We start from the raw sequence: 248,453 nt of genomic DNA, 5'->3' as shown, positions 1-248,453 counted from the left end.
AAGCAGGCTCCCCGCAGAGCAGAGAGCCCGATGTGGAGCTCGATCCCAGGACCTGGGATCATGACTTGAGCCGAAGGCAGAGGATTTAACCCTCTGAGCCACCCAGGCGCCCGATTTCATATTTATCTTATGGCTATATTTAGAAACTTCATATGTTGGTTATTTAATATTTGCTAATTTTTTGAAATAGATCTTTCTCAAGACTTTAAGGTTTGAGGTATTTGGCCATGCACGGTATATATGACATGCAGGACATTAAGTATCATTTGTGTATTAGCCTTAAATAAGTGTCACAAAAACAACCCAGACATTTATTTTAATTAAAACAAATAGATACACAAATACAGATATAAAGCTAAATGTTTTTCATAAATATTGGCATGTATAATTTTTAAACCATTTGTGATAAAGATAAAATCTGACTCCATTTTTTGATGTTAGGCTGCTGGTAGCTTTTAAGCACACTTTCTCTCTTCCTCTCTTACCACATCTGGCCAAGCTACTAAGAAAGTCCAAATGCTCCCTCCTTTGGTATTGACACGAGGTTCAAACCATCTGACCCCCTCTCTGCCTGCAGGAACCCACCCCCTACCCACCATAAAAACCCCAAGCCATTCTTCTTCAGTTCTCTCAATCTGTTTTCAGAACAGCCTGAGAGGCTAGCCCAGCTCTCCCCAGAAAACCTCATCATGTAGTAATAAACCTTTTCATACCCTCTCAGGGTGTTTTTGGCATCACTACACTTGACATCTAACACAAATTTGGGGTGAGAATCCTTCCTTTTTATGAGGATTGCCCCAACCATATTGTTATGCAACCTATTTTACTACTCCAAGCTGTGTTTTCCCTATCTGGAGACAATGGAGATAATAATCTTTAACTCACAGGTTGTTAAAATGATACAGTAAACATAGAACACCTACCTCCCGGAAGTAGAGGGTGAGGGAATTAGGTGCAGTGGTCAAAAGCTACAAACTTCTAGTTATAACTTAAGTCCTAGGGATGTAGTGTGCCACATGATGACTGTATGTTAACAATACTGTATTATATACTTGTCACTTACTAAGGGAATAGATCTTAAAAGTTCTCATCACAAAGGAAAAAAGTTTATGTGATGAATGTTAACTAATCTTCCTGTGATAATCATTCTGTAGTAAACACATGTATCAAATCATTATTATACAACTTAAACTTAGAAAAGTTAAGTGTCAATTACATCTCAATAAAACGGGAAAGAAAGAATACCTGCCAGACAAAGGGTAACCACTAAGACCATTAATTATTTAAGTGGGAAACACATAAAAATGCTTTATACTTTTTAAAAAATAATGCTTTATATTTAGGTACAGTACCTTTCTTTTTCCTCTTTAGTTTTACATGTCTTGCCTCCCCCCTCTCCTCTGTTCTGTCCATATGACTACCATCCCACACACATACTATGCATACCCACACAGTTAACTTTTGTTAAGTAGTATGTATCTTTCCTTATATCTTCTTACAGTATTTGATACAGACTTACACACACACACACTCCCACAGTTTTAAAATTTGTTTTATAAAAATGAAGTGCGGAGCGCCTGGGTGGCTCAGTGTCTTAAAGCCTCTGCCTTCAGCTCAGATCATAATCTCAGGATCCTGGGTTCCAGCCCCACATCAGGCTTTCTGCTCATGAGGGAGCCTGCTTCCCCCTCTCTCTGCCTGCCTCTCTGCCTACTTGTGATCACTCTCCCTGTCAAATAAATAAATAAATAAATCTTAAAAAAAAAAAAGTGGAATCCTATAATATGTGATCTTTAATGATTGGCTTATTTCACTTAACATGTCTTCAACAAATACTGTAGCGTTTGTCAGTATTTTACTCTTTTTTTAAAATGGCCAAAAATATTCCATTGTATGGATATACCACATTTTGTTTATCCATTATATTTGTTTATTCTTTCATTGATAGACATTTAGGTTATTTTCAACTTTGACTATTATGAATAATGATGCTATAAAATCGGTGTATACATTTTTTATGAGAACATATATTTTCATTTCTCTTGGACCTTTACATAGGAGTAAGATTTCTGGGTCATATCACAACTGTGCTTAACCATATAAGGAGTTCCCAGATTGTTTTCCAACCTGGCTACACCATTTTACATTTCATCCAGCAGTGTATGAGGGTTCTGATGTCTCATTTCCTCATGAATGCTTATTGGTTTCTGGTTTTGTTTGTTTGCTTGTTTTTGTTGTATTGTAGCCACCCTATTGGGTGAAGTGATATCTCATTGTACCTTTGATTTGTATTTCCTTTTGCATCTTTTCATGTGCTTTTTGGCTGTCTGCCTATATTCTTTGTAGATATGTCCACTCAGGTCTTTTGCCAATTTTTAAAGTGAGGTGATCTTTTTATTATTGGGTTAAATAGTTATTTGTATATTCTAGATAAAAGTCCTTTATCAGATTATGATTTGCAGATACTTCTTTTCACTTCTTGATAATGCACTTTGAAGCAAAGAAGTTTTCAATTTTGATGAAGTTCATTATTTCTGTTTTTTTCTTTTGTTGCTTCTTTCGGTGTCATTTTTAAGAATCCGTTCTCAAATCTGAGGTTATGCAGATTCGCCCCTATGTTTTCATCTAAGAGTTTTAATTTTAGATTTAGGTCTTTGATTCATTTTGAGTTAATTTTTGCATATAATGTGAAGGAAAAGGCCCAATTTCATCCTTTTATATGAGGCTATCCAGTTGTCCCAACACTACTTGCTAAAGAGGCTGTCTTATAATTTTCTGACTGGAGAACAAGTCCCTGGAACTCTTTATGTTGTCAGTAGAGGTGGGACACCTGGTACAGCTTTTGAGTTGGTTGTTGTGATGTGCTATGATGGTTGTTATTAATATGGAAATTTGACTCTTGGATACCTCATCATAAAAAGCTTCTTAACAACAACAAAATAACTCATTTGATTTTTACTTAAAAGAAGGGTTTCCCCTGAAGTTTACATACATTTTTCATTTAACACATGACTTCTTTCAATAACTGTTTCCCAAAACACAGAAGTTCTGCTCTCGGTTAATTTTCTCTGAGTCATATAATCTTTCAAAAAAAGACAAAGAAGGATTTTAAGTGGATGTGCCGTAGCTGTTATATAGCATTGGTAATAGACTTAGTATGTCTTGAAAATAGTTTAAGTCCACCTTGTAATATTGCTTGTGGCCAGATATTACTGTTTTTTCTTTTTCTTCCCCCGCTAAGCATTCCACTCCCTCTACCCATTTTATTCCAGTTACCAAGGGGGTAATTAAATTAAAAGTCTTCTTACCTCAACTGGCTCTTCAGAGCAGAAGCATCAATGCTGCATCTATCATTTTGACCTGAAATACTAGGGAGAAAGAAACTTATTTCCTGTGTTTACAGGAAATGAGGTTGTATTTGGGTGAAAGTCATCATCATAGAGGATGACTCATGTGAGTTTTGGCGTCAGTGGGCTCATGTGTAAGATCCGATTTGGAGATACCACTTGTTTGGTCCACAGTTTGTAGTTTTCCTTTTCTTTTTGTATTACTGGCAGTTGATTGGATAGGAAACATATATGCTCCATTTTTAGAGAACTACAAACACACACACAGACGCATACTTTAAGTAGGAAATCATCACTGGATGTGTGTATAATCCCAAGAAGATACAAGTGAAAATCTGGGTCCCTTCTCTTCCCTTCCCTTCTTTTTTTCTTTTTTCTTTTTCTCATGCCAAGACTATCTTGAAGATAAGAGGCTCTGAAGTGAAGATAAGTCTACTTATACTAATTACCATCTGTTTCATAATCAATTTCTTTATCTTCTCTTTTCTTTAAACAGGTTTATAAGTTACTCTCTTTTTTTCAAAACTCACAGTTGAATCTATGCCTTGATCAAGCCCTATTATGGACTGATTTCTTTTTTTTATTGTGCTTTGGCTCTGTTCCTCAATTTGTCTTTTCCTGCTATTGTTTCAGATTTTTTAATCATCTCACCTGACAAAAGAAAAAAATCAAACTACATTAGATCACAGGGAATTGATGCACTTATATAGCCAAAAAGAAAAATGGTATATTTGGGTATAACTAGTCCTGAACAGGTGTATTTCTCTTTCTCTCTTTATTTCTTTCTTCTCTTGAAAGGGTTGACTTCCTTTACTCCTGTTGCTACATTTACATAAGGCTCATTCTGTGGTTCTCAACTGGGGGATATTTAGCAGAATCTAATAATATAGTATGGTATAATATAATATATAATATAATGTAATATCTAGAGATATTTTTGGATGCCATAGTATGGGAGAAGGGTACTACTGGCGTCTAGTTGGCAGAAGTCAGGGATGCTACTAAACATCCTACAATGAACAAGACAGCTTCTACAACAAGTTTTCTGACCCAAAATGTCAAGACTCCTGATGTTGAGAAATCCTGGACTAGATTAAATGTCTGTTAGTAGCTCCTGGATCATAAGTTCCTAACTATCATTGAGGAAGGGAAGAGCTCTTCCCTTCCAGTTTTAACTGAGTTGAAAATTCCTTGGGAAAACTTGGGTTGGGATACAGCCAATGCCCCCCCTACCCTTTAGCTCTGTCCCGCCAATTTTTGTGGCTAGGAATGGAAATACTACAATCAATACAGCCTAGGTCAGTTTCTCACTTTTATACAAACTACAGAAGGCAGGGAGGTTATGACCAAAGGAAGACAGCAACTTTCACTCAGACCACAAGCAGAGTATCAGGGAAGATAGAATAATACCTTACATCCACACTCTCATTTTAAAATGAAGATACGGTTTTATTAATTTAGAGTTTTTCAAATTCTATACATTTATATAATTAACAATATTCTGTTCTTATGCCTAAAATTCTTCAATGGGAAAATACTAAAGTAAAAATACCTCTTTAAAGAACATGAATTAGAGATTACAAGTGTAAATAAACCATTAGCCCAGAACGTATAATTACATAGGAAGTCAATCATAATTTTATTGGCTAAGAAATAGCACAAGACTGTGAAATTGGAGTCATTAGTGTACTTGTCTACATTGAAAATACAACCTTTAGATTAGGTTTTATTGAGCCCAGTGTATAAAGTATATTCCTAGGCTGAAATAAGCATTGAGATTCCATCAAAGTACACTGATGTGAAGAATATATTGAGCTGTGATTCTTTTACAAATATGTTCAAATACACGATCATCTTACGTGAGTGGAGTACTGAGGGACTGCTACACCCAATTTCACTAAAGACCAGTATTCTCACTATTTCATAAAGATTTGAAATTTAAGAATAATGAAATTTATCTACCATACGGAGACAATGAGGTCTTTTAAACCAAGTTAGCTCCTAAAAAATGGCAGCTAGGCACCTTTAATTTAACTGTAAGGAATGATGTCTATAACTGAGCTTGCAATTAATCAGTCTGTTCCTGGACTCCACCCCCCATATTATATTTTCACCCCCTTAGCAGTGTACTGCTTTATTCTGGCAACCTGTGGCAGAGAATGGATGATTGTCCATTTGAAAAGCAACTAATTTCTTCATTATGTCTCAAATGGAACTTGCACAAATACACAGTATCTGAAAAAAAATTTTCACAGCTAAAGCAGTAGTATTGTGCCCATTTATTTCCTCTCTACAGATATTTTGCAAAGGACTTATTTGCTGTTTTATTTTATTTTGCCTTTTTTAAAGATAAGATTGAGCCCTACTTTGTTTCTCTTCTGAAAATAAAGGAACAAATTGTGGATTTCTTACAACTGCAGAATGACTAGAATCACTTGTAAGGTATAGTATGACTTTACAATTTTCAGCCCATAACACCATCATTCATCAGGTCCCTGAAGCTTAAGCTTTTGACATACTGTTTTATTTCTGTCATCTGGGCAATGTACTTCAATTGGACATCTAGAATCATGACATTTGACAACCAGATCTTAGTAATATCTCAATCAACCTTTCTCATATGAGAAAAGAACAGCTCCAAGGAGCACAATGACTCCTAGATGCTTGCCCTCTGTATTTTGTAAAAATTAATAAAAGGAAACCTCATTTAAGATTAAGTCTGGAGGGGCGCCTGGGTGGCTCAGTGGATTAAGCCGCTGCCTTCGGCTCAGGTCATGATCTCAGGATCCTGGGATCGAGCCCCGTGTCGGGCTCTCTGCTCCTCAGGGAGCCTGCTTTCTCCTCTCTCTCTGCCTGCCTCTCTGCCTACTTGTGATCTCTCTCTCTGTCAAATAAATAAATAAAATCTTTAAAAAAAAAAAAAAAAAAAAGATTAAGTCTGGAGGCCAGAACTTCCTATTGCAGACCCAATAGGAAGCAACTTACCTTTGAAGTAGAAAGTGCTTTAGCTATGACAATGTTACTGTTCCAGCAAGAGGAAGAAAAGATTTCCCTTCTCAATCAGGCAACAGCCCAGGCAATGAGACTGCTATAACTCACCCAATGAAAAGCCACTATCTTTGGCACTCCCAGTCTACTTCAATGGTCTTTTTCTTTATAACAGCCTTGCCAACTTCCCCCTTTTCCTCTAAAAGAGTTTTCCTTTCCTTTGTTCTCCAGACTGTCCTATGGTTTTGTTGTAACTTGCTTGTCCCAGAGTGTAATTTTGTGCTATTCGTGAATAAATCTTTTTTTTTTTTCTGATAAAATACTGGCAGTTTTATTTTTAAGGTTAACATTTTCCTCACTCCTTCCATACTCTCATTAACAGAAAATCAGGTCTTTGTCACATCATTCCTGGATTTTAGCAGCATTCCCCCTTAATATTTTATTCCCTTGCAGACTCTTTCCCCATAGTCTCTAAACCATAATTTTCTGACTCATTTCATCCTGGCAGAGTTTTCTTTGGGTCACATTAAAATCAGAAAATTAAGGACAATGCACTGTAGTCTACATACAGCCAAACTGAATTCAGTTTATGATTGTTTAGAAACAGTGTCTTCGTTAAAGTCATAAATGTGCCTCCTCTTTTATGCGGTATTGGTAATACAATATCCTTAACTTGGTAAAATAAAGTTTAACTGTCTGTAATCATTTATTTCTTTGTCAGCTGGACTGGACCATAGGGTGCCCAGATAGTTGACCCAACATTATTCTAGATGTTTCCATGAAAGAGTTTTGATGAGATTAGCATTTAAATGCATAGATTGAGTTAAGCAGATTGTCCTCTTTAAAGTAACTTGGTCTCCATCCAATCAGTTGACTGCCTAAATAGAACAACAAAACTAAGGAAAGAACTCCTGCGGTCTGACTGTCTCCAAGTGGGGATACTGGCTTTTTTCATGCCTTTGTATTCAAACTGAAATATTGGGTCTTCCTAGGTCTCCAGCTTGCCAACTGCAGATTGGGACTTGTCAGCTTCCATAATGTATGAGGCAGTTCCTTATAAGAACACACACTCTTTCTGTCTCTCTTTCTCTTTCTCTACACACACACACACACACACACACATACACACACACATAGACACACATGCTATTGGATCTGTTTCTCTGGAGAACCCTGACTAATGCATCATCATTTTGTCTTCTCTTATTTTTTATTAAAGTTTTCACTAGTTGGGGCGCCTGGGTGGCTCAGTGGGTAAAAGCCTCTGCCTTTGGCTCAGATCATGATCCCAGAGTCCTGGGATCGAGCCTTGTGTCGGGCTCTCTGCTCCGCGGAGAGCCTGCTTCGTCCTCTCTTTCTGCCAGCCTCTCTGCCTACTTGTGATCTCTGTCTGTCAAATAAATCAATAAAATCTTAAAAAAAATGTTTTCACTAGTTAGTTAAGCACAAAAGCCCGGAATCTATGCTGTGTTCCACTTTACTTGGTCAATCTGATTGTCTTCCTTTAAGTCCATTGTTTCTGCCTTAAGCCCCTCAGGGCCCAACCTTGTGCACTCAGTTTTCTCTGCTAGCCAACTATATAATCTCATTCTTGTGGCCATCAGTGCCTCTACAGTCTAAGTGAAGATGAGAAGATTCTAAATAGTACAATAGAAGGAAATATTTTGATTGGTATTCCAATACATTGTCCCCACTATATGATTAATTATTTTAAAAGAAGAGCTATGATCTTTTCAGGTATTCCAAACCTATCAGAAGCATAAATTAAGTGCAATTTTAAGAGATATTTAAAATAGTTACCAGTTATTAAGTCCCTTTTATGTGTCAGGCAAGCTTGGTTATGATTTCCTTGCATTTTCTCATTCCTACCAATTCAGATCCAGAGGTACTATGATATCTATTGTTCAGGAGCAGACTGGATCTTAGAAAAATTAATTTATCCATTATGATCAAGTTAGGACATAATGGAACAAAGATAACCCATTCTCCTCTCAACATCTTTGTGTCCTATACCACTGCTTCTCAAACTTTAATGTACATTGGAATCACCTGGTGATCTTTTCAACATGCAGATTCTGAATCAGTGGGTCTGAATGGGGTTTGGGGGTCTTTATTTCTAACAAGCTCGGAGGGGATGTTGATGCTACCAGTCCAAAGACCACATTTTTAATTGTCAAGGTTATATCATTACTGGAAAGGTAAACGCCATGAGAATGTATTATATGATGTAGATAAGAGCCTCTGTTTACTTGAGCCTTAAAGTCACACTTTGGTCGGCTCTATCACTTACAGTTCTGTGACCTTAGGAAAATTACTTAATTTCCTTTACCTGTTCTGTAGAAAGACTAATAATAATACCTAATTAATATCACATTGCATAAAATAATGTATGTAAAGAAAGGTCTGTATATATTCAGGCCTCAGGTTAAGCATAAAAAATAAAAGGGTCTTAGGAGGATATAACTGTTTCCCCAGAATGGTTGATCTTACAGCATAGGCTTCTTCCTAAATGGGAAAATCAATTTCACTGCTACATAATCTAAAATAGAAACAGGCAGCTATTAGGTGCTGACAAACCCACAGTTATTATACTAATCAAGAAAAGGTTCCCAACGTCTAGCTTTTTGTTTTTTAACCAGATGTAGGGTTATAGCAATGTGACCCATGAGCAACCTAAATTCAGAGAGAAATAAAAGTTATCTGGAAACATTCTTTCTGGCAACCCAATTCTGACATCTAGCTTATAAATGAAGAAATAATGTTCTTGTGTGTTTAATAATGGCTTTAGATAAACTCTAAGATCGTTAGAGGTAGAATTAAATTCTGAGCATACTGTAAAAAAGAAAAAAAGGCATTTTAGCATTTAAAATTCTGAGCTTGCTAGTTAAGTATTCTAGGCCCCAATTCCCCATCTGTGGAAAGGGGGAATTAATCTGCCAAGATCTACATTGCTGGGAAGTACAAGAATAAATTATACACAGCTGACTTTGACTACTTTCTTAAAAAAAGAAAGTATTAAATTTTATATCAGCTTCCCCCTGGTTACCCCCAAATACTTAAAACTTATAGTCCATCCATGAATTTAGAATATCCTGAGATAAGGCAAGCTAATGGTAATAGTTAGTAAGGTATATTACCATAGAGAAGATTCAGAATGTGATGCATATGGGTGAATATAGATATAGATATATATTTAAGTTCCTATTTATGTGTGTGTGTGTATATGCTTGTGTGCTGTGTGAATATATAGAGTAATTAGTGGAGACATATGAATTAAAAATCATTGGAGCTGGAAGCCAATTGCATGCGTACTACTGCTTATCTTCCTCCCTTTCTTCATGTATTACTATTCCTCCAGGTTTGAAATTGTATTTATGTTGATGTTCACAAGGTTATTATTGAACAATGAGATCCTTTAAAATGGGACAACTGTTTGTGTGTGCTTGCTACCATGTTAGCATGTGTAATTCTTTAAGGCTATAATTGCATATGTTGGAGAGGGGAAAAAGGGGACTTCCACAGTTCCTGTTTATATTTCTCTTATTGTAAAATCGTGGAGATTGAAGAGGTTGTGTTTTTTTTCTAAAACATGATAGTTAGGGTGATCTTTTGGAGAGATCAGAAGAATAATGCTTTCTCATTTTAAGAGAAATCATCCCAGAACATGCAATTTAAATAGCTAATCAGAGCTGGTTAAATGAGGCATTTGATAATTACGCATAAAAGATTTTCTCTTCCTACTTGAAGTATTATGATTACTGATGTTAAAATTGAATTATTATTGCTTTTAAGTGGTTTATTTGAACAACCTGAGATTCTAAAATCTTTTGAAGCACTTGGCATTCAAATATCATCATATATGCATCCATTCATGCAGTAATTCACTAATTCCATAAATATTCCACTGCTAATATGTGCCCGACACCGTCATCTGTGCTGTAGTAAGCAGTAATGGTAAATAAAATACACCGGACCTGCCCTCAGTAAGCTAAAAATCTAATGAGGAGACAGGCATCATACATAACTAATGAATAAATCTCTATTAATGCATGCATCAGTCTGAGCACTGGCTGATGGGGAAGTTATAGAGGCTGCAGACAGAGAAGTCGCTCTGGAAATGAAGTCGGTAGCAGAAAATCCAGCAATCTGGACATGATTCAGGCTGGTATTCACATCCAAATTGGTCCCATTCCACAGAGGAAGTATTAGAAGCTGTAGGCTTCATGCTGAGGGACAACTGCGTGCCCGTTCCAGAAGAGCAGCCGAGGTAAGGACAGGATCCATTCTATGTGGGAGAGGACTGGCCCATGTTGGAAGCCAGACAGGTGCCGATGTAAGCAGAGGAATGGAAAGCTAACACTGGCCAAGAAGTAGGATCCATCTGGCTATAAAAAGTAGAAAACTGACTTGACTAGGTTTAAGCAAGGAGGAAATACATCCTCACTTAACTAGGAGGTCAGGGAGAAAGTGGTTTCAGATCAGCTTAACCAGGCTTCTCCACGTCTGCCTCTCTGTAGACTCTTGTAACCTTGTCTTGTTGACCAGTCCTCTGCCTGCTGTCCTCATAGCATGAAAATGACAGCTTTTGATTTGCATTCACATACACAATATTCACAGGAAGCTAGAAACTGTCTCCCAATTGTTCTGTTTCTAAGAATATGAAAACTCTTGGGGAGCCTGGGTGGCTCAGTCGGTTGAGTGTCCGACTCCTGATTTTGGCTCAGGTCGTGATCTCAGGGTCCTGGGGTCCAGCCCCAGGTCTGGCTCCATGCTCAGCGGGGAGCCTGCTTGAGATTCTCTCCCTTTGCCCCTTCCCCCACTTGCTATCTCTCCCTTTCATTCCCTCTCTCTCAAATAAATTAATAAATCTTAAAAAAAAAAAAAAAGAATAGAAAAACTCTTTTCCAGAATAACCAATAAACTTTTTCTTCTGTCTCATTTCTCCAAACTGGAGTTTATACCCATTTTGAACCAATCCCTGTACAATTTTATTGTACGACAATTTGTCTAGGCCCGAATTCCTGAACCAATCTTAAACAAAGGGAATGAGATTACACCTTTTTTAAAAATTTTAATTTATTTTGTTAGAGAGAGAGAGAGAAAGAGGGAGAGCACATAGAGAGAGGGAGAAGCAGACTCCTCAGTGAGCAGAGACCCCAACAAGGGGCTCCATCCCAGGATCCTGGGATCATGACCTGAGCCAAAGGCAGACAAAGGCTTGAACAACTGAGCCACCCAGGTGTCCCCAAGGGAATGAGATTATCTTACTCCATTTAGCCCACTCCTTGGTTTATTATCAAAATTTGTTTTTCTTTATTAGTTAGCACCAGACCATTTGATAAGATCCTTCGCAATTTTTTTGAAAGCAAAGAATCAGATAGGATGTCATACCCTAGTATTAGAGAGTGTCTGATAAGAAGGCAGAGTCAGAGACAAAATTAGAAATGTCAAAGATTCGGGTAGGATATACCTATAAGCGATAAAGGAGAGAGGAGCAGAGAAAGGAAAGGCTTCCGCCTGCACTGCAGATCTGAACCAGGGAAAGGAGAGGTGCAAAGAAAGGAAACTGGATCTCAGCTGGAAAGGCTTCAGGATGTAGCACAGCCCTGAGAAAGACCTGGGGCCAGGAGGGAGCCCAAGAGCAAAGATGACTATTAAAAGAGTCCTGCATTGGCAGAAATGGCCCTGCTGTCATATCTCTACCAGGCCCAGTCACCGGCTGTGAGCAGCCTGGAGAGAGCATGACCTCCCCTTGAACATCACAGTGGATCCCAGCCTGTGGGGGCTGGAGGCTGCCTGCTGACCAAACTTCTCGCGGCGGGTTTTCTCTTTTTAGGTGACATAGTTAGCTACTGTCTGTGTGTTTGTCATATAGTCTTTGCTTCTTGGCTTCTGGGAAGTATAGAAAGATTTTACCAAAATTTATTTAATGACAATTGTTACTTCTTTTATCCTTTTACATAGAGGCAACTTGTTCTACAGAACAAGCGTTTGGGAAAATTCTAATATTGCTAATTTTAGTAAACCATTGACATTACAATAAGTTTTGATAAAGTGCTTTACTATTGGATATGTTTTAAAATTTATTTATTTATGTTAGAAGGAATGGGGCGGGGAAGAGGGTAAGGGAGAGGAGAGAGAGAATCTTCAGGAGACTCCCCACTGAGTGTGGAGCCCTACAGGCTTAGGGGGGCGGTGCTCAGTCTCACAACCCTGAGAAAATGACCTGAGCCGAAATCAAGAGTCAGATGCTTAACAGACTGAGCCACCTAGGTGCCCCTAATCATAGGTATTTTAAGTATATTTCCTGTCAGTATGTATTTTAAATATTTTTTTGTCAAAACTTTGGATTTATAGACTTACATTATTCAGTTTGTGGAAAATTCCTGGCATATAGCCCAAAGTCTGTCTTTATTTTTCAATGCAAAAAAACGTATAAATTCATATTTTCATGACAATCATTTCCCTTCAGAATCTTGAAATAGTCACATGGAGAGATAAGAGATACATGGGACGATGGATACATACATAAATAAATGGATCAGGCCTGCTGCTACTTTTTCATTTGGATAAAAAAACATCAGAACCTCCAGCCTTTCTCATATGGTCTCTTAGCTTTGCTTGTGAAAGACATTCATTGCTCACTGGAGCAATGCATTCTTTTCCGATCTTCTGAGATGGATAATATGAAGTCATTAAATAAAATTAAATAATCTTACCTTAGCCCAAATTCCCAGCAGAATTTTCAATTATACACCCCCCCCCAACACACATTGTCTCTTTGTTTAGTGACCAGTATCTTTTACCCCCTGGACAATTAGGTGCAGTAAAATTCAAGTTGCATAAGAGAAAGACCTCTTTCAGAAAATGGAAAAAAGTCTGCTGTAAAAAGGAAGATGAGAAAGAAAATAAGACTTCTAGAAAACAGAGACGTTCTCATGTAATTTTAGAAAGGACTATATTTAGGAGTTAAATATCTAGAAATTGGTTACTAAAAAGGTTACCCATGCCAGATTAGCTCTTGCAAATTTGTCTTCTGTAGCCCCAGGCTATGAAGACTGCTGGTTCCTTAATCTATCGTGCTGTTCTCCCCGCCCACTCTAAGTTCCAATCTCACGGGCTTGCCTGGAGCTCTCCAACCACTTAGCATGGTTCATGCCTCCACAGTTTTGCTCATGTTTTTTTGTTCTTTCCTCCTGCCTCTCAAACTTCTACTCATCCTTTAAGACTGACCTTAATATTACCCAATCTTTGATTATTCTATTATCTCCAAGTCACTTTTCCCTTTATATTTCCATGGCAGTTTATAGCGAGGTTTATTTATTTATTTTTTAAAAAATCCTTATTGAGGTATAATTGACAAAACTGTAAGATATTTGAAGTGCACAATGTGATGACTTGATGTATGTATCCATCGTGAAAGAGTCCCTTCACTGAGTTAATTAACAGCACATCCATCATCTTTCACAGAGTTATTACTTCCTTTCCTGTTGATGAAGAAAGTGTAAGTTCTGTCTTAGCAAATTTCAAGTATACAACACAATGTTATCAACTAGCCAGAATGTATACATTATATTCTCAGATCTTATTCATCTTAGAACTGAAAGTTTGTATCTTTTTACGATCCTCTCCCTATTTCCCCCACCTCCCACACCTGGCAACTTTTCTACTATTTCTGTAGGTTTGGCCTTTTTTTTTTTTTCCCCTCCCAAGATTCCACATGTAAGTGTGGAGTACATGCAGTAGTTTTCTTTCTCCTTCAGGTTCATCCATGTTGTCACAAATGGCAGGATATCCTTCTTTTGTAAGGCTGAATAATATTCCATTGCATGTCTGTCTATTTATCTATCTACCCACCCATCCATCCATCCATCAATCCGTCTGTTTGGGTTCACTTTTTACATTGTTGTCTTGCAGGGAAATTTAGTCTCAGCACATGGGTCAGCTTGAGCTACTAAGTCCCTGGAAATTTTTAAGGTTTTCCTTATAATAAAGAAATTCACAGGGCGCCTGTGTGGCTCAGTGGGTTAAAGCCTCTGCCTTCAGCTCGGGTCATGGTCCCGGGGTCCTGGGATTGAGCCATGTGTCCGGCTCTCTGCTCAGCGGGGAGCCTGCTTCCTCTTCTCTCTCTGCCTGCCTCTTTGCCTACTTGTGATCTCTGTCAAATACATAAATAAAATCTTTAAAAAAATTCTCAAAAATGTTCTCACATATTTACATAACTCAAGAAATAAATAACTCAAGAAATACTTGTTTTTCTCCTTGAACTTACAGTAATATTTCTTTCTAAGGCCTGGTACTACCTAGATGTAAAGTTGATTTACCAACACATTTATCACCAATTATTAGGTATTGATCACCTGGTGGGCTGAATATGATCAAAACCTCAGGAGTCCTCACCCTCTAGGTATGCAAATAACAGAACCAAATCTCTCTTAATTAATGGTTAAGAGTGAGATCTCTGAAGTTAAGACGTGGATTTGAATCAATCTTTTTTATCTGTGTGACCTTGGACATATCTAATAACTTTTTCTGAGTGTCAGTGTTTCGTGTTTGTTTATGTACTGTTTCACTCAGTAATAAACAAGTATCTTTTGAGTATCTATTTGTGAAGTTAATGGTGAAAAAGACAAACATCATCTCTGTTCACAAGCATTCCCCAGACCACGCATTTCTACAAACTATGAACACAGGAATAATGCTAAACTCTCCACCTGGGGAAACACTTAGGTGTAAGATCATTAAAATCTGAGAAATTTAAATAGAAGTGTTATATTTGGTTTTGCATTCTAAATTTATGTTTACATTACATTAAGAAATATTTGCTCTAATTGCTATTTAACAACTTGCTATTTATTGTTAATATTTAGTCTAGAGCAAATATGACTCTGAAGCCCCCCTCAAATGTGTGCCATGTAACTTTCAGGGTCCTCCTTTTAGGATAGTGTAACTATCTTGCCTTTGATGGGGGTTAACTGTACAGTCATGGAAATACTATTAACAATCAGAAAAAGAAACTTTATCACAGATTTGGTAAAGTTAATTTATTCCTTTTAGCTTTCAGAAATCTTTCATAAAAGTAGATAACAAAGAATCTAATGTATAATCTTGTTGTGAGTGGGTGGTTATACATTGAGATATCTGACACCCAGTTGTTAGAAGATCAGAAAAATGCAAAGCCCAACTGAAAGGCTAATTGTGTTTGGTGTCACATGTGGCAGAGCAGTAAAAGAGGCACACTGTGTGGGAAGAACACTCTTTCTGAAGGCTGAGAACCATTCATTTTGCAACATGTCCAAACAAAACTTATAGAAAAGAATAAATCCGTTCCACTTTCCTTACCTTCATTCATCAACTTAATAATTCATTCACCAAAAGATCTTTTTAAAATAAATAAGAGGAAAATAATTTATTTATCTATTATTTCAACATACCTTTCTCCGATTCTAGTACAAAGAGCAAAGAGACACTTGACATTAAATTGATGCCGTGATTCTCACTTTCCTCTTACTACCTCATTTTCCCTGACTTAACTGCTACTTTGAGCCTTCAGAAGCTGTTATCAAGCTGGGCATACGGATCCCAGTCCTTCAAATTCAGCTTTGCCTGAAAGGGAAAAAAGGGGTAGAAAGGGGGTTGAGGAGGTACAAAAAGCTCTCTCACTAATTCCAAATACTCATCGGCCACTGGCTTTGCAGCTCTGTTGCTGCTGTGTTTGTAAGCCTTTGAGAAACCTATGCCCCCAGGTGAATCTGAAAGAGAACTTGGGGTCAGGATTTGGTATTGATTCTGAGATGATCTATTTATAATACTTTATATTTGATACATGAAAACATGGTTACCTCAATAAATTTGCAAGCTCTAAAAATACCATTCTCCCCCCATTGTGAATCTTGAGTAAAACAAAGCACTACCAGATCATGGTGCTCTTCCAGGAAAAAAAGCATAGGGGTTGGGATGAACAATCCTATTTGACTATATAATAACAATGAATATTTTTTGATACATTCTGTGTCTAACACTTTACATGTGATTAGTCTTTACTTGATATTATGAGACCAAAATAATCACTACATTTGTACAGATAAGAAAGTAAGGCTCGGAGAAGTCAAATAGCTTATACAAGCTCACATGATAATTCGCGGTATTCACACCAAAGCTCTGTGCTCTTAACTACTACCCTAAACTGTCTTCCCTGTTTAAAAACTCCAGGCTTTTGCATTTTTTAAAAAGATTTTATTTACTTTTTTATTTGAGAGAGAGAAAGTGAAAGAGAGGAGGATGGGGAGAGGGAGAGGCAGAAGCAGACTCCATGCTAAGTGTGGAGCCCAATACGGGGCTCAATCTCATGACCCTGAGACCATGACTTGAGCTGACATCAAGAGTCTGGCACTCGGGGGAGGAGTCAAGATGGCGGAGAAGTAGCAGGCTGAGACTACATCAGGTAGCAGGAGATCAGCTAGATAGCTTATCTAAACATTGCAAACACCTACACATCCAATGGGAGATCAAAGAGAAGAAGAACAGCAATTCTAGAAACAGAAAATCAACCACTTTCTGAAAGGTAGGACTGGCGGAGAAGTGAATCTAAAACGACGGGAAGATAGACCGCGGGGGGAAGGGCCGGCTCCCGGCAAGCGACGGAGCAACGGAGCACAAAGTCAGGAATTTTAAAAGTCTGTTCCACTGAGGGACATTGCTCCAGAGGCTAAACCAGGGTGAAGCCCACGCGTGGTCAGCGTGGCCCCAGGTCCCGCAGGGTCACAGAAGGATCGGGGGTGTCGCAGTGTCGCAGAGTTCACAGGTATTAGAACGGGGAAGCCGACTACAGAGACAGAGCCGAGGACTGAACTCTCAGCTCAGAGTTACCTTGAACCGGTCGCAGGCTGGGTGAGCTCGGAGCGTGGCCTGAGGCCAGGGATACGGGAGTGTTTGGGCACTGTTCTCTGGGGGTGCACTGAAGAGTGGGGCCCTGGGCTCTCGGCTCCTCCGGGCCAGAGACTGGGAGGCCACCATTTTCATTCCCGTCCTCCAGAACTCTACGGAAAGCGTTCAGGAAACAAAAGCTCCCGAAAGCGAACTCGAGTGGATTACTTAGTCCAGCCCCCTGTAAGAGCGGTGCAATTCCGCCTTGGGCAAAGACACTTGAGAGTCACTACAATAGGCCCCTCCCCCAGAAGACCAATAAGAAATCCAGCCAGGACAAAGTTCACCTACCAAGGAAAGCAGGTTCAATACCAAGGACAGCGGTGGAATTCCAGAGGAGGAGAAAGCAAAGCACGGAACTCATGGCTTTCTCCCCTTGATTCTTTAGTCTTGCGGTTAGTTCAATTTTTTTTCAATTTCTTTTTCTTCTTCTGCTAAATTTTTTTTACACTTTTACCCTTTTCTTTTTTAATGTTTTTTAAATAGTTTATCTAATATATATATATATATATATATTTTCTTTCTTTTTTATATTTTTTCTTTATTTCTTTTCTTTTTTTAATTTTTTCTTTTTTTTTTTTTTCTGAACCTCTTTTTATCCCCTTTCTCCCCCCCATGATTTGGGGTCTCTTCTTATTTAGTTAAAGCGCATTTTTCTGGGGTCTTTGCCACCCTTTTAGTATTTTACTTGCTCCTTCATATACTATTATCTGGACAAAATGACAAGGCAGAAAAATTCACCACAAAAAAAAGAAAAAGAGGCAGTACCAAAGGCTAGGGACCTAATCAATACAGACATTGGTAATATGTCAGATCTACAGTTCAGAATGATGATTCTGAAGGTTCTAGCTGGGCTCGAAAAAGGCATGGAAGATATTAGAGAAACCCTCTCTGGAGATATAAAAGCCCTTTCTGGAGAAATAAAAGAACTAAAATCTAACCAAGTTGAAATCAAAAAAGCTATTAATGAAGTGCAATAAAAAATGGAGGCTCTTACTGCTAGGATAAATGAGGCAGAAGAAAGAATTAGTGATATAGAAGACCAAATGACAGAGAATAAAGAAGCTGAGCAAAAGAGGGACAAACAGCTACTGGACCACGAGGGGAGAATTCGAGAGAGAAGTGACACCATAAGACGAAACAACATTAGAATAATTGGGATTCCAGAAGAAGAAAGAGAGAGGGGAGCAGAAGGTATATTGGAGAGAATTATTGGAGATAATTTCCCTAATATGGCAAAGGGAACAAGCATCAAAATCCAGGAGGTGCAGAGAACCCCCCTCAAAATCAACAAGAATAGGTCCACACTCTGTCACCTAATAGTAAAATTTACAAGTCTTAGTGACAAAGAGAAAATCCTGAAAGCAGCCCGGGAAAAGAAGTCTGTAACATACAAAGGTAAAAATATTAGATTGGCAGCAGAATTATCCACAGAGACCTGGCAGGCCAGAAAGAGCTGGCATGATATATTCAGAGCACTCAACGAGAAAAACATGCAGCCAAGAATACTCTATCCAGCTAGGCTATCATTGAAAATAGAAGGAGAGATAAAAAGCTTCCAGGACAAACAAAAACTGAAAGAATTTGCAAACAGCAAACCAGCTCTACAGGAAATATTGAAAGGGGTCCTCTAAGCAAAGAGAGAGTCTAAAAGTAGTAGATCAGAAAGGTACAGAGACAATATACAGTAACAGTCACCTTATAGGCAATACAATGGCACTAAATTCATATCTCTCAATAGTTACCTTGAATGTTAATGGGCTAAATGCCCCAATCAAAAGACACAGGGTATCAGAATGGATAAAAAAAAAACAAAACCCATCTATATGTTGCCTACAAGAAATTCATTTTAGACCCGAAGACACCTCCAGATTTAAAGTGAGGAGTGGAAAACAATTTAACATGCTGATGGGTATCAGAAGAAAGCTGGGGTGGCAATCCTTATATCAGATCAATTAGATTTTAAGCCAAAGACTATAATAAGAGATGAGGAAGGACACTATATCCTACTCAAAGGGTCTGTCCAACAAGAAGATCTAACAATTTTAAATATCTATGCCCCTAACGTGGGAGCAGCCAACTATATAAACCAATTAATAACAAAATCAAAGAAACACATCAATAATAATACAATAATAGTAGGGGACTTTAACACTCCCCTCACTGAAATGGACAGATCATCCAAGCAAAAGATCAACAAGGAAATAAAGGCCTTCAATGACACACTGGACCAGATGGACATCACAGATATATTCAGAACATTTCATCCCAAAGCAACAGAATACACATTCTTCTCTAGTGCACATGGAACATTCTCCAGAATAGATCACATCCTGGGTCCTAAATCAGGTCTCAACTGGTATCAAAAGATTGGGATCATTCTGCATATTTTCAGACCAAAACACTCTGAAGCTAGAACTCAATCACAAGAGGAAATTTGGAAAGAACCCAAATACATGGAGACTAAGCAGCATCCTTCTAAAGAATGAATGGGTCAATCAGGAAATTAAAGAAGAATTGAAAAAATTCATAGAAACAAATGATAATGAACACACAACGGTTCAAAATCTGTGGGACACAGCAAAGGCAGTCCTGAGAGGAAAATATATAGTGGTACAAGTCTTTCTCAAGAAACAAGAAAGGTCCCAAGTAGACAACCTAACCCTACACCTAAAGGAGCTGGAGAAAGAACAAGAAAGAAACCCTAAACCCAGCAGGAGAAGAGAAATCATAAAGATCAGAGCAGAAATCAATGAAATAGAAACCGAAAAAAACAATGGAACAAATCAACGAAAGTAGGAGCTGGTTCTTTGAAAGAATTAATAAGATTGATAAACCCTGGCCAGACTTATCAAAAAGAAAAGAGAAAGGACCCAAATAAATAAAATCATGAATGAAAGAGGAGAGATCACAACTAACACCAAAGAAATACAGACACTTATAAGAACATACTATGAGCAACTCTACGCCAACAAATTTGACAATCTGGAAGAAACGGATGCATTCCTAGAGACATATAAACTACCACAACTGAACCAGGAAGACGTAGAAAACCTGAACAGGCCCATAACCAGTAAGGAGATTGAAACAGTCATCAAAAATCTCCAAACAAACAAAAGCCCAGGGCCAGACGGCTTTCCAGGGGAATTCTACCAAACATTTAAAGAATAACTAATTCCTATTCTCCTGAAACTGTTCCAAAAAATAGAAATGGAAGGAAAACTTCCAAACTCATTTTATGAGGCCAGCATCACCTTGATCCCAAAATCAGACAAGGATCCCATCAAAAAAGAGAACTACAGACCAATATCCTTGATGAACACAGATGCAAAAATTCTCACCAAAATACTATCCAATAGGAGGATTCAATAGTACATTAAAAATTATTCACCACGACCAAGTGGGATTTATTCCAGGGCTGCAAGTTTGATTCAACATCTGCAAATCAATCAATGTGATACAACACATTAATAAAAGAAAGAACAAGAATCAATGATACTCTCAATAGATGCTGAAAAAGCATTTGACAAAGTACAGCATCCCTTCCTGATCAAAACTCTTCAAAGTGTAGGGATAGAGGGTACATACCTCAATATTATCAAAGCCATCTATGAAAAACCCACTGCAAATATCATTCTCAATGGAGGAAAACCTGAAAGCTTTTCCGCTAAGGTCAGGAACACGGCAGGGATGTCCATTATCACCACTGCTATTCAACATAGTACTGGAAGTCCTAGCCTCAGCAATCAGACAACAAAAGGAAATTAAAGGCATCCAAATCAGCAAAGAAGAAGTCAAACTATCACTCTTCGCTGATGATATGATACTATATGTGGAAAATCCAAAAGACTCCACTCCAAAACTGCTAGAACTTGTACAGGAATTCAGTAAAGTGTCAGGATATAAAACCAATGCACAGAAATCAGTTGCATTTCTGTACACCAACAACAAGACAGAAGAAAGAGAAATTAAGGAGTCAATCCCATTTACAATTGCACCCAAAACTATAAGATACCTAGGAATAAACCTAACCAAAGAGGCTAAGAATCTATATGCAGAAAACTATAAAGTACTCATGAAAGAAATTGAGGAAGACAGAAAGAAATGGAAAAATGTTCCATGCTCCTGGATTGGAAGAATAAATATTGTGAAAATGTCTTTGCTACGTACAGCAATCTACACATTCAATGCAATCCCTATCAAAATACCATCCATTTTTTTCAAAGAAATGGAACAAATAATCCTAAAATTTATATGGAACCATAAAAGACCTCGAATAGCTGAAGGAATATTGAAAAAGAAAGCCAAAGTTGGTGGCAAATTCCGGACTTCAAGCTCTATTACAAAGCTGTCATCATCAAGACAGCATAGTACTGGCACAAAAACAGACACATAGATCAATGGAAGAGAATAGAGAGCCCAGAAATAGACCCTCAACTCTATGGTCAACTAATCTTTGACAAAGCAGGAAAGAATGTCCAATGGAAAAAAGACAGCCTCTTCAATAAATGGCGCTGGGAAAATTGGACCACTTCCTTACACCACTCACGAAAATAGACTCAAAATGGATGAAGGACCTCAATGTGAGAAAGGAATCCATCAAAATCCTTGAGGAGAACACAGGCAGCAACCTCTTTGACCTCAGCCGCAGCAACATCTTCCTAGGAACATTGCCAAAGGCAAGGGAAACAAGGGCAAAAATGAGCTATTGGGATTTCATCAAGATCAAAAGCTTTTGCACAGCAAAGGAAACAGTTAACAAAACCAAAAGACAACTGACAGAATGGGAGAAGATATTTGCAAAGGACACATCAGATAAAGGGCTAGTGTCCAAAATCTATAAAGAACTTAGCAAACTCAACACTCAACAAACAATCCAATCAAGAAATGGGCAGAGGACATGAACAGACATTTCTGCAAAGAAGACATCCAGATGGCCAACAGACATGATGCTCCACATCACTCGGCATCAGGGAAATACAAATCAAAACCACAATGAGATATCACCTCACACCAGTCAGAATGGCTAAAATTAAGAAGTCAGGAAATGACAGATGCTGGCGAGGATGAGGAGAAAGGGGAACCCTTCTACACTGTTGGTGGGAATGCAAGCTGGTGCAACCACTCTGGAAAACAGCATGGAGGTTCCTCAAAATGTTGAAAATAGAACTACCCTATGACCCAGCAATTGCACTACTGGGTTTTTACCCTAAAGATACATATGTAGTGATCTGAAGGGGCACGTGCACCCGAATGTTTATAGCAGCAATGTCCACAATAGCCAAATTATGGAAAGAACCTAGATGTCCATCAACAGATGAATGGATAAAGAAGAGGTGGTATATATACACAATGGAATACTATGCAGCCATCAAAAGAAATGAAATCTTGCCATTTGCGACGATGTGGATGGAACTAGAGGGTATCATGCTTAGTGAAATAAGTCAGTCGGAGAAAGACAACTATCATACGATCTCCCTGATATGAGGACGTGGAGAAGCAACATGGGGGGTTAGGGGGATAGGATAAGAATAAATGAAACAAGATGGGATCTGGAGGGAGACAAACCATAAGTGACTCTTAATCTCACAAAACAAACAGGGTTGGGAGAGGAGGAGGGGAGTTATGGACATTGGGGAGGGTATGTGCTATGGTGAGTGCTGTGAAGTGTGTAAACCTGGAGATTCACAGACCTGTACCCCCGGATAAAAATACATTATATGTTTATAAAAAAAATAAGAAATAAATGAAAAATTTAAAAAAAGAGTCTGACGCTCAACCCACTGAACCACCCAGGTGCCCCGCTTATTTTTAATAAGCACAAACCACTTTGCATTTCCCTGACTCATTAGATCTCTGGGGTGGCAGCATTGGAGCTCTCCTAGGAAAGTCCCTTGCAAAAGAGAGAAAATGTCAACCCCACTACTTTAGATGTCAGCCACAGCAAATGTGTGTCACTTTAAAAACCTGCTGTGTGGCAGAGAGGAGGAAAGCAGTGTGGACAGTTTTGGTGATCTACCAGTTAAGACTTTGAGAACTAACAGTTGACCTGTGTGGGTGGGTGTTTATCCTGTCTGTGTGAATTCACTTCACTTCCTAGAACATCTGCAAAATTAAGAAATGTATTAGCTGACTGTTAATGTATTTTCTACCTCTAAAAAGATGTGTCTATGAGACATTGCATTCAGACTGTAGATCACCTTACCTTTACCCCAATTTCCATCTTAGACCATGTTGTTTCCCTTCTCAAGCTCAGTTCAGCCTGTATTGTTTCTTTCTTCATGAAAACATGCAGACTCAGACTCCAGACCCAACTAGAAACCGAATATGCAGGTGTCAATGTCACTTTCAAATACTTCAGATACTTCAAAGAAACTGTGATGTTCTTCCAACTCAATCTTTGTTGAAGTCTCTTAATCCACAAAATAACATTCTAAGCAGAAACCTCAAAACCTTGCTATTAGGAAGAAGTTTTAAGCAAGGCCTATTGTTACTGTAATGCTTACTAACATTTTAAAGACAAGAAGTGCTGTGATACACTTTGTAAATCCAGCATAAATGTACTAATCTATTTCTTAAGTATCATTTGAGGTTTCTATGTCAGCTTTGCAGTGGTCATTGGGTAAATACTAGACTGGTTTCTTAGTACTGTATATTTAACCTTGTTAATACGAGTGTTCTATCAGGCAAACAGGGGATTACGCTAGTTCTACTTGTGATGTCTCTCTTTATACTTTTGTGCAAATAGTGCATGTCCCAGATTATTTGTAATCACTACTGTTTTCCCTCAAATAACAAAGACACCTTACATGTAAGGAGCTTTAATACTGTTGTAACTTGAAAGTCCTTTGATAAAAATATTGCAAAAAAAGAAATAATTCAAATGTGTTTTCTGGTGCCCTCCAGAACCCACAGTACCCAACATAAGACAGCTTATTCCCAGATTGTCTTATGGCTCCAAATACAACCAACTCAACCATTCTTGATTGACATGGTGAGTCAGCAGTGAAGCAACCTGTCAGTTTCATCTTATGTAACAGTCCAACCAATTTAACTGAATTGCCAGGGAGTTTGAAACAACCAAGCAATCAACTCAAGCAAAGCAATTAAAGTGATTTTACCTGCAGGTATAGTCTAAGTGATTGATATGAATTTCTATAAATTGGTATGTTTAATCCACACAATAATTATGTTTTCCTTATTATAAAATATTCCCATTGCTTTACTATGTTTTTACCTGTATATTCTTCCAAAATTAAGTTTACGTGGAAACATCCTGAATTTTTTAAAAAGAAGTATAAAGTGAATAATTTCTAGATTTATCTCTATAATCTATTGAGAAGAGCTTTAAGTTGGCAGTGAAAATAAAATTAACACATGGCATTTTAACAAAAACTGTAGCTAATCAAGAACAGTATGAAAAATATGGAGCACAAAACATTTACTGAAAACTATGCCCATTCAATGACAATGACAATTCTGGTGAAAGCCATCTTTTTTTTCCTTTTTGTATGAATTATTTCATAGAAATATTTGAGTTTCCATGATTGCATGGACATTATAATTGCTTATTCACTTGTCAGAATGCTGAGCCTTGCAGGTTGTCATTTAAGATCCAAATGATTGTTTGTTCCAGCACTTTGAAAAATGGCATTGGTATTTTGAAGGAGGGGAGAATCAGAGGGGGAGACAAACCATGAAAGTCTATGGATTCTGGGAAACATACTGAGGGTTTCAGAGGGGAAGGGTGAAGGGGGATGGGCTAGCAGGGATATGGGTATTAAGGGGGGCACGGATTGCATGGAGCACTGGGTGTTATAAGTAAACAATGAATCATGGAACACTACATCAAAAAGTAATGATGTACCCTATGGTGACTAACATAACATAATAAAAATAAATAAATAAATAAAAATTAAAAATTAAAAAAAAATCTGAATGAACACACTTAGGTATATCCACTTCCAACTGAGGTAGAATATGGTTATAGAATATGGAAGCAGAATCCAGCCAGAGTCTGAACAACTCCCTGAGTTGAAGAGACAGTGCTGGGTTTGAGGACTAAAGATGCTAGAGTTTGCTTCTGCAAGGTACTGAAGAAGAGACAGTTGCACAGAATGGGAACACCATAGATGGGAGCAGGACTCTTCATGTCTTTAGCATAGTGTTGATGAGTGCATGGTGTGAGGAAACTACCCAAGGCCAGGGAAAGAACCACCTGAATGAAGTAAAGGTGACAGGGCCTGTCAGTGACACAGAGCTAAAAACAGCCCCTTCCCCATGATTCACAGGGAATCAGGTGGAGTTTGCTCAAGTGTCTTTATCAATAATAGGAAATAATTAGTTTTAAACACTTTTCTAGTCCTGCCTAACAAATCTGAAAAACAAGTTCACACAGTATCCAAGTAAATTAATTGAATCATAATAAAACTCAAGAATATATATGATGAAACAAAAGTATCCAGCATCTAGCAAAGTAAAATTCATAATGCCTGGTATTCAATTAAAAAAAAAATCAGTAATTCTGCCAACTAGGCAAAATAGAAGAAAAATATGACTCATGATGAAGGGGAAATAAAATCAATCAATTGAAAGCCAGAGTTGGAACAGATGTCAGAATTAGCAAATAAAAATATTAAAATAGTTGTCATAACTCTATATTCAAACATTAAGTACAGACATGGAAAATATAAAAAGATAAAAATTACATTTCTATAAATCCAAACTAAAATGTTTGAAATGAATAATACACTGGATGAGATTAATGACAAATGCAACATTGTGGATATAAAATTAGTAAGCATGAAGATTTGGGAATAGAAACTATGAAGATGAAACACAGAGATAAAGGACTTTTTAAAAAAAATGAACAGAGAATCTATGAGATATGGAACAACAAAATCTGGAACTTGAAAAGTGGCAAATATACTTGTAGTCCAAGTGGCCAAAGGAAGGGGACAGAGAGAGAAAAAAAAGTATTCAATGAAAGAAAGGCTGAAAGATTTTTAAATTCTATATAATCTATGAAACCACAGATCCAAGGATCTCAATGAATCCCAAGCCCCAGAAATAAGAAGTCAACTACAAGTCTCATCTTGATCCATTTGTTAAAGACTGGTTAAAAAGAGAAAATTCTTTTTTTTTTTTTTTTAATTTATTTGACAGAGAGAAATCACAACTAGGCAGAGAGAGAGGAGGAAGCAGGCTCCCTGCGGAGCAGAGAGCCCGATGCGGGGCTCCATTCCAGGACCCTAGGATCATGACCTGAGCTGAAGGCAGAGGCTTTAACCCACTGAGCCACCCAGGTGCCCCAAAAAAGAGAAAATTCTTAAAATCATGTATATGATGAACTATTATCCAGAACAGGAAAAAACTCCCGGAGGCGCCTGGGTGGCTCAGTCAGTTAAGTGTCTGCCTTTGGCTCAGGTCATGGTCCCAGGGTCCTGGGATCGAGTCCCATATTGGGTTCCTTGCTCAGTGGGGAGCCTGCTTCTCACTCTGCCACTCCCCCTGCTTGTGCTCTCTCTCTGTCTAATAAATAAATAAAATCTTTAAAAAAAAAAAAAACAACCTCCCCAAACTCAATAAAAACAACTCATTTTTTTAAAAAAATGAGCAAAAAATTTGAATAGACCAAAAAAGATATACTACTATGGCCAATAAGCAAAAGAAGCCATACACCACACCATCTACCATTAAAGAACTGTAGATTAAAACTACAATGAAATACCACCACTCTGCTACTGAAATGGCTAAGATTAAAAGCTGCGAACATCCCAAGTGTTGACAGGGATGTGAAGGAACTATCTCTCTCATTTCTTGCCAATGAGAATTTAAGAAAGAAGGGAAGAAAGAAAGAAAGAAAGAAAGAAAGAAAGAAAGAAAGAAAGAAAGAGAAAGAAAGAAAGAAAGAGAAAGAAAGAAAGAAAGAAAGAAAGAAAGAAAGAAAGAAAGAAAGAAAGAATCTGAAAAGAATATAATACAGCCACTTTGGAAAAAAGTTTGGCAGTTTCTTTAAAAGTTGCACATACCTCTATGATCCAGTCATTCTGCAGCTAGATATTTACTCAAGAGAACTAAAAGTCTGTGTCCATAAAAATACTTGTATGGGGCTATTCAAAGTAGCTTTAAGATTAACTGCCAAAGGAGTGCCTGGGTGGCTCAGTCGGTTAAGCAGCTGCCTTCGGCTCAGGTCATGATCCCAGGGTCCTGGGATGGAGTCCCACATAGGGCTCCCTGCTGAGCAGGGAGCCTGCTTCTCCCTCTCCCTCTGCCTGCTGTTCTGCCTTCTTGTGCTCTCTATCTCTCTGTCAAATAAATAATAAAATCTTTAAAAAAAAAAAAGATTAACTGCCAAAATCTGAACATATCAAATGCCCATAAACAGGTGAACAGATAAGCGAACAGTTATATTTTATACCTGTATATGGTATAACTAGTCTATGCAAAATTTATATAATGGAATACTGTTTTGCAATAAAAATGAACTATATATTCCACAGTATGAATTAATCTCCTAGTAATTTTGATGAATGGATGAAGCACATAAAAATAGAGTACTCGATATAATTTTGTCAAATTCTAAGATCTATAAACCAATCTCTAGTGACAGATTAATGTGTACTCTGTAGTGACAAACTAATTCAGGTAGACAGTGTATGGGAGCAATCAGGAGAGCCCAGAGAGAGGATTTATAAAAAGGTACAAGGAAACCTTTGTGAGTGATGAAAATGTTCATTACCTTGATTGTATTAATTTTGCATGGGTGTATACATATGTCAAAACTCATCAAATTATACATGTTAAATATGTGGCGTTTATTGTGTGTTAATTTTACATCAATAAAACAGCCTAAAAAAATAAGTACAATTAGGAAAGCATACCTTATTCTGTCCCTTGCCACCCCTGTTAACACTCTAACTTGGACGAGGCGGCCTTGAAAGGTAAAGTGCATCTCACAGTGGCAAAATGTAAAAAATACATGTATCTTCCATCGACATTACTATTATCTTATTCTTTGATACAAATAATTGACTAAATATCTTTGCATGTAAATATTTTAATCATTTTGGATGTCCTATTTATTTATTTAAAGATTTTATTTATTTATTTGACAGAGATCACAAGTAGGCAGAGAGGCAGGCAGAGAGAGAGAGAGGAGGAAGCAGGACCCCGCTGAGCCGAGAGCCAGATATGGGGCTTGATTCCAGGACCCTGGGATCATGACCTAAACTGAAGGCAGAGGCTTTAACCCACTGAGCCACCCAGGTGCCCCTCATTATTTATTTTTTACCTTTATCTAAATTCCATTAGCCAACATTGGAAACCCTCTTCAATGGGATATTTCTTTGGGGGCTGTTTGGCCAGTAACTAGATATGCTGTCTCTCCTCGTCTCTAGGTATCTAGAAACCAGGATAAGAAAAACCCACCCTGTGATGACTCACCAATTGACATTTCATTGTGCAACTAACCCTCCAGCACTGAAATCATTTAATCCATGCTCTTACCAAAGAAATTATTCTTAAATTGTGAAAGTTTAAAAGTTTTTGTGGAGGGGCGCCTGGGTGGTGCGGTCAGTTAAGCGCCCTACTCTTGGTTTCAGCTCAGGTTGGGATCTCAGGGTTATGAGAAGGAGCCCCTCCTCCAGCACTCAGTGGGCAGTCTGCTTGAGAGTCTCTCCCTCTCCCTCTGTTCCTCCCCCAACTCATGTGCACATGATCTCTCTAAATTAAATAAATAAAAATCTTGAGGGGCACCTGGGTGGCTAGGTCAGTTAAGTGGCTGCCTTTGGCTCAGGTCATGATCCTAGGGTCCTGGAATCGGGCTCCCTGTTCAGCGGGGATTCTGTTTCTCCCTCTCTCTCTCTCTGCCCCTCCCTGCACGTGCGTGCACAGGCTCTCTCTCAAATAAATAAAAAAATTAAAAAAAAAAAAAAAAATAAATAAATAAAATCTTTAAACCAAGAAAAAAGAAACTTTTTATGGAAAAGAGTTTTCTCATTAAAAAAGCAATCCATCCTTCCTAGAGAAAATTTTAGAAAATATCAAAAAATGAACATGTATGTATGCATATAGTTACAACTACTATTAATATATGGCATAATCCACCTGCACTGTTTAATGAAAAATACTATTTACGTGTTATAATAATACTATATAAAATCATGTATCCCGGTTTTTTCTACTTGATATTAAAAAAGACATTTTTGTACTAAACAGTCATTTTAATGGCTATCATAAATTCAGTCATTTAGACTTACCATTGTTTATCATCCATCTGTTGTTAGACATTTACATTGTTTTTAATTGGCTTACTATTATAAATAATATTGCAGCATTCACCTTTTACATAAAACCATTTTCTTAGAGAATTGTTTCTGGAATGGAATTATGCTTGAGCCTTGAACAATGCCGGAGTTAGTGGTGCCAGCCCTGCAAGGTCAAAAATCCAGGTATAGCTTTCTACTCCCTGGAAACTTAACTTGTTTGTGTCATATGTGTTCTTCCGCAGAACACATATGTTCTGGGTTTGCATATTTTCTCAGTAGTGGTCAAACAGTCAGTTAAACTCGAACCAGATATTCATGAGCTAAATAATAACCACCTTTTGGGATGGCTTGGGTTGAAATGTCTAAATGTCTACCTCTCTGATTTTAATGATGGTTTCTGAGATGAAACCAAATTGAACATTTGAGTTTGTTTAGTGTGCAAAGAAAGCCTCCCTCTCTGTCTCTCCCTCCCTCCTTCCCTCTCGGTCTTACTCTCTTTATATTTGGAGAATGTCATAAAACAAAAATAGTGTTAGTATTTTTTATTTTTAAAATGTGTTTGGAATTTTCTTCTATGAAGTTCAGATTTTTTAAAAGAAAAATTAACAGGAAAATGTGCTGTTGGAAATATTTGAGAAATCATTAGTGTTGATGGGTAAAGAAGTAGGAACCACTTAGCAGAAGATCAAAGTGAGAGCAAAAGAGTAGCCGGAGGCAAATTAGAACCCTGACTGAACAAACACATTATGGGTAATAAAGTTATATTGATATCAATGAAAAGACAAATGAAACTTTAATTGAGCCTTCTTTGGTTCACTACTGTGAAATGTTTTAAAATGTTTAAAAGATGGATCATTCACTTTGAATGGCTAACACTGTGGACAGGATGGAGCTAAGGAAAAAATCCTGGAACTTATACTGTACTGGAGTAAAGGCTTGGAATAATCTGGGTGGGAGAGACATAAAACCACTTAATATTCAGTGTTCAGAATTCAGCTGAAAGGTACATAGTAAGGGGTCATTAACACTATTAGTCTTCTTTCTTTTTTTAATTTGAGTATATTGGCACATAATGTTACATTAGTTTCAGGTACAACACAGTGATTCAAGAAGTCTCTATGTTATCCTATGCTTATCACAAGTGTAGTTACCATCTGTCACCATGAAACACTGTATCATTGACTGTATGTATTCCCTGTGCTGTACCTTTCATCCTTGTGACTTTTTCATTCACAACTGGAAGCCTCTATCTCCCAATCCCCTTCACCCATTTTGGGCCTTCCCTACCCCTCTTCCCTCTGGCAACCAACAGTCTGTTCTCTGTATTTATGGGTCTGATTTTGTTTTTTGTATATTCATTTGTTTTGTTTTTCAGATTTCACATATAAATGAAATCATATGGTATTTGTTTTCTCTCAGACTTATTTAACTTAACATAACGTCCTCTAGGTCCATCTACATTGTCCCACATGGCAAGATCTCATTATTTTTTATGGCTGAGTAATATCCCGTTGTGTGTCTATCACCTGTCAATGGACACTTGGGTTGCTTCCATCTTGGCTATTGTAAATAATGCTGCAATTAACATAGGGGTGCATATGTCTTTTCAAATTAGTGTTTTCATTTTCTTTGGGTAAATACCCAGTAGTGGAATTAATGGATCATATGATATTTCTAGTTTTAATTTTTCGAGGAAATGCCACAGTGTTTTCCACAGTGGTTCCACCAGTTTGCATTCTCGCCAATAGTGCACATGGGTACGGTTTTCTCCACATCCTCACTTACACTTGTTATTTATTGTCTTCTTGACTGAGCCATTCTGACTGGTGTGAGATGATATCTCATAACTTTTTAAAGCAGCAGACAAAAGGACAGAAGGGATAGCAAACATAAGACTTGTGCTACCACTTCCTATCCTGAGTGCCCTGACAGACATTTTCAATTAGTTGTGGCTTTCTTTTTTTTTTTTTTTAAGATTTTATTTATTTATTTGACAGACAGAGATCACAGTAGGCAGAGGAGGAAGCAGGCTCCCTGCTGAGCAGAGAGCCCGATGCAGGGCTCGATCCCAGGACCCTGGGATCATGACCTGAGCCGAAGGCAGAGGCTTAACCCACTGAGCCACCCAGGCGCCCAAGCTCACAATCCTTCTTATGTTAACACCATGTATGTTCAGGACCAACAGATGGACTTTAAAGCTCTTAAACATGACTTCCAAAACTGAGGTACATAGATGTTTCTGTTTTTTTCATTACCTGCTAATTTGATAGAAGAACTGTTGTGAAGAGTAAATAAAATAGTTCATGTTAAGATCATTGTCAATAAAATGGTGGGAATTATTAAATGCAAAAATGAGACCTAGGGGCGCCTGGGTGGCTCAGTGGGTTAAAGCCTCTGCCTTCGGCTCAGGTCATGGTCTCGGGGTCCTGGGATCGAGCCCCACGTTGGGCTCTCTGCTCAAGCGGGGAGCCTGCTTCCTCCTCTCTCTCTCTGCCTGCCTCTCTGCCTACTTGTGATCTCTGTCTATCAAATAAATTAATAAAATCTTTAAAAAAAATGAGAGCTAAGTTGATAATTAGCCTCTAGTTCTAAAGATGTGGCTAATGCATTGACGGGTGAAATTCCTTTCCCTATAGCCTAGGAGTCCTTACTATATGCAGGTTTTGTTTTTGTTTTTGTTTTGTTAGAGTCACAATAGACTCAATTGTATGTATGTGTCCCTTTAGACTGTGTGTGTCCTGAGGAGAGGACATGTGTCTTTCATCCTTGTATTTCTGGCATTGATGTTCTGCCAGGAACACAGAATATATCCAATACTTGTTGAACTGAAATTAGAAGAAAAATATGGATGACTCACTATTTCTTCAATTTTTATCACAATTTCAATTAAGACTAGGAGTTCAGAATTTTTTTTTTTTTAAAGATTTTATTTATTTATTTGACAGAGCGAGATCACAAATAGACAGAGAGGCAGGCAGAGAGAGAGAGAAGGAAGCAGGCTCCCGCTGAGCAAAGAGCCCGACGCGGGACTCGATCTCAGGACCCTGAGATCATGACCCGAGCCGAAGGCAGCGGCCTAACCCACTGAGCCACCCAGGCGCCCCAGGAGTTCAGAATTTTACCTCCCAGCTACATCAGGCATTTCCCAGTCACAGAGAATTTGAATTTCATACAGTTTAGTCTGGATGGGTTTTTTGGTCCAGTTCTGTAGTGATGTTTATAAACCAACCCACAAGATATTCTTCTAAATTATGTAATTATGTGCCTGCATTTCATTGGAGATGACTCCCAAAAAGAAACTATTAATCCAGCCACAAACATGTTTACGTTTTAGATTCAAAACCTAAAATAGTGATAGAATCTTTGATTTTTCTCTCTGTGTTCAGTCTTGCTACCCACTGCCAACTGATTTTGAGATTCCAAAGGAAAATCTTTTTATAGGTGCCTTCTTGAGCATCCTACATTCTATTTCCTAAGAATTTAGGATTCAACTTGTTCTGCTCTGAGGGTGGGGTGTTTTAGTTTAGAAATATTGAGACAGCAATGCATCAGCAAATTTGTATTGGGAGGAGAGATGAATATTTCAAAGCTCATATTCATACCGCCTTGGGAGGAATTTGTAATCTGGATCCCACAGCTGTTGCTAAGTGAACCAGTGGGGTCGTTTTCCTCTGGCTAAGCCAGTAGGGTGTTCCCAGTGCCTGTCTCCACTGCAAGATGCTCTCTGCATTTTTATTACTTTCTGTAACCTTAACGACTGTGTTTGGAAATGCACGATTTTTTAAAAATCCCCTTATAAATTATGTATGTCTCTGTTGACTTGAAATCATGCTCATTCACAGGTTCAGCATTTGGGAGAAAACAAAGAGCATTTGCATGGGGCTTGAGTCTTAAAATATTTTTCAAGGGAGGGAGCTAAATGGAAAAGCCAATTTATCTGAATATTCTAAGGATTTTTGGAGTGATTTCATAAAATCTGCGGTGTGTGTGTGTGTGTGTGCACGTGCGCATGTGTGTTCACACCCTTGCATGAGTACACAATATGTTCCTGAGTGTTAAGACAGGATCCATCTTTTTTATCTACCTCTCCCTCGGTAACATTGTGTTGTCTCAAAAATTGACTCTAAATCTCAAAGCTGTAAGGGATAATGTAAGACCGTCAGCCACGAGAGAGAAGCAGCATCAGATTTTAAAGGAGAGAATTTTCTAAAAGTAGATAGCTAGGGCAGGGAGGGGGCAGGTGGTTGGTACCAAATTTTTATATCACTGTCTACCTGAGAGCAAAACTGAACTTTGCACACAGTAGGTTGTTAGCAAATTTTGCTAGTCTGATATTATATCCTCTATTTTTACACTGGGGAATTCTTTGGGACTGTTTAATGGTTATATTTGGGGAGAAAAGGATACATAAAGCTGTATTAACAATATACGGTTTACATAATATAAATATACCAGCCTCTGAAAACACCTGTTGTTTATTTCCATAGAAGTTGTCCTAATGAAAAAAGAAATTGTTTCCAAGATTTTCCCCAAATATTAATGTTGTCATCTTAAGAGTTTCTCACTTCATTCTGAGAGGAGGCATAGAGTCCTTTGGGCCACACTGTTCTCATCCTTGAGATGCCTGAGCCCTAAACTTGATTTCTTGTTTTTTTTTGTTTTTGTTTTTGTTTTTTTTTTTTAAAAGCATCTTAAATCTTCTCTCTGTGTGAGTAATGGCATAGGAATGAACTTATGGTTAAAAATGACTTGTGATTTGGAAAGGTTGGTTTTTATAGCTTTGAAGTGCACAATACAGAGTTGATGTACATAATGAGTCATTTTTTTTTTTTTCATTCAACAGCAATATGTTTCCTTCTCTGAGTTCTGAATGGGTCTTATGAAGAGGATTTTCAAGTGGCTCCTGGGAGAGCAAGGCAGTGATTATTGACTTTACAAAAGCTACTGTGGATATATGTTGCCCTGTCACCAACATTTCTGGTGATTTAAATTCAGCCCTAAATTGGCTCTGATAATGTTAACCAACAAATTGGATGTGATTCCGGTAGCACATATTCTGACATCTTATCTAAGGGATCTCAGTTGTTTTCCTGCAGAAATAAGTTTGGAGCAGGGCTGCAGTGCAGCCTTAATTACAGGGCAGATGGACCAGCTACAAATGGATGTTCTGCTGCTCAGTGTTCTGTTCCAGAGAAGGGAGCAATCAGTTCAAGCTGGTTTTGACTGATGCTTCGATAGTGGTCTTGGAAGCAGGTCTGAAAAGAGCCACTTTTTAAAGACTGTAAATTCCTGTAATTAGGGTATGCCTTAAAAATTAAGCCTAAAACGAGGACGGGCTGGAGGATGGAATAGCTTTTCGTTTTGAATTACTAGCTGGGTGGCTGTAGCACTCTGTTCTTAAGAGAGGAAGAAGCAGATCATTAGAGGGAGGGATCTCAATGCCGTGTGTCAGAACTGAAAGGAAAATGGAGTTTCCTTGGTGCTGGAAAACAGTGTAATTAGCTGGGATAACAAGCATTGATATTTATTGTTGTGGAAGACCAGGAGGAAACTGAAAAACAAAACTCCTGGTGTCTCTGCTCCACATCTGCCGAACTAATTTGGGGGTAATTTTATCATTTTAATCTGCATGATGCTCTTCCCCTTTTGCTAAAGTCCCCTGGTGTTTACCAGATGTCAGACATTTAATGAGGCCTCGGAGGCTCCGGTTGGGCTTGATTGCAGGTGTTTAGTGCCTACCAGGCCTTAGACAAACCCACAAGCGGATGTTTCTTGGTTTGCCTTGATGCACGCTACTCAACAAAATGTTCAGAAAATGTTAGTGGCCACTCGAGCCACTAGGGGGAGCTGGAGGCTACTCCATCCACTCTGCTCAATTTCACCCAAGACCTGGCGGGGTTGTAAGAGCAGAAGGCTTCAAGTTCTGGGGCACCAAGGCTTTAGTATTGTTCAAGGTGGAATTAGAGCTCTCACTCTGTAGAGGTACTTGAGGCTGTACAAAGTGATTAGAAATATAGGATTCCTAGCGTCTAGGAATTAAGTGCTGACAAAATACTGATTTTCTCCTTTTCCTCGACTTCAGTATAAAGATAATATTAATACCTATCCCTTAGATTTGTTGTAAGCTAAACATAAAATAATCCAGATGAAGCGTTTAGCTTGTGTCTGCTATAGTGTTAACAGTGCTCCACAAATGGTATTCACTTTTGATATTATTATGTGATCCCTTGAGTGTTCACTTCATCTTGGGAATCCTCTTCTGTGGACCTTGAGCTCCAGCTCAGGCAGAGAGCATCTTAGGTCACTTATGCCATAGTCATTGGCTCTGCTTCTCGAAGTAGTTTAGTGCCATTGCTTGAAGCACTGGGTCTAGGGTCATACAGACCTGGATTATGACTCTTGTGACCCTGTGACCTTGGGAAGTTATTTAACTTTGTTAAACCTCACTTTCAATGATCTTTATTTTTTTCCAGTGTTAGTGAGATATAATTGACATACAACATTGTGAAATGACCACAGTAGAATAACCTTTCAATCACTTCACGTAATTACTCTTTTTGGTGATGAGAATGTTAAGATCTACTCTCTTAGCAACTTTAAAATATGTAATAGTGTTGTTAACTGCAGTCTCCATGCTGTACCTAATTCCCCCAAACTTATTCATCTTATACCTGAAAGTTTGTATCCTTTGAGCATCTCCCTCGTCTCCCCATCCGCCATCCCCTGAGAAACACCATTCTACTCTCTATTTCTATGAGTTAGGATTTTTCAGATTCAACATAGAAGTGATCATACAGTATTTATGTTCCTCTGTCTGACTTATCTCACTTAACAAAATGCTCTCAGGGGCCGTTCATGCTCATGCAAATGGCAGGACTTCCTTCTTTCTCATGGCTGTATAATATTCCAATATTCCATGGAATATTATTCATATATATGTATAATAGGATATTATATACTTAATACATGTATAATAGAGTATTATATATTTATATTATATAATATATTATATATAATATGATATATTATAATTATATATTATTATATTATAATATATATTATTATAAATAATATGTAATATCTCATTATATATTAGATATAATATGATATAATATATATTATAAATAATATGTAATATCTCATTATATATTAGATATAATATGATATATTGTATCTAATATATAATGAGATATATTATATCTAATATATAATGAGATATTACATATTATTTATAAGGGATATTATATATAAGGGAATATTATACACACACACACACACACACACACACACACATATATATATAATGTCTTGTGGCATCCTTTTTCTATCCATTCATTCACAGATGGACACTTAAGTGGTTTCCATACCTTGGCTATTGTGAACAGAGCTGCAATAACCCCAATTTTATAATTTCTATCTCTGTTAAACTTATTTTGCTTTGTTTTCCTAATTTCATTGAATTGTCTTTTTGCATCTTCTTATAGCTCATTAAGCTTCCCTAAAACAACTATTTTGGAATCTTTATCCGATCAATTACAAGTCTCCATGTCTTTGGGGTTGGTCACTGGAGAATTATTGTGATCCTATAGTAGTGTCAAGCTTCCTTGATGTTTCGCATTCCTGGAAGTCTTGCACTGCTGTCTTTGCATTTGAAGTAGCAGTCACCTCCTCCAGTCTTTACTGATGAACCTCAGGAGAAAAATATTTTCTTTTTTTTTAAGATTTTATTTATTATTTTGAGAGAGAGACAGTGAGAGAGAGCATGAGAGGGGAGAAGGTCAGAGGGAGTAGACTTCCCATGGGAGCAGGGAGCCTGATGCAGGACTTGATCCCAGGACTCTGAGATCATGACCTGAGCTGAAGGCAGTCGCTTAACCAACTGAGCCACTCAGGCGCCCTATTTGTCCTGCTAGGGATTCTGAGGCTTTCTCAAACCTTTTATGGATACACCTGCTCCACACTTCTTGCTCCCTCTCTCATGCCTTCTCTGGATCCTGCAAAGCAGGGAGCTGAACGCTGCCAGCCTCCCTCTTGCTTTCCCAAGGATTGTGCTAAATGCTCAGGTTGCTTTCTGAGCATGCTTACTAGCTATCCACAGCAGCTGGCTCTTGCCCCGATTGGGAGCACACACGGGGAGACTGCATGGGATGAGTGTGTGTGGGATAGGCTTTGGTGTTCTAGAGGTAGCTGGTGGGCCAGTTGGGGTGATCTGAAGGTGATCCAGTGGCTTGTGGGCAGACCTCCCGATGGAGTCTGTAATATGGTAGTAGGATCCGCACCCCATTGATTCTTTCCTTCCAAGCCCTGGCTGCCACTCTCCCTGCCTGTTCACTGCTCCCCACCCCTATTCCCATCATGTGGCTCATGACTGAGTACTGGAAATGGAGCAAGAGACCAATGGACCTCTTTGACAGTCTCTGGAACAGCTGAGGTAGCCAGGTGTTTCCTCACATGCTCTCAATTTTCCTCAAAGGCGAAAGCAGAGGTCCAAGAAGCACTCTCTTGGTCCTAAACTGTGTGGCCTTGGGGGCAGAGTGATTTGAGAGGGTCCAACCATTCCTTTTGATGCCAATGTCTCAGTTTATGTTGCTCCACTGGTGTACTGGAACTTCTCTGCTGGACTTCCACAAAGGTTCTTTTGTCTGTGGGTGTCTAAGACAGCATTTTCCAGGGGCTCCCAGACTATGGCCTGGAGGCGGTTCTTGGGCCACTTCCAGGTCCACGGCTGGGACAGAAGTCTGTATGGCTATTACCAGATGGAGGGGTGGGCAAGATGCTACCCAGCCACTTGGTGGGTGGTGCTGGATCCCACAGATCCTCAAATGGACTTTTGTCCATGGGAGGATGCCAGATTGTTGTTGCTGAGGAGGAATACCATGAGGGACATCTTATGTGGCTATCTTGCTGATACCAGTCTCACGATCTTTAAATGAATGAAACAATAATAATTTAATTACATAGTTGTTCTAGGATTATAGATGAGTTAATTCATGAAACTGTACTTAGCATAGTCTCTAGTGCATGGTCAAGACTAAATACTTTTTTGGTACTATTATTATTCCTTAGTCCCAATGCCTATTTATTTATTTTTTAAATTTCTATGCTTTTTTACTATGTTTTATTTTCAGTGTTGTTTACTAAACAAATATTGGACATCACTGGTCATAGGAGTTTTTTTTCTTTTCTTTTCTAAAGATAGAGAGAGAGAGAGAGTGGGAGGGGAGGCATAGAGGGAGAGAGAAAAATCTCAAACAGGTTCCACACCCAGGTCGGGGGTTGACATGGGACTCAATCTCATGACCTGAGATCATGATGTAAGCCAAAATCAAGAGTTGGACACTCAACCAACTGAGCCACCCGGGGACCCCAGAGATTTTTTTTTTTTTTTTTTTTTTTTTGACAAGAAGGCCTTCCTATTTACTCTGAACTCATTCTCCACCTACTTACAACTTTGAGTCTGATGATAAAGCTATCTCTGTCATTTTAAGATTATGGAATTTTCGTTCAAGATGTATGGTCATCATTCTCTTAATCTTAGATGTCTCATTCTTTTAGCTAAGTATACATGGATTTGAAGATGGGCTAGATGTGGTATTTTGAGAAAGAGCTTCTTTTAGTATGAATTTTCTTTTCCTTAAAATGGGAATAAAAATAACTAACTCATGGTATTGTATTTTAAGATATGCTTACAGGGGCGCTTGGGCGGCTCAGTCGGTTAAGGTCTGCCTTCTGCTCAGGTCATGATCCTGGGTCCTGGAATTGTGTCCCATTCTGGGCTCCCTGCTCAGAGGGGAATCTGCTTCTCCCTCTCCCCTCCTCACCCCCTTGTGCTCTCTCTCTCTCTTACTCAAATACATAAATAAAATATTTTTAAAAATTAAAAAAAAAGTAAAACAAGCCTACAGATAAAGCACAGTGCTTGGTGCATGGTGGGGTCTTAAGAAATGAGCCCAACTGCTAGAGGAAGGAAGGTGGAAAGGTGGGCGAGGAAACAGGGGATAATCCAGTGTAGCTTGGCTCTAGGATCTGGAACTTAACTTACTAGAGGGCAGACTATAAACATTTGCATAAACATTCCCTCCTTTCTCTCTTCCTTTAGCATAGACCCTTTGCCCATTCTTATTTCTCCTTCTCTATGCCACTAGACTCAACACTAAATCAACCAGGTATCATGTATGTGGATATAAGTTGGTACCCTCGTATTGGTCACTGATGCTTTGGTATTTCCACTGCTGATGGAGAAGAGACAACAATGGCTAAATGCACAACTGAGATTCTGGAGAAAGTCATGCAGGAGCCTATTACCAGGCTAGAGGGTCATCTGTGGGCCCTTTACAAGTGGAGGGAAAGGGCTGATGAGCAGGGTCAAATGAAGATGCCAGGGGCCTCAACATGAAACGGACTCCGGAACAACTAGAGTGCGTGGAAGACGACATGTCATTTAATTCAGGTTTCTGCACACAACTCCATTTGGAGTTGGCTTCTTTCATAGTGTAGCATCTGCCCAATTGAACTGCATCTTGGAGTAAAATTACCTCCCTTGCCACCACTGGTGGGTTTCTGTTGAGGATGTTTTCAACAGGTGACAACCACTCTGAGAACAGCTAATTGACAGCTGCCTAAAGTCAGCAGTTAGAGACGAACTTGAAAAATGCACGAGATGCTGTGCTGATGGAGACCTAGTCATTGTTTTCCTCTAAACTTGAAACTGTTTAGTATACCTGTGGAGGTGTTTTCTGACTAAGAAAATTCCAAAAAACTAAAACACAAAAGAACTAATGAGAAGGTGAAAATATTTTTTGCTGACTAGGATAGAAAAAGAGAGAAAACTTTCAATGATATCCTGAACAGGATTTTGTAATGTATCCTTATAAGTTACTTCTATGTTTATACGTATAAGCAAAGAATGAGGAAAATCTACAGAAGAAGATTACAAATTAAGTTAGAAAAATTACATTGCACTTGGTGTATGCGACTGAATTATCTTAAATATAACGACAGAGGCATAACAAGGCACTTTTCTCTTTCAATGAATAATTAGTGGGTAGATATTTTTGAAATATTGGTTTAAATGTGCATCAAATTATTAGCTAGTCCATTTTACCGTATGTCTAGATGTGGCCCTGCCAAGGAGTTCATGATATCCTGTTATGAAGTTAGATAAACTGTCTCTGCTTTTATTCTTAAATTGGTAAGAAATAAACTATTCTAGGTATCTAGTAAGAGAAGCGCTGCTAATCCAACCTGGATAAAAGGAAAGGGGAAATGAAGTGAAAATGTTAGCAATACTGTACTCCACAAAGTTCATTTTGCATATGTCACTTTCCATAAATGTGGATTTGTCATCTCTAACACTGTCTCTACGTGGGGTGAAAATCCTCATGTCTTTTTTTGAGGGTGGTAATCACAGAAAGGAATTTAATGTTATTTGGTTTAATCAACCAATTACACAAATGTGTTGTGAGTACCTACACTGTGCACTTCTATGGATTCACGGGGTGACTGATGTGAAGAATGAAATTCCATCAGGTGAAAAGAACCCCCCCCCCCCCGGTAAAGAGATGACAGTGACATTTGAGCTACGATGTGAAGGATAAGAAACACCAGACACATGAAGATCTAGAGCAAAAGGAATAGCTGTTGCAAAGTCTTGAAGGCGGGAGTGAACTTGCTATCCAAGTGCACTGAAAAAGAAAAAGAAGTTTTCATTAGGAATCCTTACCCAACAAGCCTGGATTCAGACTATGGAATGCCCTATGTGGCTCCCCAAATACTACACCAAAGAATCATTTTAAAGTGATCATGGTTGGCAGGACCCCAGGCACTTAGCAGAAACGAACATAAATTTTCTCTGCGCAAAGAGGCTTAAAGTGCTGTCACTGTAAAGTTACCCTAAATGCAAGAGGAAACAAGCCACCAGCCATGGGAGACAGCAGAAACTAGAGTCTGCAGAATCAAAGGCCTGAAGACAGCAAGTGCTAGGCTGAGCTGAATTAGAATTTAAAATGAGCACATTTAATATGTTTAGAAAAATGAAAGAGAGTATTTAATGTTTCTCTTTACCAACCGATATTGTATTGGACACCCTTTATGTGTCAGGTAGTGTCCCAAGTGCACATCTTCAATTTCCTAACATCTTAGAAGGTCTCTATTCATGTTCATTCATTGTCCCAAGTGTGTGGCTGCAATTCAGGACACCCGTGTAACCATATCCCTCTTTCTCCTGGATACATCTGCTGGGTTGCGTTTAAGGCAAGTTTATTTTTCGAAATCTATGTGCTGTATCTTTTGGTCCCACGTTGTGGAGCCTGTGGCAGGCTCCGTTTCAAGGGCATACCTGTTTTCTACTCTGCTCATGACCTAAAATGAAAGGATGTGCTGGCTTTGGGCCTGAAACAGGTGGACAGATTTGAGAAATAATGATCAGTTTGATGACACAATGCATAAAATAAATACAGAATTCATGAATGAGAATTGTAAAGTGTTTGAATTATTTGGAGAGTTTAATGATAGGCAAAGGACTCTAACACACATACGCACACATGCATGAACACACACACCCAAATACATCAAGGAGAAAGAAAAAGGAAGGAAGGAAAAAGGGAGCAAAAGAAAGAAGAACATTCCTACATTAACATTTGAATTTCAGCTCTTTCATGATTACCATGACTGATTCTACTCAATCTATCCTAGAAATGACTAAAAATGTAGGCATGATCTGGTAGCATTGATTAAAATAAAAGTGTTTTAAATGTGGATGAAAAATGTTAATCAGATATAAGAAACGTAACTCTTTACTGAAGAATATAAAGGCCTCATTTTTGGAGATCCTTAAAAAAGAAATTATGGGATTCCTATATTCTTAAAATTATAAAACTTCCTTTATAGGCTAAGTGAAGCTTTACTTAAAAAAAGAGAGTAGCATATGAATGACCTGTTAAATGTAGTGACCTGATGTTAAATGTGGTTTCGGACTTCTAGTTTTATGACATTATCTCACTTTTAAGAGTTCCTCTCCTGGATGCTCCAGCCATGATCTGAATTAAAATAAACCATGTGCGTTTATATATGTATGTGTGCGTGTTTGTATTTACAGATATTCATGTGTGTGTGTGTGTGTGTGTATGTATGAGCGGGTATCATTAAAAGCATATGCACCCTTCTTGGTAGGACCAGCTAATTATAATGGGAACAATTAACGAGAACAGCAGAAATCCACCCCCCAGTTTTAAAAAAAGAGGTGACGGAGGAGCACTAAACTTTAATAATATTAATAACACAAATATTTAATAACAATTTTCATAGTGCTTTATCTTTTAACAAGCCTTATTTGAGTCTTACAGCTGTGTTTAACAGATACATTTTCTCCTGTCCTATTTAGGGATTATTTGGTAGCAAGAGACCTTACTTACTCAAGTGGATTAAGTAAAGGGATATTTATTACAAGAAGAAAGGATGTCTAACAAAACTGAAAGCCAGGATGTATGGGTAGGACTCATAACGTGCTGAAATGAAAGAGGAAAGTTCTTGGTAGAACAAGCTTCTTTCTACTGCTTTGCATGGGTTTTCTATCTTCCTGCTAATCGCCCTCCCCCCCCACTCCACCCCCCCTGCCAGCTTTCTTTCTCTCCTGAATTCTACTTCTGGCAGTTCTAGCAAATCACTAGATGCTCTTGTACCCCAATTTAAAATCCCTGAGAGCAAATGGGATAGGTGGGAGTGAGGAGCAGAGAAAGTGAGATGACCTGTATGGATGAAATGGAACACGGGATGGGGCCATAAGTGAAAGAGCTCTCTATGGGTAATTCATGGGGGAGGGCGTGGCTTAGGGGGCTGGATCCCCAACCCCAAATGTGTCAAAATATATTCCCTTTACCGATGAAGATAAAAGGTTCTGTTTTCTTCACTGCCCAGCATCTGACTGAAATCTGAAAGCCCTCAGTGTGGTCAATGGACATAAAAGCAATAGGAATCATTAAAATACACGTGGCAAATTTCATCAGTGTGCTAAGGACTACTATGATATTTTATGAAATATTAAATTTTTTCAAAAGGCATTTTTCTCATTTTCTGTACATCTGTTTTCTTCATCTCTAAACACATAAACTAGGACATGAGCAAGTTCTTTACCACTCGGAAGAAAATTCCATGCCAGACTGAAAGTTGGAGAATGCAGGGACTGACCTTTAAGTCCTTTCCAGTTTCCTGAACATAAACTTGGTCTTAGAAGGGCTTTTGTGAATTAGGAGACATTCTTTTCTGGTGATGTATGATAAACTGGGGCTTTCTGCTTTCTTATGTGTAACGCCTAGAAAAGCATATTTGGGGGCACCTGGGTGGCTCAGCGGTTTAAGCCTCTGCCTTCGGCTCGGGTCGTGATCTCAGGGTCCTGGGATCGAGCCCCGCATCGGGCTCTCTGCTCAGTGGGGAGCCTGTTTCTCCCTCTCTCTCTGCCTGCCTCTCTTCCTGCTTGTGACCTCTCTCTCTGTCAAATAAATAAATAAAATATTAAAAAAAAAAAGAAAAGCATATTTGATCAGAAAATACAGATCACTTTGTCATCCATTCTAAAGGCATTCAAACACAGATTTATTTTTTGCATTATTTGAAAGTTGAAGGGTAATTTTTGTTGCTTAGATAACAGAAAACAGGTTTCTGTAAATAACCTTCAGTTTGACAACTTGAATGGCACATAGGTGAGTCTTTTCTTGTATGATGACCCCAGACCTTCTGACAGGTCCTTTCCAGCTGGCTTATCAGTTTTCTACAGTGGGGCTCTTGGGGCCTAGTGGACAGTGAGTCGATGATGCCAGCTCTTCCTTACTTTCCCAGTCTGCTCACTAAGCAGACAATCCTAGGCCATGCCTAAGAGTGGGTAGGGTCTGGGACTGCCCTTTATTGTCTCAGCCACTGTTATGTCTCAGTGCCTCCCCAAGAGTAGATGCTTAATTATTGTTTATTAAATTAATGAATTCATTTTTTCACCTTAAGATTTCATCTGAAATCAGACATTTAATTGGAAATCCTCATCACTGGGAGGTTTTCAGGGTAGGCACAGTCTGTAGTCCAGGTTGAAAGTAAGCTGTGAGCTAAACTGTAAGCTAACCCAGGGTGAACATGAGTCTGAGTGACCCAGAAGTCATCCAGTTTTCATCATGGCCATTTCTCTGGGATATTCTGGAAACTGACTAAGTCTTCTATGGTCCTTCAAGGCTGAAATAATTCTAAGCCAATACTACTTATATTGGCTGGCATAGAGGATATAGAGTATAGAATAAAATAGTTTCCACTGTCTCTGGGCTCTTTTTCCGCTTTCTCTTCTTTTCCATTCCTTCATAAAATATTCAGTAATGTCAAGTATGTTGTAGGCCATGGGAAACAGAAGTGAATAAGATAGGTTTCTACCTTCAGAAGCTCTCAGTCTGAAAGAGACAAAGGGAATTAACGAACAGTAATGAAACATTCTGGATGTGCTCAGGGTGCATGGTGGGTACTATGGTTGTGAAAAAGGAACCATTGTCATCTGGAGATTTGGGGACTGGAATCATGATGTTTTCGTAGAGTTGAACTACGAATGGCAGTTCTTTGTATATTTCTTAAAGTTCATATTGTTTCATCTTGGAAGATAAGGAGAAGAACATCAGATATTAATCTGTAATTGGGAACTTTCCACCAAATCTTTGTAAGGTTATCTCCTTTTGAAAGAATAGTGCGTGTCATACTGAGCCATTCTGCTCCAAAAGTTTATCAAGCAGACTATGTGGTACCAGCACGCACAGAGAAGGGCGTCGGCGCGGTGTGCTGGTGAATGTAGTAGCTACCTACTCCCCAGCCCAGGGCCGGGCATAGCTGAGGCTAGAGATACAGCTCTCATCTGCTGATATGCAAATTCGTTGTCTTCTGTCAAATATCTGCATATCTGATTCTGGATTTGAATTTGCAAAGTTTCTGAAGACATGTAGTGGTCATTTTCTAAGGTATGTCTGTCTATAGAAAAGTTGAGGGAGGGCAGATAAGGCAAAGAGGAAAGAGGAAGATCGCAAGATGTGAAAGAAAAAAATCGAGTATATATTTACTAGATCTAGGTGCTATTTTCTAAATCCTAAAGTTTCTCATGGGGTTTCAGACCATATGGATTTAATTATTTTCTTTTTCTAGCAGATGTTCAGAGACAATTTTCACTTGCCAAAGACTGTAGGAAATGTCCAACCAAAAGGAGACTGGAGTGATAAATCTGACAGGTTTTTGGTAATGAATGTATTAAAATAACAAATACAATTTACATACTTAGATGCTTATTTTTATTGCAAAAGCCTTTGGAGAAAATATTTAAACCACTATTTAAGGTCTCTAACATCATAAATGCCTACTAATTGGCCTGTATCTACCCTTGCCTGTCATTTCAACTCAGCCTGTTGTATAAACACTACATTTTCTAAATCCATTTCATGAAGTCTAAAAACTGAATAATGTTCAGATGAAAATATGGAAAGGGAAGACAGAAAGCCTTGTCAAATGGGTTTCCCAAGTGCTTTTTTTACATTCTAGTGTTTTTCTCACCTTTGGGATCCAGGAAATCAATGACATAATCACAGTTCTTTGACCATAATAAATATTAACTCAACTGGTATGTTTCTCAGTAGACACAGAAACAGAGAAAGAGAAGTAAAATGTTTTATGGATGGTTTTACTGAACCATGGTGAGGCCCTACAAACATTCCCTACTTCACAACACCTTACTCTCCAGTGAGTAAGAAATGTTATTTGTCAGACTTCTGGTCTGTATTCTTTAGAAAGTGCTGGACAAATATTGCCAAAACCATTTTCTGCCTTCCATTTTTCTATGACCCATGATGATATTTCCATCTCTCTTAATACATTCTTTCTTCAGTAAGATTTATATCACCCATATTTGGAAGTCACGTAATATCACCACAGTACTCGATGGGTCGAGACAATCACAAAGGTCTGCCCTTGCTCCCTGGGAAGGGACATAGATCGCACTGCCCAATGGGAGGAGCATCAGGATGATACTTCTAGAAGACCAAGTGGGATAAGAGATACCAGTGATAGCCATCTTTGCCGAATGCAATCTACCACAGTCTACCATTTGGTCATAACAATTCACATAGTTTTCACATGGGAATTACATTCACCCCTGCCTCAAAATTTCCAAAATTTTATCCCATTACATTACAATATCAGCTCACAGTCTAGTATTTTATCATTTCGATTCATGTGCAGCAACTTGGTACATTTCAATCTAAAGACTTATGAATTAAAAGGGACGAATGATGTCCTCCAGCTCCCCCTGCCCCAAACCTACAGTTCTGATACTTGAATAAGACAACTGTTCAAAAGTGGGGATATGAAAAGTACACAGTATTCACTGGCTCACAGCACTTCTGAAATCCCACAGGAAACATTCTGTCAGTTCCTTGACTAGGGCTCAATCTTACTCTATAGAAGTTCTCGATCTCTTGGTCCTGGTTCCTCGAGTTCTTCCTTTGTTACAATAAAACGCCTGTGGTTTCAGCTGAGGTATCTTCTTAGCTTGTTCTTGCCTATAAAATGGTGCTGTTACAAAGGGTTTTTTTCATTTTGTACTGTCTCTGCCCCCTTTCAATCTATGATGGCAATACTTGTGCCAAAACAATCCTTTTTAAAAATCTTGGTGACTTTTCTGTAAATCCTGTTACAGCTACATCTTGTACACAAAACCCACAAGTACATGTAACTTTATGACTGGTTCTTTTCTACCTTGGGCTTCCTGAAAAGAAGCTAAATGACAGAAATGATTTATATTCTTACAAGCCCTATTTTTTGGTGGAATCTCAAGATACTCTCTTAAGGTCATTAAAATGCCTTTTGTTTGTTTGAATTTTTTTTTTTTTTTAGTAAGACACTATATTAGAACTCGCTAAAGTCGACAAAAGAGCTTTTCGTCCTATTCAAGATTTGATCTTTCCTGTGATACTTAATTTGAGAATAATTTCCATCTGGGGAGACTAGGAATGAGAAAATAGTTTTATTTTCCAGGTCAGCGAGTCCTGAATCTTAGATATTTAACAGGTGTTGTTTTTTTTTTTTTTTCCCTTAGCTCAACTTGTTCTTTTTATATTTTATCAAAGGCTAGGAGAAGAAGCCAGGTGGTGATTTTAATATTTTGCTTGGAAATCCACTTAGCTAGAGCACAATGTTCAATGGGGTACATTTTCTATTTTTTCACATTACAGTGGGCAATTGTGTTGCCAAGCTTTCTGCCTCTCCATAATAAGGAACCCATCTCTGTAGCTTCCAGTAACATTTCATTTCTTATTCATTCATAACATTCTTATCTTCCTTTAAACCCTTACTGACAGTGTTTGGGCTTTGAGATCCTTTATGTACCTGTTAACACTCTTGCCCAGTCCCTTAAGATCTCACTAAATCTTCTCAAGCTCCTTCTAGCTTTTATCCCCTGCTGCAGCCCTGAGCCAATACCCTGGATTTTAAGTTTTTATAATGGGAACACCCATTTCCAGATATAAAATTAGGTATGACTACTGATTGTTACATAACAAATTACTCCAAATCATAGCAGCTTAAAAGAACAATTGTTTATTTTTTTTCACAGCTCTGCTATTTGGGTGGTACTCTGTGGGAAGTTTATCTTTGTTCCAGGCGGCATGGAATGGGACAGCTTGATTGTGGCCTGAAGGATCATTTTCCATGATAGTTCACTCAATCAAGGCTATTGACCCAGAATTGTAAACCAAGGGCCTTAATTTCCCTTCCTGTGGGTCTCTCCGTGGGTTTCTGGGACTTCCTTACAGCATGGAGGCTGGCTTCCAGGGCTGAGCATCCCGAGAAAGTGTGGTGGAAGTGCATGACATTTTTTATGACCTTCAGAAGTCACATAACATCACTTCACTGGAAATCTATTGTTTGAGGAACATCAAGGTCATATTGTTGGAAGAACGTGTCGAATGGGAGATATTATTACAACTACTCTTGGGGGCGGGGGGAAACAGCCCGCTACAAAGTCTTCCTGTTTATGGGTCACCGGCAAGTCATTTATTCCCCTTTAAAAATCTTCATATTTGACTTTGTCATTTGTATATGTGCTTTGTATATTGAGAATACTAACCTATTATCTACCATATCCATTGCCAATTTTTTGTTTGTTTGTTTTTGTTTTTTCCCCTAGAACATTTCTTTTTGGATGGATTTTCAGTGGGCCAGACTAGGGTAGCCCAGCACAGGTGCTAGAAGTGTGCTGTGGCTCAGTGTGCATGGGCAGACTCCTGTCCCCCTGGGCTCTCATCTGTTACACATATGAAAATTAACAATAAAAGAGAGCAAAGAATTTGTCAAACAAAAATAAGGACATTATATTTGCCCCTACCCAGGGTGTGGGGAGCAATCTTATTCTGGGGAGGTATTTAAAGGGAAGAACTTCCAAGAGCAGGTAAATAAAATGTATTTCTTGTTTGCAAACATTGGACAGCGCCTGGCACATAGTCAGTGCTTTAAATGTGTGATGAACTCGTTTTCATCAGTGACAGTCTAAGTGTGGGTTCTCCCAAAAGGAGTGCCTGAGAGGATGCGGGCGTAAGTTGTTTATTTGGGAAGGGATTCCAACAAGCAGCGTGAGGTGGTTTGACAGTGGGACAAGGCCAAGGGAAGAGGGTGCTACAGTTAGGTTACCAATGTGGACAAGTGGAACTCAATTTATCCAGGGTTCTTTAAAAGGCTATAAAGAATAATCCCAGCAAGAGACAAGGAGGCTGGGGTCTCGGGCCATCAGCTCAAGCCCCTCAGGGATGAGTGTTATTCCTGAGAGCATTAACACTCTGGCACATCCAGCTTCCCTTGAATGCAGGTGCTTGAGAGAAGAAGCCATTGGCATGTGTAGAAACTCCATACCTCCGTGGTGGGTGCAGGAATAGAGGCAGGGCTCTGGAACCATCTACGAGAGTGACATATTGCATAAAGGGAAAAAGAGAAAAGAAAAACTAGAAAGATGGAATAACATAAATGGAGTGAGGAAAAAAAAGGAAATCCATTTATGGAGGAAAAATTAATTCTCCTACAACTCCTAAGAATGATATAAAACCCACGACGTTTACCATAAATTTTGGGGTCAAGTAATATAATTTAGAACTTTAAATCATTTCATATTTAATTATCTGAGTTGAATGTGTGAAGTAGTACATTTCTGAGTTAGAAGCAACAGACTTTGGCTAAGGGTTCTCTGCTTAAAAACTGCCTTTTGAAATAAGAGACAAGGTACTGGGAAAGAGAATGCTGGTTTACTACAGAAAGAGAGATACGAGAGTTCTGGTCAAATGAAAAAATGGAAATTCACTGTCCTTCTTTCACTCCCTCCCTCTCCCCTTCCTTCCTTTCTTCAAATGTACAACTCAAAGAAAATGCTGTTGTAAAATATACATGACCAGACATCTATTTAGCACATAATACCTTTGTTTTTACCTTTTATGTCATCCCGGAACTTCTTAAGGTAATGACATGCTTGTAATTAATTGTTGCCTATCATTTAATAACGATTTGGCCCTTCCAAACTGTATAGTCTTTACATTAGCTCCAAGCTGTCACTGTCTGATTACCATTTGGTACTGATCTCCCAGTGAATGATAACAGAATTAACTTAACAAACATACAGAGTAAAATGAAATGTCAACTTTTATTACATACTTTTCTTCCATCTGCCAGAGTGATTTTAAATGCCAGTTTTAAAAAAGTAGAGAGAAAACCAGCCAGCCTTTCAGTGGAGTTTGCATATGGCTGCCTATGGCGTATGGCGTTTGGGTGTTGTCCTGCGTGGTAGCTCAGAGCACCGCTGAGCCCTGACCCGGTGGTGGCATTGGGCTGCACATGGCAGTAATCCCTTGTCCATCTGTGTCCTTTCTCTGCCTGGGATAAGCTGTTATGGTTGAACAGCTCTGTTTTGCCCTTTTTCTGAAAATTTCTTGAATTTCAAATCTTGGCTATTGCATTGGCAAAAGTTCTGCTTTCCTCTATCAAGAGAGATACTGCTTCTTCTCTTCCTTTTCAGAGTGCTATCCTAGTTGATTATTATCCAAAAATATGCATCCCCCTGTTTGGGGTTTTGGTGGTAATTGTCTGACAAAATATGGCAGCTTGTGAGATAGACTGAGGACAATCTGAAGAGTTTAATTTTTAAGGTCCCTGGCTAAATCCAACAACCTAACTGGGATATTAGCAACTCACCCAGAATAAATTAGGTTACTTCAGTCAGGTTTTACGATAGCATTGCGCATATCTCCTTCATATTGTTCATCAATACTTATCTTTTATTCCCACCCCACCCTTATTTATTTTCTACCGTCCCATTAGAATGCAAGTTCTAAGAAGGTAGGAACTCTGTAATACATCTGTGCAAGTATACTTTTGGCACAGCTGGTACATAGTAGGTGCTCAATAAATACATTTTGAATAATTGAGCAATTGTCATCTTGCTGCCTACTGAGTCCAACCATGTGAGAGTGTATTGAGTTAAAAATCAATGAAATGGGTGACAACTGAACTTACCTTCCTAACAGGGTGTTACCTGGAAAGGGCAGTTGCAAATTTGCCTCTGAGCAGGTCTTCCTTGTCACTGTAGCATATAGTGAGTTAAAAATGAACAAATCCGAGCACAGAACCATCTCATTTCCTGTTTCTGGCAGGTCGCACCCAAGGTAATCAGAGTTTTAGGCTGGAAGGCACAAGATCACATTGCCTTAAGGTCCCATGTTCATGACTGGATATTCCAAGATAATGGATAAGGGGCTCCAGAAAGTGGGGTGCAGATATGAGCAGAAATGCAGAAAAGATACTGCTTAGAGAGACCAGAGTCAGAAGGGATGATTAGATGATTGGAGGGACAATCTGAACACCAAGGTACCTTCTAAGCTCATCAAAGGACATGGTGAGGTGCGAGGTAAATTGTTGGGTGGCAGAAGCTTCCAGAGAGGTAAGCTAGTATATATATTCTTGCCGCCAGGAGAAAGTAATAACACCGGCTTTCCCAGGCAGACTTGCTAGGGATCACTCTTCTTAAAAACTACTGCTTCGGGAGGCCTGAGTGGCTCAGTCAGTTGGGTGTCTGCCATCTCCTGGGGTCATAATCTCAGGGTCCTGGGATCAAGTCCCACGTTGGACTCATAGCACCATAGGGAGGCGTCTTCTCTCTCTCTCTCTGCCACTCCCCTTGCTTGTGTTCTCTCTCTCTCTGTCTCTCTCTCAGACAAATAAGCAAAATACTTAAAAAACAAAACCAAACCCTACTGCTTCTTCCATAGCGATGCACTTCTTTGTTGGGAGTGCTGGTCCAGTCTCCTGCAAAAAGCTTTTTATCCCTTCTCAAGTGTTTCCACTGGGTCCAAACAACGGCAGCGCTCATTTCTTTAATAGAGTCAAATTCATCTTTGTTGAGTTTGGATGATTACAAAATGGTTTGTCTTTTAAAAATATTTGTTTGCATAGGTTTTTTTTTTTTTAAGATTTTATTGACTTATTTGACAGAGATCACAAGTAGGCAGAGGGGCACGCAGAGAGAGAGGAGGGAGAAGCAGGCTCCCTGCTGAGCAGAGAGCGGGATGTGGGGCTTGATCCCAGGACCATGACCCAGGATCGTGAGCTGTGCTGAAGGCAGAGGCTTAACCCACTGAGCCACCCAGGCGCCCTGTTTGCATAGGTTTTGTCTTGGGTTTTAATTCTATTCCCCAGGGATTTGTTACTTTTTCACATGACTAGCTTCTCCAACTCCTTGAAGGCACTCTTATTCCTTGTGTTAAGGTGATTAACTCTAGTGACCGTATCAGAGGAACCCTGGAATCTTAGGGACTTACTCCGATGGAGGCTTCTTTCTTTCTCATGCAGGTCAGGATGCCTTCCTGAGTCTTGTAAACTAAGCTCTCTGAAACATGTGGCCCTCAGGATCACTTTGACGGAGGAAAAAAAGAGATGGAAACAGCAGATCTACTCTTACCTGCCCAGTCCTTGAAGCGACACAAGCAGCTCGATCCAGGGCCAGAATTAGTCATGTGACCACAACCTGACCGCAGGGGACTCTGCAAAATTGAGGGGAGAGAGGAGAGCAGATGGAGTTATTTTTTTTCAACTGCTTGAATTTCCCAGAACCTTTGATTCATTGCTTTGCTTTTCTATTCTCTCAATTAGCTCTTCTAGGACTGAATTCCAAGTACCTTCATTGCCCAAAACCTTCATGCCAGCCGTATAGTTCATCAGCTGTATAGTTCATCAGCCGCACGACACTGCCTGTACAATAATTTTCCCCGGTTCGCCATTGCATGAAGGCAACTATCCCTACAAAGCTGAAAGACTAGCGGGCGGGGAAACTGGAAATTAAAATAGGATATTACACATGGGCTGCTCATGCCGGTAGGTACCTTACAGCCACACAGAGAAAGAGCAGCCAACCCAAATCCTTCGTGCATCATACGGTTCTAATCTAAGGTCTGAGGAATTAACGGGGGTCCACGAGGCTGGAGGAGAATTGAGGGCGATGTGTCAGGGCGTGGCAGAAGCCAAAGGCTGAAGGACAATCGTGAGCATGGCACATTCAAAGAACGCTCAGGAATCCATTTCTACCAGAGGCGGGAACGGGAAGGCGCCCTAGGCAGAGAGGAGCTGAGATACAGGCAGCGAACTCGTCACTCAGATACTCAAGGTTTTGACTTTATTATAAGAGCAGGGGGATTCATCAAAGTTTTTTTTTTTTTTTTTTTTAAAGACACATTTATTCAGCGTCATGATCAGACTATTACATTTAGCAACGCAAAAAAAAAAAATCTACATTAAAACCCTTTGTTGGAATGCTTTACACTTTCCACAGAACAGAAACTAAAATAACCTGTTATACAATTAGTCACAAATACAGTCCTTGAGTTTTTTTTGCCCATACACATGAGTATTGTCTAAAACATGTCTTCTTTGTAGCAGCTAGGCCCTGCCACCACTGTGCTTGGCTGAGTTCACAAATCTGTTGTAACCTGTAGCTTCCCTGCCACTTCTCTGGCTCTCCTCTCCTGCTAAGCTTTGTTTCCTGGCAGTAATTAAAACCTTCTGCCACTGCCGTAGCTACTGCTGCTGCTGGAACCACCATAGCCACCTTGGTTTCGTGGTTTGGCGAAGTAATGGCCTCCACCACCATAAGGGCCAGAGCTTCTGCCTCCAAAATTGCCTCCTTTCATGGGTCCAAAATTTGAGGACTGATTGTTGTAATTGCCAAAATCATAGCTTCCGCCACCTCCAAAGTTGCTTCCATCATTACCAAATCCGTTCTAGCCATCCCCACTGCCACCCTATCCACTGCCACCTTGACTGCCACCAAAGCCACCTCGACCACTGAAGTTTCCTCCGTGACCAAAGTTGTCATTCTCACCAAAACCACCTCCACGACCACCACCAAAGTTTCCAGAACCACTTTGACCTCTTTGGCTGGATGAAGCACTAGCCATCTCTTGCTTAGAGAGCGCTTTCCTTACTTCACAGTTGTGGCCATTCACAGTATGGTATTTTTGAATGACAGTCTTGTCTACAGAATCATGGTCATCAAATGTTACAAAAGCAAAACCCCTCTTTTTGCCACTGCCTCGGTCAGTCATGATCTCAATCACTTCGATTTTCCCATACTGTTCGAAATCATCTCTTAGATGATGTTCTTCAGTGTCTTCTTTAATGCCACCAACAAAAATCTTTTTCACAGTTAAGTGGGCACCAGGTCTTTGAGAATCCTCTCTTGAGACAGCCCTCTTTGGTTCCACAACTCTTCCATCCACCTCGTGTGGCCTTGCATTCATGGCTGCCTCCACCTCCTCCACAGTGGCATGTGTGACAAACCCAAAGCCTCTGGAGCGCTTGGTGTTTGGATCTCTCATGACCACACAGTCCGTAAGTGTTCCCCATTGCTCAAAATGGCTCCTCAGACTCTCATCGGTTGTTTCAAAGCTCAGACCTCCGATGAAGAGCTTCCGCAGCTGTTCAGGCTCTTTGGGAGACTCTGACTTAGACATGACGGCGGTGGGAGGGGAGACTTCAACGATGCTTACTCGGCGGTGTCCGCGGGCAGAAAGGAGTAATCTAACGAACGTATCTCTCATCAAAGTTTTTAAGCAGGGCAGTTTAAGTATAAGACACATTTTAGAAAGATTGTTTTGGCTTCACTGTGAAAGATCCAATTCAGATGGGAAAGGGATGAATTCAGAGACAGAAATCAGGTGACTGTCATGATAAACTCAACAGCAATGTAGAGTCCTCTGTCGGACGGTAATATCAGTATTATTAGAAAGCTTAGAAGATGGATTTTCAAGATTTTTTCTAACTGCTCCATCTAGAATTTGTCTCCACTGGAGTTTCTGACTCAGCAATGGAACACATCCAACGAGGTGTTTCCAACCCACAAGGTTACAAATGACCAAACTTCCAGTTTGGGTTTAAAGAAGACACCTGGAGAGGTGTGTATTTATCGTCCCCCTAAAATTTGAACTTGTTTTGGGGAATCACATCTTGTACTTCCTTTTATTTCTACCTGAAGTTCTAGGTACACAATAGATACTTTAATTTAAAAACTAGGTACAGCATAACATAAAATACAATAAATTTTGAAATCATTATTATAACTAGCACATCTACTATCTCTCAGATTATCTTTTTAGTAATTCCCTGATCTTACAAAGCTGCTTTGGAATATATTTACAGTTGAATGTCTTTACTTACCAGAGGAAAGAAAAATAACAAAAATATGGATTAAGTGGATGAAGGGCCCCCCGCCCCCACAGTGATCTTGATTGGAGGAGGATTTCCATGTGATTTTCTCTTTAAGCTATTAATCTGGCTGGAAAAAATATTCAAAATAATTAAGCTCATCCTTTAAAGATGGATTAAAGATATCCATATTTGAAAGCTAGTGAGGCACCGTTTGTCATAGGAACCACTGCAGCTAGCACAGTGTCTTGCTGACATGAATACAAAGAGAGAACAAAGCTTTGTTCTGATCCTTAGACCTTATGGTGTAAGGGGCCAACATGTAAAGATATTATCGACGCCACCTTTACTGCAAATATGGAGTTTTCTCGGTCATAGTTGGAGGATCAGTGCTGATATATATGTAGGAGGATATTTGTTAAAATTACAAATGCATGTGGCATGTTAGCGTAGCCTCTTTACCTGCAGACGAGGAATGTGCACCATCTGCCCAAAACAGAACCACGTTGTGCTGGCGTAGTTAGAGATGATCACTCTGGCAACAAAATGAACGTCTCAGTGGGAGCTGAGCACCACCACAGAGTTGAAATTCTTGTTAAATTAAGATTATCCAACCCCACTGAGGAAGATAATCCATTTACATATTTACACCCCGAGCTCTTAATTTTCTAGACAGGCCTTAAGAAGAAGGACTATCCTCTGCCCAAGAAAACAAAGAAATTAAATGTTTATTCCATTCCCTCTCTTTTTCTCTTCAATCATATAATAAATAGCAGAACAATGTGATTCCTAACAGGCTTCAATTGCCAAAATGTTTCCCTGTGAATATTTAAGCTTATAAGGGCAAGGACTGACATAGTTTTGGTCTTTGTTATATTCTTACCACACACACACACAAAAGGTGTTCAGTAAATATTCATGGAGTGAATACAGGAATGAACGGTTACGTTGATTCCATTTTCTTTTTTTGTCTCCTAGATAGCTCTATAGCTAATTTTATGAGGTTTTTTATTTTTCTAATTAGGACTAGGTTTACAAAGTAAACATCAAGTTTCATTAACAATAGAGTACAATAAATTTTTTTACTTATGAAATAATAATAAAGTCACTTACAAAAATTATACATTTTCACATAGATACATTTTTTTAAATAATTCTTTGAGTATAGTTGACACACAGTGTTACATTCATTTCAGGTGTACAATATAGCGATTCTTCATCTCTATACTTTATGCAGTGCTCCTCATTTTTATTTTATTCATTTTATTTTTTTAAGTTCCAGTTAGTTGGGGCACCTGGGTGGCTCATTCAGCTAAGCGTCTGCCTTCTGCTCAGGTCATGATCTCAGGGTCCTGGGATTGAGCCCGGCGTCAGACTTCTCAGGGGAGAGTCTACCTCTCTCTCTGCCTCTCTCTGCTCGCTCCTGCTCACTCTCTCTGTCTCTATCTCCCAAATATTTAAATAAAAAAATCTTTAAAGAAATAAATAAATCCCAGTTAGTTAACATACAGTGTTATACTAGTTTCAGGTGCAGGACATAGTGATTGGACACTTCCATACAACACCAGGTGCTCATTGCAACAAGTGCATAGATACATTTTTAATCATGTTAAATCATTCGAAGTGACTCCTCACTTCATGTCTCAAGGAAATATGTTGAAGGCAAATGTTGTGTTTTTGTTGTTGTTGTTGTTGTTGTTACTGATTCATACTTTGGCTAGTGACAAAAAAATAATTCTAATAATCATCATCATAATTCAAAACATGTCCAGAGATTTTTAAAGATTATAAAGAGATTTCAGGTAGTAAAATCTTTCATCTTCACAGAGTCTGAGCGTGCATTGCAATATTTACTTTTAGGAACCTGCAAGGACAGGAATGTGGCAGCTGTAGTAACAGGTACTGATTGAAGAAAAGTCCCAATTCAGCACAGCCAACTCAGCATTTGGAATTCTGTCCGCCTTAATCTTCATCATGCCAGCAGCCCTGCATCAGTGATTTTGTAGCTAATTGGCATTAACTTTGTACCTTTCTTTATTTTATTTAAGAAAAAGAAACACAAGCTCCTTAGCTATCAACAAATCTAGTCTCCTTTGAAAAGTTATGTTCTGTGAAAATAAGTATGGAGATTACTCAAAAACATGAGGTGTATAGGATCTGATGTTAAGTGGAATATATATTATGTAGAAAATACGGATGGAAATAAAGATTAGAAACTAACATGTAAAAATTACAATCGCTAGTTAGGGTTTAAGGTTATAAATGACTATATTTCCTTTTACAGAATGACGAAACTAGTGTGCTTTGCTTCCCTATTTTATTTTCCTTTTTTAAAAAGATTTTATTTATTTATTTGACAGAGAGAAAGAGATCACAAGTAGGCAAAGAGGCAGGTGGGTGGGGGTAGAGGTGGGAGAGCAGGCTCCCTGCTGAGCAGACAGCCTGATGTGGGGCTTGATCCCAGGACCCTGAGATCATGACCCGAGCCGAAGGCAGAGGTTTAACCCACTGAGCCACCCAGGTACCCCTGTTTCCCTATTTTAAATAGGGAAGATAGATAATATAGTCTGGGGCCATTATAGGACAAAAGGATTATCCTGGAAGTGTGAACACACAGCTTGAGATTACTTTACAGGAGTGGACATGATGTCTTTGGAATTGCTACACTATTCTGTGTTCCTTGTATGGGCATTCAGTTCAGACTACTTTTATCTTCTTGTTAAAAAAAATTCTTCATTCATTCATGTTACGACAAATTGTTAAATCCAAGCAAGTCTAATTTTTAACAGTAAGAAAAAAAATGAGCTATAGGTTATAGATATTCAGATATACTACAAGGCTGGAATGGGCTAAAAGAGAAATAATTATTAACAAAAAGGAGAAGGAAATAGTCACAATCAGATCTATTAATCCAAGTAAATACTGAATGATATTTTGATATTATTTTAAAAATCTTTGCTACACCCTATTTTTCATTTTAAAATCTAACATTTTAAAATGTTACTCCTCATCATATACTTATTAATCTGTGACATGGACATAAATAATACTGTTTTGTGATTATAAACCTTGAACTCATGCTGTGTGGTTCAATGCATACCTATTGGTTATTTGCAACAGAGAGGAAAAACTGATAATGGATACATGATTTATTTCATGAGTGAAATAAAACCATTTTTTCTTTAAATTCTGTCTTTTCTAAAACAATATGAAAGAGCTGTAAATGGGAAAGAAATGAAAGTTCTACATGTATAGTAACCTTGTCATTTTCTCTGCAGCCCTGTCATTACCTAGAACATGCAAGTGCCCTGACCTTTCATTTTCAAGAAAATTTGCAAATAACTTTTATACCAAAAATGAGAAACCATTCCTTCCATCCACAGCACCAAAAGAACATCATTGATGAAAACTTTATTGTCAGTGATCAAATGAGGGATATGTAACTTAGTGCTTACAGAAGGAATAGAGAGAAAAGAAACTGAGTTTGATGTATGACTGCTTAACCTGGAGAAATTAGGTCCTGCAAAGAAGAGCCCTTTTGTGAGAAATACACACACCACCAGTTAGAAAGAAGTGTTGATATTATTAAATACACAAGGGTGCCAAATCTGCTCATATATACTAAGCATCAAAATAACATTCTGAGCATAAAAGATTTAGAAAGAAAAAGAACCATGGCTCTGGAATGAGCAGTCAATAATATGACAACTATAAAAGGCTTACTTTGGAATTCAGAGATCAGAAACGAGCTGTAGTCTTTGCAGCTCTGTTAGGAATTAGACCCAAACCACTTCTTTTTTTATGACAGTATTCAACTGTGCACTTTAGATCTTCCCAACAGAAAGTCTAATGAGCCCTGTGGAGGCCATACTACCTGCCAAGAAAATAATCCATCCTCCAAAAGCCCCGGCAACAATATTCCTCAACGTTCAGAAAAAGTGCTGAAATGTTGTCATTCAAAAGACTCTCTACAATCTTCTCTGGCAATCCTGGAGAATCTAATGAGTGAAAAGCCAAAGTATACAAAAGAATAATCATCTCCAGATTTAGGGGGAAAAAAAAAAAAGCAAGTGCTATTAAGTCAGAAAATTAACTACTGACTGTCAAAAATGACCTTCCTGGAGTGTCAAACAATGCCTGTCATGACTTCTCAAGTTACCCCAGCAGGAAGGCCCAGTAACTGAGGAGAGACCACAGTGAACTGATTCACTGCTCCATGAATGTGCAACCTGTTCTTAACATTCTTATTTCCATTTCATTTTGGAAATATATTTTAAGACTTAATAATCCTTAGGCTAGCAAGTGAGCAAATCTGGTAACAAGAGTGTTAGAAAGAAGAAAGTTGTCATTCAAAAAAAAATTTTTTTCTACTCTCTTCTCTCATCTTTTTATACCACTCATTGGCTGCTCTCTTCTTTTCTCATCAAACATCAGTATTATTTTTATTTTCACATTAAAGGAGTAGACAGGATATCCTCTAAGGCATATAGAAATCAACATTTCTGACTCACCTTGAGATGAGTTCTTCCTCATAGATTGCTAAGGGGGCAAAAAACATTCGACAGTGAGTAAGGAGCTAGATGTGCCCTCAAAGAGCTTATATTATAGTTATTATTCAGATAATTATGTTACAGTTATGGTACAGTGTATTAACTACTGTAATAAGGCAACAACAGAGACTTAACATAGCACCTGAAGTATATACCAAATTTAGTCTTGGAGAAATGGGGAATCTTTCTGGAGAAAATGATTCTGCTGAGACTTGAAAAAGGTGATGGAGTTTGCCCTCTGAATGTGCTACAAGATTATACAAGAAAAAGAGCTTAGAAGATCAAAGTGTGATTTTAGCTGGCAAGTCACTTAGGCTGTCTGTGTCTTGGTTGTCTTTTCTCTGAGACTAGTTTTGCCAACCTGATTAGGTTATTGTGAGGAGAAGAATGTGTCAAGCTAATGAATTAAAAACAGGTGCACAATGACAAAATGTTGTTATACATTTTATTAATTATAAAGCTTACATGGTGTGGTGGATGATCTTTAAGATGGCTCCTAGAAATTCGCACCTCCTGGTATTCACTCCCCTCTGAAATCCTCTTTTCCTTCAATATGGCCTGGACTTCATGACTCCATCATTAAGGTAGAATATGGCAGGAATTCTGAGATATACCTTTTCAAAATTAAGTGCTAAAACAACTAGGTCTTCTGTATTGGGAGTAGGTTCTCACTCCTACTCTTCCTTGGATTCATGACCCTGGGGGAAGCAAGCTGCCTTGTGATGAGACAGCTGTGGTAAAAAGCTGCCTTGTGATGAGACACCTGGCACCAATGTCAACAAAATTCATAGAAGTGAGTTTGGAAATGAATGATATTCCTGCATCCACCCTGTTGAAAGTTCAGATGAGACCACAGCTCTGGCCAATGGCCCCCTCATTAGAGACCATGAGCCAAATGGAACCTCCTAAACTGTGCCAGGATTCCTGACAGGCTTGTTAAACACGTTGGAGTTTCACTGAAACCACAGAGAGGTCACAGATTAGAAGAAAAGAACATAACCAGAACTAAGAGATTCTCATAAGATTAAGAACAAAACTGAAATAGTTTCTCCCTAACAGTGCATAAAGTGAGCCTCCACAAGATCATTATTTTTTATTTACTTTGTTCTATGCTCTATGCCTTCAAATATTATTTTTCTAAAATAATAGCATGTTTATTTTATTATCAACAGAAAAACAATTCAATATTAAAAAGACATTATTCTTAAAAATTGTTTCTCTTAGGGTACCTGGTTGGCTCAGTCAGTTAAGTGTCTGCTTTTGGCTCAGGTCATGGTTCCAGGGTCTTGGGATACCATGAGTCCCTCATCGGGCTCCCTGCTCAGCGAGGAGCCTGCTTCTCCCTCTCCCTCTGCCACTCCCCCTGCTTGTGCTCTCTTTCCTCATAAACCTGTTGAAAATTGTTTCTCTTGTGCAAAATGTTGATTGGAATATCATAAATACTAATGTTTATGAGTACAAAACAGTTAAGACCAGAAAAGAGGAGAAATAAATAGGATTAAAAATACAAGTGTGCATTAATACATTTAAAGCATACATACATAATAAATTAGAACTTCTGAGTTGGCAAGGGGAAGACTAAAATCCATAGCTATGAAAAACTGTCATTAAAATATCCTTAAAGGTCAAATGAGAGAGTGTGCTGCAAAGTAAAAATACGGTACGGTTAAAAATGTAACATTATTTTTTAACTGAGAATGAAGAATCATGGTAGTTTATAAAAGCATATGTGTCCTGATTCTAGGTGAGAAGTGTATTAGCCAGACGCTATCTGGCCCTTTTTCTCAGAGAATGAGGTCATGGCAAGGGATGTGTTCTGTGGACAACAACCAGTATTCAAAAATTTTGACCTTTACTAATCAAAATTGAGTTCCACCTAGAATTTGTAGACTTGGAAATCAATGAGAGCAAATGTTTCTCAGCTTCGAATTGGATCTCCTCTTCATGGTGCCTGGAAAAGAATATGATGTGCCAAAACAAATATTTGGTGTAATTTATGTACAAGAGCAGTATATTTTTACATGATGTAAGAAGAGAGGCACATCATTGCAACATTACACTGAAATGACCATAAACATTTTTGAGTAGTATTTTAATAATACTATACACCAGAACTTGAAGGTTTGTAACTGAGGACTTTATTCTCTCTTTTTCAGCTGGGTTTTTTTTTTTTTTCTTTTCTGTTTTGTGTGTGTGTGTTGTTGTTGTTGTTGTTGTTGTTTATGGTTTTGCTTTGTGGTATGCCTACAAGGAGAGTAGTTTATTGAGAGTAAATTATTACTGAAATAATGTAGTGTATGATTTTTATAAGAAAACAAATGACAGATTCTCACTACCATGCTTAAATACATGCAGATTATTTGGGGGAGAAAGAATCATGGATGCCTTGCTTTTCTTGGCTTTATCCAACCTCAGATCGCTCATACTGTCTGAGTCAGCACGGACGTTATAGATGTGTATTAGAAAATTCTAAGTGAAGTCTTATCAACCAAACTGAGAGATTTTTTTAAAGATTTTATTTATTTATTTGACAGAGAGAGATCACAAGTAGATAGAGAGGCAGGCAGAGAGAGAGAGAGGGAAGCAGGCTCCCTGCTGAGCAGAGAGCCCAATGCAGGACTCGATCCCAGGACCCCAAGATCATGACCTGAGCCGAAGGCAGCAGCTTAACCCACTGAGCCACCCAGGCCCCCCCAAACTGAGAGATTTAAGAATAAAATACTGTAATACTCAACTGATATATTATAAAATCATAGAGTAGGAAAATCAGAAGTATCTTTTAGATCTTCAGTCTTCTTATCTTTTCCAGTGAAGAAACAGAGGCCCAGAGATGTGAATAATTTGGCCAAAGTCTTATACCCAGAAAACCAGGAATAGAATCTTGGTCTCACTTGACACCCCCTTCAAATTTGTTAAAAAATAAGATGACAGTTAATCAAATAACTTTCTCTTTGGGATGCCTTATAGTTTACAAAACATTTTTCATTTTTTTAAAAGATTTTATTTATTCATTTGAGAGAGAGAGCACGAGAGCTAAGAAGGTCAGAGGGAGAAGCGGACTCCCCATGGAGCTGCGAGCCTGATGTGGGACTCGACTCAGGACTCTGAAATCATGACCTGAGCTGAAGGCAGTGGCTTAACCAACTGAGCCACACAAGCACCCCCAAAACATTTTTCATTTTATCTTATATAATCCTTTGAGGTAGGAAGGAGGTATTGTTTTTATTTTGCAGAGAAAGTGAGGTTCAGATTCTTTATAAACAAATTGGCTGGAAGATCCAGTGTATAGACTCAGGTCCATATTTAATTCGTCTACTGAGCAATTAATATGGGCTAGGCATTGCATTAGGTAAGTAGTTTCACTTCTTGCTACGTATCAGAATCACCTGAGTAGGTTTTAAAAGCTTATCCATGCCTTAACCACAGAGTCAGATTTAGTTTGAAAATCAGTATTTTTAGAAAGGTCCTAGAGGATTTGATGTGGAACCACATTGACAACTAGTGTACTATAAGAAAAAAGTATGTTTGTTCATTCAACAACTATTTATTGTATGGTTATTATGTGTCGAGAATTGTTCTAAGTGCTAAATGTGTCACAGTAAATACCAGAAAAATCTCTGTCCTCATTGTATTTACATGCTGGTGGGAGAGACAAATAATTAACAAATATAATACTGAATTTGGTGATACGCGAAACTGGAAAAACAGAACAAAATCAAGGGAGGGGAATAGAAAAGGAGATGTTGCCATTTTAAATAGGGTAACATTTGAAAAAAGACCTGAAGGAGAAGAGAGAGAGAGACAGAGGAGTGCATCATGCTGATATTTCTGAGTAGAGCCTGCTGGACAGAAAAAAAAATCAAATACAAAAGCTTTGAAGCTGGATCATGCCCGGTGTACTCTAGGAACAACAAGGAGTCATCGGTGGGAGCCGATTTAGTGAAGGGAAAAGTAGTAGGAGATGAAGTAGGAATAGGGAACAGATCATGTAGGACTTTGTGGGTCATTGAAAGAAATTTGGATTTTGTATTAAAAAAGATGGGAGTATTTTGGGGTTGGGAGTATTTTGAGCAGGGGCATAACAAGGGCTGAGTTTCATTTTAAAAAGATCACTGTGTGTAGAAAAAATGGCAAGGTGGCCAAGACAGAAAATGAGGGCCCAGTAGGAGGCGCCACAATGATCCGAGTGAGGGATACCATGACTTAAACTGTAACGATTACAGTGAAGGGGGTGAGAAACAATTGGATTCTGAATATATTTTAAGGTTAGAAAAGCGGAATTGACGATTTTTGGATGTATAAAGAATTTCTATCTAAAATGGAACCAGAGAATGGAAAATGGAAAATCTCACTCTGAGCTGCTCTCAGAAAAGCAAGACTTAAGGAGTAAGAAACTGACGTCCCATAAATGCTTGACTTACAGAAACTGATGATATTTGGACTTTTCTAAAATGACAGAGAACAGGTCAGTGGTTGCCTCATAACAGCCTTGGAAAGTTTGGGTTATGTTTTCCAGAGGCAAGAGAAAGAAATGACCCAGGTGAGATGGGTCTCACAAAACCAGCTGAACTTTTGTTTGTATGTTTGTATGACTGGACTGGTTTTGTCTGCTTAGGAAGTTCTTTTTTTTTTTTTTCCTTTTCAGTGTTCCAGAATTCACTGTTTATGCACTGCACCCAGTGCTCAATGCAACATGTGCCCTCCATAATACCCACCACCAGGCTCACCCAGCCCCCCAACCCCTCCCTCCAAAACCCTCAGATTATTTCTTAGAGTCCACAGTCTTTCATGGTTCATCCCCTCCTCCAATTTCCCCCAACTCACTTCCCTCCATTTCCCCATGTTCTCTGTGTTATTCCTTATGCTCCACAAATAAGTGAAACTGACTCTTTCTGCTTGACTTATTTCACTCAGCATAATCTCTTCCAGTCCCGTCCATGTTGATACAAAAGTTGGGTATTCATCCTTTCTGCTGGAGACATAATACTCCATAGTATATATGGACCATATCTTCTTTATCCATTTGTCCATTGAAGGGCATCTTGGTTCTTTCCACAGTTTGGCAACTGTGGCCATTGCTGCTATGAACATTGGGGTACAGATGGCCCTTCTTGTCACTACATCTGTATCTTTGGGGTAAATACCCAGGAGTGCAATTGCAGGGTCATAAGATAGCACTATTTTTAAGGAATCTCCACACTGTTTTCCAAAGTGGCTGCACCAACTTGCATTCCCACCAACAGTGTAAGAGGGTTCCCCTTTCTCCACAGCCTCTCCAACACATGTTTACTGTCTTGTTAATTTTGGCCTTTCTAACTGGTGTAAGATGGTATCTCAATGTGGCTTTGATTTGAATCTCCCTGACAGCTAGTGATGAACATTTTTTCATGTGTCTGATAGCCATTTTTATGTCTCCTTGGGAGAGGTGTCTGTTCATGTCTTCTGCCCATTTTTTGACGTGATTATCTGTTTTATGTTTGTTGAGTTGGAGGAGTTCTTTATAGATCTTGGATATCAGCCCTTTGTCTGTGGTGTCATTTGCGAATACCTTCTCCAAGAGGTTACTGCCTATGTTCTCCTCTAGGATTCTGATGGATTCCTGCCTCACGTTGAGGTCTTTTATCCTTTTCGAGTTTATTTTTGTGTATGGTGTAAGAAAATGGTCAGGAAATTCTTAAAGCTGGCCTCCATTTGTTTTGATTTTAACAGAAACTTTACTGATCTCTCCCCTGCTGACATTTCCTGCCCATAAATATAGCCTCGCTCCAAAATTAAGCGGACTGACCTGTGCTTTGCTGCACTTTGCATGTCCCAAATTGCAATTCCTCTGCTATTCCCAAAAAAGCTCATCTTTTTGACCTAGCCTCTGTTTACATTTTCATATGGGTTGGCAGATGTGTGGCATGAGGTAGTGATATTAGTCCAGGACAACCCCCAATTTTGGGTCTGAGGGACTGGGATTTCAGAGCACCCAGTAATAAAACCTCAAAGTACATGAAACAAAGCTGATCAAATTGAAAGTAGACAAATCACAATTACAAATGGAGACCTAATACTCTTCTAACAATAACTAATAGAGCAAGTAGATAAAAAAAAAATCAATAAGGACATAGAAGACTTTAGCAACTCGACCAATTAATATTTGTAGAACATTACAGCAAACTGAAGAAAACCAACTTGTTCAATGCACATGGAATGTGTACCAGGATAGATAATCTGCTGGAGTATAAAATAAGTCTAAGTAAAGTTCCAATGATTTAATTCTTACTAGATGTGTTTCCTGACTTCAGTAGAATTAAATTAAAATCAATGATATCTAAAAAGCCCCTAAATATTTGGAAATTGAAACACTAATTTCTAAATAATTTATGAGTTAACTATTTTAATATTCCCCATATAAATATATACAAAACTTCTTAATTAGCAAATTAAATTCATCAAAGTTTATAAGCGGTGATAGATCATGAAAAGTGAAGTTTATTCCAGGAATAGACGGTTAGATTACATTCAAAAGCCAATCAGTGTAATTCATATTAACAGAATAAATAAGAAAAATCTTATGATCATTTCAATAGATGCAGGAAAAGAATTTTGAAAGATTTTATACCTAGTCATGATTTTAAAAAAATTTTCAGCAAGCCAGGAATAGAAGGGAATTTCTCAATCTGATAAAGGTCGTCCATAAACACTCTATAATTAATGTTATATTTAACAAAGAACTATAAAATGCTGTCCCCCTAAAGTTGGGAACAATATACTTTCACTCCACATTGTACTAGAGGTTCCTAACCAACGAAACATGGCACCAAAAAGAAATACAGCTGTAAAGATTGGAAACAAATAAATAATGCTATCTTTATCAGGCAATATGGTTGGTTATATAAACAATCGTAAACTGCATCTCACACACACACACCCACACACACACATCGATGAGTGTGGTCAGTTTACAAAAATGCATTTTATTCCTGTATGCTAGCCGTAATCAATGAGAAAATGAAATGTAAGAACACCGTTTCCAATACTACCTAACAATGTAGAACATATAGGGATAACTTTGACAAAAGAAGTGCTAGTCTTCTATGTTGAAAACTACAAAACATTGCTGTGAAAAATTGGAGAAGACTTAGGTGGAAAGATTGTATTCATGGAATAGAAGACTCAATATCGTTTCAATATCAATTCTCCCAAATGATTCACAGAGTCACAGATGCCACACAAAATCTCAAAATTATTTTCCATAGAATTTGAGGAGATTCTAAATTCTATATGAAGATGAATAGGACTTAGCATAGTCAAAAGAATCTTGCAAAAGAACAAATTTGGAAGACTCCTGCTCTATGACTTCACAGTTTACTATTGATCAGTGTTTTTCGATAATTGTTTCATTATTGTTCTCCTCTCCCAGAAGAAAGTTAAACTAAAATTCTCCATAATGAGAGAAATTACATCTTTTAAATAAAGATTTTTGTCAAGTAAGGTTGAAATTTAGGGTGTCATTCACCATGGTAATATCCAATATTTTTTTCACCCATTACCAAGAACCAGTTTTCACTCCCTTGGGGATGACACCTCTATTAAGAACACATGCTAGTGAGTTATAGTGATATGGACAGTATGGGTCTACTTGTAGAAGTTCTAGAATAGACAAAATCAATCTGTATGATAATAGACAAAACATTGGTTACCTGTGGTGGGTAGGGTTTGTCCCAAAAGAGGGCACAGACAACTTTCTGGAATGGGTGAAATATTCCGTATCTTTGTGGACCTATTATTATGGAGATGTCCCACTTGTCATACCTCCTCAAATTTTGTATATAAAATCACTGTAAGTAAATTTTAACCCAATTAAAATAAAAGATTCGTATGATGATCAAAGTTTAATTTAAAAGTATATATCCTTATATTTGTCATCCAATAAATATGCAAACAAATTAGACAATAAGTGCATCTTGGTAAATTACATTATATACTAGATATTACTTTACTGATATCCAGTGACAAGTAAAATATTTGTTTGCATTTCTAAAAGTTATATGAACATTAAATCCAAAAATGAAAAGCATGGCATGATGAAAGTAAGTTTTAATATATGCCATACTATTGTTTTTCTACCTTTGTAAATTGCCTTAAATCTTTTTGGGAAAAAATGTCTCCTGGTTACAATGCCACGTGGCAAACTACCTCAAAACTTTCCATATTAAAATAACCACTTTCTTTTGGTTCAAAATTTTTTTGCAAGTCAGGCAGTTCTTGCTTGGGGAGTCTCACATGGTTGCAGTTGGCTGTTGCTGGGACTGCTATCATCTGAAGGACAAACTGGGCATAATGTCCAATATGGCTCACTCAAGTGCATGTGAATTGCTGGCTTGTTTTCTGAGCCCTCCCTGGGCTCTTGGCTAAAGTGACTACACATGGTCTCCCCAGCATAATGCTCTGAGGGTAATAGGACTCCTTAGATGGCATTTCTAAGCCCCAAGTATGAGAGTACCTGTGAACAAGACAGAAGCTGTCCTATATTTTCTGATCCAGCCTTGCATGTCACCTGTGTCGTGTACAGTCACAAGTGAGTCACTGGTTTCCCCACATTCAAGGAGAGAGGACACAGAGCAGACTCCTCCATGGGAGCAGTGTCAAAGAATTTCCCATCATTTTTTTTTTAACTGCCACATAGGAAAAGACAATAAATGAATGAAACATTGTTATTTTTGTTTTTGTTTTGACTTGAAGAGTTGAGATCCATTGAGATACTCTATCCTGAGTGGAAAATATTTTTGAGAGATTAAAATTTCATCTAGACATTGAGATCAATGTTATTATATCCATATAATCTCTCTCAATAGTTTGACCTAATCAGTATCCCTGTCAGTGGAGCAGTTGGGGTGGGGTGGTAAGGATTTGGAGCAATGAAGTTTAAATATGTCCTTTTTGATTCAACAGCTTCTCAGGGATGGAGCTCTAAATTACTTATTAGTTCATTTACACAGGAGCAGGACTGGGTAAGAACGTAGAACCATTGAGGGTTCTAAACTGAGAGGATTTAAGAAGATTCCTTTTCTTTTAACTTTTTGAGGATAGTTGACACACAACATTACATTAGATTCAACTTCTCTATATGTTATGTTATCCTCACCACAAATGTAGCTCCCATCTTTCACCTTACAACGATACTATATACTACTATATACGACGATACTATAACTACTATAGTATCATTGACTATATTCCCTATGCTGTGCTTTTTATTCCTGAGACTTATCCATTCCATAAAGGAAGACTGTACCACCCCTAAATATGGAATGCTTCATGAATTTGCAGGTCATTCTTGTACGGGCCATGCAAATCTTTGTATTGTTGAACTTTTAATATATGTGCTGCTGAAGCGAACACGGGAAGATTATTTTCTACCCATTCATATATACTTTCATGATGAATTTCATGCGTTTATCAGTAACCTTTTATTCCTTTCTCTAGGGAGCAAGAGGAAGTTGCCTAACCTGGAATGGCCAGACTCTAATTCTGATTTCAACTCCCTGATGTGAGAGGTTCCTGGAAAGGGATATCGAGACCGTTTTGCAGGAAGGAAACCAGCTCTGAGGCCTGAATGGTGGTCATGAAGGATGCTTGTTGGGACAAAGGACCCAATAATTTAGTGCCAACCAGATGTGCTTGAGAGGAAAAGCTGAGCTCCCTGACATATTAGCAAATTTTGTTTCAACTCTGTGAAACCTCTCTCATCTCATAACAGGACATGGCCTGACTTCCAGTGGAGGCAATGAGTACTACAGATGTGTAGTTTTCATACAATTTATTTATGTCAGCCTCTTGAAACATGTTGAATTCAGGTAGGTGGTAGGGTATCTAGTAGTTTTAGTCTTTATCTCAAACTTCACTATTGATTTTGAAATAAAACCTGGGAAAATGCTTATTTATGACCACCTGGATTCCTTCATTCAAGATGAATTTATGGTCAAATGACAATTTGCTAGTTTTCTTGGCTCTGACATGATAATGCGTTTGGTAAATATGAAGCCATATTACTCTACTGCGCAAGAAAAAAATGATATAATCTGAAATGTTTCTTCTTACACTCATTTTTCAAACACGTTTCCTGGTTTAGTTGAAAACTAATGGCTTACATACCAGCAATGTGTTGAAAAACTGTTATGTTATGATTGTGCACAAAAGTAAATGAGATGTCAGGTAAGCCAATCAATCAGCTCTGTAAAGCTTCAATTCTGTCCTCAGTAATGAATAGTTTCTCTCAGAATTTGGTTAATTTTTCTTGCTGGGATCTAAAGAGTCTTTCTTGAATCTAAACTACAGAATGATATATGGAACTAGGGATCACTTACAATAATGTCACCTTGCTGCTCTGTCTTCGAAGTCGAGTTTGGGGTATTATATTCTTTTAAAAGTTCCTGCTTCAGTAATTATTTTGCCACCACCTGGTGTTTCTTCTCTCCGTTTCTGGACCATAAATGTGGAGTTTCTGAGGAAGCTCAGCCTGCTGGACCAACCCTAGCTTGAAAGAAGTGCCTCTTCCCTCTTTATGACATTGAACTGGGAGCCCCAGTACTAAAATAATAAGGAGCCTCAGAATCCTGGAGCAAAAGAAAAATTTGAGTCACTGAACATTAAAACCCTCTGTTTTACCTCTCAGGCAATAGAGGCCAAGGGTGCATAAATGATTTTTCCAAAGTCATGCCTTATATGTCTCCAGACTCAGCAACCAATCCCCTTCCCACTGAGCCTTTCTGTAATAAAAAATTAAAGCAATTTGAAAAGTCAGCACTAAAAAGTGTGATGACCATGAAACTATTATAGTCCTCTTTCTACTCCTTTTAGTTTCTAGTCCCTGGGAACTAAATATTTCGAATATTTGGAGCTCTTGGGATAAATTACTGGTTAAATTACTGGTTAAAGCTCTCCTGACTGTGATAATCTCTTTCATTTGTTTTGTTTTGCCTTTTACTGCTGGACAGAGGATTCATTCTTAGACCTTAAATTTTCTTCCTTGTGATTTATAAACTATCTTGTAGATTTTCCCTATTAGTAAGAAGTCTTCTTTTTCCTGCCTTGGAAATGGTAGCCTTTCACTAACTGTCTGAGCCCATGTAGGTAGGCCCCTGCTTTATTGCCCTAACCTATACCTGACTTAATATATGTCTTTAGCTGTAAGAGACAAACAGCACTAGATAAATTGGACTTGTCTCATTTGGCCTAGCAAATAAAACAGCTGGCTATTTGGTGCAACTTCTAAAACATCTCCTGTAAGCAACCACATCACTGTTATTATTTTTTTTTAAGATTTTATTTATTCCTTTGACAGACAGTGATCACAAGTAGGCAGAGAAGCAGGCAGAGAGAGGAGGAAGCAGGGTCCCTGCTGAGCAGAGAGCCCGATGTGGGGCTCGATCCCAGGACCCTGGGATCATGACCTGAGCCAAAGGCAGAGGCTTAACCCACTGAGCCACCCAGGTGCCCCACTGTCATTATTTTTTTTTTTCTGTCATTATTTTTGACTTGCCAATTTTTATGTATTAGTAGCTACCTTGTTGGACTAAATTATAGTGCTCATATTTTTATTGGATGAACTTTAATGGAATATTTAAATAGCTTTAGAATCAGTCAATACTGAATATTCAATCAATCAATATCAATCAATACTGAATATTTTAAGGAGACCCTGCCATTAGATATGAAAATATTCTGTAAAGCAAAAGCGGCACAGAGAAATTTCATGTGTTCCTTCAGTATCATTCGACCCACAGCCCTAGTACTTGCAGATAAAATTACAGATTAAAAAAAAAAAATCATTATTCATAGAAAATAACATCTTAAAGAATACAAGTGAGGAAATAGAATGTATATGCCACACTGGGGTTTCATCACTAATTATGGATATTTAAAGAGAAACAACTCTACATTGTTAAATTATGTAACTTGAAAATTTTACTAGTGAAATAAGAGTAAACTCTGCCCTTCTGTTACAAGGACATAATTTTATTTTATTTTTTTAATTTTTCTTTTTTAAAGATTTTATTTATCTATTTGACAGAGATCACAAGTAGGCAGAGAGGCAGGCGGAGACGGGGGAAGCAGGCTCCCCGCCAAGCAGAGAGCCCGATGCGGGCCTCCATCCCAGGACATTGGAATCATGACCTGAGCCGAAGGCAGAGGCTTTAACCCACTGAGCCACCCAGGCGCCCCACAAGGACATAATTTTAATAAGAAATTAACACAATGAATTACTTTCAAATTGAATCCAAGCCTGTTTAAGTCCTTTAGGAAAGCATTTTCTGTTGACTGCCTTTAATATGGAACAGCTGGCTCACAAATAAATTAATGTTAGTCGGTGCACATTTCCCTTTGGATACCTTTTCCCCCCTCCCCAGCCTAAGACCAGCCATCAGCCATTTGGTTAGGTTTATCAGTTCTTCGAAAATGCTTTCACAACCTGGAAAGTTTCTTCCGTATCTGTATACTGTGCATTGCCTCTCAATGTATGGTGTTCCCAGCACTGGAATTTGGAAACTCTCATTGTGTAGTAGAAAATTGTACAGTAGTGCTACTGATCTAGCTAGTTTGGGGAAAAGATCTGAAAAGCTAAGTACTGCTACTCAATGCTACCTTTGTTTTACTCATCTTGGAAAATTCATTCATACCTTGTAAGGTCAGATCCAGGGCAGTCCAGGGATTCATATGTATTACTGAAGAATGGTCGAACCGAGTTATTATATTCTACCTCATCTATAGCCTCAGACTGTCAGGGATGAGTGGAAATAAAACTGTGTCCAAAGTCTTCAACCATAAACTCAAATTCTTGCATTAAAATGCAATTCTAGAATCCTGGATTATTAATCAGGTTCCTGAAATAGGGTTTAATAGCATTTCCCCTCACTCCTATTTCATTCCTGCCTCTGCCACCAAGGAGGAGTTTCTACTGTTTATTATATGGCAGACAGTGGGTTTCAAGGTGCTCAGAACTTCAGAGTTCTAATCTGGAGCTTTGAGAATGGCTCGTTTGACACCCAGAGTATACTCTATACTTCCTCCTCTTCCTGGGCTCTCTCCATTTTGTCACTATGTGTGTGTGTGCGTGTGTGTGTGTGTGTGTGTGTGTGTGTATACACAGATATATATCTAGATATATATCTGTAACAGATAAAGCAAAGCTAATCATCTCCCACTTGCATAGTATGAGTTACTGTTGGGAGTTCTTCTGGGCCAGACTTTTTGCATCCAGGTCAAATGATTTTCATTGATGAAACATGAGTGGAAGTGGGATGGTCCCTTTTGGACGTGGGTTTTTGAAAAGTAGTCATGCTTCTCTAATCTCTCTCGTACTCTCTCCCTTTTCCTTTCTGCTGGCTGGAGGCAGAAGACACTGAGGTCCTAAGGGAACCCAGAGCCCCAGGTAGACCGAGTCTATTTCCCTGAATTGCTGCCTAAAGGAAGGACATACCTGCCAAACAAGGACAGACGCCTAGGACATTTGCATGAGTAGGAAAGAAACTACTATGGGTGTAAGCCATGGGAATTGGGTGGTTTATTTGCTACAGCAGCTGGCATTTTCTAACTATTATAGTGTCATATTCCTTTTTGAATTTACTAAGAAGTAAAACTGACTTGTTCACTTTTGAAACTTCTTATATTCCCAACTCCTACTCAGTGTCAACACAGTGTTTGTGTATTCAGTGGGTCACAATAAAACTATCTTTTTCAGAGTTCTTGCTATGTGATCATCACTATGCTAAGGGATTTTCATATATTAACACAATCATCTTTACATCCTATCACAAAATCGTTACAAGAGAGTATAAAGAAATGTAACCTCTCCAAGAACACAGCAGATTGGATAGCTAGCTCAAGGTCACACCGTTAGTAGAAGTTCACATGCATAATGACTAAGTTTAACACATATTTCTTTTACGCTAAATTAAGCTATTATCTTTGCAAATTTCATCTACTGAGGACTTTCTCTGGGCATCTACATATCTTGCAAAAGTCATCTCATTTAATCTGCAAGCCTATGCGGAAGCCACTTACCAGAAGAGATGAGACTTTTATAGCTTGTGTACATTGAAGCATTTTTTTGAGCACTTGCACTGTGAGCAGTTTTATGATATGTGAAATACAAAGCCCGTAGGTTTATTGACTATTTTACAGAGTAGTTAGGTGGTCAAATGCTGACAGAAACACAACCGAAGGGCTCACACAAGTCAGGGTAGAAGATTAAAATCAAGATAACCTATAACTTGGATATTCAAGACTTAACCAGAAAGATATTATATTCGTTTACTAGGGCTTAGACAAGCATGTGACTTAAACAACAGAAATCTATTGTTCCACGCTTCCGCAGGCTACAAATCTGAGATGACGATGTCAACCGGGCTGCTGTCCTCCGAGGGCTTGGACAGAAAAGCTATTCTGTGTCCCTTGCCCCACTTCTGGTGTCTGGCTGGCAATTTTTGCTCTTCCTGGGCTCATAGCAACATCACCTTGATCTCCGCCTTCACCCACACACGGTGTTCTCCTTGTGTGTTGATCTTTCCTCCTAATTTGCCTTTAAAAAAAAAAATCAAAACTGTCATATTGGATTAGAGCCTACCCTAATGACCTCATTATAACTTGATTAGCTTTCTAAAGAGCCCGTCACCATGTGAGGTCCCACTCTGAGGTACCTGGGAATAGGACCTCAATGCATGGATTGTGGGAGAAGACACAATTTAAACTGCAACAGGTATTCACACGTGTTCACTTAGTGACTGTGTAACGACTCTGCATCCACTGGGTGCCAGGCACTGCTGTACATGGCGTGGGAGTAAGCAGTGAATGGAGAAGATAAGGTCCTATCCAGACCGCACGCTGTTTCACCTGTCCCTGACTCCTCCAAAGTGCAGTCTACCCCACTGGACTCCTTACGAATTTTCTTGATAGATTATTTTAACATTTTAATCCCACGTTTTAAACAGCTAACAGAGTATACATCTCTCCTATTTTCTAAACCCCGTATCATAAATAAATTCTTTGACTGTATTTAACAAATTAATTTATACCACCTAGGGGTATATTTGGGATGTCAGAAAACCTATTGAGTTTTTCTTAAGTCCTCAGCATGACCCTTAGTGAATTAATCTGGGCTGTTTGTTAAATGATACAGCATGCAAATGGTAAGCCAATTAACTGTTATGTAACATAACACTGCTTTGCATTAATTTTGCATTTCTAAGCTGTTAAAATGCCTTATACACTCCAGGCCTGATACTTCTGGAGCTAAGCAACTTGCAAAGTGGTATAGTAATGACATTTTAAGGTGGGCTCACCCCATCTGTTCTCTCCATGGCAGGGAAAACTGGCAAGATTCAGGGAAGGGTATCATCATGGACAAGAAGGAGCTCACAAGAATCGATGCACGGTCTGAAATGATGTGTTCTAGGAGTTCCCTACAAGGAATCAGGAAACAGCCATTTTAGATGTGCACTGCACAAATTAACATTTTGATATCAGACAGTTGTATTAATTTCGTGAGAAAAGAAAAATAAGAAAAGAAAAAAAAAAATCTTTCTACTCGGGTGGCCTCCTGGGTGCACCAGCAGGACCCAGCCCCGGGTCTCTGGCATCTGGGTGGCAGCATTTGTTGAAGAGGAAGTGTGTTACCCAGTGTTGGGGGAGAAGGCAGTTTGCTGTATTGAAACATTCTTGGAAACCTCTCAGCCTCACTTCATTCTTCCTGGAACATCTTCCCACAGGCCCATCTCCCATTTGCTGGGCTAATTTTCTCAGCTTGACAAATTTGAGTTATCACTTTTGAGAAATCCTCCCTGATGTCCTCAATCCCATATTAATGTCCCTTGCTCTCTGCTCCTTTGACACAGAACTCACCCTTACCACGGCCCCCACCGAGGCTTAAGGACAAACACCAATCTACCAATGCGTCTCTTCTACTACACAATGAACTTCTTGAACACAGGGATTTCATCTTTTTCACAGAGGCAGACCTGGAGCCAAAAGAGAAAGTTCGAATGATAAACATTTTATCCAGTTATTTTGCTAAGAACACTTCGTCATCGTTGTTGTTGTTGTTTTAATTTACGCCAGAAAAGCACATGATAAAATGAAGAGGCATGTGGATATTCAGTGTTTATAATTAAATGAGGGATTTTCTGTTGTTCCTCTGTCATTTATAGTTGGATGACGTTTGAGAAGTCAACCTTGTTCGAAACTTCGGCTCTTCATGAATAAAATTATAATACAAAACAAAACAAAGTCTCAGTCACTTCCTAGGAATGTGGTGATGATTATCTGAGATCGTATGTAAAACATTTTGTTAAAGGCCATATATGTACTCAAAAAAAAAAAAAATCAGTGCCATTAGTGAGATTGCATAAAATTCATTTATGAAAAGAACAAGTACCCAAAGATCCCCAAAGGTACTTTATTGCCAAAACTGCTTTTTGTGAATTTTGCTCTATCTCATGGCCAACAACTATTTATGGAATTCATGCTGGAAACAACCAGTTCTTTCCTTTGCATTTTGGGTGAAAGTGCAGAAGGTTTGGCATTGTCAAATGGGTATCCTAATTAAATGATGAAAGTCTTTTGAATCCCTTTATTTTCCACTTGGCTCAGGAAGGGTTTTGTAAGATAAAGTAGTGAAATCCACCAGTGTTTTGACTCCTTTTTGTTTTTCTTTCCTTGTGGCATAGTATCTGTTTACTGTTTCAGATTCCTATTGCTACTGTAACAAATTGCCACAAAGTTGTTACAACACAAATGTATCTTCCTACAAAGCTAGAGGTCAGAATGAAAGCCAGGTGTCACCAGAAGGGGTTTACTTCTAGAGGCTTCACTGGAGAATCAATTTCCTTGAGTTTATGTTGTTGTTGTTCCAGCTTCTAGAGTTTGCCTTCATTCCTCCTGTCTCTCCTTGTCAAACCTCCAATCTCCGCTTCTGTGGTTACTTCTCCAATAGTGCAGACTCTCCTCCCCGTCATAAGCACTCTTGTGATTCATCAGATGTTAGGAATTGATTCCTGACGATAGTCTAATTATCTAGGATGTTAACCTGTAAGAATAGTTTCCCTCTGCTGAGAAAACAACTTAAAAAGAAGAAATGAATGCAGCATTATGAGAGATGAGCATTTTGCCATTGATTGTTTTTCTTCTTTAATCGAGTTTTCTGTCTGCTATTTTCCCAGCTCGGAGGGTTCACTTTTCAGAACGCTGGTTTTCTGATGCTCTCAGGATCCACCACATCCCACTTAGGGTGTTACAGAGTATCGACAAATTGCATACTTCGGTTTTATATTTAGTGTTTTCTGACAGTATAGTTTTCCTACCTTCTGCTTATAACAGTAGCCAAATGTGCTTTAAACTGTCCCATCATCTCTTCGCTTATGCTCTCCCTGCAAAAAATGAGAGAGAGACAGAGAGAGAGAGAGAACCTCTGTCTCATCACAAGGAAACTAATTTTGTCTAAAGGTGTGAGATCTTCAAAGTTGTGAGTGGTTTGGGGCTTGGTTGAGACTGCCAGAGATGCCGCAGTAACACTTATGCACTGAAGGAAGTGTCAAGATAGAGCAGACACTCCAGCTGCCAGAAAAGCAGTTTTAGTGACAGTCACTTTCTCCTGGGCTATTTCTAGAAACCAGGATTGTTCTGTCAATAAGAACAAATTTGAAACCAGATTCTCCACTGAGGAAAGTTTTTTGGGGCGTGGATATCTCGTAGGGTATCTGCCTTCCCTTCTGCTCTTGTAGTACCTCAGGCACTAGGGGTGAGGCAAGAATCCTTCTTGCTGTTGTACATTCTAGACTGTTGTCTTTCCTTTCTAAGCCAACAGACTGTGCCCATATGCAGTCCAACTACCAGCCCATCTGCCAAAACCAACATCCCCTTATTCCTTGAAGATGTTAGCCCTTGGCTTCCTGTCATGGTCTCCAACACTACCCTTGTCATAACAGTGGGTGATTTCAGTATTCACTTGGTTTATTTTCCTAAACCCCTAAAATTTCAGTTTCTTTAACTGCTGTCATTCAATGATTTTTTTCCCTCTAAACCACCACAGACATTCCCATTGACAGCACCAATCGTGAAATCCCTCCATAATCTTAAATCCAAGCATTGCGGTCTCTGAACAATGTCCCTTAGCCTTTCTGCTCACTCATACTACTGTTCTGATACTCTTTCAATCCCTTCATAGTTAAAATTCATTGATTCCACCAGCTTTTTACTTATGCTCATGTCCTCCCTTCCCTTTTTAGATTCCATTGTCAATCACTGTAATCATTTCCTTGAATACACCTTTACTTGTATTTACTTGGCAAAGTGCCACATCTCCTTAAAACTAAATCTCTGTCTACCTCATCTCTGTACCTGTTCAAGTGAAAATGTCTGGAGAAAAACACATGCCATGATGATTGATTGGACTGAAGTTCATAGTCAGTTACTTTCATTGGCTGTTACTGCGCTCAACAATAATACCACGTTTCCTGCTCCATTCATTTCCCCATTCTCCCAAATAACTAATTCATATCTCCTCTCCTTTCCTCACACTTCGGATTGCCAACACCTTCCTCGTCTTCCTGAGGAAGCAATCAAAAGAGAATTTCCCAGTTTTTACCAATTCTGTGTACTCTGTATTACTCTATGTCCATATTTTATTCTGTGTCCATTTCCTCTTGAATTCATTAGTCAGGCTTTCACCCACACCATTCCCCCTCAGCTAGTCTTTTCCAGGTCACCAGCTGACTTGCATGTTCTAAATCAAAGGTCATTTCACAGTTCTCATCTTTCTTGATGCACAAGTTAACAAATTCGATCATTCTCTCCTTGAAAACTTTCACTTGGCTTCCAGTGTTGGGGTCCGTTATCAAAGGCCGATATGAAGTGAAGGTCAAGCAAAGCTTTATTCGTGCCAAGCACCAAGAATTGACTGACCGGTCAGGGCCGCCTCTAAAGAGAACGACCCCTCCCAATCTTACAGGCTATCTTTTATTGGGCAAAACAGCAACCCACATCTTGTTATCTCAACCCACCGGGTTCGTGTGTCTCTTGCTGATTGGCTAGTTCCATCTGGTCTGGTGACTTGTTACTCAAGATTACCCCATACCAGGAACTGTTACAAATAGTACTTTCCGGGAAGGCTTAGTCAGCTAACATATTGTGTGTGAATAATAAGACGGTCGTCCTTTCCAAGATGGAGTCATTTTGGTTTGGGCAAGACCTTTTCACTGTTACAAACAGTAATTTCTGGGAAGGCTTAGTCATGTTAGGCCACACACAGGTGGCCAATTGAATTATAATTTACTCTATAGTAGCTGCTTAACCAAGATGGAGTCGCTCTGGCTAAGTTGGCCCTTACACCAGAACATCACACTCTTGGTTTTCCTGCCACCTTATTGGCCACCTCTTGGTTTCCTTAGATGATTTTTTCTTTTTCATCTCTATGGACACTTAATGTTGGGGTGCCTCAAGGATAAGTTTTAACTCTGCTAGTGATCTTAGTATCCAAGCATAGAGTATCACATTTATTTCAGATATAAATTATTTTATATGTCTTTAAAATGTATATTCTAGCTCCAACCTTTCCCTTGACTAACAGACTCATGTACCCAGCTGTCTACTGGACACCTCAAAGTTGATAATAGACATCTAAAACTAGTATCTGTGATCAAAACTGAGCTCATGCCATTTCCTTTCAAACTCATTTCTCTTTCAATCTTCCTCATTTCAGTTAGTGGCAGCTTCATCTTTCTGCACACTCAGGCTAAAATCTCACATTAATCCTTGACTTCTCTTTTTCCCTTCATAGCTACCTCTATTTACTTAATACTCAATAAATACTAATAATACTAAAAATACTAATACGTGAATCCCAAATAAATATGAATACATACATAATTTATATTTATTTATCAATCTGCAAATTCTATTCTATTCAGACACATTCAGAACCTGACCAATTCTCACAGTTCACCGTGCCATCGTGTCTCAAGTGGATACATGTAATAACCACCTAACTGCTCTCCTTGTTTTTGATCTTGCCCTCTCCCTCTTGTCTATTCTTATTTTCTTATTCAGTCGTCAGATGAATTAAAAACATTTTATGGTTTTCCAATATAATTTCTAATACAATGAATTCTTTGATCCATAGGTTATTTGGAAATATGTTATTCAGTTTTCATACCTCAGGAGATTTTCTACTTTTCCAAATTTATTTCTAGCTTAAATCCCATTGTTTTTTTTAAGGAACATACTCTGTGTGATCTCAATCTTTTAAATTTATTAAGACTCATTTTTATAGCCCAGCATATGATCTGTTTGGATGGGACCATATACACTTGAAAGTAATATATTTTCTGAAGCTGTTGGGCATAGTGCACTGTAATTGTCCATTAGGTCAAGTTAGTTAGTCATGTTCTTCCAGTCTTCTTTTTGGAAAGATTTTATTTATTTATTTGACAGACAGAGATGACAAGTAGGCAGAGAGGCAGGCAGAGAGAGGAAGGGAAGCAGGCTCAGCAGAGAGCCCAATGCGGGCTTGATCCCAGGACCCTGGGATCATGACCTGAGCCGAAGGCAGAGGCTTTAACCCAATGAATCACCCTAGATGTCCCCTGGCAAGTCTTTTAAATAGAGTGGTTGAATCTACTTAGATCTATTGTAATTACTGATATAGTTGGGTTAAAACTTACTGTTTGGCTCCTCACTTTGTATATACATTCCATCTGTTGCCTGTTCTTTGGAAAAAAATATTAAAATAATCTGTTATATTTACCCTCATATTTGCCATTTTTAGTCATCTTCATTACGTCCTGTAGGTCCAGACTTTCATCGAGGAATATTTCTCTTTAACCTGAGAACGTCCTTTGTGTTTGTGTGGCGTGGTTTTGCTGGGGTCGAATGCATTAGACTCTTGTTTATCTGAAAGGCTTTTATTTTGCTTCCATTTTTGGATACCTATTTTTGCTGGATATATGATTCTAGGTCCTTGGATATGTCAGTAAAGATGTCTTTACATTCTCTTTTGGTTTCCATTTCTTTCTGATGAGAAGACAGTATCATTTTTATTGTTGTACTAGTGAATATAATGTGGTTTTTGTCCCTTGCTGGCTTTAAGATTTTTTTCTTTGTCTTTGGTATGCTTCAGTTTCACTTTGTTTTTGTTTTTTATTTGTTTTAGAGAGAGAGAGAGAGTGAGAGCGCGAGTAGGGTGGGAGGAGCAGAGGGAGAGGGAGAGAAAGAATCCTAACCAGGCTCCATGCCCAATGTGGAGCCCGATGTGAGGCTGATCCTACCACCCTGAGATCATGACCTGAACCAAAGTCAAGAGTCAGCTGCTTAACCTACTGAGCCACCCAGGCACTGCATCTTTGGTTTCACTTTGATGTCCCCCAGTGTGGTCTTTATATTTATTTATTCTCTTGGAATCTGCTGTATTTCTTGCATCTGTAGATCAATATTTTCATATGTTTTCTATTCTGCTCTATTTCTGATTCTACTCCATTTGGATCCTAGCTGCATTTATGTTAAACTATCTGACATTAGCCTACATGTTTGGAAACTGTGGCCTTCAGTTTTCAGTCTTTTATATTTTGTCTCTGGAGGTCAGATTAGATAGTTTCTACCGATTGAGATCACTGACTTTGGGTCTACTAAAACTTGTCTTCTTCTCAGCTCTGTTATATATTTCAATAATTTTTTTGCCTTGAAGAGACTTTCTTTTCATTTCAAAATTTCTACCCAGTCCTCTTCTGGAGTTTCAACTTTTTGCTGAAATTCTCTATCTCTTCATACCTTTTGCCATATTTTCTACTAAGTTCTTCAACATATTTATAATAGTTCTTCTAAGTCCTTCGCTGATTATTTCAACATTTGAATCACTTTGTAAATCTTTTATTGACCAATTTTCTGTGGACACGGGTGTCATGCGTCCTCTTGCTTTTTGCCTATCTGGTAATTTAGTCGTACACTGAACATTATAAGTGATATCTCATAGAGCTTCTGGATGATGTTATTTTCCTCTTTAGAGGGAGTTTTGTCCTGACAAACAGTTAAATTCAGGTCAGGTTACTTTTTTCTCATTTGCTGTTATAAGTGGAAGGATCTTCGACTAAGGTCCTAAATCCTAAAGCATGGGCTTTCTGAGTTCTCAACTGAACGCTCAAGTTGTTCATCAGCGTCTCTCCATCTGGCCGGATGGGCATGCCAATGTTTCCCCCGCACTCTGAGACTCTGAATTCTCTGTTCACCTCTCAGTCCCCCGGCAGCTGTTCTTTGCTTATCTTCACAGACTCCGGCCCTGTGCAGGCACCACTTAAAAGCCGGCCAACCACTTGAGGGGAAGATCTATGCTAATTTCTCAGGCTTCCTCTCAGTGCTTTGCTCCCTCCAGGGCTCTGCCCTAACAATTACAGATGTCTTAGAATCCCCAAAGCCTAATATCCATATCTTTCACCCACTTAACTTTTTCCTCCATCTAGTCATATAGCTCTACTTTGCTTCTTCAATTTTCTGAGAAATGACTTGGAAATCTCTCCCAGACAGAACACTCACCAGCATGAATGGGAAATTGGCCTCTTAAGCCTTCCTTCTTTCAAGGATCACAGACTTGTACCGTCCATGTTTCAGTGTCTGAAATCAGTTTTTAAGAATTGTTTTCTCCAGTTTCCTAGTTTTCTAGTTCTTTTTTTAAAAGATTTTATTTATTTATTTGACAGACAGAGATCTCAAGTAGACAGAGAGGCAGGCAGAGAGAGAGGGGAGAAAGCAGGCTCCCAGCTGAGCAGAAAGCCGGATGCGGGGCTTGATCTCAGGACCCTGGGATCATGACCTGAGCCGAAGGCAGAGGCTTCAACCCACTGAGCCACCCAGGTGCCCCTCTATTTCACCAGGGTAAGTCTAATACTAGCTCTTCGATCATGAACTGAATCATGATATTGTTATTTTAAAACATTTTCAATAGAGTTTTAATTTTTTCCCTAAGGAAAACATTTTTATTTTTTTAAAAGATATTTATTTGACAGAAGAGATCACGGGTAGGCAGAAAGGCAGACAGAGAGAGAGAGGGAGAAGCAGGCTTCCTGCTGAGCAGAGAGCCCAATGTGGGACTCGATCTCAGGACCCTGAGATCATAACCCGAGCTGAAGGCAGAGGCTTAACCCACTGAGCCACCCAGGCGCCCAGGAAAACATTTTTAAATTGCATACTTTTTTTCAGTCTTCAGAAAATGTGCTGCAGGGGGCACCTGAGTGACTCCGTCAGTTAAGTGGTTGCCTTCTGCTCCAGTCATGATCCCAGGGTCCTAGGATGGAGTCCTGCATCAGGCTCCCTACTCGGCAGGGAGTCTGCTTCTCCCTCTCCCTTCTGCTCATGCTATCTCTCTCACTCTCTCTCTCTTTATCTCAAATAAATAAAATCTTAAAAAAAAAGAAAAGAAAAAGAAAAATGTGCTACAGAAATTATGAGTAATTAATAGAGCGAATCACATTTTAAGTGTTGATGGTGATGGTAGTGTCGGTGTGGGTGTGTGTATAGAAGGTACGTTCTAAAATGTGTCTGGGTGGCTCAGTCAGTTAAGCCTTTGGCTCAAGTCACGATCTCAGGGTCCTGGGATGGAACCCTACATCGGGTGCCCTGTTCAGCCTGCTTTTCCATCTCCTTCTGCCTCTCCCCCTCCTTGTATTCTCTTGCCTGCTCTTTCTCTCTATCAAATAAATAAGATGTTTTTGAAAAAGTTGGCACTTAAGACTTCAACCGCCTATCTTCCAAATTATCACTGAAGACTCATTAGAATGGAGATGTACATACCACCTTCCAGAAAGCCCAACAGACAGTCAGCTTCTTTGAGTACATGAGGAAGTTTGCTGTTGTTAGGAAAACTTACATCTTTAAGCCCTGGATCATGCTTCGTGCTCACACTGCGAGGGGAGATGGACGCTGACTAAAGAAATATCAGATTTGTATCTGCTATTTTACGCTCTCCTTGAAGAAATACTCTTTAAATGAAATGGTAGGCTTGTGTTTTCTCCATCTTTTTTTCCCTACAGGGTAGTGAATTTTATTTTCGCTCTTCCTTTTCCTTTCTCTCTCTTCTCACCTGAGTGCATGGCTAAGAGCATTTTTCACGGGCTTACTATGTGGATAGGTTTCCAGGAGAGTATATGGCCAGAGGGCTGAGAAGTTAAGTTGCTTATAGTATAGAGCTATCCTTTGCTTCTCTATGGGCTAGTTTCTTTCCCTTGGTTGCCACATCATTCTGACCCTCATAATATATTATAATCAGTTTGTTTTGCATGAAATCAGTAGACATTTGATCCGAGTCCGAAATGTACAAGGAGTCCAGCAAAGCTAGAGAGGATTGAAAGCAAGTGGTTTTTGCAGAATTGAGACTGAATATTAGATTGTTTGGGAGAATACAAGAAATAGATAATTAGGTATGAATATTTATCTGATTATGGTAAAACCCCAGTCTTAGAATATTTATTTGCACAGCAGTGTGAATGATTGGCAAAACGGGCATGGAACTTAAAGTCAGACATAATGGAAAGCCCACTATAATGGAAGAAGAGGAATTAAACTAACAAGAATTGATCTGGTGAAAGGAAGAGCTGGGCTTATGAGATAATTTTAACACATAATCCATAGTTCAGGTATTGAGTGTATAACATGCTATTCAAGTACACTGAATGGGCCAAAGTAAACATAAGACACTAGATTACTAAGGGAGAACCCTGATGGAAAAAAAAAATACACTCCATACAATAGGTTATTGAAAATCATTATTTGATGACATGACCAAGCTCTACTAGTGGCTCAATAAGCTAAAAAGAAAGCAAGGAGATCTGTAATAAAGAATAAACATGGGGCGCCTGGGTGGCTCAGTGGGTTGAAGCCTCTGTCTTCCACTCAGGTCATGATCCCAGGGTTCTGGGATCGAGCCCGGCATCGGGCTCTCTGCTCAGCAGGGAGCCTACTTCCCTTCCTCTCTCTGCCTGTCTCTTTGCCTACTTCTAATCACTGTCTGTCAAATAAATAAATAAATAAAATCTTTAAAAAAGAAAAAAAAAGAATAAACACAAAACCCCCCAATATATAAAAAACTGAATGTATAACCCAGAAAAGGGCAAGGTTATTCTAATATTATTTAGTACTGTCGATAGCCAGGACTGCCCTAGGCATTTACATGAGCTCAGAGAAAGGGCCATAATCGTTATTAATCTAGGGTGCCATATGACATGTAACTTCCCCCACAGTCTGGTAGAATAATATGTCCTAACATAGATAGTCAAAGGTCTTAGAGAGCCAAAGGCTGCTTGTGTCTTGAGAAGAACAACTACAGAATCATTATCTTAGAGTCACAGACCAACTCTCAGCACTGGATACCCAGATATACGTAGATAGCTAAAGTGATTTATAAACCCCAAATTAGAAGTTTTCTCATAAAAATCCAGATCTCTGGCTTCTCTTGAAATATTGGAAGATCCAGTGACTCAAGGTCATTGGCAATGACTGACAGGAGCTGCACCTTGCAGCCACCAAGCCTTTATCTAGGCATGCGTCCCTGATTTATAAAATGTGAACATGTTGACATAAAGACCAAAGGATCCTTCATTTTTATTATCTTCCTGGCCTTGTAGGCATTTGAGTTTGCAGTACTTAATTTAAGTTGCAACTAAAGTCGCAAGTGCCAGAGTATTTCATATCTAGATCTAATAAAGGAAAAGCAATAGCACCCCTAAGGGAAGGCTAAAGGAGTTAGGATTATTTATTTTGAAAAGTACAATGAAATGTTTCTAGAAATGTCTTCAGCATGGAGGCTTTCATGTAGAAAAGAGGCCCTCAATTGCATTAGATTAAGTAGATTTCCTGATTGAGGACCTATATTAGGGCAAAAATACCAAGTGACCAAGTTTTATTTGGGGCCCAAAAAACCACCTTTTCCAATGTCCTTTTCTTTCTCTTCAGCATTGGACTGTATCACCAGATTGTTTGGTCTTTATAATGTCTCCTGTAAAATTTGCATATGTGTGCATTTACATATTTATATTTATAAAATATCTTCTCAGTAGCTAAGAAGAATGGGATTTTATAATTATTACCAGCTTTAATTATGGGGTGCTAGCTAAGGCTTGTGATCTAAACCTAGCTAAGGTTTAGATTAATTTATTCCTTCACCAAATAATTTATTTAGCTCCTGGAGATAAAACAGTTTGGAGGTTCTTTCTTTCTTGGAGCTTAAATTCTGGTGGAAGAGACAAATAACAAATAAATAATAAATAGTAAACAAAATAGGTGATATCGCATATTGGTAAGAGCTATGAAGCATCCAAGGGCGGCACGGAGGAGGAGTGAGTAATGGCTGAAAACTTACTGTAGAAAGGCAGGTCACAGAAGACCTCCTAAGAGGGTGACATTGGACCCAAACTGGATGTTGAGGAGTCAGCCTGGGGTTTGTCATTTTCTGGACAATGCAAACAGCAAATATAAAGGCAAGAGGGACCTTGATATGTTCTAAAAGCAGAATGAAAGAGAAGAGCTCCAGGTGATTACGACTGCAGTGCTCTTCTCATATCTGTAAGTTCCTTCTGATCTCAGATTCCCTATTGTAAAAGGAGGGACATACCAGCTCTCTCGCTGGGTTGTATGAGGATTAAATATAATCAAGGACAAAATATTCACCTCTAGAAATAGTCCACAGTTCTGCGCTGGTTGTGGACCTTCCCGGGAGAAAATTCATTCTGGCGGAAGGAAGAAGCACATGTGCTTCACCCAGGAGCAAATGTCTCCTGCATAGGAGAGGGGAGAGAGGTCCGAGCACAGAGTGGGAGTCAGCCAAGTGGCTTACTCATACCTGACTACGGTGAAGCACGTGGAATGATGGTGGTGGAGGGCCGTAGAACAGGGGAAACTGGAAGCAACAAGTTTCAAGTGTTATATACTTCCAATACTTCCACTCACAGCTCTTTGAGACATTAGAACAGAAGCAACAGTGTTGGGGGTTCCCTGTGAGAAAATAGAGATCTAACAGGTCTGGAGAGTCCCTCCGCGTATTTCTACGGAGAACACGGCCAGCTTTGATGCTTTGACTTAAGAGGCAACACACCTGTCAGGAGAGGGCACTCCCCAGAGAAAGGAGCAAAGCCCAGTGGATGAGATGGTTCCTGGTGGATGTGGCTCAGCTGCCACCTGTTGCTGCCAGAGCCACTTAAGGACTGGAGGGGACCCGGGAGATGTGGTGGCACCGGACAGGAGTATTGGTGTTACAGCCTTGATGGGGCCAGACTATCCTGGCAAAAGTGAAAAGCGGTGAGAGAGCGAGAGAGAAAGAGAGAGAGAAGACAGTGTCACAGAATAACTAACTGCTACCACATAGGAAACGCACGCTGGAGATGTCTACAGAAACTTGGGAGTTGGAGAGTAGAGGGCTGGGATCTGAATAAGGGCATAAGGGACAGGAAAATGTGTGCGTAATGCCTAATGCTACGCTACATACACAAGAGTTGTTCCTATGGAGTTGCCGGATAAAATACAAGATGTATTAGGTACATCTTTATAGTTGTAAATACAGTTTATAAATACAATATAGTTAATTGTATTATAAATACAATACAACATATAATACAAAATAATAAAATACAGTTAACTTTGAATTTCAGATAAGCAATAGATATTTTTGTCTGTAACTATGTCCCAAATATGACATAGAGCATACTTATACTAAAACGTGTTCATCGTCCATCTCACATTCCAAGCTAGCCGGACATCTGTATTGTAGTTTGCTAAATCTGGCAACCTTATGCCCATACAGCTCTGTTTGTTTTCATGAGGTCCTATAGCTTGAATAATTGCCCCTCGCTATTTGGAAACCATTATCGGCATAGCAAACTTCCCAGCAGGCTTGTTGCAGTTGGGCTAAAAATTATTTACTTAAAACACAGTGCCACCTAGCTGGGATTTGCTATTTAACTATTGCATACCCATTTTGCATGTAAGATTGATCTGTCCTATATTGCTACAAAACTTCACAAGATTCAGTGTGATTCATTACCGATTGGGAAGAACTGGTTGTATCTAATGGGCATTTTTTTTCTTGACCCTTCCCTCTTCCTCCCAGTCAGCCAGCCAGCCAGCCAGCATTTCTTAAATATCTAAAATGTACACAGCCTAAGAGCTTGGTTTTGAAGGAATGAGATAATGAATTACTAAATGTTCAGGTGGAGGAAGACATTGGAAGAAAAAGAAAAAAATTAACTGGGGTGGAACTAGCGAGGGACCCTAGGCAGCCTGGATTGTGAAGAAACTGAAAGGGAGACATGTGAAAAGAAATTTGGATTTTAGTCTTCTTGGTAATTTTGTCTGATTTCAGTCCCGGCTATGGCTCCGAATAGACTGGCTTTGATACATGCATCTGTAGAACTACGTTTTCCCTCCCACAGCAGATGTAATGTCAGAGTAAGTCCCACTTATAGATTCTTGCTCCTCTAGTGGTGAGGAGCGTAGATGCACGGGATTCCTAGCCCAGAGTAGATGGGCTTCCTAGCCCAGAGTAGACCGCTTAAAACAGGAACCACATTGCTTCCAAATCAGGCCCACTTTTTGGTCTACTCTGTGAGGGTCTGCCTGCTCCTAGCCTGGATTTACACAGTGGCTGAGAGCAGAGAATCTAGGGTTTGAGTTTCATTGTTGTACATTCGTATCTGCATTACCCAGAGAAAGTGATTAAATATGCGTTCCTTTCCTTATTCATAAAATGGGCGATAATAATATTAAGAATAAAAATGATTTGAAGGGACCATACATGCATAATGTTGGCACAAAGAGAGTGATCGATAAGTGTTCGCCATTTTGTCTTCCCCAGGTCTCCTCAAAGATACCATAACCTTCTTAATCCCCCCACCAGCTCCCTCTTCTGCTCCATTTCATTCCCTACAACCAATCCTGATCTGGACAAACAGATATTTCAGTATATTCAATCCAGACTTTTAGGGGTAGTAATCTATTCCTTCCTCCCTCTCTCTTTCCCTTCTCTCCCTCCACCCCCCTTCCCTTCTATCCATCTTTCTTCTCCCTCTTCCCACTCTTGCCCCTTCTTCTTCCCCCTCTTCCCTTCCTTTTGTTCCTTTCCCTCTCTCTTTCTTTTCTTCTTTATGTAAAACATTTACTAAGGGCCTCTTGTGAACCATGTTCTGTCATAGGCTTTGAGAATAAAGTGGTAATGAAAAGTTATCATCTCTTATGAAGATATAATGAGTTGATACTTTCAAACTGCATTAGAATAGTCTGACATGTAAATGTTCTAGAAGTGTTTGTTACATAAACCTGGGTTTCTGCTTCATTCATTCATTCATTCCTTCATTCCCAGTGTCTGATCCTAATCTTGTATTTCTACTGGTAATAAAGTCTTATCTTGATATTCGTGTTTTTATGTCTGTTGTGATACCAAGCCTACTAAACACATTTCAGGATGAAGGTTTGCCTTACTTTTTTCTTTGGAGGCACAGCAGGGGGAAGGAGAAGGATGTCAGAGGCACAGCTCCAATAGCCCCCCGTGTTCAGTGGTTTCTGAACCATTGCTCTGAATCATGCGACGGCAACTGCTTGTTGGTATCTGCAATAGCAACTCCTCTCAGGTCCTGTTCTGTGCCCCTTCAAACCATGTTGCTCCACACTGGGCTCTTCTGAGACAGCCCAGCATACTAGATTACTTATTGTTTTCTACTTCCCCACTTCTGTGAGTTGATTGTATTATTGCCTACCAGAATGGCCTTCTATCTCAGACAAGCAGTGGCCGTCATGCCTGCTCTCCCAGCCTCCCTACCGCAGTCAGATCCATCCCATCTACTGAGTTCTGTTCCTTAAAAGAAGCACAGGGCTTATTTCCCTTCAATATTCCTTTTTAAAAAAAAATCAACTATCTCTAGCTCTTCATTGGTATGTAGACTATGATACATAGAGAGGCTGCCAAGTAAACATTAATTATACCATGAATAACTAGTAAGAGGCAATGATGAAGTCAAAGTCTAAATAGTAACGAATATGGACTTCATCTTCTGTCTGTAACTTTTGGGTAGGTGGTTCAGCAAAGAAGAAGATTACACCGACGAATCTCTGAGAACAGTTAAAAAAAAACATTATTTTAAAGCTTAAACTGTATTTCAGACTATTTAGGCTTACAGAAGAGCTGTGAAGATGGTACAAGAACTATTCCCATATACCCACACCCCCACACCCAATTTTCCCTATTATTAACATCTTTCATTAGTGAGGCACATTTTTGCAGTTAATGAATAGCAATGCATTGTTAACTAAGGTCCATACTTTATTCTGATTTTCTTAGATCTTACCTAACATCCTCATTCTCTTCCAGAATACCATGTTGCATTGAATTGTCATACCTCCCTAGACTCCTCTTGGCTGTGACTTTTTCCAGACTTACTTTGCTTTGATGATCTTGACAGCTTTGAGGAGTACTGATTCGGTTATTTTGTAGAATGTCCCTCAGTGGAGATCTGTTGATATTGTTCTCGTGGTTAGACTGGCTGAATGGGTTTTGGGAAGCCCACAGAACTAAAGTGACATTTTCATCATAACAAATCAAAGGTATATACCATAATCATGATTTATGGCTATTGATGTTAATTTTGATCATCTGGGCTGAGGTAGTATTTGTCGATTTTCTTCAGTGGAAAGTCACTCTTTTTCCTCTTTTTCCATACTGTTCTCTTGGGATAAAAGTCACCCAACTCAGTCTTCACTTAAGGAGTGGGGAGTCATGCTCTATTTCCTTGACGTGAAGTACTTTCCTATTATTTACACTTATGCTGCACAGAATTGTCTATTCTCCCCAATTTATTTCTTCAATATTTTTATCAATATGGGACCATTGGCATATTCATTTTATACTTTGGATTATAATCCAATATGACTTCATTCATTTTATTACTTGAATTGTTCTGTATTTGGCCACTGGGAGCTCTTTTAGTTGGCCCCTATGTTCCTTGAACATACCTCATCACTGAGTGTGTGTGTGTTTGTGTGTGTTTCATCTCTTCCTTTCTTTTTGGGACTACATGATGCCCTAGGCCCATCTTGCATATTTCTTGTCCCACTCCTATAATCAGCTGTTTCTCTTGTTCTCTGTTTTCTTTTCTTCTTTTTTCTTTGGTAATCAAAGAGATTTTTGAAATAGATATAATGATAATGATAGTATTTATATATGCACTTTAACTTCTTAAAGCACTATTGCATTGTCTCTATTTTACTCTCAGAGCCGTCCCCTGTGGTAGGATAAAATTTGCCTTCATTTTGCTAATAAATAAATTAAGGGATAGAAGGTAGTGGCTAGCTCAAGGTCAAAATTTTAGTAGTGAAAATAAAATTTAAAGTTGGTTTTCTTCACTGTCAAGCTTGTATTCTTCCCACTGCCTATTCTAGGATTTCTCAAGCTGGGTCCTAATAGCATTTTGGGCCAGATCCTTCTTTATCGTGGGAGCTGTCCTGTAGCTGTCTTGTATGTTGTAAGATGTTTAGCCACATCCTTTGGCCTCTACCCACCCGATGTCAACAGCACAGTTCCTTCCTCCAGATTGTGACAAGGTTTCTAATTACTGCTAAATGTCCCCTGGGGGACAAAATTGAGCCCTGTTAGAGAACTACTGGACTGAATCCATAATCTGCTTTCCAGCAATGAAGGCACAGATACTAACCTCCCCCAATTCCAGCAATTAAGATATCAAATGTCTTAAAATTTAAAATCCACATCTATTGCAATGTCTCAGAAATAAGTTCTGGCTGATTGCATCATTTAATAAATTTCAGGATTTATTTGTTTAAGATATAGTACATTATTTATAATATCAATTTAATATAGAAATCACAAAAGTTGTAATTTGAGGATTATAAATTTAAGATAGGATAAGGTTGGAGCAGATTAGAGCAGATAGATGGTAAGATTTCGGTCAAGATCAAACCCATTGAGTAAGGAATCATTGTTCTCCATGGCTCTTTTAACTATAATTTTGAATCCATTATATAAACAATAGTGTGGGAGTACTTGCTAAACATTTGATAAAGGTAACAAAATGAATAAAATGTATTTTTAATTACTACAAATTTGTACATTCTAGATTTCACTTTTCCATGTTCTCTTTTAATTTTGTGCATTTACATATATGATTTTTACATCACATAATTATAGGGTATAATTTGCATCTTTTAAAATTAAAATTATGTCATAAACATTTTTCCCGTTGCTACATAATGTGCATAATTATCATTTTAATTACTATATAATATTCTATATAGTTGGTAAGCCATAATCCATTTAACCATTTCCCTATTGCTGCATATTCATGTTGTTTTTGATATCACAAATAATACTGCAATAATCATCTTTGTGATTATTAAATTATATTACTTTTGGAGACAGATTCATAGGAATGAAATTACTGAGTCAGGGTTATGAGCATTTTAGTGGATCATGAAATGTATTGCCAAATTGCTTTCCAAAGGGATTTACACTGCCAGCAGAAATATATGCTTGTCTCAGTTACATTACATCCTTGCCAGAATTGGGCATTTTAATCCTTTTACTGTGTTTTATAATTTAATAGTCACAAAATTCACTTTGAGTCTTCTGTGGTTGATGCCAATGATCTAGGGTGTTGAGGGACAGGAAAATAAAAACATTTCTTGGGTGCCTACACTCACTATGGACCATGCTAGGGAATTTGTACTCATTGCTAAAATATCTACCTTTTTTGGAGGGGAGGGTGGTGGGGGGTTGGGAGAGCCTCTGGTGGGTATTAAGGAAGGCATGGAGCACTGAGTGTGGTGCATAAACAATGAATCTTGGAACACTGAAAAAATAAAATTAAAAAAATATATCTACCTTAGCTTCCCACTCCAGTGTCTCTCAGGAACCTTGACCTGTTTCACTTTTCTTCATAACACTTATAAGTATCTGAAATTGTATTACACATTTACATTCTTCTTTATTTTTACTATAAACTCCTCCAGTAAAAAGGAAAACTTCTTGAGGGTGGGGATTTTGTCTTATGCTCTCTGGGATAGTAGCCAAAACACAGTAGGCCTGGATAAATATTGTTGAATGAAAACATGAAGGATTTAACTAGTTAACCTCAATTTATGATCATGTCAATACTGACAAATGGCAATTGGGACTATTTATAGATTTTTGATGCTGTTTCTCCTTTCTAAGTACTTCTGTACTCTCTTGCATTCAAGCAATGGTCGATTTGCTTTGGTCAATGAAAAGTGAGTGGAAGTGATGTGCATCTTTTTGGGGGTAGACTATTTAAAAGCCAGGCACACTTACCATTGGTCTCTTTCCCCTCTGCCACAGTTAATGCCTATGTTCCAAATAGCATCTCCTCTACCAGCCTGGGTCTCCTTTTAGGGTGTTATTAAATAGATCAGAGCCTCCAGGTGACTGATCATGGGCATGCGTGAAGCAGAAGGGAACAATAATTACTTTGGGATGCGATTTGGGAGTTGACTGTTTCTGTAGTAAAATAGAGCGTAACCTGACAATATAGAGATTAGTATGTTTAAATAACATGGCCTAAATTACAGAACTGGCAATGGAAAACCAAAAATTCAAGCCTTTCTTTTTTTGTCTTGCACACAGTTGCAGAGTACCCTGAGCAGTTAATAGTTAACATGAGCTTGTTAGGGCTGTGTGCTACAAACTGGGGGGTATAATTCAGAGAGATTTATTATCTCACAATTCCAGCAGCTAGAAATCTGAATCAAGATGTCAACAGACTTGGTTCTTTCTAAAAGCAATGAGGGAGAGCCTGTTTCGTGCCTCCTGGACAGCCTCTGCCAGTTTGGTGGCAACGATGGAGTTCCCTGGCATGGAGAAGCATCACCCAGTTTCTGTCTTCATCTTCACACGGTATTCTCCTTGTGTGCATTTGGGTCCAAATTTCCCCATTCTCGCAGGACACCCATCATGTCGGATTAGAAGCGCATTCTACGCCAGGATGACCTTGTCTTCATTATTTGTATCTGCAACTACTCTATTTCCAAATAACGATACCTTCTGAGATACTTGGGGTTAGGACTTCAGCATAATAAGTTTAGACAGACACAATTCAATTAACAACAGTAGGGATAGAGGTGCTTTCTTGGTCTATTATCCAAAATGAAATTATATATATATAAGTAATATTTTTAGGTATTTACATGTAAACATTAGTATTTATTATAATACTTAATATTATTGATACTTTATATATTTATATAATTTATTTATATATACTATATAACATATAGTATACTTATATGATTTATATAATTATATATATAATTATATAATTTATGTGATATAGATCTATAATATATGATATATAATATTTAATATTATTAAACTTAGTATTTTATGTATGCCTATAATTTATATGTATATAAACTATATGTAATATAATATATAATATATGTCATATAAATATACCATGAGTTTATTTGTTTATTTATTTAAGAATGCCTACATTTTATTATTTTTTATCTTTCTCCAAATTTTTATTTAAATTCCAGTTAGTTCACATGCAGTGTAATATTAGTTTTAGGTGTAGCATTTAGTGACTCATCACTTAGATGAAACACCCTGTGCTCATCACGAGTGTCCTCCTTAATACCCATCACCCATCTATATATCAGGGTATAAACAGTGTATAACATTTCTGTAACTACATCTAGATTAACCTGGATAGAAGAGAATTTAGTTCTCTATTGCTTCTGCTATCCTTATAGTGTTCCTGGAAATCTGTTGAATTAGAAAGAGGCAGCAATAATGGAGGGGAATATGGAGTTGAAAAATAGCAATGTTATCTTTTTAAAATATATATTGTTAAAGTGAACAATGTTAGAGTCTCAATTGATGGTGGCCCAGCTGGTATGTCCATATGTCTTTAGGATTTTGAGATTAAGACCAAGTATCCAGAATAAATATAAAAGCATCTAAAATGGTATGCTGTCACTGTATGTCTTATGAATTTCTCACTTCAAAAATACCAGGTCTATATTATTTGGCTTATCTAGTCTAATACACAAGTTTATCTTCCTTAACACAAAGCACCAAATCACAATGAAAACAATATAGCTAAAAGAGCTGAAATTTTCATACCACCGAAGTTTTACATTCAATCATTGCAATTTAGGACCTCAAAAGTTTAAACTTCATTTATAATAAAACTGTGTTAATATTGCACCATAGGCTAAAAGCATTTTCTAAGAGAGCAAACATAATTATTTGACATCTATTTGAGTTCTTGCAGATCACGCCTCAAGATAACACCTGGAAATCTCATGTTACACTTTCTTATTTTCAGTGGCAGGAAAGAAATACCCCACCTTGGTTGTATTTACCCACAACAAAGATAACCAGGGCCCCACCTTTGAGGATCAGATGGCTGTAATTTGAACTCTGGCCATCTGAAATCAGTAGCACAGAGAATAGGTCAGTGTAGAGGCAGTGAAAACATCTATCACAAAGCCCATCCAATTTATTTCATGAGAGAGCCCCCCTTATCCTGACTGAGTTTTACATATAGTAACACCCTCGTTTCCTGGGTTCCCCTGGAGTCCTTCAGTTGCTTGGCAGGACATTGCCACTATAGAAGATGACATTTTAAGGCAATGAGTACATAGCTGTTTCGGACTGAATTGCATCCCCCTCTAGATTTATATGTTGAAGCCTTGACCCTCTGTGTGACTGTATTTTGTGACAGAGCCTTTTGGGAGGTAACCAAGGTTCAGTAAGATCATAAGAGGGGGCCCTATTCTGAGAGAACTGGTGTCTTTGTGACAAGAGGAACCTGCAGGAACACAAAGGAAAGGCCATGTGAGGACACAGAGAGAAGGCAGTTGTCTCCAACCTGAGGAGAGAATCCTCATCAAACGTCTCCTTGATCTTGGGCTTTCGGGCCTCAGAACTGTGGGAAAATAAATGTGGTTGAAGCCACCCAGCCTGTGGCACTGTGTTGTGGCAGCCTGGGCTGACTAATACAGTAACATACTGGAAGCAGGTCAGAAGGTTGCTAAGAGAGATTTCAAGGCAAGAAATAATGAGAATTAACAGCAGAGGGCAGAGAAAGCTCTAAGAAGGTAAACAGGGAAAAAAAAAATCAAATAAATAATCCTTAGATCAAGGAAACAAACCCCCTATATAACTTCATAACTCATTATAACTTCCAAGAACTTTAATTTATTAGCACACCAAAAAAATCATTCAAGGTCAAAAGGTGGAATGGGTTAAATTATGCATATTTATGTACTAAGGCAGAATATGTGCAAGATAATTTGGAATGATCACCTACAGTATTAAGCTTGTGTGGTTTGGAAAAAAAAAATTGCTTTTCCTGACATCCCTTCTACTCCTTCTAATGAATAGTTTGCATAGCTGAGATGGCACTCTAATACAAAGACATTTCTATCCATTTATAAGACCAATATTTCTTAATTTGGCCATAGAAAATATGTGACCAAATAATTGCAATAAAAAGAGATCTATATAATAATGAACAAATAGGAGATTATAATTATGTTGTGCATTAACATAAAATATGGAAGATTTCCTTTAAAAAGAAAGCTTTTAGGGGCATCTGGGTGGCTCAGTGGGTTAGAGCCTCTGCCTTCGGCATGGGTCGTGGTCTTGGGGTCCTGGGATGGAGCCCCGTGTCGGGCTCTCTGCTAAGTGGGGAGCCTGCTTTCCCCTTTCTCTCTGCCTGCTTGTGGTCTCTGTCTGTCAGAGAGATAAATAAAATCTTAAAAAAAAAAAAGAAAGCTTTTATATATGATATAATTAGGGGTTTTTTATATATATACAAAGTATATATAAAAGACCCTATAAAGGTCTTTATATGTTTCTATATATAATACACAGTGTGTGTGTATATATACATACACACACACACACACACATATGTATACATATACATGCAGACAAGCAGTCTTACTTTGTATGGTAGTGTGGAATCGTACACAATAACCATGCAACCTGGGGTGCCTGGGTGGCTCAGTTGTTAAGTGTCTGCCTTTGGCTCAGATCATGATCCCAGGATCCTAGGATCCAGGCCTTCATTGGGCTCCCTGCTCAGCAAGAAGTCTGCTTCTCCCTCTCCCACTCCCCCTGCTTGTATTCACTCTCTTGCTGTGTCTCTCCATCAAATAAATAAACTCTTTTAAAAAAAGTAAAAAAAAAAAACCACGCAAACTGAATCTGCATAAAGATATCATAATAAGCAATGGAAAGTTACAATTTATCTTTTTCTAATTATTATTATTTTTTATTATGTTATGTCCTTTAATTTTTTTCAAAACATTAAAAACTTCCTTACTGCCAATTTTAAATGTCTAAGAAATATAAAAATGGCAAAACTAATATTGGTTAATACACTATAATTTAAAACATTAGAAACCTTGAAAACAAATGCTTTATTTCTTTATAAAAAAATTTATTCAGAGCAGTTTGAACAGTGCTTGCCTTCTTCCTATCCTGGTTAATTGTCATATTCCTGGTTAATTGGATCAGCTACCAATATTTTAGCCTTTGTGCCTTTCAATGTTGTGAAATATCTCTAAAAGCACCTTTAGCGTGCAGTTGGGTTTTTTGTTCACATCATTTTTATTGAGACATCTTCATCGTTTTCATCACAAATTATTTTCATTTGCATTAATAAACCCACTTCCCCTCAACTTTTCTAGCTGTTCAAGTGAGCAGGGTTTGGTCTCAGTTGATGGTTGCCGGACTGGTATGTCTGGGTGTCTTTAGCATTTTGAGATCGAAAGCAAGTATTCAGATTAAATTTCAAGGCTTCTGAAATGGTATGACATGGTCTCTGCTGATGGTGGAGATGTCAGCGTTCTCATGGTCAGCTAAGTCTTCTACAACGACATGTATGTTTGATTGGAATTTCATTTTCAGCATTATCACCTTTTCTTTTTCTGCTGTACTTCCATCTTTGTTGGCTAGATCTTTCTTTTCATTATGCGTTTAAAAAAATGTCACTTGGAATTATCCCAGGGAGACACGGAGTTAACACAATTGCATGCTTTGCTGTGTGTGCATGAACTGAACAACAGATGTGGTGTCCACTGACACCCTGTGATGTAATAGGTCACTGATCATAACCCACATTATTTACGTAGTGACTTGAGAACAGACGAATTAGTGGCAATATTTGTACTTATTACAATAACTCGCGGTAACTCAAATGTGAACCCTGTTGCTGGGGGAGCGGTGTCACTTAACTAAACCATGTCTTAGTCTGTTTGACCTGCTGTAACAGAAGACCATAGACTGGGTGGCTTAAACAACAATGATTTATTGTTCTAGAAGCTGTGAAGACCAAGATCAAGGTGCTGGAGATCTGGTGCTTGAGGAAAGCCATCTTTCTGATGAGCAGGCGGCTGTCTTCTCATATATCCCATGGCAGAGGGCAGAGAGAGAGGAAGGCAGTCTTCCTATGTCTTTTATTATAAGGGCACAGATATCAAGAGGACCCACACTCATGACCTATAACCCCATGATCCAGATTCCCCCATCTCCAAAATACCATCACATTGGGGATTAAGCTTCAACATATGAATTTTGGGGGACAAAAATATTCATTCCCTAGCACCATGGTAACTGAAATTTGTGAAAATAAAAAGTTCGCAAAGTAGACGCATACACAACACACATACACACAATCAATGCATCACCACCTGGCTTCCTATTTCAGTTATTCTTTTTCCTTCTTCTGATTTTATTCTTTTGCTTCAACTTTCATCCTGTTCTTTCTGCTCAGATGCTTTTCGCATTCTCTGTCATTTTCATTGACATTGAAGAAAATTCTTCATTTTCTTATTGAATTATGGCGACTTCCTTTATTACTATAGGGGAAGACCTAGGAAGGCTTTCTGGGAAAACCTAGAAAAGCTTCCGCAAGCTCTGCACTGTTTTCAGTTAAGAGCTGGATGGGCAGTTCTCTAGCCAGTTATCACAAAGACATTTTTGGGGGGCACCTGGGTGGCTCAGTGGGTTAAAGCCTCTGCCTTCAGCTTGAGTCGTGGTCCCAGGGTCCTGGGATCGAGTCCCACATCGGGCTCTCTTCTCGGCCGGGAGTCTGCTTCTTCCTCTCTCTCTGGCTGCCTCTCTGCCTATTTGTGATCTGTCAAATAAATAAATAAATAAATAAACAAACAAACAAATAAATGGACATTTTTGGGGTGTGGCTGATGATTGGCGGGGTGGCCATTTTTGCTCAGATACAATGAGCTTGCTTTTTGTTGTTATCTGTGGTTATTTTGTGTTGATCAGAAAAAATCTGTACTCAGTAAGTCAAGGAAAATGTTTTTAAGGTTTAGGTGCACTAAAAGTTTATGGTACATTGAATGCAAAATGGCCCTTATTCTTCACCCATCTCTGTGTCCACGTCTTTTCTATGAAATTTCCAGCTGCTCCTACAATCCTTGTATCTGGGCTGGCCTTGAGCTTTGGCCTTTGCCAATTAAATAAGATGGAAGTGATAACGTGCCAGTGCCTGCCTACTTCTGCTCTGTCTTGGGCCCCCATAGGAAGGACCTTGGCTAGCAGAGGGAGGAGTTGTCCTAAGTGAAGCCACCCTAGATCAGCCTACACCCAGATGACCCCCATATATGAGAGAACGTCTAACCAAGGTCAGCAGAGCTACCAGCCTGATTACAAGTGCAAGAAAGAGCCCAGCTGAGACTAGAAAAAGGGCTCCACTGAACCACAGGTTGGTGAGGATTATTATAGCACTTTAGGGCTTTTTAAATTCGTCAGTAGCCAAATTATACTACGTTGTTTATGGAGGCAATGTTTTTTGTTCACCTTAACTGTTGCTGTAATCTATGTGTGCTTTGCTTTGTCCAAAGAGTAGGTAGCTGGCTAACCCCAAGCCAAGTCTCCCACCCTAACTTTAAACAGAACTCTTGGGGTACCATCAGTGTTGGGGCTGCTGAGCTGTCCAATCTGAAAGGACAGAGACCTTGTCTGTCTTTCTAGGCACTTTGTGAAGTATCTGGTATGCAGAACCAGTCAGTAAATATTTGCTGAGGAAAAGAAGGCTGAAGGGTTTTCTTGAGGAGGAACAATACCTCCAGAGAAGACTGATTAATACTCAATATATCTCACAAGTTTTGAAAGATTTTTCTTTCTTTTTCTAATATTGATTTAAAAATATACCTTTTTCCCCCCTGGAAAGAAAAAAGTTTTCCTGTTTTGTACCAGTGATAGTGTTTCCATGCAAAGTGAAAAATGGACTCACATTTATAAATGCAATAATTTGAAGATAAACAAGGACCCAGGATGGTGTTTGTTAGGATCACCCTTGTTAAGGATGGTGTCTTTGAGATGTGAACTTCACGTTTTTAGCTGAATGCTAAAGGAGGCTCTATTTCCACTCCTGTGTGTTTTCTTATCTGAAGGTCCTTGTGAGCAAGGTCACAGATTTGAAAATATCAGTCAGAGTTTAGAATTTAGATCCTGTAGCATATTCATGGCTCACGAACTTGGTGGGGGGAGGGGGTGACATATTTTTCTCATTAAACCTAGACCGTGTCCCAAGGTTTACCAGCCTAAGAACCAGCTATAATCTAAAGTAAAGGGGATAGTGAAGCAAAATATAAATACTCTTATTTTTTTCTTTGTATAAGGAATTTACTCACTTAACAATCTGGAAGAAATGCCCTTAATTGAAATTTTAAAAAGAATCCAAAGTCGCAAACTTTATTTCAAAGCCCATGTCTGGCAAACAGTAAAAAAATTCGTGTTTCTAAGGTGTAAAAAGAACCGTTTGGTATATGTCCAGGGAAACTTTTTTAAACATGCAATCGGAATGCATGGGTGGCTTAAGTGTCTGCCTTTGGCTCAGGTCATGATCCTGGGGTCCTGGGATCGAGCCCTGCACCAGGCTCCCTGTTCCACGGGAAGCCTGCTTCTCCCATTCCCTTTCCCCCTGCTTATGTTCCATTTCTCACTGGGTCTCTCTCTGTCAAGTAAATAAAATCTTTAAAAAACTAAATAAACATGCAATCAAAATTTAACAAATGGTGCCCTAGTGGCAAGAACGAGATCATTTACATCCATTCTTTAGCACCTTGATAAACCAGAAGAGGCAGATCATGTAGTAGATCATACACCTGCTTGGTGTCCCAGATAGTTTCAGAGGCTTCTGATTTGCAAATAAGGAGGTTGCTAAGATCCCAGGCTGGCCTGTGGGATATAGCTGCCCAGAGAACTGGTCTAATGTCAACCACTGCGATCCTTCTGCAAACATTCTCCAGTCATTCTGACAATCTGACTTGCATCACACAAGTGTTCTTTGTCTACCCCAAGAAAGGATTTACCAAAAAAAAATATATAAAAATAAATAAAAATAAAAAAATAAAAAAATCAAACTTAATTTTTTACATTTTTAAATTTTTATTTGAAAAATACAATACACAGCAGAGAATTATCTCCTCCCCTACTGCTCTTTCACAAAGGAAACTGTATAGTAAATGTAACTGTGATATTTGGCTAGGATAGATCCTGAGAAAAGAGAGGCCCAGTTAGAAGTGGAAAAGACCAAGTCTGTCAAAGAAGGTTCACCTCTCTTTTAACATAAAAGAGCCTTTTAAATAATCTTAGGAGTCAGATAAAACATGTGCAGAATTTCTGCCATGCAAACAGAGACAACTAAAATTTTCAGGCTGACCAATTTATACTGACCTGGGCCCCAAAGAAGTAGAATAAAAAGATGTCTTTATCAGAAAAGTAGGTGTTCGCCTGCTTTTACTAGACCTATATATGTACATATTTACAGGTTCATATTTTCTTAAATGTGTTTCTCATTATTCGCAGTTATAGCATCACGGTTCAGGGCTCTTTGCTGGCTTTTTGCCTTATGCATGTGTATCTTTTTATTTTTTCTGAATTTCTGTCATGGCAGGATCATTTAGTGCACAATCTTGGGCCCATGACATTTCATGTTAGAGATGTCCGGACTCAGATCCTAGATTAAATCTGGGTTTCTGAGGAATGTCTGTAACTCTTGCATTTGAACCTGGTTTAACAAGGTGCAAAGACACAACATTTACACATGAATGTATAGCTAAGGCTTCCAACAAGAAAAACATTCCAAATTGGTTCCTTGGAAAACTGATTCTAGAACCTATAAAAGTGATTTAACTCCAGAAGTCTTACTGGTAATCCTTCATCCGAAGACATTATAATCATCCTTTTCACTTCCATTCCTATTACTGTTATTGTCTTAAAAGGTCATTGAAGAGGGTCAAGGCATTCGAACCTCTTTCGTGTTTTAAATTTCCAACAGTGTTGAGTTGCTCTATAAGTCTGAATTTGGTAGAAATTTGGATTTTCTGCTTTTGGCCCTACAAAAAGTGTTTTAACTCCCATAGTGATGGAAAAGAGCAAGTAAAATCTATTTGGGGAATACTGTCTTTGGTTGTATTTATTTGCTGATTTCTGTTGAAATTATAGAGAAAATTCAAAGTTTATTTTTTAATACGGTCAAGGTGAAGAAGATTCATTTCTGTCAACTAACTACTGCTCACATTAGACAAAGCTGCTCAGGGTGTCTTTAAAAACTGTGGAGTTATGGTAGAAGAGTACATTTAATGGTGTAATCACAGCCAGGTCCATCTTCCTTATATTGTATATATACATGGTTTCATCCTTAATTTCACATGCTCGGTGTGAGGTACGTCCTTTGGGGCCTCTCCTGAGGGCTGGGGTTTAGAGCACTGGGGTAAGGAGAGCAGGAGAGATACCTGTTTTCAACTTTACAAAAGACCTCACGTCTAGACTCTTGACCTTATTTTTAAAGAAAATTAAAAATAGGTTACCATATAGTTGCATATTTGAGAAGTGTTCATTCTTAAAACATAAATATTTCAAATACAACACAGTTCTTATAACTCTATTTTGGTATTTCTTCATTTTTTTAACATCATAGGTAGTTGTCTAGGACTCTACTGACCTCTGGAAGATTTCAATGTGTCCAAAATGATACAATAGCTGTGGTGTATTAGAAAATAATACTAGTTCAGGGTCAGAAAACCTGAATTTAAATTTTAACTCCCTTCTACTAGTTAGCGTATGACATTGGGCATATTATTTACCTTGCCTTGGCTTTATTTTTCTCATTTAGAAACTAAAGCCATTTTCAATGATTACCCAAGGTTACTGTAAGGATTAAGTAAAATTATAAATGAAAATGTACCTTATAAACTATAAAGTACTATACAAATGCAAAGTAAAATGCATTAACCACATTTCTGGCATTTATAGATTTTAACTTATGTGTCAGAGTGTGGTTCTTTCCTGTTTAAATTATGAGGAATCTTGAGTACTAAAAAGCCCAAGAATAGAGCCTTTCCCTCCTCTGGAGACACTTTTATCAGTGGAAAATTGCTCAATACATAGGAACCACTGCTAGATTTTGTCACTTAAAATACCCTAAGCACTGCCTGCATTCAAATCCACAAGTCAACAATTAAACCACAATTGTCAGGAACAAAAGTCCAAATAAATAACTTTTAATTATGATACATTACTTATTACAGTAAAAATTGGCATTTTCCCCTTCAAAAGCAGAAGCACCAGTCTTAGAATGTATAGTATGAATGGTAATTTAAGTGAAATATAGCATAATATTATGTGCAAACATTATTTTAGTATAGAACATACCTTCTAAAAGTAAAGTAATTTCACACACTGAAATCTGTTAGAATGGAAATAATGTCATGCTGAATAATAACATAAAACCCCCATGACTTTCAAAGTCCACTTCAAATGAAATGTGGTATACTGCTGAATAGATCTACGAACAACTGAAAAACGTAACTAGCCCCAAATGGAGGGATTTCTTATACAAGATGACTTGTGTAAGTTTCTTTTCACATAGTATCGGTGATTCTGCGAGAGACTAATATGAGTGTTTTATTTAAGAATTAATCTTTTCATTGGGTCGTCACATTTTATTTAACACCTACTTTGTGCAAGGCTTTGTTGTAGGTGCTGGGGATACAGAGAAGAAAGACACAGTCCTGCCCTTGAGGAGCTCACAGTCTAGTGGGGGAAACAGATGAGTTGACACTGATTTTAAAATTATAAAAGTTATTAGACAACTTTATAAACTTCTGTTGTAATCAAACAAACTTTGGGTGTTATGAGTGGACGGTGAACAGGGACGATGTCCAATGCAGTGACAAACCATCTGCTTCACTATCATGTGACTTCTGCAAAGGCGGTGATATGGTTCTGAAAAAGAGAATGGAATTACAACATCAGAGTCCTGGGGAAATTGGCTTTGGAAGGTATTTAGTGCTTTTACAAAGGATCGTTAGCTTAGGAGAAATCTGTAGCCCATCTATGTTTCAGTCGCCGAAACATGCATTTAAGTTCTATGTATTATTATATACACTGAATGGCTAATTATATACTTTATTCAATATTTTTAATTCACCAAGTAGATTAAGCTGTAATAGTCACAATTAACACTGAAATTTGGGAGATGAAAATGGCAATCCCACACACGTTAATATTCTGCTCACTGTTAATGGCATTTTAATGTTGCCTGTTGAAGGTTCAGATTAATTGCTCCCTGTGAGACAGATGGCATACACCCAGTTGGTGAAATGCTCAGGCTGAAAGGCATATGCTGGTTAACAAAGATCTCCTTAAACACTTCATTTATTTCCAGCTTTATTGAGAAATAATGGACATACATCACTGTATAAGTTTAAGGCATACAGTGTGATGGTTTGATTTACATGTTGTGAGATGATGACCACAATGGGTTTAGTTGACATCTATCTGCTTGTGGAGATACAACTAAAAGAAAGAGAAAATGGGAAAAAAATTCCCTTGTGCTGAGAACTCTTTGGGTTTACTGTCTTAAGAACTTTCCTATATGTCATACAGCAGTGTTAGCTATTTTCATCATGTTTTCCCTTACAGTCCTGGTACTTAGTTACTTTACAGCAGAAATCTGAATCTCTTTACCACCTTCCTCCAATCCCCGCTCCCCACACTCTTCACCTGGGACAACCCAAGTCTGAGGTTTTTTTTTTTTTCTGTCTGTGAGCTTAGGGTTTTTAATTATTTTTTTAGAATCTACATGTAAGTGAGATCATATGGTATTTGTCTTTCCATATCTGAATTATTTCATTTAACACAATGCCTTCAAGGTCTATCCATGTTGTCACAATGGTAAGATCTCTTCATTTTTATGGCTGAATAATATTCCATTATATATATATATATATATACACACACACCATATATATATGTATATATATATATACACCATAGCTTCTTTATACATCCATCCATTCATCAATGGACACTTAGGTTGTTTCCATGTTTTGCCTATTGTAAATAATGCTGCTATGAGGCAGCAACCTCTTCGACCTCAGCCATAGCAACATCTTCCTAGGAACAACGGCAAAGGCAAGGGAAGCAAGGGCAAAAATGAACTATTGGGATTTCATCAAGATCAAAAGCTTTTGCACAGCAAAGGAAACAGTTAACAAAACCAAAAGACAACTGACAGAATGGGAGAAGATATTTGCAAACGACATATCAGATAAAGGGCTAGTATCCAAAATCTATAAGGAACTTAGCAAACTCAACACCCAAAGAACAAACAATCCAATCAAGAAATGGGCAGAGGACATGAACAGACATTTCTGCAAAGAAGACATCCAGATGGCCAACAGACACATGAAAAAGTGCTCCACGTCACTCGGCATCAGGGAAATACAAATCAAAACCACAATGAGATATCACCTCACACCAGTCAGAATGGCTAAAATTAACAAGTCAGGAAATGACAGATGCTGGTGAGGATGTGGAGAAAGGGGAACCCTCCTCCACTGTTGGTGGGAATGCAAGCTGGTGCAACCACTCTGGAAAACAGCATGGAGGTTCCTCAAAATGTTGAAAATAGAACTACCCTATGACCCAGCAATTGCACTACTGGGTATTTACCCTAAAGATACAACCATAGTGATCCGAAGGGGCACGTGTACCCGAATGTTTATAGCAGCAATGTCTACAATAGCCAAACTATGGAAAGAACCTAGATGTCCATCAACAGATGAATGGATAAAGAAGAGGTGGTATATATACACAATGGAATACTATGCAGCCATCAAAAGAAATGAAATCATGCCATTTGCGACGACGTGGATGGAACTAGAGCGTATCATGCTTAGTGAAATAAGTCAATCGGAGAAAGACAACTATCATATGATCTCCCTGATATGAGGACATGGAGAAGCAACATGGGGGGGTAGGGGGATAGGGGAAGAATAAATGAAACAAGATGGGATTGGGAGGGAGGCAAACCATAAATGACTCTTAATCTCACAAAACAAACTGGGGGTTGCTGGGGGGAGGTGGGATTGGGAGAGGGGGAGCGGGCTATGGACATTGGGGAGGGGAGGCGAACCATAAGAGACTATGGACTCTGAAAAACAACCTGAGGGTTTTGAAGGGTCAGGGGTGGGAGGTTGGGGCAACCTGAGGGTTTTGAAGGGTCAGGGGTGGGAGGTTGGGGGAACAGGTGGTGGGTAATGGGGAGGGCACGTTTTGCATGGAGCACTGGGTGTGATGCCAAAACAATGAACACTGTTATGCTGTAAATAAACAAATAAACGAATTAAAAAAAATAATGCTGCTATCAACATGAGGTACAGATATCTTTTTGAGTCAGTGTTTTTGTTTCCTTTGGATATATTCTCAAAAGTGAATTGGTGGATCACATGATAGTTCTATTTTTAATTTTTTGAGGATTCTCCATACTGTTTTCCATAAAGGCTGCAACAATTTACAATCCTACCAATGGTGTGCAAGGGATCTCTCTTCTGCACACGCATGCCAGCATCTGTTATGTCTTGTCTTTTTGATGATGGCCGTTCCAAAAGGCATGAGGTGCTATCTCATTGTTGCTTTAATTTGTATCTCCCTAATGACTAGTGAGGTTGAGCATCTTTTCATATACCTGTTGGCCTTTCATATATCTTTTTTGGAGAAGTGTCTATTCATGTCCTTTGCCCATTTTTAAATTAGGTTATTTGTGTTTTGTATTAAGTAGTATGTATATATACTGGATATCAGCCTCTTATCAGATATATGGTTTGAAAATATTTTTCCAAATTCCATAGGCTATCCTTTCACTTTGTTGATGGTTTCTTTTGCGGTGCAAAAACTTTTTAGTTTGATGTAGTCCCACTTACTTTTGATTTTGCTGCTTATTCTTTAGGTGTCATATTCAAAAAAATCATTACCAAGACCCCTCAAGGAACATTATTCCTATGTTTTCTTCTAGGATTTTCATGGCTTCAGGTGTTACATTTAAGTATTTAACCCATTTTGAGTTAATTTTTATAGTGGTTAAGTATAGGTCCAGTTTCATTCTTTTACATGCAAATACCCAATTATAACACCATCATTTATTAAAAAAAACTATCTTTTCTCCATTGAGTATTCTTGGCTCCCTTGTCAAATATTAGTTGACTATATGTGCTTGGGTTTATTTCTCAGCTCTTGATTCTGTTCTTTTGGTCTATTTGTTTTTATGCCAGTACTATAAATAACTATTTGAATAGTTATTTTATATTAATTATTAAATGAACTATTAATAGTTATTAAATGAATAGTTATTAAATAAAATAAACTATTAATAGTTACTAAATGAATAACTATTTCATAATAGTTTTGATAACTATTTTGATAACTATTGATAACAATTTGCTTTTGATAACTACTTGTTTAATTTTTGATAACTAATGTTTTACAGTACAGCATCAGGAAGTGTGATGCCTCATGTTGTCTTCTTTCTCAAGATTTCTTTGGTTATTCAGGGTCTTTGTGGATCTGTATAAACTTTAGGAGTTTTTTTTTTTTAAGATTTTATTTATTTATTTGACAGACAGATAGAGAGGACAAGTACGCAGAGAGGCAGGCAGAGGGAGAGGGAGAAGCAGGCTCTCTGCTGAGCAGGGAGCCCGATGTAGGGCTCAATCCCAGGACCCCGGGATCAAGACCTAAGCCGAAGGCAGCCACTCAACCGACTCAGCCACCCAGGTGCCCCTAGGAGTGTTTTTATTTATTGATTTATTTTTCTAGCTCTGTACAAAACACCTTGGGAATCTTGCTAGGGGTTGCATTGAATCTATAGATGGCTTTTGGTAGGTAATATTCACATTTTAATAATGTTAATTCTTCCAATCCGTGAACATGGCATACTTTCCCATTTATTTGTGTCTTCTTTGATTTTTTTCTTCAAGGTCTCATAGTTTTCAGAGTAGAGATCTTTCACCCCCTTAGTTAAATTGATTCCTAAGTATTTTATTGTTTTTGATGCTATTGTAAATAGGATTTATTTATTTATTTATTTATTTATTTAGAAAATTCATTGTTAGTGAAATGCTGATTTTGTATGTTAATTTTGTGTACTGCAACATTACTAAACTCATTGTTTAGATCTAATAACAATTTTTGGTTGTGTCTTCAGGGTTTTCTCTATATAAAATCCTGTCATCTACAAATAGAGTTAATTTTACTACTTCCTTTCTCATTGTCATAGCTTTTATTTCTTTTTCCTGCGTAATTGCTCTAGCTGGGACTTCCACAGGACTATGTTGAATGGGAGTGGTGAGAACAGACATCCTTGTCTTGCTCCTGATCTTAGAAAAAAAGTGTTCAACCTTTCACCATTGAGTATGATGTTAGCTGTGGGCTTGGCATATATGGTCTTTATTATGTTGAGATATGTTCCTTCTATGCCTATATGTTAAGAGTTTTATCATGAATGGATGTTGAATTTTGTCAAATGTTTTTCTGTGTCTATTAAAATGATCCTATGATTCTTTTTTCTCATTCTGTTAATGTGATGTATCATACTGATGGATTTACATATGTTGAGTCATCCTTGCATCCCACTTGTTCATGATGAATGATCCTTTTAATACACTGTTGAATTCGGCTTGCTGGTACAAGTATATCTTAGAGATATTGAAGGTTTGGTTCCAGTCAACACAACAAAACAAATATCACAATAAAGCAAGTCAAATGATGTTTTTGGTTTCCCAGTTCATATGAAAGTTATATTTATACTATACTGTACTCTATTAAGTGTGCAATAACATTATGTCTATAAAAAACAATGTACATACCTTAATTAAGAAATAAATTATTGCCAAAAAATGCTAGCCATCATATGAGCTTTCAGTGAGTCATAACCATGACTACAGATCTCTATAGCAAATATAATCAAGACAAAGTTTGGAATATTGTGAGAATTATCAAAATGTGAGACAGAGACATGAAGAGAGCAAATGCTGTTGGAAAAATAATACTGATAGACTTGCTTGATGCAGGGTGGCCACAAACCTTTAATTTGTAAAAATTACAGTATCTGTGAACTACAAAAAGAGAAGCACAATAAAATGAGGTAATCCTGTGTTTTATTGAGAATTTTGGCATATTTAGATGTTTAGACATCAGGGATGTTGGCCTTTGGTTTTCTTTTCTAGCAAATTTTTTTTTGATTGGTATCACGATAACGTTAACCTTATGAAATGAGTTTGAGAATGTTTCCTTCTCTTCAATATTCTGGAAGAATTTGAGGATTAGTGTTAATTCTTTACACGTTTAGTAAAATTCACCAGTGAAACCATCTGGTCCTGGGCTTTTCACCATTGGGAGATTATTGATTACTGATTCAATGTCTTTACTAATAATTGGTAAGTTCAGATTTTCTATTTCTCCCTGATTCAGTCTTAGTAAGTTGGCATATAGTTAGTCACAGTTGCTCTTATGATTCTTTAAGTTTCTGTGGTAGCCATGGTAATATCTTCTTGTTCATTTATCATTTTGTTGATTTGGGCCTTTTCTCTTTTTTCCTCTCTTAGTTTAGCTAAGTGCTGTCAATTTTGTTTGTTTTTTTCAAAGAACCAACTCTTAATTTGGTAATATTTTCTATTGTTTTTCTCTTCTTTATTTCATTTATTTCAGCAGTAATATTTATTATTTCCAATCTTCTGTAACTTTGGGCTCAGTTCATTCTTCTTTTTTTTTTTTTTTAAAGATTTTATGTATTTATTTGACAGACAGAGATCACAAGTAGGCAGAGAGGCAGGCAGAGAGAGAGGGAAGAAGCAGGCTCCCTGCTGAGCAGAGAGCCTGAGGCGGGGCTCTGTCTCAGAACCTGAGCTGAAGGCAGAGGCTTAACCCACTGAGCCACACAAGTGCCCCTCAGTTCATTCTTCTTTTTCTCGTTCTTTAAAGTGAAAGTTATGTTATTTGGGATTTTTCTTGTCTCTTTATGTAGGCATTTATTGCTGTGAATTTTCCTCTTAGAACTGCTTTTACTGCATCCCACAAGTTCTGGTATGTTGCATTTCCATTTTCTTTTGTCTCAAGAAACTTTTTTTACTTCTTTAATTTCTTGGTCTGTTTGTTGTTCTGGGAAGTGTGTTGTTTAATTTCCATGTGTTCATCCAATTTCATTCTTGTTATAAATTTCTGGTTACATGCCATTGGGGTCAGAGAAGATATGTGGTATGATTTCATTCTTCTTGAATTTGCTAAGACTTGTTTTGTGGCCAAACATACAGTCAGTCCTAGAAAATGCCATGTGTGCTTGATAAGAATGTACATTCTGCTATTGTCAGATAAAATGTTCTGCATATATCTGTTATGTCCATTTGGTCTCTAGTATTACAATCTGCTGTTTCCTTAATGATTCTCGTCTGGAAGACGTAGCCATTGTTGAGAGTGGAGTATTGAATTCCCCAACTAGGGGCACCTGGGTGGCTCAGTGGGTTAAACGTCTGCCTTCAGCTTGAGTAGTTATTCCAGGGTCCTGGGGTCAAGTCCCACATTGGGCTCCCTGCTTAGTAGGAAGTCTGCTTCTCCCTTTGCCTGCTGCTCCCCCTGCTTATGCTTTCTCTGTCTCTCTCTCTCTCTCTAACAAATAAATAAAATCTTTAAAAAAAAAAAAAGTCCCCAACTATTATTGTATTTCTGTTCATTTCTACTTTTAGTTTTTGCTTCACATATTTAGGTGCTCCAATTTTGGATGTATAAATACATATAATCATTATATCTTATTGCTGTGTTGGACCCTTTATCATTATATAATGACTTTTTTGTCTCTTTTTTTACCATTTTTATCTTAAAGTCTATTTTGTCTGATGTAAGTAGAGCTACTTACACTCTTTTTAAATGACCATTTGCTTGAAATGTCTTTTCCCATCCCTTCACTCTCAGCCTACCAGTGTCTTTAAGGCTAAAGTGAATGTCTTACAGGCAGCATCTATTTGGATCTTTTTTTTTTTTAAGATTTTATTTCTTTATTTGACAGAGAGAGATCACAAGTAGGCAGAGAGGCAGGCAGAGAGAGAGAGAGAGAGAGAGAGAGGGAAGCAGACTCTCTGCTGAGCAGAGAGCCTGATGCGGGACTCGATCCCAGGACCCTGACATCATGACCTGAGCCGAAGGCAGAGGCTTAATCCACTGAGCCACCCAGGCGCCCGGGGCTCTATTTTTTTTTAAATCTACTTAGTCATTCTATGTCTTATAATTGTACCACTTAATCCATTTAGTTTTAAAGTAATTTGTTGATATATGAAAACTTACTACTGCCATTTTGTTGTTTTTTTAAATAGATCTCTTGCTTCTTGTTTTTTTCTTGCTGTCATTTTTGTGTTTGATACCTTTTGGTACCAGTATGCTTTAACTTCTTTTTTGTGTTTCTTTGTGTAATTTCTACACAATTTTCCCTTGTGGTTACCTTGAGACACACATAAAACAGCTTATAACTTATTTTAAACTGACAACAACTTAACTTGAATAGAATTGATAAGCTTTACATTTTTACTTTTTCCTCTCCTTCACATTTTAGGTTACCACTATTATAAGTTGTATGTTTTATGTTGCATAATAGCAGATTATTGTAGTTTTGGTTATTTTTATGTCCTTTAAAAAAAAATTTAAACTAGAGGTTTAAGTGAATTATACACCACTATTACCACATTGCAGAATCTAACTATGACTATATTTAATTATAATGTGTAGTCCACTAAACATCCTTAGAAGGGCTATTCTGAACTGACAGCTCCTAGATCTCTATTTCTTTAGAGATACTTATTGGAACTTTATTTGTTTCCTTTGGTGGTGCCATATTTAGTCAATTTTTTGTGATCCTTGATTCTTACATGGGTATCCGTGCATTTGAATAATTGGCTCCTCTTCCAAACTCCACAGGTTTGCTCTGGCAGCGAGTTCTTCACCAGTCACCTCAGTTTTGGTTTCTGGTTGCATCCGGTCGTAGAGTCTTTGGGGAGGTGGAGCCTGCTGTCAGTCCTGGTGGGACAGGCTAAAGGCTGTATTCAGTGATGAGTGGGGTATGAATTATGTTTCCTGCTCGGACACGACAGAAGAAGCTCTAAAGTTGGTAAAGTTCTATTTGTTGTCTTAACTTCAGCTGACCTGGACCCCAAGTTCCCTGACCTAACAGGCCAATGGCTTTGTTCTGCAGACTACCAGCCCTGCCCGCCTGCCTCTTGTCTCTAACACTACTGAGCTGCTGAGATTCCAGGTGTCTCTAATCCTTCTGTTGTACCAAAGGACACACTGTGGAGCACCAAATGACACTCTCCATAGCAGGAGAGGTTATATCGCTCTTTCTCTGCCTGGGCAGGAGGGGGAGGGGCCCTGCAGGCTACTCTCAATATCCCAAGCCTGTTCTCCGCTTGGGAGGGACAGGGCTATCCTCAGTTTTAACTATAAATTAATTCCCTAGCCTGTACAGAGTGCAGGAGCGCACCATGCCCAGTACTGGCTTTCTATCTGGTCTGTCTGCCCACCTCTCAAGCACTGCTGGGCCACACTGCTTCCAGGAGTCGTCGCCCGCCCTTTGGGACCAAGGGGAGACTGGGGAAACCAGGCTCCAGGCAAAATTCACTTGAGGATCTGAATTAGGCAGATCCACACCCTGCCAGGTTCTGGAGTCAGAGGGCACCCTCAGTTTGGTGCTGTATATTTGTAAATCTGATGGTTGGGATGACTACTTGGGCACTGCAGGCATGAATCTGGTCTGCCAAGGTCCATGTGCAGGTTGCTGCAAGCCCCTCCCTCCTTCCCTATCACACCCAGATTCCCAGGGGTTGAGTCTGCAGACTTCCCTGCAATTTTTATGGTGTGAGATCAGAACAGGGACTCCTACAAACAACCCACAATGCTGCGGGGGGTGGGGGGGTAGCTGGTTGTTCCTTTTGGGTTCTCTTGGCTCACTGGAGGAACTGAAGGTTCGGGGAGACTTCTCCAGGTGGTGCTGGGCTGCCAGTTCCAAAGGGGCAACAGCTTCTCTCGTAATGCAGTCTGTCTCTGTCTCCATGGCGCGGGGGTGGGGTGGATGGGGTGGTGCGCTCCAGCTCCACTCCAGTGTTCTGTGATTCTTTCAGTGGTGTCTTAAACAGCTCTTAGTTGTTCTTGTGGTGGGGAGCAAAGTCAGGAACAACCTGTGTTCTCATCGTGGTGACATCACTCTAAACACATCCATTCTGAATTCAGAAATCTAGACTACAGACTGCAATTTCTGTAGGTTGTATAAGGAATCTGATGGAACAAAGGATTCCTTATAGGGCTTTCTCCTCCTCCCCCTCCACCTCCTTTAAAGCAACAGAGTTATGTATAAAACAACCCTCTGGAAGGACCAATATTTAAATGGATTTACTAGTGCAGCACGCCAAAGCATGGCTGCTGAAATACTGCAGTGTAAAACTGGTATGACATAATTAATCATGCTACATATAGGGTTATGTCAAGATGCAACATACTTTACAAAAGGATTTTACCACTATATTACCTGTTCCAAGTGCTTCTCATAGTAGTTTCTGTATTGGCTCTTCATAAGTCAAAGACATCATGAATAGAATTTCATGTAATGAATGCATACCATAAGATTTCTTCCATGTGTATGTGGGTCTTTTCACGCTAAAGTGTCTTAACTAGTTAAAACACTTTAAAAATGTGTGTGAAGAAATTAAAACTCATTTTCAATGAATTTAGGCATATCAAACCAGAAGTAGGAGAATACCATTGGCTAATGCTTATTGGCATTATTTTCCAGGACTGACCCACTTAAACCTAGAGAAAAACAGTATCAGAAGGAATCAGTGGTGAGCAGAACATGCTGCTAACGTTTTCTGCTAACTACCAAGAACACCCTAGAAACTGTAATTTCTCACTTTAAAAATGCCTGATGAACGGGCTTTCTGTTCAGTGGGGAGCCTGCTTTCCTTCCTCTCTCTCTGCCTGCCTCTCTGCCTACTTGTGATCTCTGTCTGTCAAATAAATAAATAAGTCTTCAAAAAACAACAACAACAACAACAAAAACTGCCTGATGAAAATGTTGGGGAACTTGGCAACTCATCTCTGTGTTTTCTTGATTTTCTCTTACAAAAGCACAAGCATGATTTTAGGACAAAAAAGATTGTCAAAATTTTATAATGCACTTTGATGGAATAAAAACCATCAGAACTGTTGAAACAAACAGTACAACACAGTTTTACTTCCAGGGGCCCCATGGGGACTTGACACTGAGGAAAAACAGGCTGACACACAGTGTCTCAGTACAAACCTCTGGACAGGGCCTAGCACATAGTGATTTCTGGAAAGATGTTAAGACAGAAATTGAAGATTAATCAGTCAGTGGCAGTGGTGGGTAGGGAAGGAGTGAAAAAATGACAACAGACATACAGGAAAGGAGACAAAAGAGAGAAAATGGATGGGGTTCTGAAGGCCACTGCCCTAAGTGTCAGTGTCCCCTTGACCTAGATAAACAAGTGTCCCCATGGCTCATTCAAGTTGCTGAAGATGAGCCTAAGTGAAGGAGACAACCACCACCTTGGAAGGTAGAACTGAAATACTAAAAGACCTTAATAGAACAGGGAAAGTATCGGAAACAAATCACTTAATAATCGATGTAAAGCAGGACGGAAGCCGAGGAAAAGCCAAGAGACAAGGTCAAGCTAAGGAGAGTGACCAAGAAGGTGCAATGACTGCAGGGCAACCTGTAAGTTAGCATCTCAACCCGGAAAGAGGGTTGTTAATAATACACAGGGGACAACAGACTGAAATTGGGACTGTCCTGAATAGGGCGTAAGGACACTTTGGAAACAAAGCTTCGGGTGTGTAACTCTAATTGTGTTATGGAGAACTAGGAGATACTGGAGCCAGTATGGGCATGGAAAGTCATGTTTCAATGGCCTCTAGATTTTCCTTTCATTACCCGTTGAGTCCAAACAATATTACCCTTTCATCACGCTAAGTCATTCCCAAGTTAAACTACAGTTTCCAGACTGACTCCATTTTTAGATCCCAAGTCTCCCACTTTTTTCCAATGAGCACCCTTTTAGTTTTGCATCACACTTAAATTTTAACTTCTGAGATGATTTTTTTTTTTTTTTCTATTTGACTGAAATTAGAAAGAGGCTGTTTGGGGCTTATCATTTAAGGTTGCCATTAGCAGAGAGAGAGAACAGATAAAAATAAAACATTAAAATGACTGTACACAGGGACGAGAATGTTAAGGGGAAATTTAGTAATAGGTTTTAAGTACATGAAAACAGTATACAGAGAGCAAGGGGGCCATCTGTTCATTAATTTTACTGTCTAAGAGCAAATGAGGGACACCTACACCTCAGAATGAGGGAAATGGATTACTTATCTCAGGAAGATTTAAAAACCGAGATTTATTCTCTTCTAGCCTAGGGGTGATTTTCCCTGAAGGAATCTAGAGAAAGAACAAGGGTAATTATTTAAGGTTCTTACCATCCCTAAGACACTCTGATTCTATGTTATAAAAATTACATTAGCAACACATGTAAATGCATCATTTGAAATGGCATAATTCCTATGTAGAAAGTTATGATAGTACTCACTTCCTATCTACATTTATAAAAAGCTAGAAATGGATTTATTATTTTCTGGTCACCTGTCTTGAGAAACAGACTTGTTATGAAGCAAACCAGGTAACAGAGGTTTCTCCTTTTAATCTGGATGAATTCTTAATCTGCCAATACTAAATCCTCTTAGTAGATAATACTGCAAACATGTAGTAGGCAAACTCATGCATGAAAGTTGAACTTAGAGTCACACCAAGAAAGTGGTCAGATAACTGATCAGTGCTTTTACTGCTATTCGCAACTACACACACAGAGGTTTAGAGTAGAGATGGTAGAGCTCGAGTCCAAAGAGTTGAAGATGAAAATGTGCCGCATCCATTAGAAAGTGTCCATTCAAGTCCACAGCAAATCAGTGTGCAAAATACCGAATCCAGTCCTTGAGTGCAGAGGTCCCATGGAAAAATAAGCATTTGTTTCTGAAAAGTAGTTTTGGATTCTTCAATTTGGTATATTGTAAAGTCTATATGTCAGTTTTTGAAGCGTTAAGCTCTCCATGAAAGTCTCTATTATTTATTTTATCCTTCCCTCTGTAGAAATTAGATTGTTATTTTTAAAAACATTATTTAAAACAAAACTATCATCAACTTACAACAAGGTGGTGGCGACTTGTCACCTGAGAAGCCATGACACTCACCAGTTCCCTTTAAAAAAATATGGGGGAAATGCACAAAGAGCACTTCAGCTAGAAAAACAAAAAGCCATTATTATTCAGGGCTATTTGGTTGGGGAATGCCAAATTCCCATTAAGTGAAAAATCAATTTTAAAACATTTGAAAAGTAAAATAATAATAATAACAACAATAGTCAGGTAGGTAGATTTTGGATGGGATAGAAACCTGCACAGAAGGACATTTTCTGTATTTGCCTTGGCTTTGCAGCCCAACTCCAATACGAGTGCGCTCTAGCGCACATACGTTTATTGCCTTAATTGAAGATGTTCACAGTGGCTTAGTCCTAGTATCCAGCTGAAGAGCCTTGCCAGACAGTCTTTAAAGGACCTTCCCTGTGAATTTTCTTCTTGAACATTCTCAATAGGTTGAATTTGGGACACCTACAAAATGGGTTTTGTTCGTTATTTAAATGCTTATTTAACACGGACTTATTGACTTGGACAAAGTACTAGTTTACTTCAAGTTTATGTTGTTATATTATTAGACCAAATGCTGAGGTTAAATACTGTTCCAGTTTCTTTCTTTCAAGATGACTATAAACAGCTTTTGTGTTTTAATAGGTGGTTGCCAGCACTGGGCTTAGGTTTTTAACCCTAAACATAAAAGGAGATCTGTGCATACAACGCATTTAGTTCAGTGATTTCTGTCTTGGGCTCTATTGGTGAGGAAGCTGTGTGGTACAGTGGACTTGCTGCCATGTAGTGTGAATGTCAAGTGTGGAAAGGTGGGCTCCATAACGATTGAAATGTTCACAAGCAATTTAAACTTTCAGAGACCCAGCTTTCTCATCAGTGAAATGGAAATAATACTATCTATTAGAATGGATTCTTGTTGAGATTAAGTAAGATTATATGCACTGAAGTCCTTGTCTCTAGTCAAACATCTCTAATTGTCTCCAAAGGTAGGTCAACAAGATAAAAAATAAAAGAAAAAAGAGAAGGAAAAAGTACAAAGAGAAAGAAAGCAATATATGTACCTTGTAACTGGTTAGAATTTCACAATGCTATTGTCTACAATTCTAACATCTGCACAGACTTTAAAACCAAATGTTTCTTGTAAGATTGGTGCAAACTCATTCTGTGGCGAAACCCACTATGTCTTCTGGAGAAACATTCATCTTTGATTACAAAGTGCTGCCCAAGACCCTGCTTGTGTAACAGAATACGCAGTATTTTCCCCCCAAAATGGAAAATATTTTGAAGCCTGAAGAAACCTAGCACCGAGGTGTGGGATAAGGAATCAGGGTCCTGTAGTAACCAGCGTTCTGGTGCTATAGAGATGCAGCCTACATTTTATGAGGGGAGGCTAGATGAAGGCCATACTCCTAAATATTGGCCCTCCATATTTTGCTAGTTGCTTCCTTTGTTCACTGTGTCCTTTGAGGAAGACAAAGTGCTCAAGAGAGAGGAGGAGTCAAAGGAGTCATGCTTGGAGTGTGTGCTCTAGGACCCTATGTTGTCACATTCAGTTTTCCCCCTGGTAGATTGTGAAGCTGGTATTTTCAGTGAAAGAGAAACAATGTTAGGTCCGCCTGAGAAGAAATTCTAGAGAACTTCAAATTTAGGCTGTGAAACAGATTGAAAAATTCATGTTCAACAATTTCATGTTTTAAGAAGTTGGGGAGATGAAGTCATAAAAGCTGATATGTGGTAAAACCAAAGTTCTCTTGGGAAGGAAGATTGTTTTGAACTATTTCTTCCTTTACTGTGGTTCTCTGATCAGTTCAGAGTTTTACATTAGCTCAGAGTTTTGTTTCTATTCAGGAATTTCTTTTTTGTACTCTCTGGAGACAGGGGCTAAAAGCTACATTCTGAGAGAATAGTTGGTCTCCAGACAAAGCAGAACTCTCTAGGTGGCCTTCACTGATAAGCTAATTAAACCAGAGGCAGGCCGGGTTTTTATGGGAGCATTAGCTATAGATCTTATGAAGTATTTCCAAGCCCTGAGGAGCCAAGGATATAAGGCTCTTCACGATGAATGTTTAGGAGCACAAGTTCTCTATCTTGGCTGCATGCTAGAGTCACCTGGGGGCTTTAAAAAAATACTGACACAACACCAGAGACTTGGATTTAATTGGTCTGAGGCATGGCCTGGTCAATGGTAGTTTTAAAGGCTCTCCAGACGACTCTAATGGGTAGTCAATATTGAAAACTACTGTTTCAGAAGGTCTGCAGCCCTAGCTGGGTCCAGGCCAACGGCTGGCTCTGGATCCACATCACCTGAGGTGGCTGATACACTACAGATTCCCAGGCCTGAGCTTGCCTAAGTCTACTGGATCAGAATCTCTGGGCATGTATCCCAGAATTGTGCTCTTTGTGCAAATGCTTTAAGTGAAGGATTCCATTTTATACCACTCTTAGAACCACTGCCTGAAAGGGTAGTAGAGTGATTGGTTAGCAATGTAAACACTGTCAGGTATATAAAATAAATTATTTTAAAAAAATGCTACCCATCCCGGGGCGCCTGGGTGACTCAGTCATTAAGCGGCTGCCTTCGTCTCAGGTCATGATCCCCAGGTCCTGGGATGGAGCCCCGCATCCGGGCTCCCTGCTCAGCGGGAAGCCTGCTTCTCCCTCTCCCACTCCCCGTGCTTGTGTTCCCTCTCTCCCTGTGTCTCTCTCTGTCAAATAAATAAATAAAATCTTAAAAAAAATTGCTACCATTCCTCTGGTAGAAAGAGCACTGCCTTGAAATGCAGTAATCCTGAATGACTCTCCCCAAAATAAAATCACTGTGTTCAAAAATTTCTGGGAATAATTGTACATTATATTTCTTGCTTAGAGCGACACGGTGTATAAAGTTGTTGAGATCCACAGCAAAGACTTGGTCTTACTGTAACTCAGATTTTCCCAGCACAGCGCCATGAAGCTCCATGTGAGTCTATTAATATTAATGGGCTTACCTACTTGGTGGATGTGGGTATCCATGTTCTCCATCTGTATTTTCTTATCTTCCCTAACTCTAATGACCTGTGCTCTCCACTTATAGCACACAGTCAAGACTATTTTCCCAACCATCAACCACATCAGAAGGGTAAAACCCCAACTTACCTCCTGAGTAATGCAAGGTTCCTTTGGCCATTTTTGAAATTTCCCAACCACTAATCTGTTCGTCTGCTGCAGCCCATCTTTCCCCTTCCAGAATCTATTTCTTCTACCTTCATTCTGGACCCCACCCGAACACTCTTTAATGGCACCCCCGAGTTTCTTGCCTCCATGCACTCATCTCGCCTGCCAAACAAAATCTTCATGAAAGCTGTTTCCTCCATCTGGAACATTCTTCATCTCCTCCTCACTGGGCTAACAGTCCTTCGGAAGTCCCCTTAGAGGCTGCTGCAAGCATTGCTAAGTTTGGGTAGGTCTCCCTTTATGCCCTCCTGCAGCATAGCCATCACCACCATGTTCTATATTGGCTTGTAAGACTTTTGCTATCTCCACTAGGCTACAAGCTCAAGAGCTCTGGGAAATGTACCAGAGTGCTTCTTATTTGGTATTGGTTACGTGTCTCATACATTACAAATCTAACTGTAAATAAAATTTAACTATTTATAACTAATGATGATAAGAAAGGGAACTCTTCTATAAATTGTACCCAGGCCTTGTTTTATACTGGTATTTTAATCTACCCACCCAATTAGATTCCTATTTATTTCATTTCTCTTTAACTTTTTAAAATGCTTTAGATTTGCTAACGAAACACCCCAATGCCACTTGACAGAAGAATCAGAGGACAGAAGAATGGATCAAGTGCATGACAAATTCCTGTGTAACGAGGAGCTGATTAAAACTCATTTTAAAACTTCCCTTCTTCGAGATCACATGTTGTGTTGAGAACTGGGTGTTATATGTAAGTGATGTAGCACTAAATTCTACTCCGAAACCAACAGTACACTGTATGTTAAGTAACTAGAATTTAAATAAAAATTTGAAAAAAAGATAAAAATTTAAAATAAATAAATAAATAAATAAAACTTGCTTATTTTCACCAAAATCTAGATGAGCTACATCCAGATTAATTTCAGAAAAATTCAAAACCGTAAGTACCATAAAGCTATGACACAGACACTTTGGACAATTTCTGTAAAGGTAGATACACCTTTGTCATAAAACCACTATCCTTATTCTTAGGTATTTAACAGAGATTTAGGAAAATATTATGTACACAAAAACCGGTACCTAAATTTTTATATCAGCTTTAATCATAATTATGAAAACCTCAAATGTCCTTCAACTGGTGAATGGATTAAAAAATCGTGATACATACATGACAGAATGCTACTCAGCAACAAAAAGGGGAAAAAAAAAAAAAAACCCCACTGATGTAGGTTATAATACGAATGAATCTCAAATGCATTACACCAAGTGAAAGAAGTCAGACTCTAAAGGCTACATACTATGGGAGCCCATTTATACAACATTCTGGGAAAAGCAAAACCACAGGAACAGAAAACAGATTAGTGTTTGTAGGGGTTGGGGGTTCAAGGAAGGGTTTGACCACCAAGGAAAAGGAAGGAACATTTTAGGGTGATGGAAATGTTCTATAACTTGATTATGGTGATGACTGTATGATGGCATGTACTTGACAAAACTCGTAAAACTAGATGCTAAACAAAGAGAATTTTATAGGATGTAAAGAATGTCTTTAATAACCCCCCCCAATATTGAGACCATTAGCTACAATATGAACTGGAATTTGGTTTGTCAATTATTGAATTATTGCTTCCATATTTCATTGTTTCAAAAGAAAATATAAATGTATAAGAGGATATTTAAGAGATATGAATTAAATGAGGTACTACACTTATTTTTAACATATAAAATTGGTGAAGATTATTAAAAATAATGTTCTCCATTGTTGGAGAGGACATAAAGATAAGAAACACACCAACAGCCTGAAGAGCACTCACCCTTTTTTCAGCATTTCTACTTCTATGAATATGTCTTAAATTAATTATAATGGAACTTGAAAAGATACCTGCTTTAGAGATGTTTACCTTAGTATTGTTTATAACTGGGAAATTGGACGTGGAAAGAATCCTCTACGCCTTGAAAAGGTAATGGCTAATTTATATGAATTAGAATTTTTTCAATGTAATTATGTAATATCTTTTAGCCTAATGATTTTGAGTTTTAGCTCTGAAGTGATAAATACAAAACATTTGGAAATGGAAATGGAAAATGGAAAAAACGATTGTGTATTCTTGCTTCAGAACACAGACCAGGTGTGTGACCTTGGGCAAGTTACTTAACCTTTCTATGTCTCTTTATCTGTAAAAGAGAAATAGTAAGATATACTCAAATGCTTTCTATAAAAAAATAAAATAAGGGCATCTGGATGGCTCAGCTGGTTCAGAGTCTACCTTTGGCTCAGGTCATGATCTCAGGGTCCTCAGATCTAAACTGGAGTCAAGCTCCCTGCTCAGGGGGGAGTTTGCTTCTCTCTCTCCCTCTTCCCCTCCTCCTGGCTCTTACTCTCTCCTGCTCTCTATCTCAAAAAAAAAAAAAAAAAAAAAAAATCAACAAAATCTTTTAAAAAATACATAAATAAAATGATATTTTATGTGTGAAGTTCTTTGCAGGCACATATTAAGCTCTCCTAAAGATTAACTTTTACTCTTACACTTGATAGGCATATTATATTTATTGGTCTATAACCATATCTTTGATAATCTGTTGCTCGAGCACATATTATATTGCTCAAGGCTACAGAAAAGAACATCCAGGAAGATCCTGTATAAATCCAAATCCACACATACACTCATGGGGTCATCAAAGCTCCTTAAGAAAGTGTTTCTGGGGTGCCTGGGTGGCTCAGTGGGTTAAGCTTCTGCCTTTGGCTCAGGTTATGATCTCAGGGTCCTGGGATCGAGTCCCACATGGGGCTCTCTGCTCAGCAGGGAGCCTGCTTCCCCCTCTCTCTGCCTGCTTCTCTGCCTACTTGTGGTCTCTCTCTGTCAAATAAATAAATAAAATCCTAGAAAGAAAGAAAGAAAGAAAGAAAGAAAGAAAGAAAGAAAGAAAGAAAGGTGCCAGGGTCACCTGGGTGGCTCAGTCAGTTGTGTGTCCAACTCTTGATTTCGGGTCATGATGTACCCTCTCTCTCTCAAATAAAGAAATAAGACTTTTTAAAAAAAAGAAGAAAAAGAGGGGCACCTGGGTGGCTCAGTGGTTTAAAGCCTCTGCCTCCGGCTCGGGTCATGATCCCAGGGTTCTGGGATCGAGCCCCGCATCAGGCTCTCTGCTAGGCAGGAAGCCTGCTTCCTTCCCCCCCCGCCCCCGCCCCGTCCCCGCCTGCCTCTCTGCCTACTTGTGATCTCTGTCTGTCAAATAAATAAATAAAATCTTAAAAAAATAAATAAAAAAAGAAAAAGAAAAAGCATCCAGTGATTACTGTGGTGAGATATGGATACTTTCTATCTACTTCTGTTTTGCTTGCCAGACTTTCACATTTTAAACAATATACACAAATTACTCCTTTAATAGAAACAATGAAAAATCATGGGTGTTTGTGATGAGTTCACTGTTTATTTTCCTAGTTTTAGTAAAATAAAATTTTGCATTTTCTCTACAAAAAATGTTTATAGTGTCATGGTGCTCCTGATTGATTTTGAAGGCCTCCGTAAGTATCTCTAGGACAGCCCACCACTCGGGAACAAATCTGAGACAAGAGGGGAATGAATGGGTGAGAGCAGTTTCCCATGCACAGCTACCTGTGTGTGCATCAGGAATCATTTTTAATCCATTATTGTTTTATTCTCTCCTTAACTGACGACTGCAGGAATCACATAATTTAAAGATGCAGTCATCAACCCTATATTTATTCACACAAATGAGATTAGGAAGCATGTTTATATTCAAAAGTAATTTACTTTGACACAGGGTATCAGAATGGATAAAAAAATACTTTTGAATATAAAAGATGCTTTTATAAAAGGCCATTTAGATAATTGAAAAAAAAATCTGGCTTTTATTCTTTGTGTCATATATTATGATTTATAAATAGTGTGGAAAAATAAACACTATATATATGGGAGCATAAATAGGAAAAATGACATATGGCAAAGTAATAACAGAATTCACTAGTTTTTCTAACCTAAAATGTTGATGCCTGTTGGAATTTTTAAGCTTCCATTCTCAATTGACATTTTTTAAGCAAAATTAAATTAAGCAAACAAGAACAGAGTACAGCATGTAAACACTCATTTACTTCAAATATTTTTCATAAGTGCTCAAAGCTTAGATTGAGGAAAAAAATGCCTAAAATATGAATATATTTAGTTTCACTAACTATTCCAATATCTGGTCACTAATAAAGTTGTTTTGACAAGGTCCTATATAACATTTATATTACAGTTTAACAGTTCTGTAAAACAAAGATTTGCATTATAGAAAAGCAACTAAATCTTAAATAGATTGCCATAGTTATTCATGCACAGCATTCTGAAACCTCAAAGGAATTTATCACAGGGAGCACAGTAATGTATAATCATATTTGTCTTGGCAAGAAACCACTGGATTGTTTCATTATTGCTATGACACTAATGTATGCAATATTTTATACTATAATATTTTCTGCCACATGTGCTATATATGACATTGACAATCTGTATTAACTTTTAAGTCCATGAAATGTATCTATTGGGGTTTCCTAGTCTGAGATAAGATGAAAATCCTGTTAAGGGAATCATATTATCACAGGAGGGAACTAATTTGTGTTAACCACCTACAGTGTGCAAAAAAGTTTATTTGTGATCTGTTAATCCCAACAGTTACCCAACAAAGGAATCATTATTGTACCAGTTTCTCAGGTAAGGAGGAGTAATTTGTTTAATCCCACCTAACTATTATTTTGGCAAAATAGGCTTCAAACTCAGGATTTCCAGCTGCAAAAGCCTGGCTCTTCAATCATCCCCACCCCAACTCTGCCTTAATTTCAGCTCGAGCTTCTTCTTGACCCTTGTGATTTTATAATTGGCAAAACAGTAAATGTAAAGGTCAATGCATATACTTCTCTGGGTCATTGTGAATTCCCTTAGAATTTTCCTATGCCTATTATCTTCCTTTGCAGTAGCCATGGGAAGTAAACATGGTAATTTCCATCTGTATTAATACACACTCATTATGACATCTCTAGATTTTTGGAACTGTCATCACTGCTTACCACTTTCATTTATGTGATACTTCTGTTAATCAGGTTGTGCTTTTACACTATGAGCTTCTTGGTTAGTACACGTTGGTGAAGAGTTCCTTACCTAAAATACAAAACTGTATTCTTGTAAATTATCCCTACCATTATCTTCCCTTTTGTGTTGTTGGCAGAAGGGAATTCCCTTTGATTCACTTATGATCACTCATGATCATTAGATCATGTTAACCTAAGAAAAAATAATGCCTAGGTTTAGAAAGATACAAAATTATTTTCTCAAAAAGCATCTCTTATACCTGCTTATACTCACTAAGTTAACTCTCAAAATTATCCCAAATTAGCTGTGATTATAGTGACTTAACTGCCTTAATAAAACTATGTAGATATGAATTCTTAGATCAGAAATAGAACTTTTTCTATCACATCCCATCTATCTTCATAATTATTTAAGAATTTTTTTGTTCTTTTGCTAAAGTTTTCCTTAGATTTTCTGTATAGCATCAGTTACAATCAATAATGCATATGCGCACATGATTATTTGCATATGCTTACCTGTGCAAATGTGAATGCCAGCATTTTCCTTAGAGTGAGAATAAGCAGAGGGGAAAGGGAGAGGAAAAGGAGCAAAGTGCTCAGTGCTTTGCTGCTGTGATGAATGCAACTTGACTCAGGAGGATCCCTGGAAGGAATGTCAGTGTACTCCTTATTCATTAGTTATAGACAAAAGAAATCTCTGAGGACATAAGAGGGAAATGACACAGATGAAAGGTCAGCATGTTTCTGGGGGTGGGGGTAGGGGGACAGTTTTCTTAGTGACAGCCTGGCTAGCAGTTAGCCCTTTTCCACTGTAAATCATTGGAATAGTTAGATAACCCCTGCTATAGACTGAATGTTCAATGTTGAAACCTAATCCCCAGTGTGATGGTGTTTGGAAGTAAGGTCTTTGGGGGTGGGGTGGGGGCGTTATTAGGTCATGAGGGTGGGACCCTCATGAATGGGACCAGTGCCTTATAAAAAAGACCCCAGAGCGCTCCCTCACTCTTTCTGCCATGTGTGAACACTGGAAACGGGTCCTCGTCAAGCACTAAGTTTGCTGACATCTTGATCTTGAACTTCTCAGGTGCTAGATCTTTGAGAAATGAATTTCTTTTGTTGATTAGCCCCCCAGTCTATGGTACTTTGTATAGCAGACTGAACAGACTAAGGCAACTCCTTTGATCAGAATCAGCATCTGACTGAATCAGACCTCGCGAAAGGATCCCTGGCCAGTCAAAATGACATGACATGCCTCTATTGAGATCTAGTCTATGTCATCTTTATCATTTATCTGTATTTTTATAATAACCTTGCAGATTGGCTTTTGTTTTGCTCCACTGCTATTCTCCTTTAATTCATTCTTCATTCTAAACATTCCACTTTCTTTCTTAAACTACTTGATGGCTCCCCACTGCTTACAGGGTAAGAACCAACTTTGTAAGCATCCCATAAAAGGCTCTTCATGAATTTTCATCAAAAGCGACAGAAACTTTGAAAAGATAAACAATATTGACAAACCTTTAGCTAGACTTGCCAAGAAAAAAAAGGAGAGGGCTCAAATAAAATCAGAAGTGAAAGAGATGTTTTAACTGATACCACAAAAATACAATGGATCATAAGGGACTCCTATGAACAACTGAACACCAATAAATTGAATAACCTAAAATAAATGGATAAACTCCTAGAAACATACAACCTTCCAAGACTGAATGATGAAGAGATAGAAAATCTTACTAGTAAGGAGATTAAATCAGTAAACTTCTTACCTCCCCCACAAAAAAAGTTTAGGGCCAGAATGCTTCACAGGTGAATTCTAGCAAACAGTTTAAAAAGATTACCAATTCTTCTCAAACTCCAAAAAAACAGAAGAGGGAAGAACACTTCCAAACATACTTTGCAAGGCCAGCATTACATTCTGATACCAAAACCAAAAAGGATACCAAAGGAAAAGAAAACTAGAGGTCAATATCCCTGATGAACATGGATGCAGAAATCCTCAACACAATCTTAGCAAACCAATTTTAACAACACATTACAAGGATAATTCAGCACAATCAAGTTGGGTTTATTCCAGGGATGCAAGGATTGTTCAATATCCACAAGTCAATCAGTGTGATATACCACATTAACAAAATGAAAGATAAAAATCATATCATAATCTCAATAGATATGTAAAAAGCATTTGGCAAAATTAGACATCAATTTATGATAAAAATTCTCAACAAAGTGGATATAGAGTGAACCCATCTAAATATAATAAAGGCCATATATGAAAAGCCCATAGCTAACATCATACTCAATGGAGAAAAGCTAAAAACTTTTCCTCTAAGATCAGGGACAAGATGAGGATGCCACTGTGACCACTTTCATTCAACATAGTATTGGAAGTCTTAGCTAGGGTGATTAGGGAAAAAAAAAAAAAAAGAAGAAGAAGAAGAAGAAAATTTAAAAAAAAAAAAGGAAAAGAAACCAAAAGGCACTCAAATTGAAAAAGAAGAAGTAAAACTTTCACTATTTGCAGATGACATAATGTCATATATAGAAAAACCCAAAGAACCCACCAAAAAACCTCTTAGGACTAATAAATTCAGTAAGATTGCAATATACAAAAATTCATTGCATTGCTATATACTAATAACAAAAAATTAAGAAACAATTATACTTACAATTGTATCAAAAAGAATACAATACTTGGGATTAAAGTTGATCAAGGAGGGAAAAACCTATACACTGAAAACTGTAAGATGCTGATGAAAGAAACTGAAGAAAACAGAAATAAATGAAAGGATATTCCATGTTCATGGATTAGAAGATCAATACTGTTAAAATACCCATACTACCCAAAACGATTTCCAGATTCAGTGCAGTCCTTATCAAAATTCCATTTAAAAAATATTTTATTTATTTATTTGAGAGAGGGAGAGAAAGCACGAGTAGAGAGAGAGGGGAGCAGCAAGAGAGGGAGAGAGAGGTAGACTCCCTGCTGAGCAGGGAGCCTGACAAGGGACTCAATCCCCAGATCCTGAGATCATGATCTGTTCATAAGGCAGGTGCTTAACTGACTGAACCACCCAGGCATCCCCTTATCAAAATTCCAATGAAATTTTTCACAGAAACAGAACAAACAATCCCAAAATTTGTATGGAAACACAAGATTCTGAGTGGCCAAAGCAATCTTGAGAAAGAACAAAGGTGGAGGTATCACACTCTCTGGTTTTAAACTATATTTAAAAAAAAAACTATTGGGATGCCTGTGTGGCTCAGTGGGTTAAGCTGATGCCATCAGCTCAGGTCATGATCCCAAGGTCCTGGGATCGAGTCCTGCATTGGGATCCTTGCTGAGCAGGGAGCCTGCTTCTCTCTCCGCCTCTGCCTGCCTCTCTGCCTGCTTGTGTGCTCTCTCTCTCTCTTCCTCTCTGACAAATAAATAAATAAAATCTTTTAAAAAAAACCCCAAAAAACAAAAAACAATACTATAGTAATCAAAATAGTATGGTATTAGCACAGAAATGGATACATATCAATAGCACAGTGTGGAGAGCCCAAAAATAAACACATGAACATATGGTCAATTCATTTATGATAAAGGAGGCAAGAATATGCAATAAGGAAAAGACAGTCTCTTTAGGAAATAGTGCTGTAAAACTGGGCAGCCACACGTAAAAGTAAAAGAATGAAACTGGATCAATATCTTACACCATACACAAAAATTAACTCAAAATGGATGTAAGAGTTGAACGTAAGACCCGAAACCATAAAACTTCTAGAAGAAAACATAAGCAGTAAGCTCTTTGACACAAGTCTTGGTGATGATTTTTTGGATCTGACTCCAAGAGCAAAACCAACAAAAGCAAAAATAAATAAGTAGAATGACATTAAACTAAAAATGTTCTGCACTGCAAAAGAAACCATCAACAAAACAAAAAGACAACCTATTGAATGGGAAAAAATATTTGCAAATCATATATCAGATAAGAGGTTAATATCCAAAATTTGTAAAGAAATCATATAACTCAACACCAAAAATAACAACCTGATGGAAAGAAAGGGCAGAAAATCTGAATTTTATTTTTTCAAAAGAAGACGTACAAATGTCCAACAGTACATGAAAAGATGCTCACCATCACTAAGTATCTGAGAAATTCTATTCAAAACCACATTGAGCTATTACTTCACACCTGTTAGAATGGCTATTATCAAAAGACAAGAAATAATAAGTGTTGACAAAAATGTGGAGAAAAGAGAACAGTTGTGCACTGTTAGTGGGAATGCAAATTGGTGCAACCACTAGAGAAAACAGTAGGAATGTTCCTCAGAAACTTAAAAATTGAACTACCAATCCGGCATTTTCCCTTCCAGGTATTTACCTGAAAGAAATTAAAACAGTACAACTCGAAAAGATATATGCACTCCCATAGTCACTGCCACATTATTTATACAGATATGGAAACAATCTAAATGTCCATTGACAGATGAGTGGATAAAGAAGATGTGATAAATATATATACAACAAACTATTGTTTAACCATCAATAAGAAAAAAATCTTACCATTCGCAACAATATGGATAGACCTTGAGGGCACTATGTTAAGTAACATAAGTTATACAAGGAAAGACAAATACCATATGATCTCATTTATATGTGGGATCTGAAAAAACAAAACAAAACTCATATATACAGAGAACAGATCAGTAATTGCCAGAGGCAAGGGGTGGTGGCTGGGCAAAATGGGTGAAGGGAGTTAAAAGGTAGAAACTTCTAGTTATAAAATAAGTCATGAGGACATAAAATACAGTATGATGACCATAAATAATGTGTTCATCATAAGAAAAGAATTGTAACTACACGGTGGCAGGTGTTAACGCATTGTGGTGATCATTCTGGGATATATACAAGTATCGCATCATTGTGTTTACACCTGAATGTACTATAATGTTATATGTCATAAACATATAAACATATAAACATAAAAGAAAGAAAAAAGGAAAAACAAACAAAAGGGTAAAAAGGGAAAAAGGTGACAGGGAATACTTTCCATATATTTATTCCCATTTGCATTTGATCTCTAATAATCTGCATATTTATGAACTTTGCCCATATTTCAGTTAGGGTGTTTCCTATATTAGAGACATCAAACTTTTGACACATGTGTTGCTGATATTTTATATTTTGTTACTGGATTTTATATGTTGTTTTTAATTACTTTTGATACCTTTTTAAAATGCTTCAATGTATATTTTTCTAGTTAGCAATGTCAAGAACAAAACAGTGACATTAAGTCCCTCCTTTATAAAATCTGAAAATTATCATAATTTTACTTTTGTTGGTATTATCTTAGATGTCTGCCTCATTTTGTCATTGTTATATTATTTTCTTTTTTTAATATATCTTCTCTTTAAATAAATTGTATAATTTGTTTTTGTTACTGTATTTTCCATAGCCAATTCTAATTAATTCTTATGTAAGTGGTTACCATTCTTTCTGCCAATTCATTCATATCATGACTTTGACAATTTGAAAGCTACAGACTGGGATACTTGGATGATTCAGTTGGTTAAGTGTCTGCCTTTGGCTCAGGTCATGATCACAGGGCCCTGGGATCGAGTCCCACACTGGGCTCCTTGCTCTGTGAGGAGGCTGATTCTCCTTCTGGCTGCCTCTCTCTGACAAATAAATAAAACTTTTGAAAGCTCTGGATAATGGTATGTTGCTCAGTTAGCTGGTAAGCATCTTCTGGTAACATTTCATGAGGAACATGATTCCTGAATTCTTGGATATCTGATATTTTATGGTTATCTTAATACTTAAATGACCTTTTCAGTGGGAATAAAATTCTTATATAACAAACTTTTTCTTTGAAAATTCTGAAGACATTACTCCTTTCTATTCTGGCATCTACTATGATGGAGAGAGACATGTGAAGCCAGTATGCTGTCAATCTTGGATCAGTAAACTACGTTTTCAGCCTTGGTGTATGTGTCAGTTTTCACTAGGTATACCATATTATAACCTCGAAAGCATAGTGGCTTCCCACAACAAATAAGTATTTCTCTCTCATCCCACATGTTGGTGGTCAGGTTCTATAGATCTGCTCCAGCCTACTGGCTGGGTGCTCTTCTGCTTCCTGTGTATTCTCATTCTGGGGTACAGACCAAGGGAGCAGCCCCTATTTGGAACATGGACTTTTCCTGGAAAATGGCCCAGGAGCAATAAAGTTGGCAAAAACTCTTGATGTCTCTACAAGTTTCTGATTGATGGGGCATAAATTAGGTTCATTCACATGTTATTGACCAAATCCAAAATAACTGGAGCAGGAAGGAGGTGGTTAATATTTGGGAACAATAATAACATCTCCCACAAAATTCATAGGACTCTATTTTTACTCTTTGAAATTTTGGTTTATTACTGGGATTCTACAGGATTTTAGCCAATTCTGCAACCTTGAACTTCTTTATTGGCAAAGAAACATTTTAATTGTCCTTTGGTGACATCTTTCAAACAGGATCAATTTGTATGATATTTAGTAGAAATGACTAAAATTTTACTCTATCTAGTTTTTACTCTTTATGACACAGCTATGAAAATATTAATTCTTACTTTACTCTTGCTAATATAAGGAACTGAAGATAATGAATATGAAAATGTCTCCATCTCCACTTCCCAGAAGGAGAGTCAGACTTTTGTTTCTTGGACTCCCAAGAGTAGTTAATAGTATCTTCGTGAATTTGGAGCCATCCCGAAGCCAGTGCCACCAAAGCCTTTGTCTGGGATACACGGGTCCTTGAAGGCAGGAGCCAGAAAAGGATGAGTCTGAAAGGAAATGGTGTAATCTATGAAGAAATCTGGTTCCCTGGGGCCTTTGTGGAGTGGGAACTTTGTGGATCCTATAAGTAAGAGGCACCTGCATAAGGCTTGTGTGCAGATTCTTAGGACAGATGGTACCCTGAATGGGGATGGCTGCAGGTGTGCCAAAGGAAGCTGGACCCTGGGCATGAGGGTATGAAGGCATGAAGGCATGGGAGCCACAGCAAAGGTCCCCATGCTCAGTTCCGCAGCGAAAAATAGACCAAACAGGCTTAAAAAGATCCTTTTAAATTCTTGTGACTCATAAGGAGGGAGCACAAGGAGAATCTTCCCAAGGGACTTTAGTAAATCCAAACATACTCGTAGCAAATACGAGGAAGCATAACCAGAACCTCCTAAGAGCATAATTGTAATTACACAGTTATTCAAGAATTACTCATTATAGAAAGAAAAAGAAAGAAATACAAAAGAAAGAGGAAAGGAAGGAAGGGAGAAAGGGCAGAAGAAAGGAAGAAAGGGGGGCACCTGGGTGGCTCAGTGGGTTAAAGCCTCTACTTTTGCCTCAGGTCATGATCCCAGGGTCCTGGGATCGAGCCTTGCATCAGGCTCTCTGCTGGGCAGGGATCCTGCTTCCTCCTCTCTCTCTGCCTGCCTCTCTGCCTGCTTGTGATCTCTGTCTGTCAAATAAATACAATAAAATATTAAAAAAAAAAAGAAAGGAAGAAAGGAAAGAACAAGGGAACAAAGGAAGGGAAAGAAAGAAAAGAAATCTCGTCCATTATCTCAGTTGCTTCCTTATGTTTAAGTGTTGCTTTCAATTGGTATCTAGTTTCTCTCTCTCTTTTTTTCTCTCTCATCTACATGCTCTTTTCTATCTTACTAGAGAGAAATAATCTTGTATGGTAATTTGCACAACTGGCTTCCTCATACACACATGTTATATATATATCAACTTAAAAAAAACACACACAAAAACTTTATGAGGCACCTGGGTGGTTCAGGCAGTTAAGTGCCTGACTCTTGGTTTTGGCTCAGGTCAGGATCTCAGGGTCCTGGGATCCGGCCCCACGACTTGACCCAAGAGCTCAAGGGCTCTGCAGGTACAGAGTCAGCTTGTGACTTGTTCCTCTCCCTCCCCCTCTGCTACTCCACCCCCTGGCTCATGGGCACATGGGTGAGCTCTCTCTAGTTCTCAAATAAATAAATAAAATTAAGACAAACAAACAAAAAACCTTTACAATATGTGTTAGAAAACTTTCCATGTCTTGATTTACCCCATCCATTTCAACTGTTCGATGGTAATAATGACTGGCAACGCTTAAGGGCTTTACGGGTTCCAGACCCTGTTCTGAGTGCTTTACTGTCAGCTTATTGAACTCTCACAACGTCCATTCTATGACTGAGAAAACTCACAGAGTATTTGAATAAGCTGCCCAAGGTCAAAATTGTCCCAAATTCTCAGCCAGTCTACCTCTCGAACCTGTGGTCTGAAACACCGCATTATTGGATTCCGTTACAGGAATGTAACATTGACTTATTTAATCATTCCCTACTGATACACAGTTAGACTTTTATGATTTGATATTACAAACAGCTGTAATGAAGTTACTGGTAACTTAAATATTTAGTGGACTATGAGATATGATGGGCCAGTTTCCATAGATGATTAATTCTTTTCATAAAACCAAATGTAATGAATGTTCAGATTTACTTAGCTTTCAGAAAAATCATGACTTTTCCTCATAAACTATGGTAATTAACTATACGACAAACTCCCTATAATTAAGGGATAAATTGCTGGCATAAAAATAAAGAACGCTGGCATGCTGTAATTTACTCTGTAGCTTACAGTTTATGAAACATGTACTTTGAACATAGGAGGTTATATAAGAACGTAACTTCTAAAAGAAACCCTCTGCCTTCTCCACACAAAACTGGCAAGCAGAAAATGATAGCTTGGCATGATACATCACGGTGCTCAAACTGCCGTCCAGGTCTGCACACCAGACTTTCATACTGGACTCTCTTTTTCTCCTCTGAGGGCCAGTTTCAAGAACCTAACACCACTCTCCAGTGATCAGTTACTAAGATCAAATACTGGGAAGAACTTTGCATTCACTTGTTTCCCATTGTGAACCTTGAAAAGCAAAGTATTTACTCCAAATACTCCACATTACAAAAGAAAGAGAAAGCCACTGTGGGCTTCCCTTAAGTGATGGCCTTCCTCCCTTTCTGGCTGATGAAGACAAGTACATGTCCTCTCAGCAACAGAGCTCCCCAGGGAAGCCTGAGATGTGTCCCCAGTAGCTTGATTCATGATCTTCGTGTGGTCTGGGTGACGCAGGATAGGACCCTGCACCATGCAGACAGCGTTCTGCCTGAAAACAGGACGAGAAGATCAGAGAGCAAAGTCGGAACTCAGCAAGGTGTGTGCCAATGCCCTTGGATGGGCAAAGGAGAGAACCCAATCAGATTTTATTCCCTAACTACCAAAGTAAAAACAGCACATGAATTTGCCATGAACAAAAAAATTAATGAAATTAATTGATGTACTGAAATTTTCTAGAGATTCTAATAGAATATCTTTGCTTTCATATTTTAAAACTCATTGTAAATAAGAATAAATTTGCCTAAATTCAAAAACAGGGATTTATAATCATTTTATATATAAAAGGATGGATGTAATGGTATATCAGGATATTTGGCAATGCTAGGAGGCTACTAAAGAACGCTTATACAAATAAATATGTCAAGAAAGAGAAGACAGTGATTATTGTTCGAGTTAACCTCAGAAGTGCATAAAATGAAGGCTAATTACTACCCTGACCACTGTCTTCAAAATATGCCTAATACCTCTTTCTAAATTCTGTTGCTTTCTATTATTTCTTGAGTTAAAAAAGATCTGATTTTGTACATATTATTCAGTTTTAAACAAAATACACGTATCTGGAAATATCACATTGTATAACTTTGCTGCTTATTGATGACGTGGACTTTCGCAAATTGCTTAGCTACTTGCGAGTTTAGTTTTCTTAACTGTACGATGGAGACACTTTGTGTAATCGGGCACCAGCGAAGCCACCGTGGAAAGGATATGAAAACAATTCAATGGTTCAGAGAGGAAAGAAGTTTCCTTCTTTTTCAGAACCATCGAGAGCATGTCTGCGGACTGCTCCCTGAGCTCATCCAGGAACTGAGGCTGTCAAAGTGGATCCGTCATCTTAAAAAGTTAAAAATTGCTTTCAGTCACACCTTTTCCACTTGATGAGAAGGGTGAGGACAGACAGAGACAAGAGTCCTCAAGGGATGAACCAGAGGCTGCACTGACCACTTCTGCTTACATCCCATTGGTCTAAACTTTGCTGCATGGTCACACCTACCTGCAGTGGTCACTGGGAGATACAGACTATGGCTGGGCGGTGGCGGATGTAGCTAACATTGGATTGGGGGATTCAGTTACTAAAAGGAAGAAGGGGAGAAGGGATATTGGGGGACTACAAGCAGCATTTGCCACTATAATGACACCTAGCTTTAAAACTGGTGCAAGAACAAAGTTACGCTTTCAGAGCATAGAGGTATATTTGTGGAATTTATGTGAGCAATCTGGATAGTACTTGACATATACTGAAAGAACATTAAACGGCAGATATTAATATTGTTATTATTATGATGAAGATTTAGTACCTCTTTCCTCACAATAATCTTGAATTCCCTCCACAGTATCATGGATAAGTGATACTTTAACTATTCTTTAATCCTTATAATAAAAGGATTTAAAAAAAAGAAAATTTCATGCTCCTAAGGAAGGCGTCTCATTTTGAGAAAGTTTTTCCTTCTTTCTAGACATTATTTGTCCTCTTACACCTTCTTTTCTTTCATCCCAATTGTAACCTCTGAGGTGCTGTTAGAACACATCGCATCACTCTGCCATACAACAGTCCTTCAGATATGTAGGGGATGTTATTTCTTCTTCCATGGGTTTTCTTTCTCTCTAATCATTTTTCATTCCTCCAACAGTTTTTCATAATCCATGACTTTCAGTCCACTCCCTGTCCTGGGCACATCCATTTGTACGTTTCACAAATATTTGAGCACTGACTCTTTTACCGATGCCCACCTCAAAACCATGTCACCAAGGGCAGAGCATGGTGTTCCATGGTAGTGGGAGCAGAGGAAACCATCAATCTCCTCATTCAGGATATTATTCTCCCTAAGTGGAACTTAAGATCATATAACTCTTGGCAGTTGTAACAGGCTGTTGACACATGCCAGATGGTAACCTATTCTACCCTCTGATCCATTTTCGTTTGTGTAGTTACCCTAGATGTACCCTATCTTCCATGAACTACTTTTTAAATCCAAATCCAGAACATTTGCTTTATTTCTAGTTGTTAATTGTATCTGATCTCTCAAGAACTTTTATTCTTTCAACCAATGTATTAATTATCCCTCACTGATTCATACCATCTAAGCTCCTGATAAGCATGTAATTGATCTCTTCATCTAACATACTGACTAAAATGTGGGTATAGACAGGGCTGATAGAAGCCTTTAATAACCCTCTGAGCAGTCATTGAACTAATTACAAATGGGCATTATTGCATCATCATTTAAGAAATACTACCTTCTCTAGTTCACAAGATAAGTTTGAGAAAAAAATCTCAGGAAATTTTTTGTTAAATACCTGGCTTCTGTGTTCATTGTCACGCCCAATGAAGCCTTGACCTGCCATTCAGAATGCTACGTGGTCTGGCTCCATTCCGCCCAACCTGATCCTCAGGACCTTCCTGACTAGGAGAGCACGATTGCCGTGATCTTTATATTAGGAGAGCATGCTGCCAGATCTTTATATAATGAGACTCAACAAAATTTATTGAGCCCTACTGTGTACTAGGCATTATTCTAAGCAGTTTCTCACATAAATAGAGGATGAGAAAAGTGGAATATATATGAAAAAAATGCATGTATTCTCAAATAAGACTACCTTATGATTTCACCCATGTGTGAGACCATGATTGCGCTATGTTCCTTATCTCAAAGTTATGGCAAAGTACAGAACATATTCCATATATACATACTCAGCTTTTAGCATGAGGTATTCAAAGAATTATTTTCAATGTGATATGCATTTTTCTAAGATGATGTCTTTAGTGACTAAATTCTTGCTAAATACCACATTAGATTCTAAATCTGTTTCAGTAAATCAAACATGACTGTGCAGGAACTCTCAGGAATGATTATTCATTTGCTCTAGATAACAATCACATTTGAGAATTTAAATTATGAATCACCTGTACAGATGTTACCTTTTCCAAGGGACTTTCTACTCGAGGAATGCTGATCATTGGCATCTGTGCCAGATTATCCATGTGTGTATGTTCATTTTCTGGTTGTCTTCCTTTGAAATTATTTACCACACACACAACCTAAAATTTCAGGAGAAAAATGCAGTTGAAGCAAAGCCACACTCCCTGTGACTATGACCCTTTTAAGTAGCTTAATAAATCTAATCACAGAAATAAAGTATTAAAATTACTTAAGTATTACATATATAACTTGACATCCAGGTTTATCTTACATAAATTTTAATAGTTATTCCAGTGCAAATGTGTTAGAGAAAGTGTATCAAATAATGTGTAGCTCAGTTAATAATGACAATTTCATTATTCCAAAATTTTCATTAAATTAGGTTGTAGTCAATGCTCAAACCAATCCTTATATAACATCATAGCCTTATAACAATTCGTAGCAAGCTAACCTTTCCCTAATGTGGCTAACCTACAACTTAATTTAAATGCTAATTATTTCCCGTTGCTTCAAGATCATTGCATTCATAATAAACCCTCTACAATTGGCACTTTCCAATTTAGTAGCATCCCTTTAATTAACCTAGTTTATTGTTTATTATTGTATCCCATGTATACTTGGCATTTCAACAATAGCTTACTGGGGCTACCAGCGAAATAGAAGACCTTTTGCAAAAGGAAATTGACCCTTGTTTCAATTGATTATATCGCACAGGTGACAGCATTTGAACTAAGCCAGAGGTTCTCATACTGCAGGTTACAGAAAAATAAAGGCCAGCACTGTTGAAAATGCAAGTTCCTAAGCCCTCCCCTAAAGATTCTGATTTTGTGGATGAAGGATAGGGCCTACAAGCTGCCACTTTTTTGAAATACATTCCAGAAGCGTCTGAAGCAGGTGAATAATTAAGAAATAGTGAATTAAGCAACACAGGAAAATTACTTGCTATTACTTGCTATATTAAGCAGTGGAGAAGATATTCCTGAGCCTTCTTTTTCTGGATTTACAGTCTATTATCAAGCCAAAATACAGAACTTACTTGCAGTTATAACCTAACATTCATTTTTTTTAAAGAATAAATGCTTAATATATAATTACACATTTACATTGTAGATTTTCACAAATGCTCTATTGGAAAGCCTTCTCTTTAGTAAGACTCATTACTGAATATTTTCAAAGGCCAATTAGATCTTGGTTATTCTCCAGTTTTTAAATAAAATTTATACATCTGCAAAATAATAACACGTACTATGAGACTTTATCTTAGAGAAAATATTGCCCTAGTTGCGGAATACTTATTATCCTTCCATTTCCACGAGTAAATACAGATCAGAAGCACAGATCAAAGCCTGATAATTTGACCCATCAACTTTATCATTGCCATCAAAATCTTTAAAGTAAGGGATGGTACAGGCTTAGGTACTTAATAATCCTAGCATCAAATGATGACCCTACAGAAGACTAACAGTGATTGTCCTATAAAAAGGGTCAGTAAATTTTGGCCATAAGGGGCACATAATACATATTTTTGGCTTTGCTGGCATACAATCTCTGTAGCAGCTGTTCAATTCTGGTATTTTGGTGTGAAAATAGCCATAGACAATTTGTAAATGAATGGGCATGTCAGTGTACCAATGCAACTTAAAAAAAAAAATAGATAGCATGCCAAATTTCACCTAAGGGCTATAGTTTGCCAACTGACCACTGCCCAGAGTACAAAGGATATAATCAAGAATTTTGGCCAAAAACAACATAACAAGTAAACAGTTTCCATAATCACTTCATGAAGTATACACACATATTTCCCTTTTCATTAATACTATAAATTAAGGAAAGGTTAGGCAGATGAAAAAATTGTGACAAATTCTTGTGAAGTAAAATTTGTTGAAATGAAGTAACTATGTACGTACATAGATGTATGGAAGTCATGAGATGAAGATGAGTTCATCTAGAGTTAATATGGGATTCTGAAATTAGTATAATTGCTTTCATATTATTTAGGTTTGGTAAACTCTGTGAAAGATTGTATCAGTTATCTCTTTGCCTTAATTGAGGGTTAGGACACCACCACTGAAGCAGTTGAGAATTCATAGGCAAACTATTTAAACACCTAACAGATAGTAGATATTCATTAAATAGTATCTATTAGCATAATGATTATTCTTCATTACTGTTATTATTTAAATTACAAGGGAGGAAATTGCCAAATCTTCCTTAGAACAATATTCAAATATTTAACAAGCCGTGCCTGCTAACATTCACAAGTATGGAACTGATTTCCTATTAGAAAAATGCTCATGGCAGGGGGCGGGGGGGGTGTGCCTCGCTGGCTCAGTCAGTTAAGTGTCTGACCCTTGAGTTCAGCTCAGGTCATGATCTCAGGGTCATGGGATCAAGCCCTGCTTTGGGCTCCATGCTTAGCATGCAGTCTGCTTGTCCCTCCCCTGGCTCTCTCTCTCTCTCAATCTCTCTTTCTCTCAAATAAATAAATAAAACCTTAAAAAAAGAAAAAAGAAAAATGTTCATAGGTGAAAACAAAAGGCTTGGTTTTTGATCCCAAGTCTTGTATGTTCTTGGACTGTCCTCCAGGTCGGAGTTTTCTCAATATTTAAAGGAAAATGTTGCAATACTTTACCAACTTAGGTCACTCTTTTGGTTGTCAAAGGTAGGAAAAATTTAACAAATGTTCAAAGTGAAAACCCAGATCTGCCTATCTCCAGACCCCACTATAATGCTTGGTGTTTTTCTGGATCCTTTCAAGAAAACAGCCCCCACATGTCCTCTCCCCTAATTGCATAAGGCTGAAAACTTGGATTTATTCTTTATACTTCCTATACACAACCAGTCACTCAATTTGCTCTCTTTTCCTTCCTAAAAATACTGATTTCTCATATATGCTTTCTTCTATCTCTACTACCAACTCCAAAGACTAAGCAATCACCACCATTTGTCTGCATTCTCTAAAGTCTCCCTCCAATCCATTCTATAGTGACCAAAGAATGATTTTTCCAGAACGCAAATTGGATCATGTCACCCTTCCTCAAACGATTGTGGCTGGGCTCCCCTTTTCTCTAAAACTAGAAACCCTGCCCACCTTTGCAACCTTCCTTCTCTGTGCTTCCCTTTCTCCGCCTTTTGTTTGAAATAGTGAACTTCACTCTCTTTGGGCACCATATATATCCTCCTTACTGTGATATCTCATCTCAGTATCACTTTTTTACTGGCTTTCTCTGACCCGAGGCTGTTTTTGTTTGTTTGATCACACCAATCCCTGATTCTATTCACCAAAACATCTATTTCTAATGAAATTACACATCTGTTAGCATAATACTTTGGTTGATGTGAATCTCTTCCTTAGAGAGCTTCCTTTTAAGCACTATGAAAGCAGAGATGCTGTCTCTCTCTCTCTTTCTCTCTTTTTTTTTTTCGCTCCCCATTATATTCCCAGTGCCACAGTGAATGGATAGGCTAATGAATGAGCATGTGTCCAGGCCAAGAATTCTCAAATTTTCTGATGTTCCTATATAATTTAAAGTGGCATGCCTCTGAAACATTCTATTTTTACATGAATGACTTTCATGTGTATAATTCTACCCTGTCCCACAAAAATGACACTAATAAGTCACTATTCCATGTATAATTTTTGTGCTCTTTTGCCAGTGGTGATGATAAATTAATCTGATCTATTTGTGGCCATTTTCTCTCTTCACTTGTAGCAAGTAAAACATGTGTATTGTTTGGGGTTAAGTGCATAGGCTCTGGGGGTCAAACAGGGCTGAGGCTTAATGCCAGGCTTCCTGATTTATTCACCGTGAGCTTGAGCAAGCAACTCAGTATAACTAGACCTGCTTCTTTTACCTGCAGAATGAGAACAATAATAACTACAACTCATCATGCTGTTGTGAGGACTGAGTTAATGTAGTAAAGACTACTCCAATAACTCTTACCGTTATTGTATTATATATGATAACATGACAAATTCTTGCTACGGTTCAGTAACCTTGAACTACTCAACTAGACTCTGGGCATCTTTTTTGGAAGCACTTTGAAGCATACATTTGTTAAGCATATATTTGTTGAATAATATTAACCAATCTACAACTATCATTCAACTCATATTTGGTTTGTATTTTCTTAAGCATGAGGATTCTGTTCTCTAACTTTAAAGAAAATATACATGGGATGAGTGTGATAAACAGGATAGGATTTAATTCCTCATTAGAATATAACAGGCCAAACTTTGAGGGCAGTGGAAACTCGGGAAAAATGGGAGAACCAGGTAATCAAGGACACTTCTTGGGCAAGTTGGGACTTGTCTGAGAAAAATCTCAAGTGAAAAAAGGATCTGAATAGTCATCAAAGGTGAGGACCCTGATATCCAGCGCCTTCTCTGCATCATACACTCAACAGTATTTACTATCTATGGGACTTCACTTAAAACTGGAAAGAGCTCTGGGAAGTAGTAAAACAGTTCCCCATTCATTCATTCATTCATCCATCCATCAAGTACTTCTTGAGAATCACCTATCTATGAGACCCCATACTTTGTACTGGGAATATTCCATGAAGAAAACATATAAGTGCCTTCTCCATGCACAGCTTTTATCTGGTAGGTTTGACAGCAAAAAATAAAAATAAAAACAAAAATATCATATGTGGCATATTAAAAGTTGAAACATTCTATGGAGAAAAGTGAATAGGGAATGAGGAAGGGATTCCTTGGGGAGGGAAAGCCATATTAAATACAGGTAAGGGAGGCCTCCCTAGGTTAGAAAAAATGAGAAGCCAAGTGACCTCTTCAAGGTCACATATCCAGCATGTGGCAAAAGCAGGATTCAAACCTAGGTTCATGTGGCTCCCAGACCGCTGTTTTGCTCTCTAACATATACAGAGGAATGGGCATTCTGCTGGGGCAAGCATAAAGTCCGGACAGAACCTGTCTGTGAGGGAAAGGAAATTGGGTTGATATGTGGTATAGGATTCCTCTACAAGGAGAGAAAATACACTTGGCTGGGAAGAGTGCAGCCAGATGACTGATGATTCCAGAAGCCCAGTGGATGTATCTGGGTTTAATGCAGCAGGAATGAAGTTTGTTTTGTTTTGTTTTGTCTTGTTATTAGCAGCGGATTATGTTCCAGAGAGAGGCAGAATGGGAGGTATTTGGAGAAGAGTGTGAAGTGAGAAGGCAGTTAGGAACCCAGAGATAGAAGAAGGAGAAAAAGCACTGATCTTGAAAATCGAGTACAGTCCCACCGTATACATTTTGGTCAGAATGGCCAAGAAATGAAACATGGAGGAGACATTTTGTAGTGGAAATAAACTGGGACCAGATGAATCACCCGGTGTGGGAGATGAACAAGAAGAATGAGTCAAAGGCAGATGCTAGACACTGGGTCTGGGTGACTGGGGGATGTGGATGCCTTTAACGAAGACATGGAGTCTTGGAGTAGGTTAGTGCTCATTTTTTTCTGGAACCATTTCAGAGTTCTGCACATGGTGCAAGATAATTGGAGACACCCCAGGATATTGCCAGCCAGAGCCAGAGGTGCTGCTCAGAATAAATGTCCTCCTTGCCCAGATGAGAAGCCTGGGAACCATCATGGATCAATCCCTCTCCTTCGCCTGTCATCCCCAGTGTGCCATCAAACTCCAAACCTTCCATCTCCACAAACCTCCCGGATATCTTCCCTTTTCTTTGTGCCCATGGAAGCCTGATTTGGGCCATCTTATTTCCCTGGTTCTGCACAACTTGCCCCCTCTATCCTCACCTGGAGTTTCACTTTCCAGCAAACCTATTTTCAAAACACAGATTGTATCATAGAGTAAAGGGGACTGAAAGGAAGCAAACTTTCAGTCATCCATGTGTCCATTCGTTGAACATACACCGTTTCATTTAAAATTTTAAGTCCTTATAAGCTTTAAGGAGGCTGTTATTAGCCTCGTTTAATGAGGAAGAATCTGAGGCTCATAAAGGTACATTGGTAATGGCCCAAATGAGGTAAACTGCATAATGGCATGCACTGAGTAAATAAAGAAGCTGAGATTCAACCAGCTTTTAACTCACTTGAACTCTGACAAGGGCTCTCAAATCCCCTGCCTTACAAAGAAAAAAGCTCAGATCATTGTAAAATACAAGGCCATTCAGGATAATTACCCCTGTGTTCTTCTACTTCCCACTCTTGTCACTCACGCTGGATGACTTGTGCCATTCCACAATGCCACTCCCCCACGTGTGCATGCTGTGCCCAAGCCTACAATACGCTAAGGGCTCCATAAACGCCTATTTAATGAAGCATTTTATATTGCTTTTGCACACTGTGCTCTTTGCCCCTCATTCCTTATGCCCCACTTTAGACCTTCCTGCCTTACGATCCTTTCAAGTTTATGCATCCCCTTTCTGACTGTCCCTAATTCCAGCGGGATCTCCTGAGTCTATGAACTAATATCATCACATTTAACTTTCTATAAAACTCTTTCTATCTTGTGACCTATTTAAGTAGATGGACTGTGTCTTTTTCATGTGATTTAATCCCCAGCACCAAGCACCGTGCCTGGATTCTAACAGGGATTCAGTAAATGTTTCTGTTACGAAGGAAGAGAGGAATGGACTCGTGGAGGGAATAACCTATTATTGTCTGACCCCTGAACCAGACTGTAACTCCCACAGGAGACAGATCATGTTTATCTGAGCCTCCTCGCACCCCCAGTCCTTGACACAGTGCCTGGAACCTGTAGGCACTCACACTCAGAAATGGTCATGCATGAATGCACGAATGTTTGTTGAGTTATTATAGTTAAGGCATTATCTTCATGGGACCTATCATAAGGTCATTTTCCAGGTGTATGAGGATGTCCGAGAGGCCACTGTGGAATGTTCTGAATATACGCAATCAGAGGGGCTCCAGCCCAAGGGAAATCCACGGTCCCGCTCCTTTACCACCTGGTTCTCAGATGAAGAAGTGACTGGGAGGAGACTAGCCTTCTAGATTTGGTCTTGCAAGGGGTCCTGATGTTCACGGGAAGTGAAGACAAGTCGGCAACAGCCACAGGAAGATGAGTAGGAAGACTGATGAGGCAGATGCCAGTGAAGAGGTTCTGGATCCACGCAGCTGGAACCTAGTTACATTTGATGCTAGTGCTTTGAAATTTTTTTATTTTTAATTTTTTTTTCTAATGCTTTGAAGTTTTAACTTTTGGGAGTTCTTCTCTTAGGGTTGATGTAAGGTGTTTGTCTTGTTTTGTTTTGTTTTAAATGTTTTGATCCACTTCATCTGCGGTGAGTGAAAGAAAGGAAAAGGCTCTGGCCCGAGTCTGGGCCCCAGTTTTCCTGGGGCCATAAGATATCTGTGAGAGAGAGGTGGGGGTGAGCCCAAGTCTCCCAGGCACCTAGCAAACCAGAGGGAGTGACATCAGGAAGAAAAGCAGCACAGAGCCCGGGGCAGGGATGAGGTCATCGTCAGCACCCTACCACTGGAGGTTCTACAAAACAGAGCCTGTTTAAAATGCCCGGCACACAAATTGTTAGCTGGAAAGGTTCATGCAAGTTTTTGCTTACTGGTTAGGAACTAGGGAAAGGAGCAGAAGAAGGGAAGTTAAGCATGAGAAGCAATTTAAATGTAATCAAAATGGAAATAAAATGTTTTTTCCTATTATAATGTGTCAAAGCAAAAATATGTTTTGATGTATAGTTTACACATTTTCCATCTGGGTTAAATGTTATATATTCATACTTATAATGGATTGATTATTTCTAAAGCCAGGCTAAAATATATTTTCCAACAACCAAAACCTGTAGTAATATTCCAAGGATATTTTATAAAAGGGATAGAGATAGCATGCTCACTTCATTAGAAATCACTACGAATGCTCTTCATCTCCTGGCAAATTCTGACTTGAGGTGGTATTGTCTTGGAAACCATCCATGGAGTCTTAGTTACTGAAGGGAATGAGTTCATCTCTCAAAGCACGGTGACATGGCGGTTCATGGAGGGTATTACACTGAGGCACTGGGATAATCTGGGATGCTCTAGATACTCTGGGATGAAAAGTGACCCCAGGAAATTTTTAAAATATCCAACTAACCCAGTCTTAAAAACTATCCAAGGAAAACGGAGTGTTTTTGCCCGTTTCCATTTAATATGGAAATATTTTGTTCACCTTTAAGTGTAGAATTTACATATTTTTCACCCCCCAAATTTGACCTTAGGCAGAATAAATGAAGAAGGAGAAAGAAATGAATGACTTAAAATGTACATAGTATCATTTGACACACCACATTTAGGGAAACCTGGCGATTCACAGTTGTATTCTCATTGGTGATTATAGAAGTTACTTAAAAATGCAGCAAAATCCAAATAAATTTGTACTTACCAGAAATACTGCTATAGATATTCCAACCAGAAAGCCTGCTATCACATCTGACCAATGATTTCGATATTCTGCTACTCTGTTGAGTCCAGTAAGAAAGGCCAAACACATTAAACCCAAACATAAAACGGGCTTGGCGAGTCTTGTTCCTTTGGCTTTGATTGTGTTGGTAATGTACATCTGAAACGTTAAATGAAAAATACAACTTTTCATGAAGGTATTTTCTTAATATATATCTGATATACTTGTATATTGTACACACATATATTTACAGACATATCTATACCTACAGGGTTCAAAATAATTAACTGTAGTTATGAATTTTTTGAAGGAACATTCTTAGAAGTAGAATTTTAAAAAGGTGATTATTTAATTTTACTTACCTGATATTTACTAATGGCCAATTCTTATTAATATGAATCACCTAGAAACACTGAGCACTGACATCCCAAGTGATTTTTTAACTTTTAATGTACCTATTGAACTAGTACTATTTAACTATTAATGTACCTATTGCTTTATCTGAATTAACATCTTAGATCACTACTGTTAGAAGGCGCAAACTGATGAAGGCGTATTTGAATGCTTGCATTTTTGTATGCCATATTGGGAGGATGGAGAATTGAGAGCTCAGAACTTGTGACTATAGCTGTAAAAAATAAAATAAAGTTGATTTTCACTGAACAGAGAGTACTCTGAAGAAAGAATTTGAGGTTGAGTGCAGTGACAAGGTTTGCTTTTATGTTGTTTCAGAAATTGTGAAATTACTTTGTTTTAATTAAATTTTATCAGCCAGAATTGAGACAACAAATTCTGAGACAACAAAAAACCTTAACAACAATCAGGGAAAATGTCTCCTTAAAACAAACAATGAACAACAGATACCTACATTTTTGGTGTCTTCACATATGCTAATGAAGAGGATATAGTGCCAGCTGATTGCCTAAATGAAATGTCCCCACCCAGGGAGCCACCACGCTCAAAAATAATTTGGTCTTTCTTCCACTCTGATTTATTCTATTGCTCAGTTGTTGATAATTTAAACTTGTGTTACGACATAAGCAAAGCTGTTGACTGCAAGGGGAATGTGTCAGTTAATATATCAAGTCACTAGTAAAGTAATTATAAAGGAGGTAGCTTTGACAGTCCAATACGTTTTTACAGTATTAATGTCAGTGGGTATCTAACGCTGATGATACGCTCCGAAAAAATACTTAAAAATGCATTTAATCACTTGCCTATTGCACTGTGTTGAATTAAAAAAAAAAAATTGCCTGAGAGATTAAATAAAAAATCAGCACTTAAGTTTTTCCTTCACAGCAGCCATTTCAGAATGCTATGAAATTGAGTAATTATCTCCACCCCCCGCCACACACACACCTTTTTTCCTCCTGGGCCAAGTTTGCAGCCCTGTTAGCTGCCAGAAGAGGATGCATGAATATTTAAACAGCCCATGTGATACAAGGCTTCTATCTATCCAAATCCTAGCCCTTTGCCATCTCTCTCATGTCCCAACAATCTAGGGGGGGAAAATAAATGCTGAATTGTTTCACCTTTGGCCGTGATGTTGGGAGCTGGGGCTGGGTACTCTAAGCCTGGGCGTGGCAGAGCTGAATAATTTCAGTGACGAAGGATAAGTAGACATGAGGGGGAAAACAAGAAGAGATGAGAGAGAGAGAGAATGATGTTTCTGCCATTCCGAGAGAAGGTGTTAAAGAGCTCTGCCCAACAAATAACAAGGCAGGGATATCACACCATTTCAGGTTGCCACGGATGCATGTAATGGAGTAATTCCTTATCTGACTAGTGCCTATGAATAAGGAGTGAAATTTGGGCTGCTCGTGAGGTTTTCTTTAACACAGCTATAACGTTGATTAATTCTGGCCTTTGCATTTCTTCACATCTGTCAGAACTCTAAACATACCCTGTCCTTATTAAGAGAAAATAAATGTGGGATGATAATTGAAGAGTATTAATATTACTAATATTCATTACAGCTATGATTTAGTGAGTGATCGCTGTTCAAGGCAATGTTCTAAGTCTCTTATGTTAATTACCTTATTAAAGTCTCAAAATAGCCATATAAGTCAGATCTCATCATTACCTTCATTTTGTAGATGAAAAAAACTGAATCAAGGTAAAGCTCATTATGAAGAAAACACAATTTGGCTGTTGGGAGTGGTACTGTTGAAAATGGAAAGACGTAAATGAGAAGTAAAGCACCTCTTAATCTCTCCTCTTTCTTCATTGATTTCTTGCATGGAGAAAACGGCCAATGGACATAAGCTGAGTATCAGCGAATACAAGAGAGTTGAAATCAGAGGAGAAACAAGGCTGCCATAATATCATAGGGTGAAGCCACATTTATTCTCTGCTATTAGGGAGAAATAAGAAGTAACGGAAGTATGGTCTCTCTCTGTGTGGACAATCTCTCACAGAATCTATCTGGTTTTGGAAAGCATTTGTCTTCCCCCCTCATCCTCAAAGGGCATCTCAGATACTTGTCCCAGTTGTGCAGATTTAGAGTAATCTACAAGCTTGGGTGATGACTCTGAGGTTTCTTTTGAGTGTTTGCTCCAGTTGCTCTAATGACCCAAACACTGGTTATAAGGGCTGCAAAGATGTAGTCCGGCTACAGTGCAGACTCATGAAAAAGCTTCTGTATGAGGAATAGCCTGGGATTTGGCTCTTCCTCCACCAGATCCCCACTTAATGTCCAGACCCAGAAAGGAAGATGATTGAATTTTAAGGGTTATGGAAAAAGAGAGACATTTGTTCAAATACATTCGACTTTAAGGTGGATCATAGCATGTTTTGTAATATATTTTTCTAGAGCATAATCAGTTCGCATGGATGTCACAAAAGAAAAATTAGAGAGTTTTCACTTATACTCGACAACTCTTGGGTACTTTATGAATATAAGTGCCTTTTAACCAGTCTAATTGTGTTATTCTTACAGAAAGTCTATTATTCCTAATTTGCAGGAGAGGATATTACGGCATAAGAATCTATTAAGCAAGTTGGATACAGTACAGAAATTGATTATTTATGCTCTCTTGGTTTTTAATTCACTTATGAAACCATCTAGGTTAACCAGATGTCAAAATGTAGCTAAAATAAAACAAACAGAAGAGTGTATGATTTGAGCAAGATCATATCCACTCAGTCCTCAAGGGTCAGTGGATGCTCACTACCTTCCAGAACCCTCTCATTATTTAACCTCTGTTAGCCGTCCCTGTTCACCCATTCATTCTGTGAGCATTTATCAGCACAAACATGCAGAAACCAAAGCTGACTGGCCGCTGTCCACTAACTGTCTGGTATATATTCTACACTTTTCTTCTTGTTTATACAAATATATACAGCAACTAACATACACATAGAGGGGTTTTGCTTACTTGTTTGCTTTTACTAAAGTGTAATCACCATGCCCATGTTATTCAGAAGCGTGAATTGATTCACCTGTGATAATAAACATCCATCTGCTGGGTAAGTTGAGAAAGCACCGTATGATTTTAAAATACTAACTGTGTAAGTAAATAAAAATAAAAACAAACATTTGTGTTTGTTAAGCACTTACTATACACCTGAAACTGTTTCTCCAAGAGGAGACATCTAAAGTGAGATCCAGGAAAAGGAGTCCGAGAGTTCCCAGCAAAGGGAAGTGGTGGAGGAATGACTACTCAGTTCTGTCAAATGCTTTTCCTGCGGCTACTGAGATGATTATATTGTTTTATGCTTTTGCCACACAAATTGTCTGGTACATGTATTTGTTTACTTGCTATTGTCTTTCTCCTCCGTGTCTATCTCACAGTGCCTGGAGCAATACCTGGTACAGGGCAGGCACCTATGATGGGAAGAAGACAGCTCCCTAACGATGCCCACGCACCAATCCTACGAAACAGAAGAAGGGCATCACAAGCCAAAGAATTCACACAGACCCTAGAAGCTGCGAAAATCCAAGAATGAATCTCCCCTAGAGCCTCCAGAAGGGAGGCTGCAACTGGGCTGACCCTTGATTTTATCCTAGTGAGACCATGTTGGATTTCAGAACAGCAGAACGGCAAGATAGTAAACTTGGGTTATTTTAAGCCACCAGGTTTGTGGTAATCTGTCATGGTGTTAAAAGAAAACCACTACCTTCAACTAATATGGGCTCAGTGTGTGAATAATGAAACATTCTGGGATTTGTAAAACTGGTCCAATGGAGGAGGTAACTGTGGCCTAGTGATTAGCGCATCCACTTTGCAATCAGTAAGACCTGGTTTTGTTCTTAGCTCTGCCGCTCATGTAGACAAGTTATCCAATGTTTAAGCCTCGGTCTCCTTATGTATAAAATGTATATGATCACGAAAGCATCACCGCACAGTACTGGAAGGACTGAACACACAATATAGGGGAAGTTCTCAGTACAGAGCTTGGCCCACAGCAAGTGCCCGGTAACTGCAAGGGTTAAGTCAGCGCCAGGGCAAAGAACACGGAAGTCCAGGACCTACGGTGCTTCATGACCATGAAGATGGCGCCTGGTGAGTGGGGGTCATTAGGTGTGTGGTGGCATCATGGTCGAGCATGTGGAGCACTTGGTTCCTTCTCTTGTTTCTAGGCTCCTTTCACCTTTTCCTTATGCCATTTTGCAGCTTTTGTTTTCTTTCTTCTAAGTTCTCTGTCTAAAGACAGCCACTAATTGTTTATTTGCAGTTTGTCTGTTGCCCTCTACTCTTATCCTTTGCCTCTTCTTTCCTACAGACAAAATGACCTCAATTCCACCCATCAGTTTGGAAATAACTCAGTGACCAGATCCCTCAGCAACATGACATTCTGGTACTTTTGACATACTGTAGTCCTCCTCCCAAAATGTAGAGTCCAAAACAGAGATATGGTCAGGGGCGCATATCTCCTGACCAGGTCAGGGTACGACTTACTTTTCTGGATTGCACCTTATGGACTTACTCATGGATCTGTATATTGTAATTTGGTTAGGAATGGATCATCTTTAAGCTGATTTCCAGGTTTTAACTATTTTGATTAATACAGCCTAAAAAAGGAATAGGTTTTTTGGTTTTTTGGTTTTTTTTTTCAATAACTACATAGCAGTACTGCTCAGAGTGTTTGTGACTTCCTCTCATGGAGTGATGGCCTAGCAAGTTCCCCTACTTTGGACTCCCAGGATTCCTCAAAAAATCAAACTTCTTATTTGTTTTCAAATTAATATTTCACACTGTCAACACCATTTTGAACTTTTATGATGATCTCTATTATCTTTGTTCTTTCTCTGAGCTTCTTGTTAGCTCTATTTAGCATCAAAGATAGAACTTCATGGCACTCTAGTAGAGATTTATTTGCAAATTGGTATGGACACACTGAGCACTATCATTTAGGTTCATTTATTTAGCCAGCTTCACAGTGTCCTGAAAGTCTTACTGTTGTATCCATACTTATTTACATTCATAGATTTGTCAAACAGCAATGTAAAGGTGTCTGATAAGGAGTGTAACAGAATGGTGATGGGAGGTAATACAACAGAGGAAAGACCATAGACTTTGTACCAGACAGATTTGTGTTCACATAATTCAGACCTTTCAGGGCTGTGAGTGGGGAGTGCAATAAACAGTAGTATATTGAAGTCATAAATTTTATATACTGCAATCTAGATTGTATAAAGCATGCAGCTACTTTATTTTCCATAACTGGTCTAAACTCCATCATGAGCATCCATCCAAGACTGAACAGGAAGAGAATAGAGGCGGGGGGAATGTTTAATAAACTGTCAGTTGTTTTCTCAATTTCTCACTCTTCCTTTTCTGGCAAAATTGCACTGGAGTCCAGCTGGCAGTCTGCCCATGTGGGGAGGCAACCTCAGAGCAGTCTGGCCTCTTCATTTCTGCTGGCTTCCACAGCCCTGTGCTTTCTCCCGCGTGGTCTCCCCTGGTTGCGCTGCTGACAATCACTGTTGAATGTCCTTGTGAACCCATGCTGACTCGTTCCATTCTAGGCTCACATGCTATAAAATTCCTCTGAATCTCCCGCACATCTTCCTGCCAGCCCCAGGTACCAGGTACGCTGCCTGTCTTCTCCAGCTCTGTTGTAGGGTCCCCTGGTTTCCATTACACTCATCTCTGCTGCCTGCCCTACCTGCTCTTGGGGTGCCCTGAGGCTGAATTCTTCCAATTGCAAGACAGAAATGAGGTAAAGCCCATTTCTCTTCTGCTTTCTCTTCAACTTCTCTGCAGTTTCTATTATCTGGTGACTAATTTCCTTCTCAGAGTTTCTAACTCAGGGTGCTCAGTCAGATGATCACATCTGCCATTCTGGTCTTTGCTCTCCTCCAATCTTCCCACTTCCTAGGCCCAGAAATGCACCTTCTCCTCCCTTAGGTTGACGGTTCCACCTCTTACATTAGACCCTGTGTTCTCTATGTTACTGGCTCATGATAGTCAAATCTTTAACTTTTGCTTTTGGTATGTAAAGGTAGTTTTGGGATTTAGAAATTCCCATTCTCTTTTGACAAAAAGAGATTTGATTATTAAAACCTAAATAGTGTCTTCCTTTTTGATAGATACTGACTCATCTCTTTCCTACCCACCCTTAACTGAGGTATAATTTGCAAATAAAAATGTATATACTTAATGTATACAACTTGACGTTTTGATATATATATACATTGTTAAGTAATCACCACAATCAAACTAACTAATATATCCATTTCTTCACAGAGTTACCATTTTGTGTGTATGTGTGTGAGACCATTTAGGATATACCTGCTCTCTTAACAAATTTTAAGTATGCAATACAGTATTGTTAACTATAGTCACATTGCTGAACACTAAATCTCTGTGAGGTAAATATATTATATATACAATGGAATACTATTCTGCCTTAAAAAAAAAAAAAAGGAAACGCTACTATTTTTGACAACATGGATGAACCTGAAGGACATTATGGTAAGTGAAATATCCAGGCACAGAAAGAAAAAACTGCATGATCTCTCTATGTGGATTCTAAAATAGTCAAATTCACAGAAGCAGAGACTAGAGAGTGGTGGTTTCCAGGAACTGGGGGAAAGGGAGATGGGGAGATGTCAGCCCTTCTTTTATGGCCCACCCTTCTCTAAGGCAAACGAATAACAGATAAGAAATCCTAGAGCTATGTTGTTCAATGGTAGCCACTAGCTAGTACAGCAACTGACCATTTGAAATGTAGTTAGTGGAAACAAGGGATTCAATTTTTTAATTTTAGTTAACCTTTAGTTAATTCAAATTTCAAAACTAGTATTTGACTTGATTATTAGAAACATTTTAAATATGTTTGGAACAAATTAGGTATGTGTGTCTAGTTTTTACACTGTGAATTCGATGAAACCTAAATACAGATAAAGTATTTCAGCTGAAAATTTAGTTCCCATCTGAGATGTAACGCAAGTGTCAGATAAACACACTGGATTTCAAAAACTTTGCCAAGGAATGCAAAATTAATAATTTTATGTTGATACATGTTGAATTGGTAATATTCTAGATCTATTCAGTCATATGAAATATATTTTAAAATTAATCTCACCATTTTTTAAGCTTCTTTAATGTGACTACTGAAAAATTAAAAAACATATATGTGGCTCATTTTATGTTTCTATTGGATAATCTAAATAATCTATTTGGTAATGCTGACCTAAATAAGAGCATCATGATAGAAAGGGAATGAAAAATATATCAGTTAATTGGGAAAACAATTGCATGCATTTCACCATTTATTGCTATTTTGTTATTTATTATATTGGTTGGAGTTGGGCATTGAACCTAAAAGCATTTTTTAGGGTACCTGGGCTTTATCAGAGAACAGTTATCTATATCTTTATATCTATATTTATCTTTTACATCTATTCACATTACAGTTTAAGTAACACATAATGTGATAAAGTGATATTTTGGACTTTGAATTTTCAGAGCCAGTCTACTTTTTTCAGGTTCTAATGATCATAACATCTACTTTTTAACGTTTGACTTCATCAAAGTTAAACATTTGTTTTGTATTTTACTGAAAGCCGTTCGGTGCTCAGGAGATTCCACATGTAGTTACTGTAAACCAAGAGGAAAAGCTCAAAATATGAGTTAAATATTCTGGGTTAAAACGTCAACCCACCTTTCATTAGTTCTGTGATGTTGGCCAAATTACTTATCTGTGTCTTATTTTTATAACATTTATAAAATTAAAATGGCAATAATAGTTTGTGGGATTTGGCTCAAGAAATTACACAAGGAATACAAATTTTGGCACCAGGAAGATTTTTGTTTATTTTGTTATTTGAATCCACCAAAGGGATTAAAAAGAGATTATTTAGACTAAAACTATATATTTTCTGGGAGAACTAATAAAATCAATTGCCTGGCATGTGGGCATGGGGGCAAAGGTCCTTAAGCATATTGTAGCTAAAAAATGGAGGGAAGTCATCCATTTCCTTACAATATACTTTGTGGGTCCCTAACAAAAGATTACATAATCATGAACACAGAATTTATCATGTAGTTGATGTCCTTGAATGGGCAACAGTAGGGAGTCACAAATGTGATGTGAGTAACAACACCCTCAGTGTTCAGGACCAGCTGGTACGTGCAGTTAAGATCTGAATATGCTCAGTGACTCAGCTGCCCTCAGCACAATGGCCAATTGATGGTTTGGTTGTAAATAACAGCTCCTTCATCACTGACACATTTACCTTATCCCTGAAGTGCAGCCGTGGCTGATTTAACATGGAGCCCATTTCTCTCCAGTGTGACCCCCCCATATCCCGAGAAATGTATTGTATGCGTGGCCCTTCATCCCTCAGCTAGCAAAATAAAAACACTTTGACTTGACATTTTCTCCGTCTAAAATCAAGAACCACACACAGTCACCATTTAACATTTGTTTTCCATACACCAGATAAAAAGTAAAATAATATTTAGATAAAGATAGACTGTTATATATAAAAAAAAAGATAAGCTGTTATCTTTTTTTCTGATTGTGATACAAGGTAAATAAAAGCTTCGTGCCAGCTGAAGAGTTACATGCAAGCAAAAGATACTTGATTCCTATGATTTTATGAACTCTGTCATTTCTAAGATTTAAAGTTTGCTGATTAACAAGTAAGGAACTAAAATTAATATGTAAGAGATGGATCTGGAGATCTTTAAATACTACACAAATGTGCATTTGACTGCTAGACGAATTTAGGAATCAGTTTTAGTTTAACTTAAAGGCAAACGAAGAAAATACAACACGCAAAGCTATTAAAATACCCAAGTTAAATGTCAGGGACAAGAAATCAGTGGTAAAATGGCAAAAGCACATCTCAACTATCTCTGCCTAATCCTCAAAACTGTTTGAATTTGTGGATAAGCGGGGGTTCACATTTTCTCTCTGACTTTCCTCAGTTCAGGAAAGAAACTATAATTAATGAGAGTGTAATTAATCACAGACATGATCTCTGTAGGATATGCACTATATATCTCCATAAAACATATAGATTCAGAAAAAATTTAAATATTAAGAACTGGGTTCATTCACATCTTGAGATATCACCTTAAATTATTCAATAACAGGAAAAACTCATAGCTTAAAATGATCAATGTCCTATCACAATGAGGAAGAGAAACGTGTGCCCCAGGGCACACACACATAACATACACAGAGTCTCGTAGTAGTAGTAGTAGTCACTGTGGCCATAAATGAACTGAGAATGTATATATATATACACATATATATATACGTATATGTAGTAGTCACTGTGGCCATAAATGAACTGAGAATGTATATATATACGCATATATATATATGTATATATATGTGTATATATATACGCATATATATATGTATATATATGTATATATATGCGTATATATATATGTGCGTATATATATATGCGTATATATATATGTGTGTATATATATATATATATATATATATAGGTTTGCAACTGGCAGCAAAGTACTTTATCAATTTTACACTAATTTCAGTAAACATCATAAATATCAGAAATATTAACCACAGCTTGACATTTTGAGGTACTGAATGGTATGCTCATAGGATATCGCTGACCTCATTCCTAATGCTCACCTGGGACTAAATCACAGGGGTGAGATTTCCTGGTTCGTCATCTGGGGGTCTCAGGAGGTCCCTTCTCTCCCCTGTTTCAGGGTTGGAGATTTCCCTCCCCCACTTCCTCAATTTTCATTTAACTAAAAAAGTTGCCTAGATTCACCCCCCCCCCCCCCAAATCATACTCTAACCTGGTTTTCAGCTTTCACCTTACTACCCCTCAAGACACAGAAGGAAAGTGGAAAGCATGAGCCCCAGTGTTTGGTCACTTTTCTCCCACACTCTCCAGCTTCTACCCTTCATTCCAAGACATTCTGGGTTTGGGGCAAACAAGTTGGCAGATGTCAGAAGATCCCTCTCTCCCAGGTGCCTGCCCTGTATCTCAAATCACATTCTCAACCTCCATCCCAGTTGTTGGGGGAATGATCTCTTTTCCATTTCGCTACTGAGCATTTGGTCTCATAAGTAGTACTGGGAAATGACATCATTTTTGTTCTGAAACAATATATCTTTTTCTCTTTTGCTAGTTTATGAGAGATAGAAATGCCTTTTCTTCTTTGTCACCTCAGTGGCTGGTATGATTGACTCTCAATAGCTACTTAATCAAAATGAAAGTTAAAATTTACTGAGTGCTTACCGTGCATCCAAGACTATGCCAAGGCTGTATGTGTAATTATGTAACCTAAATAATCCCATGGCATGGGAACTTAACAGGACGGGTAAGAAAGACATAGATGGTTAAGTAACTTGTCCATGGACTTAGGCCTACTAGTAATGAAGCAGGGTTCTGAACTCAAGCAGCCTAACTATGAAGTCCGTGCTCTGACTGCCACAGACTGTATGAATAGAGAGGTCTCTGCCTCAGTCTGTGGGGGGCGGGTGGGGCTCGAGGAGTTCTTTGAACAGAGGTGAGAGCGTGTACAAAGGAGACACAGGGGAACTGAAAATAACTCCAAGTGTCAGACAGAAGGCTGTGTGGGTGGAGGTGTGGGGGAGGCCTGGGAGGGACTGCCGAGAGGGGAGAGGCAGAAAACTAAGATAAAGAGGTTAACAGGGGCCAGGTTACCAAAGCATTTGTGGGTCAAGTGAGGGAGTTTGGATTTTTAGTAAAAGGAAAATGGAGAGCCCTTACGGGGACAGGAGGAAATGACAGGAGCAGATTTGAGTTTCAAAGTGTCACTGGCTGAAGTGGTTCCAGGTGTTGGGTGGTCATGTCCTGAACTGCAGTTATGAACAGATTAGATAAATAATTAGGAAGTTGATTTGGCAAGACTCATTAGTTAATAAGATGTGTGTGTGTGTGTGTGTGTGTGCGCGCGCGCATGCGCGCACACGCAGACATGCATGTGCATTTGAACGGATGGTCTGAACTGAGTGGAGACTGGTGGTGGTGGAAAATAAGGTGAGTAAGGAACAAAGTATAACTGGTCCCAAGACTCAAGAGCTGGCAGAAAAGCTCCCAGTGAGGAAATCTAGCTACCCACCTGGAGGGGCAATGATGTTCACATATACACCAAGACTCAAAACGCTTTACCTGTTTTCTCATGGAAACAGTGTGCTCCATCGCAGTCCTACAGGACTATTAGCACTATATGCTAAGTACATTAATGAGTTAAACAGACTTTCGAAGGCTGACATAGGTACTGAAACTCCATGTACGACACAGCTGCTAACGTGCACATCAGCACAGGGGCTGGGTACATAAGAGTTGGGAATATAGGAAGCACTGAATGAATGAATGAACATGCTGCTTTTGAACCTAGATTTGTGTCTATATTACACTGATAACATCTAACTAGAAAAAATATATACAAATTCCACAAATATTATTCCATAAATAACTCTGTGTCTTTTATACCTCAGATGTATTTTAGCTATTTTTTTGAAGTATGTAGTAGTTTTTATATTTCAGAAATAATATCTAAGTAGCTCTTTCTCAGAATACTATGGGTTTTCTGAAAAATTAATGGCTCTTGTAAAAGAATCTACTTTTTTTCCTATCTTCACCTTGTAGGAAGCATCTGCATTTGGTGGCCGTAGTGAGGGGGTCATGCCTCGGGTGGACTCAGAGCATCTGACTTCTAGTCCTAGAAGACTGTCCAGTAGACTGGAGATCTGACATTGGTGAATGACACATCCCCTCTGAGACTTAGTTGCATCATTGGTCAAATGTAAAAAGTAGCGATGCAATCCTTTACTGTTGTGAAGTATTCCAGAATTCAGAATATTTTCAGATTTTGGAAAGTTAAAGTGATGCATGTTCTTCTCATTACAGGACACCCTCAACTGGTTCAAATGCCACACCCCACAATGAAACATACTCACATTCCTACATTTAAATGTATGGATACTTACACAAGGAGAATACATAAGCCTGTAAGTAGCTTCACATTAATTCACCGAATTAATTCACAGAAGATCAGGTTTGCCATTAAAAAGGTTCAAGTCTGATCACCAATTCCAATGAGAGAGTAGCAGGGAGTAAGCAGGGAGATTCTTCCACACCAGTAATAAGAATTCCCCAGACACCGAGTGTCCTAGAACTCAATTCAATTCTGACACTATCTACCCGAAGATAGCACCAGATTCCACAGGTTAAGGGCTCAAGACTGCCTCTCCCCACCACTTCGGGACACAAATTGCAGCTCCGTTTACAACCCATGCTTCTGACCTACTGGCTGCAGGGTGGAGATTCCGATGACTCCCCAGCTTCTTGGGTTTGATCAACTTGCTAGAGTGGCTCCCAGAACTGACAGAAACATTTCACTTGCTACATCACTGATTTATTATAAAAGGTTATAGCAGCCAGATGGAAGAGTTACACAGGGCAAAGTATGGGAAAAGGCATGGAGCTTCCATTCCCTCTCCAGGCTCACCTCTCTCCCCAAGTCTCCATGCGTTCATCAATCCAGAAGCTCACTGAGCCCCTTTTGGGTTTTTAATGTAGGTTTCATTACAGAGGCATGGATGATTAAATCACTGCCCAGGGTAAGGACTAGGAAGTCAGGGATGGGACTGAAAGTTTTAACCCTTTGATCATGGGGTTTGCTCCCTTGGCAACCCAGTCCTCTTCCTTGGGTTACCTGGGGCTTTCCAAAGGTCATCTTATTAACATAACAAAGACACATTTATCACTCTCGTCACAAGAAATTCCAAGGGTTTTCAGAGCTGTGGGCCAGAACTGTGGATGAAGACCAAATATATATGTGCTATATAAATCACAAAATCACAGCCACCCAAAAAACACACATTTTGAGGCATGCAGTAAAGAGAGCAAAGGCACCAAGGGGTACAGCGTAAGGCCTGCTCTCAGAAGAGTGATTAGATGTCTCTGGATAAAGTTCAAGAATTATGTTGAGAAAACTAATTTTCTCAAAAATTGGCTTTGAAACCAATGTGAAGGAATGTGTTACTGAACCTGAAGGGAGAAGATCCGTATCATAGGTGCTTAGAGGAAGATACACCTGGCTGGTGGGACAGCAGAGGCTACCAGGAAGAAGGAAGACAGAAGGCAGGGATGCTTGGCTCTCGCTACTTCAGCGGAATAAGGGGCATGAAATCTGGAAACAGGAGACATGGAAATCTGACCATACTCAGGAGATAAACTCCAATGGCAGCATGAGAGACAACAGATTATTTCACAGGCACGTTTCCTGAACTCTTTTGGTTTGCTGGGGCTTGGAACTTGCCCAGCAAGAGGACATAGCTGAGGGGCAGAGGAAGGAGTAGGCAGGTAGGCGGAGTGTGCTTATAGATGGACAAGAGCTGGTGCCTGGCAAGCCTGTTATCCCCCAGGGCAAACATGGCAGCGAAGGGAAGACAGGCTATATGTTTCTGGGTAAGCAAGAAAAGATTTCCTAGAATACTATTAAAACACACTATATGCCAGAAAAAGTTAAGTAAAAGTTTAAAATAATGTCAGGCTCAAGAAAAGGAAAGACATGTGGATGGAATTCATTGATTTATTCCCTTTTCATTTTCTTTTTTAAAGACTGTATTTATTTATTTTAGAGATAGAGAGAGAAGGCGAGGGGAAGAGCAGACTCCGTGGTCAGCACAGAGCTGGACCTGGGGCTTGATCCCACACCCCTGAGATCACAACCTGAACTGAAACCAAGAATTGGATGATCAACAGACTGAGCCACTTCCCTTATTCATTTTCAATTAACATTTATTGTTAATTTACTTTACTGCATTGTAGACAATGTGCTTGGGCTAGGGATCATTATAGATCATTCTAATACAAGTCAATAGTAAGAATTATTGAGGTATGGGTACAGGGGCACAAATCAAAGAAAGCAAAATAGAAGTCGACTTGATCACCAGTTTTTCTAGGCCCTGACTATGAAATGACATGTATGACCTTTTGCTTGCCTTGAGGAAAACTGAAGCAACAACCCAGATCGGGGGGAAGAGCCAGGCAGGTTCCTGTGGGGGCTTTTTGTAATACCGAAAGATAGGACAAGAAAGGGGGGAGGAAGAGAGTTTAAGGCAGGGAAAGAGAGAGGATACCTCATGCAAAGAGAAGGTTCCAAGTTCCTTTAGCCAAAGAGCAAGTTCGGTAATATGAATGAGCCAAGACGACTGAGTAAAGAAAAAGCCAACAGTGAGGGAGATTGAGGTGAATGGACTCAGTCTTATGTTATGAAGACAATGAATCAAGGGGACTGAGGCCAACAGAAGAGAACACCTGTCTTCTAGAGTGGGGAGCCACGCTCGGTGCCAGTCATTGTTATTGGTGAATATAAATCCAGGGCTACCACAGCACTAGCGTTTCAAAACTAAGTAGATATATTGCTCTGATAGGGAATTCTCCAACTAAAAAGTTGGGGGAAATAATCACATTTTTAAAAATACACTACACAGATACAGATCCATCTGCTAGTTGGAATAGTCACGTGCCCCTAGTTCATATCCCTAAATGGGCAAGTGAGAGTGAGGAGAGCTCAGAGTGGGGACGAGTCGCTAACTCCACTGCGCTCAGAATAAAGCTCCAACTTTTACTGATGCAGAAGGGCCTCTCCAACATGACCTTTTCTTGTTTCTCCAGCTTCATCTTCTCCTTCCCTTCCCAGAGGCTGTGCTTTCACCATGGCAAACGGCTTGTAATCCTCACCATATGCTCTGCCATTCCACCTCTCTGAGTCCTTGCAGTAGGTTGAATCATGACCCCTAAAAAGATATGTCCAAGTCCTAATCCCTGAAACCTGTGAATGTTACCTTATTTGGAAAAGGGGGTGTTTGTAGATGTTATTAAGTCAAGAGTCTTGAGATAAGACCAGCGTCTTCATAAGAAGAGCCAACACGGGTAGATGAGAAAGGGATAAACACAGGAAAAGGCTGTGTGGTCACGGACATAGACATGGAAGTAAGCTGTCACACACCAAGAAAAGCCTAGAGCCATCAGAAGCTAAAAGATGCAAGGAAGCATTCTCCCCTGGAGACTCCAAAGGGAGCACGGTCCTGCTGACCACCTTGTTTCAGACTTCTGGCTGCCAGAACTGTGAGAGAATGGATTTCTGCTGTTTTAAACCCCCCAAGTTTGTGGAGATTTTAGTATGGCAGTCATAGGAAACTTACACACTCCTCAACCACCTACCGTCTTTGCCTGGCTCTCTTTCCCTGAGAAATCACTTCTGTTACCTGGAAACCTTCTGGCCACCCCACTACTCTAAATCCATTTCTATGAAAGCAATTAGTACACATTTTATTGGTAGTGTGGGGTACTCTGTTGGTTATGGACTGAACTGTGTCCCCTCAAAATTTTTATGTTGAAGCCCTAACCACCAACATGTGATGATGTTTAGAAATAGGGCCTTTAGGGAGATAACTAAGATTAAATGAGGTTTAAAGATGGGGCCCTAGCTGACAGGACTGGTGTCCTTATAAGAAGAGAAAGAGATACCAGAGAGTTCTCCCTCCACACAGCACAGAAAAAAGACTATATGAGGACACAGGAAGGAGGTATTTGTCTGCAACTACCTTGAGGTCTTACAGAGAGGACTTACCAGCCACCAGCCCTGATGGCACCTTGATCTTGCACTTTTGGTGTCTAGAATTCAGAGAAAATAAGTTTCTTCCATTTAAGCCATCCAGTCTATGGTATTTTGTTATGGCAGCCCTAGAAGATTAACCCCTCACCTTCCAGCCCCATCCAAGTGTTAAGCATGCACCCTGAGATCAGGGACTGAGTGTCATTGTCTCTGAATCTTCAAAACACCAGAGGTGCCCAAATGGATTGATACATAATTGAATGAGTGGCTATTTTCAGTATTTTGGAATTAAACCAATTTATAACAGTTTGATTTTTTTAATCTAAAGTTTTCTTTGAAATGTGGTACACACATTGTAAATTGAGATAAAAATGGAGTGAATGAAGATTTTTTATTTTGAGCTCTTCTGGACATTTCTTATCAGATATTAAGATAATTGATGACATTGACAATTACTGAAACACTCAATCTAGGTCTGTGAATTTAAAGGAAAAGATAAAAGGTCACTGCTTAAAAAGATAAAAGGTCACTGAGAATTGTGTGACCACCAGGTCAATACAAGTCAATGTTGTGAGGTGTCTGATAAAACAACAAACTAGGCAAACCGAACCAAATAAAGAAAACTTAAGGCACTCTTATGTTTATTAGCGTTGGGTCAAATTTTGAGGTGTTTGTGTAAATATCAGATCTGTGACATCTCTTAATAACTATATTTGTAAAGTACTTTAAGGTCATAGAATTATAGAATTACAAAAGAAGGAAGTTTATAGAAAATACAGATGCCTCGAAACTATTTCATGAATTCTTAAGAAATTCACAGAGGAGTTTCTAGAGCATTTATGAGGACAGAGGTGGGGAAGAAGGGTGGATTACATGATTAGATGTTACCAGGACTGATTATCTAATTTTCGGAGTCTCATGTAAAATGCAAATGTGAAGCCCCTTGTTGGGAAATCATTAAGCATGTCGAGAGGGTGACAGCTGAGCATTAAATCAAGTGTGGGGCCTGCCTGAGCATGGGGCCTGTGTGAAAACACAGCTTATACACTCGTGAAACTGGCTCTCTGTGTTATGATTCCCAGTTTAGAAAGTTACTTGGATTACAATGGGCAAAAAGATAGGCTATTAGGAAAATTGTATCGATAATCCAAGCAAGGGATGATGATGAGAGTCTGAACCAAGTTCATAGAAGTGGGAGTAAAGTGATCAGGCTAAAGTAATACCTCCTAGGACTGTCTAATGTTCCTATTTAATTTCCTCTATGTTATTTATATTCATAAATGACTCCAAAGTTATAATCAACGCCGCAGAGCTCCTAGAAAGAAAAGTACCCAATAAGAAAATTTTATGGAATAGGAAAAATCAATTACAGACTGAGTTAAAAGGCCCTATGATTCTCTGTTAAAGAAACGGCCCAGATGAATTAGTGGGCAGCACTGTAAGTTAAAGGTAATAGCGATGAATGTATAAGGCACTTAAATACAAGAAATATGCCTGATTTATGTGTAGTGGCTTCCTTTAGTGTTTCTTACCTGATGAATGCACTGAGATTTCTGGCTCACGCCAAGAAGCCAATAGCTCTAGAACACAGCATTATGCTATTGCCATGTGAGTAGCAAGGGACCATGATATGAGTCAAAACTGAACTCCTGGGACACTGCAGAGATGTTAGCCGCACAGACCCAAGGTTAAGAGAACTCGAATTCTGCACTGTCAGTGCTCCAGGGGGTATATTTCAGTTACTGGGGAGACCGTGGAAGGCAGTAGTTTAAAGCACAGTTGAGAGGCATTCTGGATTCAGATCCTGGCTCTAGCACATACCGGCTGTGTGACTCTGAGCGAGTTATTAAACTTCTCTGAGTCCCAGTTTTCTCATCTTTAATTTGTGGACTGTCACAGTATGTGTGGCGTACAAACGTAGGGACTGAGCCAGATAATAAAGTACTTAGCACAGTACTGGCGCACATAGTAAAAGGATGTTACTTATTATTCAGCTGTTCATACAAATACAGGTTCCCTCTGTTAGGGAAAATCAGAGTCAAAAGGGTCTTTGGTTTTAGGGCTGTTTAGAGTGTATAAGGCCTATTCTAGAATTGGCTGCTGGAGGGTCCAAAGGAGGTCTTTGCAGGGTGGTAAGAATACGACCAGGAACAGCCATAGATGCAGCTAGGGACAGGGACCTCACCAGCCAGATCTCTGTGAATCCAGTCCAGCTGTCTCCGTGCCCAAGGGAGGCTACCGGGAACTGGGATCAGTTATCGGTGTGCAGCAGGACCTGTCCACCCTCAGAATGTGCATGGATCCCATTCAGGCATCATCTGTAGTTACAAGACTTTTATATAACCATATATAAAGGTTATATGATTAAAACCTTTGATCAGTTGTGATTAAAGGTTTTCCCAGCTGAGGACAGAGTGGCAAAGAGCCTCAGTGGGATGGCCCATGGGCCTTATATAAATGCCAAGCAGTGTCCTCATTTCTTTCTTGGCTCTAATAAAATTGCCAGAGAAAATGCAGAAGCTTAAGTTATTTAAGGAATTAGCCCAATTTATCAGAGGAATCGATCCAGTGCTTTGAGTAGTCACAGCCTCTCAGTCTGAGTATCATTTTCTGCATCACTATACTCTGAGATTATAGATTTACTAGGGGACAAGGGCAAGGAATCTATTTAAATCTCCCAGTTACAAATAATGAGCAGTTACGATATGGTTGTAATTGCTTGAATCAATCAACCCCCATTTCTAAGTCTGTATTATATTCATGCTACTGCTGACACTGTGTTACTGTAAAGAAATGGTCTCTAACCTCAACCAATGTATAATCAACTAGAGGCAGAAATACTTAAATAATAAAACAATGAGGCTGATCTTCACCCATTTTAAATGCAACATTACTAAGGCCTTTACAGATTACAACAGGGGCAGCGGCTCACTAGGGGTAGAGCAGCGGCTCACTGTGGGTGAAATGGTGGCAGCCGTGGGCCCCAGGAACAGGCAATAAGAGGGTGCAATAATAAGGCCTATGGAATGTCTCTCTGCCAGGCAATCCTGATCAGTGTTAGTGGTAACATGATTCTGTCCCTCAGAATCTTTTGTCAGTGTAGCTAATAGTATCCTTCAAAGTTGGCTACACCAGTCTCTCAACCCCCTGGCTTCCTTGCCATATTCCCAGGAAGAGCTGAAGTCAACTTCTCCCTTTGATTCTGGGCAGACTTGTGACTTGCTTGTTACTAATAAAAGGTAACAGATGTGACACTAGAACTCATCCAAGCCCATGAACTTCTGCCTCGTTCTCTGGAACACTTGTGCTTCGAGTTTTGTAAGAAACCAGACCACCTGGGGCTGCCATGCTGGGAAGAAGCCAAGACACATGGAAAGGCCATGGGTGGGCAGCTCTTGTCTTTGAATCCCAGCCCAGATGCGGACATGCACATGAGCAATCTTCCAGATGAGTCCGTGCCTCAGATATCAAGACACACTTTGAGTCAGCCTTTGAGTCTTTCCAACTGTGGCCACAACATCATGGAGCAAAGACAAGACAGCCATGCTGTGTCTTTTTCAAATATCTGACCTGCCATCTGTGAGCATAGTAAATCATTTAATGTCACCACGTTTGGAGTGATTTGTTACAGAACAACAGTAAGTGGAACATTGGTCTAGGTTGAAATAATTGCTGCAGTTACTGTTGAGAGTAAGAACATGTATGTAAACTTCAAATCAGCACATTTTATTACATAATCTCTAATAAGTATTATTTTATTGTGCAAGGAAGTTAATTTGAAGAACTCCCCGTTATACAGCTGACTTCTGGCATGTGGACTCAGGTATATATATTTGTTAAGAGAGTAAATTTGTGAAGAAGGTTGGGAGCCAGGCAAGCATGCTTTGGCCCCAGAGTACCTCCAACTCCTTTGATGCTATATTTAAACAGACTTAAGAGGGAAAAAAACCACAATAAGATTGTAATTATAAAGATGAAGAAAGAGAACTTAAGTTATTTCAATTCTGCCAATCTGTGTGACTACTTGGAGTTTTCATGTTACTCTTAAGGAAATAATACAATGTTACTCTTAAGGAAATAAGACAACGAAACAATGAAATACTCCATGAACTAATGAAATAATATAAATGTATTAGTATTTTTGTTGCTAAGTGCAAATTTTAGAAATATGTGAAATATTGTTCTAAGTATTTATGTCTTTAAAATTAAAATCTATTGTTTCTTTTAAAACTGAAAAATGAATCAATAAAATAATGATTATAACTTGTTATCACATAACTATCATTGAAAATACTTTTTCCAAAAAGCTGAAAAGATATAAGAAAATATTTGCTTTGGTGTCAAGTATACTAGGTGTGCCACTGAAGATGGGTAAATGAACTTCCATTAAAAAAGATGGCACAAAACTTCAAAAAGATCAACCTTGATCTGGGTCACAAGGTAAAGAACATTTTTTTCTTTCTACTACAGAGTATCTGAATCCCTTATTGTAACTGGGAAACACTCCATGGTGTGCCTCCCGCATGAGAAGCATAGACTCTATCCCAGCGCCAAAACCACACAAAGGTAAGTATCTCCTTCCCCAAAGCCCTGGCAAGAAGCTGCTGTTAGAATATGATCCATAGTCAGCTGGGTGTGTCTGCAAATCATGCAAAGTTGATCAAGTGAAAAATCTATTCTCCTGGCAGCCCCAGGGGCAGCCGCGCTGGTGGGGCATGTAGAGCCACAGCAGCCCCAGCGTTCAAGATCCTGCGGTCGGAGCGGTGCATCCTCACCACAGCCTTCTGGTGGGCTGATTCCGATGGCAGTTCTGGCTGCTCAGGCTCCAGCAGCTACTGCTCTTTCCCTGAAACTGGGCTCTAAGCCTGTCCTTTCACTTCATTTTGTCCAGACTCAGACTAACTTTCTATTATTTATAGTAGAGAACTTTGACAAATCCATAAAAGGGGAGTAGAATTTGGACCAGACTAGTACCTATAGGTACCAGAGATACTGCAGATGGAGAGAATAGAAAAATTAAAAGTATTGAAGTAGAAGAAAATACATGATTTGTAGTTGGTAATGGTCCACTGTGAACAGAGTTCCCATGAACTGAAAACTGAACTCATGAAAGAGGGCATTACAAAAGAAGAGAGGTGCCTGAGCTCCAGCTAATACCCAGACGAGGGGGCATAAACAACAGGCATTTATTTTCTCACAGTTCTGGAGGTCAGAAGTCTGAGCTCAGGAGCCAACATGGTCATGTTCTTGTGAGAGCCTTCTTCCTGGTTTGCAGATGGCTGCCTTCTTGCTGTGTCTTTATAGGGCCAAGAGAGAGATTGAGAGAGATTGAGAGAAAGAGAGAGAGAGAGAGAGAGATTGACCATGCTCTCTGCTGTCTTTTCTTTTAAGGATATTAATCCTATCAAAAGGACACCACCCTCATACCTCACTGATACCTAATTACTTCCCAAAGACCTCATCCCCAAATACCATCATCAGTTGGAGGTTAGGGCTTCAACATATGATGTTGGTGGTGGTGGTGGTTTGGCGGGGTCGGGGGGGGGGAGGGAAAAAGTGGGGGATGGACACAATTCAGTCCACAGCATTAAGAAAAGACAAGTTTTAGCCAGGACCAAGAGGGCATCATATGCTCCATGTAGGAGTGTGATCCTTGAAGGGTTGGTGAGGGCAAACTATGGAAAACTTTTGTGCAAAGAGAGACTTGCTTCACACTCATGCTTTAGGAGTGTTAACTCCAGTGGCAGAGTGTAGAGCTGACGGGATGAGGGAAGGATTTTCTCAGGAAGCCTATTTGGGAGGCTCCTACAGTAGTCAAGGCAAGTGATACAAAGCAGCCAAATTCAAGCGGTAGAAGAATGGGGGACAGGGTGAAAAAGAGTGTGGATTTGAGAGATCTTTCAAATGTAGAACCAAGAGAATTAATCAGACATCTGGATGCGGGGGTGTAGAAGTGGGAGGGGTTGAGGGTGACTCAGAGATTTCAGGCTTGGGTAACTGGGAGGATAGGAATGCCAATAATCAAATCAGAAGAGACAAAAGTAGGAGCTTGTTTAGAGCAATGGCAAGATCATCCTTTTGATTTTTGAAGTGTGGAGTTCAAAGAGCTGATGGAACACCACATTAGATATGTTCAAGTTAAGAATAGTCTGGTTCAGAAGAGAGGGTAAGGCTGGTGAAGGAGTTTGGAGTTCACGTGAAGATATGAAGGTTTTCATGAATGTCGTCACCCTTGGGAGGGATAATAGAGGGAAGAAAAGGTCAAGAACAGAGACTTAGTAAACATTGGTAGATAGTTCTCTGACATTGCAGATAAGTACCTAGTGAGGGAAGAAGCACATTTGGACTCAATGTTCTCAAAAGCTTAAAAAGAGAAAGGCTGGGGAGGAGGGTTGAGCAAGAGTCTCAGTGTTGTTGAGATGGCTGGGAAGACAAGGATCTGAAGAGGCTTTTGATCAGATCACTGCAGATGACTTCTGAGGAGCAGTATTGATAGAGTGTGTGTGGTTGGGGATGGGAGGTGGAGGGGGAACAAAACCCACACTGTAACTGATTTATAAGGTGAAGAAATATAAACTAATCTTTCTAGAAGCTTCTTTCAGAGATGGAATGGTAGGTCAAATTAATGGAAGGCTTTTGTGTGCTTGTTGGTTTTGTTCTTTGAGTGGAACTTTTAGCAAATCTAAACATACAGAAACCAATAGCACAAATCCTTATATATAGAAAGATGCCTGATTAATATGTTTGACAAAGGAGAGAAAGCAACAAATATACCATATGTAAAGTGCTTGGCACCGTAAGTGCTCAGTAATAATAGTTATTATTTTTATACTCTAAATTTCTGTATTATTATGGAAGGATTTCTTCTTGTTATTTGAAATCTTTTGTTCCCGTTCCAAGATTTTCTTTAAATGGCATAAACAAACAAATGGCTCAAAGCAGACTGTGCTCATAGGAGAAGGTAACCTCTTTTGAAATAAAGTGGGAAAAGTGCCAAGAAATCGCCTTGATTTAAACTATATCCTCAATTTAGGAGGGGTCTGATAACTGAAATTACAGTGCCATGATTTTTTCATATATGTAAAGGCACTCCAAGTGCAAGTATATTTGACACAGGGAGTTACCACAGAAGATAATACATAACAGAGTTAACCCCTTGCTGGGCGTTAGCTTACTATCTCTCTGAGCGAGAACTAGATGTAAGCAGCGTGGCAGGCCACGGAAGTCAAGTTGTTGTCATGTCCCTTTGGGAAAGAGTCAGCCATTCTGTAGGGAGAGCAGTGAAGTGAGTGTCCACCTGTAGGGTGTAGTGTTTGAGCAGAGGCCACAATCCACTGTTCAGCCCCCAACCAGTGATTTAGCACAGCAGGGGTACTAGGGCTTGGCTATTTATGCAGTGTGGGGCTCTTCCAATGGGCGTTCTCTGGTCAAGATCAGCAGAGACACGGTTGGATCTACACTGCAGTCTGAGACTCTCCCTGTCCAATCTTGCTTCTACCTTCTTTCCCAAGTATTATCCCCCTCGAGTCCTCCAATAAATCTCAGCTTCCCAATTTTATTTCTCCTCCTCCTCCTCATGCTGTCTCAGCTTCCGCTTCTTGGAGGATCCAAAAAGAATTGGGAAAATTTAAGAAAAGAGGTGGCGAGATGGAGTCTGGGGACATGTTCTTGCTGGAAATGAGGCACATACAGTCCACCAGGTAGCAACCCAATTGCTAAAACCCACCGGTAGTGACTTGGAGAATGTTCTGGTTGGGATAGGGTAACCAACTTAACCTGGTTTACACTAGACTTTCTTGATTTGTAGCACTGGAAATCTGAAGTCTGATGGTTTTAGTCAGCCTAGTCAGAGGAATACCCTAACCAGGCCAACGACGTGGGAAGTTAAAGTCTATGGAAACAATGCCAAGAGGGATAATGCAATTGACTGGCTCTTATTATGCTGTGTTGGTGCCCTCCAGAAGGAAAATGAAAAACTGAGGACAATTAACAAACAAATGAAAATCGAGTGTGATGGCCAAAGTGCCTCTTTGGGAACTTATAGAAAAGCCCTTGTTCCTGCCATGTCAGAGTAAAAAAAGCTGAAAGGCAGACTTATGACTTACTAGCTAAGAGCCTAGGGATCTTTAAAGGTGACTGAATGCATGTCTATTATGCCAAGGACAGGACCCTGGTTAGAAAATCTAAGACCTTGACACAAGGGAAGGGGGCATCTGAGTGGATGTACATGAACATTACGGTTCATTAGACTCCTCTAAACCCTCCGAGCCTTCAGACGGGGCCCACCCCTACCTCTTTAGGGTTAGCGCTCCTCCCAGCCCTACCCATACCATTCCAGCCAGGCAGTGAGAAGACTCTTTCCCCCAGGGCATCAGAGGCCCTCTCAAGGTCTGATTCGACCTCTTCTTCTGGCTGCCAGGCCAACGGCAAACCCGAGAAGGGAGGACAGAGATTCTGTCCCAAAACTGCTGTAAGAATTAGCCGACCCATGACAGCTGGAGCCAGGGGAGACCTATGTGACTGGCTTTTGAGGGTGCTTTGTCAAGGAAGCTGAAATGTAAACAGGACAAGGGAGTGTTTGTTGACATGAGGACACTCTCCCTGGGGATGTGGGATTTAATACTCTTGCAAGGCCCCCAGGGAACAGTAAAAACTCCCTGCTGGGCAGGCGCCAAAGAGCCTGGAGAAAATTGATCACTTTCTCTCAATGAAGCTGACATGCCTGAACTGCTTTGGCAGATGGTGGAGGAAGGAATTAAAAGGCTCAGAGAAGTGGCATTGCTGGAATGGACTATAATATGGACTTCAGGACCCCACAGAAGGTGATGTAGCACCGGAGACCTCAGGGATGTACTGTTCATGGAGGCAGAGGAATGTGCTAGTCAGCACATGAGCTGAGGGATGCCTCTCCTCTGCAGGCCATTATTGATGGTAGGGTAGGTTACTCCACAGCTGGGGCCTTTATATCCATGCAGATCATGGGGAGCCTGAAGAAACAGAAGCCAGTCGCCAGTGCTTAACCATCAGAAGCAGGTGTGTGTGTGTGTGTGTGTGTATTATCATAACAATGCAGAAGACCTGAGTGACAGCCAAGGTGATGAGACCAGCAGAAAGTTTTGGAATTGACTTAATAAAACACAGAGCTTCCTAGAGGCAAATAGATGAGAAACCAAGCAGAATACTGTAACTATAACCACAAGATGATAGGAATACAGAGTTGCAAGTGGGTGCCCCATTAAAACATTTTAATCCTTTCTGTAGTTACCAAACCAAAATAAAACGCACTAACTCAAGAGGCAGCTGGTCCCCAGAGGGAAGAGAATATCCAGATATTTTAAGTATTATTGGACAAAGAGTCTAAGAGGACATTCCTACCTAGAGACCTGAAAGCATCATCATGGCCTCTGCTAGAGCAGGGTATAGGGTACATGGGGACTACGCCGTGAATATGGGCTGAAGTCTACTAGGTCTGGGAACACATCCAGTGGTCATTTTTCCCTTGGCAGGTGGACTACTGAGGGAATTCAAAAGGAAGCTTATGAAACTATACCCTCGCACTCCTGCCAAGATAGTAAATCAAAAGCAAAACTGCATAAAGGGAGGGGGGAAGGTGAAGATTTGTCTACCACTTAGGATCTCAAGAAGGCTGGTGGCTCTTATCCTATCTCCATTTAATTCACCAGTTGGGACAGATCCTGGAGAATAACTACAGACTACCAAATCTTGAACCAAGTAGTAGTGACCACTGATTTGTCAAGTGCATTCTTTTCTATTTTGTTCAGGAAAGAGGATGAGAAAAGTTCACATTCACATGGAATAGGCAAATTTTTACATCAAGGTTTATGTCAGTGGTATATTAACCCTCATGCGCTTTGCCATCATATTGATTCTTCTTTTTTTTTTTTTTAATAGTTTATTTACTTGACAGAGAGAAATCACAACTAGGCAGAAAGGCAGGCAGAGAGAGAGGAGGAAGCAGGCTCCCCGTGGAGCAGAGAGCCCGATGTGGGGCTTGATCCCAGGACCCTGAGACCATGACCTGAGCCAAAGGCAGAGGCTTTAACCCACTGAGCCACCCAGGCGCCCCAATCATATTGATTCTTTGCATCAAAGACAGCACGCTGATGAAGCAAGGTAAATAAGAGATGGTCAGCACACTGGAGGCCTTGGTAAGACACAGGCATTGCAGATCTTGGGAGATAAACCCTATAAGATTCAAAGGCTTGGGACATCAAGTTTTTAAGGATCCACTGACCAGGTGAGTATGGGACAGGTGGGGCTAGATAGGAAGAGATAGGGGTGATCAGGGTCACAAAAATCCCCAAAATGTGGAGGTGTGGGGAAACCAGAGATAAGGGAACAAACTGGACCACCCTGCTGCAGGCCTGGGGAGGGGGGGCGTGTTGGTGGTTGTCTTTTTATGATGATCACCTGTGACCAACAAAGAATAACCAGACCCTAAAAAGGAAGCAAACCACTGAAGGTGTTATCACCAGTTCTTTCTCAATGGTTATCAATAGAGATGTTAAAAGGATTTAAGTTCCCTGATTAGCTTTCTATAAAAGACAGACCCTAAAGGTCCTGGTTGGTAACCCTTTTGGGACCTTTCTCGATCTTGAGAGCTTTTTCTGTATTGTCACTTAATCAACTTCTATCGCTCTACTCATTCTCCATTATCTGCCAGATTCATTCTTGGACTCCATGAGACAAGAACCTAGCTCTCCCGCGTCACAGGGACATACTACACATCACCCCAAAGTAAAAGACAAATGACTGCGTCCTGTACCCCTACCACAAAGAAAGAAACCACAGCACCTTTAGATCACTTTGTGTTCTTGGGGACACACATCCCACACCTATGGATACTGCTCTGGCCTGTAGATCCGGGGACATGAAAGGCTGCCAGCTTTAAGTGGGTCCTGGAGCAGAAAAGCCCATGACAGCAAGTACAGGCAAACAGCCCTGCTACCTGGGCCACAGGAGCACCAGGCACTGTGTTGCTTGAGATGTCAGTGGTGGAAAACGTACAGTCTGGAGCTCAGGGCCAGCCCCAATTCAAGAGCAAGTCCTTGACCCTGCAGCAGAGCTTGATGCATCTTTTGGGAAAATGGACTTGAGCATGTTATTGTGATGAGGGAACAGAGGGCTGGCTGAGGACAAAGCAAAAGGCTGACACCCTGCAACTTCCCCCACCTCCACTCCTGGGAGGGGCATATGTGACATTCTTTAGGAATCTCCCAAATACCTTGATGTTAATACCTTGCTAGAGGGGAAAAATCTTAGCAATGGCAAGGCCTCAAGGCCTCTGGTATCTTGTAGGTTTTCTTTAGCATATGAAAGTTCTTTGGAAACCTCCCTTTTTCCTTAACTCCCCCAACCCCATAGTACACAACCCGCCACCCCTCACATCACGGTGCAGCAGCTCTTTCTGCCGGTGAGTCCTGTCCCCTCCCCATGCTTTAATAAACCATCATTTTGCACCAAAGATGCCTCACGAATTCTTTCGTGGTTATCAGCTCCGGACTCCACTCTACTGAACCTCACCTATATTCTAAAACTTCATCAACTGGACATGGAAGAAAGGGAATGTTTGCTTCTGGGATATCAAATGACCACACATTTAGAGCTGCCCACTGTGATCTGGGTTCTGTTGGACCTGGTCAAAGCGCTAGTGCGTCCCATGGAGGTCTCACGAGCACTCAGCTCTGCCAATACCACTTAGGGTACTAGGTATCTAATTATTGTACATGGGAAAGGAGTAACAGGTGACTTATAAATTGTCATTTTAAAAGCAATTAAAGTTCATTAACATCTCAAATGATGTGCAGAACATAAGATGAAAAATTAAGGGTCATAAGAATAAAATACTCATTCACTTAAAAAAAGTACAATAAAATTCAATCATCGTGACTATTTAAATTACTATTAGTCTTTGAGCTACTTGGCTGCCTGGAAAACAACATACGAGACGGGAATTTATGGAGTGCACACTTTTTCAACAACCTTCTTAATTTATATCTTGCAACGTGCAATTAAAATCCATTGACCAGTTTTCTTCACTACTGCGTGTGAAGCCCTGAACGCTGATCACTCAGCCTTCGAGGGCCTGCTTTCCGCTGAAGGGCATGCCGGGAAGTAGTGCAACATTAAGAGACTGAGTGATACTGGCCTGTGTCATATTTCTGGTTCTAATAAATAGCAGTGATACAACCTTGGGCAAGTTAATTAGCCTCTTGTATCTTTAGTTTGGTTACCTGTAAAATGAAGAGAGCCATACATTCTTTCCAGACCCTGTGAAGACTTAGGCCTATATGTGGCCAGATTGTTACTTTTTAATACATGGAAGCTGAGGGACAGAGGGGTGCAATACAGGAGCAGGCCACCCAGGGATGTGACTCAGTTTAGCCATTGCATCAAAGGAAGCAGTGATGGTGTGTGAACCTCAGAGTGCACAATGGAGCACACTGGCTCTGGGTCTGGGCCAGACCTTCCTGTGCTCCAAGAGAATGTTTAGGGATTCCCAGCTGCTCAAATCTGTTCTCTCCCTGCCACGGCTCAGGCTTTTGGTAGCTCATAGAGTCCAAGTTCATTCCATTTCTCAGAACCTAGGAATTTCAGTTCATTTCACTTCATCTGACTCTGGTCTCATCAACACTAGGGCTCCCAATCTTAAGGGGAATGGCTAAATCCAAACCCTTATTTCATGTCTGAGATTCTTTAACAATCTCCTTAAAATATTCCCTTTCCTTTTAGTTTCTTTCCTTCTTTGCTGTCTCTGCTCTCACTGTCCCCTTACCTGGAATGCCTCTTCTTTACTTATTCAAATCATGTTCATCTTCAAAACCCAGCCCAAGCACCACTTACTCCTGAAGCACTCTCCCATGGTGCTTGGCAATGATCTTTCCCTCCTGGACACTGAGTGGCTCTCACTGTCATTACCAAATAGACTAACAATCACATTCCATCGAGAACTTTATGATGCACTATCTTCAGGGCAAACTTATCCAGTGGGCATGGTACTGAAGGCCCATGATACTTCTAGGGGCCAATAAAACCGTCATCATTTCTTTTAAAACCAGAAGGAAAGGTGAACATTTAGGTTGAAGAACATGCTTAATATATGGTATTTATAAGTTTGCTTTTATTATACCTTATATTGTCCTATAAGAGTAAGTCCTGTTTTTCTAATGTGTGAGCACTGCCAGGAGTCCCCAACCTGGAGTCTGCTAACACCTAAGAAACTCCAGACATATTCACAAATTCTGTGACAACTCCTTCAGTATTTCAAAATGCTTAATAGAACAGTATATTTACCTGCAAAAGCCCACATGCCCTGACTAAAATGTCATTATTCTTTACTTTTGGCCGGAACTCTACGAAGTCATTTGGCCACACTGGTGATACTCACGCTGCTGAGTGGTTCTGATACACTGTGGAAGACACAGTGATTTCTGGGATGTGACCAGAGAAGCGGGCGCCATTATAAAGCCATGGATTGATCCCAGAATACCCAGTTGGAAGTGTCATTTGCCAGAATCCAGGGAAAACTAAGGTAAAGATGCAGAGCATATATACGTCTTGACTCATTTACTGCTTATTCTTTAATAGCGTATGTGTGCAAATTTAGTAACTGTATGTGTACCATTTCAAAACAGTGTTACGATATTTTTAGTGTTATGGGTCACTGTTCAATATCTGGGTCTAAATTGGGATGGGAAAGCATTATATTAGATAGAAGATTTAGAAATGTAAAGTCCATGGAAGAGTATGGGACAAGAAGATGGTAAGTTATAAAAGGGGTCCATGGTAATGAAAGCAATGGAATTCAGGGGTACTTTGCAGATGTCTTTAGCAACCTCCCCGCCCCCCGTGACACTTAGCTGAAGGCTGACAGGACAAATATCAATCAACTAATAATAGTTGTGATGGCAGCAGTAGTCAGAGTAATAGGACAGCAGTCACATTATAAGTGGGAGCTCAATAAATAGTGTTTGATAGATTATCTAGTAGACACAAATTTGCTCATTTGAAACCTAGAGCACCAGGATCTTACACGTTTCAGCATTAAATTACTTCTGGGCAGGGAAGATTTAGAGGCATGGCTTTCTGATGGCAGCCAGATTTCATCAGTCACTCCAGACAAATCCATGAAGGTAGCCGAGAGCTTTTCTTCTTACCCACGCCGACATTTCTCCACCAAACTCAATCCCTGACCAGCCACATGACATCACATGCTGCCGCTGAACTGCCATGCATCCCCCAAATTCCTGTAGCCCAGAATGAAGACCTGTACATGCCCCTACAGAGATTAGGTAAAATGTCACTAAAGGAAGGGCAGACAGATATCAATGGGTTGTGTTTATTTAACCCTTGTCTCGGCAGCCCATGAGCACATGGGACCTCTAAGATTATTATAAAAGATGGCTGGGTGGGAAACAAGAGCAGGAAAATGCCGAAGACTGGACACCAACAAGGCAGGGAATAATATAGCAGAGCCTTCTGCTACTATTCTGGGAAAAGACTGCAGTGAACCCTTTAATATCCACAAATCCCTTCTTGCCTGGTGTTTTCACTTCTTCACAATCTGATTGTACTGGGCCTCCCATTTACAGGTGGAGTCTGGGCCTCTGCCCCCCTCGATCAGGGCTGGCCTTGGACATTTGCTTGGACTGGACCTATAGAGCACAGAGATGGGGACAGTGAATGAGTTTTGGAGCCTATGCTTCAAGAGGCCCTCTAGCTCAAGCCTCTGCTCTCTTGGAAGGCTGCTCTCCGGGGAAATCTCTAGAGAATGAGCGAGGCTCAGCTATCAGCTGTTCCAGGCCTGTCTACCCCAGGGCGAAACACGACCCATGAGAGAAGCAAGGTTTGACTACTGGTAAAACCACAGATCACCCCACAGAATTCTGAGGATAGCAAAGTCTTGTTTTGACATTTAGGGTGCATTGTTTACAGCAAAAGATCACGAAAAAAGGCCAGCAAGGGTAGCTGACACTTTTAGTGTTTCTTCCTCTCTTTCTTTGTGTTTTTAAAGATTTTCAGAAAAATCAATCTAAGGCCAGAATGGGAAGTAACCTAAAGAGATCATTTTATGTCTGTTTCCCTGACTTTTGAGGTTAACTGGAGGAAAGTCACGAAACATTATTTCTCATTCTCAACTTTGAAGTTCATTTGACTTTAATTAGAAAAACTGCTCGTTTTACATGAAATAAATTACACAAAGCTAAATTTAAATCTTATTCTAACGTGACTTAACACTGAATTATAAGTTTAATGGTTGAGGGTTAAATAACCTTCGGAATTTTTCCCTGGGAAACCAACAACATTTGCAAAAATAGGCTTAGGGATTTTTTCCCCCCCTGAAGGTTCTCAGTAAAGCAAAAGAGAACAACTCTGTTATCAAATTATCCCCAAAGCCTTAATTAAAGTCAAGTGCTAAGGGAGATTTCAAGTTCCTTAATTTGGGGGACTAATCCACAAAGGGAAACATCAGAAAACTATGCCTCAGTTCTTATTCATATACTTCATAGTGGAGCTTATTTATTTTTATTTATGTATTTACATATGTAAATATTTACATGACACAACAGTAAACAAATGTATCTCTCCCTAAATACAGTGATAAGCCTGTTTCCACAGAAAATACCAAATAAATGGCTGTTTTCTTATTTGCTTACTCATCAAAATTCTGACAAGCACGTCACGAGACTGTATTAGTTGGAAACTCCCCAACATTTCTATTATAAAGTTTTCCCAAGATGTCTCTCGTGAAGCTGGGAAGAAATATATATGTATATGGGTTCAAATATAACAGCAAAACCTGCCTGTAATGCCTACATTTGCAGCAGGAGCTATATTCAGGGTTACCATAGCAGCCACCCACACTCACACAGTGCTAAAGCGGGGGGCAGGGAAGACAGAAAAGCAGTTAGCACAGAACAGAATCTATTGTTGAAAAGACAGAGGTACCCGGCCATGTAATTACAAGCAGGAATCCTGACTTTTAGTCTGAACCACTGTGTAATGATAGACGATTTCCGAGTGCTGGAGTGTTATTACATGTTTTTTCTCTAAACATATCTACCATCCGAACCCTCTGCTATAACCTTTACGGATGCTGAGATTAAGGGGTGGCAGGAGGAAATTTAGCTGGCCGTGCACACATTAGAACTAATATGATTTATTATGCCTTCTCTGGAATATTTGGATTTATTGGAGCCAGGAAAGTGGGTGGTTCTACGGATCTGGACCTGTTACCTCACTTTCTGAGTGTCCTCATCTGTAAAACGGGCATAATAATACTACATACTTGAAGGATTTTTTGTGAGGATTCAGTGAATTAGTACAAATGATCAATTACTACATAAATAGTAATAACAATCAACAAGGAATAAATTTTAATACATCAATAAGAATTAGTAATAAATAATTTGTAAAAGTGAGGCTCTGGGTGATTGACACATAGTAAATGCTCAATGAATGTTTGCCATAGTAATTACAATTATTCTATAATTACACATATATTTTATACTTATAAGAGGTTGCTAAAACACTTGCCAGCTGACCACAGGCAAGACAAGATATTAAGATTCCTCCAGGACTTAAAAGCATAATACCTTCTCCCAAAGCAGTGCCTTTGAAAACACGATTTTGGCACAACAAAAAGATCAAGTATTTATAATACTAGCGCATTCACCACCATTGGCAAACCCTGGTTATACAGCAAAACCAATCACCTATTAGTGCTAAAATAATCATGTAACAAGATTTGGGTTCAGAGAGTATTCTGGAATTTGTCTCTAGTCATTGGCTTGATCACATATGTATATGCAGATATTTGCAATTCATACTCGGATACAAATAACAACCTCAGATTTAGATGTGATGACAATGAATGAGAAGTATTTTGTCACTTCTGATTCACTTAAGTTTTAAGCATTCATTTTAAGGTTGAATGCTTCATATTCTAAGAAAGGCGGGACATATAGTCAAGCAATTCAATGAATAGGAAAGAATATGCATGGATAAACGGATTTTATATCAAGTCTGCAGTGCCTTAGAATGGGAAGCAGAAGGCAAAGCTGATGGGATAAAGAAATCAGGAGAAAGTGGAGGAGTGGAGTTAGGAGCACACTGAAAGGGAAAGAAGGGAGTTGTAACTGACAAACCATACAGAAGCCAGAAGACAGTGGAAGAGAAAAATGGATAAGATGGGATCTGATCTCTGACTCTAAAAAACTTTTTTTTTGATGGGATTTTTAAAAGTCCAGGCTGTGAGGGTTAGAATTAGCTCGGCTTGAAAACTTTAGAAATGTTAAAATGCACGTACTTACAGCCTCCAAAAATTATTCTGCCATCGTGAGCGGTAAGTACAGTGCTATATTTTCCCTCCTAAATTGTCGCTTATTTAGTCATTTTGTTTCCAATCTCAAGTAGAAGTGTCATAGGGTATTACTGTGCATTCTCTCTGCTTTTGGAGATAAGCAGACAGGATTGCATTAAGAATACCAGAAATATTTCCATAATCAAATAGCTCCTTGAGAGTAAAAATAATTCTGAGGGTTTTTTTTTTTTAAGTCATTGGCAATGAACAGATTTGGTTTCAAATAGGTCCTCAGATCTCTTGTCCATGAGCTGAAATCGGAAGAAAGGAGCTATTGGCACCACTGGAAAAGAGAACCCCAAAGACATTTAAAATCTTTGAACTTTTTACTGTAGCCATGAGAAAGCCTGGAGAGCACACTTTGGGAGTCCAGCTCCATAGTTACAAGGCAGATCCTGGTAAGAGAGGGAAGGGCTTTGACAGCAGAAGGCCAAGAGCTGCCTGTCAAGGCTGCCCTTCTCTCTACTCCCGTGAATCAGTAATGTGCTCAACCATGACCATTTACTTCCACCTACAGATCCTGGACAGCCGCGGGAGGCCTGGCTCTCACCACCGAAATAATGGCAAAGACTCAAGAGTAAAGAGAAAAAAACCATAATTTAATAGGACATTTCGCCTAGCTCTATGCAAAAATATTGAAACAGTAGCTGAGATATTACGATGACATAGTTACCAATAACCAAACAAACAAAGAAAAATTCTAAAAAAAAAACGGTGCCCCTTTCCTGACCTCCACCAGAGAATATCAGAGCTTGAGTAGGCAGCTAAGAGGCCTGGATAGTTTTCTTAATGGGGCTATTACAAGATTAGGGGGACTGCTATGGGACAAATTCGTTTCCATTAAGCCCTATTTAACATAAAGACAAACATATTCTCAAATAGAAATGCTAATGGCTCTATATTTTAACACAACCAACTACCCACACATAATCCCATGGGAGTCAACTGACTTAATTTTATCCACAGTCCAAACAGCTATTATTAAAAGTAAATTAAATGGCCTACAGAAAGCGGTTAATGTGACTTCCATCATGGCAGAGAAAAAGAATGTCTACGCTGGGAGAATGAACAGAGAGACGAAGACTGGTCAATAATCCGTACTTACTGTCAGATACATGGCTGCATAGACACTGAGAGCCGCTTCTTTGGATGGGAACGTCTTCCTGGCTCTCATGATGAGATCTGGGTTGCCCGTGCAGGCCTCTTCCCCACTGATGAACTGCGTATACTGCTGACATCCAAGCGCCGTATAGTTGGGTTTACACAGGGCAAGAAAATGTGGAGCCAGATTCCCTGTGACCACCTGCCCGGCGTTTACAAAAATATCCGTAGCAAAGAGCCCAAACGCATAAATACCTGAGGACGAAAACAAACCACCTTAACTTTGTTTGGTTTTGTTTGTATTTCGGTTGACCATAAGCCAACATGGAAATATTTTAGAAACTATGAAATAAGTCATACATACATACATATGGTTCCCCCCCCCATTTCACTTCTCTCTGATTCTTCACTTTCTGGAGAGGTGGGAGTGTTAAATTATTTAACACATCGAGCCGTCTACCACTGGCTACAGTTTTACGCATCGTGGGTTTATAAGACGTCAGATAAAAGAGGAAGATACATTCTAAGACTGTATTTGGGTAATGCGATTTTTAAAAAGGAGAACTGTTTCTCTAGAGAGGGCTCAGTCTCACCTTCTACCAATGTGAGCACTCTTGATTTTTTCCCTATTTTGAAAATATTTTGCATCTTACAAACATAAAGTAAAGCCATTGTCTCCCTTTGATTATGCCTCTTAAACCCATTCAGACTGATATTAACTCTGCTGGAGGTGCCAATTAGCAGTAAAATCCCATGCCATTAGTTTTCATTTAAATATCGTGGAAAATCTTAAGTAAAGCAGAATGGTTCAAATGGATTTCTGCGCTGCTTTCATGAATACATTTTAAAAAGTCACATTAGGGGCGCCTGGGTGGCTCAGTGGGTTAAAAGCCTCTGCCTTCGGCTCAGGTCATGATCCCAGAGTCCTGGGATCGAGCCCCGCATCGGGCTCTCTGCTCTGCAGGGAGCCTGCTTCCTCCTCTCTCTCTGCCTGCCTCTCTGCCTAGTTGTGATTTCTTTCTGTCAAATAAATTAAAAAAAAAAAAAGTCACATTAACAGCTAGTAACTTAGTTCCACCTTATAGTTTATGGTTGGACTTTAATTCATCAAATTTGGGGCAATTTTGTAAAAAATAATGCAATCAAAATGATGATTTTTTCAATTATCTCCACAGCCTTAAAATTTATTTGCTTTGATTACCAGAATTTTATACTTACAAAATTAAGTATACACAGATTTTTTTTTTGTCCTCTTTTGTGAGGAATGTGACAGTTTACTCAAATTTAAAATATATATATATATATATATTTCTAAATTCGATGCCTTTGGTCATTAGGACCAAAATTTATTTTTCTTCTTAGGTAGAGTGGGCAAAATAAATTCCTTGGCACCATTTTCAATTAAACTGACAGATACAACCTTTGAGGATGTGGTACCAATGTGAAGAAATCTATTCTTAATTTTGGGAAATAAAATTCCACCAGGTATTTTTACCTTATGCCAGGAGAATACCTCCCAAATAGTTCGTTTGTTAAAAAGTCATATAGTGCTATGATAATAACCAGACACTTCATTTCTTAGTCATGAATTTCTGGATTGTCTGTTTGCTAAACCTTTATATGTAATTATTGGCTGTTATATAGGAAAGTCACCAGGGAAGTTGTGCAGGATCAAGTAATTTTCTAGCATCAGAAACATGGCTATCCTTTTAATTTCTGAAATATTATATAAGATTATAAAAGGCTCAGGCACACAAACTTGTACATAGCAAAACTCTGTGTATACAATGCCAATGGAACAAAGACCTTCGTTCTTTCTTTATCTAAATATGTTAAAAGGAAATAATAAAAATTTCTCTCTTTATATCTTTTCAGAATTTCATGAGTCATACAAGTAAATGTTATCAAAAGCAGAAACTTAGGAGAGGCAGAGAAATGAAAGAGAATGGAGGAGCTTAATAAAATGTTCATGTAGGTAACCTCTCCTTCCAAACATCATGGCCCAGCACAGGAACCTAAATGGCAAGTTTTCATCTCTACTCCCTTGAAATCTAGGCTACGATGTAACTCATTTTATTTAACGAAACTATTCTCTTTATCGGCTATAATGTTTTGCTGTGTAAAATAGAGAGAAGTATTTGATAAAGATATGGAAATGTCTCCTGATATTTGTTAAGTTCCCAAATGTGCTTTTGAATTAAAACATTCAGTGCATCAGGTCCAAGGCCAATATTGTAGCTACAAAGATACTTATTTTTTTTTAAAGATTTTATTTATTTATTTGACAGAGAGAGATCACAAGCAGACAGAGAGGCAGGCAGAGAGAGAGAGAGGGAAGCAGGCTCGCTGCCGAGCAGAGAGCCCAATGCGGGACTCGATCCCAGGACCCCGAGATCATGACCTGAGCCGAAGGCAGCGGCTTAACCCACTGAGCCACCCAGGCGCCCCAAAGATACTTAGTACAATGAGATCCCATGAGTGTATCCACGGTGCTGACCGCCAGGATAAAATCCCTACAAAGAATGATGCCCTATTGTGCAGTAATGTTTTGCTTATAAACTTCCCATTTTAACAAACTTGAAATATCCAAATCGTAACGAACAAGAGAGAAGAAACAAATCAAGAACTCCTAAATATTTTATAAAATCATATAATGATAAACATACAGAGATTTAAAGCATACTTTACTTTGTGCCATATATTCTTTAGAAATATGTGTGCAAATGCAAAAATACATCCACTTAAGTAGGCGTAATAAAATTTGCTTGAACGGTATTTTGGAAAGTGTCAATTTCATCGTTTTTAGTTTTGAGTATATTATTGCTTATTTTGTTATTAAATGACTCATGCAAAGATCAATGAGTCAAGAACACAGTATTGATGCATGTAAAAAATAGCTTTTTAAAGTTTCATATAAGAGTTGCCATCAACAGTATAAATAAGGGCTTTGGAGATGTATAACTTGATGGCAATAAAAAACACAGTCTTAGATATGGAGACCTTTTGTCTTTAGAGACTCAAAGGCAAGATGACATTTGATTAGTCTTTAAGTGGGTTTATATATAGACTAGCTCATCTATGCATGATATCTCCAAGGTCTTCAACTTAATCCCACTGCTATGAGAAATATATTGAGGGTACCAGACCTTAATCTCAATCTAAATACAGATAAAAATTTATTTTAAATTTTATTTAGCATATGCAGACATACTCTTTTAATCTGATAAATACAGGAAATCATAATTTATATTCAACTTTATTGTGTCAATTAAAAATTTTTCTTGGCCAAGTTTCTACTGACTTGAAGTGATTTGTAATAATTCATCAATGTTTATATGTATTACTGCTAGAATTTCAAACTGAAGGTTAAAGTATCAGTAAATCCTTTTCTAAAATAGAAAAAAAATTAATTTAATTCCAGTATAGTTAACATACAATGTTATATTAGTTTTAGGTGTACCATATAGTGATAGTAAGTCTTTCCCTCTAATAAAATCACTAACTCGTTTTTGTTCACATTAAAAAACCCTAGAGGCAGTACATGGAGAGCTACATCTGATAATTAACAAACACAACATATCTTTTCTTGGCCAAGCTATTTTTCTTGTCTTTCATGATGTTTACCAATCTAACTAGATTATCATTTCTCCCCACTGTTTCTGAAATTTCATGAACACAATAAATCATTTATTTTAATTATATAATTTTTAGTTTCTCAAAGAATATTAAACACCCAAGTGTGGTGTTCTTTTTTTTTTTCCTTAAAAATAACATGGAAATGACATGTGAGCTGGAGCCATATGAGAAAAAGTAGTAGGCAATGTTATTTTTAAAACCAAACTGAGGCCTTTCAAATAAAATATAATCCAGTATTTGCATAGTCTTAAAATGCTGATCATTTTAAGGGTTAGCTTATACATAAGCATGGTTTCCGCAACAATAAAAATAATTCAATGAACACATACCCAGAAATCGTACAGTTCGCCGCACCAGTGGGTTTATATAGCAACAATCTCCAGTTAAAATAGTTTTCTCCTGGTTTTCAAAATCCCGTGTGGCCAGTTGTAGGCAAAACACTGCAGTTTCTCCCACTATTATCTTGCAAGGAAATAAAAGGTTAAAGAACATTAGAATTTAAGCAGTATAAATGTAGAATAATTTTATTTTCTAAAAATGCAAGAAAGTAACTCCTTTGAGTGGTAATGATCTCAATATAAAACTGAATCATATTTGCTTAACTAAGCCCTTTTTTAGAACCCTATCCCTATGCATACAACCCATATTTCTCTCAACTCAAGGAAGTATTAAACTGATAAATTATGAATACAAATGACCATATCATTTTTGTTTTCTGGAAGACTTCATTAAAAAAAATTTACAAAGGATCTTTGCTTTAAGGATGCACTTATTTATTTTTGGTATGTAACTGAATTTCATGTTTTTTCTTTAAGTGATTATGTCTTGCTTAAATTTGACACTGCCACAGAAATCGGAACAATTTTCTATGAAAATATTCTTGAAAGGATCAGATAAATACACTCTAAAGTCAAATTACATTAATACTTTTATAACAAGAAACAAAATCAATTCAAACACATGTTTGTCCTTGAGGTCATCCTTTGCCAAAATCTTACTATTCTATTCTGAGACAGTATTAAAACTTATAGTTGTTAATATATTCTGTATATTTTAGTACATATATGTTATTTTCATCTTCATAAAAAAATGAAACAGAAAATATTGTCATACTTCTTTTATAATTGAAAAAACCAAGACTTGAAACTCAAATGAATTGCCCAAAGCCACAGAGGCAGTAAGGAGAAAAATAAAAATCCGGATACAGATCCTTTGCTCTACTATGCTGCTTTACTAAAGGACCTGCCTATCTTCCCTTGGTGTTAATACCATTTGCAGTGGTTTTCATATGTGGCTTTTAAACACCCAGCAAGGTATTAGATACTAGAGAATGTGTTAATATTCCATTCCATGAATGAGGAAAGAAAGGATTAGGGAAGTTAAATAATTTGCTCCCCATCAGGCTAGTCAGAAGGCAAGCAGAAATTGCTGACTCGGTCAGATCTTTGGACTTTTTTTAGTATAATGATCAACAACACTAGAAATATGATTAAGAGAAAAGAAATGGAACAAATGGTATATTGCCTAATTTGTCATTATTAAGGTTAGTTTTCTGTACATCTTGTCTAGGTTAGTAACATCCTAAACAGAGAGTCCCTGAAATGGCCTGGAAAAATACTTTTGGGGTCTTGATGAAAGGTAATACCTGTAATTATAGGATATTCAAAATTGTCAGTGAGAGATACAGAAGGAGTTCATAGGAGATAAAATGTCTGACCTAGTTCTACTCCAATATAAGTAACAGATAATAAGGCATTTCTTAATTTTTATTCATTCTTTTAAAAAAAAACGATTTTATTTATTTATTTGAGAGAAAGAGAGTCAGAGAGAGCGTGAGAGGGGAGAAGGTCAGAGGGAGAGGCAGACTCCCCATGGAGCTGGGAGCCCGGTGCAGAACTCAATCCCAGGACTCTGGGATCATGACCTGAGCCAAAGGCAGTCACTTAACCAATGGAGCCACCCAGGCGCTCAAATTTTTATTCCTTCTAACTTTTCCTCTCTTCTTACGATATCTCTTCTTCCAGGAAGGTCAGGGTTCAAGGTTGATTCAGTACATGTTGAGCTGAATTCCATTAAAGGAATCCAATCTTGCCAATCTGGTGGTAAGACTGGGCTGAATTAAGAAAAGCTAGAGTTTATAGCCTCCCAAATCCTCCTGAAATTTTTAACTTTGGTAAAGTAGAAGAGGTGTGTGATGAAACAGTTCATCTGGCCTTAAGAGGCACAGGAGGTATTTTCCACAGGTTCGTCAGCGGCCAGCAGGGCCCTAGGAGAAGCTGACAAACAGACAAGCTGTGTGCCTGACATCTTCTCATCTTCCTTTCTGAATCATTCTTCTGCTGCTGTTTGAAAGAAGTTACTTCCTGAATTTTCAGTTTCAACTTCTTCCAGGTCTGTGTTGCCCTACAATGTTCCAAATTCTAAGAGTCTACCACTTACTCCACATCATGAGCATCTTGGCTCCCAGCCTGATTCTGCTCCCATAAGCCCTCTCTCCTCCAGAGCAGGTACCAGGGGTTCTCCACCCCCTCCTGGTTCTACCCCCGGGCACATTGACCCCCTCAACTCATTCTGGTAATCTAAGATACACGAAACTCCTCCGAATGTAACAGATACCCAATAATTCTTATTAAATGCATGTGTGAATTCCATCCTCATTAGATCCGAAGGTCTCAGTCAGCCTCTGACCTTTTGCCTGACTCCTAATAACCAATTCCTGCCGTGTTCCTGTGATGAAGGCTCTACCTTACACCTTAGTTCCTTCCTATAACCAGATCCTGAATGCTTGTCGCTGACGCGATAACGCGTTTGGTTACCAGGTTCCTACCAGGCTTAGACCTGCCTTGTCTGGGTCCCTCTTCCTAGGGCTCTGCTACCTGGTTTTCCTAATGCCTACCTCTTGCCTGGGCGCATGTCAGCACATTGCACATTTCTGAATTCCCTATTTTTGTCTTCAGCCTATCTGCCAAAACAGCATCTCAATCAATACTGTTTGGCTGCTACTAAAAGAAACTCTCTCAAACTGGGTTAAGCAAAATTGGGAATTTATTCTAGGGTTTGGAGGGTTATCTCAGAACTCGGGGTATGGGACTCAGGATCAGATCCAGGAATGAAAATTCCTCAGGAATCCAGGCAACTACTCTCTCCATCTCACTCCCTGTCTCTGGAGTCACACTGCCTCTCAGCTCTTCTCTGAATGCCTGACTCATTCCTGTCTTTCTGCAAACCAGTTCTCCTGCTGGTTTGATTGCCCAACAGTTGTCAAAAGCCCTGTTTAGAACATATCAGCTCAGTTCGGGGAAAGTTCAACTAATTAGATTTACTGTGTCCCAACTCCAAATCCCTAGGGAGTTCCATTGGGGACAGGTTCTCTTCTGGTCCAATTCTGTCATGGTGCACGGAAACTGCCTCTCTGGGCAGAAAGCCTATTTCTCAGCAAAAGGGAGTTGCTACCTTTGATGTCTACCTCAACTCTTATCCATCCTATCTTGCTGGACCTCCCCCCTCCCATGCTAGTTCCTTCTCTAGACTAGCCCTTTCCACCATGTTCTCTGGGTACTGCATTCTGTGTGCCTCCCGGGACTTCATCTCATCATATGTAGTTGCTGCGATCCTCGTGTCTGCTCTCCTCTTGTGGCTGCACCAATTTCACATGCTCGACTTCTGCCTCCCTCAGTGTGATAGCTGTGAAACTCCTTAGCCAAATCATACTCTCTCTTAACCTCTCTACCCGTCCCAACATCCTAAGTCCAAACTCCCATTGTTTACTACTATCAACAGATTCATGTAACAAAAAGAAAACAATTTTTATTATGATGTATACTTAGATACCTTCTGACTTAAGGACTCCATGTTAGGCATGGCTGTTTAAAGAAAGCTTTATAACCCAGTTGGGTGGACACAAGTAAAATAATGAATAATGGTATGAGTCTGAGTTTTAACTTGTTTGGACAATAACTGCCAGTAGCACATTTAGGAAAAAATGTTGCTGAGTCACTGGAAGCATCTGTGGCCACAGTGAGATGGACCACTCAGATTGGCCTGCTGCAGGGAGGCTTTCCAGCTCACGTACCCAGCTGCTGTTCCACTGGGACCGCACTTCTTGTGGGTTCCTTCTAGCAAATGACTACGTATGGTGGGGGCACTCAGGAAAGCCTGTTGCCCTGAGATGTGGGATACCTCTGACTTGCAATTTTGATTTGAAAACTGTCAATCAGCTTGGCCAACTCTTTCTTGAAACTGTGCTGTGTTCTGAGGGGCTGGGGACCCTGTTCCCCTACTTTCCCCTTCTCTTTCACAGAGGTCATCATAGTCTGAGGGCTTTCACAGCCTTCTCTGGCCCAGCCCTCTCCAAACCTTTATCTTCTATAGGTGTAAAGGAGAAAGCCCTTGTCTGATCCTCAGTTCTACAGGAAGCCCTTAAGCAGTCCTGTGCAAGGTTGGTGGTATCTTATTCATGGTCCATGTAAATCTAATATGGAATGGGATGATGCCCATGAAAGAAAGGCTCGGGAGCCGGTACCAAAGATGGTACTCAATGGCTCACCATTTTACCTACCCGGTCAGAGTTGTGTCTGAGCAACCATGCTATTCCTTGAGTCATAGTCCCCTCCTAACTGCAACATGACAGTCTATGTGCTTGGAGGCAAGAGCTGTGTTTCTGAGCCTCAACCCGCCAGGTAAATGGAAGCCTTACATTCCACAGCTGGAGTACCATGTTTCCTATTATACTCCATCCTCTGAAGGAGTAACTCCATTATGCTTTATTGAACTCAGTGTTGACATTATGAAGTCTCTTGAGCCCTACCTTGCTTATGAAGTGGGACCTACATACACACCCTTTCTAAATAACCTATCCCATCTCTACCCCATCTTTGAGGGTAGAACTGGTAGTGGTCCTATATCTGATCCATTACCCCGCTTGGCAGTGAGTAAAAAGCTCCATCTTTCCAATGAATAGCAACCTACAAAGATGCAGGAACAAATCATTAATCCCCAAATATAAATGCTCAAATGTTTGTTATAAGCACATAACATTGTTCTCATGCCTCAATTCCCAGAGGCTGACCCTCTAGTATCTATGCTCCTTAATGAGAAAATATTGAAGTAAGCTTTCTCAAGAAGATGAAATCACTGTAGACTTTCATCAAATGACAAACTCCAAATAGCTTTATGTTTTCATTTATGAAAACCTGATTAGAAATTGCTCTCTCTTTCAACTTCTGATGATTCAAAGATATCCATGCATCATTGTTTTGAAATTGGTACAAGAAAACCAGTGCAGATGTAAAGATGTAACGCAGCAGTAGAGGTCACGCAATCAGTGTGATGGTAGTTGGCATGTCTCATACACTTCAGATATATGTGAAATAATATCTGAAAAGCAACTTTATCCGTAAAAGTATAGTCATGAGACAGACTTAAATTTTAAAGTGTAGGAAGGCATTGGGTTTATATTTAGGTTTTTATCAAACCCACTGTCTATTCTTGGTTATTATAGGCACGGATAAAGAAGGAGCTCATTTCCCTCCATGAATTTTAAGCTAGCCAAAGAAAATTCTTAGCTGTACCAAGAAGTAAGAAGCTACACTGGGTACTGTCTCATTAACTTTGTGCTATGATATGGGAAATTAAGGTTTCTTCAGTGTCTATATGTATTCCAGAACTTTTGCTGAGTATGGAGTTACTAACTTCTTAAAACATAGTTGCTGAGTGGAATTGAGGTTGGAGAGACAATTAAATAAATTCAGGAGAATTACAGAAGAAGTAATAGAGTTAGTGATAAATAGTAATAGAGTTAGTGATACACAATCCCTCCCAGCAGGTAAGAAACTATGGTTATGTTTTGCTCTAAGTGTATATATTTCATAATTTGACCACAAAAACTTGTGTCCTCACTTTCATATTATAAAGTTGCCTTGGGAAGTGGCTTCCTAGTCCAGACCAGCATTCCCTGCATGCCTGGTGCTAGGTGGTGACTTACACCAAAGGAACATAGGATCAATGATGGGTGTCAGTTTCAGACCAGGAGGAAAACCGTGTATATATTCTCCATGTTTTCCTCCCATCTGCTGCCTGGAAGCAGGGAACTCTCCGGGCGCAGGAGGTGTTGGTGCCATAAGACAGAAGGAGTCAAAGTCCCCCAGTCAGTAGTCCTGCACTAGACTGTCACATGAGTGGAAGATAAACTCTAACATGTGAAGCCAGCGAGATGTGGGGGTTTATTCATTCACAGCAATGAGAACTTGCTAATTCCCTTTTTTTTTTCTTTGAATAAAGAGGGAATGAGTCTCACACTCAATTTTCAGCAGAGAATAATATCTGGTTAGAATTCAAAAACACTGGTTTTCAGTACATTCATTTTATGGTTGGCTTCTATTTGCCAATTGGTATCAGTTGATATTGGTATTTCACTGATGGTAATGATATGTTTTCTTTTACAATTTATTGGTTAAGTGGATTGATTTAAAGAAAAAATAAGTGATAGCTGAGGTGGTATGTGGCTATGAGAGAAATCATGAAGCTGATACCCTGAAAGGCAAATTTGGGAAATATTTAACATATAACCAAAGCTAACTTAAGGCTTCTACACAGCAAGAAGCCCAATATGCTCACAAAATGAAAAGGCAACCTATCAAATGGGAGAAAATCTATGCAAATCATATGTCTGATAAGGGTTTAATATCCAAAATATATAAAGAACTCATATAACTCAACAATAAAACAAAAAATATTGAAAATGGACAAAAGAACTGACTGGACAGTTTTCCAAAGAAGACATACAAATGGCCAACAGTCACATGAAATGGTGCCCACCATCACTCATCATGAGGGCAATGCAAATCAAAACCACAATGAGATATCACCTTCACCCCTGTCAGAATGGCTGTGATCAAAAAGACAAGAGATAATATGTATTGGTGAGGATGTGGAGAAAAGGGAACCCTTGAGCACTGTTGGCAGGAATGCAAACTGGTGCAGCCACTATGGAAAACAGTATGGAGATTCCTCAAAAAATTAAAACTAAAACTACCTTGTGAGCCAGCAATCTTCTTCTGGGTGTATATCCAAAGGAATTGAAATTAGGATCTTAAAGAGATATCTGCACTCCAATGTGCATTGCAGCATTAGTCACAACAGCTATGAAGTGGAAACCACATAAGTGTCTGTCTATGGATAAATGCATAAAGAAGATGTGGTATATACAATGGAATACTATTCAGTCACGAGAAAGCAGAAAATCCTGCTGTTTGCTACAACCTGGATGAACCCTGAGGCATTTTGCTAAATAAATACATCAGACCAAAAAAACAAAACAAAACAAAACAAAAAAAACCCATATATTGCATGGTATCACTTATATGTGAAATCTAAAAAAAAAGAAAAAAAAGAAAAGAAAAAGGAAAAGTTGAATGCACAGAAACAGAGCAGAATGGTGGTTAGCAGGTTGGAGGTTAGGGGGAAACAGGAAGATACTGGTCGGGATGCCTGGGTGGCTCAGTCGGTTAAGCATATGGCTCCTGATTTCAGCTCAGGTCATTATCTCAGGGGTCCTGGGATGGAGCCCTGAGTCAGGATTCCTGCTCAGTGGGGAGTATGCTTATCCCTCTCCTTCTGCTCCTACATTCTGCCCACACCCCGCTCCTGTGCTTTCTCAAATAGATAGATAAAATCTTAAACAAACATACATATATACTGGTCCAAGGCCACAAACTTCCAGCTACAAGATTAACAAGTTCTGAGGATCTAACGTACAGCATAGCGATTACAGCTAATAATATTGTGCTGAGTATTTAAATGTTGCTACAAGAGTAGATCTTAAATGTTCTCACCACACACACCCACACACACACAGGGTAATCATGTGAGAGGACAGAGGTGTTAGCTAGTGTTACAGTGTTAATCCATTTTGCAATACATAAATCTATCAAATCGACACATTGTGTACCTTAAACTTATGCAATATGCCGTTATATCTCTGTGAAGCTGGAGAGAAAAAGATTGACAAGAAAACCAACTTACATGGCATTTACAAGGTATTAGGGATTGTTCTAAGTGCTTTGCAAATACTCAGCCGTATGAGGTAAGTATTGTTACTAAAAACCAGCTCCTGATGAAGAAAATAAGGCACAGATGAAGTGAGCTCCCTGGGGCTGGGTGTGGAGTGAAGAGGCAGCGTCTGAACCCAAGGCAGTTCATTCTCTGAACCCGTGCCCTTAATCTGCACATGGCAATAGCAGTGTGTACGACTGCGGGTGGGTGGCACCTAGAAGGCCCCCATATCCTAGGGGGTAGGACAGTTTTGGTGAAGCAGCGGGTCCGAAGGCAGCTTACACAGGAGGAAATGAGGCCAAGGACTGGATTTGGTCCTTGGTGTGAAGGTCCGCAGTCTTTAGGAGACTCTTGCTCACGCACATAGCGGGGCACAAGAAACACAGGAAGTTATCCCCACTGATGGGCGGGACAAGCTCATGAAATCATTTTTTAATTGTGGAGCCAGTAGAAGATAGTTATAGGTCAATTTTCAGAGTGCTCTCCAGACAGTGGTTTTTAGATGTGGTCCCAGCAGCAGCGGCATCCGGGAACTTGACGGAAGTACAAAGGCAAGCCTCGCCCCAGACCTTCTGTCTCGGAAGCTCTAGATGGGAGGTCCAGCCGTCTGCGTTTTATTTTTTTTAGATTTTTTATTTATTTACTTGACAGACAGAGATCACAAGTAGGCAGAGAGGCAGGCAGAGAGAGAGAGAGAGAGAGAGAGAGAGAGGAGGAAGCAGGCTCCCTGCTGAGCAGAGAGCCCAATGTGGGGCTCGATCCCAGGACCCTGAGATCATGACCTGAGCCGAAGGCAGAGGCTTTAACCCACTGAGCCAACCAGGTCCCCCGTCTGCATTTTAATAAGCCTGCCCAAGCTCCCTGTAGGCTATTCTGAGGGATCTAAGAATCCTGATTACCATATATTTTAAATTTTTCAGAGATATCTTTAAAGGAATTTCTAGATATTTATTTGAACAAATAATGATTATGTATTTGTACTGTGCAAAGAGCTATTCTAGGCATTGTAGTGCCTAGAATGGGATTCTAGGTGGGATTCTAGAAGGCAAGGTTCAATGAAACTTAAAAAGAAACCCGAAGCTCTCGCTTTTCACATGTTTTAAGTGAGACTTGGAGAGATGGAGCATCCTGACAAGCCACTCACTGCTCAGCAACCCACACATGTTCATCCTCTGGCTTGGAGTCTACCACACTTCTCACTCTGGCTGAAATGCCAGAGGCGTCAGAGAAACTTACAACACAGCTGCCAACACGAACACATTCACTAGCTATACTAGTGAATGAATAAAGAAGAGACGAGATGAGGAGTAAATGCTCACTGAGGACTGAACACGTAAGTGACCAAATGTGGTGTTCCTCTCTGGAACATTCTTGCAGAAAGGGATCCAGTCTTCTTCAACCCCATCTAAGCCGTGTGGCCAGTATTAAAACCCTCCAGAGCCTGAGGATCTGGCTGGAGCCCAGCATGGAGAAGTACTACCTGGAATGTTTTTACTCTAAGCACCAGAAAGGCATACTTGTCTTCAAGTTCATACTATACTAGTATAGTATGAACTTTTGCTTCAGTGTCTGCATCTATAAAATGAAGATAATAGAAACAATGCCACCATAGGCTGTTGTAAGACATAAATGAGTTAACTGTTATAAAATTCTTAGAGTATATAAATATATAAAATTCTTAGAGTAAGAGTAAGGTAAGCATTGTGCAAATTTTAGCTATGATTAGAAGAGCTTGAAGGTTCTGTCCAACCTTCATTTTGCATACTTGTAGTTTCAAGAAAAAATTTAATATATAAGGTCAAATTCTTCATGTTCACAAAGCTACCATAGATCAGTACTGTTATGATGTACCTGTCATTCCTCTAAAGAACTAATTCCTAATTTAAAAATAAACTGGTACACAGTTCTTTGGCTTGCTTTCTGCTCTTCCAAAATACATGTTGAAATTAATCCGCCCTGTTCTTTATCAACAATTTTAAAAAGCATGATAAAACCTGAAAAATTCTTTGGAAATTTGAGATAATGGGGTTTTTAGACATAAGTCTTTGAAGCAGAGGCCATAATTAAATGTGCCTAAGTCAGTACTTCCAAAACTATGTTCAGCAGGATATTAAATGGGTTTGGGGGAAGGGAGATGTTCCTGGTCAAAAAAGAAAAAAAAATCAGCTAAAAGCTACAAACTGTAATCTTCCCAGAGATGCACAGTGCATATTGGCATGTTAAAACTCCTGTTTCCTAGCTGCCCCTTGATGGCATTACTTCACTATCTTCATTTTATAGATGAGAACACTAGGCACAGACAGATTATATGACTTACCTAAGGTCATTTAGCTACTAAGTCCTAAAGTCAGGATTCAACTCCATGCCATCCAGTTCTGGAGTTCAACTTGACATTATACTGTGTTTTTAAATTTTGGTTTATTTTAAAAAACATCTGGCAATCAAAGATTTCTGGTTTGAACTTCTGCATTTGAGGGTAATTTCCTCCCAATTACCCTTCTTATATGACCAAACATGACAGTCTGTTAAAGAAAACTGTTAACTTTACTGCCCACGGTATCCCAAACTTGTTTGATTTTAGAAACCTATGTAGCAGGGACAATCCTAAATATTTGGTAAAGTTAATATTCCAGAAACACTAGGGAGAGTCAATCAAAGCAAGTCTTCCTATTTAGAAGAAAGAAATGTACATTTAGGAAGGATTAGCTGATGGTTATTTATGATAACTGAATAAAAGAATTTGGGCTCTTCAGAAAAAAAATGGAAAGGTGAGAAAGGTTACCTTTATAAAGTGATGGCAAACTCATTCACCACTTCCCAGGTTATTAGGAAGAGGAGAAAACAGTACTTCAAACAAAAGAGAACAAGTATTGATTCACGCAATGAGAGAGAAAGGTATTATTCTAGACAGTGACACAGGTGGGAAATAAAAAGGCACTTAAGTAGCACTTTTGAGATGTTATTTGTGCGGCAGAAAATGGCCAGGGAACGATGGTGGATTTACCTGACCTTTCCGATCTGAGAACCACGTTTCTTTCCTACAGTACAGAAGAGTCATATTTTCCCCCACTGGACCTCCTTGGGGTGTCTGCTGGCTGTTGAGTCTGGGAAGAGTTATCAAAGGACCTGAGCCTGCATAGTAGATCTTCGTAACTGCCTCGTAGCAGATAGTAATTCTGCTTCTTTTCCTCTCCCTTTTTTTTAATGTTTATTTTCCTGCTAGTTCAGAAAATCTAGACCACTGTATGGTTGAGATTCCTTCTATATCAAAGTATAAGTCTCCGTTGTACAACAGGATTGAATTATTAGTGGTCACCTTCAAGGGCCTCACTGCATTAAGGGAATGTGCACTGACAGACCACACTGTGATAGGCCGGGTAACACTCCTTTTCATGGAAATAGGCTTTTCAGGTGACAGCTCTGCCTGGGAAAGCAGAAACAGTGTTCCCTGCAATTTCCAATTCATCGTGCAGATCTTTCCCTGGAGGCCATCTACTTCCGGTTTTCTTGGCTTTCATTTCTCTCATCTTTAAACAGACTGACAGAACAAATGTCTTTTAAGGCCATTCATTTTTACTGGGGGAAAAAAATGACTAGACATTTGAAGGACTTTATTTTTAAAACACTTTCACAGAAAGAGTAAATGTTGATTACATAGGAAATCCTAATACTTTACTAAGCCATTAAAAATGTTTGATGAGAACGCACAAAGAAAAGCATGATTGAGATCCAAAAATAAATGAATGAGATGAATCTTGGAACATAAACTCACTTTGCAGTCTGGTCTCATTTGTTTTTGGTATGAGTGCAACTTTCCAGCTTACTGCTTCTGGTGTATTAGGAAAAGGTATAATTATAATTTGAATGTGAAACCCTAATAGCTCTGGTTCAGCTGAATTTACTTAGCAAGCCAATTTAAGGGTTTCCAATATATAACAGGAAGTATCTTTTACAAAACTGATTACTTATGAACTTAAACAACTTTAATTTAAGCTTATGATACATAATTTATTACATAAATTCATAAATATCTTCCCTTTGTTGTCATTTTTAAAAGTGACACATAGCACTTACCATGGACCAGGTGCGGTTCTAAATGCTTTATAAATACTGATGCGTATGCCCTACGAGGTAGGTATTATTACTCTTTCTTAGGAAACTGAGGCACAAAGAGGTTGAGTAATTTCCCCAAATTCCCATAACTAGTAAAGGGCAGACCTGAGATTCAAACCTAGGCCATGTGACTCCAACTTTAATATTATACTCCTTATCAAAGATTTGTTCAGGAATGGAGTCAAAACGCTTTATGAAACACATATTAACTCACTTTATCACCCGATGTCAACCTTGACATTTTGATATTTTATTAGTTTGCTTTATTTTAGGAAGAAAAGTCTAGCAGTTAAAGCCTTTCTATCTGAACTTCTGTACTTAGGAATACAATTTCCCCCAACAAGCTTTTCTACATAAAGCACAAATATGGGAATCTGTTCTTAAAAAAAACAAACAGCTAGATAAATAAAGCTTATAGATAAGACACTCCAACAAACAGTAACATTTATTCAAACAAAGAGAAGTAGATAGAGTTTATATGGGTTGGCAGAGTGCAGTCGGGCTGGGAATATTAATTTTCTAAATGTGTCCCCAACCTGCTGCAACTTATTTTTGGAAGCAGCCTGTTACCTCAAAATGTTATTTGGAAAGCCTGTGATGGAATAGTTTGGTGGGATGTTCAGATAATATTAACAGGAACTTCATTTTAGGCAAGATACAATTTTGAAGAAAAGTTATAGATTTATGTTATTTTTTCAAAAGCATAATGATAAAATATTCATTGTATATAACATAGTTTCTATGCGATTTTCTCATCACCACTCCTTGCAAGATTTAGATTAGCTTTCACAGGTATTTGAACAGGCAGGTAAACAACTGCCCCCAGGTAAGATTGACTCCTTGACTTTGACACTTGGAAGGAGTTCAATCTTACCTAGTCCCTTCATCCTTCAGAACACTTGTTCAAATGTCCAAACCATGCGTAATCTTAGAGTCTGCTTCTCTGTGGAGTCCTACTGTGGGCTGTCAAAATATTTAGTGTCATCAACTCTCAGCAGTTAGCAAGAGTGTTGCTGAAAACATACAAATGCCAACTCCACGCCTTCTGGCACCAAGGTCCCTAACTCGGAGCAGCAATATCCAGTGACGGGCTCAGAAACAGTATTTCTCTGGTCTGTTCTGTTTCATTCAGAATCAAAATGAGTCTTTCTGATTCTTTTATTGCATGGAATAGCTTCACGTTAGTAGTGCTGGTTCCTTCTCATGCGGACCCAGGGGCTGCTGGGCCCCCCTGCGGTCCTGCCATCGGGACCATATGTGTTGTAGACTGGTGACAACACTTCCAACGGTGGAGCAAACCCCCACCTGCACGGGACACTACTAACCACCACGCAAAGTACACATAGCACCCTCCAGATGCTCTGGCTTCCAACTCACACTTTCCCACAGAGATCTTGGGAGGAATTGGGCCTGAATAAACCCTGTGTGGGAAGAACGAGAGTCCCGTCAATGGGCATGAGAGAAGAGGATCCTCGGTTCGCAGTCTTTCTTTCCAAGCCCCACCCCCGGGTACCGTAGCACATTTCAAAATCATACTGACCTACTGTTTATCACATTTCACAGTTGGCAGACATTTTGAGAATTTTGCAATTCGGTACCAAAAGGTAAACTTGTAACAGGTAACTGAAATCCTGTGAATATTTGAGTCCTATGAATAAATGACTCAATGAATATAGATTGGAGTCCAATGAATATAGGACTCAAATACTTGGAAAAACATTCCCTCAAAAAGCAACGGGAAACAATCTTATGTAATGAGCAATTCTGTGCACAGTTTGCTGGCCAGCAGTTTTAGATGGCTATTAAAATCTCAATCAGGTTTTCTTTCAAAATCTTAATTATAATCTCTCCATATGAACTCAAGCAAAATAGTATTGAAAAGAACCTGTTATGTGCAGTGCTGATCACTTTAAATGTTTATTTAATATCAGTATGTATAATTCATGACAGCATTAGAATATTCAAGTGAATTAAAATTCTTCATATCTGAAAGAAAACTAAACCCCTATTTACTAAACATTGATTGAACCCGAACTTACATGTAGCAGACACTGTTGTCTGTCTAATCAACATTAACTAGCCTTCTTCCTCAAAAAGCCTTGATTTTGTTCCGTTATCAACCTTCCCTATTATGGCCACAGTCTTGAGGGAGTCATGGTCATCCTTAGCCTCAAAGGATGAATGATTTATCGAGTCCTGGTGGCTCCATCTGTGACTAATTTAGACCTGGGCATGAGATGGAGTTGCACTCAGGGAGGATGAGGAGACCTTTGCTAGGGATGGTGCTTCCAAAGAGAGGTTCTTGCTTTTCAAAAGAAACTCACAGAGGAAGTATTCTTCTGCTAGACATCAACTTCGCATGTGATTCCAGAAGAAAGGTGGTCATGGTCCACCATGAAAGAAGCCAGCCAAGAGCAGAGCAGACACACATTATGTCAGAGTGCAAAGAGAAGAGAAACGTGGATCTTTGATCTGTCATCCAGATACTGAATTAGTCACTTTTGAGCCAACCCAATGGCACTTCCTGTTACATGACATAATAAACTTTCCTTATTGTTTAAATGGTTAAGTCAGAGTTCTCTCTTATGTACATAGGAAAACAATCTAATTGATACAAAAATACAGCCCTGAACTTGGTGATGGTAAGGTAGAGAGTAGAAAGAAAATCTCATGAGATACGTTTTTTTATATGGCACACGGCTTAAAAGGCTAGAGCTATGTTTACCACAAGCAAAGTTATATAGACTGCAGACTGGGGAATAAGACTGAAAGAAGGAACAGGAAAAAGAGCTTTACAGGTAGGGTGACAGCATAATTTATCACCCAAACTATTACACTTTGGAGTGTGAAATGAAAGCTTAGTAATATTGCTATCAGGACAACAGGAATAAACTGGGGCTGACCCAGGCAAACCAGCACAAATGGTTGCCACAACTACAGAGCAAAGGAGAAGTTAAATAAAGCCTTGGAGGAGGGAAATTACAGGATGTCCTTGAGAGACGGTAAGTGGCCCAATTTGGTTGGAATGCAGACTGGATATGAGAGCTGATAGATTACCTTGGGACGGTGATGTAAATGCCTTGAGATTCATGCAAGAAGTTGGTACTTCATTTTGTTCACAGTGGGAGGCTATGAAATTTCTGGGCAGGGGAGTGCTGTGATCAGACCTATGCTTTGGAAAAATCAATCTAGAAGCGGAGGAGACTAGCAAGAGAGGTAAAAGTCCTGTAAGTCACTACGGTGGTAATCCTTCCAGGTAATGAGGCAGGCTTCCAGCATTGGGAAAGCGAAGGGGCATATGCCAATAAGGAGGACAGGAGAGCAGAAGGAAAGAAAGGCTTAAGAATAAATTTTGAGGGCGCCTGGGTGGCTCAGTCATTAGGCATCTGCCTTCGGCTCAGGTCATGATCCCAGGGTCCTGGGATGGAGCCCCACATAGGGCTCTCTGCTCAGCAGGGAGACCGCTTCCCCACCCGCCCCCCCTGCCTGCCTCTCTGCTTACTTGTGATCTCTGTCAAATAAATAAATAAAATCTTAAAAAAAAATAAATTTTGAGATTGCCTACAATGGGGGAGTGGGAAATAAAAAGAGAAGTAAACAAAGGACATAGAGCAGGAGTGTCCAGAGTCCGAAGAAATTGATCACATCAAGGAATCCCAGAGAGGAGAGAATTTCAAGGGAGGTGGGGAGGCGGTCCTTGATCTGTGCTTCAATGTCCTAAAGAAGTAGAGGAAGTGAACATCCAAGTGAGAAGGTTGTTGTCAGTGTGACCTTCAAGAAAGGGGTTGACAGTGACAAAAAAGAAAAATTTTCACATTTCCTTTGCCTTTCAGAAAACCTTGTCAGTTGAATCAGTGCAGCAATTCCCCAAACCATCTAACCTTCAAAGACCTGATTTCAACTGAAATAATGAAATAAGTTTATTTGGTGAGTAGAAGAAGGTGAGGCTCTGACATGGATTACAGGTGTGTCATCCTACTTCAATCTCAGCTCAGTCATCACCCCCTTCACAAAGCAAGGGTCATTAAAATACACAATCTATCCCTTTGGTCCCTAAACCTTCAGCTCTGAATCTACCTGATCTTTGAAAACTCTGACCTTAGGCGAGAGGGGTTTATACAGCTACAGCTCAAGGTCTGTGATTCAAGGTCAAGTCTCTGTGCTAATTCAAGTTGAACATTCTGGCCTATATTTGATAATGAGGATTATGAACTGCTCCTGATATGCAATTTCAACTTTGTGCCTGAGTTCTGCTAGCTCATCTCAGTTCCTGAGGCTCTGCTCTGGTCACCTAGTTAGCACCCCAGTCCTCCTAAGGAGGAGACTATCTGTTCCCATCTGTCTTCCGGGTACTTGAGTTCTTCTGCTTAACTCTATAGACAGCAGCAAATGCCCTATTCTCTTACTTGGCAACAGATTTTCCTCACACCCACCAGCTCCCAGATTCCTGGGAGCTATGTTATGTCTAATACCAGAAGACGTGGTTACTCCCCACTGGTCTTCCTGACACACTTTCCCAGAATCCCTGTCTTCTGTACCTTTTCCTTTCACAGCCCATGTTCTGCTGCGGGACCAGATGCCCAGAGCACCTTTGGAGGAGTCTACCCTTCTGGGTCCATTCCTCAGTTATTTCCACGCCCTATCTCTTCCTGACTTAATCCATTCCATTGGGTTACAGAATGGGTCTCTGTCTGACCTGATACATAGTAATACGTTCCTGTATCCAATCTCACCTTTGCAAAAGGCATCCAGGCAAGGGGGAGCACTTGTAAATTGGTACTAGAAGAAAAAAGATTCTGCACTATCCTCATCCATTAACAAAAATCATGGCCTGTAATTCATGGACTTGGAGATATACAGGAAGCTGAGAGAAGCACTGATCCATGGAACACAGATACCCTGTAGGTTGCAGCAGAGTATTTGTTTCCAATATTTTCAGTATGGATAAAGTTGTCAATGATGGTATTTTGGTGACAATACTTGAAATAAAAGTACAAACAGAGCCCATGCATAATGTCAAACAATAAAGTGTTAAGTTCTCCGGATGTCTATCTAAACGGATCTGATGCCTCTAGTAACTGAACACAAACGCAGACAGAAGCTTTTCTCTTTCTCTTTTTTTTCAAGATTTTGTTTATTTATTTGAGAGGGAGAGAAAGTGAGCATGAGAGAAAGTGGGGAGGGAGAGGGAGAAGCGAGAGAGAAACAGATCCCCTGCTGAACAGGGAGCCCAACACGGGGCTCAGTCTCAGGACTCCAGGATCATGACCTGAGCCTAAGGTGGATACTGGACAAACTGACCCACCCAGGTGCCCTGACAGAAGCTTCTCTTAATACGGGTATTTGCTTAGGAAAGGATTGGCTGGAACCCAGGAACAGTAACATTATCAGAACCTTTCATGAAGCAAGAGAGGAATGCTTCCCCATTTCTAAGACACCTGGACTGAAGCTCTACCACACCAACAAAGAATAAAATGTTTTCTGGAGGATGGTGATGGACATCATAATGTTTGTTACTTTCTTACAATTTTCCCATTGTACTGCAGGATCTCTTCTATTGTTTAACTTCCATGTCTAGCAAGTTGCCTAGCATGAAACAGATACTCAATAAAAATTGTGTGAATGGGGGCGCCTGGGTGGCTCAGTGGGTTAAAGCCTCTGCCTTCAGCTCAGGTCATGATCCCAGGGTCCTGGGATCAAGCCCCACATGAGGCTCCATGCTTGGCAGGGAGCCTGCTTCCCCCTCTCTCTCTGCCTGCCTCTCTGCCTACTCGTCATCTCTGTCTAATAAATAAATTTAAAAAAAAAATTGTGTGAATGAATGAATGAAAGGAAGGAAGGAAGGGGGGAGGGGAAATGTAGGTAGGTATGACTGTGCTTGAACTACAGCCTTTAGGGTACTTGTTGCCACCATGTGCGCTGGAGATAAGACATAATCCAATTATTTAATAAAAGCAAAAGCAAGAATGCCTAAATGGTGCCATGAATAACCCTTCTCCACAACTTCATTAACATATAAGGAGAACTGGCAAAAGGGGAGAATCCACACACAGTCATGAACCTTTCCTTCCCACAGCAAGACAACATGGAAGGGAAATCTGTAGAACGCCCTGGTCTAAGTTTAAATTTCAAAAGTACTCCAATGTTTTCGTATCCCCCTCTCTTTCCCAACCTTGAAGAGTATTTTAAAAAGGAGTTTTAAATATCATATATGAAACAGTTACAGTAAACCAAGTGTTTGTTAATTTGAGGAAACATCTTTTAAAAATCTATTGAGGTGTGTCTTCTGAAGTACAGATCAAAATGGTGCATATCACCTCAACGATATTCCCCACAATTAGAGAAAGAGCAGACTAGGAAATGACGAAGTATCTTTAAAGTAACAGGGGTAAATAAATGTCTAGATCTGCCCTGCGAGTACAGTTGCCACGAACCTTGGGTGCTTGGCTGTCGATCACTCAGAAGCTGGCCGGTACAGATTGGGATGTGCCCGTAAGTGTAAAATAGGCACTGCATTTCAAAGACTTTGCACAAAAGGCCACGGGACATAATTTACTGGTAAATTTTTATATTGATGGCTTGCTGAAATACTCTTTCAGATATACAGAGTTAAGTAATATATATTATTAAAATTCGTTTCACTTTTTAAACAAATTTTAATAAGAATTTATTTATGGGGCGCCTGGGTGGCTCAGTGGGTTAAGCCTCTGCCTTCAGCTCAGGTCATGATCTCAGGGTCCTGGGATCGAGCCCCGTATTGGGCTCTCTGCTTGGCGGGGAGCCTGCTTCCTCCCCTCTCTGGCTGCTGCTCTGCCTACTTGTAATCTCTCTCTCTCTCTCTCAATCTGTAAAAAAGAAAAAAAAAATTAAAAAAAAAAAAGAATTTATTTATTTATTTGCAACAGAGCCAGAGAGTGCATAAGCAGAGGGAGCAGCAGAGGGAGAGGGAGAAGCAGGCTCCCCACTGAGCAGGGAACCCTATGCGGGGCTCAATCCCAAGGCCCTTGGATCATGACCTGAGCTGAAGGCAGATGCTTAACCAACTGAGCCACCCAGGCAGTCTAGTTTCACCTGAGTTTAATTTTTTACTATTAAAAATTGTGGCTACTGTAAAACTTAAAATATGGTTTGCATTATATTTCTAGTGGATCTTTTGGGGCCAAATTCTATTTTTACATCCTCTGGCCCATCATTATTGCAGATAGCTCCATAGGTCCTGGGTTTTCAAAGGAACCAGAGCAGAGGGAAGAGCTATAGAGTTATCATGGGTACAGATTTTTAAGTATTTACTTAGTATGCATAACTGACTGATCTTCTTTTTTTTTTCCATCATTAACATATAATGTTATTTGTTTCAGGGGTACGGTTCTGTGATTCATCAGTCTTACACAATACACAGCGATCACCACAACACATACCTTCCCCAAGGGTCTTCTAGGGTAAAATATAAAATCAAACACAAGCAGAGCTTTTAGAAAACTTCCATCCTGTTTCTTTATTATAGTGTCTTAATCTTAAGTTAAAATGGTCTATGGCAGGGACTCCGCTAAACAACTAAGCATTCATTTGTGGATGGGTTAAATAAGTACACATGAAACTCCGAAGTGTTGCATGGGTTTTTGGATCAACTGTCCTATCATCTGTCATGCTCCTGGATTAGAGTTCTGACATGTCAATCCCATCTGAGGTCTAACTGCACCAACCCGTTCCCTACCCATTATTCCTACAAATTCTGATTAAAGCAAACAGATCAGAGGAATCAACTCACAAAATGTGTATCTTGATTGGTGTTTTTGCTACCTTCCTTTCTGAAAGCAATGTTACTATTGTTTCTATGGACACATACTAATACAGGTACAATTTCTCACCTGCTTTTTCTTGGCCATGATTTTCTGCTGATCAACTAGGATTCTTTGGTAACCTTTTTACAGAACCAGCTATTTAAATGCAGCAAGTTCGATAAACTCTTCTAAGTGAACCAATCCCTTCCTTTATCTAGTTCCTCATCTTGACGTTATTCAAGCATACCTTCTTCCTGATATGTTTTTAATCAGGTTAGTTTCCCTGTAAGAGGCTAATAATGCTCGCAAGTAATATGCCAAGGAGGGGCGTCTTATCCTCTGGCAGGGAAATATCCCGTTATGTAGAGAAGGTGCTTACAGAACATTCACATCATATATAGTAGAAACATATACTGTAGTGGGTGAGGCTTTTGGAAAGCATCTGTACATCAGTCCTGTAAACCAGTAACCAAAGATAGCAGATGATGAGGACATGGTGGGAGGGCAGGAATGCTCTTTCAAAATGTCTAGGCAAAACTCGGTCAAAACTACCTCTGGTGTTACAGGCTACAAACTAGGTCATGAATATAACTTAAAACAGAAGTCGTAAGATCCTTTGACGGCCCCAAACTTTTGTTTATCAAGAACAAAAGGAGAAAAGCAGAAATTAGTGTAAATTCCTCTAAGGTCTACGATGGCCGAGTTTCAACTATGAATTCCTTACTATTTTAGTCATTTTAAAATCACCAGAATTTGCCTACTTTCCTGGCACAGAGAAGACAGTCCATGAAGGTCTGCTGAAAAAAAGGAAGGAAGGGAGGAAAGGAGAAAGTCATAGGAGAAAGGAAGAGAGGCGTGGCTTGGTTGATTGACAAAGAACCTAGCTGCCTTCTGAATGAACATTCTTAGCTATGACAAATGTAGGATCTGTCCTAGACACTTGTGTACCTGACACCATGGCCGTGTCTTGGTGTCAGTGCGTCCTTGCCCCTCCACACATTCATATACAGACAATCAGGATGGCTCAAAATTTATGACTTCTCTAATACTTTAATATATTAAAAAATCTTGACTCATGTCCCATATCCAGTCGCAGGGCAGCTTCCTTTTTTATGGTACTATGAGAATCCACAGCTCTCTCGTTTACATTTTTATCATTTCTGTTTGTCTGGGATCCTACATCAATTAAGAATAATTTGGGGAAAGCAGAATTGAAAAAAGCAGATAAGAAAAGATAGTTAAATACAAATAGACCCCAGGTAATATTACAACAGCCAATATTTTTTTAACCTCCATCCTATTCAATGATCTTACTGGTCTAGCTGTTTTGTCTAATTCAAAACACTCATAAGGCATAAATTTTTCCAGTTGTTTATTTCAACCCAATATTATCTTGATTCACTGGCTGAATATGTTTATATTTTTAGAACTACCTCATCTTATTTTATAATGCTACATTTTCAATTGGATTCTCAGCTATTTGATGTTCTTACGGGATTTTTATCTCATCCCCTAAGTTCCTTTGCCCCATCAGTGATGGTTCATTGTCATATTCAGACTTGTTCCAATTACACATAAATTATTGCTCTCTTCACTTGTGCCTAACTCTGTCCTTATACAAACTCCTTATGCAATCAAAAGGACTAAATAGAAGAAAAATTCCTCCTGGATTTCCTCAATACATCACTTACATGTCACTGGAGGGTGGTAGGAAAAAAAAAATGGGCTTTAGAACCAAGAAGACCCTTCTGGTTTCAAATTAATTAACTTTGTGCAAATTACCTTTGATTTTTTGAGTCCCAGTTTTTTCTTTTGCAAAAGGATGATGATAATACAAAATGATAGAACATTTGTGAGAATTAAATTAGCCTCTCCCAACATTAACATGTGCAAAAACACCGACTTCTATACAACAAGCACCTACCACAAGAGAGCTGAGAATCCATGAGGTCAAGTAACTGGCCCCCTATTTCACAAGTCCGTAGCAGATCCAGGATCCAAACCCAAGTTAAAGCCTGATGCTAAATCTGTTATCTCTCTTTCCCCTCCAACCAAACCCAAACACACCCGTCCCTCGTGGAAGCATCCTATCATTGAGTAGCTAAAATGCCATGTTCCCAGAGAAGCCTTCTCTATAGCCTGGGTCCAAACTGATTTTTTAAAAATATTTTATTTATTTATTTGAGCATAAGCAGTGGGAGTGGGAGGCAGAGGGAGAGGGAGAAACAGTCTCTCCACTGAGCAGGGAGCCCCACATAGGACTTGATCCCAGGACCCTGAGATCATGACCTAAGTCGAAGGCACACACTTGGCCGAATGAGCCACCCAGGTGCCCCAAACTGATTTATTCTCTTTGCTAGGCTCCTACGGCATTTCAGTAGATATTCATTAATACATCAAACAGTGACTGAGAGCCTCCTAAATCTCAGGTGCTCTCCGAGTTCTTGGACAAGTTTTTGAAGGTTAGGGTTATTTCTGCCTGAGCCTTGATCCTTGACTAGACTGTAAACCCCCTGAGGTCAGGAGTGTGTTTATTATTTTCACACCGATTGCCCTTGTCTTCATTCACTGTGAAGTAGTTTACAAACAACGGTTCGCAATACCAGGGACATGTTCTAACCTAAGCTCTGCCCCTGTTTTGGCTGCAAGACTGTGAGCAGATCTAATTTTCCTTGAGCCTAGGTTTTATCACCTCAATGTGATTATAATATCCATGTTGCATGATTATTGTGAGCCATTCTGTGAACAACAGAGCTTTACACAAATGTAAGGGGTCATGTTGTTGTTATTGCCAATGCCACATTATTATTAATGAATGCATGAATCTCAGAATGAATGCTCTGCAGGTCACTTCTGTATTAGCAGCAAGGTCCAAAGTTTGGTTCTACACTTTCTTAATTCCATTATGATGGAATGCTTTCTTAATTCCATTGCCCCTTATCTGTTTAGACTCCGCTCAGAATCGATTTCTGAGCTCTGATGGCTGTCTGCTGGGAAGGGTTCCTGGTCTTGGCTGCTGTGGATCCTGATGTGTGCTGCTAACCCCCAGGACTGTGGGCCCTGGGGTCTCATCTCACCACCCTGTTCTGTCTCTCAGCCTCCATTTCCTCCTGGGTCTTGCCTGTTCTGACTAGCTCACCCTGTCTTACTTGTGTGTACCTTCATGATACCACGTCACATCTTTGCTTCCTAAATATGGGCCTCCTCTGCCCTACTTCTCTGTCCCAGCTCCAGGCCACCATTTCTTCGGTCCCTGGGGCAGCACAGTCCTCTGGTGACCAAGTGACCCTTTATGAGAGCTACTTGCCAGAAGCCTGCCTGCCTGTCCAAGCTGCCCTCCTCGCCTTGGCCTTCTCGGTCCCAAATGGACCACCAGCCCCCTAGTCCCTTCATCAGTCCCATGTCAGGTGCAAAGGTTACTCATTTTCTGGGGGGGAAAAATCACTCTAAACTTGTGGTCTGTCTGAATCTCTCATGTCTTCTTTCCGATGCTCAGCTTTTCCAGGCTTGGCCAGTTTATATATTGCTAAAGCTTGGACTTTAGCAATATATAGCTTCAGCGCTTTATGGTTTGTTCTTAACCTGACTGCTTTTACATGCTTCCTTTGCAGCCTTTCGTGTGTTTTCTCTTTCCAATTCCTTTAAGTTCTCCCTTGAAAGTGAACGAAGCCAAGACACTAGCATAGTCACACCATAAAATTTATGCAAATCCAATTAATCCAATCAAAGCGTGTTTGTATAAAAGCCTGTCTTATGTGCTCTTTAAAGTCACTTCCCATGAATGGAAATCTTAATTAGATGACTAAATTTAGAAGGATAGAGCATCTTGCAAGAAAACCAAGAACATTTAATCCTTAATACCATAAATTGGAAAATATGAATTTCATGTACCAAGAACAATAATGTTGGGTTTCATATAAATTTCAGTCCGTGCTTTTTAAGAGAACTGGAATATCATGCCATCAAATTTCTAGAGCAACATATAGATGTATATATTTCACTTAATCTTCCAATTTAAAATGAGATTAAAGATATTTACTACACAGGTGATCACACCTGTTTCGTAATTAGAAAATGCAAAACAGCAACGGTAACAAAAATATCCTTGCCAATTTAAATTTTAATTGTGTATATCAACATAAGCTTCCATATTTATTAATAATTGATATTTTAGCATTGTCCATGTTGCAAATAATGGTTGAAAATCATGCAATTTATGTGTCAGAGGGTTTCAGAGAGTTATCTTCTTAATAACTATCTAATTAAAAGTGTATTTCATAGTAGTATTTTAGTTTTCAAGTAGGAAAAGTAAGCACTCTGGAACACACTTGGCAGCCAAGATTGATGTGATGACAATTTCCCTAGATTCTTTAAAACTCTAAAACAATATTCTAGTGTTTTCCTTTTAGTTTACTAAATTAAAATCAGTCACAGGAACAGAATTACTTGTAAGACAAGCAAATTTAGATGTCTGATTTTGCAGACAGAGATAGTGAGGCTAAGAGATTAGAAAGCATATCAGAGGTTTACCTCTTCATGCTAGTAAGGGAATCCCCGCATATTATTATAATGTATTTTCTTTTTAAAGAGTTTATTTATTTATTTGACAGAGAGAGAATGCACACAAGCAAGCAGAGGAGTAGGCAGAGGAAGAGGGAGTGGCAGGCTTCCAGACGAATAGAGAGCCTGACAAGGGGCTTGATCCTGACGTGAGCCGAAGCCAGACACTTAACCAACTGAGCCACCCGGGTGCCCCGTAATGTATTTTCTACTATGCATCTTTATGTTCTGAAGCTAATTACTTCTGTGCTACACACCTTTCCATGCTAGACATTCTTGGAGTTCCTTCAACCTGCGAAGCCTTCTCCAGCCTAAATGACCCTGTATATGTATGCCCTTGCCTTTCCCTCACTGCTCTGACTGGGTAAGGGCACCTCCTTTCAGAAATCTCTCTCATCATTCCTTCTACCTTCCTTTCCCAGGCTGGTTTTCAGGATTAGTATATTTTAACTCTTCACTGACACTGAACTTTGACTTCCTTAAGGACAGGGATCCTTTTTTCCATCTTTGAATATGTAGACCTCATTATATATACAAAGCTTTGTCCAGGGAGAATTCAGTAACTATTTTGTAATGGATAAATGAAGGAATGAATTACTGAATACCACATCATTGTACTTCAATGTGATTGCTAGCAGATTATTTCATTTGTACCCACTGGATAAGGTGAGGAGCTAATTTGCACTGGGCTGATTTTTTGCTCTAACTTGTAAATTCTGAATTTCAATAAAAAGTAATCCATAAACAATAAAACCCTAATTTCATTTTCCTGGTTCCTTCCGAAGTTAATTGAAGTTGTAAGTGATTTGCCTGCCCAAGCAGCATTAAATCTTTCTCTACTCATTAATGTCATTTTCTAAAGTACCACTAATTTTTATCACTCTCTATGGAAACAAACTCTTCTGGAAAATAGTTCTATGTATTGAGTCAAATGTTTCAACTCTTAATTTAGGATTACTAATGAAAATGTACAGAGTATGATTCAGAGATCTGAGTGACTATAAAGTCATGACTTACTTCATTTAGAAACTCTGCCAGCAAGGTGCCTGGTGGCTCAGCGGTTTGGGGTCCAACACTTGATTTCGGCTCAGGTCATGATCTCAGGGTCATAATATCAAGCCCTGCGTAGAGCCCCATGTTGGGCTCTGTATTCAGGTCAGAGTCTGCTTGTCCCTCTCCCTCTGCTCCTCCTCCTGCTCATGCTCTCTCTCTCTCTGTCTCCCTCTCTCTCAAATAAATAAATAAATAAACTCTTTGGCAGGGGGTGGGGAGAAAATAAAAGAAACTCTGTCAGCTAGTTCAATCCTACATCAGAAGATCATAAAAATGTTTTCTGACTTACCAAATAGACAAACTTCTGATGTAGAATGTACTGGCTATTTGATTTACAAGACAGAATGGAAGATGTGCTCTTTAAATTCACCAATGCATTCTAAAAAATAGGGGGGGTAAGTATTGAAATACAGAATATGCCAGACCTGATGAAGAAAGAGCATATGCTACAGAAAAGCTTACTGATTGACAATTTAAAGTTTTAAAATTTTGTGCTATGGACAATTAAAGACATGGAGAAATAGTGGTGACAGAAACAAAAATATGATGATGTTAAAGATTTTTAAAACAAAATGATACGTGTTTGAAATAGTCTCCATTTGAAGTAAATATTTTGAACTATATTTTAGATAACTTTGATTAAATTTAAAAATGAATGTACATGGGAAAAATATCTGAAATCAGGGATGAGTAGTAGCATTAAGAATTGGGATTTGGAAAAATACTTTGGTCTTTATAACATAAGTATCTAGGAATGGTTCCCCCAAATAATTTTAATTCCTGCTTCTCCAATTGTGTTCTCTTAAAATACATTAATGATTACTTACATCTACCATTGGAGGCATTGAATTAGCCATTATGTGGTGAGCAAGAGGCAAAGACATACCAGACAAATCTGTTGAAAGTATAATCTTTTGATGGCCAAAATACTTATATGTAATTAACGATAATACATAAATACATAGTATACTACATTGTATATGTGACATACAGTGGAAGCATTTTAACAACCATCTGATTGCAAGACAGAAAATCCAATTAGAAGATCCTGCCTGGGGCGCCTGGGTGGCTCAGTGGGTTAAGCCGCTGCCTTCCGCTCAGGTCATGATCTCAGGGTCCTGGGATCGAGTCCGGCATCGGGCTCCCTGCTCAGCAGCGAGTCTGCTTCCCTCTCTCTCTCTGCCTGCCTCTCTGTCTACTTGTGATCTCTGTCTGTCAGATAAATAAATAGAATCTTTAAAAAAAAAAAAAAAAGAAGATCCTGCCTGGAGTTCTGCCTCAAGGACTGAAAACCCACATCAGCCTCAGCTGGAAAGAAAACGCCACAGCCTCTTTGCGATCTCTACTGTGGTCATAGGAGGGAGACAGCGTACTTGATCACGCAGTGGTTTTGGCTCAAAGAAAAGTTTAACCCCCTCCCTTCACAGATGAGATAATCAACCACAAGAAGAATTTCTGGTGACCCCAAGGCTAATGCATTAAAGAAAACAGTATGCAGAACTTCTGACATTTTCGCTAGGGGTGAAAGTACACTGGGAAGACATCATTCAGGGCCTGTGCCCTGCCTTCAAAACAGCACATCTCAAGTGAGGTCAGACGTGAGAGCCAGAATGACAAAAGGGACCCAAATCCATGTCCAGTGAGCCTGAAAACTCTAAGTCTCCAAAAAAAAAAGAGTCAAAGAATTAAATTAACCTCGTGTATCGGGAGACCATCCAGAGTGGTCTATATGGTTTCAAATGGTGAGAGGCCCGGAAGCAGACAAGTCAGAGAGAGAGACTTTATTTCATTGCAAGGTAAAGTGTCCTAATAGTGACACTTGTTTCACACGCACATAAAAGGCTATCTGAGGAGCCATGAGTCAGTCAGTTTCCATCCCAGGTGCAGTTCAAACCCTTCCAAACCAGATCTCTAATGACACAGAGGCCTGAAAGCTACTTGATTTTCTCAAGGTCTCAAAGGCAGTAAGCAGCAGAGTAATGAGGAAAGCTCACTGCCTGTCAGGCTGGTAAGTCACCCTTTCTTTTCTTTCTTTCCATCTCCCTTCTATTCCCTTCCCTTCCCTTTCCTTCCTTCTTCCTCCCTTCCTTCTTTCCTCCCTTCCTCTCTACCTCCCTCCCTCTCTCCCTTCCTCCTTTCCTTTCTTTCTCTCTCTCCTTCCCTTCCTCCCCGCTTCCTTTCTCTCTTCCTTTCTTCCCCAACCTCTCTCTCCTCTTAATTTCAGATCATCATAAAACCTGTATATACAAAATTTATTACCAATCCTATAAATAACACTCACTATTTCCATACAGTAATACATGATTGCTACCGTTCCTTTTATTTGGTCTCACTGTCTCTCCAGCTCCCCATCCCACACCAGCAGCTACACTTTTATAGAAAGTATATAAGAGGACAGACTATTATTCAAAAAGGATTTTTAAAGGCAAGGTAGACCACTGTTGACTCTAAGCATCATAGCAGGAGTTACAAAAGAGGTGGGATTGCAGTTGCCCAAAGTAAAGGCTGGAAAGTATTTAAGTAGATGGAAATGAAGAGTGGGGAAAATAATATAAAGCACAGCATAGAGGAGAACTGATTTCTCAAGTCACTGCTCTTTTGCAGAAAATGGCACTACAGGATTGGACCAAAAATTTCTACAGTCATTTTAAGAGTATTCCTAAGTCCCTTCAAAAAAAAAAAAAAAAAAGACTTCAAAATATACAAATATATAAATATCTATGCTTTTCACTTGGCACACGCACACATACATCACTGAGTATTTCTTCTTCCATGCCTCTAACAAGTTGCCATACTTAACATAATGACTCTGCTGTGGGTGCAGTATATAAACTATATGTTAATTATATATAGTAATTCATTTACTATATATTATATTCATTATATTATATTATATTATAATGTGTTATGTTAAAATCCCGCTATAAGAATTTGGAATCTGTGCATCAAAAATGGGTGGGTTTTAGTTACCTCTCCTTGTGGCAAGTTTCAAGGGTAGTTTTACTTTCTGTCTGAAAAGATTTGATGTTAGAAGCATAAAAGACATCATAGAACCAAATTGTTTGAGAATTAAATGTTCTTTTTCCTTATCTGCCACTACCTCTTCACTATCACAGACAGTGCCCATTGTAAATACAATATTCAGGGAAATCTTTTCGGTCAACAGTGAAAAAGCTACCATAATAATCATGTACTCTTTGCCTCTCTCTCCCAACTTATACTGCTATGCGGAACAATTCCGTACAGGTGGCCTTAGCCCCAGCAGGAGATGGCAAAAAATTTCCTAAGGGAACAAACACCATCCCTGTGTTAAAAGCACGTATCTGCCATTCTGCCAAGGTATGTCAACTTTCTTGCTGTGGGGTTATGGGTTACTTGCTTCATTCTTTTGTGCCTCAGTGTCCTCATCTGTAAATTGAGAGAGGAGTTGTGTCTATCTCCAGTGATGGGAGGATTCGGTTGGTTAATACGTGTAAATACGTACTGCAATGCCTGATATGTACTCAGAGCCCACATATGACAGCTGTTTGTGTCATTCCTCCTTAGTTGCCTAGCCTTGGCCAAGCTACTTAATCTCTCTGGCCATTCATCTGAAAATCAAGAACTAAATGATTCTTAAGGCTGCTTTCATGACCAACAAATCCCAGCTACAAAGAAGCATCTTCTGACACCGATTCACAAATCTTTTCCAAAAATTGAATGGCAGAAAAGTCCTGATAGTGTGGCTTGGAGAAAGTGTCTACTGGATTCCTATATCTGTATTCTAGACTTCGCCCCAGGAGAAATAAAAAGGGGACCCCAAATAATCATGTGATTTGGAACTAGAGGGAAGAGGAAACAAAGGTCTCTCTGTGAAAGACCAAAAGCGTTGTCACATAGTTTTGACTAAGTCTCTTCATTCAGTTTAGTAACTGAGCGAACCCAACACTTCAAAGACACGTTGAAGGAAGAGGTCACTGTCACCAACCCGATGATATTATTTTGTCTTTTAACTGGGAATTTCAGGAATCGATTTTGAACTACAAGATGAGGCTCCAGGTGTGCTATCTCTATCCAAGACTGCTCAATCTTGGTGTCTGTGAGAACTTGGCCTTCTGCTTTGATGAGACCTCTGGAAATATAAGATGCTTCTTGGTGTGAAAAGTGCTTCTGTGCACCCCAGTGTGAGAAAAAGCTAAATCTGAAATCTCAATAAAAAAATCTTGATAGAAAAGTACAGTCTTTGCTGGAGCTATTGAAAGCACTCTTTAAAAAAAGGGGATCATCACACGAGAAACACAATACACAATTTACTCAGAATAGAGGTTCTGTTTCTCTTAGACAGGAAGTGCCATAAGTTATTTTGGTAGTACATAGATATGACAGGACTACGTTTGTATTTAACTGACCTATGATTTCATAAGTCTTTTATTTCATGATGCTGCTCTGAAAGATTGGAAGAAGGGAAAGATGAGTTTAATCCTAGTTTTGGAATTTGCAGCAAGTCAAGTAAGCTCTTTGGGCCTTATTTTCAAGGTATGCTACACATGAGAGGTGCTCACTGCATATTTATTTGTTCGGGAAAAGGAACGAGGAAGGCAGGGAGGAAGGAAGTCCTGGGAAGTCACTAGCATTTTATCAGGAAAAGCCTGATCCAAAGAGGCTGCTACAAGTCTTTTTGCTACCTGTATGTTAATTAATACCGGGCTTAATTAGCATTATGTGTGTAAAAATAATTATTGATGAAAGTAATGACTTAATTAGCATGATGAATGCTAAAAATAGAATCTTTATCTGTGAAATTAAATATTTTCAGGCTATGTGGATTGACTAAAATAGTTTGGAGATACTTTCCATCCTTGAATGAATAAACAAACCGTTAAGACTCCAGTGAGGTCTGTAACCTATACCCCAATGGCTTATTCTCAATAGATCTCAGGTCCAGACATTGGTTTAGGAGGACTTCTGTAAGGAACATGTCAGTGCAAAGGTACAGAATCCCACATTGTCTGTGATGAACCTTTCATAGACTTAAAACACCTCAAAGGATAAAGAGCTGCCAGTTCACTAAGCTTACAAAACAGGGCATCTGGCCTTTTTGTGTGTGTGTGTGCCTGTTTTAATAAATGGTTATTAAGTAACTGCATACTTATCAAAATTTGGTTATTATAATCTCATCACAAACTTAGTTGGTGCCTGGATAACTTATCTACCTAAAAAACTGAAGAGTTGGATATGATGAAATCAGCTTTAGTCAGATTGCATTACCCTGACTTTGAGATGCTCAAGTCTAGTGATGGAAAGAGGAATAAAAATAAATACAACATAAAGCACAATATAAGGTTATTTTAGTACCACAATTTGTCAAAGAGGCTAAAGAGTCATAGAGGAGAATGTGGGAGTCCAAGAGATTTCCTCAGAGGAGTTGGTGCTAAATTAAACAGATATGGCAGAATGTTCTAGAAAGTTGGGGTTTTTTGGGGAGGGAGAGATGAATGGGGGTGCATTATAGAGGTTAGAAGCAAGGAGATAAAAATTAATCCGTATAAGAAATTCCAAGTTTACTACAGCCCAAGTACATATATATATATATATATATATATATATATATATATATATATTTGGTCTGCGTGTGTGTGTGTGCAGTGTACATACATGTGTTGTATGTACACTGCACACACACACACGCAGACGTTTACTCAAACTTTCACTCACTGAGAAATGCCCACCAAAAGACTACCTTTAGGGTTCTCAACGCATGTGGTCTGGAAAAAATCTTTCATATTCTGTTTTTTACAACTACAACAACAACAAAATGGTGGTTTTACTGACAGTGATTTTCAAACTACATCTGTCAAAATAAGACTAAAAAAATAACCAGCCTGCTGAGTGAAAACTGGCATTCTCAGAAATAGTTTAAATAGTTCTGAATACAGAACTCCATTTCACATATTTTAAAATATCTTCCATCTAAATGATATTTTTATGATTTTCCAGTCTGTTAAGAGGATCCTCCTAACTATTTGTTAAGTTCTCTGAGAACAGAACTTGCCTCTCGACTTGATGAATGGGAATGTTGAGCTGTTCTATTGGGCATCCCACTGGTTCTTAAAAGTCAATGAAGTTTTGTCTTTGAACATGTCTTTGAACATCCCCTTGTCATGTCTGCTATAACTGAGCCTACACATTAACAAATATGCGGATACTGTAAACATCACACTGATGCATAATCAATATGCTTTAAGTCACCTCCGTCTTCTAAGAATGTCACCATTTTATGTTGGGAATCAAATTAGTGGGAATCCACATGCAGCCAACAGAACACTGGACTTGAAGTAATTGATTCAGATCCTAGATGTGTCATTTACCAGCTTGAGCGAACTGCAAAAGCTCCCTAGATGAGTTACCGCATATACTATATAAAAGGGTTAGAGTGAAAAGTTAATGGTTTGTCTCATTCATTCCACAGAACTAACTACATACACCTGGTGTCATTTTGCTGTGCACGATCAATAAATATTATTGGCATTTACGCCAAAAGAGCGGCTATCAGTTATCGAATACTTGATGCATGCTAACATTTAATTCTTATAAGGTACCATGTTAAGTATCATTACCTCAATCTTACAGACAAGAAAACGAAGGTCTGCTGCTATAGCTTCATGCATAATGTCTGAACTTTTGAAGGGCGGTGAATACGCCTTACTCATTATACAAATTCAAGCAATAGCACTGTACCTAGTACATAGTAGATGCATTATTATCATTTAAAACTTTTACAAATAATGTCTCTTTGGAACAATGCAAATTTAAAAATTAATATGATACAGTGCATATGTAACAGATGGTATAATTGCTCCTTGGAAACATTACTTTGTTTCAGACTATATAAATGAGTGGGTTGTAGTCACGCCGTGAGCGGTCATAACCGTCTCCAGTGACCAGTTGGGTCTATAACCCACGTAATCTGCTCGCATTATTTTTCTTCATATTGTCTCCAAAGTATATTCCACCTATTTGATTATAACAACAGCTCTGAAAAGTAGAAGTCAGTCCACATTTTTCAGATAAGGTAACTGGCTTGGAAAAGCCACAGGGATAACAGAGTGATGGGGATTGGAGGGGACAAAGAAGACAGAAAGATAAAAGAGAAAGGGTTGGGGAGGAGGACTGGCAGAGGAAGAAGGGAAGAAAGAGAAGGAGAAGCAGAGGAACACCAGCTGGTTTTCAGACCAGCCCCTGCTTTCCCCTCAGCATCAGCAACTCCTTACCAGTATGCAAAGTAGTGGGGATCTTTGGAAAAAGAAGGACAAAAAGAAATGGAGGGAGGGAGGGAAAATATGAATGAGTGGATATGAATGAGACTCAGTGAAGCAAGGTCTTAAGAGACATAAGGACAGAGTGTGGTTCTAACTTTTAGAGAATCTTGGATATCCGTGACAACCCAATAAAGCTATGGAAGCTCTTACTAGAAAAATGTGTGCATGTGTGTGCATGAGTATGTGTGTGTGTGTGTGTGTGTGTGTGTGTGTGTATGTATGTATGTATACATATATATATTATCTATACACAATTTCAATGTGCTCACTGCACCCCAAATTTAGTGCTAGGTCCCATTTTAAGGAACATGCCTTAGAAATAGAGGCCCCTCACTGTAGTGTGCAGGTCTAGAACCAGAGTGTGGGTCCACACAGACGCAGCTCCCTGCAGAACGCTACAGAGATAAGAACCATGACTTCCCATCAGAATAACAGAAATATCTTTGAATCCCTTCTGCTGCCACCCACCTCTCCACCACATTTCAAGCTTAACAGGAAACAAAACAATCTCTACACCACACATGGAAACCATTATCTACACTGGAACACGAAGCTTCCGATAAAAACCAGAAAAACTGAACTGGAGGATAAAAGATTTGAGAAACTTTGGGCTCCCCTGGTACTGAATAGTATGACCGAAAATCTCTAAAGATCCCCTGAACAGGACAGGATCAAGGTATAGAGAGAAGAACTAGGGGCACAGGCTTTGATGATTCTAGCTCCGTCAATGTGGGACTCCTGGTTGGCACTTCAACCTCTTCACATCCAAATTTCCTTCAGAAGCTGAAGGTAAAAGTTAATTAATGGATTTAAATAATTTAATACAAGTCTGACACACAATCTCACTAAATATCATATTTCTCATCTATATGCATTTAATGATAGCACGTATGCTTAAAGAAAGAACCACCATGGTGCGTATTCAATGAAGTAATGCACTAAATATATCTAACACAGTGTTTGCTGCATAGGAAATACTAGCTAGTATCAGCCTCCTTGAAAAAATAAGAGGCATCATCAGAGGTAAGAATCATTGACGTGATGCCAATAACAGAGTTCCGATTTTCGCTCTTCTTGCCATTCAGAGTCCCCAATTTTTGTGGGTGCGTGGCTTGAACTAGATGGCTTCTGTCCACCTCTAATATTTTATCAGCCCTGGAAGTCACTGACAAATGCAATTTGCTAGGTGCCTAAAGAGATTACCTTGATTAATCATCCCAACCTGGGGAGGACTAATGGTGGCTAACACCTATTTAGCTGGGCACTCCTCTGACACATATGGGAACCCATCTCCTACTCATAATAATCCTGTGAGACCAATACTCCTATTATCTCCATTTTACAGGGGAAGAAACCAAAGCATGGAAAGACTGGCTCAGGTTCCCACAGCAGGGAAGTGGCAGATCTAGTCTTTCAAACCCAAGCAGTCTGACTCCAGAGTCTGTGATCTTAACCTCTAGGTTAAGATCTCTCAAGAGGCAGGCATTTTTTTTTTAAAGATATTATTTATTTATTTGACAGAGAGAGATCACAAGTAGGCAGAGAGGCAGGCAGAGAGAGAGAAGGAAGCAGGCTCCCCGCCAAGCAGAGAGCTTGATGTGGGGCTCGATCCAAGGACCCTGGGATCATGACCTGAGCCGAAGGCAGAGGCTTTAACCCACTGAGCCACCCAGGTGCCCAAGAGGCAGGCATTTTTATCTCCAGTTTAGGAATAAGAAAATGTTGAAACATTTCTTATGTTTCACGTAGAGTGAGTCCCACGTAGAGTGAGTCCCACGTAGAGTGGTCCCACGTAGAGTGAGTGAGAGAAATGTGGACAAGCATCCCGGCTGGTCTGAACCCATGTCTGTGCTTCTTACCATGCCACAGGTACGTGTCCCAGGAGTAGAAATAGAAGTGAGCGTTCAAGATGAGGTTCACAGAAGAAGAGGTCTATGGGGAAGCTTCAGGCACATTGATCTAAGAAGATGGAGCTCTAGACATGAGATGCCTTTCTGTCATCATCTACCTCCGCCACATTTAGTGACCCTACCCCTTTGGGACAGCAGCAGCAGCAGCACCTGCATCCCTGAGTTTCAGAGTCCAGAGGGAGTTTCTGGAGGAGACAGACATAAAGAATCAGACATGTTTCCTAACATTCAAATCTGCCCGGCTCACAGCTGGTTTTTCTCTGCCTTGGTTCTGGCTCTATGAAGACGAATGTTCTAGCTCTGGTCTCCTTCAAATCACCTGTGTTGCTTAATGATCGAATGAACAATAGCTACTCATGGCCACTCTATCCAAATTTGGGGTGCAGGAAACATTGTTATCACCAGTTCTTTTAATCAGTGAAAAATCAAAGATCACTAATTAAATGTATACCTATAAATTATGTATGTGGTGCTTTGGCAAATGTTACACAGATCACACCGACCAGGATGTTTTCAGGAGCTAATAAAACATATTGTCTTTGTAAATGAGCCCAAGTTACAGGCATTTTCTGAAAACACAATTAAAGTACAAAATAGACTTGAAATAGCAGGAAATAAACAATTTCCTGCTACAAAATAGACTTGAGGATAAAGAGTTTAAAATTCTTATATAGGTATTTTAATAATAGAAGAGCCCTATGCTACTGTCCCCAAAAGGTCCTCAAACACCACCCACCAGACAATGTGCCTAGTCAGTTCCCAACAAACTGAGAAAAACTTTCAGCCTGGCATTCCAGGACTCATCAGTGAGATCCACATCTTCCTCTTCAGCAGGATACCCTCTTTGCTCCCCACACTCCACTCTTAGAAACAAGACAAACCACTTGCTGTTTCAAGAATACAGCCTGCACTTTCTGCTCCCAAGTGGCTGTCCATGTAGCTGCTTCTATGATGTCCTGATTCAAACTCCATTCTAGCCTCTTCTTCAAGTCACATCTCAAATGCCACCATTTTCTTCACGAAGCCTTTCTTCACCCCTCCAAATAAAAATGAGCTTGTCCCCTTCTGAACCACCAGAGGTCTTTGTGGCATGTGTGTGTGTGTGTGTGTGTGTGTGTGTGTGTGTATGTGTCTGTCGGTACACACACTTCTATTATGACCTTGGCATATTTACCTCATTTCCCAAATTAGGCTGTAACTCCTCAGGAATTTAATTTATTCCTGAAGTTTCCTTTATAACCTCTACTCTGATGTCATGCTTGCAAAACAGGAATTCAATAAACATTTACTGAATTATCATTTCATTAATAATGGTAATGATTTACTGCTCTCTTATCTCTTATGGAGTATCCACTATGGGCCAAGGATGACATTTATGTATTATATCTAATTGAATAGTCAAAATCCTGTGACTTGGGAAATTGAGGCTTAACAAGCTTAAATAAGTTGTTCAAGGTTACAGAGCAAGTAGAGTTCCCAACTGTTAACATAGCAGCAGGATGTACTTTGGATCTGAATCCAAATTTGTTAGATTCCAGACCTGGAATCCAAATCAACAAAAGTGATAACACTGAAAAGATTTTTGATTTTTAATCAAAATCATAAAGATTTTGAAAAGCTTTTGATTTTTAGATAAATGAATTTAGCAAGTATGAAACAATACCACAGCTTGTGGTAGTGAAGAGAGCTAGTTTTCAGATTAATCTAAAGACTTAAAAATGACTTTTGAAGTTTAAAAAATATACAACATGAAAAACCTTTATCACTGAAGTCCAAGAAATGTAAGAGATGGGGGGAAGAAACTGAGGCATTTATTTAGAAGAATGACTTATCAGTGAACTGCATTTGTACATTATAATAGGAAAGGCTCTAGCCTGGGAATTTGACAAAGTAGGGTTAAAATTCTGAGTATAACATTTTTAGTCCTAGACCTTGGGCAAGTTACTTTATTTTTGTAAACCACAGTTTTTGCAAATATTAGGTGACAATAATAACAGTTGCTTTCCTAGATAATGTAAATGTTAGATGGGTGTAAGGCATATAACTCAACAAATGATGGGCATTACTAGTGTTATTACTAATAATATTATTTTCCATGCAAGGTGGCTGTGCTAAGCCAGTGTTCTTGAGAGGAATGGAAAGGCAGGGCTACCATTACTGTTCCCAGCCTCTCACATTGTAAAAGCAGAAGAGGAAACAAGGACGAGCAGCACCGTTAGCCTCTAAAATCCAACACTTCCTTCTCTTCAGATGGACTCTCCCCCACCAATTCTTTTCTTGCAACTAAAGAACTGAAAGTCAAAACATGGAAAGCAAGTCAGATCCTCCCCTTAAAAACCCCTCAATTTTTATTCTAGATGCCCTCATCCTTTCTCAGAAAGCACATTCTTCGGAAGTAGTAGAAGTAGCATGGCATTTGGCATCAGTTCTATGGGCATACAAACACCACACCCACCATTTTTATTTTCAGGTGTTTCCATTTTATTACCTGATCCTCACTGTCCTTAAATGCTGTCTGGAGGGGAATGCTCTGGAGAATAAATGCAGTTATGGCTTGTGTGCCCAGCACACAGTAGGCACTCAATAATGACTGTTTCCCTTTCTCCTCCTAGCTTTCTCCTAAGTGGGAAATAAGCAACTATCATAATCAATAACAATCAATATTAGGGCCAATATATTCTCACCTCTAACTGGCACCTGCCACCACAGATGGATGGTTAGGATCTAAAGGGTGCTACCTCATTTAAATAAAACACAGAATGGTAATTACCAAGGGACAAGTTACAGACATTATTGGTTATGAGTGTAACTAAATCAGTGATCTGAAAGTGACAGGCTTTTTTCTTTAAAAAAAGAAAGAAAATCTCCGAGTTATTCAGTCTCCCAGAAAACATGTGCCGGAAAACCCAACATCTGCAGAAAGGGAAAAGAATTCCCTAAAATGACTAAATTTTCTTTCCTCTTTCAGCTTTTCAAGTGGTGAAGAGAGAAACAAACACAAAGGTGAATTTTTTAGCAAACTGCAATATTAAAAACAAAACAAAACAAAATATTTTCTGGTGCAAGGTCTAACACTTTTCAAACCAGTGTACTGTAGCTGAATTCAAAGCCAACTGTCATGGTACCTGTGATAAACAAAGTTACTTTGAAGTTATCAAGAAGTTCCTTGGTGGAATTCCATTACGTGTGTTAGGAACCCCGTCATTATTTGGAAAAATACGAAATCACTTCCCCTAAAATCAAAGTAAACGTGAATATCCAAATCCAGTAGATACCACTGGTATTCTCAACATTTATTTGTTAAAATTTACACATTCAACCACTGAAATAAAACTTCCTTTTCCCTTTCCTCTTCATTTCCTAATTTCCTACTTGTTATGTGCTGAGTGTTGAAAGAGAGAGAAGCCTTACCACTGGAAGGACACCTCCAGTACTCTGGCAATAACAGAGGAATCATAATGTTTTCTGAAGAAACACCACCAATTTTCCTACCAGTAACTTTGCACCGAATTCACACATGTCAATTATTACACGATTGCTATCATAATTGCATAGGTATATCTGTATGTACATGTGTGTGTGTCTGTACACACACACACACACACACACACACACACACACACACAGTCCATAAACCCACAAGGCATTCTAAGCGAGGCTATCAGAGGGAAGGACTTAAGCTGCCCAGAGAGTGGAGCAGCCTTTAAATGAATCATTTGGGCAAGCCCCTGCTTTTCAGCAAGCACTGCTGTTGCAGCCTCTTCATTTAGCAGTTTTCAAAATTCTTTTTTAGATATGTGTTCCCTGGTCAGCTTAGTCCCACTGGCACTTTCATCCGAAAGGGCCGGCCGTGGAAAAACGGGAATACGCGCCCAGACTCGGGAAGCAGGAGTCCCTTCCACACCCCAGCGACTGCTGCCCTCTGCTCCTCGCCGGCCCGCGGCTGCTCAGCTTCCAGGCGCAATCTGAGAGCCGGCGGCCAGTGAAGCAAGGCCACGGAGCGGATGAAGTAAAAATTCATCCGAGGGCTCACCCCCTCCGCGGTCCCCGACCCCCGCCCGTCACCTCTCACAGCCCCCATCCCTCCCATCCTCCTCCCCGTAGCCCTAACGCCGCAGGCACAGCAGGGGGTGCGGGGGTGGCGTGTGGGGAGACATGCGGGCTTCCTTCGCATCCACCCCTGATGCGCCCTAGAAGAATGTCCTCTGGGGAAGGGGCTGCCCGCAACTTGGAGGAACTTAGAAGGCAAAGCTGCCGCGCCCGACCCTCCGCGGGGCCTCCACCCTGAAGGTGAGGGCCGACCGAAGGGAGTCCGACGCGAGGGCGGGCACCGCGGACTTACCACGAGCACGGGGACCCCGGCGGCCAGCGAGTAGAGGAGCACGGGGGGCACGGCGCTGCTGTCCTCCGGGCCCGGGTAGGGCTTGCGGTAGGCGCTGTCGTGGCAGAAGAAGCCCTGCACGTTAACGGTGAACGTGTCGGTGTACTCGAAGTAGTACGCCAGCATCACCGTCCCTGCCATGATCACCATCTGGAAATAGAGCATGCTGCTGGTGAGCGCGGCGGGCAGCAGGGGCATGCACGCCTCCCGGGCCGGGCCGAGCCGAGCGGGCGGCGGACGCGGCGGGCCCCCTCCCGGGTCCGCCGAGGCAGCCACCGGGGGCGCGTCGGCGGGGGCGGCGGGACGACGAGGCGCGGGAGGAGGGATGCAGTCGCTGGAGGAAGAGGCGGAGGCAGGTCCGGGTTTCGAGGCGCCAGCAGGCTGCAGAGGAGGCGGCTACCCCCAGACGAGCCCCCGCTCCCCTCCCCGCCCCCCGCCCGCCGCAAGCGCCGCCCGCCCGGGCGCGGGGTCGCGCGGGAGGGCGGGGAGTCCCGGGCGACCGGCAGCGGCCGCAGCGCCCAGCGAGAGACCGTTCGCTTTGCAGCAGCGCCTGGTGAAGCCCCTGGGGCCCACCCGAAGGAGGCAGCGTCGGCGGACTGGGCGGCAGTAGCCGGGACCGCGGCACCTGTGCCCCTCGGAGGGCAGACGCAGTGGAGCTGGAGAAGCTCCTCGCGGGGGTAAAAACCGAGAAAAGGCGGGGAGGTGGGGGGAGGGGAAGCAGCAGAGAAGGAGCTTCTAGAAACTCCTTTTTGAAGCAGCAGCTGGGCTGTTTAAGAAACCCGCACAACGCCTGGGAAAATGGTGCGTGGAAGCGTCTTCGGAGCGCAAACCCCACCGAAGCTCAAAGTGCGGGATGCCGCGCTGCGAGTTTCAGCCGGCGCTCCCTTGGATTCCTTAACCCCGCGCAGGACACGCGCCAAGCGGTGGTTTCTAGGCACTGTTAGAAAAATCATCTCGGAGCATTTCAGATTCAGAGTTTCTCTGCCTCCCCGCTAGCTTCCTAGGGTTTTGTATGTAGAAACACAATCATAGTTCAGTAGCTCCAGAAGCATCATCTTTTGTACAACGGCCCCTTCCTCCTTCATGTATTCTCCGCTTGCTCATCTTCAGTCAGTCTCCCTTTATTAGCTGCTTGTGAGAGGAAGCATTGCAGATTCCTGGGACCCAGCGGTGCCTGCCATCAGGGAAGGGAAAAGGGCTGTTTGCCTCATCTCGCTATTCCCCGAGTTCTGGGGAATTGCCGGGATTCCCCCAGGTCAGGTGAAAGGAGAGGGAGACCAGCGTGGGCACACACCACATGCATACGAAGCACACCCATACATGGACATACATGCGTGTGCATAGCTCTGTAAGTAGCTGCCTATATGTAAAGAACCCATTTCGTGATGCCATGTGGGTCCCTGCGTTCAAGCTTGGGCAGGAAACTTGGGGGTGGGGGTGGGGGTGGGGGAGGACCTTCGCGGAGCCTGACACTGCTCACAACCTCCACTCTAGAGAGCAGGTAAGGAAGCCTATGTTAGAGCCAAGGGGATGAAAATATTCCTAGAACACTTCCTGTCTCATTAAAATGTAGATTGCTTTAACAGGTTTCTAGAATATTCATTCATTTTAATGGGTTGTACTTGATTTTTAGAGGTGGGGCCTTAGCATCAGGAAAAAGCAACATTGGTAGGCTAATAAGGTCGTTTGAATTTGGCAACTGACTGTTATTTGGGGGAAGTAATGGCAGTGTAAATTGCCTTTAATGAGGGATACCTTATCCACCACGTGTTATTAAGCATCATTTAATAACTACTTACTAGATAAAAGACACTGAACAACATGTAGAATAAGCAATTTGGGGCAGTGGGAGGAAACGTGTTCCTTAATGGACTAGAGTGGCTTATCATATTATGAAAATGTAACTATTACAAAGGTCCATGATTTAATGCCCCATTCAGAAAATCATTTTAAGACCGTAAGAGAGTTTAAACTGCTCCTCTGGTTGTACATAGGAATCTCCCAAACCTTTCTACTTAATAGAATTTTTGGAAAAATGGTCTTAATTTTTAAGGGTAGATTTTAAGGGTAACTTTGGATTAAGGAGAGTGATGTAGGTAAACAATCCAAACCAATGAAAACATACATTACTTTTGAAATTAAGATACATGTACTGCATTATTAACATGTATCGAGTGCCTAAGACTGTGAATGTGACAAAGCAGGGTCCTTGACTGTCCTGTTCACAGTTCTGTCCCCAGCATGAGCAGCGTATGCCACATTATAGGTATTTAACAAATATCATTGAATAAACTAATGAATTTATTCCTCCAAGAACCATGGTGAAGTATGTTCACATATAAGATGTATGTCAAAGGGTAGGCAATCATAATCTTTTCTTCCTAAGGTAAACAAATATTGCCTACTTACATGACATACGGACATTGAAGGTATAAGGTTCATGTAAGAGCAGCAACTCTTGTACTACTTGAGTTCAAATCCCAGCTCTGCTACTTACCAGCTCTGGAAACCTAGCCAAGGTGCTTGACTTTTTTCTGCTTCAATTTCATGGCCAGTAAAATCAGGATAATATTAGTATTTACTTTACAAGGTTGATGGGAGGATTAATGATGCTCAATTATGTTTGGCGCATAGTGAACACCTATATCATGTTTAAATTTTTAAAATTTGACTTGTAGACAAAAATAAATCTAGACTATCTTAACTTCACTCAGGTCTCTCCGACATCTATCACCAGTCAGGTCCTTCTAATTTTTGACCTACAAAATGATTCTGGGTGTATCCATAGTTCCGTAGGTTTATACATTTTCCTACAAGTTTATGCACATTCTGTCTGTTTCAGATACTATCTATCTCAGAAATAAGATATTATTTTCCTCAATATCTCTATTATTTGTCCACATTAGACATAAACAGTCAAATAGCATTGTTGGCTGATTCATGGTTGATTAATGACCCAATGCTGAAATTCAAAGTTAATACTGAATCTTAACTCACATTATAAAGATACCAACATTAAGTTCAACTTCCATGAATATTTAAGCAGATTGGTTATTCATAGAAATGATGTGAAATGGATGAACGAGCATGAGCTATGTGCCCTTAGGCTGGTTACTTTACTTTCTTGAGTCTGAGCTTTTCTGGGGACAAAATGAACTAATTTTTCTTACCTCTGGGTTTATTTTGACACTTAAATGAGACCATGTAAAGTACCTAGCCCAAAGAAGGTACTTGTTTAGAATGTTATTTTCACTTTATTTTCTTATAAATTACTTAGGGACACCTAGGTGGCTCAGTGGGTTAAAGCCTCTGTCTTCCACTCAGGTCATGATCTCAGGGTCCTGGGATCGAGCCTGTGTCTGCGTCGGGCTCTCTGCTCAGCAGGGAGCCTGCTCCCCCACCGTCTGCCTCTCTGCGTACTTGTGATCTCTGTCAAATAAAAAAATATTTTAATAAATAAATAAATATATATATATATATATTATTTAAGCTAATTCTTGGCCAAAATATATCTTTCCAACTTCAAAGAGCCCTTGGGAATCCTACATCAATTTCTAATTTACCTTTCCACTGTTTCTAGATTAACAACAGCACTGCTCATATTTAATCCTTTGGAATCCTTGCCTAAATTCTTAATTTAATTTAACTCTTAGGCACTTCATTGTGTTTTCAAATATATTATAGCAGTCAATCTTTCTGAAAACATTGTCCTGTCCTGCAAATTCTCCCCATCCCAGCTCCAACCAAGGTGGATAATCTAGGTCAAAAAATTTGGCATTTGTAACTTCTATTTTCCAACTTCCAGTAAAGTCATGTTATATTTATTTGTGCATGTCTTAACAACCACTCTGATCTCAGTCTGTTTCTTCACCCATAAAATATGAACCATGATAAATACTGAGACAAATCTTGGGGGAGTCATTTATCCGTTCCAATATCTCTCATCTTCCACTTCAATACTAATGTTCTGATAAGAACTAGTAAAGTGCTTGACCAGCATGAGAAGATGTTGTCCTTTTCTATATGGTTTATAACTTTTTCATCCACAGACAGAAAACAATGTCTGAAAATTTGGGGTGGATCTTTATGCTGATAGCAGTGCAAAGACCAATTGAATGAATAGTATTTGGGAAGCCAAGCATTGACCGTGGATAACTAGGTAAAGGAATGTGTTCTTCTTTAACTTTGAAAATAAAAGGTGCTTACTGGAAGGGAACTGGAAATGTACTTAGCTCCTCAACATTATTACCAACTGGGTCCTGTACAATAAATCTATGACTAGCAAGAGAGACAGACTGAGATTTTTCCACTAACTTCCAAGGATTTGGCCCTCATTAGTTTGTAGGCTGAATGGTTTTGGCAAAGATGGGTGAGAATTTCTAAGGAATAATGAAGAAATGGAATGTTAAGTGTTGGGTTTTCATGTGTTTCAAACAACTCAGAGGTAAGGCAGGGCATTTTCCTGAACTCTTCTCTTTCTATGGTGCAAAAACAGAAAAATAACATTACTTTCAATGCATAGCTGAGATGGTGAGGTATGAAGGATTCAGAAGGCTTTACGTAAGACAAACTAGGGAAATGTGTCCAAAAGAATAGAGTCCTCCTTTTGACAGCAGCAATGACAAAATCGATGACAAAGGCAACAAAAATGCTCATAATGCTAAACTTGAGCTGCAGATCTTTGAGGAGATTCATGATTGTGAAAAGTTAGATGACTCTGTACTAATGAGGAACTTTAAATATTAACATATATATTGGTGTACGATCTAAAGGGAATAGATTTGGAAAGAGATTTTTTTTTTTTAATAGGCCAGGTAATTGCTTTCAGAATAAGTAAAGGCATCTGGTACTTCATTCTAATAATTATTGAACTACAAAAGGCAATATCATGATGGGTCTTTGTTGAACTGGATTGTGAGAAGGAGCAAGTACACTAGTTTACTGACTCCCAAACAATTTGATGCAGAGAACATCCCGGATACTTAAGGAATAAGTTGTAAGACTGGGTAACACAAGAAATGTGCTTAAATGTGTTCATATATGTGCGTTCATCCTCAAAGGCAAACTAAAGAGAGCTAGGGACATTTGGGATTACACCTTGACCTCTTATTATGGACATCATAGTGCCCAGGGTCTTCACTTAAAGATCTTCAGTGCTTGATATAGGAGGTAGCTGCATTCTCAAAAAACCAGTAGGAAAAACAGCCAGTAGTAATATGTGTGTCTGTCTTTGAGATTCCAGCTGTAATGGGATGTTTATCTTAGAGGCTAGAAACTTCTGATCTGGACAAGTAGTATTTATCTTCAGTTAGAACCTCTGAGATATCATTAAAATGCCTTACTCTGTGACTGCATTACAGCTGATTGTATTCATCTACATTTCCAGTATTTTTTTTAACTTTTACAGTAATAATAACTTTAAAACAATTACCACAAACCAAGCACACATTTTATTGGAGCACATATTCAATCTAGTTATATTTCACTGAAGATGTAGGCATGAAATTGACAGACCAAGTAAAAAGAGTTAAAATTTATAAGACCTTAAGGCTGGAAAAGACTAGAAAAATTTAATATGCTATCAATGTAACATTCCTATATTAAAATAAAAATTTTAAGTTATAATTGAAACATGCTGATCATACTGTGTGGCCATGGCAATCAACCTCTCTAAATCTCAGTTTTCTCATCTGTAAAATTGGATTAGTGAATCTCTACAAAGACTTTGAAAGGTTTATATCTATAAAATGCCTTGGAAATATCAAAGCATTGGGCAACTCTGCACTAGGAAATATATCATAATCAGGAGGAGAAAATGCTTAGTCTAAGTGGGTGCTGAACTTTCTTCTCACCACTGAGTTCCAACTCAAAAAACTCAGATTATTTGCTGTCTGGTCTGTCTCCACTTCTGTGAATATTAGATTATTTACTATATGTTTGAATCATTAAAAAAAAAAAACACACAAAGCTTGGTAAAAATGTAAGTTAGTGGATCCATTACATGGTGGTGGTGGTGGTGGGGGTTTCAAAATATTCAAGTTCCCTGAGAATAACTTAAAACGTTAAAGATGAGGACATAGGAATGTGTCAGTGAAGTGGTGGTTAAGCCCGAGGACTGAGGACTCAACAGATATTTTTGTACTGTAGTTTCATAATTATGGGAACATGGAGAAGTCATTTTAATTTCTCAGTGTCTATAGTACCCTAAAATGAGGATAAGGCTGCCTATGTCACCAACATGCAACACAGAGCCTAGGCCATTCATGACAATAAATGATCATCACAGTTATTATAACTCTTCCAGTATCATTAATCCTGCTCCTGCTGGATCAGCAAAACTTTCATTGATCCATTTGGAAAGGTGCCTGCATAAAATGTTGCTGAATTGTCTATGTAACTTCATGCTACTTGAAGACACCTGAAAGTCATTACTTGTGCTATGATAAATGAGGACTGTCCTAAACAAATCACAAATCCTGCTAACAATGAGAAACGGAGCTTCTTTAGAGGTGTTTTGGAAAATGTGGGGCAAACTATGCCGATGACAGCTGCAGGTCCTTTGTCAATGATACAGATTGTGAATGGTAATTAGCATTTGTTTGGTTGTCCTTCAGTGTGCTGGATAATGATTGAAACAAAGACATAGCAAAACCAGACACTCAAAATGGTTCCTTATGTTCCTATATGGACTGTAATCAACTATTAGTTTAGAAATGGATAATTTTTAGAACACTATTTTAGTGAGGGCACACAGGCTTCTGGCTTAATGAATTTCTGCTGTAAATTTCATCATACTTGAATGGATTATAAAATTACTGGACTTTTTTCACCCTATGGGCTTATAACAATAAGCAAGGAAAATAATTTTTTGGTCAAGGGAAGAAAATAACGTCTTAATTACTCCACTGAAAGATAATAAGTAGCAGAAAGTGTCACCTCTACAATGCAAGTATTTATATGTGGTAACACTTTGAGAGAAAGTTGGGGGCAAGTTTTTGGAAGAGAAACGTATCACTATGCTTGTTAACTCTTCTGATTATCACTTGTTGTTATTAAATCAGGTATTGATTAATCACACTTTGTTACATCAATTTTATTATTGTAAACAGTGCTTCACATCTAATGATGTCTTCAATTTCATGTAATGGGTAAGAATAAGATATTTTAGCTTGTTTTCCACTCACTGATGACTTGCTTTAATACTCTTCTGGTCCATATGGATCGCTAATAAAAATAGAGGAACATGAATAGTAAAATCTTAATTAACTTCATAAAAGTCTCATAAAATAGGGTATCTTGGGGAACCACTGCTTTTATTAATAGAAAGCCTTCACGTTTTTTGGAAGAACTCTTGTTTTCCCCCAGTTTTACTGAGAAGTAATTGAGGTACATCACTGTAGTAGTTTAAGGCATACAGCATTATGGTTTGCTTTACATGTATTGTAAAATGACACCACAATAGATTGAGCTAACATCTGTCTCCTCATATACAATAAAAAGAAAAGAAAGAAAAAAAATTTCTCCTTGTGGTGAGAACTCTTAGGATTTGCTCTCTTACCCAACAGTGTTAACAGCTGTACATTATATCCCCAGGAATTATTTATCTTCTACCTGGGAGTTTGTGCCTTTTGACCACCTTCCTCCAATTCCTCTTCCTCACACCCTCCACTCCTAGTAACCCTAATTCTGGTCTCTTCCTCTATGAACTGATTTTTTGTTGTTGTTGTTGTCTTTGTTTGCTTGCTTTTAGATTCCACATGTAAGTGAGGTCATGCAGTATTTGTCTTTCTGTGCTTTACTTTGTTTAGTATAATGTCTTCAAGATCCAGCCATGTTGTTGCAAATAGTAGGATTTCTTTGTTTTTTTTTTTAATGTCTGAGTTAATATTCTGTTGTATCTGTCTATATTACCATAAAATATTATCCATTCATTCATCAATGGACATTTAAGTTGTTTCCATGTCTTGGCTATTGTGAATAATGCTGCTATGAAAGTGGGGGTGCAGATACCTTTGGATATGTTTTCTTTGAATATATTCTCAGAAATGGAATTGCTGGATCATATGGTGGTTCTAGTTTAAAATTTTTGAAGATCCCCTTACCATTTTCCACAGTGGTACACCAATTTACAATCCCACAAATAGTGCACAAGGATTCCCTTTTCTCTATATCCATACCAGCCTCTGTTATCTCTAGTCTTTTTGATGGTGGCCATTCTAATACACGTGAGATGATAGTTCATTGTGATTTTAATCTACATTGCCCTAATGGCTTGTGATGTCAAACATTTTTTCTTATACCTGTGGCCTTTTGTATATCTCCTTCAGAGAAATGTCCATTTAGGTCCTTTGCCCATTTTTAATTGGGTTATTTGGGATTTTGCTCTTGAGTTGTATGAATTCTTTATATATTTTGAAAATTAACCCCTTATCAGATATATGGTTTACAAATATTTTTTCCCATCCCACTGGTTGTCTTTTCACTTTGTGGATGGTTTCTTTTGCTGTGCAGAGCTTTTTAGTTTGATGTAGTCCCATTTGTTTATTTTTTATTTTCTTGTTTATGCTTAAAGTATCCTATTCAAAAAATCATCACTGAGGTGCATATGAAGGAGTTTTATCCCTGTGTTTTCTTCTAGGAGTTTCATGGTTTCAGGCCTTAGATTTCAGTCTTTAATCCATTTTGAGTTCATTTTTGTCATGGGTCAGGTATGCCTCCAGTTTCATTGTTTTACATGTGAATATTTAATTTCCCAGTATTGTTTATTGAACATGCTGTCTTTTCTTCATTGGTCTATTTGTCTGTTTTTATGCCAGTACCATACTGTTTTGATGACTCTACCTTTATAGTATATATACCTTTCTTTGATTGTTCACAATTTAATTACAATGTGTCTCAATATTTCCCTACTCATGTTCAACCTATTTGGGGTTCTTTGGGCCTCGTGGGTCAGAAATGCCCCAGGTTTGATAAGCTTTCGGCCATTATTTCTTTAAATATACTTTCTGATCCTTTCTCTTTCTTTTATTCTGGAATTCTCATGATGTGAATGCTGTTTCTTTTCATTGTATCCTGTCACTTCCATAGGACTTCTTCATTCTTTTTCTCTCTTTTTGCTCTTCTGGGTCATTTTCAATATCCTGCTCTCCAGAGGATATAATTTTCAATATCCTTCTTTCTTCTACATGGTTAAGATGAGGTTTCACTCTGTGTAATGGGGATGCCAGGCGTTGCGCTCTCTGTTCAAGTGGCACTGTATATAGGCCTGTAGACTAGGCTCTGCAGCTTCCTGTGTGCTCTAGGTTAGGGTCTCTGGTCGGATGGGCTGACTGCTGTATTCAGCAATGAGCAGGGCTACAAATTAGATTCCCTGCCCAGGTGTAGCAGGAGAGGCAGCTCTAAAGCCAGTAAACCTCTTTGTTCTCTTAACTCAAGCTGACTGGCACCCCAGCTTCACTGACTGAACAGATCACTGGCTTTGCTTTGTAGATTCTCAACTCTGCCTGCCCGGCTCTTGGCTTGAGCACCACTGGGCCACACAGCTGCCAGTAGTTGTCTCCAGCCCTACTGGTCAGGTGGGGACAAAAGACACTCCCCACAGTGTCTCAAGTGGAGTTCTGTTGTCCTTCCCTTGCCTGGGAGAGGGAGGAGCCACTCCCATCTGGTCTCCATTTCCCCAACAGGCTGTCTGGTCGGGAAGTGCAGGAAGCTATCCTCAGCCTTGGCTATGAATTAATCCTGTGCCTGCTTGGACACACTCCATGCCCTGTATTGGCTTTTTTTGAAACATGTTTCTGTTTTCATTGAAACAGCACAACTGTTTACTAAGTGACTGCTCTATGCTAGAAACAACGGGAGGTTGTTTTACTCACATACCTTTGATCGTCACAACTACCCCCAGTTTGCTAATGAGAAGTATGACAGCATCAGTCTTAGCTTGCCGATCTTCCAAAAGGTCGTGTGTGGGTACTACCACCAAAACTATTCCACTTAATTGAGGCTTTCAGTGTGTATGGAGTCCAATTTGAATAAACCGGGGTTTTATTCCTCATGATACCTATTTGTAGTTCTATAGCAGTATAAAGTAGATGCTGCTCTGGAGTGACACCCAGTTTTGGCATCTAGTGGACCTGGAAATGAGACCATAGGCTTGAGGAATATATGCCCATACTTTCCTTTAACATTTGATAATCCCAGTTCAGCTACTGACCCGGGAGTGGAAGATTCAGGGAAGATTGGGGATTGACACATACATCAGTCCGCTTGGGCTGCCATAGCAAAATACCATAGACTGGATGGCTTAAGCAACAGAAATTTGTATTTTTGCAGTTCTGGAGCCTAAAAGTCTGAAATCAATGTGCCATCAGGGTTGGTTTTTGGTGAGACCTCCCTTTCCGGTTTGTAGACTATGCTTTCTCACTGTGGTCTTACATGGTCTTTCCTCTGTATTTGCATGGTGAGAGAGAACTCTGGTCAGTCTGTTCATCTCCGTAGGAGAATAACAATCCTATCAGATTTGGGCCTCACCCTTATGAGCTCATTTAACCTTAGTTCTTCCCTTAAGGTCCTGTCTCCAAATATAGTCACATCCAAAGCTAGAGCTTCAGCATAATAGATTTTGGGGGGACATAATTCAGTCCAGAACAGTATCCTGTTGCTGTCCCAATTCAATATATTAGAATGTTTTATTAGGATGAACCATATGAACTTGCCATTTTACAGATGCAAAATGGCCGGATTATTGGCAACTTCAAGTGGATTAACTTACACAAGGTAAATACAAAATACTTGATTGTTGAACTATCCAGGTGATTATCCCATAAATTATAACATTAGGAAATAAGTTATATTTACACATTTGTCAATGATATCTATGCCTCCCAATCTTATAGATTTCCAGTTGAACTCTCTAAAGTTAAGTTTGAGACCAAGTGTATTTTTATTACCTCATTGTAAAAGTCAGAAAGCACGAGTTAAAATGGAATCAATGGCACATAACTTTAACGATTTACTTGGCCAGTACAACTATACTAAAACTGAAGGACAGTCTTATTCAGTTGTGCAGCCAGAAGTTTAAAATGAATAAAATATGGGGAGTTTGGGCTAAGCCCACACATATTTTTTATCTTTGGGTCAGAAATTTAATTGCTTCTTCTTGCTCATACAGATAAGGAAGCCCAATGCTATGCTCCAGGAATTGCAACAAATCAAGTAAACAAGTAATGGAGTCCAGTATCAAGTGAGATAAGGATGCTTAGGAATCATTTTCATCGGAAGGCTTACCAGGGCTGTCTGAATCACCTAAGCATTCTTTGTGCTTAAGGATTGCCTCCTTCTTTCCAGCTGACTATGACTGCATGATGAGGACCAGAGGAAATCTGCGTCTATCACATATCGTCATCAGATTACATGGAACCCCCAGTTCTGCTAGTGTTGCTCAAAACAAGTTTCCCAAATTCCTGGTCTCTAGACACCCACCCCATAAAATAACCTTATTCTAGAAAAACATGCAAACTAGTGTTCTGTTACTTATTTAGAAACATATGAAGAATTTACATTCTACAAAAATCTGACTCAGTCCATAGTACAATGGATTGTCTCCTATACACTTACAAAACAGATTGTATGAAAGTCAATATTACAAGTTTCCATACCTAAAAATCAGAAGAATAGAAGTTTCTAAAAATATATATTGTGCTACCTTACTGGGTGGAAGGTGGGAGGGAAAACAGACATGATTGATTATCTACTATGTGCTAAACAATTTTCGTGTTTTCATCTTACTTAATTTAGTCTTATTTAATTACCTCTTGAACCTTATGAAATAAGTATCATTCATCCCTCCCCCACTTTGCCAAATCTAAATCTCAGAGAGACTTTCTCACTTGCCCATGATTAATAAGTAGCAGAACTGATGTTTGAATCTAGATCTGCTTGGTTCCCAAGAAATTACTATTGTTTCATATAGACAATTTTTATTTTTTATTTATTTTTAATTCATTTTTATTCTTTTAATGTCTTATTTATTTGAGAGAAAGAGGGAGACAGAGATAGCGACAGAGATAGTGAGAGAGAGCACGAGCAGGGAGGAGAGGGAGCAGCAGATTTCTGGCTGAGCAGGGACCATGATGTGGAGCTTGATCCTGGAACCCCAGGATCATGACCTGAGCCAAAGGCAGATGCTTAACCTACTGAGTCACCCGGGCAGCCTGTCATATGGACAACTTTTAGTATGTTGTACCAATTCTATAAATACCATTTATATTTAATACAAATATATTAAAATATATATTTGAATAGATAAACAGGTGGTGGTATATCCATATTAGAGAATACTACTCAACAACATAAAGGAATAAAACTCCATTAGTTGGATGAATCTCAAAGACGGTACACTGAGTGATAGAAGCCAGTCTCAAGAGGTTACATACTACGCAATCCCATTTATATGTCATTCTTGAAAGGACACACCTACGGGGTGGAGAACAGATCAGTGGTTACCAGGGACTGGGCGTGGGTATGTGGTATGACAATAAAGCAATAACACGAAGGAGTTCTTGGGGGATGATGGAACTGGTCTGTTTCCCAGTTGTGGCAACTACTGAGCTATACACGTGCTGTAATTCATAGACTATGAGACATCAATAAAAAATTTTAAAAAAGGAAATATTTGAAGGGTGGGAAAATTGTGGAGTAAAATGTCACTATACTAATAAGACTTCTGATATTTTTGCAGTTTTGTTCTTACATATGTTTTGTGAGAGTTTGTAACCCCATGCAGAAAAGTATAAATTCTAACAAACCTGTATTTGAAAGATGATAAAATATGATGCTTAGGAATAATGGAGACCACCTCTTGGAGTTGGTATACATATTTTGTATCCTGTGGAATAATGTGAACATTCCAGATAAGAATTCAGTATACCGAGAGGAACATCTCATCCGATAGTGGGGAAGAATGTAGATAAATCCTTCTCCTAAAGCCCCTTCCCACAATAGCTGCTGGCAGAAATAGGCACCCTGTCCCAGTGATGAGAGGAAAGCATACTGATTCCCGTGAAGAGCTAGAGAACGCTGAAAGAGATATTGGAAAAAACACAGCTGTGCCAATTAAGCCTAGAAAATGGAATCTGGGAGGAGGCTGGGGCTGGTGGAAGGAGAGAGTGCCAGAATTTAATGTGGTCACATCAGGTAGCAGGTCATCCTCAGGACAGATCCACCGACCACACCTGCTTGCTATACCAAAAACTAACAGCTTGGTCAGGGTTGGCTTAGGAGCTCGCATACCTGAAGGTCAGGGAGGCTGCAGAGCGGGGAACTGGCCCTTTAAGCAGTTCTTCTGTAGCTTCAAAAGGTTACTGTGCTTTCCCAAGGTTTCGGGCATGTTATTAAATGAGTTAATGTATGTGAAAAGAGTACTATAAATTGTAGGGTACCACAGAAGCTCTAGTTATTATTAACCTTGAGGCTGGAAGACTCACTCAGTGGAATATATTAAACTCGAGGATTAATCTGTAAGGTAACCAAAATGCCAAATGCTCAGTCTTCCAAATTTTTAAACATGCATTTCAGGTAGACATAATCCATATGTGCTTGCACATTGTGAAAAGATTCATACGGCACATTAATAAACACGTAGAAATGAGCTGAAAATTGCGAATTGCTCGGTAAAACCACAGCAGCCCATCCTGATGAGATTACCTTTTCAGAAAAATCCATTAAAATGCAAATATGCTAAATAAATCAAATTTGGGGGGTCAGATTTTCCAGGGAAGTACAATCTGTTAGCAATACTGCATCTCTACGGAATTTCCATCTGAATTGTACTAATGAGGTGCAGACTGAAACCGCAAGGAAAGAAGAATTTCTAAGACTATGGGTTTCAGCTTTAGCAGCTGTTGTATGTTCTGATAAGTAAATCAAAATGAGATGGATAAAAACCATGGCACACACTTTACATATATTTTCCAGGAGACAGATATTCTCTAATGAGCAATTCAGAGAGGAAATGAGGAAGTATACGCTATTTTTAAATGACATAATTCATATATATCAAAATATTAAATGTATTTACAACAGCACACTAATGTCTTTTCTAGGCATACTGGGTGCAGGCTTGAGCTCTGTTTTTTTGTTTTTTTTTTTTAAAGATTTTATTTATTTATTTGACAGAAATCACAGTAGGCAGAGAGGCAGGCAGAGAGAGAGGAGGAAGCAGGCTCCCCGCCGAGCAGAGAACCCCATGCGGGGCTCGATCCTACGACCCTGGGATCATGACCTGAGCCAAAGGCAGAGGCTTTACCCACTGAGCCACCCAGGCGCCCCTTGAGCTCTGTTTTAACAGCGACTTTCCTGGGCAGAGCTCCTTTCTACCCAACTGATTCACCAGGGACAGTGAGGATGTCGAGTTTGATTCATCTGTGGCTCCCAGGTTTCTCTAATGAAAACTAAAACTCAGACTGAGATAGTAAATAGCTGTTTTATCATCGGTGCCTCATTCTGCCCAATGTTTAATCTTATGCCTTTGAGGTCATTCAAGCAGGACTGTTCAAAACCACTGTCTGAGGTCACCTAGTGCAGAAGAAGTTGGCCAGACTCAAAACATCAGGGTTGTGTGTGTGTGTGTGTTTTACACACTACAGAGCACTTGCATCCCTGACCATACTGCACGCTATGACTCCACTCTTCTTCACTCTGACATAGTTCCCAAACTTTGTGACACACTGGAATCCCTAGAAGGCTTTTACAACTCTCGCTGTCCAGGTCACGCCTCATACCGATTAAATCAGAATGTCTGGAGATGGGAGCCAAGCAGTGGTCATTTTTAAAAATAATCCTTGGGTAATTCCGATGAAGAGCAAGATTTGGGAATCCCTGCTTCGTGGCCGATCTGACATAAGGTGTAGTGCTTGTTACTGGCAAGCACTCTATGCATATGTGTAGAATAAATGAAAGAATCTAGCCTCAGATCAAAAAGGCTTCCAGGGTCACCTGGGTAGATCGATTGGTTAAGCGTCTGCCTTCAGCTCCTATCCGATCCCAGGGTCCTGGGTTTGAGCCCTGAGTTGGGCTCTCGGCGCAGCAGGGAGCCTACTTCTCCCTTTCCCTCTGCCTGTCACTACCCCTGCTTGTGCGCCTTGCACGCTCGCTCTCTTTCTCTCTTTCTCTGTCAAATAAATGAATAAAATCTTTTTAAAAAAGGCTTCCAGCTATTGGGGTTCAATTGCACCCCTTTTTCAGTAATTTCCCCAATGCTCCCTCAGGTAACAAAGAGGCAAATGGTAAATGTCACTAGTGACAGCTATTCGAATCAAAACACCACCAGACTGGGGTTTTGTTGTTGTTGTTTGTTTTGGTTTTGTTTTTTTGAAACATTGAATTACAAATGATATAGCCAGTGATAGAAACCCATTCTACTAAGAATGTGTTGTGAACATTCTCATACACTACTTACAGTAGAGCTTCATTGGAAGCCTTTTAGCTTCTATGTAACAAAAAAATGGCTCCTTGACCCAGTAATTACATATTTTAAAATCTATCCTAGGAAAATAAGTGGTACATAAGAATAGAAATAATGGTTTAACCACAATTATTAAAGCATGATGAAATGGAAATATTTAAATGTCCAGCAACAGGGCACTTTTGAGTAAATTAAGAAATAGCAAATCCATAGTAAGTGTATCGTGGAACAAAAAAAATTACCAAATATTTTTTTAAAAAGATTTTGTTTATTTACTTGACAGACAGATCACAAGTACGCAGAGAGGCAGGCAGAGAGAGAGAGAGGAGGAACCAGGCTCCCTGCTAAACAGAGAGCCTGATGCGGGGCTTGATCCCAGAACCCTGGGATCATGACCTGAGCCGAAGGCAGAGGCTTTAACCCACTGAGCAACACAGGCGCCCCATTATCAAATAGTTTTTAAGAACATTGAAAATATTTTTTAGAATTAGACTCAGATTCTTTTATTATGCCCCAATTTTTCTCTGACTCTAAATCTTTCTCTAGAAAAAAATCACTTTATAATGGAAAAACGAAACGAAAAAATATCATTGGGAAGGCTATAATCAAGGTCTAGATTGACACATCAAGCCAAGATGATGATGCCTAACATGAAAAATGAATTGTGTCCCACAAAGGAAATACTGACAAATACTGTCAGAGTTTAGCATGAATGAATTCACACTGTGGTCCAGAGTAGTTAGCAATCATTTTACAGAGGAGGTGGAATTTCACTGGTATTTTGCATATGTGTGGATTTTAGTAAGAGGAAAAATTTTGGCATGAGTTTCAAAGTCTCAAAGAAAATTTCTTTCACAAAGAAATGGAGGGCAGGAATGAGGCTGGTGTGGTTTGGAAGATCGGCTCAGCTAGAAGAGAGGGTCAGTATTGGGGGAGAAGTGGGAAATTATTTTGGACAGGGAGACTGGTCCCAGATGGTAGCAAGCCCTAGCAAACAAACAGATCTAATAGTCCGAGGTTTGTCTTAAAAATGATGGGGCATCATCTACACCATTTGATTAGGAAGCAGGTAAGGTTCAAATAGCACACTGAGAACTATTTGGACATTCGTTTGTATAATTCATAAGGTGGAAGAATGGGAGACTCACAAATGATCAATTAAGAAGCAAAGGTAATGATCCAAAATGCAAGAGTGATCTTTTAAAAATCCAATGCTAATCCCCGTTGTTTATTTATTTTTTGTTTAAGATTTTACTAATTTGTCAGAGAGAGAGAGAGAGCACAAGCAGAGGGAGCAGCAGCAGAGGGAGAAGCAGGCTCTCCGATGAGCTAGAAGCCCGATGGGGAACCGATCATGACCTGAGTTGAAAGCAGGCACTTAACTGACTGAGCCACCTAAGCATCCCTAATCCCTGTTGTTTAAACGCTTTGATGACTTTCTTTGATCTCAAGACAAATACTGCTTAACATGAGGTATAAGGCCCAACATGGCACAACCCCTTAACTACCTTTCCAACTCCCCTGGTCTGTACCACATTACCCCTAAATCTGCACACCATTTCTTGCAATCTCTACTCACCCTGCTACCTCCAATCATAAGGCATTTGTACATATAGAATGCTGCCTGGAATGTTCCTCTCTGCCTTCTTTGCCTAACTAACTCCTGCTTATACTTCATATTTCAATGTGAGTGTCATCTCCCAGAGATGCTGTTTCTCATCTCCCATATCCTCCTGTCACAGGCTCACAAGCACCAAGTTCCCTTCAGGTATTGCAACTGTCTGCAGTGTTGAGGTTATACATTTGCTTAAATTGTAATTTGATCGCCCTTTGTCCACTCTTCTCAACACGAGGGCTGAATCCATGTTTCATCTCTCTTTTATATCTCCACTGGCTAAAAAATGTTGTGGCTCCTGGTATGCACTTAATAAGCAACCCCTGAAGGTTCACTTGATAAATACAGAGTAGAATAGGGTGGTAAAGGTACAAATTGAAGAGAAAGGATGAGTAGGATAGGCATTTTAACAGAAGAACCCATAGGAACAAAGGCGAGTGATGACTCAAATGTGATGCCAATCAAAATGCCAGTCATTGTGTTTGGATGACTGGGAATGGTACTGCCATTGACCGTAACAAAGGGACACAGGAGGTGGAGGGGAGCAGATAGAGTTAACATTGTAAAGGTTAGAAATACATCAGACTCAGAGACACAGATTTGGAACTATCTGCATAAAGATGATGATTAAGAATGAAGACTATCCCACACTGTTTATGTATATATAGCTCCCTGTGCTTAGAGTAACACTCGTGATGTAGCTTACTCATTTCTCCCCAAGCAAGAGCAGTGATTTATCTGACTTCGACTGACAGTGACATTCACTGGTTCACGTTCTTCCATTGGGTAAATCTTATCTATTTAAAGGCTAAAAGATCTGGAGACTCAGCTCCCTCTTTTTTTGGGAAACAGCAGTTCTGGGTAAGTCGGCTCTTTGAGTCTAATTTGTCTCCTTAAATAGGTTCTTTCAATCTTTGAGTTTGGTATAAGTGGAGAGGCAGAGAATATTAGCATCCTTTTCTGGCCATGGAGCTATAGAAATAGTTAATATCCATTTGCTGATCTCCTAGTCCAGTTTTTTTTCTTTTTTTTCCATTTTATTTATTTTTTCAGCGTAACAGTATTCATTCTTTTTGCACAACACCCAGTGCTCCATGCAAAACGTGCCCTCCCCATTACCCACCACCTGTTCCCCCAACCTCCCACCCCTGACCCTTCAAAACCCTCAGGTTGTTTTTCAGAGTCCATAGTCTCTTATGGTTCCCCTCCCCTTCCAAATTTTTTTTTTTTTAATAAACATATAATGTATTTTTATCCCCAGGGGTACAGGTCTGTGAATCGCCAGGTTTACACACTTCACAGCACTCACCACAGCACATACCCTCCCCAATGTCCATAGCCCCCTCCCCCTCTCCCAATCCCACCTCCCCCCAGCAACCCCCAGTTTGTTTTGTGAGATTAAGAGTCATTTATGGTTTGTCTCCCTCCCAATCCCATCTTGTTTCATTTATTCTTCCCCTATCCCCCTACCCCCCCATGTTGCTTCTCCATGTCCTCATATCAGGGAGATCATATGATAGTTGTCTTTCTCCGATTGACTTATTTCACTAAGCATGATACGCTCTAGTTCCATCCACGTCGTCGCAAATGGCATGATTTCATTTCTTTTGATGGCTGCATAGTATTCCATTGTGTATATATACCACCTCTTCTTTATCCATTCATCTGTTGATGGACATCTAGGTTCTTTCCATAGTTTGGCTATTGTAGACATTGCTGCTATAAACATTCGGGTACACGTGCCCCTTCGGATCACTATGGTTGTATCTTTAGGGTAAATACCCAGTAGTGCAATTGCTGGGTCATAGGGTAGTTCTATTTTCAACATTTTGAGGAACCTCCATGCTGTTTTCCAGAGTGGTTGCACCAGCTTGCATTCCCACCAACAGTGGAGGAGGGTTCCCCTTTCTCCACATCCTCTCCAGCATCTGTCATTTCCTGACTTGTTAATTTTAGCCATTCTGACTGGTGTGAGGTGATATCTCATTGTGGTTTTGATTTGTATTTCCCTGATGCCGAGTGACGTGGAGCACTTTTTCATGGGTCTGTTGGCCATCTGGATGTCTTCTTTGCAGAAATGTCTGTTCATGTCCTCTGCCCATTTCTTGATTGGATTGTTTGTTCTTTGGGTGTTGAGTTTGCTAAGTTCCTTATAGATTTTGGATACTAGCCCTTTATCTGATATGTCGTTTGCAAATATCTTCTCCCATTCTGTCAGTTGTCTTTTGGTTTTGTTAACTGTTTCCTTTGCTGTGCAAAAGCTTTTGATCTTGATGAAATCCCAATAGTTCATTTTTGCCCTTGCTTCCCTTGCCTTTGCCGTTGTTCCTAGGAAGATGTTGCTGCGGCTGAGGTCGAAGAGGTTGCTGCCTGCATTCTCCTCAAGGATTTTGATGGATTCCTTTCTCACATTGAGGTCCTTCATCCATTTGGAGTCTATTTTCGTGTGTGGTGTAAGGAAGTGGTCCAATTTCATTTTTCTGCATGTGGCTGTCCAATTTTCCCAGCACCATTTATTGAAGAGGCTGTCTTTTTTCCATTGGACATTCTTTCCTGCTTTGTCGAAGATGAGTTGGCCATAGAGTTGAGGGTCGATTTCTGGGCTCTCTATTCTGTTCCACTGATCTATGTGTCTGTTTTTGTGCCTATTGAACCAACTGGTTCAATATTATGCAGTAGGATCAAGTGATGTTATATACTAGCCCCCAAGAGCCCTAATATTCTAGAAATGCTTAGAAAGAAAGTGGAAGGGGGAAGGATAATAGAGCAGCCAGTGAAACAGAGAAGTCATCATTGAAAATGTTTGAAGATATCAAGGATCTTCCAGTGTCAAGGAGACCAAGGAGGAAAAGTTCACGAAGGATATGCAAGACGAGCACAGGTTAAATATGCCAAGCAGACAAAGGGAAATAGGGCAATGTCTGAGCCACTGCATGGGGTGATCAGGTACCTGGTCACCTGTACAAGTTTTTTCTCCACCAACGGTCAAAGACAAAGCCAAATTTGGGAAGGCAGCAGGGAAACAGAGGCAGCAGGTCCAGATTATTTGTGGTAGTAGTTTGAAAATCGGTAATATGAGTGTTACTAGAATAACAGCTGAGGAGGTCACAAGATAAAGCCTATTTTGTTCTGTTTTGCTTGCAAGTCAAGAGAAGATCAGTGCGCACACTTGATGAGTAAGAACCTGCACAGGAATGAACGAACGAAGAGGCCAGAGCAGGGAGAACCTATTCATGGGGGTGGATTTTGAAAGAGACAAGGGAGCGAGAAGGTGAGGTGGGCAATAGAATCAACCTTTGTGGAGCCATCTTCCTTCACTGAGATGGGAGGGTGAGGGTAGCTACAGCAACCATTAAAACACAGGCATGACTGTACCCTGGGGATAAAAATACATTTTATGCTTATAAAAAAATAAGAAATAAATAAAAAAAATTAAACAAAACAAGACAAAAAAACACAGGCATGAGGACCTGGTGAAGTCCTGATGAGATCCTATCAAGAGGAAGCTGAGCGAAAAGAGCTAGTGAGAAAGTAGAGCAGTGAAAATATAATGTTCTCAAGAAGGCTCATAAAGTAACTCTCACTTTATCTGAAAACAAGCCCCATTTCCTCTTCAGTTCAGCTCTGGTATCAAAGTCTCCCTTTTGGATTATTGAGTAAGTGAGAAGTGTTCTAAAATAGAACATACAAATGCAATTGAAAAGCAGAGTTTTTGAAGGATATATATGTGTGTGAAGGACCTTGGCATCCCAATTTGGAAAGCCAAAATCCTGTGAGAACAAAGCTTAATTTTGAAGTTGAGAGGCAGACCTTAAGGTTCCAGGAAACATGGCTTCCACTCCCTAGATGCTTTCTATTCCTCCAACAACCCTTCTTCCCTTTCCCTTTGGGAAGAAAAAAACAGCAAGGATACAAAACACTTTCAGTTTTTCTCTTTTAGCGGTTAAACTATCTTATGAATATGACTCCTTTTTAATGACTCCTATACCAGAGTAACTAAAGTTGTGCCAAACCCACTGATTGATCTGGTGCCATGTTTTGGGGCTGAGCTAAGTCATGGGACACGTCCAATCAGCATAGCATGGGAAAAATGAAAAACAGAAAATTAATCCCACAAGGTTTTTCACATGGTCTAGCACCTGTCAGTGAAAATCAGTAATATGTTATACTACCCTCTTTTTTGTGTGAGAAAGATGAAAACATTTCAAAATGTACAGTAAAAGAATTTTGTGTTAAAAACAAAAGACCAAAGCAATGTAGTAGATGTCAGGATTAGTCATGGATAAAACTATTCCATTTTAATAATGATTTTTTTTTTTCGAGGAAATCGAAACACAGAAAAATAAAGTTTATTAATCGACAATTTTCATTTGTTCCCATCGAAAACATAAGAAAGTGGGGGACCAAAAGGAATAAATAGGATAATTCAATGATGTCCCTTGAATCAACAAGTTAGTATCACTTGAAAATAAACTTCTTAACATAAAACCATAAATAAAATGTGTCCTAGAGGGGTGCTGGCCCAACTTTTCTGTTTTTTCTACCTTATGAATCATTTCAAACATTCAGAAAAGCACAAAAATTATATTTAAAAAAAATCTGTGGGCCCACTACCACTCAGGTTAAAGAATTTTTATGGACACTTTCACAAGTATATACCATTAAAGAGAACAGTATAATAAAACCTTCTGTCCTTATTGCTCACATTGAATAATTATCTCCATGATCTTGTTTTATCTTTACTCTAATTCTCTATTCCTCTAGTTTATTTGGAAGCAAATTCCCAACATGTCATTTTACCCATAAATAATTCAGTATATGTCTCCATATAATGATGTGCTTTTTAAAAAAAACAAACCAAAATTAGAATAATCACACTTAATAACTGCTTAATATCATCCAATATCTGTCCATTCAGTATTCAGATTTACCCTGTTGTTATTTTTATAGTTTATTCAAATAAAAATGCAAATAAGATTTAAAGTTTGCAACTGGTTGTTATGTCTCTTATGTTTATATCAATTTGTAAGTTTCCTTTCCATTAGTTTTTTTTCCTCTTGAATTTATTTTAAAAATCAGTCATTTAACTCTGCAGGATCCCTATCGTCTAGATTTTGATAATGACATCTCTGTAGGGTCAGTTAACATGTTCTTATACCCTATATTTCTGCATAGAAGGTAGATCTAGTTTTGGGTTTTTCTGACAAGACTATTTAATAGGTTTTAGTGTGTACTTCCATTAGGAAGTACATGACATCTGCTTTGTTTTGTTTTTCTCTGTTAGTGCTATTACCAACCATTGATGATTATTACCTAGATTTGTTAATTCTTTGAGGGATTGAAAATTTTATCATTTCATCTTTATTCATTAGCTCTAATACTTCTATAAAGAGACACATCACCTAATCAACTATTTGATTATTCAATAGTACAATTTATGTAGGAAAAGCAGGATACATTTTTGATTAGTTCCTCTTATTTACCAGTTTAAAAACATGAATTGGTTTCTTAGTATATTCCAAAGGTGAACAATGAGAGTTTAATATATATTACCTACATAATATTAATATATATTGGCCATATTATTAATAAATACTATTTTATTTATTTTTATTTTTTGCTCTAGAAAGGTAAAGACTGTGAGTAGGAGTGGGGAGGACAGGCAGAGGAGAGAAAAAGAGAATCTTGAGCAGAATCCAAGTTTAGAGCAGAGTCCAATGCGGGGCTGGATCTCATGGCCCTGAGATCATGACCTGAGCCAAAATCAAGAGTCGGACACTTAAAAAACTGAACCACTCAGGTGCCCCTACATTACTATTTTAATATATTATAACAACATGTTATTAAGATTACATGTGTACTATTATGTTATTATATTACAGTTACATATAATGCAATAATAATATAATATAATAGGCATTAGATTAGATAATTACATAATTACAAATTTAGGGATTTAAAGGTATTTGATGCTGCAATCCATTAGGTTGCTATTCTTATTTATACTCCAGTTACCTTATGTTTGTCCAGCAGGATGGTCTTCACATTAGTTTCGCAGATCCTTTTGATGTAACTCTATTTACCATGGTTCGTTTCCTCACTTCCGGTATGAGAAAACGTTCCAGGATCATTTTGCCCCAGACCTAGAAGCAGCTATTTTCTAAGGTGCTTTGGTTCCTTTTAGGAGGAAATGATATTTAGAGACCAAAATCAGATCAATGAAGCTTTCTTTATTGTCATCAGATTGGTCATCGTTTATACGCCTTTTCAATAGATAAAAATTAATTTTTTTTTTCTTTTAGAGAAAATAACACCCTAGATTCATACTGAGATCCCAATTCTGGGTCAGGAATACAGCGTTTAAATTTAAGCTCTTTGGTCTTTCGTCTGTATGCCCTCTCTTCAGTGCTGAGCATCCTGCTTCACGAGCACACCTACATAATTAGACACACTTTTCAACACAACCAATAACAATACAATTCCTGAAAACAGTTACGTTTCTGTTTTGTTTTGTTTTTTTTCTTTAGGGTAAGGGCAGGGTTTTTTGTGTATTTGTTTATTTTTAGGGAATTTCCCACCAATAGTAGAGACAAATGCCTATGTTTTGAAGTCATTTTAGGGGCACCTGGGTTGCTCAGTCTGTTAAGCGTCTGCCTTCAGCTCAGGTCATGATCCCAGGGTTCTGGGATTGAGTCCCACTCAGTGAGGAGTCTGCTCCTCCTTCTCTCTCTGCCCATCCCCCAGCTTGTGCTCTCTCCTTGCTCTATCTCTCTCAAATAGATAAAATCTTAAAAAAAATTTTCATTTAAAATAGTTCCTCACCATATGGTTATATCACTACCTTCATATCTAGTTAGGTTCTTTCATTTCATTTTGAAGTCTTAGAGGTTGCTTTTTCCTTTCTGGTTTGGTTTATATTATATAAACTATGAAATAAATCGTAAGATAATCCTTTTTCAATCCCACCTTGAGATGATAAGAGCCCCAGCTGATACCTTGATCAACCTTGTGTGAGAACCCAAGTGGAGGGCCCAGCTAAACTGTCCGAGTCCCTGACCTACAGAAACTGAGAGATATTAGATGTCCATATTTTAGGCTGCTAAATTTGGGGGCACCATGTTACTTGGCGATAGATTACTAATACACTACACTTCTTGTGTTGATATCTAACCCAGTTTTCTTTCTATTTTTTTTTTTTTTTTGTTTTGTTTTGTAAAGATTTTATTTATTTGACAGAGAAATCACAAGAGAGGCAGGCAGAGAGAGAGGAAGGGAAGCAGGCTCTCCGCTGAGCAGAGAGCCCGATGCGGGACTCGATCCCAGGATCCCGAGATCATGACCCGAGCCGAAGGCAGCGGCTTAACCCACTGAGCCACCCAGGCGCTGTATTAGAGTTACTCTCTCTTTGTCTATAACTTAAATACTTTCCCCGTTTGAACTTAGGTTATTTTTTATGTACTCAAAATTTTCAGTCTTTTATTGTTCTCAATTTGGATTACAGGGAAGTTTTTTACTACCAGGCTACAGAAGAACTTACTCATGGATTCATTCTAGTACTAATATGGCTTTGTATTTTACATTTTGGTCTCTGGCCACTTATAAGTTATCCACAAGTTGGACTAGTATAAGACACTGTGTAGCTTAAGTGGCCTGGTGTAGTGGAATCATAAAGTTGAAAGTTAGATCGTGTTTGACTCTCAGCTCTGCTTTTATAAGCCCCATAACCTTGAGTAATAACATCTCTGAGCCTCATTTCCACATCTCAAAAGTGAGGACAAATAAATATGAAACACTTGTCATAATATTTGACCCCAAGTAGGTAATTAACCCATCTTAGCTGCTATTGGTCTTACTGTAATTGACCTATGTTTCCATTAAATCTATAGGTAAAACCCAAATTGAAGTTTGCTAAGCATCAATCCTGGACCAAACCTTCATAAATATGCAAGCTCCTGGGAATTTTATTTTCTTTGAAAATTAAGATTATTAATGAATGGGAATGTTAGGGAATTATTAATGAATGGGAATATTGGGGAATATTCACATATATATGTGAAGACTCTTTGTGTGAGTGAAAGAGACAAGAGACAGAGACAGAGAGGCAGAGAAAGTGAGCTCTCTTCAAGTTCTTGATTGTATCCAAAATAGTTCTAATGCAGTTTTCATAGGTTCCTCTAGCAAACTTAATTCTTTTTTCTTTTCTTTCCTTTTTAAATTTAAAGCAGAGTGTCCTGAAATGCATGGGTCATATCAACTTCTATTGATAGTCTCATATCCTTTTCTCTTTTAAACTCACGGTAATCTGACTACTTATTTCATTGCTCCGTTGAAACTAATCTTTGTAAATTTACCTAAATGCCAAATTCTAACAAATATATTTTATCCTTAGAGTACTTGACCTCTGAAAATTTGATGTTTGACATTATTGATTATTTCTTCCTTCTTGAAGTTCTTTGCTTCCTTGACTTTCCAAATGCCACATTGTCCTGACTTTCCTTCTATTTCTCTGTCATTTCCCTCTTAGATTTCTTCATGGTCTTCCCTTCTTCTTTTACTTATCCCTTAAATGTTTATGTTTCCTCATATCGCAAACTATGTATGATCCCACATCTTATGTTCATGATTCCAAAATCCACCATCCTTAGCTCATTTTATTTTTCCCCATAGAGCTTGTCACCATCTGGCATCTAGTATATTTAATTAACTGTAACTGTTTATTTTTGCTCTTTCTAATTAGGAAGCAAGCTTCCTGATGGTAGACACATGATCTATTTTGTTATCTTTCTGAATCTAGAACAATGTTTGGCACATGATACAGATATTCAAGAAATAATTTCTGAGTGAATGAAGAAAATCAACCAATCAATCTATCTATGTATTTAAAG

General features: G+C 39.1%; 1 protein-coding gene, 1 non-coding gene and 1 pseudogene across 3 annotated transcripts; all 3 read right to left on the bottom strand.

Annotated features, from left to right (window-relative positions):
- Window positions 1-53,540: 53,540 nt before the first annotated feature.
- Window positions 53,541-54,631, bottom strand: LOC123950533 (annotated as a pseudogene).
- Window positions 54,632-69,102: 14,471 nt separating this feature from the next.
- On the bottom strand, window positions 69,103-69,204 carry LOC123928470. The gene has a single exon (XR_006815713.1). It is a non-coding gene; the product is annotated as a U6 spliceosomal RNA (small nuclear RNA).
- Window positions 69,205-103,183: 33,979 nt separating this feature from the next.
- On the bottom strand, window positions 103,184-222,903 carry PLPPR5 (phospholipid phosphatase related 5). 2 transcript variants are annotated; one of them, XM_045998047.1, is made up of 6 exons: window positions 222,455-222,903; window positions 183,675-183,807; window positions 179,714-179,964; window positions 145,168-145,344; window positions 136,785-136,919; window positions 103,184-104,116 (listed from the first exon to the last, which is right to left on the bottom strand). In XM_045998047.1, exons 1-6 carry the CDS (start codon window positions 222,689-222,691, stop codon window positions 104,084-104,086), a joined length of 966 nt encoding a protein of 321 aa, XP_045854003.1. In that variant the 5' UTR covers window positions 222,692-222,903; the 3' UTR covers window positions 103,184-104,083. The 2 variants fall into 2 exon arrangements, with proteins under 2 accessions (XP_045854003.1, XP_045854081.1); XM_045998125.1 differs by having other exon boundaries at window positions 136,800-136,919.
- Between the last annotated feature and the right edge of the window lie 25,550 nt (window positions 222,904-248,453).

The sequence above is a fragment of the Meles meles genome, chromosome 1, assembly GCF_922984935.1.
Source record: "Meles meles chromosome 1, mMelMel3.1 paternal haplotype, whole genome shotgun sequence".
NCBI lineage: Eukaryota > Metazoa > Chordata > Mammalia > Carnivora > Mustelidae > Meles > Meles meles.
The sequence above is the reverse complement of the archived record's forward strand: the minus strand, read 5'-3'. Positions and strand labels throughout refer to the sequence as shown.

Bases quoted from the DNA above. Each gene is read 5' to 3' on its own strand.
- PLPPR5 (XM_045998047.1), bottom strand. From the start codon at position 222,691: ATGCCCCTGCTGCCCGCCGCGCTCACCAGCAGCATGCTCTATTTCCAG. The intron at 136,920-145,167 runs GTAAGTACAAAT...CTGAAATTTTAG, and splicing joins TATCTATAGCAGTATTTCTG to GTTGTGTGTGTGGTAAATAA. The intron at 104,117-136,784 runs GTGATTCATAAT...TCTCTTTTTCAG, and splicing joins AAAAGGTAACATCTGTACAG to AACCATATCACCGCCTTTGC.